This window comes from Mobula hypostoma, chromosome 16 (assembly GCF_963921235.1).
Source record: "Mobula hypostoma chromosome 16, sMobHyp1.1, whole genome shotgun sequence".
In the NCBI taxonomy this organism is placed as follows: domain Eukaryota; kingdom Metazoa; phylum Chordata; class Chondrichthyes; order Myliobatiformes; family Myliobatidae; genus Mobula; species Mobula hypostoma.
In genome coordinates this window covers 47272415-47560772 of record NC_086112.1, presented here as the reverse complement: position 1 = coordinate 47560772, position 288358 = coordinate 47272415, and the positions used below count along the sequence as shown (strand labels likewise).

The window sequence follows — 288358 nt, the reverse complement described above, 5'->3', positions numbered from 1 at the left end:
AGAAGGCATAGGAAAAGTGGAACAATTTAAGAGACTGGCTATCTGAAAGATGTCGCTAAATGAATTGTTGTTCACTGGTGTCATGTTGATCGGAAGTCAAGATGTCTTCTAGAGAAGACTTGCATAGATGAATATAGAATACATTATGGTATTATGGAAACCGAAAAAGTATTGGATTTCCGCATAACTATGTATTGTAAATTAACCATAATATTGAAAAGGTATTTTTTTATTCTAACCTAAAGCAAAATCAAAACCCCATAACAAAATAGAAAAAAAAAGAGGAAAAAAACAGGGAAAAAAAGCTGTTTGGTTAAAAGAAAAGAAAAAAAAAACTCTGATATGGAGTCCTAAATTCAAACATATGACAGCCATCATCACTGCTGTCCAAATCGAAAATTGTGAAAGTAGTTCCAAAAAGCTCCCCATAATGTGAAAAAATCTTGTCTAGGTATAGAAATAGAACACCTAATCTTCTCTAGATTTAAACATGGCATAACATCAGTCAACCAATGCGCATGAGTAGGTGGAGCAGCATCTTTCCATTTAAGCAACAAAACTCTTCTGGCTAAAAGAGAAATAAAAGCCAAAATATGCAAATCATTTGGCTTAAGAGTAAAGTCATTTCCTCCAACAATGCCAAACAAGGCAGTCAGAGGGTTGGGTTTAAAGTTTACTTTGAAAAGCTCTGAGAAAGTTTGAAATACTTCTTTCCAAAATTTATCAAGCCGTAGACAGGACCAAAACATATGAGTTAGAGAGGCCTCTTCGACATTAAACTTATTACAGTATGGAGAAAAATCTGGGAAGACATTTTGTCTTTCAGAAAGAAGAAAGGCACATGACCTTAAGACATAGGAGCAGAATTAGGTCATTTGGCCCTTTGAGTCTGCTCAGCCATCCATCATGGGTGATTTATTTTCCATCTCAACCATGTTCTCCCATAACCTTTGACACTCTTACTAATCAAAAACCTATAAACCTCTGCTGTAAATATATGAAATGATTTGGCCTTCACAAGCACCTGTGGTAATGAATTCCACGAATTCACTACCAGCTTCCTAAAGAAATTTCCCCTCACCTCTGTTCTAAAGTTTAGTTCTTTCACCATTTCTACCTCTCCAGTGTCACTTTCCAGCGGTCCGATGTCCATGCTTCCTTCTCTTTTACTCTATATCTGAAAAATCATTTGGTATCCTCTCATATTTTTGGGTAGCTTACCTTCATATTTCATCTTTTCTTTCCTTTGTGCTTGTTTTAGTTGTCTTCTGTTGCTTTTAAAAGCTTCCAAAACATCTAGATCCCCAGTAATTTTTGTGATATTGTATATGGCATGCTGTGCTATTTTTATGCTATCTTTGACTTCCCTTGTCAGCCACAGTTGCCTCATCTTTCCTTTATAGTGCTTCTGCTTTGGGATGAACCGATTCTGTGTGTCTTCCAAATCACTCGCTGAAACTCTAGCCACTGCTGCTCTGCCATCATCCCTGCTAGTGTTCTCTTCCAATCAGCTTTGGCCTGCTCCTGTCTCAGGCCTCTATAGTTATCATTACCCAATTGCAACACTGATACAGCCAAATTCAGCTTCTCCCTCTCAAACTATAGTGTGAATGTTATCACTGCCTTCACTGGCGTCTAAGGGTTCATTTACTTTAGGCTCCTTAATCAAATCTGGTTCGTTACACAACCCCAAATCGAGAATTGCCTTTTCCCTACTGCGCACAACCGAAAGCTGCTCTAAGAAGTCATCTTAGACTATATGACTATAAGACATAGGAGCAGAGTTAGACCTTTGGCCCATCAAGTCTGCTCCGCCATTCAATCATGGCTGATCCTTTTCTCCCTTCCTCAGCCCCACTCCCCATAAACTTCGATGCCATGTCCGATCAAGAGCCTATCAAGCTCTGCCTTAAATATACCCAATGACCTGGCCTCCACAGGGGCCTGTGGTAATAAATTCCACAAATTCACCACCCTCTGGCTAAAGAAATTTCTCCACATCTCTGTTTTAAAATGACTTCTTCTATCCTCAGGCTCTGCCCTCTTGTCTTAGACACCCCGACCATGAAAAACATCCCTTCCACAACTACTCTGTCTTGGCCTTTCAACATTCAAAAGGTTTCAAGGAGATCCCACCTTATCTTTCTAAATTCCAGTGAGTACGGACCCAGAGCCATCAGACATTCCTCGTATATTAACCGTTTCATTCCCAGAATCATCCCTGTGAACCTCCTCTGAACCCCCTCCAATACCATTGCATCTTTTCTTAGATGAGGAGCCCAAAATTGTTCACAATACTCAAGGTGAGGTCTCACCGGTGCCTGATAAACCCTCATCATCACATCCCTGCTCTTGTATTCTAGATCTCTTGAAATGAATGCTAACATTGCATTTGCCTTCCTCATTACCGACTCCACCTTTAGGTTAACCTTTAGGGTGTTCTGCACAAGGACGCCCAAGTCCCTTTGCATCTCAGATCTTTGGATTTTCTCCCCGTTTAGAAAATAGTCTGCACATTTATTTCTACTACCAAAGTGAATAGCCATGCATTTTCCTACATTGTATTTCATTTGCCACTTTCTTATCCATTCTCCTAATCTGTCTAAATCCTTCTTCAGCCTACCTGTTTCCTCAACATTACCTGCCCCTTCACCAATCTTCGTATCCTCTGCAAACTTGGCAACAAAGCCACCTATTCCATCATCTAAGTCATTAACGTACAGCATAAAAAGCGGTCCCAACACCGACCTCTGCGGAACACCACTGGTCACTGACAGTCAACCAGAAAAGGATCCTTTTACTCCCATTCACTGCCTCTACCAATCAGCCAGTGCTCTAAACATGCCAGTACCTTTCCTGTAATACCATGGGCTCTTAATTTGGTAAGCAGCCTCATGTGTGTCACCTTGTCCAAGGTCTTCTGAAAGTCCAAATATACAACATCCACTGCATCCCTTTATCTATCCTACTTGTAATCTCCTCAAAGAATTCCAGCAGGCTCATCAGGCAAGATTTTCTCTGAAGAAAATCATGCTGTCTTTGTCCTATCTTTTCCTGTGTCACCAAGTACTCCATAACCTCACCCTTAACAATTGACTCCAGCATCTTCCCAGCCACTGAGATCAGGCTAACTGGTCTATAATTTCTTTCTGCTGCCTTCCTCCTTTCTTAAACAGTAGAGTGACATTCGCAATTTTCCAGTCTTCTGGCACCATACCAGAGTCCAATGATCTTGCAGACATTCTACAAATTCCATCTCTCAGGAATAAGCACCAACCTGATTTCCCAAATCAACCTGCATGACCACTGTTACAGTTCCCTTTTCTATACCCCCTTGTTATTTGTACCCCATATCCTGGCTACCGTTCAGAGGCTTTTACATATTAGTCCCAGCAGATTGTTTTTACCCTTGCAGTTTCTTAACTCAACCCACAAGATTCCTACATCTTCTAAACCTATATCACTTGTTTCTTAGGTTCTGCTTTCATTTTTTACCAACAAAGCTACCCCAACACCTCTGCCCACTTACCTGTCCGATACAATGTGTAACCTTGGATATAAAGCTTTCCAGCTGTGATGTTCTTTCATCCACGACTCAGTGACGTCCTAGACAATCAGGCTTATAGAGACAGCCCACTGCTACAAGATTCAGGAAAATTGGTGGAATTCACTACCACTGATGGCTGTGAACTCTGGTAAAGATAAAGTTGCTGGCATGTGCTTTTTTAGTCAGATCTCCTTGGTGTTCGGACATGGGGCTCATGTCGAACTCTTGTTCCCTGGACTTAGAACATCTAACAATTACATTTAGACAATTCTGTTTGCCTCAGGAGTTCGCAACTGTGATCCTGACCGCAGTTTGTATAGCACCAGCGGCCAATTATAAGCAAGCACTTGCAAAAATGCACAATGTTGTCTGCAGGCAAGAAGCAGCCCATCCCGATGCATTTCAAGTTATACTCAGTGACTTTAATCAGGCCTGGTTGAAGAAAACCCTGCCCAATTATCACCAGCACATAACTTGTTGCACCAGAGGTCCTAACATACTTGACCACTGCTACACTATGATAAGGAATGCCCATCGTTCCTTTCAGAGACCATATTGTGGCAAATTGGAACATTTGGCTGTGTACCCCCGCTACTGCATACAGACAGAGCCTAAAAGTCGAGGCTACAGAGAACAAGACAACTGAGAGGTAGTTGTGGCATGTGGAAGAAAGGCTACAGGATTCCCTTGAGTGAATGGACTGGGCTATGTTCAAGCAGTCATCTGAGGATCTAAATAACTACACCAAGGTTGTAACAGACTTTATTTAAAAAGCTGTAGATGAATGTGTCCCCACAAATTCATTCAGTTGGAAGCCCTGGATAAACCATGAAATCTGGAATTTGCTGATAGCCAGATCAGAGGCATTCAAGTCTGGAGACCAAGAATGCTACAAGAGGTGTACGTATGATCTCCAGAAAGCCAACTTACGGGCGAAGTGGAGATTGTGGACTGGACTGGAATCAGCAAGGGATGCTCAGCAGCTGTAGAACAATTTGAATGCCATAATCTCCTATAATGTTAAATCTTGCAACATGGGGGACAGCAGAGCCTCACTTCCAGATGAACTCAATGCCTTCTATGTTTGCTTTGACCACCAAAACGGGAAGGAACTCCCATGTCTTCCGATGACCCTTTGGTCTCAATATCTGAAAATGACACGTGGGCTGTCTTCAGAAGAGTGAATCCAAGGAAAGCACCCAGTCTAGACAGAGTACGTGGCCAAGTACTGAAGACCTGCACTGACCAACTGGCTGGTGTGTTCACGGATATTTTCAACCACTCACTCCGGCAGTGTGTGGTACCCACCTGTTTCAGGCAGACTCCAATCGTACCGGTGCCCTAAAAGAGTGCGTTAAGCTGTCTCAATGACTATTGCCCAATGGCTTTGACATCCACGGTGATGAAGTGAATTGAGGGGCTGGTGTTGAAACATATCAGCTCCTGTATGAGTGGCAACTTGTATCTGCTCCAATTTGGCTACCAGAGCAAAAGGTCCACAGCAGTTGCCATCTCATTGGCTCTTCACACAGCCCTGGAACATCTGGACAGCAAAGATGCATACATCAGGATGCATCAATCATAGCTCAACATTTATCAATCATAGCTCAACATTTATCAATTATAGCTCAACATTTATTACCATCATCCCTTCAAAATTAATCAGCAAACTCCAAGACCTGATCTCAATACCCTCTTGTGCAATTGGATCCTGGATTTCCTCACTTACGGAACCCAGTCAGTTTGGATTAGCAAAAACATCTCCTCCACAATCTCCATCAGCACTGGAGCACCACGGGGACGTGCACTTAGCCCCCTGCTCTACTCGCATTGCTCTTATGACTGTGTGGCTAAGTACAGTTCCAACACCAGATACAGGTTCTCTGATGACACTACTGTTGCGGGCCATATCAAAGGAGGTGATGAATCAGCATGCAGGAGGGAGATTGAAAATTTGGCTGTGGCGTAATAACAACAACCTCTCACTCAGTGTCAGTAAGACTGAGGAACTGATTGTAGACTTCAGGAGAGGGAAACCAGAGGTCCATGAGCCAGTACCCATCAGAGGAACAGAGGTGGAGAGGGTAGATAACTTTAAATACCTGGGTGTCACCATCTCAGAGGAGCTAATTGCAAAGAAAGGACAACAGTGCCTCTACTTCCTCAGGACTCTCCGGAGGTTCAGCATGTCATCAAAAACCTTGGCAAACTTCCATGGATATGTATTGACTGGTTGCATTACAGCCTGGTATGGGAACACCAATGCCTTTGAGTGGAAAATCTGACAAAAGATATTGGATTTGGCCCAGTACATCACAGGTAAAACACTCCCAACCATTGAGCACATCTATATGAAACATTGATGTAGAAAAGAAGCATCCATCATCAAAGACCCTCACCAGCCAGGCCATGCTCTCATCTCATTGCTGCCATCAGGCAGAAGGTACAGGTGCCTCAGGACTCACACCACCAGGTTCAGGAACAGTTACTGCCCCTCAACCATCAGGCTCTTGAACAAAAGGGGATAACTACACTCATTCTATTTTTGGTATTCCTACAATCAGTGATTTCACTTAAGGATTTTTTGTCTTGTTATTTCATACTCTTGTTATTTATTGATATTTGTTTATATTTGCATTTGCACAGTTTGTTGTTTATTGATTCTTTTTACAGTTACTCTACTACAGATTTGCTAAGTATGCCTGCAGGAAAAAGAATCTCAGGGTTGTGTGTGGTGACATGTATGTACTCTGATAATAAATTTACTTTGAACATTGAACTTTGAATTTTGAACATGCTTGCTAATGTCTGTGATGAGTATACCATGCTTGAATAACCAGGAGTATGTGAATTTGTGTATAATTGTACTTTAGAAAGCATTGATATTTGAAAGAGATTGTTACTAGTGGAGGTGATCTACATGGTGCAGTAAGCGTAATGGTGTAATTATTAGAAATTGAGATTTGCTGATACGCCTCCCCCCTCCCCCCACTGATCCCAGCTCTCATCCGTGCCGGGTCTTTACCATCCCCTCTGACCTTCAACTGTCGGAGGCAGAACGCTCTGTCCTCAGTAAGGGCCTCACCTTTGTCCCCCTTCGCCCACACCTCAGCGAGTTCCGTGTTCGCCACGATGCAGAACTTTTCTTCCGCCATCTCCATCTCCGAGCCTACTTCTTCGGCAAGGACTCTTCCACCCCTACTGTTGACCCCTTCTCCCGTCTTCAACCCTCCTCTTCTTCATGGACACCCCGCTCTGGTCTTCTGCCTGCTCTGGATCTCTTTATCGCTAACTGCCGACGGGACATCAACCGTCTCAACTTCACCGCACCTTGTTCCCATTCCAACCTCACTCCTTCGGAACGCTCTGCTCTCCACTCCCTCCGTACTAATCCTAACCTTATTATTAAACCCACCGATAAGGGGGCTGCTGTTGTAGTCTGGCGTACTGACCTCTACGTTGCCGAGGCACAGCGACAACTCGCGGATACCTCCTCTTATTTACCCCTCGATCGTGACCCCACTAAGGAGCACCAGGCCATTGTCTCCCACACCATCACCGACTTTATCCGCTCAGGGGATCTCCCATCCACTGCTACCAACCTTATAGTTCCCACACCTCGCACTTCCCGTTTCTACCTCCTACCCAAGATCCACAAACCTGCCTGTCCTGGCAGACCTATTGTCTCAGCTTTCTCCTGCCCCATCAAACTAGTTTCTGCATATCTCGACACGGTTTTATCCCCTCTTGTTCAATCCCTTCCTACCCATGTTCGTGACACTTCTCACGCTCTTAAACTTTTCGATGATTTTAAGTTCCCTGGCCCCCACCGCTTTATTTTCACCATGGATGTCCAGTCCCTATATACTTCCATCCCCCATCAGGAAGGTCTCAAAGCTCTCCGCTTCTTTTTGGATTCCAGACCTAATCAGTTCCCCTCTACCACCACTCTGCTCCGTCTAGCGGAATTAGTCCTTACTCTTAATAATTTCTCTTTTGGCTCCTCCCACTTCCTCCAAACTAAAGGTGTAGCTATGGGCACCCGTATGGGTCCTAGCTATGCCTGCCTTTGTGTTGGCTTTGTGGAACAATCTATGTTCCATACCTATTCTGGTATCTGTCCCCCACTTTTCCTTTGCTACATCGACGACTGCATTGGCACTGCTTCCTGCACGCATGCTGAGCTCGTTGACTTTATTAACTTTGCCTCCAACTTTCACCCTGCCCTCAAGTTTACCTGGTCCATTTCCGACACCTCCCTCCCCTTTCTAGATCTTTCTGTCTCTATCTCTGGAGACAGCTTATCTACTGATGTCTACTATAAGCCTACTGACTCCCACAGCTATCTGGACTATTCCTCTTCTCACCCTGTCTCTTGCAAAAATGCCATCCCCTTCTCGCAATTCCTCCATCTCTGCCGCATCTGCTCTCAGGATGAGGCTTTTCATTCCAGGACGAGGGAGATGTCATCCTTTTTTAAAGAAAGGGGCTTCCCATCCTCCACCATCAACTCTGCTCTCAAACGCATCTCCCCCATTTCACGCACATCTGCTCTGACCCCGTCCTCCCGCCATCCCACTAGGAATAGGGTTCCCCTGGTCCTCACCTACCACCCCACCAGCCTTCGGGTCCAACATATTATTCTCCGTAACTTCCGCCACCTCCAACGGGATCCCACCACTAAGCACATATTTCCCTCCCCCACTCTTTCTGCTTTCCACAGGGATAGCTCTCTATGCGACTCCCTTGTCCATTCGTCCCCCCCATCCCTCCCTACCGATCTCCCTCCTGGCACTTATTCTTCTAAGCGGAACAAGTGCTACACATGCCCTTACACTTCCTCCCTTACCACCATTCAGGGCCCCAGACAGTCCTTCCAGGTGAGGCGGCACTTCACCTGTGAGTTGACTGGGGTGATATACTGCGTCCGGTGCTCCTGATGTGGTCTTCTATATATTGGTGAGACCCGATGCAGACTGGGAGACCGCTTTGCTGAACACCTACGCTCTGTCCGCCAGAGAAAGCAGGATCTCCCAGTGGCCATACATTTTAATTCCACATCCCATTCCCATTCTGACATGTCTATCCACGGCCTCCTCTACTGTAAAGATGAAGCCACACTCAGGTTGGAGGAACAACACCTTATATTCCGTCTGGGTAGCCTCCAATCTGATAGCATGAACATTGACTTCTCTAACTTCTGCTAATGCCCCACCTCCCCCTCGTACCCCATCCGTTATTTATTTTTATACACACATTCTTTCTCTCACTCTCGAGAGTGACCTGCTGCGTTCACCAGCAACTTTGATGTGTGTTGTTTGCTGATACATTCATTGATTTCTGTCATTTTTTCTGACCCTGCCTCTAGATCCTTGGTGCTCAGTGCTCGTCTTGATCTCCTTAAGCACTATCCCTCAGGGGACCTCTCTATCCTTTCCCACCTTATCCTCCAGTGCCTCAAGATGGAGCCTGCTTCTGTATCTCGTCTGCCATGGCTTGCAGCATGCTTTCCATATCTGATCAATGACTTCCGGCAGTGTCTAGAATCAATGAACAGCTCACCACACTAGGAGATGAAGGCATGACTTCAATCAGTAAAATCACCTGACGCTTGCAAATCCAGAGATGGCAGCCATAAATGCAATAAGCACTGACTGCTACAGTACTCATGTTGACAAGGGGCAGCCTCTGAGTATCTCAAGCTATGTCAGGCCAAATTACAGTACCAGCGACTAAGGTTTAATTCCGCCACTGTCTGTAAGGAGCTCGTTTGTTCTCCGCAGGGGTTTCCTCCCTCAATCCAAAGATGTGATGGCTAGTAGGTTAATTAGTCATATGGGTGTAATTAGGTGGCACAGGAAGAGCCAGTTATCCTGCTACAGTATATCCCAAAATCTAAATCTAAACCTAAAACTGCATCTGATACAAAGCAGCATCAGGCCAAATTGCTGCAGGTTCCTCACGTCTGGTAATCCAGTACAGGTTTTCCAGCATGACTGCACAGGCTTCTCCAGAGGAAGTGGACCATAAAATCATGAGGTCTTTTACACTTTGCCTTGAAATTTTTCACAATGAATAATGTAAATATTTTCTTTTCTCCATTTTCTATCTCTTCCTTGACCCAAAATGACAGAATAAAAGTGAAAGGCTTCCCGAACCAAGAGTTTCCTGCAAAATGAATGAAAGGAACCTTGCAGTTTTGTGCCTCCACTGGAATTTTTTTTGAAAAAACGTCTCTGGAGTTAACACTTTAATGACACCATTGAGTAATGTTCTATCCAGCTCCCAAATGGTTGGCTTGTATTTTCGGTCTTCACAAATGTCATGTGTGGGATCAGTCTCAGCCAAAATAATAGTTTGCTGGACAAGTTCAGCTAGTTACATTCTTAAATAAACAAATAAATAGCATTAGAACAAACTGGTATCAATTCACATCTCTTGATTGCTGTAAAAGGAAGCCACTCAGGAGATTTATGGAAAATATACAGTGAAAATTATTATTCTTCTGTGGTCCTGGACCACTTATTCTGTGCTATCCATTTTGATCCATTCCGAGCCACAGTCACTTCAGTCCTTTACTGGAGTGGGTCTCCATTTACTGACCCACCTTCCCTGAAATGAACTGCAGAAAATGATTGGATAAGTTTCTCACTTGTTGGGGAAAAACACTGCTGTAGAGGAAGCACAGCGTCATTTCTTAGTTCAGAAAGGAATTTGGACCTAATAACTAAGTAATATTAATCCTCTCTCTTGGAATTTTTTCCGGGATCTTCCCTACTACTGACGTTATCTCATAGGTCTATAGCTATCAGGCTTTTCCCTGCTGCTTCACTTGAAAAGGGGAACTATGTTTGCTCTCCTTCAGTCATCTGGTACCTCATTTCCATCCAGTGAAGATTTAAAAGTCACAAACAGAGCCCCAGCAAACTCTTCCCTCACCTCCTGCAGTGGCCATCAATAAATCTCAGCTGTCCTTGGATTTGCACACCTTTAATCCTGCCAATCCATCAAGCTCAGCCTAGTTACTGCCCATTACGCCACTGATGTCTAGGGCAGTAATGAAGGTCTTCTATCACCGGTGGTGTCCGGGTCTTCCTTCATCACAGTAGCTGATACATCAGGGACCTCCTTTTTAGTTATGGAGAATTGCAGTAGATTTTCAGCTCCCTCTACATTGACTTCTTCAATTAGGAAACCTGCTTCCTGGTAAATATTGATAAAAAAGTATTCATTTAGGGCCTCACCCGTTCCTTCCGGGCCTTCCTTCTCTGGTTACTCTTTTGCCCCTCCTGTAATGCCTTCTGATTTACCTTAATCCTGTCTGCCACTGATTTTTGTGACCCCTCTTTGCCTTCTTAATTCTGCTTTCAATCAACTTCCTACACATTTTATGCTCTTGATAGGCCTCCCTCATTATTGAACACGTTGATTGCAACACGTGAATAACACTGATCTATTGTCTATTAAGAATGATATTCAGCATTTCCTTATACATGTGTAGTTTGACACAGAGGAATGCAGTAGGTCAAAGATTCACATGGGAACCTGGCCCCTCATCATTAATTCATTCAATCATTTTTACTAAGAGTTTGGTTTATGAGCTGTGTTAGATGGATAATTTACTGCTTCCAGATTACCTCCATGTGTTCCACAGAGGGCAAGTCTTTTTTCCACTGGAGCCTGAGAAAAGGTCAATTTCTATTGAAATTTAAAGTGATTTATGGATAATAGCAGAGTAATTTTCTGAGTTGTGTTACCACTGGAAGTGAGTATTAGAAGTTTCAGTGCATGCTGCTCCAATCTGATGTTGAAAAATGACACAATCCCACTGCTCAAATAACACTTCCGACGTGGCAAAACATTCCATTGTGTTTCACTGACACTTTATCAAACAGACTTTGACACGAAGGCATGTAAATAAATACTAGGTCAGGTATCAAAAGCTTAGCTAAAATGGTAGATTGTATATACTGTTCTACAGTCAGAGGTAAGAATTAGTTTCAAATGGTTTGAGGTGTGATGGATTACAGAAAGAGGGAGGGTGTGGATAAAACAAAATCTTGAAATTGTGATTGATGACATCATTAAAGGCTGCAAACTGCGTTATTTGTAATTGATGTCAAAAAGCCAGCTGGTAGATGCCTGCAACTTCTATAAAAGCTTTGAGAAGAATAGTTTAAAAAGCAACAAATAGCTAGCAAGAAAGCAAGATGGAAGACAAGTTAAGCAGAAAAATTGGCAGCTATTTTCTGATGCCTTAATAGTTTTTATTGTCACAAAAATTGAATCTAGAATCCAAGAAATTTTAAAACATAGAAGGAGGGCCTTCAGCCCTTCAAGGCAATGTTATCTCCCTTCTACCCCACCACCTCCACCGGCACATTGCATACCTATAACCTTCTAATACTTACCCAGTTGACATGGTTGGCAGGTCATGTCATCCGCATGCCGGATGAGTGCATACCCAAGCAGCTCCTTTTTGCGGAACTCTCTGCTGGAAGACGCTCACATGGAGGGCAAAAGAAACATTACAAGGACACACTAAAGGCCTCCCTGAAATCATTTGACATAGACACGACCTCCCGGGAAATGCTGGCACAAAACTGCCCTACCTGGCGCGGCCTCATCCACAAGGGCTGTCAAGCTTACGAAGCAAGGCGCATGGCTGTAGCACAATATAAGCGCGAGCTGCGCAAGTCCAGAGCCACCAGCGCAACAACTGCAGTGCCTACACATGTCTGCCCAACATGTGCCAGGACATTCCGTGCCCGAATTGGCCTGACCAGTCATCTTTGGACACACCGCATCCAGTCTCAAAGTGACTAATGGTGTCGAGGTCTTCATCGACGACGATGGACGAACCACTTACTTACCCAGTTACACATGGTAAAAATCTTTGCAGGAATTCTTTGTCTGGAGAATTGGAAAATTGTTAAAAAGTGTTCAATTTCTTTAACAAAGAAAATGGAACGTTTTGTAGAGAAGTGATGATCAAGGAAAAGTGGTGATAGGAGGGAGAGAGAGTTGGAGGTAGACCACAGGGAGATGGAGTTCGAGGAACTAGGAAAACTGAATATCAAGTAAATCTCTGTGAAATTATTAGTCTTTGGATGTATTAATCTGAGCCTGTGAATGGATTTGGAGACATGAATGGTTAGAAATTTGAATTGGCTCATATTTGGTACATCTGTGTTTAGCTCTAAAACTCAATGGGGGAATCTGGGAAAAAAAATCAGGAAATAGTGAAATCTAACTTTAAAAATCATCAGGGTGTTTGTTTAGCCATTTCCTTTTTTCAAATGCTGCCTATCCAGTGGCAGCAGTATACAGAGGTTGCAGATGCCATGTTGCTCCTGTAGTGGTTACTAGAAAGCAAGTCAATGCCTTAAAGTACATTCTCCATGACAGGCAGAGTGGAGTAATAGAAGGGCTGCCATTGGATGTGAGGGAAAATCACAATGCAATGGGATTGAAGGCCTTTTCTCCCTCCAATTGAATCTCAATGAAATGAATGTCCTCTGTAAGTGACAGGGTTATAAATAGACTAGAGTTTTCCAAGTCTTGTACTTACTACAGAAGAGCACAACAGAGTTGCTGTAAGCAATGGTCCAAATTACAGCACACAGAGTTGATTGTGGCAAAGTGTGAGGCCAAAGTATCAAATGATGAAGCAAGGACACTAAATTCATCTGAACTCTTTTTTTGTTGCAGGGTTTCTTCCTAATTTGACCACGAGTCAATGAATGCTGTGCATATTAATGAGATGCTCATGTGAAAATGATACTGGAAAAGTAGAAACCATGCTTAGGTGCTTCATGTCTGGAAATGCTGGGTCCAATTTTGTGGAACAGGCCACAAACACAGTAAGTCCTGCACAAAGCAGATTTTATGCATGATTAAGTGTCAGAAACAGACACCAGAGACTGCTTAACAGGCAAATGTGTTTGTGATGGGAGTAAGATCACTTTCCTGCAAATGATGGCCTGATTGGCCTGCAGAAAATACAAACACTTGTAGTTCCTGTGACTGAGAGAAGAACAATGGCAGTAGTTTGATGCTGAACCCATCTGCTGTATTTCAACCCAGAGTTTTAGTTTGGGCAAAAGTTAGAAGTGAGGAGCCTTTAGAGAGCTGTGGGAGCATCTAAACAAAGATCACTTTTGGGGAAATAAAGCTGGCCTCACATGTTATTCTGCCAGCACATTTATACTTTATACTTTATTGACGCCAAACAATTGGTACTAGAACGTACTCATCACAGCGATATTTGATTCTGCACTTCCTACTCCCTGGATTACAAATATTAAATATTAAAAATAGTAAAAAATAGTAAATATTTAAAGATTATATTATAAATCATAAATAGAAAATAGAAAAATGGAAAGTAAGGTAGTGCAAAAAAATGGAGAAGCAGGTCCGGACATTTAGATGTATGTGGGGGATTGCTGCTGACTGGCACATTTCAGACTGCAGGAGTAAATGCTGAGGAACACACTGAACCTGGGTGCAACCACTGCGAGGGCTTTGGTGAGGAGGCCCTCAGTTTAGGGTTCTTTCGTTATTGGACAGAGAGCGGCTGGGTTGAGTGAGGAAGCCCCTTGATTATCGTTGTAGTGTACCACCACAGGGGCCACATGACTGGCGACTGTCCTATTGTTTTTAAGGAATGTAATAAAACATTGCTTAATACATTGACAATATATGTAAAAGTGGTTGCAGAGTTTATTCTTAAAAAAACTTTATTATGATATAAAAATAACTTTATTTTTATAATAAAAAATAGTTTTAATTTTGGAACAGGAGGTCTGCCAAGGAATTTCAGTCCCATGGTGAAAATGTGGATGCATCCACTTCCAGTCTTGATATCAGCAATCTTCAGTTTAGCCTAGATTCCAAAGTTTCAAATGTTCATTTTGTGTCGAAGTAGGCATGTACAATGCAACTCTGATATTTGCCTTCCCCAGAAAGCCATGAAATACAGAAAAGAGAAAAGACATCGACCCCCTCCCTGCATAAAAAGAAAAAAGAAACAAAACCCGCAAACCCCAAACCCCTCCACCCCCTCCCTCAAACAAAAGCTAACAGATTGCCCATATTGAAAATGGCAGCTGGAACATCAAACCCCAAACACCCAACCCCCTCCCTCACAAAAAACAGTGACAATAACACCAAACTGCAATGCCCTCCCTTGCAAAAAAAAAAGCAACACATCATCATACCCCCATCCCCCCTCCCTCACACGAAAGCTCACAGTTCGCCCATATGGAAAACGGCGGCTGGAATATCAAACCCCAAATCCCCAACCCCCTCCCTCTCACAAAGACTAACATATCTAATTTGTACTATGAAGCTATGTTCCAATTTTTTTTGTCAGTTGTCATTTTTTGCTTTGAGAGTACGGCTGCTCAGTAAGCTTTGGGCTTCACCTTGCAGTGCTTTGCTTTTGCCTTGAGCAGATGGCCCTATCAAGTTCATAGGAACTTGGACTATGTGTCTAACGCATTGTAATTTCTCACAGATCGGTGGAGGTGTTGAGGCACACTTTCAATACGAGTGCTGTTGCTGCCTGCACTGAGAGCACTACATGTTGTATTACAACATGTCTAACTCTTCCCTCAATCAAAAGCCACCATGGTGAACCACAAGTCAGCTGTGCCAGATGGCTGAGGGCAGAGGCTGGGAGCCGGTGCCCTGCTGACCTCAGCATAGACTTCAGCACCTGGAATCAACTGAATATGCTCATTTCCCTGTTAGAAACATGGAAAATACCAGCCTTCAGAGACCACACGGGAAACTTACCACAGGAAGCTCGTTCCACACTCTCACCACCCTCTGAGTGAAGAAGTTTCCTCTCACGTTCCCCTGAAATATTTCACCTTTCACCCAACCTCAGTTGTAGTCTCACCCAACCTCAGCTGAAAAAGCCTGATTGTCTTTACCCTATCTATATCCCTCATAATTTTCAATTCCTCTATCATGCTCTATATTAGAGGTTTTTAAGAGCCTTTTAGATAGGCACGTGAATGTGAGGAAGATGGAGGGATATGGATAATGTGTAGGTAGGAGGGATTTGTTTTTGGGAGCTTTTGATTTACTGTTTAGCTGATTCAGCACAACATTGTGGGCTGAAAGGCCTGTTTCTGTACTGTACTGTTCTATATTCTAAATCTCTCCTCAATCTTCTACGTTCTAGGGAATAAAATTCTAACCTATTCAATCTTTCTTACAACTCATGATCTCCTGTCTTGGCCTGATCCTTGTAGATTTTCTCTCTACCCTTTCAGTCTTATATACATCAATTACTCCTGCATATCTGCCAATAAAGTCTCATGCACTTTCAAGGTAGTTGATATAGAATTGTCTGAATAGTAAATGTAATTATTAGGCTTGGAATAAGGCCTAAGTGATTGAGAGGTTTTGACTTTCAGCTTTCAAATTAGGGAAATGGTTTCAGTAGAATTGTTAAGCAATTTATCCATCACTTTCACTCTTGGCACAAGCCATTCAGATACCACAACTCTCACCCTAAAACTGGAACACAAGAACGTAGGAGCAGGAGTAGGCCAGCAGGCCTTCAAACCTGTCTACCATTCAAAATAATCAAGGCTGATCTATGCTGGCCTCAGCTCCTCTTCTGCCCTTGTTTCTCATAATCCTCAATTCCTCAATCTTTCAAATATTTATCCATCTTCATTGTAAGTATTGATGTGGCTTCCACTATCCTTGGGGGAAGAGACCTCTAGACATTCACACTCCTCTGAGGAAATTTTCCACACATCTCAGTTTTAAATGGTTGGCCCATTATTTTGTCATGATGCCCCCTTTTTCTGACTCTCCCACTGTTGAAAACATGTCAACATCTATCCTGTCAAACCCTTTTATTTGAATAATGTCATCTAATAGTAGCACTTACATTTTCTAGTGTCACTTACGAAAACTGGCTAGTCAAATAACTGTTCACAGGATCCAAGAGAAAGCAGCAGATTGAATCTGAAATGCAAAGTTGGTGAGACATTTAGTGACCAGAGAGCTTTCTTCTAGGCTAAGTGCTTCCTTCACATTGTACATGTCAGTGATTTGATCTTAAATGCAGGAATCTTTATTAAGAATTTTGCAGGTAATTTTACAGTGCGATTGGTGGAAAGAACAGTATCTACTGAGGTATGACTGTAAATGAATCACAAGTAGACTGGAACAATTCAGGGGGATTTATCTCTCTTGGAAACATGCTGAAGAAACTCCTTTAACTCAAGAGTATACTAAGGTTTTATACTTTTTGCACACAAAGGTAACAATAAGCAATTAAATACATGTCAAACATTCAAACATTCAAAGTGCATTTGGAATAGTTATTGTGACCTACTTAACCAACATCTTGTGTGCAGATGGATAGAATTACATATTTATTGTGGAAGCATATCTCAATTGACTGGACATATTCAAATACCATGTATAATCCAAAGGGTTCTGAACACAACCTTCCAAACACCAAAAATATCATTTATTTTACAGTGTTGAGGGATTGCTCTCAGATATACGCACAGTCAGAATATTAATTGACAAAACAAGTATGTCTTGAACTATGCGTTAAGTGGTAAGGGTATGTCTTTAACTGTGCATTAGTACAGGAGAAAACCACTTAATACCTTTCCTGATCTCAACCTTGGAGTTTCATTGAAGACAAATGAAAATAAACATTAATTTAACATTAATTTATTCCCTTCATCTCTGAAACTACAATGGGGCAGAATCAGAAGGTCTCACATACTATGACCAGTTTTAGTGATATCAAATGGATTAACACTGAACAACTTATTTAAAGACTAGTTTCCATTTGCATTAACTGACTGCCACACTTTCCCAGGCTTGAAATGTCAAATACAACAGGAAATGCATTTAAGATGAGAGAGGGTTAGTTCAAAGTGAGCAAGTCTTTTTACACCAAGTGGTGGGTGCCTGAATGTGCTGCCAGGAGTCATGGTGGAGGTGGACACGGCAGATATGTTTAAGAGGCTCTTAGATAGGCACATGAATATCGAAGATTAAAGTTCAAAGTGAAATTACTATTAAAGTACATACATGTATGTACATGTATATACAACCCTGAGATTCATTTTCTTGTGGGCATACTCAATAAATCCAAGAACCATAATAGAATCAATGAAAGACCACACCTACAGGTTAGACATCCGGCGTGCAAAAGACAACAAACTGTGCAAATACAAAAAGAAAGAAATAATAATAAATGTGTAGTGCCCTGGGAAAGGTTTCACTGTAGCAGCAGTGTTTGGGTTACGACTAGAGATAACGGGGGCTTTGGAATGTGCGATGTCCAATGAGGGGAGTGATTTTTTTCTTGTGCACCCGAAAGTGAGGCATTTGCATCTTTTGTTCGGCGGAAAATGGAGAGAAAAGATGCCGGAACGGAGAGGTCGTAGACTGCAGGACAGAGCAGACTTGGAATGGGGTCGGAAGTCGACGCCGCCCAGGGGGAAATTGATGGAGGACTAACCGATGGGAAACCGTGAGCTCCAACGTGCACATTAGATTGTTTCATTAAAATGGGGCCCTTTTCTTTTTGTTTTCTTTACTAATCCTCTAGTCAAATTAAGAATTATAAAGCTTATCCTTTAATTGCAAATGGTGTACTGTTTGTTATTTTGAGGTACTGATTTGTAACAGGGGAACACATCACGCAGCATCCAAACAAGAGGTTTTGCACCTCAGATTTCACATGTTTGGCGTGCCAGAGACTGTCTTCCCTAGACTAACGCCGCCAGCTGAACCTGAGGATTACAAATATATAGGCAATAACTATTGAGAACATGAGATGAAGAGTCCTTGAAAGTGAGTCCATAGGTTGTGGGCACAGTTCAGTGATGGGGCAAGTGCAGTTATCCCCTCTGGTTCATAAGCTGGATGGCAGAGGGTTAATAACTGTTCCTGAACCTGGTGTTTTGTGTTCTGAGGCTCCTGTATCTTCTTCCTGATGGCAGCAGCGAGAAGAGAGCATGGCGTGTGATGGAAGTCCCTGATGATGGATGCTGGTTTCCTGTAGATGTGGCAGGGAGGGTTTTACCCATGATGGATTAGGCTCTATCCACTACTTTTTGTAAGAATTTCCATTCAAGAGCATTAGTGTTTCCATACACCAATGTGCTGGGCACAGGAGAGGTTCTCTGAATTGATAACACTGAGGAATTTAAAGTTGCTGACTTTCTCCATCTCCGACCCTCTGATGAGGACTGGCTCATGGACCTCCAGTTTCCTCCTGAAGTCAATAATCAGCAGCTTGGTCTTGCTGACATTGTGAGAGATTGTGGTTGTGGCACCATTAGCTAGATTTTCATTCTCCCTCCTATATGCTGATGTGTCACCCCTTCAATTTGGCCTACAACAGTGGTGTCATCAGTAAACTTAAATATGGCATTGGCGCTGTGCTTAGCCACACAGTTCATAAATGTAAAACAAGTCAGCAGGGAGCTAAGCACCAAGCCTTGCTGCTTTGGTCTGTAGGTCAGGCATATTTCATATGAAGCAGTGGTCTGGCTGATATCTTGGTTCATTAACAGCCAGTACATCACTTCCTGAGTTCTACGTTTACATTCTTCCTACCAAGGTGCCCTTGATGAATCTTCTGGACCGTTTCCTTGCATAGCAGCACTAGAATCACAAACCTATTCACTTTAAAGACCATATCTTCCACTACTAACAGTTCAGCTCTGCATGCCCAATAATTCTGAATACACATTGGACAGTTATTCTTAGCTGCTGGCCATCCTTTCTGTATTGTCTCTTTGAGTACTTTCATTGGTTCATCTGTCCCCGCCGCTGTCCTAATCTTCTCTGTTCTACCAGTAGATACTGGAATGGAGGTGACAATCATGTCAACATTGGCCTGTATATCTGCATTAATCTCTTGGTCACTCATTTCTTCCCTGTCAACCGCTCGAGGCAGCGCATCAGCAGCAAACATCTATTTTCCTGGTGTGTAGATCATCTTCACGTGATATTTCTGCAGCCTTATCAACGGGAACAGTATTCTCATGGGACAGTTATTCAGTGGTTTGGACATAATTGAGACCAATGGTTTATGGTCTGTCTCCACTTCAAAAGCTTGTCCACAGATGTGCCAACGGAACCTTTTGCATGCATATATGCTGGCAAGCTAGTCTTTCTCTATCTGTGCCTAGTTGTCTTCCGTACTTGATGCATAGGCCACAGGTTGCCATGTGTCACCGTGCCGCTGCTGTAGTACTGCTCCAAGACTGTACTGGGATGCATCAGCCAAGATCCCAGTAAACCTTTCCTGATCATAAAACTTTAGCACAGTCTCTTCAGACCCCTTTTCAGCCTCTGGAAACACTCTTCTTCCTCATGATACCAAATCCACTCATTTCGCTACTTTGGAGTGGCCGAAGAGGTGCCGACACAGTAGACAGTCGAGGAATGAACTTCAGTAATTCACCATCCCCAAGAAATGCCTCATCTCTGCCTTGTTTTGGGGCCTCTCCATGTTTTCAATGGCTGACATCTTTCTTGGGTCAGGCTTCACTCCCTCTTCCAATATGACATCTCCTATGAAAGTCAGTGTCCTAACACCAAACTCACATTGCTTTTTATTTAATTTCAAATTGACATTCCATGTCACATCAAGCACCTGCCTCAGTTATGCATCATGCTCATCCTTGGTGGATCCGCAGACAATGATGTCGTCCATCACGATCTCGACACCAGGTATACCCTCAAAGATCATGTGGATGGCTTTATGGTAGACTTCTGGTGTGGGCAGAATCCCATACGGCAGCCAAAGAAAGTGATATCTTCCCTGTGGTGTGTTAAAAGTACACAGTCTCGAATTTGCCTCATCAAGCTTCATCTGCCAAAACCCTGAGGACGTGTCAAGTTTGCTAAACCACTTGGCACCTGCAAACTGGGACATGATCTCCTTCACTGTTGGCAATTTAAAATGCTCTCTCTTGATGGCTTTATTGAGAACTCTTGGGTCTAAACATATCAGCAATGCTCAATTTTTCTTTTGCACAATGACCAGTGAGCTCATCCAATCTGTTGGTACTTCAGTTTTCTGAATGACATTTATCCATTACATGTTGGGCCATCTGTTTGTGTAGTGGTTGTTTGTCTCACCGATATACAAATCTGTGCAGTTCTCATTATTGCTCTGTTTATGTTTGGGTGTAGGATCCTTGGGGTGGAAGAGTTTCTGTCTGAGTGTGTTTGTAGGTTTGAAAACACAGGGATTTGGTGTTTGTAGAAAATCCTCTGAGTTTCTCTGAAACTCCAGCTACCTATGTTGTTCCGTCTGCTTTGCTCTTTACCTCTGTCTGTTGGGCTGATGTCCCTGCTGGTTTTTGTTGCTGCACCTAAACATAAACAGAGCAGTATTGTTTATGCTATCCAGTGCAATGAGAACTGCAGATCTGTATCTCGGTGAGACAAAACAACCACTTCACAAACAGACGGCCCAACATAGGAGGGCTAACACCTCAGGCCAAGACTCAGCTGTACATCTACACCTAAAGAACAAGGGACACTCCTCTGAACACAACAATGTGCACATTTTGGACAGAGAGGACGGGTGGTTTGAAAGAGGGTTAAAGAAGCCATCTTTGTCAAACTGGAAAACCCGTCCCTGAACAGAGGGGGTGGGGTACGACACCACCTATCAGTTACGTACAGTGCAGTCCTAACACCTCTATCCCGGCATCTCCACAACAGTTCACACCTCCATTCATGCAAAGATAGGGCCGATGACCCTCTCATTACCTCTACCATTCTTAACAACCTCATGTAATTGCTATACCTTTAACAACTCACAGGGTTTAAAGCCGGAAAACTAACCACCAAGGATCAGAACTGAAGAAGCCTCTCGGATGAGTGGTGAAGTGTCTTCTAGGTAACACAGCAAGTCCAGTTGCCTTGACTTACTACTGCTTGATACAGTTATCATTCAGATTGCTGGTAAACTGCGCATAGGTGTTGGAGGGTAGCTTATCCATAATGGGAATTTTTGGCCTCTCACCTGAATTTCGCTGGGTGAATTTGGGAACACACTCTTTCACCTCACAGTTTTCCGCTCTGTCACTAGCGTCTCTTTCTTAATCGTGCATGGTATTCATTTACCGTCCGTGTTTAATCCTGCACGCCGACTTCTACCACAATGTTATGTTTGTTCTTAAAAAAGACAAACTTAGCATGGGTTTAATGCTAGAACATTTTTTACTTCCAGAACAGCTTCAGCTCCACACTGAGCACGTGCAACCAGCTCACCAATGTCATGTCCGGTTCTGGGTGAGCCGCCTCCATTGCTCACTGGGAACTGAAGTTCTTTTTCTTTAATGCACACACATATAAACACAGAAATGTTGTTGCCAATCCAAACTGACTGGGGTCTGCAAGTGAGGGAATCGAGAAAGGAGAATGGAGCAATTTGGACCACGTGAAGGCAGAAGGGATTAGTGCAATTAGGCAACATTAGCTTACTTTTAGTTCGGCACAACATTGTGGGCGGAGAGGCCTGTTCGCATGCAGCAATGTTCTTTGTTTTCTCTTCCTTGTTCTACTTATTATTAAAAGACTGGTTAGATGAATGAAAAATGAGCTGCAAATCAGCCGAGGTGTGTAATGTATTTGGAGAATGCAATCAAAGCGAGGAAATAATATATCATGGGATGCTAAGTGCAGAAATACAGAAGTGCCGTATAATAGAAAGCATGTCATTGTTTCCTGAATGTAGACAGTGTTACGCAGGCAAATGGAATGCTGTCTGTATCAGCCTTGGTATAGAATATAAAAGTAAAGAGATCAAGCTAGAACTGTATAAAGATCTCATTTGGCAACAACTGAAGCAATGTGAGTGTTTCCTGATGGCACAAATGTGGGCACAATGGAGATTTATGAATAAAGTGCCAGGGCTGGAAGAGAAGTATAATTATGAGATTAGCTAAACAGGGCTTGGTTCCTCTGGAACAATGGAGGGAAAGATTTCATCATGGTGTATAAATTATGAAATGCTTAAATAAGGAAAACAGGAAGTCGTAGAGCAAATGATAAGCTATTGATCTTGTCACGTTTAAAATATATAGGAAGCATCATAACCTATAGGGCTGTGCACCAAAAGCTGCAAAGTTGGATCAGCCTAATTTTGTCATTGATAAATAGCAGAGATATAATGGGCTGTATGGCCTCCACCTGTACCATCAATTTCTATATCAGTTCCATTATTCTTTTCAATGGGAATATGAAGTGATTTATTTCACACGAAGCAGATAAATGAGCCATGTCAAGCACACAATCTTGAGCTTACAATAATCTTTAAGATTTACAGTCCTCTATATCATATCAAGAGAATAAATAATTCTGTCCTGAAGTTGACCTCTTACGAGATATATGTGGTCATTTAAGCTAGTTCAGTATCTTTGCTGGATTCAGGCAATATATTAACTTTTATATTCAACTGCACAGACATCCTTCTAAATCTTTTGAAATGAAGTAGCAAAAAAGAAGCCTGTTCTGCCTTTAATTTCTCTGTGCACAGATTCATGATGAAATAAAACTCTGCACTGACTAAGTAAAAGCAGAACATTGAGGGAGTGAGGTTATCATTGCAATGGGGCGACAAGTTCTAATGACCAGTGTCACACTCTTGTGACCATCTGGGCTCAGCAGCCAGGCAGACTTTCTTTTCCTTTTTGCATTGCTAAAAGGCTTAAAAATCTCACCAGTTCCACACCTCCTGTGATGAGATGCAGCTGGCCTGTTCAATTCCATCACTTCTTTTGACTTGTTTACATTTCAGCTCCTTTGCTTTGCTTTTTCAGGATGCAAAGGTTATTCGGGATCAGTAGTGAAATAAATCGATTTGATGTGAGACTGCTGGCGAGAGCAACACATGAACATTCAAGCATTGCATGCAGAGATTAGAGATGATGTTGTGCTCAAAAATCATTATTACATAGCTTCAAAACAACTCCAGGACCAATTGCTTGGTTGAAAAGGTAAGTGATGGTTGGTTCAAACAGCACTTCAACAAAGAGTTGACCATTTTGTTCCGCACTAAGGGAAAGCAATGCCTTTGAAAGGTCTGATCTTTGACAGCTCTATCAAAATAGAATCATTCGTGTCCATTCTGTTTGTTCAATTAGACAAAAGTATTCCTGGTGTACTAAACAAACAAAGGGGAAGGAACTTGTCTTGACCAATAGCTTTCCTTTGGCTAATGGCACCATAAAAAGATTAACTGTTGAAGCCTTCTACATGAACACAGCCTGCTCAATGGCTGTCAGTTCATTATAAATATTATCAGCTACATGTCGTCTTTGTAAAGATTTCTGAAACACATTATCAGAACAAAAGATGCAGATCCAACAGCATCATTCATACCTTAATAACAAATAATAAGGTATTTTGTGTTTCTACAGTGTAACAATAGTGTTACAGATTGCTATTTAAATACTTTAGATCTGTATTACATTCAGCTCAATTAAGTTGTTGAAAATGGATGGAAAATGAGAGGATTATAAAGAGCTATAGGTATAACCTCTACTAACTCTGCTAGCTTTTTTGTTGACAATACAGTTTAAAAAGTATGTCACATTCAAAATAAACAAAGCAGTTTTTATACTCAGTAATCTTCACATTCCCAATGGTAGCATTCACACTAAACATAGAACACAGTAGAGTACAGGAAAAGACACTTTGGCCCATGATATTTGTGCCAACAAAATGATAGTTTCTATACCATGCTCTCAAAATCTTGGACAGACCTCTCTGATGCTAAAGGTGAACTCCTGATCTCCCAGTCTACCTTTCCATGGCCCTTGCACTTTATTTGTAAGGACCTTGTATATTTCCATTGAGTCCCCTCTCACACTAACAGATATGTCTAGCTTACCAAGTACCAACCAGTCAATGCTTCAGAGGGTTTACCATGGGCCCAAAACATTGAGGCAATCGTGAAGAAGGTACGCCAGGGCTATTCTTCTACAGGAGTTTGAGGAGATTGGGTATGTCACTAAAGGCACGAGCAAGTTTCTACAGTTGTACCATGGAGAGCATTCTGACTAGCTGCATGACAACCTGGAATGGAGGCTCCAATGCGCAGGATCAAAAGAGGCTGCGGAGGATAGTAGGCTCAGCAGGCTCCATCACAGGCACGACTCTTCCCACCATCGAGAACATCTTCAAAGGGTGGTACCTCAGGAAGGTGGCATCCATCATCAAGGACCCTCACCGTCTGGGTCATGCTGCCTTCTTATTGCCTCCATCAGGGAGGAGGTCCGGAAGCCTGAAGACCCACACACAAAAATTTTAGGAACATTTCTTCCCCTCTGCATCAGATTTCTGAACTTCTGAGTAATTTCTCTTTTGCACTATTTGTTTATTTTATTTTTTATTGTACTGCTCGTAATATTTTAGTCTTGTCTGGTAACTGCTGCCACAAAATAACAAATTTCACAATATATAATAAACGCACACTGATTGTCTGCCCTTGTTAGTGTGGCCTTTCACTGATTATATTATGGTTATTGGATTTACTGAGTATGCCCACAAGTGCCTCTTTAGCAATCTTTCTCTTAACTGCTTCTAAATAAGAAGATCAGTACCATTTATAGTTATAGTTATAACTATACATAGTTCGGCATATAGGAGGCAAATTGAAAATCTATCTGAGTGGTGCTGCAACAAAAACCTTTTACTTAATGTCAGCAAGAGCAAGGAGCTGATTACTGACTTCAGGAGGAGGAAACCGGAGGTCCATGAGCCAGTCCTCATCGGGGGATCAGAGGTGGAGAGGGTCAGCAACTTTAAGTTAATCGGTGTTATCATTTTGGAAGACCTGCTCTGGGTCCAGCATGTACGTGCAAGCACAAAGAAAGCACAGGTGTACCTCTAACTCCTTGGGAGTTTGCAAAGATTTGGCATGATATCTAAAACTTTGACAAACTTATATAGATGTATAGCGGAGAGTATATTGACTGGTTGCATCACAGCTTGGAATAGAAACACCAATGCCCTTCAATGGAAAATCCAACAAGAAAAAGTAGTGAATTCGGCCCAGTCCATCACGGGTAAAGCCCTCCCCACCATTGAGCATATTTACACAAAGTGTTGTTGCAGGAAAGCAACCTCTCCCTCAATGTCGCAAAAACAAAGGAGCTGGTTGTGGATTACAGAAGGAATGGACAGGGGCTAACCCCTATTGACATCGTTCATTGAGAGGGTAAACAGCTTCAAATTCACCAGCATAAACATCACCAAGGACCTCACGTGGACTGTACACACCAGCTGTGTGGGTGAAAAAGGCACAACAATGCCTCTTTCGCCTCAGATGGTTGAGGAAGTTCGGTATGGGCCCCCAGATCCTAAGAACTTACTACAGGGGCAAAATTGAGAGCATCCTGACTGGCTGCATCACTGCCTGGTATGGGATCTGTACCACTCTTAATTGCAGGAGTCTGCAGAGAGTGGTGCGGACAGCCCGGCGCATCTGTAGTTGTGAACTTCCCATGATTCAGGACATTTACGGGGACAGGTATGTAAAAAGGATCCATAGGATCACTGGGGACCTAAGCCATCCCAACCACAATCTATTCCAGCTGCTACCATCTGGGAAGCAGTACTGCAGCAAAAAAGCCAGGACCAAAAGGCTCCGGGACAGCTTCTTCCACCAGGTCATGAGACTGATGAACTCACACTGATTTGACTGTACTCTGTATTATGTTCTATTTATTATAAATTATTATAAATTACTATGATTGCACATTGCACATTTAGATGGAGACGTAACATAAAGATTCTTACTCATCATGTATGTGAAGGATGTAAGAAATAAAGTCAATTCAATTCAATTAAATCATCAGCGACCGCTGCCATCCTGGTCATACTCTCCTCTCACTACTGCCATCAGGGAGAAGGTACAGGAGTTTTGGGACTCACCACTCACCACCAAGTTCAGGAACAGTTATTACCCTTCAAACAATGGGGGATAACTTCACATAACTTCATTCAGCATCACTTGTCCCATCACTGAACTGTTCCCACAATCTATGGACTCACTTCCAGACACTCTTCTTCTCATCTTCTCGATATTTTTGCTTATTTCTTTTTATTATTTCTTTTTTAGAGTCATAGGGTCATAGAAAAGTACAGTGCACAGGTCCTTCGGCCCATTTAGTACGTGCCAAACTATTTTAATTGCTTACTCACATTGGCTGCACCTCGGACATAGCCATCCATACTCCTCCTATCAATGTACCTATCCAGACTTCTCTTTAAATTTGAAATCGAGGTTGCATGCACCAATTGCACTGGCAGCTCAATCTACACTTTCACGACCTTCTAAGTGTAGAAGTTCCCCCTTATGTTCCCCTTAACCTTTTCACCTTTCACTTTAACCCATGACCTCTAGTTGTAATCCCACCCAACCACAATGGAAAAGCCTGTTTGCATTTTCCCTATTTATACTGCTCATAATTTTGTATACCTCAATCAATCTCTCAATCTTCTATGTTCCAAGGAATAACATCCTAACATATTCAATCTTTCCTGGTGGCTAAGGTCCTCCAGTCTCAATAACATTGCTGTAAATTTTCTCTGCACTCTTTTGACCTTATTCACATCTTCCCTGTAGGTAGGTGACCAAAACTGCACACAATACTCCAAATTAGGCCTCACCAATATCTTTTACAACTTCAACATAACATCCCATCTCTTGTACTTTGACTTATGAAGGGCAGTGGGCTAAAAGCTTTCTTTATGGACCCTATCTATCTGTAACACCTCTTTCAATAAGTTTGCAGTTGGTTGTATTTCGCACATTGGTTGGTAATCTGTCCTGTTGGTTGTTGTCTTTTATTGATTCTATTATGATTCTAGGATTTACTGAGTACGTCTGTAAGAAAATGAATCTCGGGGTTATATATGGTAACATATACATATATATTTTGATAATAAACTACTTTGAACTTTGCAGTTTTACCAGTGCCCAGTTGAACTGAACCTTAAACTCTAGGCTTTTGTATTCAGTAGCTTAGCAATAAACAATAATCTTCTGTTAATTTTCCTAATTACTTGCAGTTCCTGCAAGGCATGCATAAGGACAGCCAGATCCCTTACAACTCACAACTCTCTCACTATGCAAATAATACTGTATGTTTTTCTTGCCAAAATGAACAATTTATAAACTCGGGGAGCTAAGTGTGTGGCTCAAAGATTGGTGTGGGAGAAACGGCTTTGAATTTGTAAGACGTTGGCATCAGTCTTGGGGAAGGAGGAAGTTGTTCCAATGGGAGGCGATCTACCTGAACAATGCTGGCAGTTGGGTCCTGGCGGATCATATAACAAGGGCTATGAATACATAGCTACATAGTAGAGGGTGGGTTTACCAGGTTAATAAAGTGAGGATAAAGTAAAAGGGAAGGAGAATGCAGGGGGGGTTATGAGAGTCTCCAGGGAATCTTCAAAGAAGTTTAGAATGGTATAATGAGGGCAAAATTTAAAAGGGTGATGATCACAGGACTGAAGGTGTTACAGTATACTTGAATGCACACAGGATACAGAATGAGACATATGATCTTATAGCACAATTAGAAATTGGCAGGCATGACATTGTGGGCATCACTGAGTCATGGCTGAAAGAAAATTGAGAACTTAACATCTGAGGATACATGTTGTATCAGAAGGGCAGGTAGATGGGCAGAGAGGGTGGGCTAGCTCTGTTGGTAAAAAATGAAATCAAATCCTTAGAAAGAAGGGACATAGGATTGGAAGATGTAGAAACCTTGTGGGGGAGATAAGGAACTGCAAAGGTTAAAAATTCCTGATGGGAGTCATATACATGACTCCAAACAATAGTCAGGATGTGGACTACAAATTACAATGGGAGATAGAAAAGGCATGTTAGAAGGGCAATGTTACGATGGTCATGGGGGATTTCAATACGCAGGTAGATTGGGAAAATCAGATTGGAGCTGGATCCAAGGGAAGGAATTTGTAGAATGCCTGCAAAATGGCTTGTTAGAGCAGCTTATGCTTGAGCCCACTTAGGGAAAAGGCAATTCTGGATTGGGTGTTGTGTAATGAACCTGATTTGATTAGGGATCTTAATGTGATGGAACAAAGAGAATGAAATGATCATTATATGATAGAATTCACCCTGCAAGTTGAGAAGAAGAAGCTAAAGTCAGAGGTATCAGTATTACAGTAGAGTAAAGGGAACTACTGAGGCATGAGAGGCCTGAGTGCATTGGAAAGGGACACAACCAGGGATGATGACAGAGTGCCAATGGCTGGAATTACTGGGAGCAATTCGAAAGCTGCAGGATAGATTCATCCCAAAGAAGAAGTATTCTAAAGGAAGGATGAGGCAATGGTGGCTGACAAGGGAAGTCAAAGACAGCATATAATATTGCAAATACTAGTGGGAATCTAGAGGATTGGGAAGCTTTTAAGAATCAAAAGAAGGCAACCAAAAAAAGCAATAAGGAATACCTTAAAAAAAGCAATACCTTGACTTCAGTGGTTGGGAAGATGTTGGAGTCCATTAAGGATGAGTTTCCAGGGTACTTGGAACTTAGAACAATGGATGACTGAAGGCAAAGAATGGGAATAAAGGGGGCCTTTTTTGATTGGCTGTCCGTGACTAGTTGTATTCCATAGGGCTCAGTGTTGGGACCGCTCCTTTTCATGTTATATGTCAATCATCTGGATCTTTCCAGCCAAGTTTATGGACAAGCCAAAGACAGGTGGAAGGTCAGGTAGTGTTGAGGAAGCAGAGACTCTGCAGAAGGACTTGGACAGATTAGGAGAATGGCCAAAGAAGTGGCAGATGGAATACAGTGTAAGGAATTGTCTGGTTGTGCACTTCAGTAGAATGAATAAAGGCATATTCACATTTTGGCTCATTATACTCAATTTGCCAGATCTTTGCCCACTTTCTCCTTTCCTCACCTCTTTATGAACTCTAAATGGGGTGCAAATTTGGAAATCTGAGGTGCAGAGACTGGAGTCTCATGCAGGATTCTCTATGGGTTAATTTGCAGGTTGAATTGGTAGTGAGAAAGTCAGATGCAATGTTAGCATTCATTGCTAAAGGACTAAAATATAAAAGTAAGGATGTAATGTTGATTCTTCACAAGGCATTGGTCAGACCACACTTGGAGCACTTTGACCAGTTTTGGGCCCCTGTCTAAGAAAGGATGTGGTAGCATTGAAGACGGTCCAGAGGAGATTCATGACAATGATCCTGGGAATGAAAGGGTTAATGTATGAGGAGTGTTTGATGTCTCTGGGCCTGTACTTGCTGGAGTTCAGAAGAATCTCATTGAAACCTGTTAAATATTGAAAGACCTAGGTATAGTGAGTGTGTGTGGGGAGGATGTTTCCTATAGTAGGCGAGCCTAGGAACGCAGCCTCAGAATAGAGGGACATCCATTTAGAATAGAGGTGAGGAAGGATTTCTTTAGCCAGAGGGTGGCGAATCTGTGGAATTCATTGTCACAGATGGCCATGGAGACGGAGTCATTGGGTATATTTAAAACAGTAGCTGATAGGTTCTTGATTATTAAGGATGTCAAAGGTTATGGGAGAAGCCAGGAGAATGGGGTTGAGGGGTATAATAAATCAGCCATGATCGAATGGCACAGCAGACTCAATGGGCTGAATGGCCTAATTCTGTTTCTATGTCTTATGTTTTTATGGTCTAAACTCAAGAGATTCTGCAGTTTCTTGAAATATAGAGCAACATGCACAAAATGCTGGAGGAACTCAGAAAGTCAGGCAGCTTCTTGTAGGGGAAAGAACGGTCAACATTTCAGGCAAAGGTGCTTTGTTAGGAGCCTGATAAAGATTTCAGCCTGAAACTCCAACTCTTTGTTCCCCTCCGCTGATGCTGCCTGACTTACTGCACCATTTTGAAGGAGAACAATTTCACATTTTGCATCATTATACTCAATTTGCCAGATCTTTGCCCATCTTCTTTTTTTCTTGCCTCCTTGTGTACTCTTTGCTTCGTTTCCTGCCTTCATTTGAGTTGTCAGCACACTTAGAAACTACATCTCTGGTGCCACCGTCCAAGTTATTATGTAGGTAAAAATCTGAGGATTCAACCCCTGTATTAGTTACTACATTTTAGTCAGCCAATGTTCTTTTAACTCCTATACTATTGTCCCAGATTTTCTGATAGGAATGATAATAAAATTATCATTGTTCATTGTATTAAGATACCAGCCTCTGTAGGGAGCTCTGCTTAGTGAATGGTTGGTACCATTTCAAACTGGTTTGTACCTTTATATAGGAGGGTGCATTGTGTCAGCAGCTAGCACTGGAAGATGTCCCACAACTAAACTTATTAGGAATGGCAGTACATTTCCAACAGCTCATTCTCTCAGGGACTAGGTTCAAATCAAAGTCAAAGTAAGTTTATTATCAAAGTATTTATATGTCACTATATGCTACCTTGAGATTTTTTCCTTGCAGGCATTTACAGGAAAATAGAGAAATACAACAGAATTTATAAAAAAAACTATACATAAACAAAAACTGACAAAAATGAATGTGCAAAAGAAGACAAATACTGCAAAATTTAAAAAAAGTAAAGAAACAATACTGAGAATGAATTGCAGAGTCCTTGAAAGTGAGCCTATAGGTTGTGGAGTGGGTAATGTATTAACATAAAAGAAGTTATCCATACTGGATCAGGAGCCTGATAGTTGAAGAGTAGTAACAGTTCCTGAATCTGGTGGTGTGGGACCTAAGGCTCCTGTACTTCCTGCCCAATGTAGAAGAGAGGAGAGAACATGGCCTGGATGAAGGGGTCCTTGATAATGGATGCTGCTGTCTTGTGGCAGCACTCCATGTAAGTCTGTTCAGTGATGGAGAAGGACTTTGCCTGTGATGAACTGGGCTGTATCCAACACTTTTCCATTCCTGGGCATTGGTGTTTCCATACCAATAGGTCCAGCAAAGACAATTGAAGCAGATAGCCATGGCAGTCAACAACCCACTAAGTGCTGGTAACATCCTGTTGTGACTGAATTATCTACACAGAGATTGAAGCTGTTGGTGTAAAAATGTCTACTTCTGCAAGATAGACAGGCATTCTGGATACTATTTCTTGGAGATATGTTAGAGAAACTCCACATTACCACAAGGCTTTCTGTTTTTTAAAACATAAGGGTAACAACAAGTGATTAAATACAGTTTCCATGATTATAATCAATGCAGGATTCAGGCAAGGCTGTGTGATGTTGGCGATATTATTTAACCTGGAGATTGACGAGGTTATGAGGTGAACAATGAAAGATAAGCAGAGCAGCATTAGATGGACTGTATTCTCTACATTAGATACCTTGACTTTGCTGGTGACCATACACTCCTATCACATACGTACCAGCACAAACTCAGTGTCTGTGTCCCTTTGGTGGACAGTTTGGAGTTCTTTGCCACATGCAGCTGTGGAGGCCAAGTCATTGTGTATACTTAAGGCAGAGATTGATAGATTCTTGATTGGTCAGGGTATGAAGGGATATGAGTGGCGGAAGGCAGAAGAAATGGCAGAGAAGACCTGAAGGGCCAAATGGCCTGATTTGGCTCCTGTATCTTATGGTCTTAAGGTCTAAAGTAAATTTATAATCGAATAAAATAAATACATCCAGGAAATACTCTCAATGGTCAATTTATTAGGTACATCTGTACACCTCATTAATGTGAATATCTAATCAGCCAATCATGTGGCAGCAACTAATTGCAGAAAAGCATGCAGACATGGTCAAGAGGTTCAGTTGTTGCTCAGACCAATCACCATAATGGGAAAGAAATGTGATCTCAGTGACTTTGACTGTGAAATGATTATTGGAGCCAGACATGGTGGTTTGAGTATTCCAGAAACTGCTGACCTCCTGGGATTTTCACACACAACAGTCTCAGAGTTTACAGAGAATGGTGCAAAAAAATTTAAAAACATACAGCGTGTGGCAGTTCTGTGGATTAAAATGCTAAGTTAATGACAGAGGTCAGAGGAGAATGGCCAGACTGGTTCAAGCTGACAGGAAGGTGACAGTAACTCAGATAACCATATGCTACAACAGTGGTATGCAGAAGAGTATCTTTGAATGCCCAATATGTGGAACCTTGAAGTAGATGGGCTACAACAGAAGACGACCACGAACATACACTCAGTGGCCACTTTATTAGATTCAGGAGATACCTACTAAAATGGCCACTGAGTGAGTATTGTACACCTCTCACTGCCCCAGTAAAGCAAAGACCCCTTGCATTTGGGATATTCTCTTTTCTCACCACCCCCCCATCAGGCTGAAGATACAAAAGCCTCAAAGCATGTACCACCAGTCTCACAGACAACTTCTATGTCACTGTTAAAAGGCTGTGGAATGATCATCTTGTATGATAAAAAGGGCTCTTAACCTCTCAATTTACCTCATTGTGGTTTTGCACTTAATGCCTGCCTGCACAGTGTTTTCTTTCTAATTGTAAGGTTGTATTCTACATGGTTACGATTTTCCCTTGTACTACCCGGGCATACTGATGTGAAGGAATTATCTGCCTGAATGGTATGCAAAACATAGTTTTCCACAATCCCTCAGTACATGTGACAATAATAAACCAATTACCAATTTCAGTCTAAATAGAGAAGTGACTTTTCATTAAGGCTTGGTGATGGTCTAATTTAGGTCATGATTCAGTTTAAAGTTCACTTGAAGTCTAATCAATAGAAATTGCAAATTTCTCATCAAGAGACTCTTATCACAAGCAGGAAACCAGTACCATATGCTGAATATTTAAAACCATTTGTATGGTTGACCTTTGTTCTTTTTTCAATCTCTGTGAATTTCAGTTAATTTACTCAATAATGTAAAACTCACCATGAACCCCAGAGTACGAGGTCTATAATCCGGTCAAACATCAGTTTCTAAACTAGCAAAGTAAATTAAATGTCTTTCTACGTGGATGAAAATCAAATCATTAAAATCAGCTGCAAAAACAGTTTATCTATGACTACAGGTAGAATTTCATCCCCTGTCAGTAAGTATAATGTAAGTAACAGCAATGCAATCCACTTTGAGAATTTAACTCCACACAGAACTTCACAAGTGGAGTGCAACTAAACGCCATTAATCTATAGCGCATTTAGCACTACTGACAGTGTTATTTTGAGGCAAAATTAATTACAGCTATGTATTACAAATAAAGGCATCCGTTAGTCTTGCGAGACCATGGATCTGCGCCTGGAAAGTCTTCACTCTCCAGGGCACAGGCCTGGGCAAAGTTGTGTGGAAGACCGGCAGATGCCCATGCTGCAAGTCTCCCCTCTCCACGACACCAATGTTGTCTAAGGGAAGGGCAAGGGCCGATACAGCTTGGCACCAGTGTCGCCGCAGAGCACTGTGTGGTTAAGTGCCTTGCTCAAGGAGACATCACGCTGCCTTGGCTGGGGCTCGAACTCACGGCCTTCAGATCACTAGTCGAATGCCTTAACCACTTGACCATGTGCCCACATAAATTCTCTGTAAAACATGACAGAGGCTGCTGAGGAAATATTGCAAAAATAGAATCAGGTTTAATATCACTGGCATATGTTGTGAAAGTTGTTGATTTTGCAGCCGCAGTACATTGCAATGCATGATAATAAAAACTGTGGATTAGAGTAAGTAAAGGGGGTCTTTAATGATAGATGCTGCCTCTTTGGGGCATTGATCCTTGAAGATGTCCAGTGTCCATGATGGAGCTGACTGAGTTCACAACTTTCTGCAACTCCTTTCAATCCTGTACAGTAGCAAACCCCCCCCCCCCACCATAACAGATGGTAATACAGCCAGTTAAAATGCTCTCCACGGTACATCTGCAGAAATCTGTGAGTGTCTTTAATGGCATACCAAATCTCCTCAAATCCCTAATCAAATATAGCTGCTGATGTGCCTTCTTTGTGAGGTTGGGCCCAGGATAGATTGTCAGAGATGTTGACTCTCAGGAAATTGCTCTCTCTCCTCTTCGGATCCCTTTATGAGGACTGGGGTGTGTTCCCTCGTCTTACTCCTTCTGAAGTCCACAATCGGTTCACTGGTCTTACTGACAATGAGTGCAAGGTTACTGATGTGACATCACTCAACTAGCTGATATATCTCACTCCTGTACACCTTCTCGTCACCATCTGAGATTCTGTCAAAAATAGTTGTATTATCAACAAATTTATAGATGGAATTTGAGCTGTGACTAGCCACAAAGTCATGGATGTAGAGAGTTGAGCAGTGGGCTAAACACACATCCTTGAGGTGAACCAAGTGTTGATCATCAGCGAGGAGATCTTATTACCAATCCACACAGAATGGTCTTCCAGTGGGAAATCTCAGTATCCTACAAGCAGCAATACATGTTCAGCATCTTGAGAAATTTTTTGTTGCATCTTCACATACATGGGCTTATGCATTAGACAATAAACTTGACTTTGACTTTGAAATAGTGGGTGATGTTCCCGTTGCAGTTTTTTTTATAAGTTGTAGGATGGAAATCTAAACTATATTTCCAGGAAAGAGTGCACAAAAGTCAGCATTCAAAAGAAAGAACAACACAAGAGTTAATAATCTCCAGTTGCCTTCAATTATGACATAGATTGTAGCATTCTCGGCTCTTTGTGAAAAGTTATGGATTCAAACTGCATTCCAATGACAAGCACAAAAATCTAGTCTGACACCCCACTGCAGTTCTGAGAGACAGTTCTAAGACTTCTTTGCCAGTGCTGCGCTGCTTTCTCTGGTTGAAGACAGAACTGTCTGTTTTCTCAGATGACCATGAAGGATCTTATAGAACTATCTTGACAAAAAGCAAGGTAAGTTATCCACAACGTTCTGACTAATATTTATTTCCCCTTCTTTGTCAATAAAAATAGATCATCTGATTGTTATCACATTGCTGTATGTGGTAGCCTTACCAGACAAACTGGTTACTGGACAGCTTGCATTAAAATTGTGACTATACTTCAATTGGCTGTGAAGCACTTACTTTAAGATTCTCTGAGACGATAAAGATGTTATATGAAAGCAAGCTTATTTTTCACTACTTTTGCTGGTTCTTAACAAAATTTGAACAGTGATACAGCATAATTACAATTATGAACTGAAAACCCAATGTTTCATATTAAATAGTCCACGTCATGCATCCTGAACTACACATTTAAAATGTACATCCATTCGTCAGTTCTGAAGAAATGTCTTTTTATTTTTGGTGTTTGCTTCTGAATCAATACATCAAAGGCAAAACAAAATGAGAAATCTAAAATAAAACAGAAAATACTGGGTATGCTGCAGCATAAACTGCACAGCTGGAGAAAGAAACAGAATTAAAGTGAAACAGAATTAAAGTTTTTAGTTGATTCTTTGCCTCAGATAATTAATTGACTTCAAACCCGATTTCTCTTTCCACAGATGTTGTCTGGCCCGTCAAGAAGCATCTTTCGCTTATAAGCCATTCTGATATTTATACAATTCCCAGAATAAATATGAACAGCCAAATAGACTAATATACAGACAAGTCCCAGAATAAATATGAACAACTATAGAGACTATGTATTTCTCATTGAGAAAATCCTCTGTTAATAATTTCCATAATTGTTTGGACATTAAGGTGTTTAATGGAGACATTTTCTTTTGGTTCAATGTTTAGGATCCCTCTACTGAAGTGCTTTCACCTGCCACAAACAGGGTTTACATTTCTTTGCCTGAACCTTCTCCATTTGTTGTGAGGTCAAGGGCCAAGCAAAAAATAGTCATCATGGGATCTTAGCTTACTGATCTTAGTCAGCTTCTGGTCTTCATTAACTTCAAAATCATTGAGATAAAACCACCCCATTCAATGTGGCTTGGCTTAAATTATTACGTAAAACATAATTTGCAGACTTAACTATCTCTTGGCTGGATTTGTTATTTGCTTTGATCCTGGCCTTCCTTTCCTGTCTATTAGACTCAGGTAATGATTTGTTGCTGATGTTCAAAGAAGCCTCTTTGGCTATCAACAGCTCACTGTTAGATCAGTGGTGACTAACACTGAAATAAAACAGACTTTGTTTTTGTTCAACCTTCAAATGGGACATTGGGAATTGAAGCTTGTACATTTAAACTCAAATATAGGTACATCCATTTTCATTTGTAGAGTGAACTAGGTGGAGAACTCCTGAAGCAGAAATGACAATTTGCTAATGGAACCTAATAAACCATCACATTTTCCTTGAATTTCTAATTTCATTCTTTAACTAAGGCCATTACTAATCTCTACCTCTGAATCCATGGATTGAAGATGCATTCTGGAAGCAAGGTTTAGAGTTTCAGTATGCTTTTCTGATATTTACCCCAATCACTTACACTCTGGAACCATCATATGAGAGCTGCTGACTCTTCTGACAACTGCTGAGGGCTAGAATCTGTAGAATTCAAGCCTGATGATCCTGGACTATACAAGAATGCCAGGTACAACAATGGTAAAAGAACAACTTTGATTGAGCTTCAGACAAGAGTTGTACACTGGTCAGGACAAGATGGGCAAATGCTTTCCTACAATACTCAGAAGAGAAGTGTCTTAATAGTTCTTTACTTTCATCCATATCCACACGAGCTCATGATCTTTGCATCCAGCATATCCTGGGACATCAGAAACAGAAAGGTTCAAGCAGATGCTGCAGGAATGCCTCTTTCCCATGCTTAATGTGTTCAGGCTGTTAGGTTTGGCCACATGTTTTTGTTAAAAAGTATACTCTAGGTACTGCTTTTATTACAGTAACACAGTAGAGAAACCCAAGTTTGTTATACTAACAGATCAATCACCTCCATTCTTTTCTTTCAGTCCTTTCTGTAAATGGGGGCACTTTTGTTATCCTTCAATCCACAGGAACAATTCCAGGGCTTCATAGAAAATAATCAGGATGTCCTCCATCTCTTTTTGAAGAGATAAAATTCAAGGATGTACATCATCAGGTCCTTGGGATTTATCATCTCTTATTCTCAGAAATTTCCCTAGTGCCTCTGTTCCACACTACAAATACTTACTTCCTTCAGTTCCTTGTCCTCTGGAAGTTTTGGCCACCATGAAGGCAAACACAAAGTGTTGTTTAATTCCTCAGCTCTTTCTCTACTCAGTACTATAAATGGAAGTTGTATGCTAAGAGATGGAAGTATGGCAATCGGCCAGAGAGACCATGGGGACCATGTGAGTGTGACGAGGAGAATGAGTAACAGTGGACTGTTCTACCTCTCCAGCAACTGTGAGCCAGCGTTGGCCATCATCACGATCACTCCGTCACCTCCCTCTCTGATGTTTGAGGACCCAGCTCCACCATCAAACCCCGATGTTTTCCATTGGCTTCGGTATGTTCTCAGAAGTACCCAACTAGGGAATATCTGGCTTTCATGTCCGGCAGCTGGCCAAGTTGTTAAACAGATCAGCTACCAGGTTGCAAAAAAAAAAGTGAAAATACTTCATGACGACCTGCTGTTCGTTTCAGCAGGACTTCCACATTCCTGAAATTTCATGCATTGCCCTCCCCTTCAAAAACTTTCCTGTCCTCTCTGGGAGACCAGAAGTACTAACCATGTACAAGAATGCCAATAAGTATTTTAAATTGTCATATGGTATTTGATTTGAAAATGATAAAATACAATATATTTTAGATATATTGAAAGGGTTTCAGCTTTTAGCTTGTTGAAAGGCAGAACCTGCATGAATTAATTGCTGCTTAATTCCTACTATTCACAGGAATGTTCAACTCCGTGAGTCTGCCTTGCCATTCAATATCATGATTGATTTGACTGTAACCTCAACTCCACATTGTTGCCAATCCTAAGTAACCTTTCATCACCTTGCTTATCAAGAATCTATCCAACTTCTAAATAAAATGCTCAAAGGCGTTGTTTTCACTGTTTTTTCGTGGAAGAGATTTCCAAAAATTTTCTTATTGATCTCTTAAGTGGATAGGTCATTATTTTTTAAGAGACCTTGGGCAACAGTCTGCAACCTGATTCATTCAAAAGATAGTGGTCAAGAGCTGTAGGCATACTTCTACTCAGAGATGCTCAGATACCCATGTTATAAAGGAGGATTACTGCATGTCTCAATGCCGTCCTGCCTTACCTCATGGATATAGCATGTATCACACCAAATTTCTGGTGCATTATCAGCTATATTTTTTAAGACGGCGCTGTGAAGCTCAGCAACTATTTGCTGGTGGCAAACAAAACAAAGAAAATTACTAACTAATTTATTAATCACACTTTTTCTGGTAAATAATCACTGCAATCAATAGCTTGTAACTACCCTTTTGGAGTGGAGCTTTTGAATCTTCTGCATGACATGGCATTTTTTTGGTGTGAACTGAAGTCTCAAAGGTGCGTGACTGTCGTGGCTTGGCATAGATGAGCTGAATCGAGGTGGCTTGGCCCGAGCATGAGTGGGGAATGAGCCAATATTTGCCAGTTGCCGGAGTGGACTTGGAGGTGATTGAAACAAGGTGAGGCAAGCTGAAGTCAAGGCAGAGCCTGGGCCCAAGAGCAAAGGAAGACCCAAGGTCTGATCAATTTGAATGCCAGGCTGAATTGGAAAGGTCAGGTGTGGGCCGAATTGAGGTGGAGCACCGGGCAGAATTGGAAGGGTCCGGTATAATCGAGGTGGCAGGGTCTGGACCCAAGAGTGTATCAAAGCAGCAGGGTCCAGTTATGAGAGCAAGGAGTGACTTGAGGTTTGGACAATTTAAGCACCGAGGGTGTCGGGACTGGAGGCGAGGGATGGGCCAGTTCAGCTTGCTGCTCTGTGAGGTTTACTCGTCTCTGTGCTGAACTGAGGCTGTGGCCTGCAGCTAATGGGCTCCTGAATCGGCTGTTGCTGGCTTCGTGGCCGCGGACTCACTTTCGTAAACTTCAGTTCTGAATACTATTTGTTTAGTTTTTTTGTGTGCACAATTTGTTTTTTCTCTGCACCTTGAGTGTTTGATGGTCCTTTTCAATGGGTTCTATTAGACTCCTTTGCTTTGTGGCTGCCTGTAAGAAGATGAATCTTAAGGTTGTAGAAAGTATACATACTTTGATATTAAATGTACTTTGAACTTTGACCTTTTAAACTTTAACCCAGATTCAATACATGAAGAATACTCATAACTTCCAACAGCCACACTATACAAACTCCTGAAGAGATGCAATCTTAATTTATGTAACACCAGCACCCTCTTCATTGGATGTTGACACGGGATTCAAATTCAAAACATGCAAAGCATTAGTTGAATATTTATTTAGTACAACACAGGGGGCTAATTCAACTCATTGAGACAATACCAGATCCACCGAATCCCATTCACCTTTCATACTTACTATAACCAAATAACTAGTGGGAAGAAACCACAACATCCAATAGAAGCCCACAGTCACTGGAAAAGATGAACATGACAATGCCAGGTCAGAATCAAACCTGGATACCTGGAGCTGGAAGATAGAAACACTAATTGCTGAACTATCCTTACAATAGACATGTAAAGTTGCATGCAGAACCAATTAACTGTGTTGCCTGCGATAGTACAAATACAGATTAATTACTTACCACAATTCCCTCACCTATTTTCAGTGTTATCAACTTGGTGTGAATGAAAGGTATAATTATTAGCATCACCATACAAGGCTCTCTTGGTTGACATCTTCCAGATAGCTCATGAAAATGTCTTTTTTACTTCTCTTATACCTGTTTTTCACCTTTCTGGGACTGTTAGAGCCTGCGATTTACAGTTTGGAGATCGTTTGAGTGATCCAGAGCTTTGCTGTCTCTGAGAAGATTCCAAGAAGCGAGCGCGTACTTGGATAGTCTCAACACAAAGAAATTTTGAGACAGGGAATGAGCAGATGATAAACTCCATTTCACCCGTTAGAGCATCCATTAATCACTGATTAATGCGTTAAGGAAGATTGAGACATTGAGGCGAACGGGGAAGGTGAGTGAGAGCTCAGCATCGACTATCTTCCTTTTGATCACTGCCCAAGAAGGAATCTATGAGCAGCCTATTGCTGTGTGGGTAGGCGTCTCTGTTTCGCTGAATGTCAGTGATATTGTTGGATGGTATTGTGTTTCTGCGCTTATGGATTGGACTATTGTGTTTCTGGATTGTGGACTTTTTCAGACTTATGGATTTTATATTCTGTGGTTTTTATTGACTGTTCCTTTTCCATTTTATTCTGCGAGGGGAAGGTGTTCTGTTAGATTTTCTGTGTGGGGGAGGGGTTGTTTTTTGTAGTGGGTATTTGATGTGCCTGTTCGTTTTGTGCAGAGGAGGGGGCTTTTGGGGGTTGATTATCAGGATGATGTTCTTTTTTTTTACAGGGGGGTGGGGTTTGATGTTTCTATCTGAACGACTTTCATGTTCTTTCTTTGTTTCGTGGCTATCTGGAGAAGATAAATTTCAGAGTTGTATAGGGATACATGCTTTGATAATAAATGGGCCTTTGAACCTTTGAACTGGGTGACTTTGAAACATCTAACCCACTGAAGTTAGTTAAAGTGATGGGAACACACTTACAAACCTGTTGTGGACTTAAAGACAAAAAAATGAATGAAACACCAAATGGGAGCTTATTGTAAAAATATACACATGGTGATCCGGTGTAACTGTTTTGGTTTTAATTTTTTGTTATATTATTGTTGCACATTACATAGAAACATAGAAAATAGGTGCAGGAGTAGGCCATTCGGCCCTTCGAGCCTGCACTGCCATTTATTATGATCATGGCTGATCATCCAACTCAGAACCCCGCCCCAGCCTTCCCTCCATACCCCCAGATCCCCGTAGCCACAAGGGCCATATCTAACTCCCTCTTAAATATAGCCAATGAACTGGCCTCAACTGTTTCCTGTGGCAGAGAATTCCACAGATTCACCACTCTCTGTGTGAAGAAGTTTTTCCTAATCTCAGTCCTAAAAGGCTTCGCCTTTATCCTCAAACTGTGACCCCTTGTTCTGGACTTCCCCAACATCGGGAACAATCTTCCTGGATCTAGCCTGTCCAATCCCTTTAGGATTTTATATGTTTCAATCAGATCCCCCCTCAATCTTCTAAATTCCAACGAGTACAAGCCCCGCTCATCCAGTCTTTCTTCATATGAAAGTCCTGCCATCCCAGGAATCAATCTGGTGAACCTTCTTTGTACTCCCTCTATGGCAAAGATGTCTTTCCTCAGATTAGGGGACCAAAACTGCACACAATACTCCAGGTGTGGTCTCACCAAGGCCTTGTACAACTGCAGTAGTACCTCCCTGCTCCTGTACTCGAATCCTCTGGCTATAAATGCCAGCATACCATTCGCCTTTTTCACCGCCTGCTGTACCTGCATGCCCACTTTCAATGACTGGTGTATAATGACACCCAGGTCTCGTTGCACCTCCCCTTTTCCTAATCGGCCACCATTCAGATAATAATCTGTTTTCCTATTTTTGCCACCAAAGTGGATAACTTCACATTTATCCACATTAAATTGCATCTGCCATGAATTTGCCCACTCACCCAACCTATCCAAGTCACTCTGCATCCTCTTAGCATCCTCCTCACAGCTAACACTGCCACCCAGCTTCGTGTCATCCGCAAACTTGGAGATGCTGCGTTTAATTCCCTCATCCAAGTCATTAATATATATTGTAAACAACTGGGGTCCCAGCACTGAGCCTTGCGGTACCCCACTAGTCACCGCCTGCCATTCTGAAAAGGTCCCGTTTGTTGCCACTCTTTGCTTCCTGCCTGCTAACTAATTCTCCATCCACATCAATACCTTACCCCCAATACTGTGTGCTTTAAGTTTGCACACTAATCTCCTGTGTGGGACCTTGTCAAAAGCCTTTTGAAAATCCAAATATAACACATCCACTGGTTCTCCCCTATCCACTGTACTGGTTACATCCTCAAAAAATTCTATGAGATTCGTCAGACATGATTTTCCTTTCACAAATCCATGCTGACTTTGTCCAATGATTTCACCGCTTTCCAAATGTGCTGTTATCACATCTTTGATAACTGACTCCAGCAGTTTCCCCACCACCGACGTTAGGCTAACCGGTCTATAATTCCCCGGTTTCTCTCTCCCTCCTTTTTTAAAAAGTGGGGTTACATTAGCCACCCTCCAATCCTCAGGAACTAGTCCAGAATCTAACGAGTTTTGAAAAATTATCACTAATGCATCCACTATTTCTTGGGCTACTTCCTTAAGCACTCTAGGATGCAGACCATCTGGCCCTGGGGATTTATCTGCCTTCAATCCCTTCAATTTACCTAACACCACTTCCCTACTAACAAATATTTCGCTCAGTTCCTCCATCTCACTGGACCCTCTGTCCCCTACTATTTCTGGAAGATTATTTATGTCCTCCTTAGTGAAGACAGAACCAAAGTAATTATTCAATTGGTCTGCCATGTCCTTGCTCCCCATAATCAATTCACCCGTTTCTGTCTGTAGGGGACCTACATTTGTCTTTACCAGTCTTTTCCTTTTTACATATCTATAAAAGCTTTTACAGTCAGTTTTTATGTTCCCTGCCAGTTTTCTCTCATAATCTTTTTTCCCTTTCCTAATTAAGCCCTTTGTCCTCCTCTGCTGAACTCTGAATTTCTCCCAGTCCTCAGGTGAACCACTTTTTCTGGCTAATTTGTATGCTTCTTCTTTGGAATTGATACTATCCCTAATTTCTCTTGTCAGCCACGGGTGCACTACCTTCCTTGATTTATTCTTTTGCCAAACTGGGATGAACAATTGTTGTAGTTCATCCATGCAAACTTTAAATGCTTGCCATTGCATAGCCACCGTCAATCTTTTAAGCTCTCATATATATTTCCCACACATATAAATTTTGTACTGTTTAGAGTATTATCTGAAGTATGTTTAATTCTTATCTATCTATGGTAAGTTATACTGCAAAAGTGATGTTTTATCTCATAAAAACTGCTTTGATGATTTTAATGCATATTTGATTGTTAAGTTAGGGCCCCTTGTACAGAGTAGTATAGGATGCAAAAAGCAATATAAGTTTTTTTTCCGACTAAAAATGCTTTCCCAGAAGAATAAAAAAGTCTTTCCTCAGTGCTTTGGGAAGCTATTCAGATTATTATTTTTTTGCCTGTGAGAATGACCCTGGTTGACATGGTTGGTTTTCCCAGTGTCTTGCAAACTATGCAGCTGCACCTAATAAGTTGCATAAGCTCGTCTCATTCAGATGAGAAGGGGACCTGCACCCTACTTTAGTTCTAATGCTGTTTCGTAGGAGACAACTTTTGGAATGTTTTACTGTTTTAATTCTCACAGTGTTGCAGGCATATCTTCATCCTGCACAGATGGCTAAGAATGTGAAATCGCCTCTTTAACACCTCTGATTTCAGCAAACAAAGTCACTTTAAGAAACCTACTGATCAAGTGACCCCGTTTGACATCATAACAACCTTTCTGCCAGCAGCAAACTCTATAATGAGGCACAGGAAATTATAGCCACTTTTTAAGTTGTGCCAGAGGAAGTCTTGATGCTTGCAGTTATCTCCAGTATATTTTATGGGAACCAGATGTAGAATCCTTGCTGACAGTCCATAATGATATATGCTGAATTTGTAGAGGCCTGTTAGTCTGATTCAAGGCTAAAGAGAAAAAGAGAAACATTTTAATAAATTGATCAATGTAATACTTTGGCTGTCACAGGAGCTGACAGAGAGATGTAGTTCAGTCTATTAACCACTCATTTATTCTAATTCTAAATTAATCCTATTTTTTATTGTGCCTACATTCCCATTAACTCTATCAGATTCAACCACTTACGCATGAACTAGTGGCTATTTAAAGTGGTTTTTAACTGACCAGCCTGTTTTGACGATTGACAATCATCTTGAATGTTAGAACAAAAATGAAGATTTGGAGGATGTAATCATCAATAGCTTTGAATGAACACTATTTTCACCGCGTTTTCGCTGATTTTCTTCATTTACAGACAATTAAAAGAATGTGGCAGGGTACACTGAACAAACTATTAGGAACTACTGCATGGTTTTACAGTACTGTAGTAGTACTGGCAGTGTTCTAATTTGTTCTTTATTTCATTTAAATACATAATTTGTGACTCAGTTAAATGGTAAGTCTTTTTTATATATTTTTAACCATGTCCTTGAAACTTCAGCTAACTGGGCAGCTGCTTAATTGGATCAAAATGTACTGGTCCCGATGTGTCCCAATTAACCAGAATCCACTGTATTTGTGTTAATTATAGTTTCTCCCAGCAAAGGTCTTTAAACCTTTAGAGGTGTCTTATCAACTACAATGTGCTTCTACTGTAAATATGTACCTCAAAGGAACCATTTGTCAACTCAAAAAGTATTGAAGACAATTCAATGTCATTGTAACTACTGAAATTGTATTGAATCACCTACTTTGATCTTAAGGGTATAAAAATGTGAGGTACTTTTGGGCTTGTGATGAATAAAAACTTCTATATTACTAGTATCAGTTCTCTCCAGTGACTTTGATCACAGTCACACCACAAAGAAAACAGGCCACAACGCAGAGTGAATTAATTAATTACTGCTGAGAATACTACTGTATATCTTGTTCATTTAAAAGCATTTGAGTTTCGACTATTCAAGTACTTCTTTAACTGCAAGGAGACTGAGAGATAAGTTTTTAAAATTTTTAAACTGGGTTTTTCTATTCACTAATGGATTCCCTTTCAACCAACTCTAATTTGAAAATAAATTCAAATCTTAGAAGACATTTTCAATACTTTGGTTTAAGTTGCTTATTTTGATTTGGGAGAAAATATAATTAAATGAAAGTTCAAAGTAAATTTATTATCAAAGTATGTATACAGTACACAACCTTGAGATTTGTCTTCTTACAGGCAGCCACAGAACAAAAAAACCCAAAAAAAATTTTTAAAAAGATAATCAAACAGCCAATGTACAGGGGGGGGGGGACAAATCATGCAGACAATAAAAGCAAGCAAATAACGTTCTGAACTAAAGTACACAAAGAGAGTCAGCCCACATACGCTTAGCTCCGCGCAGAGCCAAGTAAACAAAATGGAGCCGCAAGCTGAACGGCCCATCCCTTGCCTTGGGACCCGACACACTGAATTGTTCAATCTGGCCTGGCGCCTAATTTGTCATCCAAACATCGGGTTCAGTTGCTTCAAAATGCTCTGGGGCCTGGCCCGGCATCAAATAACATCAAATTATTATTCTTATGAAATAACTTTTTAAAACAAGTGTTTGCTAAATTATGCTTCAAAATATACTTGATTCCAGGGTCAAAACTACTTAAATTTCTTGCTGGAGCAGTCAAAATAACTTGTTTCTCATGTGCAGAACAGACTTGCTTTAACCTCTGACAGGAATGCACTCACTCATGGTAAATTTTGTATTGACAATGTGTAAATTAAACTGAGTAAAAACTTTACTACCTGTTTGTACAAATTCTATCTCCACCTACTGACTTATCAATTTTTTTCATTTAAAAAAATTCACTTCCTATTTCCCTGTTTGTATTGCGGTTTTCTTTCATGGAGATCTATTAAAGAGTAACTGGATAAAAAACGTACATAGAATACAATACTGTCAAGATGGGAGCTTGTTTAGAGTGAGGAGGAAGAATGAAATACTCACTTATTCTTTGGCAATTAAAGGTTAAAAGTTCTTTCCAGCATCGAAAATAACTCATGTTTCATAGCTGAAATGGGCTTTATCCAGAGTAAAAATTGTGTTATTTCTCAGCCTCTTTTCATCCGGCAAAGAATTCAATGCCAGACTCTTCAATGGGATATTCATTCTCAGTAAAAACATTGTTCCAGAACAAATCACCCAATATGAAGTCAATGCTAAGGCAACACCCAATTTTCATCCCCAGCATGCTGGGTTTGTAAAACAGCTGCTCCTGTTTATAACTGAACAAGCAGCTTGAACTAATCTTGTTTCCCCCTGAAACTGTTATTTAAATGGCCAACTCTGAAACTGTACTCATGCTTTCAAATTAATTATTTTCCAGATTCATCCTCAACTCAGGATCTTTATTCATTGGTGCACATGAGAATGAGGCATGACCTCATAGAAGTTTATGAAAATCATGACGGGTATGAATATGGTGGATGAGTGTAGTCTTTTCCCCCAAGCTAGGGAGTACAAAACTAGAGGCACAAATGCAGGATAAAGAGGGGAAAGATTTAAAAGAGGTCTGAGAGACAACCTCTTTAGACAGAGGATAGTAAGTACCTGGAATGAGCTTCCAGAGGAAGTGGTCAAGGCAGGTACAATTGCAACATTTAAGAAGCATTTGGATAGGTACTTGGAGGGGAGAGGCTTGGAGGTTTATGATGCTTATGGGCTGAACATGGGCAACTATGACTAGCAGGGAGGTTGTCATGGACCAGATGTGCCAATGGGCCAGTTTCCATGCTGCATTACTCCATGATGATGCAAACTTGATGCCTACTCTCAAGTATAAGCCTCCTATGGACCTTAATGTTCTTTCTCAATTGAAAACTTAATTTTAATGGGGTCTTGTCTGCACTAAACATTTCAGCTGGATGCAAATCGACAATAACTACCGGAGAGTCATGGGGCCCACGTAGGAGAGGGCATCAAAGAGCCTAGCCCTTATCCATCCAGTATCTCTCATAGAGAGACGCAGCACAGAAACAGGGCCATCACTGAGTCTGCACAGTCCAATCACACTAATTCTACATTAATTCCCTTTTTAAAATAAATCTCATCACAACTCTCAACAGATTCTGCCACTCACTTACAGACTAGGGGCAATAGACAGAGGCCAAGAAAACCTACCAAACTGTGTGCCTTTAGGCTGTTAGATCACCCAAACAAAACCCATGTGGCTACAGAGATAACAAAGAAAGTTACACATGGTACCCAAGGTTGGGTAAACCCAGGTCTCAGGCATTGTGAAGCAACGGCTCTCTAAGCTGTGCCTCCTGGAAGTTATGATGCAGCTTTATACAGCTTTGATGTGGCATCATGGAAAACTAAGCACAGTTTTGATTGGTCTGGGGTGGACGCAAAGAGATTCACCAGGGTGTTGCCTGGAATGGAATGTTTCAGTTATGAAGAGAGACTGGATAGACCGCATCTGTTTTCTGATGAGTGGAGAAGGCTAAGGGAAGACCCACTGAGACATACATATCCTGAACTTTTCAATGACCACCAATTAATGTGGACATCCATCTCTTGACCTTCCCTGCATGGCTTCAATGGTAAGGAATCAGAATGTCCCAGACCCGATGATTGGTTTCAATTGGCCTTAAAGTGTCAGTTGAAGTTGAATTGTACAAACTTTTAAAAAGGTTTTAGTTCCAGAAAACTGGCTCTGATTTTAATTAATATCTGCTACCATAACTTCCTAACTCCAGGATATTTCCTAATACTGCTCTTATGAACCATTTCTCTACAGGGACTACTCTGGCAATTTCCTGTTGGATATATCTGGCTTTAGAAATGTAGGGGGTGGGGGGGGGTGATGTTTAAATAAAGAAATGCATCCTCCAGCTTGCCTTAGCTCTTCTCAACTCCCTGCAGAATCTGCCTCCCTTCTGCTATCATTGTACAGCACAGGAATTGACACTTCAGAGTATGGGAGTTCTCTTCCTGTGGGAGAAGATTGTGAACTTAAGGTAGTGTTGGAGACAATTAGACACTTGAAGATTAAGGATTTTTTGCATCTGTATTTACTCAGAAGATGGACAGAGTCTATCGAAGTGAGGCAAAGCAGCAGTGAGGTCATGGACTATATACAGATTACCGATGAGGAGGTGTTTGCTGTCTTGAGGCAAATTAGATGAATAAATCCCCAGAGCCCAACAAGGTATTTACTCAGATCCTGTGGGAGGTTAGTGTAGAATTTCAGGGGCCATAGCAAAGATATTTAAGATATCTTTAACCATTTATGAGGTGCTGGAGGATTGGAGGATAGCTAATGTTGTTCCATTGTTTAAGAAAGGCTCCAAGACTAAGCCAGAAAATTATAGGTTGGTGAACCTGACATCAGTACTGGGAAGTTATTGGAAGGTATTCTGAGGGATTGGATATGTAAGTACTTGGGTAGACAGGGACTTAATAGGAATAGTCAACATGGCTTTGTGCGTGGTAGGTCATGTCTAAATAATATTACAGAGTTTTTTGAGGAAGTTACCAGGAAAGTTGATGAAGGTAAGGCAGTGGATGTAGTCTACATGGACTTCAGCAGGACATTTGACAAGGTCCTGCATGGGCAGTTGGTCCTGAAGTTTCAGTCACTCGGCAACAAAGATGAGACAGTAAGTTGGATTAGACATCGGCTTTGTGGGAGAAGCCAGAACGTGGTAGTAGATGGTTCCCTCTCTAACTGGAGACCTGTGACTAGTGGTGTGCTGCAGGGATCAGTGCTGAGTCCATTGCTGCTTGTCATCTCTATCAACGATCTGGATGATAATGTGGAAATCTGGTTCAGCAAATTTGTGGATGACACCAAAACTGGGGGTGTAGGAGACAGTGAAGATTATCGAAACTTGCAGTGAGACCTGGACCAGCTAGAGAAATCGGATGAAAAATAGCAGGTGGAATTTAATGTAGACAAGTGTGAGGTGTTGCACTTTGGGAGGACAAACCAGGACAGGACTTACACAGTGAGCAGCAGGGCAGGGCACTGAGAAGTACAGTAGAACAGAGGGATCTGGAATACAGATCCATAATACCTTGAAAGTGGTGTCACAGGTAGATAAGGTTGTAAAGAAAATTTTTGAAACATTAGCCTTCCTACATCAAAGTACTGAATCCGGGAGAAATTGTATAAGATGTTGGCAAGGCCTAATTTGGAGTATTGTGTGCCATTTTGGACACCCAGGTACCTACAGGAAAGATGTCAACATGATTGAAAGAGTGCAGAGAAAATTTACAAGGATGTTGCCGGGACTGGAGAACCTGAGTTATAGGGAAGGGTTGAATATGTTAGGATTTTATTCCCTGAAAGAATGAGGGAAGATTTGTTAGATGTATTCAAAATTATGAGGGGTATAGATAGGGTAAATTCAAGCAGTCTTTTTCCACTTAGGTTGGGAGAGACTAAAACTGCAGGTCATAGGTTAAGGGTGAAAGGTGGCATGTTTAAGGGGACGATGAAGGGACACTTCTTCACTCAGAGGAGGGTGAGAGTGTAGAATGGGCTGCCAGTGCAAGTGGTGGACGTGGGTTCGATTTGAACAGTTAGGGGAAATTTGGATGGGCACGTGGATGGGAGGGGTATGCAGGGCTATGGTCCAGATGCAGGTCGAAATTTGGACAGACATAGTTATGGTACAGCATGGACTAGATGGGGCAAAGGGTCTGTTTCTGTGGTGTAGTGTTCTATGAATCTATTTTGTTATGGTGAGGTGGGGGTGAGGGGTAAGACAGGAAGAGGGAGACAGAGAGAGGTTGCATGCAAGTCCAAAAGCAAAAATATGCAGATGTTGGCAATCTGAAGTAAATAAGAAATATCTTCCTTTTCCCTTAACTGTACCATTCTTTTACTACACTGGCAAATCCTTAACTGGCTCTTGTCTATTTTCCAAACATCTGTTCTCAATCACCCTTCTTATGGACAGAGCAACGGAGTTAACCTGCACCTGACTCCCCCCCCCACCATTCTCTGCATTCAACAGAGCATCCTTCAGAACTCCATAAAGATTACACCAACAGATGTGTGTTCCTTTCTCCTTCGTTTTCAGTGTTTCAAAGCAATCTTTCCCTTTTCGATGCCCTGGTTTGCTTTTCTGTCCCCAGTAACATCTCTCTGTCATGAGGCTCTTTCCCATGCAAATACAAAACCATAAGACATAAGAACAGAATTAGGCTATTTGAACCTGCTCTGCCATTCCAACATGGCTGACTTATTAGCCCTTTCAACCACATTCTCCTACCTTCTCTCCATAATCTTTGACACCCTTACTAATCAAAAACTTATAGTAGTCATAGTCATACTTTATTGATCCCAGGGGGAAATTAGTCAGCCTCTGCTTTAAATATACCCAGGGACTTGACCTCCACAGCCATCTATAAGATCATAAGACCATAAAACAAAGGAGTAGAATTAGGCCATTTGCCCCATCAAGTCTGCTCTGCCATTCAATCATGGCTGATCCTTTTTTTCCCTCCTCAGCCTCACTTTCCAGCCTTCTCCCTATAACCTTTGATGCCATGTCTAATCAAGAACCAATCAAGTTCTGCCTTAAATATATCTAAAAACCTGGCCTCTACAGCTGCCTGTGGTTATAAAGTCCACAAATTCACCACCCTTTGACTGAAGAAATCTCTCCACATCTCTGTTTTAAATGGATGCCCCTCTATCTGAGGCTGCACCTGTGGTCTTAGACTCCTGCACTATGAAAAACATCCTCTCCATACCCTCTCTATCCAGGTCTTTCAATATTTGATAAGTTTCAATGAGATTCCCTATGACCTTTGTTCTTCTAAACTCCAGTGAGTACATGCCCAGAGTCATCAAATGCTCTTCATACAGGAGATGCAACACCTGTCTTTTTACTTCTTCCCTCTCAGGGACTCTCAACCATCCCAGGTGAAACAGAGATACATTTGTGCTTATATCGAAGAGTATGGTATTTGGTGTTCACAACGTGGCCTCCACAATGGAGAAACCAAATGCAAATCAGGTGATCACTTTGCAAAGCTCCTACACTTCAAGTTGCCTGCCCTTTAATTCACTGTCCATCCCCTCATTGTGAAAGAAATGGAGAAAGAAATTTATAGACAGACCAAAATGAACTGAAATCACAACTTTAGGAGAGTTTAGTTGTTCTGAATGGGAAGTAAAGACAGTGAATAGAGAAAAAGGGAAAGGAATTCCCGACCTGTTAAATATTTTCATCAAGCAATAACTAAGCCAGCGATGAGCCAGGAAAGAGGCATTTCCTCAGTTTATTTATGTGTTATTTTGGCTCTTGGTAAGCAACACTTCAATTTTAAAATCAATGCTCTTGTTTTCATATTTTTCCCTGATCTCCCTCTTCCCTATTGCTGAAGTCTTCTCTACACAGCCTATGCATATTTTTACCTGGCCTGTTGACCATCTCTACTTTAGAACATTCTACCATTGCTTTTCCACCAGTCAGCTGCCAAAGCTCTTGTGAGTGAGAGACCAGTGAATATGCCCCTGTCTGTATCAATGGTGCTGAAGGGTAAAAATTGCCAACTTGTCCTGGTCCAGCCATGTCGAGACTATAGCAAGAAAGCACACCAATGTATCTGCTTTCTCAGAAGGCTAAAGATATTTGGCATGTCCCCAGTGACTTAATAATTTTTAGAGATGGACCATAAAAAGCATCCAATCCACATGGCAACTGTTCTGCCCAAGTTAGGAAGAAATTTCAGAGAATTGTGAATATCGCTCAGTGTATCACAGTAACTATTCTATCCTCTCATTGGACTCTCATTGGTTTACACTTCCCACTGCCTCGGGGTAGCAACCAACATAACCAAGGGCTCCCCACCCCTCACCTTGGCCATTTTCTCCTCTCACTCCTCCTGTCAGGCAGAATATACCAAGGCTTGAAAGCTCGTATCTCTAATCTCAAGAACAACTGTTATCAGAATCTTGAATGGACCTCCTTAATGCTAGAGATAAATTCTTAATCCCTTGTACTTCATAGTTACTTAGAAAACAGTCCTTCCAGCCCAACAAGTCCACATGGCCCAATTATATTGATGTGACCAATTGACTTAGGAACTTAACAGTCTTTGAATTGTGGGAGGAAAATGCAACCTGGAGCAAACCCAAGTGGTCACGGAACAAACATACAAACTCCTTACAGACAGCAACGGAACTGAACCTGTGTCGCTGGCATAGTGTTAGGCTAACCGCTGTTCTACACCAAGTGCTCTGCACTTCTCTATATTCTATATTTTGCTTTCTTACCAGCTAATGTTCTTGTGGAATGGCATTATCTGCTTGGATGGCATACAAGTAAGTACCTTGGTACACATGATAATGATAAACCAATAGCAGTACCAATAAACTGACTGATCACCTACCACGAAGCATCTTGCAACTACAATGCTGAACTCATTTAAATGAGCAGCACTGGATGATAATGCCATTACATGTAACTCTGTTGACATTAAAGGGTTTATTGTAAACTTTGCCAAGGACCTTTTCAAAGTGGAGGTGCTCATGACAATACTGATGTAGAAGGGAAAGTCAAAGGTTCAGCTGGAGGATAAGAAGATAAAGGCTGATGGAAAAGATGGCTTGCACATCATACAATAAGAGCCAAAAATTTATTGTTCAGTTCCTGCCATAAATGCTGAATGTGTTGCACTGCACATTGTACTCCACTGATAAAATCCAATTCTATTACGGTCTGACATCTGCCACAGTAGAGGATGTCCACAGCAAGTGACTAGGGAGACATGTCCAACTCCTTATACTTCAAAAAGAGCTTCACCGTTGAACGAAAGAAGTGAGGAAAGAGTGAAATCACGTAAAAGTGCTGATTATTTTAAGTGACTATTGGAATCTCAAAACAAACCGATTAAAAGTTTTGAACATAAAGTCACAGTCAGTAAAAAAAATCCAGGAAGCAAGTTATTTCATAGCTTTAAGACCAGTTCACTCAAGAATGTTTTAAAAATTGTGTGAAAACCTGGACAAAGAGCACACTAGTGTCCTGCTACATACAGAAATCTGGTGGCTTAGCAGAGGAAGAGTTCTCAACAGGGTGTTTGAGCTGAAAGGTGAATTGCAGGAGTACTTTCAAGAAAATAGTAGGCCAGATTTTGCTAAGTGCTTTGACGATGAAGAATGGCTGCAGAAACTAGCCTATTGAGCAGATATTTTTCATCATACAAACCAGTTGAACAAGTCTCTGCAAGGCCCTGGAGAAAATGTTTTGACTTCAAGTGACAAGGTTCTTGGAATTAAAAGAAAACTGAATCTTTGGAAAAATAATGTTGCAAATGGAAATCTTGAAATGTTTCCACTGTTGCTTGGGCTTGAGAGTAAAGAAGGATATCAGGATATCTCGAGTCTTATTGAAAACCACCTGGAAGAACTGCAGAAAAAAATTGAACAGTATTTTTCCTCCCTTTCAACATGAATGTATGACTGGGTGAGGGACTCTTCTCTGAATCTTCTGCTCAGCCTTGAAGCTTGGCTTTGAGAGAAGAGGAAGAACTTTGTGGGCTGCAGTCTGATCATGCACTCAAGATGAAATTTACTGACCTGACCCTGGACAAGTTCTGGATTTCTGTGAAAGAAGCGTATCCTACCATTCATAGGAAAGCAATGAACATTTTGCTGCAGTTTTCAACTTCTTACATGTATGAGCAAGCCTGTTCTTGTTTAACAAGCATCAAAGGCAAGGATAGAAATCGTCTCATTTTGATTGAAGGTGAAAGTGTGTGTGGTCACCTCAAGTTCGACCCTGAATGGAGAAATGTATTATATTTACATTACAAGATTTTAAAATTTATGAAAGAGAAAGAAAGAGTAAATTCAAGAAACGTAAGCTAAGCTTTATTTTTTTCAAGAGAGGTTGGCTAAAAATTTATTCTCTACTCAAAAGAGCATTGATAGTTATTTTTGGATTATTATATCTACAACTTACTGATCACACTAATGTATTGTGAGCTCTAGATATAATAATTTTTATGCAGTGGTTCCCTGACACCTGAAATTTCAAGGGTTCCTCCAGGGCAAAAAGGTTGAGAAAGGCTGGCCTAGAAGCAGGAAAGTGAACTCTAGTCAATAGTGCTAAACATGTTACATAATTGTGCTAGCACCCATGTACTCCAGTGAAGCTGCTCTGCAGCTGCCCCTGACCAAAACAAAAGGTTTCATTTCAGTTCTTGAATTTGAACCCATCTGCTATTTATTTCTTCTTTGTTCACACAACCTGCTTATTAAATGTTTCATACAATTATACTCTCGACAGATAATCAGGGTATCTAATGCAAAGTCATAGCCACTTTTAATTTATGACAGGAAGGAACCATCGACTTTCCTCTTTCCCATGAAAGGCAGAGTGACCTAGGTAATAGATTTGTACTTCAAACTGTCTGGAAAACATACTGGCCTTTGCTATTTATAAAATGGCCTGTTTCCTTCACCCTCGCTGGTTGTGTAGTGCATTGGGTAACAGCTGGTTTAGTTAACCTGCTGGCAGTTTTTCAAGTGAATAATCAAATGCAATATGAGCTGTTTAAAGGAAAAGAGTTCAGAATGCAGTGTTCAAAGAAAGGATTTGTACAGTACTATTATGTTTATGTTCCTGTTTGCTGTACTACATTAGTATTGAAAGATAACCTTGAATTAGAGAAACTCCCTTAAAAGCCATCCACCAGTCTAGCCCATTGAAGTTGTGGTCTATCTATTATTTTCCCAGCACAGCTACGATGATACAGAATCGACATATGCCACTCCCAGTGATTGGGTTGATGGCCTTCAAGAAAGCTAAATTGTAAACAAGATATTTTTTAAAATTTTGAACACTAGTTCTTGTTTTAAACAATGCCTTCTATATTCGCATACTGCCATTTCTCCTGAATTGCTCAAATTTATTAAAAATAAATGATCTAGAAATGGATTAACTGAGTAAATAGCATTTGTAATAATTTCTGGGTCAAATCTCGATATGTAAACACATTGAGCAGTTCCTGAGCCACCTTTATGATGCCAACCTGAATTTGGTGCATTGCAGATCATGTTTCTCTGGTGGCGATTGCCATCAGGAACTCCTGAAACAACCAGACCTTTACCAGACAGTAATACCATTAATTACCAAAGGGGATGACTACATTCTCGTACTTCATCACTGCATATCATTTATGTGGACTAATTGTTATGTATCAGCCAAAATATGTATATTGTCCAGATCATGATTTATTTAACTACTTACTATAGGATTATGAAGGGAGCTGTGAGATGTATGCAATAATCAGTGAGGTTCATCATTTCTGATCTTATGATAAATCAATGATGAAATATTGAAGAAGTTTGGATGTGAGCAATTCCTACAAGATGACTAGACCACATCAAAATGGGGAATGTTCTGACTTTCCAGCTGCCAAGGAAGGAGTTAATAGAAATATCAAAAGTCCTAAAGAAGTTAAAAGAGAAATTGTTCCAAAAGTCAGTAAGCAAAGAATAGATTTTTAAAGCAAATGGCAAGAGATCCAGATAGCACATGAAAGACAAATATTCAGTAGGAGGGAGGATAAATACATGAAATGCAAAAAGTTTTCAAGCACATAGGAAAACAAGGAGGCAAGTAGAGTAATTTTAAGCTCTTCAAAGAGTTGGCACAGGGATAGGGCCCACCATAGGTTCCTGCTGGGATGTAGCCTGTAAATTCAGGCTTGCTTCATAGGCTTGTACAACATGTAGTAGGGCACCCGTCCCATCTTGTCTCAATGACTCTGGGCGATGATTTTCAATGACACAAGTTGGGTGAGATTTCTTCCAGGTAGGTGGCAAAATTAGTGTTCTTTTATGGGTTGTTTGCGCACATACCACTTTGAAGAAGACTCTTTGGTGCTGTGCTCAGACAGGAACTTTTACAGCAGTGGTACCCAGATCTCCTGAGGTGGCACAGGTTGAAATAATAGCCCAGTTAGAAGAATGCCAAGATGTACCTGGGAGCAGGCAAATAGGCATCCTGCTTCACTGACAACAATTTGCAGATCTTGATAGTTGATATCGACTCCCTTAGAGAAGATTGAAGTGTTTTTGGACTCCTTTCCTACTGAAAAAATACAATAGATTAGATTAGATTATAAGGACATGCAGTCCTCTTTTATTGTCATTTAGTACTGCATGCATTAGGAAATGATACAATATTCCTCCGGTGTGATATCACAGAAACACAGGACAGACCAAGACTGAAAAACTAACAAAAACCACATAATTATAACATATAGTTACAACAGTACAACAATACCATAACTTGATGAAGAACAGGCCCTGGCATAGTAAAAAAGTTCAAAGTCTCTCGAAAGTCCCACACCTCACGCAGACGGGAGAAGGAAGAAAACTCTCCCTGCCATGCCTGACCATAGTCTGACTCTGAGTTGTTCCTTAAACTTCGAGCTCTGATCAGCCCTCCGACACTGAGTACCGAGCACCATCTCTATCCAAACGCTTCGACCTCAGCCTCGGTTGCCAGCAGCAGGCAAAGCTGGGGATTTTGGGGCCTTCCCTCCGGAGATTCTCGATCGCACTGTAGCAGCGGCAGCAAACCAGACATTTCAGAAATTTCTCCAGATGTTCCTCTGCTTCTCACATCTGTCTTCATCAAATCAGAATTGTGCACGGTGTCCTACTTACAGATACAATATCATTTCACCAGAGAGCTGCGCGCACTGCCATCTTCTCCTCCCGCCTATTTGAATAAATAGGCGCCATTTGAAAAATTAATAAATCCATTCTGTTGTCACCACTGAAACAATTTTATGTTGTCTTCTACCATGGAATCCCTGTAAATATACAGGGAATGATTGACTTCTTTAAGTATCCCACAAGATACTTGTGGCCTGCTTTCTCTGTTGGGACTAACTGCACTGTTTTTAACTAAACTATCTGGTGGTCCGTTGTGGAGACAGCAGCCTCAGATTTGCACTGAGTGATAATTGCCCAGAATCTTTCATGCATAGGCACTCCAGGCACATTATCATGTGCTTCAAAGTTTCATTTTTCACCAAGAACTAAACTTGTTGCTCACTATGTTCCCCCAAGTTGTTTAACTTCCATGATTCATTCAAATGCTGCTGACCCATTTTCTGCCCAATGGGAAATATGGCAGGAATAGCCTTGACACCACCTGTTAAAGACCAGTATGTGGCAGAATTGACTCTAAACAGCCCTTCGACTGAACTACCATACTAGGTTCACTCACCAGTGCAGACTTGGACTGCAATATTCTATGACCCGCTCCAAACCATACCACTTCTAGAAAGGCTCTAGATCAATGTTTTTTTTTAAAATTTCTACCACTCAGTTTCATCAGTTAATTGCCAAATTCTGACATTCATTTTTTCCTTCTCAAGATAATGGCATAGCTGACAAAGCTGGATATCATTATATACACTTTGTCTTTCCTGATAATATGCTTACGTTTTTTCTTAAATCCCTATTGCCGTTCTGCCACAATATCATCCCAGGATGAGATTTACTCAACAGTAATAAAGAAACAATAATACATGGTCATAACCAGCTTATATGTGACTTGGAGTGAGACACTCTCTGAGGTGATGTTGTTCCCAAGCTAACAGCTAGATATCTGGCATTTAGCGCTGGTGACCCAAGGTCATTCCCCACTACTGTTCTTGAATCTCAGGTCTATAGTTACCAGGCCCCTCCCTGAAATAGTTCTTTCTCTTTCCACCGGTTAATGGGAACCTCACTTCTATACAGTGAAGGTATAAACTTCTCAGCCAAAGCCCTTCAGCCTCTTCCCTTGCCATCCTAAGCAGACCAGGTACGACCTCGATGCAAAATGTCTGCTTTGTATTCCATCTTCATCTCTTTCCCCTTGCATTAAACCTATCACGTTTAGTTATATCTTCATCTGAGGGAAGGAAAAGTTTCCTTCTGTTCTATATACTGTCCTTATAACTTTATATTCCTCAGACTCCCTTTAATTTCCTCAACACAGAGAAGAAATGATATAACTTTTCTAGTCTCTCCTCATAAGTGGACTGCTCCATCCCAGGCAACATCCTGGTTAGTCACCTCTGCACCTTCTCAGCACTATGCATCCTTCTTATACTTTAGTGACTAGAACCGTATGCAGTATTCCAGTTAAGGTCTGACTTTCCTACTTCTGTATTCACTGCCCTGACTGATGAAGATTAATATTCTGTATGCCTTACTAACCTACCTGCATTATCACCTTTGAGGATCTATAGACTTACACTTCTCCTCTGTTCTTCAGAATTCTCTAAGACCCGGCCATTCATGGTGTATGTCCAATTTGTCTGTATTAAGATTCTTTTGTCATTTTCAATCTATTTCACCAAAACATTGATATCTGTCTTCATCCTAGTTCTACATTCCATAGTACAAACAACTCTGTAAATCTTCATGTCATCTGCAAACTTACTGATCTTGCCTGCTATGTACACATCCATGTCTTTCATGCGCATTACAAACCACAATATTGATTCTTGTGGGAAACCACTAGTCACAAGCATCCAAATGCAAAAACATCCTTCTGCAAACTGTACATTTACCTTCAGTCTCCTATTGTCAAGCTAGGTTTAGATCCAGTTTGCCTACTTGCTCTGGATCCCATTGGCTCGAACCTTTAGAAGCAGTCTCCCATATGGGAATTGTCAAAAGCTTAAAGTCCAGGTAAATCACAGCTACTCTCCTGCCCTTATTGGTATAAATTGTTGCCTCCTCATTCAGAGCGGACAGTATTTGTCACTGACAAAGCAGTGCCGGCTGTCTCTCGTTAATCTCTGCCTTTCCAAATGATCATTAATCCTCTCCCTCAGATTCTTTTCCCAATCTCTTCCCTACTGCTGTTGTTTGGTTCTGAGGCCTATAGCTCAGGCTTCTTCCTGAAAGGCTTCTTTCTCTGTCCATCGGTTATTGGGAACCTCACTTCTATCCAGTGAAGGTTTAAACTTCTTAGCCAGAGCCCCGGCAGTCCCTTCACTTGCCAGCCAAAGCAGCCTGGGAGAACTCCCATCTGTCCTGGGGATTATCCTTTTCAGGCTTAAAGGAGATCAAATACCTGCTCTTGACCTGCACTAGACTTTTACCTATCCCTTCACTAATTTCTCCATCTACAAAGTCTGTGAAAATACTCACTTAAGACCTCATCTATAATTTCTGATTCCATGTATGGATTTCCTGAGTTGTCCCTAATAGGCCCATTTTTATTGTTATTCTTTTGCTTTTAATATACTTATGGAAAGCCTTTGGACTAACCGTAATCCTACTGGGACAAGGATTAATAACACTGAGGGTATGAACTTGTAAATGCATTTGTTTAACTTGTTACGTACCCCGTAACTGGGTTGCCAAACCAGCAGAAATGGATCACTCAGTTGGAGTCTGGAGTACTAAAACTAAGAAAGTTTTATTAAAGAAACAAGCAACACAGTAATCGAAAGGATAATAAATGCAACAATTCAACAATGATAACCACACATGTGCACAGAATTAAGATAACAGCATCAATCAAGCTCTATCGTTGTCTAGGGGTAAATGACCAATTTCAAAATTACTCAAAGTTCAGTCCAGTTTGTAGTTCAGTTCGCAGTAATCGTTGTCATGGCGATGGACAAGGTGGGGAAGAGAGACATAGAATAGGAACAACTCATCATTCAGCACAGCTTCACTCACAGACCAGCGAGATGGCTCACAAACAGCATTTGGGCGGGTCCTTGGTGATGTTACCTGAGGTCACCGACTGTGACCCCTCCTCCAGATGCGGTCGATCCTCTGCAGTGAACCCGGCACCCAGGCAAGGGCGGACGCACACCGGGTTCCCGCTGATCGTACCTTTCCACCCTGGTCGTTGTCTGATACTTCTCACCCACTCGTGAGAAGCGTACCGCTTCCAGGGTCTCGTTACCTCGGGTGGCGTGTGTGTCTGTCTTAGCGAACCTGTCCCTTTTTATCCCCCTGCTGGGGTATCGCCTGTCCATCACTTCAAACAGTTCAGGGTTCAAAGGGGGGAGCCGCTCCAGACAGCTCTTCCTCCCACATCCCTTCATTACACATCTCCAGACGCTGCTCCATTGTTCCTTATCTCTCCTTCCCCTGAGGGCAGGTGGCAGACCAACTGCTGATGCCACTGATGCTAGCCCAGGCCAGCAAACACCTTAATTTTATGTGTATTCTCGTAACACTTCCCCCCTTTAAGGATTTTTACCGGGAGGTAAAAATTACAAACATGACTACATTATCTGATACATACACAATATACATCTTTAACAGTTATTTAGCTAATACAGAGAATTTGAAGCTGTCAACACCTTGACAGACAGTCATCACATTTTCTGTTCCTTTTACACGTGTTATTAATAATCCCTTAGACCAGGCTCCAACTCAGCAAACTTCATAGTGGCCAAAAACACTGATGAATTGCGACCAATGTAACCTCTCATTTGGTTTTGTCCCGGACCACAATAACAAGGGTCGTCCCATTCCGACTCAATTTTCTCTCGCAAGGGCTTAGTAGGAGGGGGACGGGTATTGACCGCAGAGTTATTGCAAAACTTCCTGCAGTACCCCACCATCTCCAAGAGCCTTCTGAGGGCCCTCTTGTCTGTCGGGGTTGGGAGGTCAGCGATAGCCTGCACTGTAGCTTGCATCACTGCCAGCTGCCCCTGTGTCACCACAATTCCCAGGTAAGTGACCTTCGTGTGGCCGAATTCATTTTTTCCAAGGCTCACTATCACGCTGGCTTCAGACAGCCGTGTTAAATTGCCAATACACACCTCTGTGTTCATCAGCCCTTTAGTCACTGAATTACTCAAAAAATATGGGTGTTGTTTACTTGGCTGCCCTATTGTAACAGACATAACCCAACGTCCCAGTTCTTTGCATTTCCTCGGGACAATCAAACACATGGGTGCGAGTCGTTTAATTACTCCTTCGGGGATTAAGGGAGAGACCTTATCAGTAGACCTGGCCAAAACAATAGCCTTCTCCCATCTGACCGATCCCATCCTAATCTTTTCAAAATGGTTTTTTCCTCTTATCAAGGGGCCCCTAGCTTCATTGATTTCCACGCTAACACTGACTAGGTTTGTTAGCATATCAAAAGCCGGTGACCGTCTCAGTTCGCGTCGGTCATGATCAATAACATTCTTCCCCCTGGGCAGCCGGTAAATCTCTTTCATGATTCCACCAACTGTTTCCTCCAGCACCGCAAAATGTCCAACGGGGGGTACCTCGTGGGCCATGTTAAAAACCTCATCCCCATAACTCTTTTGCACCACCCCCCATTCCTCATCTGCGGGTACTGTACTTGATTTCCCTTTCTTCCTTAGCACTTCCTCATCCGCACAATAGCTTGTCAAGGCTGTGTCAGAGAGAGCGGTCTCGGCAAAAACCATCAGCCCCTCGTCTCGCTCCTGCGTCTGCACAAATTCTTTCCTGGCTACTGCTACGTCCGTCCCAGCTCCCTCACTACCTCTTATCTCACTACACCCTGTCTCATACAAGGTTGGCAGAAATGTTTCAGCCAAATTCACCATCGCGGGCGGGGCCTCCATGCTGGCAGGCTGACCCGTCAATCTCACGACTGGGAACACGATTCCTCCGGCGATGTCATTACCGAGCAAGACTTCCACGTCTTTCATCGGTAATTCGGACCTCACCCCGATCGTGACTAGTCCAGAGACCAGGTTGCTCTGTAAATGTATCTGGTGCAAAGGGACTGACTCTGTCCCTTCCCCAACACCTTTGACCTCTACCTCCCCAGTCTGGGTCTCTGAGCTAAACTCTAATACACTCTTCAGTATTAGTGACTGACACGCTCCCGTGTCTCTCCAGATCCGCACTGGAACTGGTTTTAACCTCTCCTTCACTGACACCAGTCCGGCCGAGATAAACCTCTCGTGCCCTTCCTGGACTTTTTCAGACCTGTCCTTCCCTAGCGGTTCGCTTAACAGCTCAATACAGCCATTCAAAATTTCCGCTTTTCCTTTCCCCGTCTCCTTCCTTGGGGCAAAGCACCTGGACGCAAAGTGTCCGACTTTCCCACAATTATAACAGACGACCCCAGGAGACTTCCTACCAGACTGCTCCCGGTCTACCTTATCCTTTTCACTAGTCCCCGGCTTACTTTCTGACTTTTCCGGCGGACTCTCCCCGCCGTCCTGACTACCTTTCTGGTAGCCTTTACTCGGGGCAGCCTTCATTTTATGCGTCAACGCATACTCATCCGCTAACTTAGCAGTTGCGGCTAACGTAGCTGCCTCTTTCTCATCGAGGTAGGGTCTCATACCCTCAGGGACACAACCTTTAAACTGCTCAATCAGAATCAGCTGCAGCAGTCTGTCATAATCCCCCTCTACCCCCTTCGAGGCGCACCAACGCTCACAATATGTTTGCATCTCGCGAGCAAACTCCAAATACGTGCGGTCCCACCGCTTCCTCGCATTCCGGAACCTCTGCCGGTATGCCTCCGGGACCAACTCATAAATCCTGAGGATGGCCTCCTTCACCACCTCATACTTCTGGGCATCTTCCGCGGATAAAGCTGAGTAAGCTTGTTGGGCTTTCCCTTTCAGTACACTCTGAAGTAAAACAACCCACTTATCCCTCGGCCAGTCCTGACTTATAGCTACTTTTTCGAAGTGGAGAAAGTACCGATCCACATCGGTATCGTCAAATGGGGGAACCAGCCTAACCTCCTGGGTCGCCCGGAACCCTCCACCTTGGTTCGGCACGAGCCCCTGCTCGGCCCTTATCTTTAACTTCTCCAGCTCAAATTCCCTTTCCCTCTGTTTCTCCTCTCTCTCCAACTGTCTATCCCTCTCTCTCTCTTCTCTCTCCAACTGTCTTTCTCTCTCTTGCCTTTCTACCTCTTTCTCTCTCTCCCGCCTTTCTAACTCTCTCTCTTTCTCCTGACTTTCTAACTCTCTCTCTTTCTCCTGCCTTTCTAACTCTCTCTCTTTCTCCCGCCTTTCTAACTCTCTCTCCTGCCTTTCTAACTGCTTCTCTTCGTGTTCTAACTGCCGTACCCGGAACTCGTGCTCGAGTCTCAGTTTTTCAAGCTGTACCTGTACCGCGTCTCCAGCAGGTTTTTCAATAGACACCTCCCCCAGCTCACCTTGGGGAAACACACCTTTAGATACATAGTGCTCTACAATAGCTCTGTGTATCTCCTCTCTCCTCATTGTCGACTTCACCTTAGCAAGATTCACCCGTTTGGCCACAGCTATCAATTCCGATTTCCTGGCATCCTCTAATGCCTCCAAGGTCGGCGCCTTTATAAATTCCTCAACCTCCATTTCTGCTGTTTGTCTTTTCTTTCTTTCGGGAATTTTAACCCAATCAATTTACTCCGTCCCAAATTTAGCGTTCAAAATCCCGGACGAGCCCCCACTTATGTTACGTACCCCGTAACTGGGTTGCCAAACCAGCAGAAATGGATCACTCAGTTGGAGTCTGGAGTACTAGAACTAAGAAAGTTTTATTAAAGAAACAAGCAACACAGTAATCGAAAGGATAATAAATGCAACAATTCAACAATGATAACCACACATGTGCACAGAATTAAGATAACAGCATCAATCAAGCTCTATCGTTGTCTAGGGGTAAATGACCAATTTCAAAATGACTCAAAGTTCAGTCCAGTTTGTAGTTCAGTTCGCAGTAATCGTTGTCATGGCGATGGACAAGGTGGGGAAGAGAGACATAGAATAGGAACAACTCATCATTCAGCACAGCTTCACTCACAGACCAGCGAGATGGCTCACAAACAGCATTTGGGCGGGTCCTTGGTGATGTCACCTGAGGTCACCGACTGTGACCCCTCCTCCAGATGCGGTCGATCCTCTGCAGTGAACCCGGCACCCAGGCAAGGGCGGACACACACCGGGTTCCCGCTGATCGTACCTTTCCACCCTGGTCGTTGTCTGGTACTTCTCACCCACTCGTGAGAAGCGTACCGCTTCCAGGGTCTCGTTACCTCGGGTGGCGTGTGTGTCTGTCTTAGCGAACCTGTCCCTTTTTATCCCCCTGCTGGGGTATCGCCTGTCCATCACTTCAAACAGTTCAGGGTTCAAAGGGGGGAGCCGCTCCAGACAGCTCTTCCTCCCACATCCCTTCATTACACATCTCCAGACGCTGCTCCATTGTTCCTTATCTCTCCTTCCCCTGAGGGCAGGTGGCAGACCAACTGCTGATGCCACTGATGCTAGCCCAGGCCAGCAAACACCTTAATTTTATGTGTATTCTCGTAACAAACTGCTCTTCTCTTTTGACCTACCAGGTATTGTGTTTTATGTTATTTTTTTCATTTTGTTATAAATATACCAGTCTTAACTTAGTGAAATCACAGTTTGTGGTTGAGGATGTATTAAGCAGGATGGCATCAAAGACCTCTGGTCCATTCATCAGCTACACATAAATATCCAGTATAGATCGTGCAAAGGGCACACTATTTCCCAAACTACCTACACATCTCCCTGCCCAGTCAAGCAATATTCTGCCCCACCTGTGGCAGAGTAATGTGGACACCACACTGACTTTCAGCAATCTCTTCAGATTCCACAAGAACTGGAGTGGATACAAATCATCGATCAAGGACTTCATCCTAGGAAAATATAACGGGAGCAAAACCGAGCGATGCCAACCACTGCTTTGTCAGGTACTAAATTGTGAAAGCAGTGTTTTGCTTTCCTGTTCAGTAATATTTTAAAGATCCGAAGTGCTTGTTATCTGAAATTACTATTTGGTTTATTTTTACCCCAAGGGCTGCAAGATAATAAATTAAATAGATCGACCTTCAGTAGAGATTGAGCTATGTTACGAACTAGTGTTGATAACCTGAACAGATAATTTTAAAACACTTAATTATGTAGCTAACTACCCTTTCAACAATACTGCATATTCAGACCAACAACACCTTAATTTATTGCCGGTGATAAATCACAGTATAACATTATTGCAACCTGAAATAGCACCTAAATAAGCAGGAAGCCCTTCACCTCTATAAAAATGGTCACACACCTGGCAGTTCTACAGTTCAGGTCAGTGAAGAGTGTTGACTGCGTAGCAGCTTTCACTATGTACACCATTTGCACTATTCAAAAAGCTACTCCACATTTTAGCAGCATGACAGAAGCATGAAAGATGCAGAAGTGTTTTAAGCACTATGCAGAAATTCAGCTGAGTATGGATTGATGCTTCTTCACAGGAACACGTAAGAGTGGAGGCAGTGATGCCTCTATGATGATGGAGGAGATAACAGCAGTGCCGAGAGAGGATATTCCTGAGAGATCATTCAATGAAATCATTGGGTAGAACGTAGAAGGTGATGGTCACCTTGGTAGGACTATATCATTACAGTTTATGCAATGTGTCCAACACAGATTCTTCACACAATATATAAAGAAACATATTCTGGAAGGAGCACTGGATGCCCTCTTAGGGAAACAGATGGGCCAAGTAACTGAAATGGCAGTTGAGGAGCACTTTGGGTCCAGTGGCCATAATTCTATTAGATTTAACATCATTTTGGAAAAAGGTATACAGGTTAAAGGATTAAATGAGGGCAGGGCCATCTTCGAGGTCATTAGCTGGGATCTACCTGTAACTAGGGTCAGCTGGTGACTCTGTTTAAAGGCAAAAGAACAGCTGGCAAGTGGGAGGCTTTTAAAAAGGTTATATCAAGAGTCCAAGGGCAGTATGTTACTGTTAGGGCGAAAGATAGATATACCAAGCTCAGGGAACACTGGCTGACAAGAGCAATTAAGAATCTGGTAAGAAAAAGAAGGAAATGTAAATCATGTTTAGGCAGCTGGATACAAATTAATCCCTTGATGAGTGTAAAAAGTTCAAGAATAGGCTTAAGAGAGAAATTAGGATGGAAAAAAGAGTGTGAAGCTGCAAGAGATGGCCAAGATTTTTAATGTTTATTTCTCCTCAGAGACAAGCAGGGACAATGTTGTGTTTAGCATGGACTAGTTGGGCCAGAGAGCCTGTTTCTGTGCTGTATTATTCCAGGACAAGAAACTAATTAAACTAGTTTCACACCACAAGTGCCACATTTCTAGTCTGCTGTTGGGTGATGTAATCTAGTAATTGCAGCAATGGGTGAACAGATTTTGTCATTTGTACCTTCTATGGATAATAGACATTAGCTCCACGATCAGCCTTACAAAGATTCCACTGCAATTGTAGGAAAAAGAGTAACTTTCTTTATTTTAAAACCCTAGTATGACACTCTGATTCTAAATAATTTCCACACTTTCTTTGTTCTACTGTACCAATGCATGTATCTCTGGCCCAGCTGCCTGAATGTTGAATCAGATTTATGTACTTGGTTACAGCTGGATAGCATAAAAGATTGGGTTTCAAATATAGTTTATATTCAGCATAAATAATGATACTCTGTTCTTTTGCACAGGAAACTGACTGTGCCCCCAGCTCAACTTCATCACAGTTGTGAGTTTCTGGTATTTACACATCCCAGCCGTTAAAAAACTCAGACAGGCCACTGCATTTAAGTCCATCCATAACATTTCTTCAATAAAATGTGATTCTGATTTACTTTTTAAACCTGTGTAGGTCAATGCAAAAATTTATGTGAATGATATCCAAATCTGCTGAAAAGCCCTTGAGCAAAAGATTTGTTAGACCTGTCCAATTTTGATTAAAAATTGCCATTTATTTGCAAATTACATCCTAATCAGAAGCTTTTGACCTAATTTTTAAATCTCATTTAGCTAAAATTGTCTTGCACTCTGTCAGTAAAAGAAAGCTTTCAGCTAATTCAGGGACAGTTTCTCATTTCCTTTCTTAACCACAAGTGTCCATGCACTATCTGATCAAGCAATGCACCAACCATTAGATACAGCAACTACAGGGTTCTGTTCTAATAATTCACTAGCAGCAGGAATATATATCAAAATGCTCCTGCATGATATGGGAAAGTTGCAACTCTGGCAATCCTGACAGGCAAGGCATCATGCCAAATACGTAAGGCAGCAAAATTGTCTCTTATTTCACTGCTTTTGAGACTCAATCCTTACTGCTGAGGATAAAAGTCTGAATGAGTAATAACTTCAATTAGATCCAATGCTAATTATCCTTACACCCAAAAACAAGTTGTGGGAATTGTACACTTCCACTTAACATAGAAACATAGAAAACCTACAGTACAATACAGGTCCTTTGGCCCACAAAGCTGTGCTGAACATGTCCTTACCTCAGAAATTACCTAGAGTTACCCATAGCCCTCTATTTTTCTGAGCTCCATGTACCTATCCAGGATTCTCTTAAAAGACCCTATCGTATCCATCTCCACCACTGTTGCTGGCAGCCCATTCCACGCACTCACCACTCTCTGCGTAAAAAACTTACCCCTGACATCTCCTCTGTACCTCCTCCCAAGGACTTTAAAACTGTGCCCTCTCGTGCTAGCCATTTCAGCCCTGGGGAAAAGCCTCTCATTATCCACACAATCAATGCCTCTCATCATCTTATACACCTCTATCAGGTCACCTCTCATCCTCCGTCGCTCCAAGGAAAAAAGGCTAAGTTCACTCAGCCTATTCTCATAAATCCCCAATCCAGGCAACATCCCTGTAAATCTCCTCTGCACCCTTTCTATGGTTTCCACATCCTTCCTGTAGTGAGGCGACCAGAATTGAGCACAGTACTCCAAGTGGGGTCTGACCAGGGTCCTATATAGCTGCAGCATTACCTCTCAGCTCTTAAACTCAATCCCACGATTGATGAAGGCCAGTGAACCGTATGCCTTCTTAACCACAGAGTCAACCTGCACAGCAGCTTTAAGTGTTCTGTGGATCTGGACCCCAAGATCCTTCTGATCCTCCACACTGCCAAGAGCCTTACCATTAATACTATGTTCTGCCATCATATTTGACCTACCAAAATGAACCACCTCACACTTATCTGGGTTGAACTCCATCTGCCACTTCTCAGTCCAGTTTTGCATTCTATTAATCTCCCGCTGTAATCTCTGAAAGCCCTCCACAGTATCCACAACACCCCCAATCCTTGTGTCATCAGCAAACTTACTAACCCATCCCTCCACTTCCTCATCCAGATCATTTATAAAAATCAGAAAGAGTAGGGGTCCCAGAACAGATCCCTGAGGCACGCCACTGGTCACTGACCTCCTTGCATAATATGACCCATTGACAACCACCCTTTGCCTTCTGTGTGCAAACCAGTTCTGGATCCACAAAGCAATGTCCCCTTGGATCCTATGCCTCCTTGCTTTCTCTATAAGACTTGCATGGGGTACATTGTCAAATGCCTTGCTGAAATCCATACACACTACATCTACTGCTCTCCCTTCATCAATGTGTTTAGTCACATCCTCAAAAAATTCAATCAGGCTCATAAGGCATGATCTGCCTTTCACGAAGCCATGCTGACTATTCCTAATCATATTATGCCTCTCCAAATGTTCATAAATCCTGCCTCTCAGGATCTTCTCCATCAACTTACCAACCACTGAAGTAAGACTCACTGGTCTACAATTTCCTGGGCTATCTCTACTCCCTTTCTTGAATAATGGAACAACATCTGCAACCCTCCAATCCTCTGGAACTTCTCCCATCCCCATTGATGATGCAAAGATCAGCAATCTCCTCCCTCACCTCCTACAGTAGCCTGGGGTACATCGAGTCCCGTCCTGGTGACTTATCCAACTTGATGCTTTCCAAAAGCTCCAGCACATCCTCTTTCTTAACATCTACATGCTCAAGCTTTTCAGTCCGGTAGTAAGTCATCCCTGCAACTGCCAAGGTCCTTTTCCATAGTGAATACTGAAGCAAAGTACTCATTAGGTACCTCTGCTATCTCCTCTGGTTCCATACACACTTTTTCACTGTCATACTTAATTGGTCCTATTCTCTCACATCTTATCCTCTTGCTCTTCACATACTTTTAGAATGCCTTGGGGTTTTCCTTAATCCTGTCTGCCAAGGCCTTCTCATGGCCCCTTCTGGCTCTCCTAATTTCTTTCTTAAGTTCCTTCCTGCTAGCCTTATAATCTTACAGATCTCGATCATTAACTAGTCTTTTGAACCTTTCGTAAGCTCTTCTCTTCTTCTTACCTAGATTCACAGCAGTCTTTATACACCACAGTTCCTGTACCCTACCATCCTTTCCCTGTCTCATTGGAATGAACCTATGCAGAACTCCACGCAAATATCCCCTAAACACTTGCCACATTTCTTCCGTATGTTTCCCTGAGAACATCTGTTCCCAATTTATGCTTCCAAGTTCCTGCCTGATAGCCTCATATTTCCTCTTACTCCAATTAAACGCTTTCCCAACTTGTCTGTTCCTATCCCTCTCCAATGCTATGGTAAAGGAGATCGAATTGTGATCACTATCTCCAAAATGCTCTCCCACTGAGAGATCTGACACATGACCAGGTTCATTTCCCAGTACCAGATCAAGTACAGCCTCTCCTCTCGTTGGATTATTTACATATAAACAATCTTAAAAAATAAAGTATTGGCTTCCAACAGTTCAGTTGATGTGCAAACAATATATAAAATATATCATAGAATATTTAAATGTTTAAGAAAGGCAACCAGTTATTAATGTTATATAATCTTCATTCAGAGCTTTATTTTCTTTAAAAACATTTAAACCTAAAATTTCCTTGAGGATTCTTGCGTACCATGATTTTAGCTGGCAGAAATGTTCATTTACACAATCTTTTGTAGATTCAATAAAATTATGGCAAATAAGTAAGAAATTTTACCCGATTATTTCTATTTTCAATTGGTTCCTTTTTAAATAATAGGACATCATGCTGGAGCTGGAAGGGAGCAGAACATGAAGGTATGGTGAATATAGTTCACAGCTATCCTGAGGTGCATTTCAGAATGAAATACATAGTAAAGACACTGCCGTCAAAATGTACTGAATCAAAATTAGAGCATGGGATGGTACGACAGTCAAGTCCAGATATGACATGAGTGATTCAACACTTAAACTGGTTAAGATCTCTCTGCATCCTGGAAATAGAGTTGAAAGTTTGTATTGGTATTCCTATTTACAAATGAAATTTAAAGTTAATAGTATATGCCTACCTATTAAATTTAGTGGAGGTAACATTTAGTCAGAGTATGACGAAGTGTTTCTTGCTACAAATACACTGGGTGATAAAGTAGGCGTATACGTAAGAGTGAAGTGGTCTGTAGGGATGCACCATAATCTTAGTTTTGTATATTGGCAGGAATATTCATTTACACATTATTTTGTAATAGTCATGTATGTAAGTGGTCTTGTCCATTAAAATTAATGTTTAATGAAAGCAGAAGAAAAACACTGATCAAATTACCCTAATGGGAAATTATGCTAATAGGAAAAAGTAACAACTGAGGTGGATTGCTCCCAGGGAGGAAAGGAAAGCAGTTTAATAATCATGTAATTTTGCAAAACTGCATCCTATATTCTGCCCAATTCATCTCTATACACTGCAAGCAACTTTGCTTATTTATTTACTGAGATACAGCATGGAATAGATCCTTCCAGCCCTTCGGCTCAGCAAACCTCTGATTTAATACTAGCCTTATCACGGGACAATTTACAATGACCGATTACCCTGCCAACCAGCACGTCTTGAGACTGTGGGAGGAAACCAATGTGGTCACAGGAAGAACGTATAAACTCCTTAATGGCAGCTGCGGAAATGTCTAGGACACTCTGATCAGTCCTGCCAGTTTTGGATATTAGAAGTTATACTTGTTCATTGTGGACCTTCCCAAGGCTTCAAATGTAGTAAATGATGAAAATAATCCATCTTCTGACTCGCCTTGAGTTAAAAGATGAATGTTACATGAACAGCTGTTGAGTCTCAATGCTAACGCTGATATAACAATGAATGTCACAGAAAATTCAAAGACCAGTTAATTAGGTAAATATGTGTAAATGTTGATAAGCTAGTTTCTCTCTCTATTTCTTTAAAAGACAGAAAGCAATGAGGTCAGCTTACATGTGTAGAATCATGCATGGAAGTGTGATTTCATAGCCTGATGTATTTGATTATATACGTAATATATATATAACGTATTTACGCACAGAGGCACGGTCTCATGAGCACCTCAAAAACAGGGCACATCTTCCAAAGCTTCCATGTTCTGTGTGTATTATTGTGCAATTTACCAGAGACTAGAAACCCATATAAACAAACATAACAATTACTGTATAGGCTGTGGGTATAAATTCTTCCTCAAATCAGTTTTGCAAGTTTTTTTTTACATGAAAGCAGGGCATAGTAGGGCCTTCATTAACACATTATGGAAGTTCCCTGCTCTGATGGGACTGTTCCACTCCAAAACGATCTGCATACTGTATCTGTAGTATCTCCTGAAGTAACATATCCGGGCTGCACCTTGGAATCATGTAGTTCCAGGTCTACATTTTGCAGCTATTTAGCAATGGAAATCCCAGCCTTGAAGCTTGTACTACAGGTGTCCCCCGCTTTTCGAACGTTCGCTTTACGAAACCTCACTGTTACGAAAGACCTACATTAGTTACCTGTTTTCGCTAACAGAAGGTGTTTTCACTGTTACGAAAAAAGCAGTGTGCGAAAAAAATCAGTGCACACCCCGAGCAGCCGCTCTCCCCCGAATTCCGAATGGCATTCTCGCCGGCATTGCTTAAACACGTGCCTGTGAGCAGCCGTTTGCAAGATGAGTTCTACGGTATTGGAAAAGCCTGTAAGAACTCGTAAGGGTGTTACACTTAGTGTAAAACTAGACATAATTAAGCGTTTTGATCGTGGTGAACGAAGTAAGGACTAAGTGAGTTTGGCTTGTGGAAGCTGACAAAGAGGTTTTGGCATCCCATGACCAAGAACTGATAGATGAAGAGCTGATGCAATTGGAAGAGGAAAGGATAACAATCAAAACCGAATGAGTGATGATAAAGTACAACTTTAATTTTGAAAGGGTACGTCGGTTTAGGGTAGTGGTCACCAACCTTTTTAAGCCCAAGATCACCTACCTCGACCTTAGTGAAAGGCAAGCTCTACCTACTAAATTGTTTAGAGAAAACACAGCTCAGATTGAACTTCCAATTTGAGGCCTTTTATTTGGGCGAATTATATTTGAATTACACAAAATACTTTTGTCAAACTTTCAAATTAATTCAAACAGGAAAACACTGTAACTAGCATATCAAACAGGCCATAGCTGTCTTTCTTTAAGAATACTACAATACTTCACACCTTTAATTCTAAGTTTCATTATTTAATTTTAATTCAACACGAAAAATAAATGAATAAAAATTGGCTGTTGCACTCAGTGTGATGACTGGGGCTGAATACTTTCTGCTAGTTCCCTGAAATTTGGCTCATAACTACAGACAGCCAGTCTGTGAGGTGCAGGGTTGCCAGCTGTCCCGTATTTCCCCCGCTAAGGTAGAACGTTCCTATGAAACCTTTCACGCTGAAATGCTTTACGCTGAAGAAGCAATTACCATTAATTTATATGGAAAAAAATTTTAAGCGTTCCCAGACCCAAAAAAAACCTACCAAATCATACCAAATAACACATAAAACCTAAAATAACAGTAGCATATAGTAAAATCAGGAATGATATGATAAATACACAGCCTATATAAAGTAGAAATAATGAAAATTAAGTCAAAACCGAGTCATAGGGTTTTAAAAAAAATCGGCACATCACGCATGCGCACACAGGTGCCCGCGCAAGGCTTCATGGTCATGGTAGTCTTTCTCGGGTCTCGGCCTGAAACGTCGACTGCCTCTCTTCCTACAGATGCTGCCTGGCCTGCTGCGTTCACCAGCAACTTTGATGTGTGTTGCTTGAATTTCCAGCATCTGCAGAATTCCTGTTGTTGTCCCGGGATTTGACTGCTACTTTTGTCCGTTATTTGGGAGTGAGAAAGTTGGCAATCCTAGTGAGGTGTCTGTCAGTAACTCAGCTCTTGTACTTAGATTTAATAATTTTCATCTGTGAAAATGCAATTTCACATAAATAAGTTAACCTGAAGTAGGCACTGACTTTTATTGCTATAAAACCTACGTGCACACCGCGCATTGCTCGGCCCCATCAGTAGTAATTGCCACCAGTTTATGAATGGGGATGTCATTTTCACGGGCATATTTTTTAAACTCATTGTAAATATCCTCACCTCTCGTTCTTTCCTTTAATCGCAAAAGAGCGAGGAAGTCCTCCTTTGTTGTAAAATCCTGGAAAGCCATTCTGACAAATACAACAAGCTGAGCTGTTTGTATTACATCCAGGGATTCATCGAACTGTAGTGAAAAAAGTATTCACAGAGCGACAAGTCGATCCACGTCCTCTGACAGTGATTCTACTCTCCTTGTCACTGTTGCAGGGCCAAGCGGTTGTGATGCCGTTTTTGTTTTTAAAGTCATTAAAAACAGTCTCTGCGGTAACGACCATTGCTTCCTTGAACAAATCGCCATCTGTAAAAGGCTTCTTGTGTTTAGCCAAAATGTGACTTACACGAAATGATGATTCAATAGCAGCCTTATTTTGAGCAGCATGTTTTGTGAAAAACAATTGCTGGGCCTTCAACTCCGATTTCAGCTCAACTTTCCAGGCATGAATTGCGCTCTTTGGGGGGGTAGGTGTCTTTAAATTCCTGGTGTTTGGTGTTGTGGTGCCGCTCCAGATTCCCTCTTTTAGTCAGTGCTTGTGTTTGGTGGCACAACATACATTACACTTGTCTTTCACAGAGGTAAAATAGAAATTCCTCTTCCTATTCTGGATGGAATTTGTATGTTTTCACCTTCTTTCATGGAGCCTCCGCTATGCTATCAGGATATCACGAGCGAGTGCCGATTGCATTGCCTCTGATCTGAGCCGACATTCACCTAATTAATTAGCTTGTTTACTTCGGCTTTTTTTCTTAAAGATGTGCTGTGTGCATCCCGACTACTGCTGCACCCCTGCATGCTTCACGGACCGGAGGTTGGGGACAATGATCTAATCTGATGGTCACTTTGATGCAGCACAGGCTATGCTGAAAACACGATGCATGGTGGGGGAACTACATACATGGTAACAATCTCTCTTTACAAACAGTTTGTTAGTGAAAATATTGCTAGATTGCCATTATCCTAATTAGTATTATGTACTTTTATAATGCTCACATTACAACAGTATTTGTGTATTTATTTTTGACTTTTCTTCGGGATTGACTGGGAAAGTCTCTAAGATCGACCAGTCGATCGCGATCGACGGGTTGGCAACCCCTAGTTTAGGGGATATTTGCAGGATGGTTTGAGTGCTTACAAAGAACTGCGTGATAGAAAAATACGCGAGGCTCAGCAGTCAAGCAAGCCTTCCACATCAGCCACAGCAGACGACGAACCTCGACCTTTGACATCAAGGCGGGCAGTCATAGGAGAAGATGAGCTGCCTATTCTAATGGAAACAGATGACGAGATGACACCTCAGTGACCCACCACCCCAACCCGCAGGCTGCGGACAGATACCGATTCGCAGAGAATGCAGCAGTTGCCGGGAGACACACAGCACATCTTTAAGAAAAAAGCCAAAATAAACATGCTAAGTAGATAGATAGATAGATAGATAGACAGATATACTTTATTAATCCCGAGGGAAATTTGGTTTCGTTACAGCCGCACCAACCAAGAATAGAGCGTAAATACAGCAATACAAAAACCCCCAACAATCAAACAACAAAATGCAAACTATGCCAGATGGAAAATAAGTCCAGGACCAGTCTATCTGCTCAGGGTGTCTGACCCTCCACGGGAGGAGCTACACGTTTGATCGCCACAGGCAGGAACGACCTCCCGTGCCGCCAAGTGTTGTATCATGGTGGAATGTGGCCGAAGTCCAACAGTAAAAAGTTCAATATCCAGTCTGCAAACACGTTCCTCGATCGTAATATGCCCCGGATTGCACCATCTGTTGTTAACCAGATCAGTAAGCTCCCAACTCCTTCACGCTTACCGCTCTCAGTGCACTTCTGGTCAGCCGGAACAGTATTACCCACCGAACTCCTCTTCTCCATAAGTCTCTGTTGTCTCGACCCAGTCCTCTTTCCTCAACTTTGTGATCCCCCTCTGCATCCTCTGTGTGTTTTCCTCTGGATTTCAGCAGGGGTGTCCACTGCTCTGCTCGCTAAACCGGCCGGCATTAGCTGATCCCTGGAATACACAATGCAACCTTGCTTCTGTCCCGCATGTCGGGATGTAACCATTTCCAGCACTAAAAAAAAACCAAATAAAACTCTCTCTACCAGCATGTTAGAGAGGGTGCAGCTTCAACGTGTTACCATGAGAAAAAAAAACAAAAAATAACGTAAATTAAAAAGTAAGAATAGATCGGAGCGGCTGTACCAGGCTGCATGCACGGTCGGCGCATGCGCACTAATGTGCATTAATTGGGTACCACCCGGCACGTAATTGTCGGCCCAGATCAGAGGCGGTGCAATCGGCACTGATCTGGGTCGACAATTACGTGTCGGCGGCACCTAATTAATTAGCATGTTTATTTCAGCTTTTTTCTTAAAGATGTGCTGTGTGCCTCCCGGCTACTGCTGGACCCCTGCATGCTTCGCGGATCGGTATCAGTTCACTGCCCGGAGGGTGGGGGCCACTGCATCACCCCAACTCCGACGACTCAGTGTAACACACCACCATCAGTCTGCTCCGCGCTTTCCCAATTCCGGTAAGTGATACTACACTGTACATACATTATTTCTACTTTACATCAGCTGTGTACTTTTACGTGTTATTTGGTATGATTTGGCAGCTTCATAGCTTAAAGGTTACTGGAGAGAGTGTTTTTGCTAACGGCACTTGCGTGAGATTTTCACTACGGAAAACAGTTCAGGCAATGATTGTGGAAAAGTATTTCTACTTTATATAGGCTGTGTATTTATCATATCATTCCTGCTTTTACTATATGTTACTGTTATTTTAGGTTTTATGTGTTATTTGGCGTGATTTGGTAGGTTATTTTTGGGTCTGCGAACGCTCACAAAATTTTCCCATATAAATAAATGGTAATCACTTCTTCGCTTTACGACATTCCGGCTTACGAACCGTTTCATAGGAACGCTGTACCTTCGGATGGCGGGGGAAACCTGTATTCTACAATGTAGTTAAGTAAGCTAACCCTAGCTTATATCTATAGGGCAGCTCAGAACACACAGAACAAATGTTTGAACATCATTGATCTTAAATGTGAAAAATGCAAAACAATCTCCTTTCCCTGGACTTATATCACCAATGCTATTGTACAGAGACCGGCATTCTGAAGGGGGAAAGTAACTAGCCGGTTGTCCTGGTACATGTCGGTAATCACAACATCATCAAATAGACTACTCATACTCCTTCTAATTTTTATGTTTCTCTTTTCACTTACAGAAACACTTCTTTGCGAATAAGTTAATAAAATGTTTGCTGATAAATCATTGAATAATTTATGTTAAATTAATGTTGTGCTTTCTAATGTCAAAAAAGAGATATTAACAAAAAATAATGAATGATGTTAAGATGGCATAAAAATTTTTAGCCTGCACTGGAAAGCAGCATTCAGCTCCATATCTCATTTACCATCTGCAAGGGGTTTACTGCTGTATGACAAACAGAACATCCTGATTTTAATTTAAAACAAATGTTCACAATGCAGTTCATTTCTGAGTTTGAAAATAATTTTTTGCCTATTGCATGCAATTCAATCTACAGTAGTCATCTCAATTTCGGAGCAATAGCTCATTAAGAGCTTCTTGATGTCTGTGTATTCTCAAATTTACTAATTATTGCAGCTTTGAAAACACATCTCATTGGAGCAATAAATTGCACTATTTAGCATCCACAGTTTGAAAGTTACTGTCAAATAAATATGTCCAACTTAATTTCATTGTATGTCTTTACATTCAAAAACTAACAAGAATTCTCAGAATATTTTTCTGGTATCAATGGCATAAATTGTACTGTAAGTAAATAGAACTTCATGTTAAAACAGTTCACTGCAAACAAATTAAATAGCAAACTAGTTTTCAGAAAAGCAGTGTCAGAAGTACAAAATGAGTATTTTGTATTGATAATTAACAAAGTAGATGATTTTGCCAAACTCTCAGAAAATAAGGAGGCTACTGGAATACTGAACATGTTTCTCCTTCTTACAAATGGCTGTAGAAAGAAATGGCAAGAGAGATCTAGTCAATAACATTATGTGTCAAAGTTTAGCATGCATTTTAAGACAAAGTAGATTATTTCACTTCCTTCATGTTATGTAGGTAGTGAGCAGAAATTTGCAATGTGGTTGATTGACTGCAGCTTGTAGGAAATAAATTTAATTGAATCCTTGATGTTCCAGTTGTTCAAAAACTCATTATGCCTTCCATTTCCCTTCTGGGCATAGATGGATGCACTAGAAGCTCAACAGTCAGATCTTCAACCTATATTTTTGAATGGATATAGAGGACCAGGTTTAGCACCAGTCCTTCTCAGCATCCAAACTGCTTGATGGCCTTTGAATTCATGTGACCATAAAGCTTTCCATGCCTTAAACGTATTTATTGATTATTGGTTAATGACAAAAGAAAATTAGGGAAGTATTTCTCAAGTCAGGCAGAACTTAAGGAAAGAGAAACAAAATTAACATTTTTGGAGTCCAGCATTTTATATTTTTATTTCAGATTTCCAACATCCAATTTTTTTTGATGAACTATGAATAGAAAATGACTTTAGTAATCTACATACCAAGAGGACTAATTCTGAATCAGGAGGTATTACATGCAGTTTTACAGATATAAAGTAATGCACTAAAAGCATCCGCATTATCTTGAAATCACTTGCAGTATATTCATACTACCTTTTTAGTGCTGACCCAATGAAATTTTAAGATTAGCTTTATTTGTCAATCTATGTTTTTTGTGTCAACTACATAGTCCAAGGGCGTGCCAGGGACAGCCTCAAGTGTCGCCATGGTGGCAGTGCCAACACATGGTGTCTGTTTTCTTGGTGAGATGAAGCTCTTCAGCCTCATTTAATTGTTTTTCCTCTCAGATCTAACAAAGGTACCATGCCAAATTTTTCACTGGCTATATCCTCAAGGCAAAAATCACCTCCACAGTAACTGCAATGATATAATTATAATCTTGATTGAGCCTGCAAATACTCTCTCTTTTATTAAATTGATCGATAATAAGATTATGGCTTTGTGCTTTCAGCACTGCCAGTGAAACGTTAAACTGTTTAAGTCACCAAGACATGTTTCTTCACTGGTCTATGCTGATTTCAATTAGCATTGCTTGGTCTAAAGAGGGATAAATGAGGCAAGCATTGTGTTTTTGATAGTAATCTGGTGATTCCTGTCAGAACATGCATTTACATTTGTGTACTTATCACTTGAGAACTCAATTGTGCTTGGCTTATAATTTCCGTTTGACCTAAAGTTGACTCTGTTTACTTATGTATTATACGTAAAGGAGTCACGTGGTCAGAGGGCATATAAGTCAACACAAAGATCTATAAGTCTTTTGTGGAGGATGGATGGCAAAAGCAGATGAACATGTTATGGCCAGCAGACAGCAACCATGTTTAACTGAGGCAGCATGAATTTCATCCATCTACAAATACACTGGACCCTATCTTTACCAAGCAACAATAACCGGGGAAAGTGAGGAAGCACTATCAGTCACCATGCCGGGATTCTCAATTTCACTAAAGTCTTTAACTCTGTCAACCTGGAGGGACAATCAAATTTATCTCTGTCTCACACTTGCTTCACGAATCCGAATCAGAATCAGGTCTATTATCACTGAAGTATGGAGTGAAATTTGTTATTTTGAGGCAGCAGTTCAGTACAATAAATAAAAACAAACCATTGCTATTTAAGTTACAATAAGATATATGAAAAAAGTAAGTAGTGCAAAAACTGAACAAAATTATGAGGTAGTAACCATGGGTTCATGCACCATTTGGAAACCTGCTGGCGGAGGGGAAGAAGCTGTTCCTAAAATGTTGAGTGAGTATCTTCAGGGTCCAGTACCTCCTTCCATATGGTAGTAATGAGAAGAGGACATATCCTGGATGATGAGGATCCTTAATGTTGGTTTCTGCCTTCTTGAGGCATTGTCTTCTGAAGATGTCCTCAATAGTGCGGTGGCTAGTGCCCATGATGGAGCTGGCTGAGATTACAACCCTCTGCAGCTTTTTCAGATCTTGTGCATTGACACCTCCATAGCAACTGTGAAGCAACCAGTCAGAATACTCTCCATAGTACATCTGTAGAAATTGGTTAGCGTCTTTGGTGACAAACCAAATTTCCCCAAATTCTTAATGAAATATAACCTCTAATTTGCCTTCTTCATAACTGCATCAATATGTTGGTCCCAGGATAGATATTCAGAGATGTTGACGTCTAGGAATTTGAAACTGCATGACTCTAACAAGTCATGATCCACAACAGAGTCAATCTCACTGAAAACCAGTTATCAAGCAAAGCTGTGACATTGTCTTGATACTTACTCCTGTCTTTCTTGCTACGTTGCTACAGTACATCTCACCTCCAAAACGTCTTCCAATATGCACCAACATTCCTTTCCTACAAGACTAATGAAAACGTATTTAACCTGCAGCAGCTACACTCCACAGCCAAGGTCACTCCATCCCCAATAACCTGAGGTTGCATTTGCACAGGTTCAGTGACGAAGCTCCAAGTCATCATGATTAATTCAGTGAAGAATTGGAAAGTCAGAGAATTGTACAGCACAGAAACAGTCCCTGTGACCCAACTAGTCAACACCAACCAAGGTTCCTATTTTAGCTAGTCTCATTTGCTTGCATTTCACCCACATCCCTCTAATCCTAACCATATGCTTATCCAAGTTAATAAATCTGCCTCAACCACTTCCTCTGGCAGCTCATTCCATATGTTGACCATCCTCTGGGAGAAAAAGTTGCCTCTTAGGTTCTTACTAAATATTTCCCTTTTCATCTTAAATCTATGCTTTCCAGTTCTTGATTCCCTAACCCTAGGAAAAAGACAGTGCACTACCTCTATAAAGTTATTCTTTATTCTCTAATACTCCACAGAAAAAAAATCCCAACCTGCTCAACCTCTCTCCATGACTCTGGTGGGCCTTACACCCAACATCTGCAAGTCAAAGTTCCTCTACCAACCTGCACCTCATTGTAAGGTTCACAGTAAGCACCTGTAAAACATGGGCACTGCCCATATTGCAGGATCACCTCTCACCAGAGGCATTAGTAAGTGAATTCATCATTGTTTTTAACGCCTTGAATGAGTAAGGAAAAAATATCTGAAGATCAGGATGTCAAATTTGACCCTAAACTTGGCGTCTATCAAACAATATTCATCCCTGCCATCCTCAATGTTTCTAAAACTTAGGCCATCTGTAGAAAGCATCTCAAAGAACTAGAATGATATTACAAATTCTTTCTCAATAAACATCCTCAGGTTCACTGAAAGATAAGGAAATTTGTTTTAGTGTTCTCTTCCAAACTAATATCCTCAGTAATGCAAGCACAGAAACAGACCTTCAGCCCAACTGATCCATGCCACCCAGAGCACCCTCTCTGCTAGTCCCAGTTGTTAATAACCCTCCAAGCCCCTCCCCTCTATATTCCTATCCAAATGCCCCTTAAATGATACAATAGTACCCACCTCGACCACTTCCTTTATTAACTCATTCCAGGTAGTCGTTGCCCTATGTGTTAAGAAATTACCTCTCAGGTCTCTTCTAAATCTCTCCCCTCTTATCTTGTAACTGTGCCCTTAGGTTTAGACTCCAACACTATGACAGTCCACTTTATCTATATCCCTCATTATTTTATAAAGTTCTTTGAGGTCACAACTCACTCTCCTATGTTCCATGGAATAAAGATCCAGTACGGCCACCCTCTCTCTCAAGCTCAGACTCTCTAATCCAGACAGCATTATTGAAAATTTTTCTGCACTCTCTTTCCTATAATAGAGTGACCAAAACTGCACATAATACTCCAACTGCTGCCATAATAGCTTATATAACTGCAACCTAATGTCCCTGCTCCTAAATTCGATGCCATAACTAATGAAAGTCAGGATACTAAATGCTTTCTTCGCCACCTTGTCTAGTTGTGCGGCCGCTTTCAGCTGACTGTGCACTTGTTCTCCCAAGTCCCTTTGTTCCGTAACACTCACAGTATCCTGCTATTCACTCTATACGTCCTCCCCTGATTTGACTGTCCAGAACGTACTACCTCATACTTATCTGAGTTTGCCACTCCTCAGCCCATCTTCATAACAGATCAAGATTTCCTGGTAATTCACTATAACCTACTTCACTAGTAACAAGACCCACTAACTTAGGATCATCAGCAAACTTGCTAATCATGCATGTACGGTTATGTCCAAATTATTCACATAAATAATGAATAATAGAGATCCCAACACTGACCCACATGCACCCCACCAATCACAGGTCTCCAGGAACTTGGTCAGTTCCTCTGGGAAACAGCATGTTGTGACTGTTAATGAGCCACACTGAGACTAGGGCTATGAATGTAAAAAGTCTTAATTCATGACAAGCAAGCATTCTGGAGGATCTCACTGAACCCAAAGTACAGTATATTGAAATTTCATACTCTTTGAGAACAAAGATAATAACTACTGATCAAATAAATTTCAACTTCAATATTTAAATGGTTCCAGAGAATTACATACTTAAAATGGGACCACATCTCAGCTGACAAGAACTTCACTGCACATGTCTTTGCTGAGAATCCAGACAACCAGTCTTCTTTTAGCACTGTACTGAGAGTTGGTTCTCTTCACAGCCAATGGTGTGTATTCCTGTGTCTAATCTTGTCCTAGATTGAAAAACTGGTTCTTGTTTGTATTAAGTGGCTGCTACTCCTATCACTTCGAAAAGATGTCACACACTGAACAATCTCTAAAATTGGACTTCTGAAGCAGACACTCTATTTTAAATTCTGCTACAGGAAAAGATTGCGAAGTCAACAGAGAAAAAGATTCATGTTGATATTCAAAGCTTCCTTGAAAAAGTTTATCATCTTCATAGATTTTTGTAAATCTCTGACCTATGATCACTTAAATAGGAGAAGACAGGGAAGTGTTGAGAGTCTTGAGGAACCGGCAGAATCATTGCATAAGTGATCGAAGATGTGCACCACCTCATAAACTAAGCACCTGCCCAGTCTTCCAGCCACATCTTGCTCCATCTTTGAAAGAGCCTCTGGTTCCCATATTAGTCTCATTAGTTACACCAACAGACATCCCACCCTGCAAAAACTCATTTCAGGGAGGTCTCAACCTCATAGCAGTCTGTGTCAAAGAATTTGTTAATTTTGCAAGACATCAGATTCACAAGTGTTTTGTGAGACAGCTGACTTCTGAATTCTGTTTTAATGTTCCATGTTCACAAAAGCTGCTGTCTTGGTTGATGAGCAGGCATAGTTTTTTGCTATTTCTGAATAGGAAACATTTTCCTGAATAGCCTGCCTGTGTGCTTACACACCTGGAATGACAGGTTATGCTCAACGATGGAAGATGTACACCTCAGTGCTAGTGACCTTCTCTGTCAGACTTTGGTTTTCTGCTGAAAAGAACAGTGAAATACTTGAGCAGCCTTCCCTGTGCTTAGCCTCCCTAATATGTTGTGGTCCCTAAAGGAAATAAAAGCATAAGGTGTATACTTATTACAGGTGTGCGCCACTTAACGTCCATTCGGACAATGTCCGATCGCATGTATGTGCATAGTCACACACACCCACATACACACATTGCCTGCAATAGTCGGGATCAGACCTTACTTTTTTTACATCGAAATGGGGGATTTTAAATGAGTGATTTAGAAGTTCTGTATCTTCAAGTTCAAGTTTATTGTCATCTGGCTGACTGTCCACAAACGAAACCACCTCTGTCCGGACCACGGTGTAGCCACAATACATATATCACGCACAACACATAAAACAATATATTACCATATTATTTAATAAAGTGTAATTCAAAAAGTATATAAAGTGCGCAGCACGGGTAAACAGTTTGCTGTCCTAATGACGAAACCTCGTTGGGGGCCAGGTGTTCATTAAAATCATTTTTTCTTCTGAAAACGGCTGCGCTTAAACCCAGCCCATCGCGGGCTTCAATGTGCCTGTAAGTGGAAGTGTTTCAGGAAAAAAAACCCAAAGAATTTGCTTCCTGCAAGCGCATTTTTAAAGATGTCTTAGCGGATGATTTTGGAAGTTCGCTCCAGTTTAAACTCCGCCCTAAACTCCTTTAAGACGCCAACGCGCCCTGCCCGTATAGGACAGGCTCACGTAGTCAGGTTGTCACCGCCAGCCTTGGGAATTTCTTCGTCAGGCTTTTGTACTTCATCACCGACAGTTGTCCGGATGATTTCAGCGTCATTACAGACGGCAGTAACTGAACTGATGGAATATGGGAGGGAGGGAGGGAGGGAGGGAGGGAGGGAGGGGGAGAGAGAGAGAGAGAGAGAGAGAGAGAGAGAGAGAGAGAGAGAGAGAGAGAGAGAGAGAGAGAGAGAGAGAGAGAGAGAGAGAGAGATCGACCGACGGTAAAGCCCGCCCACAGAGAAAACTGATATGTCTACTTAGCACAAAGAGAGATCAAGCAGGATTCATTCATTTTCTTTCTTTCTTTTTTTTCCTCTCCATCTCCCTCTCTAAAAAATCAATTTCCAGGATATTGTATATAATTTGCGGGCATCAGGGAACTGCTATCGATATGTGGGAGACTCCTGGAACTCCTGGGAGAGGTGGGATGTCTGCACCAAAACCCATAGAACTGAGGTGAATGAAAGTCATTCTCAATTCCCAGGAAAAGCAGAGAAGAATAAAAAAAAGAATATATATGACTCAAGCACAATGTGTGAGGAGGTACTTCCTGTCAGAGGAGAGTACAATCTATGCAACATCGAAACATGCAAATGCAAGCACAATAATGCCACTTTATACAGATCCTACAACTCAGATCAATAGTAGAGTCTTAGAGTCATAGAAAAGTACAGCATAGAAACAGGCCCTTAGGCTCATCTAGTCTATGCCAAACCATTTAAATTGTCTACTCCCATCAACCTGCACTAGGACCATAGCCAACGATGCCCTACCACCTATGTACTTATCCAATCTTCTCTTAAATGTTGAAATCAAGCTCACATGCACCACCTGCACTGGCAGCTCATTCCACACTCTCACAACCCTCTGAGTGAAGAAGTTTCCCCTCATGTTCCCCTTAAACCTTTCACCTTTAACTCCTGTCCTCTGGTTGTAGTTCCACGAGGAGTTCTTCACACTTGTTTATGAGTGCAAGCATTAGCACTAATTCTTACACTATTCTCCTTACTTGCATTTTGTTTAGAAATTCTTTTGGTGAAAAGGTCTGAAAATATGGGAACAAATGGATTGAAAAGAAATAAGATGGGAAGTCTGAAAATGTATGACAACATGTGTGCATTACCCATGTCCTACATGAAGAGATTAGAGATGGTTGTCATGGCCCATGATATTTTGGAGGAAAATGTTAGATGCAAATGGCATTGAATGCTGATGTCAGGAAACATAAAAAACATTTCTGCACAAATTGGTTCACAGTTGAATCACACACTCACTAACTCCATAGTCCAAAGGATAACCTTAGTCATCTTCTAGGCAGAGGTAACCCAGGGTTCAAGAGAATAATTAAACACACAGCTGTTTGCAAGAGCAAAGAGTTAAAAATTTAACACCCACAATTGAAAGTCAGAAGAAATCACAAGTGAGTATGTCATTGTCCTTAAAGACCTGCAAAGGAAATAATTGTCGGAAAAGTTTGAGCACATACACATACAGAGGCACATGTGCAAACCAAGATATATAAGTATGCAGTTAAAAGCCTTATATTTGATTTGGCACTTAATGTTGTAACTTCAATGGAGATGCCAGCCTCCTGCGTGCATCCAGCATTTTCTGCTTTTATTTTAAAATCAGAGATATAATTCAATCCAAGCGATCAGAAGTTTTAGGACCATAAGACATAAGGCAGAGGAGCAGATTTAGGTCGCTCAGCCCAAGTCTGCTCTGCATATTTTTTCATATTTAAAAAATATGTAAAATAAATATATAAAATATCTTAGAAGTATTAGAAAGTGAACATGTGAAAGAGGGTAATAACTTTGACTCATTATTTCTAGAATTTAGAACAATTAGAGGAGCTCTCTTCTAAATATATAGGAGAACTTGACGAGGTATAAGACATACTGAACCATAGTCCCAGAGAAGAGCATTGTCCACTGAAGCTGTGATGATGAATTCCTTCTCCCATGAGGTTTTAAATCCTCTTACTCAACAAGCTGTGTCAGTAAGTATACTCAGCACTGAGGCAGACAAATGTTTGTACTATAAGAGAATCAAGGACTCTAGGGAACAGGCAAGAAAGTGGAGTTGAAACCAAGAATCAGATCAGATCAGATCATGTTGAATGATAAAGAAATTCACATGTGCAGCTCCTTTTTCTGCTCCTTTGTCTATTGTTTATGTTCCAAGAAGTTTACAATTTCCTTTGAGTTTGTCAGTCAAAACAAATTAATGTGAAAAGCTTTTTTATCATTGCTCGAGGAAGTAAGACACAATAAATGCTCCTCAAACTCTTCTAGGAAACATATTACTAAATAATGTCTGCTTTAAGCATCATTCTGTTAAAAAGACCTTACACTGACCTATTCAGCAGCCTAAAAATGGTTTGCCTTTAATTTATCATTACAGCCTGCGTTACTCAAAAGACATAAATCAGTGAACTCCAGTAAATAGAACAGCTTCCCTATTTCAAAGTGCATTTCTAGTGCACTTAAGCAGCAGTCAATTCAGTGTATTTCTTTTTTAAATGTATTCATTCCACAATATTTTACAAATGACAGGGACTCCGGCCTCAAGGTTCATACAAAGCAAATGTTACAGGGATTATCATATTATTTCTGTTTTTCCAGATGGTTTAGTTATTCTTTATTTCTATTTGTGAGGCACAAAATCTCCTTTTGAATACACAGACCTCTCTTTTTTATGGAAACATATGTCTTTTAGATGCAGAGATATGATTGTTTTTAGTGAAATAAAACAGCAATTTGGTTTTATTGCCATGATTCAAGTATTACAGAACCTTGTTTTGCAGTTACTATCAGATAGTTTCCCTTATTTACTCCAGATTAGTTTCCATAAGAAAGCAAAATGTATTCCAAACTTATTGTTCATGTTCTGTAAATTATTTGGATCACAAATATAATTTCTATGCTATATAGACTAAAAAGACCCTTGGAGTATGCGCAAGTCTTTTGGATTTGAACAAAAATTGTAGGTGGTTCATGGAAACCTGAGATCAGAAATTTCAAGCACCAAATTTCAAATTAGAATTAAATTCTGATTCAGATACCTCAAATGTTACATATAAATTAAATTTAAAAAAACATTTAAATTATGGAATCTAGATTATATTCAGATTCAGAAATCCCTAACCAACAAATTCTGCATCAGCGCTATTATCAAATACATCTTCGTGTCCACTCCTGGTAAACATTGAGATGTTCACCACCCAGAATTCAAAGGGGTTTGTGGAAGGGGTGCAGAGGAAGGAAGATGCGAAGATTCAAAGTAGCTAATTTTTTTTTAAAGGTGTTGTCACTATTTATGGAAAACAACAGGATTTATTTCCATAAAAAATTCAAAGTTTGCTGGGATACGGACTTCATGTTAAATATTTACCAGTGCATACAATATTAGTGGCAGTTAGGATAAACCCAATAAAGGACTTTCAATAAAAATAGGGAGACATACTGTTGTAATGTGAGCATTATCAAAAGTGAGTTAATACTAATTAGGATAACGGGGGGGGGGGGAGTGTTTACTTCCATTCTTTTTACTCCCGGTGTGTTTGTATATAGTGTTCCCTGCCATGCCGTACGGGTTGTAAAAGCCTCTGTATATACATAACGGTTTTGACATTCGAGATAAAGTTGTTTCTCTGGGCATGAAGTTGCCAAGTGTGCCTTTTCAAAGTAGAAGTTACTACACATACATTGAATTGTTAATTTCTACAAATACACTTTCAAAAATACAAATATTATTGCACCTTTTTCTATCCTTTTTATTGAGTATGCTGCATTGTATCAGAATATTTTATATTACTATCTGCTTCATGACATAATTAGATTCTACAAGACCTAGAGGCAACAAAGATTAAATTATATTTACCCATTGAATACACAGTGGTTATAGTAATTTGATAATCATTTGGCCAGCTGGGAGCAGCATCTTCATTTATTGAATTTATGTAATTGTCCTGTGTCTGTGAACACATACTTTCCATTTAATTTGCTCCTATGTTATTTGTAACTGTACAGCTTCATTAAGTTCCTGTTTGTTGGGAAGACCACGTTTTCCCCTTTAAGATTTGAGAGAGATAGTAACAATGGGATCATTATAAAGCTCTTTGTCATTTGCAGCTGAAGAGGGTAAGAGGTGATTTGAGCCACTTTCATTACTTCCTCCATTTTTCTGTGCTTGCAATTTTGTTACTTCTACAGGCCAAAAGCCAAGCTGTCCATAATGTTTCTACACTGTGTTCCCTGTGTTACTTTAAAGGTCAAAATAGATTGCATACTTCATAATTGAAGGAAATGAGTACACACACAAAGCTCTCGTTAAGCAAAATCAGAATCATTGTATCCATTTCTGGTCACCAATTTTTGGGAAGGATGTGAAGGGTGCAGAGCAGATTTGCCAAAATGCTTCCAGGGATCAAAGTTAAATTGGAGTATTTGATAATCTTCACCTTGGATCAAAAGAAGATGAGGGAGATTTAATAGAAATATACAAGATTATTGAAAATTTGTAGAAAGTAAAACTGTCCTCAAAGCTGATTGTATGAGAATTAGTTCTGGTGAAGATATCCGGGGGGGGATATGAGAAGGACCATTTTACCCAGCAAATGGTAATGACCTGGAACTCAAGAGTCTAAGAGGTTGCTGGAAGCAGAATCAGTTTCTAAAGGAAATTGCAAAAATGATCATTAGAAATAAACTGGTAGGGTGAGGAGGGTAAAGCAGGGGAATGGGACTGTCTGCACTGTGCTAAAGAGAACTAGCATAGACTTAACAGGCTGAATGGCCTTTTTCTGTCTTGCCTTATCTCTGTGAATCTGTGTCACTCATTAAAATGTTTCCACTCACTCAGGAATACCCCAATAAAAAGGGAAAAAAGACTTGCCTGTCAACTTCACAAACTCAGGATGCCCTGAAGTGCCAATAGAGTTCTTCTGAGAGGCATTTAATGTCATGGGACAAAATTGAACTGGTCCTGACTGAAGGGAATGGTATGCATCAGCTGCTGCCAGGTAAATAAGTCCAGACATAAACGTATTTGCTCTGTCTGGAGGTAAGGATGTGGCCCACAGGCTGCCACAGTATTGTGGGAATGGGGCTTCAGTTTAAAACCAACCCAAGGCCTAGTGTTGAGGCCTAGCTACACTCACTTCTCCTGGACACCTCCTAGGTGTGAAGAGTCAGTTCATTTTAATCCCCAGGTCCAGCCTGGGCAAGTACATACTGGAAGCATTCTGTTCATTGAGTCTGTAGTGGACTCAATTAAGCCATATACAGTCCATAATGTTGGAAGTGTAATGATGGATCTGTAGAGGATTACACAAGCAATGGGGCAACAATGAAAAATCTCTTTAAATGATGTTGGTCCAGAGATGAAAATTGACCAGGTCATCAGAGGGAATGCCTCTTTTCATCAGTGTAATTCCTACAGCCTTCTAACCTGAAGGTGCACGATACCAATGGAGCAGCTGCTTCCCTTATATTAAACATTACAAGTCATCTTATTAGAGCAGGAGTTCCCAATCTTTTTATGCCATGGACCAATATCGTTAAGCAAGGGGTCCATGGACCCCAGGTTGGGAACCCCTGTATTCGAGGATGTCGACGATATATCAGCAGTCTTTAAAACTGAGTGCAGTTTTTAAGTCTCAGAGAAAAAAGTCAAAAATATGTCTTTCAAGTTAGGAACTTGTGCACCTCTAAAGATATAAACAACACTGAAACACCTAACCAGACATCATGGATAAGCAAACAGACTAACTCACCTGGCTCCTTTATTACTTTTGAATTCTTCGCTGGAAGTAAGATACAAATACTTCAGCATGTAGATCTTCTGTATGCTTATTCCTTTGCAAAGAAAGTCACAATGATGCTATCTATTTGGTACGTTGTGTCGTCTGGAACAGCACAATTCATCAATATTTCAGAGAAAGCGCCTCTTAAAATGGTATAATATCCCAAGTGAGATATCAGCAGAAAAAAATTGATACTATTTATTTCACACCACTTTTACCAACTAAGATAACAAATTATTTTATTCGCAGAGACATCACTTCTTTTCCAGTACCTTTCGTCATTTAATTTTCTCTATTTTTCCTATTCATTACTAATGTATTATACAGTAGTTACTGAAATCAGAGTGTCCTTGCATGTAAACAATCCACGTGAAGATGAAGAACAAAGGCCAGTCTAGTTTGCCCACGTCAAATATACATTTACCGAGGTTACAATCTTCCTTCCATCAAAGTCAGCTCTGGATTGGCTCAACAGTAAGAATACGTACACATGTCAGGATGTTATTCATTGATTACAGCTCCTTGTTCAAACTCACCTCTTAACTCCAGGACCTTTCACCCCTCTGTAACAAGCTCCCAGACACCGTGACTGGCAGATCTCAGTCAGCTAGAATTTTATCCATCCTGACTTTCAACACCAGTGGTCTTTAGGGTTATGCGGTCAGTCCCTTGCTCCACTCCCTGTATATTCATGCAGCATGAACTTGACCTTTAGGTTCGCTGATGTCACCACTTTATAGACTGGATCAACAACAATGATGAGACAGGAAAGAAATTGTGAAACTTACGTCATGGCATCAGAACAAAAACCTAAACCTTAACATCAGCAAGATGAAAGGACTGATTGTATAGACCTGAGGAACTGAGTGAGGTTGGAACTGGGGGGAGAATAAGTGGGCAGAGGGGAATACAACCCTGTCCTCATCAATAGAACTGCTGGAGGGTTAGTTGACAGATTTGAGGATATTGACACCTGCAGCCAGCAATCTCTCCTGCTCTCTCCATGCCAATACAGCGATCAGGAAAGTGCATCCCGGTGCCGACTCCTCTACATTGGTGTGACCTGACACAGACTGAAGGACCACTTTGTCGTACACCCTCACTCTGTCCACCACAGAAAGCAGGGCCTCCCTGTGGCTACCAATCTCAGTTTGACCTCCCATTCCCATTCCATGGCCTTTTATAGATTCAGATTCATTTATGACATTGAAACATACAGTGAAATAAGTCATTTATATTAGCAACCAGCACGCCCAAGGAGGTGCTGGGGGCAGTCTGCAAGTTTCACCACATATTCTGGTGCCAACATAGCATACCCACAATGTTCAACACAACACACAACCAGCAACAATAGAACAAAACAAGACAACAACAGAAAAACAAACCCCTTTCCTACCCTCTCACCCCCTCACACACACACTGGCCTCCTACCCCAAGACAGGCTGCCTTGTCCCTGGACTCTCAAACTCGCAGGCATTGGGCCTCTGGCTGGGCCTCCCTCACTTGAAGACATAGGACTGCCAACCCCGAGTCTCTGGCCCAGACTCTCCCTCTACCTCCTGGCTCACTGACTTTCATCGCTGATGTTCAACTGCGGAATGTGTCTGACCTGGACTGTGGAGGCCATGTCATTGGGTATATTTAAGACAAATGTTGATAGATTCTTGATTAGTGAGGAAATGAAAGGATACAGGGAGAAGGCAGGAGATTGGGACTGAGAGAGAAATGGATCAACCATGATGAAATAATGAAGCAGAGTTGATGGGCCAAATGGCCTAATTCTGCTCTTATAGTGCTATAGTCTTACGGACTCCAATCACAGGCTCCCTCCTGTCACTAACTCTTCCTTCTCCCTCATCTTTGACCCTATATGCTAGCCTGACCTCTAACGTACTGTGCTATCCCCCAACCCACCTCTACGTACCTAATAAAAAATAACTAAGTCTCAGCCATAAAATTGGACATCACAATAAATGCCAGCTTGACTCCATACACTGGTTCCTGTTGCTGACTCCTCATTTACTGCCCTTGACCTCTAACTGTCTCTTCCCTGTCCCTAAACCCTAACTTGACCCCTAACTCCCCATGCTGTCCCCAAAACCCCAACAACAAAATCTGAGCCATGACATCGACAGAGTTCGCAGCTTGGTGCCATCAGAACCTCCACTGCCATGATGAGCCCACACTTAGGCTGGAGGAGCAACACCTCATATTCCCTCTGGGTAGCCTTCAGCCATATGGCATTAACATCAATTTTGCTAACTTCCAGTAATTTCCCTGCCTCCCTTCTTCTCTTTTTTCTCATTCCCCATTTTGGCTACACTTCCACTCTTTCTCGTCTCCTCATCTGTCCATCGCCTTCCTCTGGTTTCCCTTTTCCTTCCCTTTCTTCCATGGTCCACTGTGCTCCCCTATTAGATTATTTCTTCTTCAGCCTTGTAACTCTTGAGTGAAATACATGTTAGTAGGGAAGTGGTGTTAGGTAAATTGAAGGGATTGAAGGCAGATAAATCCCCAGGGCCAGATGGTCTGCATCCTAGAGTGCTTAAGGAAGTAGCCCAAGAAATAGTGGATGCATTAGTGATAATTTTTCAAAGCTCGTTAGATTCTGGACTAGTTCCTGAGGATTGGAGGGTGGCTAATGTAACCCCACTTTTTAAAAAAGGAGGGAGAGAGAAACTGGGGAATTATAGGCCGGTTAGCCTAACGTCGGTGGTGGGGAAACTGCTGGAGTCAGTTATCAAGGATGTGATAACAGCACGTTTGGAAAGCGGTGAAATGATCGGACAAAGTCAGCATGGATTTGTGAAAGGAAAATCATGTCTGACGAATCTCATAGAATTTTTTGAGGATGTAACTAGTAGAGTGGATAGGGGAGAACCAGTGGATGTGGTATATTTGGATTTTCAAAAGGCTTTTGACAAGGTCCCACACAGGAGATTAGTGTGCAAACTTAAAGCACACGGTATTGGGGGTAAAGTATTGGTGTGGGTGGAGAATTGGTTAGCAGACAGGAAGCAAAGAGTGGGAATAAACGGGACCTTTTCAGAATGGCAGGCGGTGACTAGTGGGGTACCACAAGGCTCAGTGCTGGGACCCCAGTTGTTTACAATATATATTAATGACTTGGATGAGGGAATTAAATGCAGCATCTCCAAGTTTGCGGATGACATGAAGCTGGGTGGCAGTGTTAGCAGTGAGGAGGATGCTAAGAGGATGCAGGGTGACTTGGATAGGTTGGGTGAGTGGGCAAACTCATGGCAGATGCAATTTAATGTGGATAAATGTGAAGTTATCCACTTTGGTGGCAAAAATAGGAAAACAGATTATTATCTGAATGGTGGCCGATTAGGAAAAGGGGAGGTGCAACGAGACCTGGGTGTCATTATACACCAGTCATTGAAAGTGGGCATGCAGGTACAGCAGGCGGTGAAAAAGGCGAATGGTATGCTGGCATTTATAGCCAGAGGATTCGAGTACAGGAGCAGGGAGGTACTACTGCAGTTGTACAAGGCCTTGGTGAGACCACACCTGGAGTATTGTGTGCAGTTTTGGTCCCCTAATCTGAGGAAAGACATCTTTGCCATAGAGGGAGTACAAAGAAGGTTCACCAGATTGATTCCTGGGATGGCAGGACTTTCATATGAAGAAAGACTGGATGAACTGGGCTTGTACTCGTTGGAATTTAGAAGATTGAGGGGGGATCTGATTGAAACGTATAAGATCCTAATGGGATTGGACAGGCTAGATGCAGGAAGATTGTTCCCGATGTTGGGGAAGTCCAGAACGAGGGGTCACAGATTGAGGATAGAGGGGAAGCCTTATAGGACCGAGATTAGGAAAAACTTCTTCACACAGAGAGTGGTGAATCTGTGGAATTCTCTGCCACAGGAAACTGTTGAGGCTAGTTCATTGGCTATGTTTAAGAGGGAGTTAAATATGGCCCTTGTGGCTACAGGGGTCAGGGGGTATGGAGGGAAGGCTGGGGCGGGGTTCTGAGTTGGATGATCAGCCATGATCATAATAAATGGCGGTGCAGGCTCGAAGGGCCGAATGACCTACTCCTGCACCTATTTTCTATGTTTCTATGTTTCTATGTTTCCATCTATCACCTCCCAACTTCTTTCATCATACCCCTTTCGCCACCCATCCACCTTCCCCCTCATCCAGTCTCACCTAACACATGCCATCTTGCATTGCTCCACTCCTCCATCTTCTTATTTTGGCTTCTGTCCCCTTCCTTTCCAGTCCTGATGAAGGGACCTGGCCTTCTTTTCCTCCGTAGAAGTTGCCTGACTTGCTGAGTTCCTCCAGCATTGTGGAGTGTTGAATCAATGTATGTACTTCCTTATGCATCTAAGAAAACTTAACATATTCGTGATTCTTCAAAATCTCTCCAGACGTGTTATAGAAAGTATCCTCACTGATTGCATCTTAGCCTGATGTAATAACTACTCTACTCTTGACTGCCCAAACCTGCAGACAGTGGTAAACACAGCCCAGTCCATCACAGATTAGACACTTCCTTCCAATCAGTCAATCTTCAAGGTGCTTTGCATCAGGAAGGCTAACAGTATCACCAAGGATGCCAGCCATTCCAGCTATTTCCTTTTCTCACTTCAACAGTCAGGAGCTTGAAAGCCTGGACATCAGATTCAAGAACAGCTTCTTCTCCACTGCTGTTAGATTCCTGAACCAATCAACTCTTTCACATCCCCTTCCCAGTGGTACTACGTTCTTGTACTCTTAATTTGACCTCTCTCAGTTATTCCAATGCGTTTACACAACTCAGACTGCATTACAATCTTTGTAACATTCTGCTGCTTTGCCGTATTTATTGTGTTTATTATTACCAAGTTTATTATTTCCTCTATGCGCTTCATGCACACAGGGAATTTCATTGCACCCTGGTGGATATGAAATAAAATAATCGAATCTAATCTAATCTATCCTTGGCTGCTGTAACAATTCACAAGAAAACCCTAGTGAGGTGCTCTTCCTGGGTGAGCGTAAATCACAATACAGCACAAAAGTGTAAAATGTTCTGTAGTTTAATGCAAGCCCATCTGACTTCCACTCTGTTGCAGGTCTCAGCACTGTGTCCATGTGAAGAGTACAAAACATTCTGGCACTTGATACACCTCACATCTTTCCATTTGTCCTGACAGGCTATTTAGTTGAATAGAGACCTAACCTGGCAGAAAAAAAAGAACATCTGTAAGCATGATTCAGCCCATGAAAGGAATATCTTGGAAGAGTCTGAATTGTGACATTTTAAAAACTATGAGAAACTAATGTGAATTTCCTAATGCATTTGCTCTTAGCAGAACACCTACTGATGTAATCAAGCAAATTTTCCAGACCTAATCAGTTGCCCTCTACCACCACTCTGCTCCGTCTAGCGGAATTAGTCCTTACTCTTAATAATTTCTCCTTTGGCTCCTCCCACTTCCTCCAAACTAAAGGTGTAGCTATGGGCACCCGTATGGGTCCTAGCTATGCCTGCCTTTTTGTTGGCTTTGTGGAACAATCTATGTTCCGTGCCTATTCTGGTATCTGTCCCCCACTTTTCCTTCGCTACATCGACGACTGCATTGGCGCTGCTTCCTGCACGTATGCAGAGCTCGTTGACTTTATTAACTTTGCCTCCAACTTTCACCCTGCCCTCAGTTTACCTGGTCCATTTCCGACACCTCCCTCCCCTTTCTAGATCTTTCTGTCTCTGTCTCTGGAGACAGCTTATCCACTGATGTCTACTATAAGCCTACTGACTCTCACAGCTATCTGGACTATTCCTCTTCTCACCCTGTCTCTTGCAAAAACGCCATCCCCTTCTCGCAATTCCTCCGTCTCCGCCGCATCTGCTCTCAGGATGAGGCTTTTCATTCTAGGACGAGGGAGATGTCTTCCTTTTTTAAAGAAAGGGGCTTCCCTTCCTCCACTATCAACTCTGCTCTTAAACGCATCTCCCCCATTTCACGTACATCTGCTTTCACTCCATCCTCCCGCCACCCCACTAGGAATAGGGTTCCCCTGGTCCTCACCTACCACCCCACCAGCCTCCAGGTCCAACATATTATTCTCCGTAACTTCCGCCACCTCCAACGGGATCCCACCACTAAGCACATCCTTCCCTCCCCCCCTCTCTGCATTCCACAGGGATCGCTCCCTATGCAACTCCCTTGTCCATTCGTCCCCCCCATCCCTCCCCACTGATCTCCCTCCTGGCACTTATCCTTGTAAGCAGAACAAGTGCTACACATGCCCTTACACTTCCTCCCTTACCACCATTCAGGGCCCCAAACACTCCTTCCAGGTGAGGCAACACTTCACCTGTGAGTCGGCTGGGGTGATATACTGCGTCCGGTGCTCCCGATGTGGCCTTTTATATATTGGCGAGACCCGACGCAGTCTGGGAGACCGCTTTGCTGAACATCTACGCTCTGTCCGCCAGAGAAAGCAGGATCTCCCAGTGGCCACACATTTTAATTCCACATCCCATTCCCATTCTGACATGTCTATCCATGGCCTCCTCTACTGTAAAGATGAAGCCACACTCAGGTTGGAGGAACAACACCTTATATTCCGTCTGGGTAGCCTCCAACCTGATGGCATGAACATCGACTTCTCTAACTTCCGCTAATGCCCCACCTCCCCCTCGTACCCCATCTGTTACTTATTTTTATACACACATTCTTTCTCTCACTCTCCTTTTTCTCCCTCTGTCCCTCTGAATATACCACTTGCCCATCCTCTGGGTCCCCCCCCTTATCTTTCTTCCCGGACCTCCTGTCCCATGATCCTCTCGTATCCCTTTTGCCTATCACCTGTCCAGCTCTTGGCTCCATCCCTCCCCCTCCTGTCTTCTCCTATCATTTTGGATCTCCCCCTCCCCCTCCAACTTTCAAATCCCTTACTCACTCTTCCTTCAGTTAGTCCTGACGAAGGGTCTCGGCCTGAAATGTCGACTGTACCTCTTCCTAGAGATGCTGCCTGGCCTGCTGCGTTCACCAGCAACTTTTATGTGTGTTGCTTAAGCAAATTTTCTATTGCCTTGAGATCGCTGGTCACTTGCTCCTGGGCCGTTCTGTTTTTCTTTATCATGATCGCGGCTGCAGTTCCCTCCTGTGTGCTCAGTTTCAAGCTTATCACCAAAACACAATGCAGCATATGCGCTGGAGCTCCTCTCTCAACATAAGAGGTTCGCCAGGCAGACAGAATGGCTTGGAAAGCCCACAAAATCCTAAACCAAGTTTACCAGCTAGCAAAGATGACTTGCCATTGAATTCTTGTAATTATTTTTGACTTTCACAAACATCCAAGATGTTTCAGAACACTAGACTTCAGAGGAATGAGGGGTGTCCTCACTGAAACTTATCGAATGTTGAAAGGCATCAATAGAGTGGACGTGAAGAGGATGTTTCTCATGGTGGGGGAGTCTAAGACCAGAGTACACAGCATCAAAATAGAGGGACATCCTTTTAGGATAGAGATGAGGAGGAATTTCTTTATGCCATGGACCTATACCATTAAGCAAGTCCCTAGACGCCTGGTTGGGAATCCTTGTGCTACACGATAATCCATGTAGCACTGACAACTGAGCACTGAACCACTATTCAGGTTCTCCTTAAATATTGAAATCCTGGCACCAAAACATGGCTACCAATTAGCGGGACAGTCCTGGATCCTTAAAGGGCCCGTGCCTGTTATCCATATTCTGGAGAATTAGAGCATCTAAACCCCAGAAACTAGTGTGGTTGGGTGCGTATCTTAACGGGACCCCTACCCTGCAACCAACTCCTGATGGCCCTGGATGCTCAGAGAGACAGTGATGAGAGCTGGATCCAAGATGTCCCTTTCAGGAACCCAGCACCGTTCCTCAGGTCTGATCCTTCCCAGTCCAAGAGGAACTGCCGAACACCCCAAACAGTTTGTGAATCCAAAATCGTTCCCGCATTTAAGACCTGTTCACCATCGACAAATCTGCGTTGCGGCGGGACTGATGGCAGTAGGGCTAAAGGGCTGAAGGGCTGGTGTTCACAGGTTTAATTTGGAAATGTGGAAAGTGGGATTGATTTTGAGGGTCTTTTGCAAGGTGTAAGCCACTGGGTTTACTTCTTTGAGAACACTGAAGGGTCCAAGGAACTTGGGCACCAATTTCCTAGACTCCACCAGAGAGGCAAATCCAGAGTAGACAGCCAAACCTATTGCCCAGGCTGCAAAGCTGGACCCTGTCTTCTCTTGTGGTTAGCCTTACTTCAGCCTTCCAGGCCAACAAAATCTCCCTTGCCCTAGTCCATTTCTCCTTGTGGCATCAGATGAGATCTTCGACTGCAGGAACCCCAAACTCTGCCTTCAGCTCAGGGAAGAGTGGTGGAGAATACCCAAATTGACATTCAAACGGAGACATCCCATGCGCAGAGTGTTGTACAGTGTTGTTGGGCAACATCTGCCCACATCAAATGGTCACACCATTTGTCTGGTCCTTCTGAGGCCAGGCGTCTTGAGGCTTGTTCCAAATCTTGGTTCACCTGCTCTGTCTGGCCATTTGACTGTGGGTGAAACCCAGAGGAAAGACTCGCCATTGCCCTAATTAGTTGACAGAATACTCTCCAAAAATGTGACGCAAATTGCGGACCATAACCCAACACAATGCCCACCAGAAAATCGTGGATCCTGAAGACCTGGTGCAAAATAATTCCAGCTGTCTCCACCACAGGTGGTAGTCTGCCCAAGGAGATGAATCTGCAGGCTTTCTAAAAATGATCAGCAATTACAATGACAAACACAAAAAAATCTGCAGATGCTGGAAATCCAAGCAACACACACTAGATGCTGGAGAAACTTAGCAGGCCAGACAGCATCTATGGAAAAGAGTAAACAGTGAATGTTTTGGGCCGAGACACTTCACCTGGCCGTGTGAAGGTTCTTGGCCCAAAATGTCAACTGTTCACTAGTTTCCATAGATTCTGCCTGGCCTGCTGAGTTCCTCCAGCATTTTGTGTGTGTTTCAGCAATTACCATGATGATGGTCTTCCCCTTGGAAGGTGGAAGACTGCTGACAAAATCCATGGAGGTGTAAGCCCACGGTCTGTCCGGAAAAGATGAGGGGTGAAGGAACCCTTGAGGTTGGGTACAGGGCTCTGTGTTCCGGGTGCACAACTAGCATGTTTGCAGGAATTGTTAGACCTCTCTCAGCATTCCAGGCCACCAGTATTTTCTCTTGATGAGCTCTAAGGTCCTGGCAATCCCTGGGTAGGGGTCATTCTTAATACATGTCCGCATTGAAGTACCTGAGACCAGACGGAACTTGGGACAAACAGCTGACCCAGAGGATTGTTCTCAGTAATCTCCCCTTGTGCCTGGGCCTTTTGAACAATAGTGTCAATTCCCCAATGAATTGGCACTATCATCTTGATGGGGAAAAATGGTGGTAGGCTGCTCCTCTCGTTCGGGTTCATTGGATGGTTTTTTTGACTCCGGTTGGTAAGTCAGGACAAAATTAAAGAGACCATCTGGCCTGCCTGGAATTCAATCTCTTGGCCTCCTGAATATAAGCCAGTTTTTGTGGTCTGTCCATACAATAAAAGAGTTCTTAGCCCCCTCAAGCCAGTGACATCATTCTTCCAAAGCCAACTTAACCGCAAGCAGCTCTTTATATCCAGTGTCAGAGTTCACCTCTGTCAGGGATAGCTACCTGGAGAAAAATGCACACAGGTGCAGTTTACATCGAGACGACACTGCACCTACCCAATGTCTGAGGTATCCACCTCTATGATGAAGAGAATGTCTGGGTTAGGAGAAACCAAAATGGGAGCTGTCGTGAACCGTTGTTGGAACTCTGCAAAGACAGCCTCCTCTTCAGTAGTCCAAACAAAAGGGCCTGTGGATTTCTTAGAGTTGTCAGCAGAGCTGCCACTGAGCTGAAGTTCGTGATGAACTTCCAGTAAAGGCTGGCAAATCCCAGGAATCATTGGACTTGTTTCATGTTGGTTGGTTGTGGCCAATCTCTGACTACCTACGTCTTAGTAGGGTCCATCTTGAGAGTGCCAAAACCCAAAAATGAATGCGTGGTCACGTGAAATTCAGACTTCTCCAGCTTGACATAAGGTCCATTGTCTAGAAGTCTCTTTAAAAATGTACTGACGTGAGTGACATGCTCTTCTATGGACTTCGAGAAGATTAAGGTATCATCCAAGTAGACGAAGGCATACTTATGGAGAGTATTCCAGAACACATTGTTTATGAAGGTCTGGAAAACTGCCGGAGCATTTGTGAGGCTGAAGGGCATGACCCCACCATAATGTCCTGTTGGTGTGTTGAATGAAGTTTTCCACTCATCTCCCTCCTTCATGAGGACCAATTTGTTCGCATTTTGCAAGTCTAGCTTTGTGAATATGCTTGCCCCTTGGAGAATCTTGAAGGCAGTGTTCATGAGTGGAAGGGGATCACGATTCTTGTCTGTTATACGGTCCAACCCTCTGTAACCAATGCATGGCCGCAGGCTCCTTTCCTTTTTCTGTACAAAGAAACCTGTGCCAGCTAGTGAGATGGAGGACCAAATGAACCCCATGGCAAGAGCCTCTTTTATGTAGTCCTCCAGAGCACTTCTCTCCAGGCCTGAGAGCATGCACAATTGAATCTGTGGAGAACAAGTACTAGGCAGTAGATCTATAGTGCAGTCACAGGGTCAGTATGGTGGAAGAGTCGAGGCCTTTCCCTTGCTAAAGACCTCTTCCAAATCCTTGTAGACGGAAGGGATTTCGACCAGTTTGGATGTTGCAATTTCCTCTGAACCTTCCTTCAAGGATGACTCCTGAGGCTCCTTAGGTGGCAGGGGTGATTCAACAGACCTCAGAATCTCCTCCATAGTTTTACTAGATTCTTTCACTGAAACAGTGGACAACTCACTAAATCCTCGTCTGTATCTTCTGATGACGACAATGAGGCGTTTCAAATGGCCCTTGCACTCCGGGGACCAGGTTCTGTCTGTTTTTAGTTTGGACCTCGTGGCTGGATCCCTTAGGCTTAGCTGCAGAGTTCCAGACTGCTTGGGCACCTCCTTGGTTTGCAGTGCACTCCCGACTAGACAAGGTCAGGACTCGCACAGTCCTGTTGGCTGGAGCTGACTTGTCTGTGCTTGAGGGCAGCACTGGGTCTTCAGAAGGCTTCAGGTTACCCCAAAAGGAAGTCAGCCCCCTCGTCAGTCATTGGTCTCGGGAGAGTCTGGAAGTTGGAACACCACATTAAAAACGTAATGACTTGCCATCTCTGGACCAAGCAATGTTTCTCCCTTCCTTCCAGTTCATGGAAGGATTATGCTGAGACATCAAAGGTGCTGAGGTTCAGGGGTATGAGAGGTGAATCAATGATATAGAAATTGATGTCCTCCACATGATCTTCAATCCTCGTCTTCAAAACCAAAGTCTGCCCAGAACCTAGTGGACAGCCATCCAGGACAGTTGCTGTAATGGACTGGCTCTACTCCTGCGGCCAAAGGGCGTTCCAAGTCCAAGAAATTATCAGCTTCCCTAGAGTCCACAAAAGCACTCACCTTTCTTTGGTTCTTACCTCAGAAGATTTCCACCTTCAGTGTGACATCAGAATCCATGGGGTTGGGAGTAGTAGCTGTTACCGTCACAGTCCTCCTGACACTAGATGATCTTAGCAGTTCCTTTGACATCTGCAACCTCAGACATTCAGCCTGCAGAAGACCTGCTTCCCTGCAGTAATAGCAGGCTCCTCAACTATGAGGCCTGGACCTCTCATCGGCAGAGAGTCTGGTGCAGCCGAATTGCATCGGCTCAACAGGATCTTGGGCAAGAGATGGCTCGGTCATTGTCTGAGATCGGGGAGTGGAACTGCGATGCGTTAAGGCCGGTCTTGGGCTAGCCCTCTTCAACCTTTTGCAGTACTCGCACTTTTGCTCCACCAGACAATTATTGAGGTGAATGGATTGGTTCATCAGAACCTCTAGGTCCTCTGCTGTTCTCCCAAGGTGAGGGCTTCCTTTAGTTGATCTTGGAGTCCGTGGTGGTATAGAGTGGCCAAAGCCTCCCCATTCCAGCCACTCTCTTAAGCCAAACTCTTAAACTCAATAGCATAGTTGGCCACTGGCCGTCACCCTTCGCACCTTCATCAGATGGTCTGAGGCTCAGCTTACTCCAGCGGGATGATGGAGCAGTTTCCTCAAATTGGCCATGACTTCCTCCGAATCCAAGCAAATCTCCACCTTTTGTTTGCAATGCACAGTGGCCACCTTTCTGCACTCTGAAGGGAACTGGGATGACTGGAGTTCAAACACAAATGAGCATTGAGTGAGGAAGCTACGGCAAAAACCCAGGTCACCATCGAATCTCTCCGGGGTTGGAAGATGTACTTGCTTTGCAGAGTAACCAACAGCTTCACCTGGGTGACTTTGGCTTCCCCCTTGCTAAAGTTGGCCCATGTTGACCTGGAGGTCACGTATCTCCAGGCTGTCTAGAAATCCTCTCAGTGTGGCTAGCTACAGCGGACGAGAGACTCTGGTACTCTGCTGGGGTATCACTCAATTGTGCTGTGATGAGAGACCAAATGTGGCCTTACCAATGTCTTGTACTGTTGTAACATGATGTCCCATCTCCTGTACTCAATATCCTGACACAGAAGGCAAGTGTCTACCGGTGTCTACAAGTGTCTACGACTTCAGCAAAGCCTTTGATAAGAAGCCACATGTTAGGTCTCTGGATCACAAGTGGAACTTTATTTTGGTTCTCACCTACTTCCTGCTGCCTCCCAAACCTACTTTTGGAAAGAAATGGGGAGTTTTCAGGAAGAGCAGTAACACTATTATCAACCATCAAGTGGAAGCTGAGCTGTGTTAATCCACGTAGCCAGTTCTGCACGCTCCGTCAATTAACTCAAGTGGGATGGAATCATCTTTGAGTGTGCTAGAGAGTATACTGATTGGTTGCATCACAGCCAATGCCCTTTTATGGAAAATCCTACAAAAAGTAGTGGATACGACTCAGTCCATCGTGGATAAAGCCGTCCACTCCATTGAGCACGTCTACATGGAGCACTGCCACGGGAAAGCAGCATCCATCATCAGGATTCCACATCACCCTGGTCATGCTCTCTTCTCTCTGCTGCCATTGGGAAAAAAGTACAGGAACCTCAGGACTCACATTACCAGATTCAGAAACAGTTATTATCCTTCAGACATCAACTCTTGAACTAGTATGGATAACTTCATTCAACTTCACTTGCCCCATCACCGAACTGTTTGCACAACCTATGGACTCACTTTCAAGGACTCGTCATATCAATAATTCTCGATATTTATTGCTTATTTATTTAGTATTATTATTATTTTACTCTATTCTATTTGCACAGTTTGTTGTATTTTGCAGATTGGTTGTTTATTCGCCTTGTTGGGTGCGGTCTTACATTGATTTTATTATGGTCTTTGGATTTACTGGGTACACGCATGAGAAAACAAATCTCAGGGTTTTATATGGTGACCTATATGTACTTTGACAATAAATTAACATTGAACTTTGAATTAACAACCCCGTGCTGAAATTGCATTGATTGTGTATTTTCATACTGGATTCCTCCATCCCTAGACAGATCCTCTTCAATCCTAGCAGGCATTGAACAGTGGCAAAATCCATTATGATGTTCAAAATACCCATATTACGCTTCCTGCACATGTGAAGGCAAGATAAACATAGGTGGGGTCCGAAGTTCTGCCAGGAGCATTATGAATAAAAGGGATCTGTTTCTGCATGATCTTAAATGTTTTAATTATTTCATATTTGCATATCCTGTATTTATGTTCTGAAGGTCAAGGATGACAAGGCATGCACAGAACTTTGACCATCATATAAAAATTGTTTAATATGCCTGAGGCAGGCTATTATACACAAAATGCATAATAGCCAGGATATTAGTGGTGGTGGATGTGTCCCATCAGGGACCCCATTGTATCTTGGATTTGTCGTTCTCACAGTTTTCTATATATGAAGAAGTAACAACTATATAGTTCCTGAGATCACAAAAATAAATATAATTTTTTCTTGCCAGCAGCACATCACTATTTGACTTCTGGACAGCAAATGGTCAAAATGCAGGAAAGAAATTCAGCAATATTGTATATTTTATAGTAATCATTATGAAACAACTTAAGATGAACAACCATGCAATTTAAAAGTTGCTTATTGCCGTACTTGTAAATACTGCATGGCAGGTCTCCTACACTTCTGATTCTAGCGAGACAGGATTCCTGCTCATTTGCAGGGTTTCTCAGAATTACAGCCAGTTCCCAGTGTTGGTGTATAACATTTTCTGCTCCTAATAAAAGAAAGAAAATAATAAAAAGAAAGTACTCTGGGAATTTGTGTCTGCTTCGTTGCTGAATAGCATCCCGGAAGATTCACCTCCTCCCCCAGCTCTCCAATTGCTGGCAAAATACTGAATTGGCTAGCCGAGTTTAATTGTTACATCATGTTTCCCTTTCTGATGACCCTCATGGCTATTATTGAAACTAGGCATTAGACCAAAAAAAGACATATTAATTCTGTAAGTAACAGAAATGAATATTTTCTAATATTTCTAATCACTTTTTACTCAGACTTATTAAGTCAAATCCAGCCAGCTCCCTTGCACGCTTTCCATCCGTGCTGGGTTGAGTGTTGAGCTCGCAACTCGGCCTCATTAAAATAAGAAAGTCTGCTAAAATAACGCCATCATGACGGCATCCCGATGACTCCACTCGGAGTTAAGGGCTTTCTTCTTCATGTATAAGTAGAATATTAATGTGTATTGCTTGAAGCACTTCGTCCTCACTGTTTTTAAAAATAAAAGATAGGTACGACTTCTAACATGCTAACATGGAAAGTCAAGTTAATAATAGATCTTAGAAAGGAGAACTGAAAATAAAAGAATGGATAGCGCAAAAGCAACTCTCAGTGTATCGTTTGGATTAAATAAAACATATTGAGAGTGCTTTACTCTTTTAATTACATCTTTAATTGTGTTACATACGCATAACTTCCAATCAAATTGATTGCAGTTGTCGGAAGGTGGAATATTCCAATGAGTGATGGTGACCTTCTTGTTAGCTTTCTCTGGTTTGTGGGTTAAAACTGAAGGTGCAGATTTCAAGTCTACATCAAGTATCCTCAGGTTCAATATCACAAATCACTCCCACAGATGGATCCCATGTTCCTATAAGTTGGAATGCAGTATTATCATGTAGTACCATGTACGTTTGTACTATGTGTTGAGAATAGAGAAAACATAACACTTCTTTGCATTGGATTTTAAATTCTTGTACATGACACATATCTTTTGTTTCTCCATAATCAGTCCCTCTGGATTAAGATCTTAAGATCTCAAGAGCAGGACCTCAAGGTTAGTAACCTCTGGATTGCTACCTGTACCATGCGATAGTAAGGACAGAAATAGAATGAGGTGGCAGGTAAATGCATGGCTGAAGAATTGGAGCAGGGGGCAGGGATTCAGATTTCTGGATAATTGACACCTTTCCGGGGGCAGATGGGACCTGTACAAAAGGGACGGGTTGCACCTGAATCCGAGGGAGACCAATATTCTTCCAGGCAGGTTTACTGCAACTGTTGGAAGTGGTTTAAACTAATATGGCGGGGGGATGGGAACCAGTATTATAGAGCTGAGGATGACCCAGCTTGTTTACAAGCTGATGATGAGGATGGTGAGTATAACATGAATGTAGGGAAGGACAAGCCGATGATTGGGTACAAATGCAGACAGAGCAAAGAATTGTACCACAGAAGCAAAATTCAAAAGGGCGAAGAATGCAGGACGGAGGGTGCTGTATCTAAATGCTTGCAGCATTCGGAATAAGGTGGATGAAGTTGTGGCATAATTAGAGATTGGTCGGTATGATGTTGTGGACATCACTAAGTCGTGGCTGAAAGACTACCACAGCTGGGAGCTTAACATCAAAGAATATAATTTGTATCAAAAGGACAGGCAGGAAGGCATGGGCAGTGGTGTGGCTCTATTGGTAAGAGATGGAATTACATCTTTAGAAAGTGGTGACATAAAGTGAGAGAATGTTGAATCTTTGTGGGTGGAGTTAAGAAACTGCAAGGGTAAAACAAACCATTACAGGAATCATATATAGGCCTTCAAATAGTAGCCAAAATGTGAGGTTGAGATTGCAAAGGGAGCTGGAAAAGGCATGTAGTAAGGGTAATGACATAATTGTACTCCTTATCAATATGAAAGGGGATTGGAAAAATCAGGTTGGTTTTGGATCGCAAGAGAGGGAATTTGTTGAATGCCTGCAAGATGGCTTTTTAGAGCAGCTTGTGCTTGAGCCAACTCTGGGAGAGGCTATCTTAGATTGGGTGTTGTGTAATAACCCAGATCTTATTAGGGAGCAATGTAGAGGAACCCTTAGGAGACAGTTATCATAATATGATTGAATTCATACTGCAATTTGAGAGGGAGAAGCATAAGTCACAGTATCAGTATTGCAATGGAATAAAGGGAATTACAGAGGCATGAGAAAGCTTGCCCAGATGGATTGAAGGAAGATACTGGTGGGATTGACGGCAGAGCAGAGGGCTGAAGTTTCTGGGAATAGTTCACAAGGCGCAGGATAGATATGTCCCACAGGAGAGGAAGTTCTCAAATGGCAGGGGTAGGCAACTGTGGCTGACAAGGGAAGTTAAGAACTGCATAAAAGCCAAGGAAAGGGCATATAAGGTAGCAAGAGTGAGTGGGAAGTTGGATGATTGGGAAGCTTTTAGAATCCATCATAGGGAATTTTAGAAAGCTATAAGAAGGGAAAAAATGAAATACAAGGGCAAACTAACCAATAGTATAAGGCAGGATACCAGATGATTTTTAAGTTATATAAAGAGTAAAAGGGAGGTGAGAGTTGATATTGGACCGCTGGAAAATAATGCTGGTGAGGTAGACAAAGAAATGGCAGATGAACTTAATGGGTACTTCACATCTGTTTTCATTGTGGAGGACACCAGCAGTGTCACCAGAGGTCGGCGAGTGTCAGGGAGCAGGAGTGATTGTCATTGCTATTACAAAGAAAAAAGTGCTAGGCAAAGTCAAAGGTCTTAAGGTGGATAAGTCACCTGGACCAGATGGACTACATCTCAGGGTCCTGAAGAAGGTTGCTGAAGAGATAACAAATGCATTGGTCGTGATCTTTCAGGAATCACTGAATTCTGGCATGGTCTCAGAGGAATGGAAGATTGCAAATGTCACACCTCTCTTTAAGAAGTGAGGAAGGCAAAAGAAAGGAAATTTTAGACCAGTTAGCCTAACCTCAGTGGTTGGGAAAGTGTTGGAGTCTATTATTAAGGATGCGGTTTTGGGGTACTTGGAGACTAATGATAAACTAAGTCAAAGTCAGCATGGCTTCTGTAAAGGGAGATCTTGCCTGACAAATCTGCTGGCATTCTTTCAGGAAGTAACAAGCAGGGTGGACAAAAGAGAGGCATTGGATGTCATTTACTTGGACTTCCTGAAGGCATTTGATAAGGTGCCACACACGAGGCTGCTTAACAAGATAAAAGCCTGTGGCATTACAGAAAAGATACTGGCATGGATAGAGGAATAGCTGACAGGCAGGAGGCAGTAAGAGGGAATGAAAGGGTCTTTTCCTGGCTGGCTGCCAGTCACTATAGGAACCTCTGCTTTTCACATTGCTTGTCAATGATTTGGATAATGGAATTGATGGCTCTGTGGCAAAGTTTGTGGATGATACGAAGATAGGTCGAGGGGTAGGTAGTGCTGAGGAAGCATGCAATTGCAGCAGGACTTAGACAAATTGGTAGAATGGATAAAAAAGTGACAGATGGAATACAGTATTGGGAAATATATGATAATGCATTTTGGTAAAAGGAACAATAGTGCGGACTATTATCTAAGTGGGGAGAAGATTCAAACATCAGAGGTGCACAGGGACTTAGGAGTCTTTGTGCAAGACACCAAGAAGGCTAATTTACAGATTTAGTCTATGGTAAAGAAGGCAAATGCAATATTGACATTTATTTCAAGGGGAGTAGAATATAAAAGCAAGGAAGTAATGCTGAGCCTTTATAAGACACTAATCAGGTTGCAATTGAATTGAATTGACTTTATTTCTTACATCCTTCACATACATGAGGAGTAAAAATCTTTATGTTACCTCTCTGTCTAAATGTGCAATGTACAATCATAGTAATTTATAATAATTTATAATAAATAGAATAGTCACTGTAATATAGTGTGAGTTAATGAGTCTGATGGTCTGGTGGAAGAAGCTGTCCCGGAGCCTGTTGGTCCTGGCTTTTATGCTGCAGTACCATTTCCCGAATGGTAGCAGCTGGAATAGATTGCAGTAGGGGTGACTTGGGTCCCCAATGATCCTACAAGCCCTGTTTACACACCTGTCCTTGTAAATGTCCTGAATCATGGGAAGTTCACAACTACAGATGCGCTGGGCTGTCTGTACCACTCTCAGCAGAGTTCTGCGATTAAGGGCGGTACAGTTCCCATACCAGGCAGTGATGCAGCCAGTCAGGGTGCTCTCAGTTGTGCCCCTGTAGAAAGTTCTTAGGATTTGGGGACCCATACCAAACTTCCTCAACCATCTGAGGTGAAAGAAGCGCTGTTATGCCTTTTTCACCACACATTTGGTGTGTACAGACCACATGAGGTCCTCTGTGATGTGGATGCTGAGGAACTTAAAACTGTTTACCCGCTCAACCCCAGATCCATTGATGTCAATAGGGGTTAACCTGTCTCCATTCCTCCTGTAATCCACAACCAGCTCCTTTGTTTTTGCGACATTGAGAGAGAGGTTGATTTCGTGTGTCAGAGAGATGACTTCTTCCCTGTAGGCCACCTCGTTATTGTTTGAGATAAGGCCAATTAATGTAGTGTCATCGGCAAATTTAATTAGCAGATTAGAGCAGTGGGTGGTGACACAGTCATGGGTATACAGGGAGTAAAGAAGGAGACTCAGTACACAGCCCTGAGGGGCTCCTGTATTGAGAGTCAGAGGGGTGGAAGTGAGGGAGCCCACTTTTACTATCTGCTGGTGATCTGACAGGAAGTCCAGGATCCAGCTGCACAAGGCAGGGTCAAGGCCAAGGTCTCTGAGCTTTTTGTTGAGTCTGGGGGGAATTATGGTGTTGAATGCTGAACTGTAGTCCAAGAACAGCATTCTCACATAAGCATCCTTCTTCTCCAGATGTGTAAGGACGGCATGTAGAGCAGTGGCTATTGTGTTGTCTGTCGATCGATCAGTTGTGTTGGTAGGCGAACTGTAGGAGGTTCAGTGTGGGTGGTAGCAAGCTACAGATGTAATCCTTGACCAGCCTCTCAAAGCATTTGCTTATTATTGAGGTGAGTGTGACAGGACGCCAGTTGTTCAGGTATGTTACCTTGGTCTTTTTTGGTACAGGGACAATGGTGGATAATTTGAAGCAGGAGGGATTACACTGGGAGAGGGAGAGATTAAAAATGTCAGTAAACACACCTGCTACTCACGTCCTGAGTACTCACGCTGGGATACCGCCCAGTCCCGCAACCTTGCAACTGTCCACTTGTTGGAAACATCTGCGTACTGCAGCCTCAGAGATGACCAGGTTGGAGGTTGTAGCAGTGGCTTTCCTCGGAGGCTCAGAGTTAGCAACATCAAACCAAGCATAAAAGTGATTGAGCTCATCTGGGAGAGAGGCCGCGATGTTGGTGGCATCACAACGTTTGGCTTTGAAGTCTACGATGGTATGCAGCCCTCGCCACAAGTCACATGTGCTATTCATTGTGAATGTTGTCCCTATATTGTTTTGCAGCCTTGATAGCTTTGTGCAGATCATAGCTGCTTTTCCTGAGCTCTAGTTGATCGCCAATGATGATTTCATGCAGTATGTTTTATCTACCTCCAGTTGCTGCTGATCATATCAAATACAATATACAATGCAAGATTACCCCATGACATGTATCTTTCCAACTTTAATGTGCCTCGATTACATTTGCACAGAGGGTTCTTTTAAAATACATATGTTAGAGAATTAACAATTTTCTTATAAAATTTTCCAAGCTGTTCAATATTTCTCTCAAATCTGAAAAAGAAATTTCTTCAAAAAATCTTACAAAGGCATATGTTTTTAAAGGTGATAGTATTTTCATACAATTGATATTTTTGTGAACAAGTTTTTTATTCTCTAGCAGCCAAATAAATGTTTCCATCAGCAGACCTGCCAGTATTTCAAACTGCAGGGGATAGGTGGGATCCTTGATGAATATTTCTCCTCAGTATTTATGGAGGAGAAAATCACAGTTGATCAAGGGATAAAGGAAACAAGTGGTGAGGATATTTGGTATTACCAAAAAGCAGGTATTTGCAGGTTTCTGCACATTAGGGTGGATTAATCCTCAGGACCTGACTGAGTGCAAAGAAAAGAGGTGGTTAAACTGGAGAGAATATGGAACACGGAACGACCACTCTCCACTGAACATCGACAGCTCCTCTGTAGAGATCGTTAAGTGCACCAAGTTTCTTGGTGTTCACCCGCTGAGACTCTCACCTGGTCCCTCAACACCAGCTCCATAGCCAAGAAAGCCCAGCAGTGTCTCTACTTTCTGCGAAGGCTGAGAAAAGTCCATCTTCCAACTCCCCATCCTCACCACATTCTACAGAGGGTGTATCGAGAGTATCCTGAGCAGCTGCATTACTGCCTGCTTCGGAAATTGAACCGTCTCAGATCGCAAGACCCTGGAGTGGATAGTGAGGTCAGCTGAAGGGATTATCGGGGTCCCTCTTCCCGCTATTACAGACATTTACACCACGCGCTGCATCTGCAAAGCTAACAGCATTGTGAAGGACTCCATGCACCCCTCACACAAACTCTTCTCCCTCCTGCCATCTGGCAAAAGGTACCAAAGCATTCGGGCTCTCACGACCAGACTGTGTAACAATTTCTTCCCTCAAGCCATTAGACTCCTCAATTCCCAGAGTCTAGTCTGACACCAACCTACACACACACACACTCAACTCAACACCACTCCACTCCCTTTGCAATTTTTGCTCATTTCTTTCTCAATTCCTGCTAAAGCATTGTTTACATTTACATCATTTATTATTATATTGTAAATTTGTCCTTTACTGTGCCTATTGTCTTGTTTATTAATTATTGTTCTGTCTTGCACTGTTTTGTGCACTTTCTGTAGTCCCGTGTAGGTCTGAAGTCTAATGTAGTTTTGTGTTGTTTCATGTAGCACCATAATCCTGGAAGAACATTGTTTCGTTTTTACTGTGTACTGTACCAACAGTTATGGTTGAAATGACAATGAAAGCAACTTGACTTGACTTGAAAACATCTATGAGAATGTTGCTAGGTCTAGAGGGCCTGAATTATAGGGAGAGGTTGGCCAGGCATGGCTCTATGACTCAGTAGAGGTGCAATTGAATTGGACACAGAAAAAGATACACCACTTAAAGAAATGCCATATCTCCATTGACTCCTGGTAATATCTGGTCCATGCACACTCAATATGGAGAAAGGCCAGTCAAAATGACATTGAGAACCAGTAGCCATGCATTGGGAGCACAAAGAGGCCCTGGGTAAGTAGCAGGAACAGACTACCTCACAAACTATAAACTGACCTCATCAGTTAACTCAGAATCATAAAAATAGAGTGGAAGTAATTCATCTTCAATCCAGACACTTATTTCTCTCTCTTTCTCAGTTCTAATCAAAGGTCACAGATCCAAAATACAGACAGTTCATTTTTTTCTCTCCAGATGCTGCTTGCCCTGCTATTTCTTTTCCAGCATGTTCTGTTTTGGTTTCAATCCCAACGAACTGGTTAAGAAGGAGAAGAAATGTGTTTAATACTTTCTGATAGTTAAACTAAGTATTAAGACTAAGAATTCTCTTGTGGAGAAGGAATTTGTCATTTGCTATAATCTATCAGTGCTGGTTCAATGGGTAATGTTACTGACTGATTCATGACATTGTGAAATAAATACCACTCTGAAGGTTTGAGCACATAATCAAGACTGCTCTACTGAAGGAATGCTAACTTATTGGCACTGATATCTTTTACACAGATATTAAACAGCAGCTCTATCTCCCCATTATCTCTCAGATGAATATGGAAGATCCCTCAGGACAGTTTCCAAGTACTAGGAGTCCACTCAATAATGGTCCTTTAACCAACAAATCAAACAGACGCAGCCTATCTGGCAAGTACGCTATTAACATGTAAATTATTCAGCAATGTTTGTAGAAGAAGAGATACCTTATGAGTTTTAGATGGCCACAAATTGCTGGGAAATTCATTTTATTCTGTTAATGTCCTTGTGAATTTTAACACATTAGTGCACTTATGAGTGAATTATGAATTAAATTCATCACAGAAAGTTAGAACACTATTACTATTATGATAATTATGGCATAACTTCCATAATTTTGGTTCTGCATACATTGTAGCAAAGGCAAACCTTCTGAACAAATCTGAGACCTACTTCAGCATAATTTATATGGGATGAAGACCAGGTCACAGGCTGTGATTATCAGTACTCGCTTGAGTTCTCTTTGTTATAAACATGCATCTCAACAGCTTTTCTTTATAACCCAAAACCCAATCCTTCCCAATATGATACCCTAAAACATGAACCATCTCTCAGCAGGTAATCACCAAATTTCCCAGTATCCCTCCCCCAACAACTTAATTACCCCCAGTCTGAATCTTGAGGTTCTGAATAGCTGTATGACACTCTGACTCACTCCATTGTTATGGCCCACATCCATCCCCCAACAACCAGAACCCAGGTCATGGAACCACAAAGTAATGCCCTTCCAAGAATTAGGTCTGGAAGGGCAATGCCTTGAGCCTTGTGAATAATAAAATTTTGCAGCCCTGAGGACCTCGGTTAGCTCAATGCACAACCTCATCTAATGCATCTTTCTAGGACCAAAAAATAACTTGGCTTCAGATTATAAACTCTAGCATTCTCTGTGATATCATATTCCCTGGTTCCTCACAGTTTATCAGCTTGCAGACCCACTATAGAACCTTAAACTGAAGGTTGAGAGATTAAGTTCAACTAAAGAGTCACTCAACAGGACGCCCTGAACTGTTAGATGTTCATTGCTGTTTGTGGTACACCATGCCAATGGTTTCCTACTATTTAATAATGACCACATTTCAAATGTATTTGTTATGAAGTGCATTGCTAAGTCCTGAAACCATGAAATCAAAGTACCTTTTTGTTTTACTACTAGATAATGCAACTAGAGCAAAGATAGGCTGCTTTATGTTGTATCATTAAACATTGCTTGCAATTTTCAATTTTTTTTATCAGAAAATAAATTCAAATAGCTGTAATTAACTGATCTAATTTTATCCATTTTTAAATGAATTCTTGTCTAGAAATTCTACTGTACTCTAATGGATCACAGTGTTAAATAAGTGATTACCGGCTACATGGGCCCTCTGATGAAAATGCACAGGCTGAAAACCAAACTTCTGATGCAAGTGACTAAGTGATGAGCATATGTGAAACCACAAACATGCCTGCCAGCCCTCATATTAAAGGCAAGGAGCCAGTGGTCAGTGGCTACGGGCCAAACAGGCCTGTGCAGTGGTTGAGCAGGGAGTGGGAAAGATTGCCTTGAAGTACAACGTTTGGGAAATTGGGAGAGAGACTAGAATTAGCAGACCAGCCATTGGTGATAATGGTGGTGGTGATGGGTGTGATAAGGGGTGGGATCAGAACCAGACTGGGAGAATTGGTATTAAGGGCCATAAACTCATAACATGAGAATTGGGATCAGTTCTTCCAATAAGGCAGATGGAGGTGGAAGTGTTTGGAATGAGGGTGAGGAGGGTGGTAAAGAGGAGTTTAAGGCAAAGAAGTGTGTACTCCCAAGGATAAAAATAAATATAGATAACTTACCAGTTTTATTGGAAAGAGTACATGCCAAGTCAACATGGCTGAATTACAAAAGCTATAGATAAACAACACACATCAAAGTTGCTGGTGAACGCAGCAGGCCAGGCAGCATCTCTAGGAAGAGGTACAGTCGACGTTTCAGGCCGAGACCCTTCGTCAGGAGCTATGGACAAATATTTTATAGAGAATCATTTCATTCCAGGTGCCCCTCTGCCTGAAATTGTTCAGCTGAATTTAACCTGACTGAGGTCAAAGGATGAAGAAATATTGAATGTATATTTCAAAACAAAGAAAAATACTTGTGTACAGTATTGCTGTTTAAGACACTGTTTTGTATTTGAATTTCAGCCATATGTCTCCCCCTTCTGGAATAAATAAGAAAACTTTCAGTCAGCTTTTTGGGTGACATAAATTACGAGTAATAGATACCATCCTTGTCGTGGTTTGACTCCATAGCTAGTCATACAATTGGTGTATCTTCATCACAAGGTCTTCAGCAGTTCAATAAGTCTCCCACCACCAATTTCTCGAGGTCAAATTAAAGTTGAGTATTAAGTCCTGCTCATTACCATTGATGACATACCGTGATAGATTAAAAAAATGATTCCTATTATAATCTATAGTTTAAAATGTATTGACTACTTTATTGATATACATTACACAGCTATTTATTTATGCATACATTTGTCCATAATTTTAAGTGCTAGAACAGGAGTATAATGCATACAAAATCCTGCCAATTCGTTTAGCATTAGTGAGATCATCAGTTGTTGGAAGCTGGTATACCCTCTCAGATGTACATTATGTTACAGAGATTAGATCATATTGCTTAATTGATGTGATGTACAAATAATAGCTTTTTAAAGACGCACAAAATATCGTTGACATTCTTCCACTTATCAGATTGTTTCCATGTCATTAAAATATCCTAGGTATGATTTTATGGAACAGCTGAGTTTTAAAGTAAACATTGCTGAATAATTCAGAAATACTGAAAACATCCCTGTAGTGAAAAATCATTGTACCAAATCAATATTGGCCATTCATTTTAGTTGTCATGACAATGAGCTGTCAGTATTTGCTATCATTATTTTCTGAAACTGACAGCAACTTATACCATTTGTAGTTAAATTCAGAAGAAGCTATCGGTTATATCCTTTTCCACATGATATACTGTTAAAACCTTTGCTTTTTCAATCAGCACAGAATCAATGAAATAGTGCAAAATTCAACACTTCACTGATTGTTCTTGTGAAAAGCAAGGAAGTTTATACTGCTGAATGGGCTTGTCTGAGGCACATAGAGCCATTATTGCTCTGAATAACCTTATCCATCCTGAAAAACTAACTTTCCTTCCCTGGAGTCCAATTCCCTCAGAGAAATTATTTCAACATTCATGGATTTTAAAATAAAAGATAATAGTATCTTAATTAATGTTATCACAATGTATATTTTGCTCGATGGACATTTTTAATGGGTTATGAAAATTACAGCTTTTTAGAAAAGGTGTTTTCAGAACTCTATAGATTGATTGGTTGCTCAGCAACCAGGATATGTCAATGTTTCTGGATGCCACAAGCCCCCTGCAGAAACATAGAAAACCTACAGCACAATACAGGCCCTTCAGCCCACAAAGCTGTGCCGAACATGTCCTTACCTGAGAAATGACCTAGGAGGAGCCATAGAGCAAGGTACATCGGAAACAGAGATGTTGTGCCCTAGAGCTTGCTAAAACTTTGCAAGTAGAGTCATTATCTTCTTATCATTGCTTTAAAATTAGAAAAATATATCAGCTGATATAGTTTTGCAGCTAATCCTTAATATGCAGCAGTTTCTATTTTAATCTCTTAATGTCATAGTCAAGCGAAACTGAAATGAGTCCTTCAGTGCACCCTATCTATGTCCACCATCAAGTACATATTTAAACAAATCCCATTTACCGACACTTTGTCCATCGCCTACGATGTCTTGTTGATTCAAGGCTCATTCAGATGCTTCCTAAATTTCGTGCTTGTACCTACCTACCTCTGCACCTCTGGCAGTACATTCCAGATTGCAACCATCCTTTGGGTGAAAAACTCTTCCGCAGATCCCCTCTAAACCTATTATGTCTCATCATGTTAAACCAATGTCTTCTGGTCATGGAAACCTCTACCATTGGGGAATGTTTCTCACTACATACTCTTCCATACCTTTTATCATTTTGTGCAGGAAATAGCAATTGATCATATGTGTTACGATATTTTCAAATAATTTAAATTAAAACATTTCTGTTTTACGTTGGCCATGTTGCCTTCACCCTTAAATCAGCTCCTGAAAAGAAAGGGCTTTTACAGATTGACTCAAGATAGGTGCTCTGGTAAGTGAGCTGCTAGATAGCTATTGATCAAGAGGTACGACCAGTGGACAAATGCAGGTGGGACACAAGCCAGGGCCTGACCAACCCTGGCTCGGTAGCCTGGGCGAGGGTGTCTGATGTTGAAAGACCCAAAATACCCGATGACCCCAGGTTACATCACTGGTGATGTGTCCCAGCACATCCTAGGATGTGTCTCAGTACCATGAGGCTCTGATTTTAACAGACTGGTTTGTCTATCAGCTCCTCAGATCCTGTCCAGCGATATTGTGTTCTCCATGTGATTCACTGGGAATCCTGAATTAAGTTTGGGAATCTCAAATTAACACATAGTCAATTTAGCCCACCCATGGGGGCTTCCTAACCTCATTGTAATGAACTGGGATTAAAGTTGGAAGTTGGCAGTTTTTCATTGGGTAATTAGATTCTGTAAATTCAATTCTCTGTCCACTCCCAGTGTTTCTGCATTTTGCAGACAAACATAAAGGTTGACACTGGTGTAACTAAGTAGTTAATTATAGGATTAACAGTAAGTCTGAGCTGGATAAATTTTATTGCTTATTCTGTTTTTAATATATATTTATCAATAATTTTGGAAGTGACCTATTACAACTCTCATTATTTCACTAACATCTAGTTGACTATAAATTATTATTGATGAGTACTTCGTGTCTGCACTTTGATACATAATGCCTGGCATTTTGAAGTATATTAATGCAGCTTCTGAATTTCATACATCCTTCATTACTTTGGTTTTGGTGGTAGGAGGCCAGCAGAGCACTGATGGTGAAAACGATTTTGTGCTTTTATTTCTAAGGAAACCAGTGAAGTACCAATTTATAGGGAAATAAGATATTATAGCATTAGATCAAAAATCATTTCACGTATCCCATATAACAAGAATTTTAAAAATTTATATTAAAGAAACAAGATCCTTAAGTTGTGGTGTGGTCCCCCATGCACAGATATTCATACACATGGGACTATTGGAAATGGACAGTGACATCAACCTGTCATTATCTCTTCCATGATTTACAATCACATAAATATGACTGACAAATAGAACAGGTTGTGACTGCCCATAAAGTTTTTAACCTGAGGATTAAAGCATGCATCTATATTACTTTAAGGACCTATGTGTACCTTGATAGTTTCTGGGAAATACTGTAGTGAAAAGATGCCACAGGATGGGCTGTTCTTCTGTAAAATAACTTCTATTTTCTTTAATCACCGATAATCACATTCCACGTAACTTAACAGGTAAGGTAGATGAACTGAGGGCATGGATTGCCTCTAGGGACTGGCGTGTTGCAGCCATAACAAAAACGTGGCTGAGAGAAGGGCAGGACTGCAGCGCAATGCTCTGGGATATTGATGCTGTACATGTGACAGGGGTATGGGTAGGACTAGAGGGAGCACTGCTTTTTGATAAGAGAGGACATAACAACAGTGCTTAGAGGAAATATTCCTGTGAGGTCATTTAATCAAGCCATTTGGGTAGAACTTAGAAATAAGAAGAGTGGGGTCAACTTAGTAGAGTTATATCATAGGCCCAGCAATTATCAGTAAATTTGTTGAGAAATTGCATTGAGAATAGAAGGGTACTGCTGGTGGAAAATTTTAACTTTCCTCATATCAGCTGGGCTACCCAGAGTATAAAAGGCTTGGATGGAGCAGAATTTGTGTAATGCATCCAAGACAATTTCCTCATACAATATATAGAAAATTCTACCTGGGAAGACCAATACTGGACCACCTCTTAGGGAATGAGATGGGCTGAGTGGCAACTGGGGACCACGATGGGGCTAGTGATCACAATTCCATTAGTTCTAAAAGAGCTCTCGACAAAGATAGAACAGGTCCACAGATTAAAGCCCTGAACTGGACCAGAGCCATCTTTGAGGCCATTGGGCAGGATTCAGCTGGAGTTGACTGTGTGATTGTGTAATTTAAAGGCAAGGGACTAGCTGGCAAGTGGGAGTCTTTTAAAAGGGTCATATCGAGAGTTCAGGGATCGCATGTTCCTATTGGTGTGAAGGGTAGGGATACTAAAGTTCTGTCTAGGCTCTAGTAAGGATAAAAAAGAACGAAGTGCGTATCACATTTAAGCAGCAGGGTATGAATGAATCCCTTGATGAATATTAGAAGTTCAAGAGCAGGCTCATGAGTTAACTCAGAAGGGGAAAAAATAGTATTTGAGATGGATTTGGAAGGCAGTGTTAAAGATAATCCAAAGAGGTTCTTCAGTTATATTAACAGTAAGAGGGTGAGTTGGGAGAGATTAGGTCCTCTTAAAGCCCATCACACTGTCTGTGTGTGAAGTGCAGGAGGTGGCTGAGATTTTTAACATCTATTTCTCCACTATGTTTACTACGGAGAATATTGTTGATAAGTAGTGAGGTAGGATTATGAAAAATGAGGCATATGCAAGCTTAAAGTACATTATGGTAGGCAAATCCCCAGGGCCTGAACCAGTTCACCCCTGGACCTTATGGGAGACCAAGGAAGAAATCATGGAGGCCCTTGTCCTTTGCTTTGTCAATAGCCAGTATGATATTCAAGAAGATTGTAGGGTGGCTAAAGTTGTTCCATTGTTTAAGAAGTTGGCAAGGACAGACCAGGTAACTATAGGTCTGTGAACTTTACTTCACCTGTAGGGATGTTACTGGAGGGAATTCTAAGGAACAAGATCCACCATCACTTAGATAGTCAAGACCTAATAAGGAATAGTCAGTTTCATTTTACATATGGGAGGTCATGATTGATGAATATTTTGGAATTTTTGAAGAGGTAACTAAGGAAATAGATGAAGATAGAGCAGTGGATGGTGTCTATATGGACTTTAATAAGGTTCTGCATGGCAGGCTGATTGGGAAGATTAGCTTGCATGGGATTCTGAGGGAGCGAGGTGAATTCAGAATGACCTCGATGATATGAGACTGAGGGTGATGGTTAATTCTCCAACTGGTGACTAGTGGGTACCCCAGGGATCAGTGTTGGGACTTCCTTATTCATTATTTATGTAAATGATTTGGATTTGAATGTTTATGGTACAATTAGCAAGTTTGTTGATGATTCTAAATTAGGGGGTCTTGCTGATTATGAAGCAAATTACAATGAATTGTAAAGAGATCCTGATCCGTTAGAGAAATGGGTTGAGGAATGGAAATGGATTAAACTTAGTTAAGTGTGAGGTGATGTATTTTGGACAATCAGACCAGGGTAGGAACTATACAGAGAATGGCAGGGAATTGATGAGTGTTGTGGGAAAGAGGGACCTGGAGATCACAAGTGCTTAGTTTGCTGAAAGGGGCAACACATGTAGACAACGTGATGAAGGGGGCATCTAGCATATTGCTCTTCAACAGTCAGGGCATCAAGTTTAGGAGTCCAGGGACATTATGTTGCAGTTATGAGATCGCACTTGGTGTATTATGCACAGTTTTGGTTTGGTGGTTATGGGAAAGACATTCTCAAGTTAGAGAGAATGCAGAGGTTTATGAGGATGCTGCCTGGAGTAGAGGATCTGAGTTATAAGGAGAGTTTGGCTACACTGGATCTTTATTCCTTGGAGCATAGGAGAATGAGAGGTGAACTCACAGACATTTATAAAATCATGAAGGGTATGAATAATCCCTGGGTCAGGGATTCCAACACTACAGGGCACAGATACAAGGTAAAAGGGGAGAGATTTATTGTTATAGAGTCATAGAACACTACAGTACAGAAACAGGCCCTTCGGCCCATCTAGTCCATGCCGAACGATTAATCTGCCTAGTCTCATCGGCCTGCACACGGATCATAGACCTCCATACCCATCCCATCCAAATTTCTCTTAAATGTTGAAATTGACCCTGCATCCACCACTTATGCTGGAGGCTTGTTCCACACTCTCACCACCCTCTGAGGGAAGAAGTTCCCCCTGATGTTCCCCTGAAACATTTCACCTTTCACCTGTTACGTACCCCGTAACTGGGTTGCCAAACCAGCAGAAATGGATCACTCAGTTGGAGTCTGGAGTACTAGAACTAAGAAAGTTTTATTAAAGAAACAAGCAACACAGTAATCGAAAGGATAATAAATGCAACAGTTCAGCGATGATAAACACACATGTGCACAGAATTAAGATAACAGCATCAATCAAGCTCTATCGTTGTCTAGGGGTAAATGACCAAATTTCAAAGTGACTCAAAGTTCAGTTCGCAGTAATCGTTGCCATGGCGATGGACAACGTGGGGGAAGAGAGAGATAGAACAGGAACAACTGATCATTCAGAACGGCTTCACTCACAGACCGGCGAGATGGCTCACAAGCAACTTTTGGGCGGGTCCTTGGTGATGTCACCTGAGGTCACCGACTGTGACCCCTCCTCCAGATGCGGTCGATCCTCTGCAGTGAACCCGGCACCCAGGCAAGGGCGGACACACACCGGGTTCCCGCTGATCGTACCTTTCCACCCTGGTCGTTGTCTGATACTTCTCACCCACTCGTGAGAGGCGCACCGCTTCCAGGGTCTCGTTACCTCGGGTGGCGTGTGTGTCTGTCTTAGCGAACCTGTCCCTTTTTATCCCCCTGCTGGGGTATCGCCTGTCCATCACTTCAAACAGTTCAGGGTTCAAAGGGGGGAGCCGCTCCAGACAGCTCTCTCTCTCCCACGTCCCTTCATTACACATCTCCAGACGCTGCTCCATTGTTCCTTATCTCTCCTTCCCCTGAGGGCAGGTGGCAGACCAACTGCTGATGCCACTGATGCTAGCCCAGGCCAGCAAACATCTTAATTTTATGTGTATTCTCATCACACACCCTTAATCCATGACCTCTAGTTGTAGTCTCACCCAACCCCAGTGAAAAAAGTCTGCTTGCATTTACCCTATCTATACTCCTCATAATTTTGTACACCTCTGTCAAATCTCTCCTCACTCCTCTACATTCTACGGAATAAAGCCCCAAAGTATTCAACCTTTCCCTATAACTTTGGTCTTCAAGTCCTGGCAACATTCTTGTAAACTTTCTCTGCATTCTTTCAATCTTATTTACATTTTTCTGTAGGTAGGTGACCAAAACTAGACAAAATACTCCAAATTAGACCTCACCAACATCTTATGCAACTTCAGTATAACATTGATTTATGAAGTCCAGAGTGCCAAAACTTTTCTTTACCACCCTATCTATCTGTGATGCCACTTTCAAAGAATTATGGATCTGTATTCCCAGATACCTCTGTACTATCACACTCCAAGTACCCTATTGCTCACCATGTAGGACCTACCCTGGTTGGTCCTCCCAAAATGGAACACCTTTTACTTGTCTGCATTAAATTCCATTTGCCATTTTGCAGCCCATTTTTCCAGCTGGTCTAGATACCACTCAGCGTTGATAATCTTCCTCGCTGTCCACTACACCTCCAATCTTGGTGTCATCTGCAAATTTGTCAATACAATTTACCACATTATCATCCAAATTGTTGATGTAGATGACAAACAACAACAGACCAAGCATTAGTCCTTCTGGGACACCACTATAACAGACTTCCAGCCAAACACGCAGCCATCTACTATAACTCTCTAGTGTCTCCCGCGAAGCCAATGTCTAATCCAATTTGCTACCTCATCTAGAATGCTGAGCAACTGAACCTTCCTGACCAACCTCCCATGCAGGATCCTGTCAAAGGCCTTGCTAAAGTCCACGTAGACAATATACACTGTCTTGCTTTTATCAAATTTCCTGGTAACTTACTCAAAAAACTCAATAAGATTGGTTAGACATGATCTACCATACACAAAGCCATGTTAACTATCCCTAATTAGTCCCTGGCTATCTAAATACTTATATATCTGGTTCTTAGAATATCTTTCAAGAACTTTCCCACTACTGATCTCAGACTCACCTGCGGATAATTTCCTGGCTTATTCTTTGAGCCTTTCTTAAACAACTGAACAACATTAGCTATCCTGCAGTCTTCTGGCAACTCGCATGTCACTAAGGATGTTTTAAATATCCCTGTTAGGGCCCCTGCAATTTCTGCACTAGCCTCTCACAGGGTCCAAGGGAACACCTTGTCAGGCCCAGAGATTTTACTCACACTTATTTGCCTCAAGACAGCAAACACCTGCTCCACTGTAATCTGTATATGGTCCATAACCTTGCTGTTGCATTGCCATCTGTGGACACTGTTTCTGTCTCCAGAGTAAATACAGATGCAAAAAATGCATTGAAGATCTCCCCCATTTCTTTTGGCTCCATACCTAGATTACCACTCTGATCTTCCAGAGGACCAATTTTGTCTCTTGCTATCCTTTTGTTCTTAATATATTTGTAGAAGTCCTGAGGATTCTCCTTCACCTTGTCTGTTAGAGCAACCTCATGTCTTCTTTTAACTGTCCTGATTTCCTTCTTAAGTGTTCTCTTGCATTTCTTATACTCCTCAAGTACTCATTTGTTCCTACCTGCCTATACCTGTTACTCACCTCCTTCTTTTTCTCTGTCGTCTCAAAATTTCACTTTTGAAGGCTTCCCACTTACCAAGTACACCTTTGCCTAGAAATCAACCTGTCCCTTGTTGGTTTATGGTCTGAATAACAGCTATTAGGATAAGCAGCAAGGATGCTGTGGTTGGCTTAAACCAGTTGGGCCTAAGGGCCTGTTTTGATGCTGTACTACTCCACGATTCTATGACTCCACATTCCATGAATTTAGGCAGCACTCTCCTTCATGATCACTTTGAACAGTCCCCCAAAGTTGTGCCAATTTTTGACCAGTCTCCATACCATCAATCCTGCCCTTGACCTCTCCAAAATTTCCCCATCTTACTTCCCAATCATCTCCCAGTTTCCAGCAATTTTTTTTACCTAGCCCACCCAATCTCCTTAACATCTCACTCTGGTCTTATCTCCATCTCGGCCTCCAATTTTCTCTTGCCCTTGATCTTCCCACTAACCTCTCCTTGCCATCTCCTCCCCACTGCTCTAATCATCACTTCCTAAACATGCTCCATCCCACGACCTTACTCCACCACATTCACCACATTCTGCTATGATGGGAAATCATGGAAAAAAAGCATATTATGTTAGAGTCCAAGCGAATGCATATAGAGAGCCTAGAATTGGCTACTATAATGAATTTAACTCTCACAGGCTCACACCTAACTGGTGAAGTCTGCAATTGACTCTTGCTTCACCCTCTTCCCTGCCCCACTTCACTTCTCCCAAGAAAATACTCATTTCTAGGCCATAATTCTTTTAAGAATTCTGCAGTGGTCAAGCTGCACGTATGTAAGAGGAAGCTCCACATCTTCCAGATCAGGACTCTTCTCCTCCAAAATAACTGATAGAAGATTGTTAGAATCCCTTGAAAGACAGAGCAAATATCTGTTCTTAGCCATTTATATTATTTATCTGGGGCTTCTGTTCTAGCTTCCACTTATACAGTATATTGGCAGAATATTAGAAAAACACGTAAAAAATTGAGGCACATTCAAAACATGTAGTGCATAATCTCTATCAGCACCATTGGCAAATCTTGGGCTCACACCTGATTTGCAATTCTTAAGTCATGTGGAAATTAAATATTACTGTTCACAGTGTATTTTAAAAAGGACAAGGATGTGTGAAAAATGAGCAGAGCCAGAAATATTGATAAGTGACATTATCACACTATTGGAAAGATGACTTAGGAGATACCAGAAAAAACACATCAACTATTACCCCTTGCATCCTACCATTAAACCAGGTTTGGATCCATTTACAACTCTCCCTTCCATACCATGAGCTTTATTTTTTTTTATTTGTTGTAATGCATGGTTATTTGTGTTACTGCCACCTTTCTGTCAGCTTGATCTGGTCTGGCCTTTCTCCTCTGACCCCTCTCATTAACAAGGTGTTTTTTCCCACAGAACTGCCTGCCGCTCACTGGATTTTTTTTTGTTTTGTTTTGCACACCCATCTCTGTTAACTCTAGAGAATGTCCTGTGTGAAAATCCCAGATCAGTGGTTTTGAGATGCTTAAACCACCCAGTCTGGCATCAACAATCAATCAATGGAACAGCCATTATTAGAGTGAACAGTGTTAAAATGGACAACCTTTGGCTCAACAGGCTTGGGCAAGAACAGGGGCATGCTAGAATTTATGTTTGAGAAGTCAGAGGTATAACAAGTGTAGGCAGGATGGTAGCTCATGCACCAGAATGCTCCTCTTGTGAGATGCGGGATTTCAAGATACCTAAAGGTATCCCTGATGACTACATCTGCAGGAAGTGCATCCAACCTCAGCTCCTGACTGACAAGGTCAAGGAACTAGAGCTGTAGGTGATGCTCTCAGGACCATCTCTGGAGGCTGATAACTTCGTAACTGAGACTTTTACTGAGGTGGTCACACAGAGTGCAGGTTTTAGATAGTAGGTGATTGACCACCAGGAGAAGCAAGGGAAGCAAAAAGTCAGTGCAGGATTCCCCTGTGGCCATTTCCCTCAGCAACAAGTATACTCCTTTGGATACCACTGGGAGGATGACCTATAAGGGCACAGTAGCAGTAGCAGCCAGGCCAATGGCACTGTGGCTGGCTATGAGGCTCAGCAGGGAAGAGTAAAGTCGGGCAGAGCGACAGTGACAATAGTTAGGTGAAGGTCAGCAGATTCTGTGACCACAAAAGAGAAGCCAGAATGGTGTGTTGCCTCCCAAATGCTAGAATCCAGGATGTCTCAGATCGGCTGCAGAAGATTCTCAAGAAGAAGGGTAAGCAGTCGGAGGTCATGATGCTCATTGGCACCAATGACACAGGTAGACAGGGGAAGCAGTCCTGCATAGAGAGTACGGGGAGTTAGGGAAGAAACTGAAGAGCAGGAATAGAATAGAATAGTTCACAAGGCACAAGATAAGCCAAGGAAAGGGCATATAAGGTAGCAAAAGTGTGTGGGAAGTTGGATGATTGGGAAGCTTTTAAAATCCAACAAAAGGTACTAAAAAGCAAGAAGAAGGGAAAAGATGAGATGTGAGGGTGAAGTAGCAATGATATAAAACAGGATACCAAAAGTTTTTTTTCCAGTTATAAAAAGAGTAAAGGGGAGGAGGGTTGATAATGGACCACTGGAAAATGTTGCTGGTGAGGTAGTAATGAGGGACAATGAAATGGCAGATGAACTTAATGGGTATTTTGCATCAGTCTTCACTGTGGAAGACAATGGCAATGTGCCAGAGATCTGTGAGTGTCAGGGAGCAGGAGTGAGTGTCATTACTATTACAAAGGAAAAAGTGTTAGGCAAATTCAAAGGTCTTAAGGTGGATAAGTTACCTGAACCAGATGGACTACATCCCACAGTCCTGAGACAGATTGCTGAAGAAGTAACGGATGCATTGGTCATGATCTTTTATGGATCAATTGATTCTGGCATGGTCCCAGAGGAATGGATGATTGCAAATGTCATTTGCACTCTTTAAGAAGGGAGGATGGCAAAAGAAAGGAAATTCTAGGCCAGTTAGGCTAACTTCAGTGGTTGGGAAACTGTTGGGAGTCTATTATTAAAGATGAGTTTTCGGGGTACTTGGAGACTCACGGTAAAATAAATCAAAGTCAGCATGGTTTCTGTAAAGGGAAATTTTGCCTGACAAATCTGCTAGAATTCTTCAAGGAAGTAACAAGCAGGGTGGACAAAGGAGGGGCAGTGGATGTCATTTACTTGGCATTTGATATGGTGCCACACACAAGGCTGCTTAACAAGATAAAATCCTGTGGCATTACAGGAAAGATACTGGCATGGATAGAGGAATGGCTGATAGGCAGGAGGCAACGAGCGGGAATAAAGAGGGCCTTTTCTGGTTGGCTGCTGGTGACTAGTGGTATTCCTCAGGGGTCAGTAATGGGTCCACTACTTTTCACACTGTTCATCAGTGATTTAGATAATGGAATTGATTGCTTTGTGGCAAGGTTTGCAGATGATACGAAGATAGGTCGAGGGGTAGGTAGTGCTGACGAAGCAATGCGATTGCAGCTGGACTTAGACAAATTGGAAGAATGGACAAAAAAGTGGCAGATGGAATACAATGTTGGGAAAGGTACAATAATGCATTTTAATAAAAGGAACAATGGTACAGACTATTATCTAAATGGGGAGAAGCCTCAATCGTCAGAGGTGAACAGGGACTTAGGAGTCCTCATGCAAGATACCAAGAAGGTTAATTTACAGGTTTAGTCTGTATAAAGAAGGCAAGTACAATATTGGCATTTATTTCAGAGGGAATAGAATATAAAAGCAAGGAGATAATGCTGAGCCTTTATAAGACACTAGTCAGGCCACACTTGGAGTATTGTCAACAGTTTTGGGCTCCATATCTCAGAAAGAATGTATTGATATTGGAGAGAGTCCAGGGGAGGTTCATGAGGATGCTTACGGAAATGAAGGGATTATCATATGAGGTGTGTTTGGCAGCTTTGGGCCTGTACTCACTAGAATTTAGAAGAATGCAGGGGGAATCTCATTGAAACCTACCCAATGTTGAAAGGACTGGATAGGGTGGATGTGGAGAGGATGTTTCCTATGGTGGGGGTATCCAGAACTTTAGGGCACAGCCTCAAAATTGAGGGGTGACCTTTTAGAACAAAGGTAAAGCAATTTTTTTTTACCCAGAGTAGTGAATCTATGGAATGCTTTGCCACGGACTGCGGTGGAGGCCAAGTCCGTGGGTACATTTAGAGTGGAAGTTGATAGTTTTCTGATCGGTCAGGATATGGCAAGAAGGCATGTATATGGGGTTGAGTGGGATCCTGGATCAGCCATGATAGAATGGTGGAGGAGAATTGATGGGCTGAATGGCCTAATTCTGCTCCTATACCTTGGGGACTTATGGAGCCTGATGGGGAATTATATACAGGCCCCTGAACAGTAGCTAGGATGCGGGATATAATTTCAACAGGAAATTAAAAAGGCAGGTAATAAAGGCAATGTTACAATAGTCATAGGGGATTTCAATTTGCAGATAGATTTGGGAAATCAGGTTGTTGCTGGATCCCAAGAGAAGGAATTTATTGAATGCCTATGAGATGGTTTTTTAGAGCAGCTTGTGGCTGAGTCCACTTCAGGAAAGGTTATTTTGAATTGGGTGTTGTGTAATGAACCAGATTTGATTAGGGAGTTTAATGTAAAGGAACCTTTAGGAGGCAGTGATCATATTATGATAGAAATCACCCTGCAAATTGAGAGGGAGAAGATAAAGCCAGATGTTTCACAGTGGAGTAAAGGGAATTACAGAGGCATGAGAGAGGAGTTAGACAAAGTTGAGATCAGAAGTGGATAGAGTAAGCAGTTTCAATTTCCTCAGTGTCAAGATTTCTAAGGACCTAACCTGGTCCCAACATATCGATGCAGTTATACAGAAGGTAAGACAGTGACTATATTTCATTAAGTTTGAAGAAATTCGGTATGTCAACAAATACACTCAAAAACTTCTATAGATGTACTGTGGAGAGCATTCTGACAGGCTGCATCACTGTCTAGTATGGGTGGGGGGGTGGGGGCTACTGCACAGGACCAAAAGAAGCTGCAGAGGGTTGTAAATATAGTCGGCTCCATCTTGGGTACCACCCTACAAAGCACCCAGGACATCTTCAAGGAGCGGTGTCTCAGAAAGGCAGCTTCCATTATTAAGGACTTCCAGCACCCAGGGCATGCCCTTTTCACACTGTTACCATCAGGTAGGAGATACAGAAGCCTGAAAGCACACACTCAGCAATTCAGGAATAGCTTCTTCCCCTCTGCCATCCGATTCCTAAATGGACATTGAACCCTTGAACACTACCTCACTTTTTTAATAAATATTATTTCTGCTTTTGATCTGTTCAATATACACATACTGTAATTGATTTACTTATTTATTATTATTATTTTACTTTTTCTCTTCTATATTATCTATTGCATTGAACTGCTGCTGCTAAGTTAACAAATTTCACGACACCTGCTGTTGATAATAAACCTGATTCTGATTGATTGGAAGAGGACACTAGCAGGGACAACGGCAGAACAGCAGAGGCTGGAATTTCTGGACGAAATTCAGAAAGTGCAGGATAAATACAGCCCAAAGATGAAGAAGTATTCTGAAGGGAGGACGAGGTAACCGTGGCTGTTAAAGGAAGTCAAAGACAGCATAAAAGCAAAAGAGGGGCCATATAATGGAGCAAAAGTTAGTAGGAAGTTAGAAAAACCATAAGGAATGAAAAGATAATATATGAAGGTAAGCTAGCCAATAAGATTAAAGAGGATACCAAAAGTTTTCTTTTCAGATTTATAAAGAGTAAAAGAGAGGCAAGAATGGATATTGGACTGCTGGAAAATGATGCAGGAGAGGTAGTAATGGGGATCAAGGAAATGGCAGATGAGCTCAATAAGTATTTTGCATCAGTCTTCACTGTGGAAGACACTAGCAGTCTGCCAGAATTTTGAGAGTGTTAGGGGACAGAAGTGAGTGTAGTTGCTAATACTAAGAAGGTGCTTGTGAAACTGAAAGGTCTGAAGGTAGATAAGTCACCTGCAGATGGACTACACCACACAGTTCTAAAAGAGGTATCTGAAAAGATTGTAGAGGCATTATTAATGATCATTCAAGAATCACTAGATTCTCGAATGGTTCCAGAGGACTGGAAAATTGCAACTGTTACTCCACTCTTCAAGAAGGAAGGAGGCAGAAGAAAGGAAGTTATAGACCAGATAGTCTGACTTCAGTGGTTGGGAAGATGTTGGAATCCATTATTGAGGATGATGTTGCAGGGTATTTGGAGACACATGATAAAGCAGGCCAAAGTCAGCATGCTTTCCTTAATGGGAAATCTTGCCAGACAAATCTGTTTGAATTCTTTGAAGAAATAACAGGCAGGATAGACAAAGGAGAGTCACTGAATGTGGTTTACTTGGATTTTCAGAATGCCTTTGTCAAGGTGCCACACATGTGGCTGCTTAACAAGTTAAGAGCCTGTGGCATTAAAAGAAAGATACTAGCAAGGATAGAAGATTGGCTGACAGGCAGGAAGCAAAGAGTCAGAATAAAGGGGGCCTATTCTAGTTGGCTGCTGGTGATAAGTGGAGTTCCACAGGGGTTGATATTGGGACTGCTTCTTTTCATGTTATATCTCAACTGTTTGGATAATGGAATTGATGGCTTTGTGGCCAAGTTTGCAGATGACACAAAGATAGGTGGAGGTAATGTTGAGGAAGCTTGGAGTCTGCAGAAGGACTTGGACAGATAGAGAGAATTGGCAAAGAAGTGGCAGATGGAATATAGTGTGGGGAAGTGTATGGCCAAGCACTTTGATAGAAGGAATAATGGTGTAGACTATTTTCTAAATGGAGAGAAAATTGAAAAATCTGAGATCTAAAGTGACTTGGAAGTCCTTGTGCAGGGTTCTGTAAAGGTTAACTTGCAGGTTAAGTCAATGATAAGGAAGGCAAATGCAATGTTTGCATTCATTTCAATAGGACTGGAATATAGGAGCAGGGATGTAATGATGAGGCTTTTTTAAAACATTGGTCAGACCACACTTGAAATATTGTGAGTATTTTTGGGCCTCTTATCTGAGAAAAGATGTGCTGGTATTGGAGAAGGTACAGAGGAGGCTCATGGGAATGATTCCAGAAATGAAAAGGTTAAGTATGAGAAGCATTTGATAGCTGTGGGCCTGTACTCGCTGGAGTTCAGAAGAAGGAGGGGGAATCTCATTGAAACTTATAGAATATTGAAAGCCTTGATAGAGTGAATGTGGGGATAACATTTCCTATAGTGGGTGAATCTAGGACCAGAGGGTATGGCCTCAGAATAGAGAGACATCCATTTAGAACAGAAGTGAGAAGGAATTTCCCTAGCCAGAGGGTGGTAAATTTGTGCAATTTATTACCACAAATGGCAGTGAAAGCCAAGTCCTTGAGTACATTTAAAGGTTCTTGGTTAGTCAGTGTGTAAAAGGTTATAGGGAGAAGGCAGGAGAATGGGGTTGAGAGGGATAATAAATCAACCATGATGGAATGACAGAGCAGATTCTGTAGGCTGAGAGGCCTAATTCTGCTCCTATGTCTTATGGTCTTATTCCATGATCAAAGTTATTTCGATCACATTTCCTCGTCATTCTGGTATATGGTCTGAACAACAACTGAACCACTTGCCCATGTCTGCATCTTTTATGCATTGGGTTGCTACCACATGATTGGATGAATAGATATTTGCATTAACAAGCAGGTGTACAAGCGTATCTAATAAAATGGCCACTAAGTGTACTTTCATAATTTGCAATGTTGTGAACGTAAAACCAAACCACAGCCAATTCTCACCTCACATATCTGGAGTTTTCTTTCACCATAGATCTTTTGATAATGAAGTATTCGATGAAACAAGACCTAAACAACATCCAGTCTTCAGCTAACTGGTGGCAGCGAATATTTGCATAATGAAGTGGGAGGCAATGAGCATTTTGAATTTGCCTATGACTTTCATCAAAACCAACTTTCAATTCTCCTGTCATTATTCCTGTTAAGAGGAACATAATTTAATATATTATATATCTATAAATATCACAGTACTATTAAATAAATCTTTACTACTGCCTTGCAAATGTCACATTTATGAATGTCTCCCAATAATGAGCAATCTGTTTTCAAACCAGGAACTAATGTTTTGGAAACAGAGATGCTCATTAACAATCGCACAAAACAATGTCAGAAAGGAAACAGTGGTGTATGAAAATAAATAGCAATGTTAAAACAAAAAGTGTCATTATTACTTATCAAAACATTCAACTGCATCAATCCTTTTAGGGGAAAAAAATTAGCTGTCAACAAAAAAGCAGACCAGACAGTAGCATTAGCTGATAATCAGATCTTCAGCTTAACATCTTTATTTTTAACAGACAGAGTTGACCTTTATTCAGTAAGGACATCCTCTGTAAGCCTTTTATGATAGTCACTGTTTGCATGACGGGATCATGTTAGATCTCACAGATAAACTCATTGATAAAGGCATTGAAAATAAATTCCTTACATTTATGAAAAAATGTTTTACCTCTCAAGTGAATTGGATAAAATATAATGGGGAATAAAGATACAACAGGAAAGAGCATGGAAATTAAACAAACATGTGGTGTCTCTCTTCATTGAAGAAAACCTTCCAAAAACAACAGAGTAAGAAGAACTGAAAGAAATCAGTATTATTTATTAGCAATGGTGATACGATACACACTCAGCTGCAGTAGCCTCTGGGGTTTCGTTTCTCCGATTCTCCAGAGTATGGATAGTCCCTTTAAAGACCCTGGCCTGCTCCACTAATTGGCAGCCATGGGTTAGCGCCAAGATTTGGATATTTAAAGGGCACCTGAGTTCAGGTTCAATGATCAGCTCAACTTTGGTTCCGTCTGCAACTCCATTTAGGATTTTTATCTTGTATGGATTCTCATCTAGTCTCATCAGGTTCTCATCTAGCATCTTGTCAAGAACCCTGTTTTCCTCTCAATCTCGAAATCGTGTCTCGATTATAGTTTCAGGTACTCCAGCACTTAGGTCCTTACCAACCTCGTGTAGGCCTCTCATTAGAAACAGAGCAGTAGGCTGGGCTCCAAGTGCTTTAAAATCCATATTAATGAGTTCGGATGAAGGAATCAAGTTTAATATATGCAAGCTTGCTGATGATATGTAGAGAATGGTGTGGAAAGTCTTTGTGAGGACAGAGATTTACTCAGTTAATGAGCAAGGACATTGCAAATGGAATATAATGTAAAAAAATATGAGGTCTTAGAAAAAATAGAGAGGCATGTTATTTACTAAATGTTGAGAGATTGAAAGATGCTGTTGTGCAGAGAGGGCCTGACTGTTCTATATAGGGTATATATCAATAAAATTCACTATGCAGGTAGAAGGTGCAGCTAGAAAGTCAAATATACGCAGTCCTCTGTTGCAAAAAGATTTGGATGCAACAGTAAAGATGTCAAACTACAATCATATAAGGTCTTAAAGAAAAAGCACCTAGAATATTGTGTACATGTCAGGACTTACTATCCAAAGAATAATATTGTTGTAATGAGAGGACTTCATCAGATTGACTTCAGAGATGGACGGCTTGTTCTGAGAGATATTCAGTAGAATAGTCTTGTATTCAACTGAATTTTGAAGAATGAATAGTGATCTTGTAGAAACAAACAAAATTCATAAGGGAACTGAGCAGGGATGATGTACTCCTGGAATCAGAGACTACAGTCTTAAAATCAAGACAGATATTCGGGAAATTTTCTTCACCTAGAGGGTGATATATCTTTGAGATTCCCTACAAAACAGGATTGTGGAGGATCAACTACCAAGAATATTCACGAGTCTTGGATAACAATAGAATCAAGAGATATACGATTCATGCAGTTAAAAGATGGACTAGAATCTGATTGAATCACAAAGTGAACACAAGGGGCTGAATGGCATGCTCCTGCTTTTATTTATTACAACTGTACAACTGTAAAATGTTGTACATGGAGCCTTACTCCTGTCTTTGGAATACAAAAGGTTATTAATGGTACAGCTAAAACTCAGAACCTTAATAGTTTAATAGTTCTATTTAATATCAGAGAAATGGCACCAGTTACATTATCACTGGCTACAAATAAGAGGGCAGAAGCTCTGCATGCTACAATGAACTTTTCCACAATTGACAAATCTAGAGTCAAGTGTGCAATGTAGTGCTACTAGTTGTATACACCATAACTCACAAGAAACTTAGCACCATTCATGACAATGCCGTCTGGTAATAACATGCTCGTGTTGCAATTCTTACTTCCTACAAGTGCACTGCAGCAACTCTTTGCTTTTATTTCAGCAGTGCATCTCTATGCTGGGATTTCAGTCACTAAGAAAAATCAGCACACTAAAATCAATTAGATAACTTGACTCCATCCAGACGAAGGGTCTCGACCCAAAATGTTGACTATTTTCCTCCATAGATGCTGCCTAATCTGCTAAGTTGTGTGTTGCTCCAGATTTCTAGCATCTGCAGTTTCTAGTGTCTCCCAAGCCTCATCCCTTAGATAAATTGATGCTCCCTTGAGGTCAGATGCAGCAGAGTTTCCATCATCGTTACCTGGGCAATATTCAGGAATTCTTTAATAATGACTGCTGGGAGCATCATTACTAAAGAAACTCATGCAGAAGACTCTCCACAACATACCCAGAGCAACTAATAATTTATTTTGCTGGTTGCATTTATATTGCAAGTAAAGGTAAAACAATTTTCTTTTAACTTATTTTAAACCTAGGAACCTATGCTTATGGGGTGAAGTGCTGTTTTTTTAATATATTATAATTATGCAACTGAAACATCTGATGAATTCAGAGGCACAGAAATTTAAAACATAAGTTTTGGCAACCGTGACTAAAAAGTGCCAGATTTTAAAAAACAGCAGGGCCTGTAGGTACTTTCTGCAAAACCTGATATTGCATGGGTGATTAAGAACTTGGCAAGAGCCAAGAGATAGACATCATGTTTAAGTAGAGTATCTATAGTGTAAGTGAGCCGGTGTTAGAGTGGGGAGCTGAGGCTTTGGCTCAGGAAGTGAAGGCTAAAGTGAGTTTCTTTCTTTCTTTCCTTCTTTCCCCCATTCTTTCTTCATAATGGGAATGACAGTCAGGGCACTGGAGTACTTCTCTTGCAGGATGTGAGAAGACAGGGATCCAGTATCCCTGAGGACTACACCTGCAAGAAGTACAACCAACTGAAGCCTCTTTTAGACTGTGTTGGGGATCTGGAGTTGGACCTGGTTGAGCTTCAGATCATTTGGGATATGGAGGAGTTGATTGACAGGAGATACAAGGAGGTAGTTAGATCCAAGATGCAGGACACAATTAACTAGGTGACTGAGGGAAAGGGGACAGGCAGTCAGTGCAGGGTACCCCTGTGGCTGTTGCCCTCAATAATAAGTATATTGTTTTCGATACTATTGGAGGGTACAACCTAGCAGAGGAAAGCCACGTCAGTTAGATCTCTGGCACTGAGTCTGGCTCTGTGACTCAGAAGGGAAGGAGGCAGATAAGGTGAGTAATAGCAATAGAAGACTCCTTGGTTAGGGGAACAGCCAGAAGGTTCTGTGGATGAAAATGAGATGCACGGATGGTATGATGCCTCCTAGGATCAGGGAAGCTGTAAACCTGGAGCAACCTTAGTGTTAACTCTGCCTGACTACTGAATACTTCCAGCATCTGCTCTTCCAAATTTTGTGTTGGTTATTTGGCTAATCATACAGTACTGAGGAAGACCAGTCAGTTCTTAATGTAGAGTTTATAAAAGTGGGACTAATAAGTTTTTTTTTGTGGCGTAGAATGTAATGTCTGAAAATGCAGTGAATCAAGATATAATAGTAATGGGACTATTTCAGTACCACAGCATATGAAACCTTTGTTTTTGCCTGTTGACTTAAGTGATCTCAGCAGAACTTCATGATGAAATACTAACTGGGAGAGAAAGAAATCTGGAGAATATGTCAAGCAAAAGAAGGAGGCAGTTCGGTGAACCACAACTAATAAGTAGGTACACATTTCTGGAATACAGCATGTAGATCCAAAAACAAAATGCTTCAGAGGATTGAAATTTGAAAATAAAAATTCAGAATCATGGAGTTGTGAAGCCTAGAAAGAGATCTTTTAGCCCATCACTTCCACTCTGTCCATTGCACCTATTTATATTAAACCCATTTGCCTACATTAGGATAATAGCCTTCTATATCTCAGTGCTTGTTTAGATGCTTGTTAACTGTTGTGAAATTATCTGGCATCACCACCAGATCAAACATTGGATTCCACGTTCCAACTACTGTGTGAAAAAGTTTCTACTCAGATTCCTTCTAAACATTTTACCTCCCACAAATCTATCTCCTCTTGTCTTAAACCAACTCTAACAAGGAAAAGCAGATTCTTACTATCAATCTATCTATCCCCCTCATGATTTTCTATATGTCTGTCAAGTCACTCCTCAGCTTCCCCTATTCTGGGGAACACAAACCCAATCTATTCAATCTCATTATAACCAAAATTCTCCAAGGCTACATACTGATGAATGTCATGTGTAATCTCAATCTTCCTATAGTGTGGCAACCAGAAATGTGCATAATACTCCAAGTGTGGCCTAACCTCTGTTCTTTGAATTTGTAACATGACATGCCAGTTCTAATGTCCTGTACTATAGCCAATGAAGGTGAACATCCTATATAACCTTTTCACCACCCTCTCCATCTATGCTGCCACTAGCAGAGCTTCACAAACTTTTGCTGAAGGGTTCTTCTGTTTGTCAACACTCCCAAGCACCTGATCATTTATTGTGTATGTCTTACCCCTCCATCAAAATGCTGCACCTTGCACTTGGCAGAATTAAATTCCCTCTGCCATTTGGTCTGCTCAACTTCACAGCTGACCTAGATCATACTGTAGCCGAAGCAAGCCCTCCTTATTACTTATAACACCACCAATGATTCTGTACATTCATACCATCTACATTCACACCCAAGTCTTTAATGCATATCACAAGACCAGTGAATATGAAGAAGAAGATGAACTCCCTCACGAACGTAGTCTTATTACTCTTTCACTTGTGTAAGTGCTAGACAAGTTTGGCGGGCGTTGCTTACCCGAGCGCCTTCTGCCATTGTAGGTTACATTACACATCTCCAGAATGAGAAGGCGCTGGTTCACGAGCTCCTCGCGAGGACGGTTTTTTTGAATGGGCCACGCGCGTTCGTTCCAGCGTGTGACGAGCGCTCTCTGCAGCGTTCCAGCTGGAGAGGGGGCGGGACTTGTGAAAAGGCCGGTTGGAAATGCCTGCGTACGGTGAGTGAGGAGTTTCGCTGTTGGTCGCGAGCTCGGCGCGGGGGTCCCGGGGGGAGGCCGTGATCTCGCCTGGAGCCGCCCGCTCTCTGTCAGCAGGAGCGCGAGGGGAGATGGTGGACGTGTTCGCCGGGCACATGCTGGTCAATAAGGACGGCGAGGCGGTGGACCCCGAGGAGGCGCTGAAGAATAAAGTTGTGGGCATCTACTTTTCGGGGGGCTGGTGCCCTCCCTGCCGCGATTTCACGCCGCGCCTGTGCGAGTTCTACACCGAGCTGATGGAGGAGTCGGAGCCGGCGCCGCAGTTCGAGATCGTCTTCGTGTCTTCGGATAAGAGCCAAGCCGACATGGAGAACTACATGGTAGCGATGCACGGAGACTGGCTGGCACTACCCTGGGAGGATCAGTACAAAATGTGAGTGTGGGCTCTCCTGTGTCTGAGGTATCACCGCTTTCCCCCAGCTCTATCTGGTTCCAGTGCCTTCTCCCGTTTGCCCAACATCTCTCCCTTATCTGGTCCTACTCATCACTTTTCTTTCCTATCAGATTCCATAATTAGTAGCCCTTGTCTCCACTCATCACCCCCAGACCCTGTCTGTCACTATCTCCATTTCTCCGTCCCCATCTCCATTTCTCCGTCCCCCAACTTGCTCCATATGTCCATTATTTCCTTATTCATCTGGGTCCATCTCTCACCTACCACACTTAATACCTCACTTCTTAATGCTGGGCATTCTCATTCCTGAGGCAGGATCTCAACACAAAGCCTCTGCTTCCACAGGCACTGCCTGACCTGCTGAGCTTCTACAGCAGTTTAACACATACAAAATGCTGGAGGAATGCCGCAGGTCAGGCAGCACGTATGGAAATAGCAGTCGACATTTCGGACTGAGACCCTTCTTCAGCAGTTTGTTTCTTTGCTCCAGATCCCAGCACTTGTAGCCTCTTGTATCTCTATTTCTGCCGAATGGCAGCTAGTGCACTGCACATGCTGATAATATAGGGAATTGGGAAGGGTAGGGGTCTGCAAGTGCTGGAAATCTGAAATAGAAACAACAAATGCTGGAAACACTCAGCAGCACAGGCAGCATCTGTGGACAGAGAAATAGATTTGACATTTGAGATCCTTCGTCAGGAGAGGTAGAGTCTTAGATTTGAAACATTAACACAGAAGCTTCCTGACCTGCACAGTGTTTCCAGTTTTTTATATTTTATTTCACATAGGAGGAGAAGAGGGAAGTGCAGGAATAATTCAGCTTCTGACTATGACTGCAATTATTGTTTCCAGTGAAGTATTCTTTTTAATGACAGGGAACAGAAAGCATCTGGAATAAATTCTAGTTGTAATGTCATATTCCAGTACAGTGGACTGGAAGAGAGTTTAGGCTATCCTTTTTGACATGCCTTAGAATACTATACACTTGTATTAATGTGACCATTTAATGCATGGCAAGAACATATAAAGAAGGGACCATAACAACTATTCTTGATCAATGTTGTTGCCATGTACTTACATTAAATTGTCACACAGATGAACGCAAGTACAGGACAACAATATGGAGCATGAAAAGAGGACACAATTAATCATGACTGTTATGGTAATACAGATTTTATTCAACTCACTTTGCCACAAGCAAGGATATTCTATGCCCTTAACTACTACTTTATATCAAATACCTATCCAGTGAATCTATATCTGCTTATACGTATTTTCTCCTTGGTATAAATACCATGATAATTAAGAGGCTCATTGCACTGGAATAAAGTGGGTTCTTATTAGAATTGAGTACTGGCATCTGTTCCTGAAAGCACTTTTGTTTTTATGTTGCACCTGCACACTGTACCAGCTAAGTTGTGCATGAAAATAATATTAACTTTCCGAAATAGATGTTTGGAATTGTTCATATGACATTTATTGCCCTTTCCCAATTCCCCTCGAGATACTGTACAAGAGTAATTTTCTGAACCAAAGATTAGAAACAGGAAAAAATCAAAATCACAGTATATTGCAACCATGGTGTGTGGTGTTGGAGTGCATAGGGTGCTGTTCAAGTAAGCTGCTTTGCCATGAATGATTTTGAGTTCCTTTGGTATTGTTAGAATTACACTTATTCAGGCCTCAACACTGCTGATTTGTGTATGATGGAAAGGCTTTAGGGAATTATGAAATTAGTTATTTTCTGCAGGGTATCTAATATTTGACTAGCTATGGTTCTGACAATTTTTAGAGAAGCAAAGTCATTGTTGTAACACAAGAAGATGTTAGTCTAGAACACTATCCTGCAAAACATGTAGGTGAGATGACTGGTATCCAGTAAATGGTTCTTTGGTAACACACATCAAAGTTGCTGGTGAACGCAGCAGACCAGGCAGGCCAGGGAGATGCTGCCTGGCCTGCTGTGTTCACCAGCAACTTTGTGTGTTGCTTGAATTTCCAGCATCTGCAGAATTCCTCGTGTAATTGTTCTTTGGTACAAGCTCTCATTCCAGCCTGTGGAGTCTTCCTGTATTTTTTTTAACCAAGACTGTAATCCAATGCTTAGTCAAATGTTGCTTTACTGTTTCCTGCACCACTTCTGGAATTCACCAGTTCTAATGGTAGACTGAGGATTTAATAATTTCAGAGATAGTGACTCAGGCAAAACCCATGCTGCTTCAATGAATAAACTGTTGGTGACTAAGAGCTGCTTGATAGGATTGTCAGCAATTTCTTGCATCACTAAGCTGATGGGATAGTTGGTGCTTATTTGGATATATCCTATTTTGTATGGACAACACATAGCTGGATAACATTGACCTTTATTATTATGGGGCTTAAATTGAAATGGCTTGTTGATTAAAGCTGGAATATTACCTGGTCCAAAAACACAAAAATATTGATAATAGTGAGCAGGTCAGGCAGCACGTGTGGGAGGAGAAACAGTTAACATTCTGGGTCAGGGGTGTATGGTCAGAACTGGGAAAGATAGCAGGAGAAGGGCAGGTGAGATTTTCTCTTGTCAATGAAATTGACTTTTTTTCCTATCTTTTACAGAAAATAAATAATATATTTATTGCAATAGTACAGATGAGTCAGTAACATGCTCATTCTAAATATGTGCAAGAAATCATTGTGAATTGAGAAGCAGAAAATTATATATTGCAGCTGGAGTTGATGCACTGGAAAACAAGCACTCAACTGTGTGGTTGTACTCAATGGACTTTGGCTGTGTCATAGGGCCAGTATTTTAGTATTGACATTGGTTTCAGATTTTAAAAAGTAGGGTTATGTCAAGTGGCATTTTTGGTCTGACAGCTTTGATTTGTACCCCTATCTTCAAACTAGTTAAGGGGTTAGTAAAGTACACAAACACCCTAAAGTTGATTAGTTTTCAGTATTAAACTGCTTTACAAGATGCTTAGCAGACTTTATGAAAGAATTGTTCGATATTTCAGAATCAGAATTAGAATAAAGTTTAATATCACTGGCATATGTTGTGAACTTTGTTTTGCATCAGCAGTACATTGCAATACATAAACTATGAATTACAAAAAGTATATATAAAAGAATCAAATTACAATCGTTTGTAAATAAGTAGTGCAAAAAGAGAAAAAATAGTGAGATAATGTTCATAGATTCATTGTCCATTCAGAAATCGGATGACAGAAGGGAAGAAGCTGTTCTTGAAACATTGTGTGTGTCTTCCTGTACCTCCTCCCAAATGGTAGCAATGAGAAGACAGCATATCGTAGGTGATGGGGGTGCTTGATGATGGATGCTGCCTTTCAATGCATAGCCTTTTGAAGGTGTCCATGATGCAGGGGTACCTTCTGCCACTTTTTCCAGTCCTGTGCATTGACCCCTCTATACCAGATGGTGATGCAACAAGTCAGAATGCTCTCCTTAGTACATCTGTAGAAATTTGAGTGTCTTTGTTGACGTACCAAGTATCCTCAAACTAATGACATTTAACTGCTGTTGTGCCTTCTTTGTAATTGCATCAATATGTTGAGCCCAGGATAGATCTTCAGAGATACTGAAGGCCAGGAACTTGAAACCGCTCACCCTTTCCACTGCTGATCACTCGATGAGGACTGATATGTGTTCCCTCTGTTCCCTCGACTTCCCCTCCTGAAGTCCACAGTCGTTTCCTTGGTCTTATTGATGTTGAATGCAAGATTGTTGTTGTGACATCACTCAATCAGCTGATCTGTATGTCTCCTTGTCACCATCTGAAATGCTACCAACAAGAGCTGTGTCATTGCGTTTGAGCTGTGCCCGGCCACACAGTTGTGGGAGTAGAGAGAATAGATCAGTGGGCTAAGCACGTATTCTTGAGCTATGCCAGTGTTGATTGTCAGCAAGGAGATGTTATTTCCAATCCACACTGACTGTGGTCTCCCAATGAGGAAATTAAGGATCCAGTTGCAGAGGAGGTACAGAGCCCAGGTTTTGCAGTTTGTACATTTGTTAGCAGGATAGTTGGGAGTGGGGATAACTGTAAACTGGCGCACTATCCCCATTACTGTTCTTTTTTGAAGGGGAACTGCATTTGAGACCCAAGTCTGCAGTCTCTGGTTCACCGATTCTGAGTACCGATAGACTTTTTTAAAAATGTCATCCCTCCCCCTCCTGTCTTCTCCTATCATTTTGGATCTCCCCCTCCCACTTTCAAATCTCTTACTATCTCTTCTTTCAGTTAGTCCTGACGAAGAGTCTCGGCCCGAAACGTCGACTGTACCTCTTCCTAGAGATGCTGCCTAGCCTGCTGTATTGACCAGCAACTTTTATGTGTGTTGCTTGAAATTCCAGCATCTGCAGATTTCCTTGTGTTTGGTTTAATTGACCGTTGTGCTTTCAGCAGACATTTGGGCTAAAGGGCTTGTTCCTGTGCTTTATTGTTCTGTTTTATATTAATGACTTGGATGTGAATGTCAGGTTTCTAATTAGCAAATTGGCAGGTGACAGAAAAGTTGATGGTGTTGTGGGGAACAAGAGAGGGACCATGGGATATAAGTCCTGAAAGTGCAATACAGGTAGATAGGGTAGTGAGATGGCATGCTTGGTTTCATAGGTTGAGGCATAGAATATAAAAGTTAGGATGTTGTGTTGCAGCTTTACAAAACAGTGGTTAGACCGTACTTAGGAGTACTGTGTGTAGTTCTGGTCATCACACCGTAGGAAGTATGTGGTTGCACTACAGGAAATACAGAGGGGATTCACCAGGATTTTGCCTAAATTAGAGAGCTTTAGTTATGGGGAAAGATTGGGTAGGCTAGGCTTGTTTTCCCTGGAAGAAAAGAGGCTAAGAGGTGATTTGAGAGAAGTTTATAAAATTATAAGAGGTCCTAATAAGATAGATGGCAATCTTTTTCCCATGGTAAGTGTACAATAACAAGAGGTTTAAGGCAAGAGAAAGATATTTAAAGGGAATTTGATAGGATTGTTTTTATTATACAGAGAATGCGCTGCCAGAGTAAGTGGCGGAATGAAATAATTATTAGTTTTGAAACACTGAGACATGCACTTAAATAGTCAAGAAGGTTATTAACATATTGCAGGCAACCAGGATTAATGTAAAATTGTGGTGTGGGGAGGGGAAGGTCAGCATCAATGTAGTGGGTTGAGGGGATTCTGTGCTGTGCAACTCCATGATTCTATTTCTATGTAATTTTTTCCACCCTTAAGGATATTATATTCTTCATCTTTACACCCCTTCCTGTTTGGTTTGAATGAGTCACAAAACAGCAAAGTGTCATTTTATAAGCTTCAAAGTGTGAAAGGGGATTGAATAATATTGATTATTTTTGAGCAGGTGGCAAGTTCTTTTTACTATGTGGTAATGAGATCAGATTTAGTAAAGTGCAAAGGTAAAGGCCTCAATATATATAAAATGTCTACTAAACCATGCCACAATACAGCCTTGTAAGCAGCTTTTTGTTTATTTTCTGTGCTGTGGATTTAAAAGTATGCTTATCTTATTGTTATCCCGTTTGTTGTTTATAGTAGATATCAAGGTGAACTTTCTCCATAGAACAAAAAAAGACAGTTCTTATGCAATTTAGTATGGTCCTTTACAGTGAATAACTTTTTGGAGATTGATGAATAAGATTGAATGATTCCATGCAAGTGTGAGCTTAATATCATATATGTAACATTCTGTGTTGCATTCAATGGGCAAAAATTTTTCCAATTGATTTGGAATAATAGATTTTACAACGAAGTAATTTAAGTCATCCTCTAATATTCTCAGTCTCATCTCCATGTACCCTTTGAAAAATTACTTAAATGTAAAATATTCAAAAGCTTTTGTAGAATGTAGCTGCTCAGTTCATGCTTGTGCATAAATCCAACCCATCAGGTCCCTCGCTTAATATATTTTGATGACATTAATTTTTTTTATAGCCTTGCTCATGATCTCTGGTTACTAAATTAGCCCTTTGTATCTCAGCACTGGGTTTGATCTACTTTCTAAAATAAAAGATGTACTTCTAAAGCCCATTCACAATAATAGAATGCATCAAAGCACTTTACAGATAAAGTAGTATCTTTTGAAGTGTACTATTATAGCATAGAAGGAAAAAACGCATTGCCAATTTGTACACAGCAATATCTGCAAACAACAGTGAACTCACAGAGGCAAAATAAAAAGAATAAGCTCCATTGGCTCCTCCATTCAACTAGAGAAAGGCTAATCTGATCCTTGGCTTTATTTGCATGTCACACACTTTGAAACTTTGATTTTAATAAATGATTGGATCATCTTTTCCACAGTTGATTGAGAGATTGACCAAAATTATTGGGTAAGTTCCAATTTTCATCAAAATAATGGCTTTGGATTTCATATGTCTACCTAAGGGAGCATTACCAAGGGCTAACAATTTGTATATATTTAGTATTATCTTATTGATTCATTTGTATTGATTATTAATCTGAGAGTCCAAGATTTATTAATATGCAACATTTTGTGTCTGAATCATAAGTGTCATTGCTCTTTCATTGTTCTTTTTACACTAAGGGTGTGAAGCATTGTGTCAGAGGTGATATTCCCGTAACTGCTTGCCTAACCATTGTAGAAATCTTTGTTTCCTCTGTCTCAAACTATGGAATCTGAGGAGTTCTAAACTTGCCTTTATTTTAAATTCACTTATCGCGCTGTGGATATCACTAATAAAGTTAGAATCTATTTTCCTGTCTTTAATTACCACTGAAGAAGTGTTACCACTAAAATCGAGGGAGAAGACCGCAACTAGCGGGGCACTGCCTACACCACCCCGAGCTTCCTGCCAGCCTAGTCATCATATGGGAGCCTAACCATGGGAGGATGAACCCTGGGCGCCCTCCCAAGACTATGGTCAACATGCTCCCGAAGACAGTGGTGCGGCTAATGTAGATGAACTGAACACACTGATGAGGGAGAGGGAGAAGCGGAGAGTCCGTCATCGTGCCCAACGCCGGCTCCCTAGGCCTGAGTCAATGTCGTAGTAGTAGTAGTAGAGGGGGTGTTGGTGAACTATCTTACTTAACTGCTGCCATCCTTCAGGAGAGGATATTCCCACCGTAATTTTGGGAAGGGTTCTACATTTTAGATGAGGGCTCTTGGACAGTCATTAATGTATGCCTTTTTGCCATACTTCATGTGCAATAATTTTCACTTCATCTCTGGAAGGCTTTCGTGGATGTTTGCGAAGAAAAGGCATTTCAGGATGTATTTTGTATACACTCTGTGACATTAACCATACCTATTAAATTCAGCACCTTATGCCATGTTTGAGCTAAAATCTGAATTTGAATGATCCTGGAAAAAACACTAACTTAGTGGATGGCATTGTTAGAGATATTATCTTTTTCACTAAAAGTAATGAGATTAGACAGTGATTATCTGAATTAACTTTATCCTGTATTTCTTAATTATTGACAGGATATACACTCAGTGGTCACTTTATAAGGTACAGGAGTGGAACCCAGTGTGGTCTTCTGCTGTTGTAGCCCATGTACTTCCAAGATTTGACGTGCTATACTCTTCTACACACCACTATTGTAACATGTAGTTATTTGAGTTATTGTCATTTTCCTGTCAGCTTGAACCACTCTGACCCTTTTCTGACCTCTCTTGTTAACAAGGTATTTTCACCCAAAAAACTGTTACTCATTGGATGTTTTTTATTTCTCACACCATTCTTTGTAAACTCCAGAGACTATTGTGCGTAGAAGTCCCAGAAGATCAGTAGTTTCTGAGATACTCAAATCATCTTGTCTGGTACTAACAATCATTCCACAGTCAGTCACTTAGATCACATTTCTTCCCCATTCTGAACCTCTTGACCATGTTAACATGCTTTTATTCATTGAGTTGCTGCCACATAATTGGCTGATTAGATATTTGCATTAATGAACCATTTACAGGTATACCTAATAAAGTGTCACTGAATATATATACTTGGTTAATTTTCAGCGTTTGGTGGATGCCAATGTTGAAATTATTGGAATATCATAGTGAGACAGGAGGTTAATACTGGTACTAAAGTCTTCATTTATAGAGCTGTCAGACTTCATGGCCTTGGCTGTATCCAATTTTATATCACATAGAACAAATCAATTGGCTGAAGACTGGCTTTTGTGGTAATGGGATAAGTGGGAGATAGCAAGGATGGAACATCCGCTGATACATCTGGTTAAATATCCTGCCAAAGGTAGACCGAAGTTTCTTCAGTTAGATTTCAGGCTGTAAAGATGTTCTTAGGACAGCTACGCAATTGAATTGTTCACTGCCATTCATGACTAGCTGTGTAGAACTTTTTGTTATCGATAGATTAGTGGTTGAAGGGCTGTTTTGGTTCTCTTCTTCATACTGTTTAATCTTGTAATGTAGTCTCTGGACCAGTGCCACGTGCCAGTCAGAGTAGAAATAGGAGGATATATCAGATTAATACGTGGCTTGAAAAATGGTGCAAGGGGGAGGGATTCAAATTTCTGGGGCATTGGAACCAGTTCTGGAGGAGGTGGGACCGGTACAAACAGGACGGTCTGCACCTGGGCTGGTCTGGAACCAATGTCCCAGGGGGAGCGTTTGCTACTGTTGTTCAGGAGGATTTAAACTAATGTGGCAGGGGGATGGGAACAAGTGCAGAGAGACAGAGGGGTGTAAAATGAGGGTAGGAGCAAAAAGTAGTAAGGTGAAAAGTAAAAGTGGCAGGCAGGCAAATCCAGGGCAAAATTCAAAAAGGGCCACTTTTCAACATAATTGTACAAGGGCTAAAAGTGTTGTAAAAGCAAGCCTGAAGGCTTTGTGTGTCAATGCAAGGAGCATTTGTAACAAGGTGGATGAATTGAAAGTGCAGATAGTTATTAATGAATATGATATAGTTGGGATCACAGAGACATGGCTCCAGGGTGATCAAGGATGGGAGCTCAACATTCATGGATATTCAATATTCAGGAGGGATAGACGTGAAAGAAAAGGAGGTGGGGTAGCATTGCTGGTTAGAGAGGAGATTAATGTAATAGAAAGGAAGGACATTAACCGGGAGGATGTGGGATCGATATGGGTAGAGCTGCATAACACTAAGGGACAGAAAACGCTGGTGGGAGTTGTGTACAGGCCACCTAACAGTAGGAGTGAGGTTGGGGATGGTATTAAACAGGAAATTAGAAATGCGTGCAATGAAGGAACAGCAGTTATAATGGGTGACTTCGATCTACATATAGATTGGGTGAACCAAATTGGTAAGGGTGCTGAGGAAGAGGATTTCTTGGAACGTATGCAGGATCATTTTCTGAATCAACATGTCGAGGAACCAACTAGACAGCAGGCCATTCTAGACTGGGTATTGAGCAATGAGGAAGGGTTAATTAGCAATCTTGTCGTGAGAGGCCCCTTGGGTAAGAGTGACCATAATATGGTGGAATTCGTCATTAAAATGGAGAGTGACATAGTTAATTCAGAAATAAAGGTTCTGAACTTAAAGGGTAACTTTGAAGGTATGAGATGTGAATTAGCTAAGATAGACTGGCAAATGATACTTAAAGGGTTGACAGTGGATATGCAATAGCAAGCATTTAAAGATCGCATGGATGAATTACAACAATTGTTCATCCCGGTTTGGCAAAAGAATAAACCAGGGAAGGTAGTGCACCCGTGGCTGACAAGGGAAATTAGGGATAGTATCAATTCCAAAGAAGAAACATACAAATTAGCCAGAAAAAGCAGCACACCTGAGGACTGGGAGAAATTCAGAGTCCAGCAGAGGAGGACAAAGGGCTTAATTAGGAAAGGGAAAAAGATTATGAGAGAAAACTGGCAGGGAACATAAAAACTGACTGTAAAAGCTTTTATAGATATGTGAAAACAAAAAGATTGGTTAAGACAAATGTAGGTCCCTTAGTCAAAAACAGGTGAATTGATAATGGGGAACAAGGACATGGCAGACCAATTGAATAACTACTTTGGTTCTGTCTTCACTAAGGAGGATATAAATAATCTTCCGGAAATAGTAGGTGACTGAGGGTCTAGTGAGATGGAGGAACTGAGGGAACTACATGTTAGTAGGGAAGTGGTGTTAGGCAAATTGAAGGGATTAAAGGCAGATAAATCCCCAGGGCCAGATGGTCTGCATCCTAGAGTTCTTAAGGAAGTAGCCCAAGAAATAGTGGATGCATTGGTGATAATTTTTCAAAACTCTTTAGATTCTGGACTAGTTCCTGAGGATTGGAAGATAGCTAATGTAACCCCACTTTTTAAAAAAGGAGGGAGAGAGAAACTGGGGAATTATAGACCAGTTAGCCTAACATCGGTGGTGGGGAAAATGTCAGTTATCAAAGATGTGATAACAGCACATTTGGAAAGCGGTGAAATCATCGGACAAAGTCAGCATGGGTTTGTGAAAGGAAAATCATGTCTGACGAATCTCATAGAATTTTTTGAGGATGTAACTAGTAGAGTGGATAGGGGAGAACCAGCGGATGTGGTATATTTGGATTTTCAAAAGGCTTTTGACAAGGTCCCACACAGGAGATTAGTGTGCAAACTTAAAGCACACGATATTGGGGGTATGGTATTGATATGGATAGAGAATTGGTTGGCAGACAGGAAGCAAAGAGTGGGAATAAACGGGGCCTTTTCAGAATGGCAGGCAGTGACTAGTGGGGTACCACAAGGCTCAGTGCTGGGACTCCAGTTGTTTACAATATATATTAATGACTTAGACAAGGGAATTAAATGCAGCATCTCCAAGTTTGCGGATGACATGATGCTGGGCGGCAGTGTTAGCTGTGAGGAGGATGCTAAGAGGATGCAGGGTGACTTGGATAGGTTAGGTGAATGGGCAAATTCATGGCAGATGCAATTTAATGTGGATAAATGTGAAGTTATCCACTTTGGTGGCAAGAACAGGAAAACAGATTATTATCTGAATGGTGGCCAATTAGGAAAAGGGGTGGTGCAACGAGACCTGGGTGTCATTATACACCAGTCATTGAAAGTGGGCATGCAGGTACAGCAGGCGGTGAAAAAGGCGAATGGTATGCTGGCATTCATAGCAAGAGGATTCGAGTACAGGAGCAGGGAGGTACTACTGCAGTTGTACAAGGCCTTGGTGAGACCACATCTGGAGTATTGTGTGCAGTTTTAGTCCCCTAATCTGAGGAAAGACATTCTTGCCATAGAGGGAGTACAAAGAAGGTTCACCAGATTGATTTCTGGGATGGCAGGACTTTCATATGATGAAAGACTGAATCGACTAGGCTTATACTCACTGGAATTTAGAAGATTGAGGGGGGGATCTGATTGAAACGTATAAAATTCTAAAGGGATTGGACAGGCTAGATGCAGGAAAATTGTTCCCGATGTTGGGGAAGTCCAGAACGAGGGGTCACAGTTTGAGGATAAAGGGGAAGCCTTTTAGGACCGAGATGCGGAAAAACTTCTTCACACAGAGAGTGGTGAATCTGTGGAATTCTCTGCCACAGGAAACAGTTGAGGCCAGTTCATTGGCTATATTTACGAGGGAGTTAGATATGGCCCTTGTGCTAAAGGGATCAGGGGGTATGGAGAGAAGGCAGGTACAGTGTTCTGAGTTGGATGATCAGTCATGATCATACTGAATGGTGGTGCAGGCTCGAAGGGCCGAATGGCCCGCTCCTGCACCTATTTTCTATGTTTCTATGTTGTCAGGTTGCAACTTTATTTTTAGGGACACTTGTTGCTGGGCTTGGCATCCCTTCTGCTCTTACTGTTGAGCCAGGGTTAATCTTTTTCCTTAATTGTAATGGAGCGAGGAATATGCTGGGCCATGAGGTTTCACATTTTGAAGGAATTAAATTCTGCTTTTGATGGCATCTACCTTGTTTAGCACAAAGAAAAAAAACTTGCAGATGTGAAAATTCAATGAAAATACAAAATGTTAAAAGTAGCTTCGGAGCTACCTTTCAGTCAGGCCCACGTTCAAGATTTAATAAGCAGAGCTTCATGGCAGTTTTCTGAGTTGGACAATCAACATCAGGGAGTGCATAGAAAAAGCTAGCTTTCAACCAGGAAGGTGATGGAGATTTTAAAGGCAGTTCCTCTAATTTGAGGAGCAACCAACCAGCAAGAGGAAAGGGCCAATAAAAATAGCACAGGTGCAAGCAGAGTGGCCATTCTTTAGTGTGTTCCAGTGTTTAGAGTGGCTTTGGCTCATCATGCTTGGGTGAGATCAGGCTTTCGTGATGTAAAAGTACTTGGTAGATTTCTCTTTTTCTGTTCTTATTTGTTCATGCCTTGTCTGTTAGGGCATAGTAGTTTAGTGAAAATGGCTCCAGGGGCAATGTTTGTCCTGTATGCGGGAGATGTGGGAAGTCTGGGAGACCTCCAGTCTCCCAGATAAATACTTCTGCACCAGGTGCACTGTGCTGCAGCTCCTGAGAGAATGTATTAAGGAAATGGAGCTGCAACTCGATGTCCTTTGACTTATACGGGAGAATGAGGAGGTGATAGGTAATTGAGTGACTGTCAGGAGAAGGAAGGGAAATGCACAGCCAGTGCAGAGTACATCTGTGGCCATTCCCCTCAATCATAAGTATACAACTTTTGATACTGTTACGGAGGATGAGCTACTGGGGAGAGCCACAGGGACCGGGTCTCTGGCACTGAGTCTGGTGATGTGGCTCAGAAGTGCAGTGTTGCTAGGGGATTCCCCAGTCAGAGGAACAGATACTAAGTTCTGTGGGCATGATAGAGACACCCAGATGGTATGTTTCCTCACTGGTGCCAGGATCAGATCTATGGCATTCTCAAGGGTGAGGGTGAGCACACAGAAGTTCTGGTGCATATTGGCACCAATGATATAGGTAGACAAGGTGAGGAAGTCCTGAAGAGCTAGGTAGAAACCTGAGAAACAGGACTTCCAGGTAATATCTGGATTGCTGCCTCTGCCATGTGCCAGTGTGATTAGGAATAGGATGATTTGGCAGGTGAATGCATGGCTGAGGAACTGGTTCAGATTTATGGATCATTGGAATCTCTTCGGGGGAAGATGCAACCCAGACAAAAGGGACAGGTTACACCTGGTCCAGTATCCCTGTGGGCAGGTTGGCTAGAGTTCTTTGGGAGAGGTATGGCAAGCAGAGTAATAGTGCTGAAGATGAGGTAGCTACTTTACAGAGGCAATGTGTAGTAAGAAGAGACTGTTAACTGGACAAAATTGCAATCAACAGGATGAGTTGCAATGAAAAAGGTAGACAAAATTGAAAAGGGTATTTTCATAGTAGAAATGAAAGGGTTGGCTATTTCCTAAATGGAGAGAAAGTACAAAAACTGAGGTGCAAAGGTACATGGGAGTCCTTGTGCAGGATTCCCAAAAGGTTTATTTTGAAAATTGAGTCTGTAGTGGGGAAGGTAAATGCAATGTTGGCATTAATTTCAAGAAGACTAGAATATTAAAGCAAGAATGTAATGTTGAAACTTTATGAAGCACTGGTGAGGCCTCACTTGGAGTGTAGTGAGCAGGTTTGGGCCACTTATCTTAGAAAGGATGTGCTGAAATGGAGAGGATTCAAAGGAGATTCACAAAATGATTCCAGGATTGAATGGCTTGTCATATGAAGAGTGTTTCATGGCTCTGGGCCTGTATTTGCTAGAATTCAGAAAAGTGAGCGGATGTGGAGAGGATGTTTCCTATGGTGGAAGAGTCTAAGACCAGAGGACACAGCCTCAGAATAGAGGGGTGTCCTTTTAGAGTGGAGATGAAGAGGAATTTGTTTAGCTAGTGGGTGGTGAATCTGTGGAATTCTTTGCTTCAGGCAGCCGTGAAGGCCAAGTCTTTATGTACAGTATATTTAAGGCAGAGTTTGTTAGATTCTTGATTGGTCAGGGCATGAAGGGATACAGGGAGAAGGCAGGAGATTGGGACTGAGAGGAAAATTGGATGAGCCATGATCTTGTACTTAGGTCAAGCATTATCTGTGCTGAAAGAAATGGTTAATTATTAAGTCAATTTAGTTCTGATGAACGATAGACAAGTTGAAACATACTGTTTCTCTGTAGAGATGCTGCTGGTCCATTGAGCATGGTATTTTGTTCATACAACCATGGTGGATGTACCCTGCATGAAGACATGCACTCTGAATTCATGAGGAACAATGCACTGGTCACTCCTTGTCATAGATAGACCTATTTGATATAGACAATAGGTGCAGGAGTAGGCCATTCAGCCCTTTGAGCCAGCATCACTATTCACTGTGATCATGGCTGATCATCCACAATCAGTACCATTTTCCTGCCTTCTCCCCATATCCCCTCACTCCGCTATCATTAAGAGCTCTATCTAACTCTTTTTTGAAAGAATCCAGAAAATTGGCCTCCACTGCCTTCTGAGGCAGAGCATTCCACAGAACCACAACCCTCTGTGTGAAAAAGTTTTTCCTCAACTCCGTTCTAAATTGTCTACCCCTTATTCTTAAACTGTGGCCTCTGGTTCTGGACTCCCCCAACATCGGGAACATGTTTCCTGCCTCCAGCGTGTCCAATCCCTTAATAATCATATATGTTTCAATCAGATCCCCTCTCATGCTTCTAAATTCCAGTGTATACAACTCCAGTCACTCCAATCTTTCAACATATGACAGTCCGGCCATCCTGGGAATTAAACTCGTGAACCTGCGCTGCACTCCCTCAATAGCTAGAATGTCCTTCCTCAAATTTAGAGACCAAAACTGTACACAATACTCCAGGTGTAGTCTCACCAGGGCCCTGTACAACTGCAGAAGGACCTCTTTGCTCCTATACTCAACTCCCCTTGTTATGAAGGCCAACATGCCATTAGCTTTCTTCACTGCCTGCTGTACCTGCATGCTTACTTTGTGACTGATGAACAAGGACACCTAGATCTTGTTGTACTTCCCCTTTTCCTAACTTGATACCATTCAGATAGTAATCTACCTTCCTGTTCTTGCCACCAAAGCGGATAACCTCACATTTATCCATATTAAACTGCATCTGTCATGCATCTGCCCATTCACCCAACCTGTCCAAGTCACCCCGCATTCTCATAACATCCTCCTCACATTTCACACTGCCACCCAGCTTTGTAAATTGACGAAGGGTCTCAGCCTGAAACGTCGACTGCACCTCTTCCTAGAGATGCTGCCTGGCCTGCTGCGTTCACCAGCAACTTTTATGTGTGTTGTAAATTGATTGCATGGTTACTGTTCTCTTCACCCATGGCCAACCGAAGACTCATTTTAGTACCGAAGTCCTTCAGGACATTGCCAGCAATGATGTTCTGAGCCATTCTTAATGGAGGATATTAAAACAGCCACACAGAATACATTCTGTGCTCTAGCTACTCTGTTTTCCAACAGCTGTTCAACGTGATGTTCATTAACTCGCCATCCAAGGAAGGATATTCAGTAGTAATCAAACTTCCTCTTGTCTGTTTAACATCACATTGCTAATGCTGTGGTTTCTTCGTCCAGGTATGACACAACAGTCATATCCACAAGCAACCTTGAAGACTCTTTCTCAGTCCCTGCCAGGTTGTGTGTGATTAATGATTGAGTCAGTTCTCTCCATTTGGAGACCAGTTCCCAGATATTCATTGGGGATGAATTCTTAAATGCAGCAAGTTGGAATTTATTTATCAAATGTGATTTCTTTCATAAATCCATGACAACTCTGCCCAATTCTTATTTTTATGTGAAAAGAAATGATCCAATTGCAATTATTCAGTTTTAGACAAATTTTTTTCTCCTTTGGTTGATACAATCTATTGAGATTGATAAATATCTCACTGGAAAATTTTAACAGGATTGGACTTCACACATTATCCTGCTCAAATGACTAACTTATTTCCTTTAAGTTACTTTTCATTGCCACAGTACCTGCACAACCTATTTTTGAAGGTAAAACACTGTCTATAAATTTTTGAACCTGGAGTAATAGAGGAAAAGTAGTAGATGGCAAAAAATGCACAGTTGAAATAAAAATGTCAGGCATACTTAACAGGTGAGAGAACATTTATGGAGAAAGAATCAGTTCATGTTTCACATCAATGACCCTTTATTAGATAGTGAATGTCTGTTTTATTATGCAATGCTTTACTAATACTATTCTTTGTGCATTAGAGAGTTGAAGAAGAAATACTGCATTACAGCAATACCAAAACTGGTAATTGTGAAACAAAATGGAGATGTCATCACTGACAAAGGACGTAAACAGATACGAGATTATGGTTTGGCGTGCTTCAGGAACTGGATTGAAGTAGCAGAGGTTTTCCAGAATTTTTCAGCTAATTGAAAGTTATCTTGAAATCAACCTTTTCTAGATATTAGGGAAACCTATCAATTTGAATGTACATTTTTATAATTTAAATGTTTGAAATGAAAAAGCTTGTGTACATTATTTTAAATAGCTCTGTAACTAAATAGTCAACTATGCAATTAAGCAATTTGTACAATGTTTATAAAATATAGCAGAGAAATGACATTTATACTGTAAGTTAGGTTTAATGCTTTTAATAAAATATTACTAATGTTTTAACTCTGCACTTTTAACAAACAAATAAGATTTTACTAGGTAAAATTTTACTGCATAAAATCAGACTGCTTAAGTGTGATTGTCAGGATTTTGTAACTTTAGTCTCTGTGGTATTCAGTAGAACCAAATATTTTACTGAATGGATTCGTTCTAAAATTGAATGAACAAGTAGTTGCCTTCTGGGAGTGTCTTAAGTGGAAAACTGCCATGAAATAGATATTGAAAATAAAAGTTACTGGACAATGCGTGAAAGTAGTAGTTGGAGCCTTCTGATAAATAAGTGGATCAACTAATTGTATTGCAGGGAATAGGGCTGCAGCTATTATATACACTCAGTGGCTGCTTTATTAGGTACACCTGCTCTTTAATGCAATTATCTGATCAGCCAATCATTTGGCAAGCAACTCAATGCATAAAACCTTGTGTAGATAGTCAAGAGGTTCAGTTGTTGTTCAAACAAAACATCACAATGGAGAAGAAATGTAATTGAAGTGACTTTGACTGTGGAATGGTTGTTGGTGCCAAACAGGAAATTGCTCAGGTTTTCATGCACAACAGTCTCTAAAGTTTACAGAAAATGGTACCAAAAAAAACAAGAAATACCAGTGAGGGGAAATTCTGGAGGAAAAAAATAACCTTGTTAACAAGAGAGGGGTCAGAGGAGAATGGCCAGACTGCTCCAAGCTGACAGGAAGCCAACAGCAACGCCAGTAACCATTTGTTACAATAGTGGTGTGCAGAAGAGCATCCCTGAATGCACAACAAGTCAAACCTTGAAGTGGATGGGCTGCAGCAGTAGAACACCATGAACATACACTCGGTGGACAACTTATTAGGTACATGAGGTACAGTTGTAAGAAATTTGTGAACCCTTTGCAATTACCTGGCTTTCTGCATTCATTACTCATAAAATGTGATCTGCTCTGATCTTCATCCAAGTCACAATAATGGACACGGAGAATCTCCGTAAACTAATAACACAAACAATTGTACTTTTCATGTCTTTATTGAACACATTGTTTAATCATTCACAGTCCAGACTGGAAAAAGTATGTGAACCCTTGTATTTAGTAACTGGTAGAACATCCTTTAGCAGCAATAACCCCCACCAAACATTTCCTGATCAGACTTGCACAACAGTGAGGAGGAATTTTAGACCATTCCTCCATACAAAACTGTTTCAGTTCGTCAGTATTTCTGGGATGCTTTGCATGAATAGCCCTCTTTAGGACATGCCACAGCATCTCAATTGGGTTAAGGTCTGGAGCCTGACTTAGCCATTCCAAAACACAGACTTTCTTTTTAAACCATTCTATTGTTAATTTACACCTTTGTTTTGGAGCATTGTCTTGTTCCATCATCCAACTTCTATTAAGCTTCAAGTGACGGACCTCTACCCTAACATCCTCTTGTAAAATGTCTTGATTCAAGTTTGAATTTATTGTTCCCTCAATGAATGCAAGGTGTCAAGGCCCTGGGACAGCAAAGCATCCCTAAACCATGATGCTCCTTCCTCCAAAGATAGTGTGCATTTCTGCCAAAAAGTTCAACTTTTGTCTCATCTGTCCACAGAATATTGTCCCAGAAACATTGTGGAACATCTAGGTGATCTTTGCAATCTTGAGGTGTGCAGCTATAATTTTTTTTAAGAACAGTGGTTTCCTCCTTGGTGTCCTTCTATGAACATCATTCTTGTTCAGTGTTTTTCTTACAGTGGACACATGAACAAGGACTTCAGTAAGTTATAGAGATTTCTGCAAGTCTTTTGCTGTTACCCTTGGGTTCTTTTTCATCTGCTTCAGCATTTCAAGTTGTCTATTGGTATGATCTTTGCAGAATGCCCTCTCCTAGGAAGAGTAGCAACAGTACTGAAATTCCTCTATTTGTAAGACAATTTCGCTTACTGTGGACTGATGAACACACAGGTATTCAGAAATATTTTTGTAGCCTTTTCTAGCTTCATGCATCTCTACAATTCTTTTTCTAAGGTCCCCTGGAAGTTGATTTGATTGAGGCATTCTGCTCAAACAGATTTCTTGAGAAAAGCAGGCTCTGTCAGTAACCTTTGTGTGTCTTTTATATAGAGCAAAGCACCTCTACAACCCGTACCTCTAATCTCCTCCCTCATTGGAACACCCAACTCCAAATAGCTTTTGTAGAAGGCACTACCCCAGAGGTTCACATACTTTTTTGAACCTAGATTGTGATTGTTTAAATGGTGTACTGCATATTGACAAGTACAATGTTGTGTGCTATTAGTTTAGGCAGATTGCGTGTCTATTATTGTGACTTAGATGAAGATCAGACCACATTTTATGAGCAATTAATGCAGAAAACCAGGTAACTATAAAGGGTTCACAAACTCTTTCTTGCATATATAGTCCAGCACAGGAACATGCCTTTCAGCGCACATTATTCATGCCGACTATAATAACAATTTAAACTCATCCCATGTCTGCATATATTCTATATCCCTTCACATGCCTCTTAAAACATTGCTATTGTATTTGCTTCCTCCACCTTCCTGGTACAGCATTCCAAACACCTACTGCTCTGAGTTTTTTTAAAAAATAAACTTGCCCTACAAATCTTTAAACTTTCCACCTCTCCCCTTAAATCTATGCCCTCTAGAATTTGAAATTTCCATTCTAGGTATAAGCTTCTATCTATGCCACTTATAGTTTTATCATGTCATTCAGCCTTTGAAGCTCCAGAAAAAACAATCTTAAATTTATCCAACATCTCCTCATGATGCAGGCAATGTCATGATAAACTACTTTCACACCCTCTGCAAAGCCGTAACATCCTTCTTGTAATACAGTGAACATGACTGGACAAAATACTCCCAATGTGGCCTAACCAAAGTTTTATATAGCTGCAAAGTGACTTAACAACTTTTATACTCAATGCCCTGACTAATAAAGTACACCATGTGCCAAATATAAAGTATACCATCCACCTCATTTATCACTGTCTACTTGTGTTGTTACTTTCAGAGAACTTATGGACTTCCAACCCAAGATCTCTCTATACATCGGTGCACCTAGGAGTTTTGCATTTACTATACACTAAGGAATTGGTTGTTGACTTCAGCAGGAGTAGCGGACCACATGACCCAATTTACATCAGTGGCGCGCAAGCGGAACAGGTCAATAGCTTTAAGTTCCTCGGGGTCAGTATCACAAATGACCTGACTTGGTCCAACCAAGCAGAGTCCACTGCGAAGAAGGCCCACCAGCGCCTTTACTTCCTGAGACAGCTGAAGAAATTTGGCCTATCCCCTAAAACCCTCACTACTTTTTATAGATGAACTGTAGAAAGCATTCTTCTAGGGTGCATCACAACCTGGTATGCAAGTTGTCCTGTCCAAGACAGGAAGAAACTGCAGAAGATCGTGAACTGCTGAACGGATCCTGACCCGGATCTGGGCCGTACCCTCCAAATATCCAGACCTGCCTCTCGGTTTTTTTGTGGTACCTTACTTTCCATTTTCTATTTATGATTTATAATTTAAATTTTCACTATTTACTGTTGATTTGTACTCCAGGGAGTGCAATGCACAGAATCAAATATCACTGTGATGATTGTATGCTCCAGTATCAATTGTTTGGCAACAATAAAGTAAGTACTACCTTCTAAAGTGTAACACCTCACACTTATCCAAATTAAGTATCATCTGTCATTTCTTTCTGCAAATTTCCAACTGGACTGTATCCCAATGACCATTTGTCATCTGCAGACTTACTAATCAACACATGTGCATCTTTATCCAAGTGTTTTATATCAGAGATCTCAGCACTAATCCTTGTGGGACACCACTAGACACAGATCTGCAGTCATCATAGCACCACTCAAGCACTAGTGTTTGTCATCTATGGACAAGTCAATTTTGAATCCATCCACATAGTCCGTGGATCTCACGTACCTTAATCTTATGGATCAGTCAACTATGACCACATTACCACGTACCTTGCCAAATGCTTTACTAAAGACCACATTAACTGCCCCACCTTCATTATTCATCTTTGCCACCTCTTCAAAGCTAATCAAGTTTATAATTCATGACTACCCCGTAAAAAGCGATGCTAATCATCCCTAATAGGTCCAGGCTTTTCTAGATAAATGCAAACCCAATCTTGAAAAATACTTGCCAATAACTTCCCAGTTTGTCTTTATTGCACTTCTTAAACAAAGGAACAATCAATATTGGCTATTAGAACATAGAAAACCTACAGCACAATACAGGCCCTTCAGCCCACAGAGTTATGCTGAACATGTCCCTACCTTAGAAAATTACTAGGCTTACATATAGCCCTCTATTTTGCTAAGCTCCATGTACCTACCTAAAAGTCTCTTAAAAGACCCTATCATATCTGCCTCCACCACAGTTGCCGGCAATCCATTCCACGCACTCACCATTCTCTAAGTAAAAAAACTTACCCCTGACACCTCCTCTGTACCTACTCCCTAGCACCTTAAACCTGTGTCCTCTTGTGGCAGCCATTTCAGCCCTGGGAAAAAGCCTCTGACTCTCCACACGATCAATGCCTCTCATCATCTTATACACCTCTATTAGGTCACCTCTCATCCCCTGTCACTCCAAGGATAAAAGGCTGAGTTCACTCAACTATTCTCATAAGACATGCTCCCCAATCCAGGCAACATCCTTGTAACTCTCCTCTGCACCCTTTCTACAGCTTCCACATCCTTCCTGTAGTGAGGCAACCAGAACTGAGCACAATACTCCAAGTGGGGTCTGACCAGGGTCCTATATACCTGCAACATTACCTCTCGGCTCCTAATTTCAATTCCACGATCGATGAAGGCCAATACACCGTACGCCTTCTTAACCACAGAATCAACCTGTGCAGCTGCTTTGAGTGTCCTATGGACTCGGGCCCCAAGATCCCTCTGATCCTCCACGCTGCCAACTGTCTTACCATTAATACATATTTGACCTACCAAAGAGAACCACTTCACATCTGGGTTGAACTCCATCTGCCACTTCTCAACCCAGCTCTGCATCCTATCAATATCCCGCTGTAACCTCTGACAGCCATCCACACTATCCACACCAACTCCCACCTTTGTGTCATCAGCAAACTTACTAACCCATCCCTCCACTTCCTCATCCAGGTCATTTATAAAAATCACAGAGTAAGGGTTCTGGAACAGATCCCTGAAGCACTCCACTGGTGACCCACCTCCATGCAGAATATGACCCGTTTACAACCACTCTTTGCTTCTGTGGGCAAGCCAGTTCTGGATCCACAAAGCAATGTCCCCTTGGATCCTATACCTCCTTACTTTCTCAATAAGCCTTGCATGGGGTACCTTATCAAATGCCTTGCTGAAATCCATATACACTATATCTACTGCTCCTCCTTCATCAATGTATTTAGTCACAGCCTCAAAAAATTCAATCAGGCTCGTAAGGCATGACCTGCCCTTGACAAAGCCATGCTGACTACTCCTAATCATATTATATCTCTCCAAATGTTCATAAATCCTGCCTCTCAGGATTTTCTCCATCAACTTACCAACCACTGAAGTAAGACTCACTGGTCTATAATTTCCTGGGCTATCTCTACTCCCTTTCTTGAATAAAAGAACAACATCCGCAATCCTCCAGAACCTCCCCCATCCCCATTGATGATTCAAAGATCATCACCAGAGGCTCAGCAATCTCCTCCCTCGCAGCCCACAGTAGCCTGGGGTACATCTCATCCGGTCCCGGCAACTTATCCAACTTGATGCTTTCCAAAAGCTCCAGCACGTCCTCTTTCTTAATATCTACATGCTCAAGCTTTTCGGTCCACTGCAAGTCATCCCTACAATCACCAAGATCCTTTTCCACAGTGTATACTGAAGTAAAGTATTCATTAAGTAACTCTGCTATTTCCTCTGGTTCCATACACACTTTCCCACTGTCACACTTGATAGGTCCTATTCTTTCACGTCTTATCCTCTTCTTCTTACTTGTAGAATGCCTTGGGGTTTTGCTTAATCCTGCCTGCCAAGGCCTCCTCATGGCCCCTTCTGGCTCTCCTAATTTCCTTCTCAAGCTCCTTCCTGTTAGCCTTATAATCTTCTAGCTCTCTAACATCACCTAGCTCTCTGAAGCTTTTCTTCTTGACTAGATTTATTACAGCCTTTGTACACCACAGTTCCTGTACCCTAACATAACTTCCCTGTCTCATTGGAACGTACCTATGCAGAACTCTATTTTTGCTGAAGAAGAGGTGAATTTTAGCTAAAGCAAAATGGTCATCTCTACTGTCCAATTATTTCCAGTTTTGAGTATTACGCAGGTATTGTGGGAGGGAAAAGTAATTTGAGCGGAGATTGTGGAGGAGAAAAAAAAAGCAGAAGTTAAATGTGTAAATTTCTCTTACAAGTGCATCTACAGTTTTAGCAGTATAATACATTGTGATTTACATTGCGCAATATTAAAACGGGAAGGACCAACTAAAATAAATAAGGCCATCAGATGACACATTCCAGCCATTCTTCAGGGAATAGAGCAGTCACATTTGGAGACAGGGTGAAACTGTTTTGACAAATGGTGAACATGGTCTTGACATACATATTTACAGTACAGTATATATAGGTCATTGTTAGTTGAAATGTCCCATTACCAAATTGGCCTATCTAGAGCAATGTCAGAGTTTTGAATCTGATTAACATTTATTATACTTAAATAGTTTGAATCTGAAAATTCAACAAGAATCTAAATTGTTTTTTCCTCTGTATTTCAGACTATTTGGAAAAATCTGGTACAGTTTAATGTACATATAAATAAATGGGATCAGAATTTACTGGAACCACAGTACATGTAGATTTAATTGATTTCACAAAAAAGCCACATTTCACTATTTGAACTCGACCTCATAACTTAAAGCAATCAAGAAATTGGTTCCATTTGACAAATAATGAGTGATACAAGTTGTGTACAAACAATGAACTCAAATGCTTGTCATTCCTCCACCTCCCCCCACACACGCAACTCTACTGCTCTGATTTTTTTTATTTTTCATCTTCCTTCCCAATCATTTTTGCAATTTAATTTTGCATCTAAACATTTAACCAGTACTTACTCAATTATCTTTCAAAGGCTTTTCCCACTTAGTTACTATACTGCTGTCCCAAATTTGTCTACAGTTTATCTACTCCACTAGACCCTTTTAACAGCAATTCTATCCTTTTTCCCAACAAGTTTTACTTCCATTGTAACATTAATCAGTTAGCTGTAGCTCATGAACAACATTTCTTGCCTATTTCCTTATCTTAATTAAAGTTTTTGTTACTCTTATACTCTATTCATTAATGATTTGTTAATTGTGACTGGTGCTTGGCATATGAAACAAGAAAACACTACAATGTTTTCAAACTACAAACTACAGCTTTTCTCCCATTACTTTCATTTTAAATTTCTGTTGGAAGGAATGTAAAACTCAATTACTTGAGGATGAGCCTGTGTCTACAGGACCAGAGATTTTTCTAATATACAAGCATCAGAGTAACACATGATCTAATCAATCAAAGTAAAAATAATACAGAAAAGTAACAAAATTGTAAATACTGGAATGTAATTCTTATTCAGTGTTAATGGCCTACAAGCTAAATAAGAATTTGAGTTCAGTTTAAGTTATATCGGTGAGACCTGACGTAGATTAGGAGACCACTTTGCTGAGCACCTATGCTCCGTCTGCCAGAAGAAGCAGGATCTTCCAGTGGCCATCCATTTTAATTCCACTTCCCATTCCGATACGTCAATCCATGGCCTTCTCTACTATCGTGATGAGGCCACACTAAGGTTGGAGGAACAACACCTTGTATTGTATCTGGGTAACCTCCATGAACATCGGTTTCTTGAACTTCAAGTAATGCTCCTCCCCTTCGTCATTCCCCATCCCCTTTTCCCTCTCTCACCTTACCTCCTTGCCTGCCGATCTCCTCCCCCCTTTTCTTTCTTGCATGGCCTTGTTTTCTCCTATTAGATTTCCCCCCTCTCCAGCCTTGTATCTCTTTCACCAGTTAATTTCCCAGCTTCATCCCTCCCCCTCACAGTTTCACCTATCAACTTGTGTTTCTCTCTCCCCTCCCCTGTTAAATCTACTCATCTTTTTTCTCCAGTCCTGCCGAAGGGTCTCGGCCCGAAACATCGACTGTACTTTTTTTTCCCCGCCCCATAGATGCTGCCTGGCCAGCTGAGTTCCTCCAGCATTATGTGTGTGGGGCTTGGATTTCCAGCATCTGCAGATTTTCTCTTGTTTGTTTGAAATAGTATGATACACATTTTAATTGCACTTTTTTATTTTTATAATTATACAACATTATAAAAAAACTTGCACAAGATTTTAAAGATGTTTATAGAACTAATGGCTTACAGCAACATGATCTACAATGTCTATACATTTGAAAATTTCCCTAATTCCAGAAGCAAACATCAATATTACATTTCAATTGTACATTTATGCTGAGTAGTTTTTTTGAAAAAAAACACTAACTAATGAAGGACCATACATTTGTAATTGTACATTGTACTCTAATGGTGGTGCTCCCCTCCCCCCACCTCATTAAAGAATATTTCCAAAATGTAATTGTGGAAATATTGGACTTTGATTTGTAAAATCAAGTCATATCGGGAGGCCCATTATCAAACTTACCCTTGTATAAATGTGTACACACACACACACACACACACACACACGCGTACGTTATGCCTCCTTCTAAACTAAGAAGGTTGCATTGTGTTAAATTTGCTGAGTCTATATTAAATAAAACAATTGCTCATGGCAAAGGTATCAATAAATGCTCATTCTGTGAATTGCAATTAGTAACAAAAGGCTCATATTCGCTTAAATGCCAATGAGTGATATTTCAAGTCTATTTCTTTGAAAACTTGACACTTCAATATGTCCAGGATACATTCCAAGAAGGGTCGCGTGTTTTAATGAATAAACCTAGGTTCTTTTGATATTTATTAATTCACAACAAGCAACCCTTGGTAAATTTTCCCTACCACAACTTGCCCTCACCCAAGAACCCACCACTCAGAAAATAAAAAAGTATGGTCCTTTTTACGACATAAGCCACCACAATTGGCACTGTTCTAAAACCAGTACATTTCAGCCTAGCTTACAATCAGACAATACAATAAGCAAACAGACAAACTAAAATATAGTTCTACATGCAAAGCTGGTTATGTGAAATGGCTCTAACTTCAGAACATGCAGAAAAACACGTTGCATTTAAAAGATCACAATATAGAAGCTGTACTTCACATAGTATATAGCCCGTTAAATGATCAACTATTTTTATTACATATCCAAGATTGTGTCACTTATAATCACAAGCCCCAAGAAAATTTTAGCACTGTTGGCTCCCAGAAAAAGACTGTTAACCAGGGTCATGTCTGCACTGCATCTAAATCTGTAAGTCAATTTGTCACTCATTACTTCACTTTCAGATTTAAAGATCTCTGCCCGATTTGTCTTAGGAAGGACTTCAAATAAGTCACATTTGTTTCAACGGTAAACAGGGGTTGGACCTAAAATCTTACAGGTTTCATTCTAATAAATTTACAAAGTGACAAAATTTGCAGAAACTCTGCCAACACTGTAGTATGAAATTGTTTACATATATTAACAAAACAGACTTGGGTTGGGTTAAGGAGTGGTTCATTAAAAAAAGTACACAAGAAACTATTTACTACATAAATAATCTAAAAGGAAAATAAGATCTGCCTTTGGTTGCTCATATTAGAATACTGGTTGAATCACAGTACCTGCACATTGATGACTGAAGAATAAAATTGTAATGTGTTTAAGCACAAGGCTAAAGAGAAAAAATAACTTGAATAAATAAAGCAAACACTCAGGAAGATGGTTAACATGTTCTTTTAAGTAAAAATTATCATCCTGATTCAGAAAACCCAAAGAATGTTGTACTTGAAAGGCAGAATTCACAGAAAATATATCATAAGTTCTTGAAAATGACTGCTAGTTTAACAGCAAAAGCAAGGTAGCTGCTTTTGCCCGTTTTGAGAACAAACACTGTGAATGAGGGTTTTGAAAAAGCATCTTTTATCATATTATCAGATTTAAGTGGCTTATTTCAGTGTTCTAAAATCCAGTAACTTAATATAGTCAATACAAGTCAACCATCTTTAAATTACAACTGATGTATCATTGTATTAACAACTTTGAAACAAAAAAGGCAGTTCTATTTACATCAGAAACTATGGAAATACATTGTGCACTAAGAATTAACCAAACAGGCATTGTGCTGCCAAAACTATATATAGTCAAGTAAAATCTACGGCTCAGATTATTGGAATTGGCAAATCAAAAGTTAACACTGAATCATATTTTGCTTCATATCCCAGAAGGAGCAACAAACATGGGACTAGTTCCAGCATGGTGTTTATGATGCTTGAGAAGTATTTAGGCACACAAATTGGTGCCAGTTTTATTTTGGAGAATCTTACAACGACTAATGGTGTACACACCAGGAAAGCTCTAGGTTAATCTACTGTTTGCTAAAACCAATTGTAAAAGTCACTACAAGCATTTTGCAGTAAGTTTCAATTGAGGGACTAATACAGAGCCAAATATGGCAAATGTTCATTCCTTGGCAGCTGATTTGAATGTTTAGATTATGCCTCTTTATAGTTCAATATCTAGCCAATATTAATGCATTTTAAATCTAATTATCACTTGGAGAAACTATTGGATTTCCAGCAGTGCTCGTGGAGTTATATTCTGGTGTAATTAACAGCTGTCAATAAAAGCTGAAGGAAAAAATTGGAACAGTAAATAAAAAGTTTTCACGTCATATGATTGGCAATACTGTTATAGGATAAAATACACAATTTGAAATACTTCAGCAGAGATATCCAATGATACCTCCAATGATAGAGGCTAAATATTTCAATTTGCACTGCCATGGTATAGGTAACCTATGCAATGTTTCCAAAATACCTAAGGAAACTAAAATTGTTGGCTTATCCACTATTAAATTTAGGAACACTGGCATTAATGTTTAAAATTATTGAGATTAAACACAGGCAGATGATAGATCTGGGAGTGCTATGAAATATCTCCCATTTGCTAATAATATTCTTTAGAGAGCAACACTGACTATAAATGTTCTCAATCTGATGAATTTTAAAGGTGAAAATAAAAAGAAAATACTATTGCAAATTAATAAACTTGACCATGCATTTCTTATTAAAATAGATTTTAATCCATTTTTTTGTAAAATCATATAGTGTCTAGCCTGTTTACCTCTCATGATTGTAACATTGGTAATATTTCAAAAATAGCTACTCAGTGGCAATACAAAAATTTGAATTTATCGACTATTTGTTATGCCATCAGATATTGTAACACTAAGTATCGTAACCGGGATAAAAAATAATCTTTTGTCGCACTGCCTTTCTTACTGCACAGTAAACTTTCATAGTCTTAGCACAGATAACTTTCCTGCATTCCTCTGATGAGGTGTTCAATGAATCTCAAGGGAGAATACTTCTGACTGCTGCTCCAACCAATGACAACATACTCAACCTCTTGCAATTTCCTTTGACTGAATGAAAGTACACAATTACTGAAGACCCATAAGCAAGGTCTAAGCAGCAACTTCTAATGCTGCCATTTGAACTGCAGTTTAAGTCATTCTTGATAATATCTACAATACTGTCTCCTACTGTACAATGAAGGTTTCAAGGTTTAAGATGAAGCGTATTATAGAAAGTACAAACATGATGCAGAAGTTTCACATACTGTTTAGAGTTGTTAAAGGGTTCTTATTTTTAACCAAGTCTTACCTTGATGTGTTATATAAATTACATAAATTATTCAAATATGATGATCAATATTCATCCAGCTAGAGGCAAATCAGCTTCTGATACTTATAGGAATTACTTCAGCTATACTGTGCAGTAACAACAGAAGCAAGTTTTAGCACTTTAAGCAATTTCAAACATCTCAGGAGCATTGCAGATTGCTATCAAATAAAACTGACACCAATTCATAACAAAACTATTGGACAGGGAGTCAAAAAGGTACTTCTTAAGTGAAACCCTAATGGAAAAGGAAACCTGGAGACATTTGGTGGGGTGGGGAGGGACAGCCACAGTAACCAATGGCTGGAGATTAACAAGCAGAAATGAACAAGATCTTAGAACTGGAGGTGTGTAGATACCTCTAGGCCAGTGGTCCCCAACCACTGGACCGCAAAGCACGTGCTACCGGGCTGCGAGGAAATGATACGATTTGGCAATATGAAACAATATGAGTCAGCTACACCTTTCCTCATTCCGTCATGCACTGTTGAACTTGAACACCATCCCCACCCCGCCGTTGGCCATTCTGCAAGAATATTGTCAATATTAAACCGGTCCGCAATGCAAAAAAGGTTGGGGACCCCTGCTTTAGGCTACATAGAAAACAACAGGAAAGGGATTCAAAATTGAGAAGTCAATAGTGTGTTGTCACCTGACAGGAAGACAACTTAGAATAGTAAAGAAAGTGGATACAAGTTAAACAGGTGAATAACTGCAGAAGTGTGGTGGTAAAAGTTGGACAAAAAGCTGTACGGATTGAAGATTTTCAAATAGAGCTGTAACTGGGATATAGTCTTTTTCAGGGACGGAACAAAATCAAAGACAGGGAGAAGGTGGCAAGATGCTTAAAAGTTGGAGGAAATGCTAGAGGGCAAGATGACCATCGTATAAATTAGTGGAAAGAGTTGGATCACCAGAAAGAGTTTGGTTGATGCCATCTGTGGAAAGCTAAGTTTGGCAGAGATTTAAGGGGAACTGTGATCACCCCCTCAGCCATCAATATCATGATGTCAATACATCCATTCTCATTAAACTCACAAATGTTAACAAACTTATTCACAAGTGGGCAAACATTCTCAGGTGAAATGTAAAATTGGATGCTGATAATTAGTTTATTGGCAAAGCCCTAAAGTTATCTTTGGAAGAGCCAGTGGGACAGGAAACAGGACGAAAGAATAGTTCCTGTAGGTCACACAGTTTTTGGCAATTACACAGAAATCAATTAGTCTAGTCAGTCTCTTTGGAGAATACCAAGAGAGGCAGAGAAATTGTGTGGGATTATGGAAATGCAGTGAAGCCTGGGACACATTGAAGAATTAGGTGGTGAAGAGTGCTGAAGGGTTGGATTTTGGAATTTGGATTTAGGAGTGCACACATGCAGAAAATAAAGGAGATGTGATGGACTGGAGTGAAGATTTGAGAAAAGGTAGAGAAAAATAAATAGAACAGTAACAAAGCTGCAGAAATAGAAATTATAGTTATTAAATTGACAAATTATTACACTTGAATGAAAATGTTTACAATATGCAGTCAATTAACTACCATTTTAGGGTAAAAATGTATCCTTTTCCATTGTTGATAAAATGAATACCAAAAATTAGCTATGTAAAACAAGAAAAACTGTACAAGTTATAATTTACTAAGTAACATTGGGTGATTTTAGATTATTTCTTGATGCTACTCGGATTGTGTTAAATTTGAAACCAATTTTGCTTAAAGTAAACCCAAAGTTGTTACATGGTCATAAAATGTTCTTTAGAGCAGGAACCTGTAAACCTTATCCAGATTGGCTGGTTTATACTCAACAGCACGCTTCACCAAGTTGTCTTGTGAAGGCATTGACTTGAATCAAACTGCTGATATTCAACATGTGGAAGGCAGCAGTTTAAGTCAACAGTATGCCATCTTTTCAGGGCAACTACGATGGATAATAAATACCACGATGATTATATCACAAAAAAACTTAAAATTACTACTTCAATGACATACTAGTCAAGCTTTCCCAAAGATATTAGCAAATTATTCTATTCCCCTTACTCCTTTATCTCATATTAATTTCTTCTGACATATGCACTGTTTACCACATAACAAATTATGGCTAATTTAAGACACTTATTATGTTCATTTTGAAACAAAAGGCTTTATGAAAAATATTGAACTCCACTTCTTAATATTACTGCAACAGGCCATAAAGGAGATCTAATTCTATACAGTAAAATATTAATAAATTTGCTGCTTACTCTGAGCCCAAAGATGTGCTCAACTTCAAGAGTCACAATCTTCAAATGTGATGTTAAATTGAAACGAGCTATAAGACAATGACCAGTCCACTCCTCTCTTCCTTCACCACTGTTTTTCCCCCCAATTCAGATGATTGTTTTGCTAAGTTGAAATTTATGCTACTATACTTACTCACTCTATTGCCAAACCCTTGCTGATGTTTATTATCTTCTAGCACATTTGTGACAAAGTGCACTGGAAATCTTGTTTCCATTTCTTTTAAATACTGGTTTAAGACTTCTTTCTGCAAAAAACCATCTTGCGTTCATACCATCATAAATGGAAATATTTATAGAACCATTTATCTGATTCAAACTTCTGTTGGCAGAGATTATCAGCTTACACATCTTACTGGACTTCTAGAAGCCTAGTTTATCAATGTCCACATATGGAATTAGTTCATGTACAGGCCAATATGGCCTTCCCATTATATTATGGAGTGCATCTAAGAAGTTTTTACTAAATCGTAAACATAAATGTGAAAATCATCATCGAACTTGATAAAATACACTGATGGTTTGGCTTCTACTTGGTGGATGACCATGCCAGTCCTCTTTGAGCCATCTTCTTTGGCGTATTCCACTTGTTTACCCACCAAGCTGTCTACTACTTCTCCTGGTTCTCTCTCAGCTGGTGGAGAATCGTTATCTGTAGAATCAATCAGAAATTTTAACCATCAGCAAAACTAGGAGTCTGTAGATCATTCTTACTTCAGCACTTTTTTTAATATAAAGTAGACCACTTACCCTTCAATCCTCTCCACCATTCAATACGATCATGGCTCATCCTCTATCTTAATACCGTATTTTTGATGCCTTTGTGACAAGAAATATACTAATGCCTTAGATACATTCGGTGATATCACTGTTTCAGTGGAAAAAAAAATCTACTGATTTACTACCCTCTAAGTGAAGAAACTGCTACTCTTCTCAGTTTAAAATGTCCCAAGATTGAAGCCCCCACCCCCCAGTTCTAGAATCCTCAGTCCAGAAGAAACGCTGTTCCTACATTCAGCCTGTCAAGGTCTATCAGTATTTTGTACACTTCAATGGTATCTTCCCACATTTTTCTGCAATTTAGTGAATACAGGCTACCTACACAAGAACACAAGAAATTGGAGTGGGAGTAGGCCATCTGGCCCATCGAGCCTGCTCCGCCATTCAATAAGATCATGGCTGATCTGGCCATGGACTTATCTCCACCTACCTGCCTTTTCCCCATAACCCTTAATTCCCCTACTATGCAAACATCTATTCAACCTTGTCTTAAATATATTTACTGAGGTAGCCTCCAATGGTTCATTGGGCAGAGAATTCCACAGATTCACCACTGTCTGGGAAAAGCAATTCCCCCTCCTTATCTCCATCCTAAATCTACTTCCGAATCTTGAGGCTACGTACCTGACAGATTCACTCAGCAGTGTTGCCTCTCCAAGACAGTGCCTAGTAAATATTCATTACACTTACTCTAAATTGGGTATCTCCTTTAGTTAAGAAACCAATTAGTACTGCAAGTATAGTCTCAATAAGGTCCTGTATAACCGTAATCTAATGTCCTTGCTCCTGTACACAAAACCCTCTGCAATGAATGCCAGAGTACTATTTGACTTACTAACTGCTTGCTTCACCTGCTTGTTTATTTTCGATAATCGGTGGACAAGATGTCCAGTTCCCTTTGTATATCAACATTCATCAGGAGTTGCTTTCCGATGGGAAAATATTGATAGAATTTCTCAAAATACTCAGCTAAAAGTGGTTGAGCCCAGTAGATAATTACTTTTAAGGGATATAAGAAAGAGCAATGATTCCAGTCCACATAACGAGATTGCTTCTATGGCAGGGATGGTGAACCCTTCTGAAAGCATGTGCCCAAATTAGCAATAATCTTCCAAGAAATTCTCTTGTGTGCCATGGTGATTTTGAGCAGAGATTATCATTGATTAATGAAGTATTAACAATAATTATCAACCTTATTAAGGAAAACACTTGCGTCATTTTCCCTCAGTGAAGTCCAGAATTATTGTTATAATTGATTAAAAATTAATCAATGATAATCTCTGCTCAAAATCACCATGGTATGCGAGAGAATTTTTTGGAAGGTTATCACCAATTTGTTATTTATTTGTTATTCACTGTTTTACTATTAAAGCATAAAATTGCAATAAATGGAGTTTTAGAAAAAATTTTAATATTAAACTTTTAAAAAGATAATTGAAAAATATAATTTCTAAATAATTTTTATTGTAACTGTTTACTATCCAGATACTGATATGTACATTAGGTCTACAAGGATTCCAAGCCAGTGTGAGACTTTTCTTGTGAAAATATCTCACTGCTCTCCGATTGTAAAAATCATTTGCCCTTTCATTTGGTCGTAAAGAGAATCATTTTGTATATTTTTATTGCTGGTGGGCTGTAAAGAATCAAGGGGCAGCACTGCATGCCACATGCCAACAAAAATTTTGCGCATCCCAAAATGAAATGTGTGCCACAGGTTCACCTCCCGAGCTGTATGGTCTTGCAGAAATCGAACATTACATCACAAACATCCAATTAGGATACATGTCATTAGTTGTATTTTACCTACAGCAAATAATCAGAGAAAGAACATTATTTCTTGGGAAGCTTAAAGGTCTGAAGTTAGATAAGTCACCTGGATCAGATGGTGTACATCCAAGAATTCTGAAAGTGATGGCTGAAAAGATCATGCAGCTGTGTTAGTAATGATCTTTTGAGAATCACTAAGTTCTGGGATAGTCCTGGAAGACTGGAAAATTGCAAATGCCATTCTTCAAGCAGGAAAAAAGGCAGAAGAAAGGAAACTATAGGCCAGTTGTCTGACCTCAGTGGTTGGGAAGACGTTCGAGCCAATTATTAAGGATGAGATCTCAGGATACTTGGAGACACATGATAAAATAGGCTGTGGTCAGCATGGGAAAATCTTGCCTGACAAATCTGTTGGAATTCTTTGAAAAAATAACAAGCAGGGTAGATAAGGGGAATCTGTTGATGCTGTGTACTTGGATTTTCAGAAGGCCTTTGACAAGGTGCCACACATGAGGCTGCTTAACAAGCTAGGAGCCCATGGTATTACAGGTAAGATTCTAGCTTGGATAAAGTGCTGGCTGATTGGCAGGAGGCAAAGAGTGGGAATAAAGGGACACTTTTCTGGCTGTCTGCCGGTGACTAGTGGTGTTCCACAGTGCTCTGTGTTAGGGCCAATTCTTTTTACGTTATATGTCATTGATTTGGATGAAGGAATTGATGGCTTTGTTGCAAAGTTTGCAGATAATATAAAGAAAGGTCCTGTATAATCATAATATAATGTCCTTGCTCCTGTACACAAAACCCTCTTACAAAAATATGTTTCTACGTTTCCATATATGCAAGAATCTGATTTGTTGGATACTATTTTGAATATGAATCCTTTAGTGACAGGTTCCATTGGTAGAATTTATAATATATTTTTACTACAAAAAGATAACCTCTCACTAAGGATTAAACAAGATTGGGAGAGAGAACTTAATATGACTTCTGTTAATGAAGATTGGTTGCAAGTTGCAAGTTCTGAAAATGGTTAATTCTTCTTCAATATGTGCCAATCATTGTTTAATTCAATTTAAAATTGTTCACCGTTATTATTTAACAAAGGAGAGGCTATCCAAAATATTTCCTAATATAGACAACTATTGTGATAGGTGTAAAAATGAAGCAGCTACTTTGTCACATATGTTCTTATCATGTTCCTCATTGAAATCTTTGTGGAAATCATTATTTTCTAAAATGTCTAAAGCTTTGAAAATAAATTTACAACCCAATACATTGACTGTTCTATTTGGAATAGTTCCGCATCATATTCAGGGTATTTCATTTTCAAACCAACATGTAATTGCATTTGTTACATTGTTGGCAAGAAGGGCTATTTTATTGAAATGGAAAGATACTTCTGCCCCTACACTAATTCAATGGTTTTCCCAAGTAATGTTACAGCTTAGTTCGGAAAAAGTTAGAAGTAGAACTTTTGATCCCCGATTCGATTTTGAGAGAAGGTGGGGCTCTTTTGCCAAATATTATCATTTAATTTGAATTAATTTATATAGTTTCCTTCCAATTTTAGGTTATATAAATGTGATTTGGCAGTTGTTGTTTTTTTTTATATATATATATATATTAAAAATATGATTGTAAAACGTATTGCTCCGGGAGTTGGCTCCTAATGGTTTTTTTTTCCTTTTGTAGTTAGTGGGGTTTTTTTTTTAAAAAGTTAGTTGGGGTTCTCTTTTTTCCTTCTTTTTCTTATATAAATTTTTTATTAGCATATACAAGTTCTTTCTCCTTCAGCTTTATTAATTATATATATACTAATTTGTTGAACTTTTGTATTTTATAGCTGTAGAAGATTATATAAAAAATAAAAAGATTTTAAAAATGAAAGAAAGGTGGAGGGGCAGGCAGATTGAGGAAGTAGAGAGGCTACAGAAGGTACTTAGACAGATTTGGAGAATGGGCAAAGAAATGGCAGATGGAATACAGTGTTGTGAAGTGTATGGTCAAGCACTTTGGAAGAAAAAGTGAAAAGGTTGACCATTTTCTAAATGGAGAGGAAATACAAAAACCGAGTTGCAAAGGGACTTGGGAGTCCTTGTGCAGGATTCCCTAAAGTTTGATTTGCAGGTTGAATCTGTGGTGAGGAAGACAAATGCGATGTTAGCATTCATCTCAAGAGGACTAGAATATAAAAGCAAGGATGTGATGTTGAGACTTTTTAAAGCTCTGGTGAGGCCTCACTTGGAGCATTGTGAGCAGTTTTGGGCCCCGTATCTTAGAGAGGATGTGCTGAAACTGGAGAAGGTTCAAAGGAAGTTCACGAAAATGATTCCAAGAATGAATGGCTTGTCATAAGAAGAGTGTTTGATGGCTCGAGGTGTGTACTCACTGTAATTCAGAAGAATGATAGGTGACCTCATTGAAACCTATTGAATGGTGGAAGGCCTTGATGGAGTGGATGTGGAGAAGATGTTTCCTGCAGTGGGAGAGTCTAAGACCAGAGGATACAGCCTCAGAATGGAGGGGCGTCCTTTTAGAAAGGAGATGAGGAAGAACTCCTTTCGGCACAGAGTGGTGACTCTGTGGAATTCTTTGCCACAATCAGCCATGGAGACCAAGTCTTTATCTATATTTAAGGCAGAGGTTGATAAATTCTTGATTGGTCAGGGCATGAAGGGATACAGGGAGAAAGCAGGAGATTGGGGCTGAGAGGAAAATTGGATCAAGCCATGATGGAGCAGACTCAATGGGCCAGATGGCCTAATTGTGCTTCTATGTTCTGTCTTATCTCATTATTTACAAAAATAATAGCTTCACTTGGTACTTACTTGAGTCAGGCATAATTCGTAAATCTCCTTCTTTGTAGTCTTCTAAAAGCTGGTACATGTACAAGACGGGATCCTTTTCATAGGTAATATAAAACCAGGTATTCATGATTGGAGCACGTGCCAGCACCATTCCCCGCCATTCATCTTTAGCCCCATCATCATCTTTCTCAAACATGTGCTCAACTGCTTTGCCTATCATCATTTCTGCCAGATCTACGTCACTGATTCGAGAAGCGGCTAAAAGCAAAAGACAATGCACAAAATACTGAGCAACTGATGAAATTATGCTGGCAAAAATGTTAGTTGATCATGTAATTTTGTGTCATTAGTGATTATGAAATCGTATCATCACTCACAAACTCTATCTGGGAGGACCCGAAATCCTAACACCCTTTCATCTTTGTGAAGTTCAAGTCCATATACACAGTCAAATCCATCGTATTTGATAAGGTAAAGTGCCGGATTTACTGGAACTTGATCCAAAACTGTGCCTTTCCATTGTGTAATTCCACCTTGTTCTTTCCACCCATGTTCAATTCTGCAACCCACAATATTTCGCCGTGAATGAGTTACAGTTTTGCTTGGTCCCACATTGCTACGATGTTTCCTATACAACAGAAAAACGGTTTGCAATGTAAACACAAGTGGGGGGAAAAAATTAAATCTTCTATTTGTTTTTACAGAATATCAGTATAAAATAGCTGGTCAAATTGCAGTGCATATACACACAAAAAAAAGCAACAACATACATACAAGATTATGCAGACAAACAGCCATTTCCTCCAAAATAGTTATCCTCTATAAAAGTAATATGTAACCTGGCAAATGATTCATATATGTAAATATATGATATAGGCATGAAGTAAAATACCAATAAGCTTTTCTAGTGCTATCAAAATGTCAATCAGGCACACATAAACGATAATGGAAATTTTGTAATACTGTAATCATTTAAATTCTCAGCCTTCACAATAAGCTACATAAAAAAAATAGAAGGCAGTCTGGAGCCTCACCCTAGAGGACTGATGAACAGTGCATTAGTACACTACTGGCCAGTAAGAATATTAATTCCAACCAAGGAAAACAAAATGCTTTCTAGATGAGACACAAAACATTAATTTCATCGTCCTCTCACCTCGAACACAGAACAGTACAGCACAGTATGGGCCTGTCAAGCCCATGATATTGTCCCAAACTGCATTATACACCTACTCCATGATCAATCTAACCCTACTCTCCTACACAATTCATTACCTTACATTTTTCTGAGATCCATCTGCCTATCTAAGTGTTTTTTTAAATGTCTCTATTGTATCAGCCTCCATCACCAACCCCAGCAGTGCTATCCAGGCAACCACTAAATTTCTAGATTTAAAAAACACTACCTCGGACTTCTCCCCTGAATTTTTCTCCACTCGTCTTAAAAAGATGTCATCCAGTATTGGCCATTGCAACCCTAGCTGTCCAGATTTACCTCAAGGATTTGGCAACATTAATAATATTTCCAGATTGATCTACTTTTGTTTTGGATTGCCAGTATTTGCAGTAGTTTATTTCTTTCCCTTTGGTATGCAGTCTGATTTCCACCACAACCTCATACATACACACACAGAAAATAATAAATAAACTTATCAATGCTATCAGTCTGATATGGTAATACATTTTTTTCCATAGAGATCATGTATATTAGGATAATCAGTCACTTCAGCAATGTATATTAAATATTCCCACTTTTCATGAACTTTTAATATACAAAAGCTTTCAAAATGCATAAATACAAACCTAAGTGCACAGTGGAAGGTTTTCAATCTAATCACTTGCAAATGCACAATATTTAAATTGCAGATAAATTTCAATTATAAACATTGATCACTGATAATACTAAACAGTATTAGTTATTGTTAGTCACAATATTAAGCAATGACATTTTGTGCACCTTATGTGGGTTATATGCTTTACAAATAAAATTTATACCAGTTAGAATAGAAAAAAAACATTATTAAATTTACTATTGGTGACCATTTCTCAAAGCCACTTGCAAATAAATCAATGTACTTCACTAAATCTCTTGCCTCTCATTTTCATGAAGTGGATGTTCTTCAAACCAGCAAGTCAAAATCTCAATATTCACTAATTTTCAATCCCTGTTGAAATGATTTGGCCTTTCTGTGCAGGTGATCCAACAACAGGACAATTCCTTTGTTGTGACACTCCAAGTCATTCATAAACAAGTTTAATGAAGTCAGCTGACGTAGGTTAGTATATGGTCCTGTATTCGGCAATCTCCTGATTTGAATCACTCTCGCCGCAAAACAGCACAACTTTCTGTGCTGCCACTCAAATAAACATCTTGGGGTTTGCTCCAAGTCATTCTTTCCTAGTTTCTATAGATTTTCCAACATTCCACATGAATGGAGGAATTCTATAATTTCTCTTCACTCTAGCATAATCAGTGTTGTTCGGATGTTTTGCCACATACCATAAATGATAAGCACAAATGCCTCAGTTTCAAGGTGGTAGCATATGATAGAGACCCATAATTCAGATCAGAGGGACCTTAAAAACTTCTGGATTTCACGAATTTGCAGATTATGCATATTCAAACTAGAGATTTTTTTTTACTTAACTACAGAATAGTTAAAAATACTTGAAAAACAATGAAAAGAAAATTCGACTGGGCATTCTCAAAAACATCCTTTCTCACCTAGTATACTGCCTCCCTTTGTCTAACATATTGGCATGAACAGGAAACAGGATTAATAACTCCCAACACAGTCTAATGCCTTGCAGTAAAAGTTTGCACGGAAATCCAAACAGCAGGTCTTGGCAGTACATTCTGTTACTGGGGTGAAACTGGACAGTTGAGCCTGTTCCCATCTCCATTTCTGTCCTTTGGAAGTGAGAAGCCAGGCTGGCTACCACAGAAAGCTGGAGATCAACTGAAGCATTCCTGACCTTCAGGGCGATTAGCTCCAGTCAGAAAGAAAATGTAAAGAGGTGAATCTGTGGTGAACGTTTCAGATTTCACAAGCCCAAGTTCTGAAGCAATTGTTTGTTAAAATGTCTCCCAACAAGTTTCTTATATTCTGGTTGGATATTTGACTATAAGCAATTCACTGTATATAAAGCGTAATCCAAACAAGGGGGCCATCTTCAATGTCAATCAAATATTAACCATTTGTCCAATTAGCTGCTTCAGTCCTGATTATCTGATTTCACTTTAGTATCCTCACTAGTGACAGAGACAAATTATGGTTTTCTAGAATGAACAAACATATACCAAAACAGAGTTGCATTGTAGTTGCCTTAAATGCATTTGATATTCAGAGAGTAATATCCTTCTGGGATAAAACTGACCATAAGAATTGAGATGGTGATATGAAAAATGCTACCAGGAGAGGACTGGCTACATGGATCTGTTTGTCAAAGTCCTCACATATTAACCCAAGTTTTTGTCTCCACAGATACTGCAAAGTGTTATCAGCACTTTGTCTTAATTTCCAGTACTCCTACAGGCAGAAGTTCTAGATTGCTGTCACATCCTGTATAAAGTTTTCCTTCACATTCCCACTCACCCATTATTCATTACATTTAGCCCTTGAACAATACTATAATGGAAACAGCTCATCTCCAGTTATCCTAATTAAGCCATTGTGATTTATATTTTATATTTCCACTCAGTCTTCTTTGCTTCAAGGGAAACAAATCTAGACCACAACTACCATAGCTCAACTTTTCTGCATCTTTTCTAAACTCTCCCACTCTTCCCAATGCATTTGAGATAACCAGAATTAGACATAATACCCCAGTTGTGTGCCAACCTATTGTTGGATTAGAGTCTAAATTGTTATTTTTCTTATAGTTTAACTTCATGCTTGCTTAGATGTTTGTATAACACCCAATTTTCTTTAAATGTTCAATAGATTTTCCATGATTAGTAATATTGCTGGTTCTGCTATATTTGTACTTTGTCTTGCAAGCATGTCACACACCAGCAAAAAATAAAGCTGTCTCATAGACTGTTCTTATCAAACAAATTTTCTTATCTGTCTAGTTTGAGCTTGTTTTCAGTATTAAGACAACCACAAGACAAGATTTGGGCATTCTTGGTTCTTTTGTTGTTCTTTCTTACTTATAGTAGAGATGGTTGCTGTTATTTCATTGTTTATGAACATTTAATAAAATGGCAATAACCACAAGATTTATAACTTATTCTTGACGTCTGAAGAACCTTCTGGGCAATATTTTGTCCAGATCCAACACTATGTTTTAGAACAGGGGTTCCCAACCTGGGTTCACAGACTCCGTGATATTGGTTCATTACATTAAAAAAAAGGTTGGGTGCCTCTGTTTTAGAAAGTATTCTGATTCTCAGTTTCTATGCCAATCAATAAACAATGGATGCTTCATTACCTCATGGATAGTTTGACTCAACTAAATTTCCTTTTCTTCCCATGCTAGAATTTTTATAAAAAGTGAATTTTAATTATTAAAACAACTTATAAGATAATATAGGTCATATAATTTGCCTGCCAGCTTCACTCTCAACAGTCCAAGAGACAGATGATTTTAGGACAACCTAACTCAGTTCATAACTGCTATTCCTTCAGACACACCTGTGATTACTTTTCTTCTTCATCATATTACCAGACACACCAGGAAGACCTAGAGAAAACAGAAAGTAATTACTTTTAATCAGAAATGCACAAGTTTGAATCACACTTAAAATTAATCAGATGAAAAGGTTCTATTCAGTCCTGTGTCACCCAAAACTTCCAACTACCTGTAATCAATTCTCCTCTCCACTCCACCTCTGAGCTCTGCCCCGACACTCTTCTTACTGACGTTGGCAAGGACCCATGGCCTACACAGATCCATCTGAAAATCATGGCAAAATTGCCCTAGCATCCCACGTGCTTGCACAGAATACAACACAATAGTGTGAACCTGGCACAACGTGAATGAAACTCTTGGCTTTTCAGTTTCATGCACAGCATTCAAGAACATGCATTCCAGATTCAAACCTCTCATCATTGAGAGCATGGAAACAGGCCCCTTGGCCCAACCGGTCCATGCCAACTGAGATTCCCATTTAAGCTAGTCCAATTTGCCTGCATTTGACCCATATCCCTCTAAGTCTTTCCTATCCATGTGACTGTCCAAGTACCTGTTAAATATTGTTAAAGTACTTGCCTCCATCACTTCCTCATTACATATACTCACCACTCTCTGGTGGAAAAAGTTGCCCCTCAAGTTCCTTAAAAAAAAACACAACTCTCCCTTCTCACCTTAAACTTATGACCTCTAGGTTCTTGATTTTCCAAACCCTAACTACACCCCACAATTTTATATACCCCTCATTCTCCTACACTTCCATAAAAAAGTCCCAACCTACTCAACCTCTCTCCAAAACTCAGTCCCTCAAGTCCCAGGAACATCTTTGTAAATCTGCCCTCCACTCCTCTTAGTCTAATAGAATCTTTCCTATAGGAGGGCAACCAAAACCGAATACAATAATCCAAAGCACAAGAGATTCTGCAGTTGCTGGAAACTCAAAGCAATGCACACAAAATGCTGGAGGAACTCAGTGGATCAAGAAGCATCTCTGAAAGTGGATAAACAGCCAATATTTTAGACTGAAACTCTTCATTGGGATGGGAAAGGAATGGGGAGAAAGCCAGAATAAGAAGGTAGAGGGAATGGGATGAAGTTAAAAAGCTAAGAGGTGTAGGTGGAAAAGTTAAAAATTGTCATTCAACTGTACATGAATACCCATGAGTACAGTCAAACAAAACAGCATTACTCCAGGACCAAGGTGCAAAACGAACAGTCACACACTGCACAAGGCATATACAAGATATCAGCAAAATAGAAAATGTAGTTCAAGACCCCAAGTCCATCAATGAACAGTGCTGAAGTCTGCAGTCAACCATAATACAGCTTGTCTTCTGCTGCACAAACACTGGGGGGCAGCAAAGTTCAAATTAAATTTTATTATCAAGAGTACATACATGTCACCACATACGACCCGGGGATTCTTTTTCCTGCGGGCATAGTGAGCAAATCTATAGAATAGTAACTATAACAGTATCAATGAACGTAGAGTGTAAAGACAACAAACTGCAAATGCAAATATAAATAAATAGCAATTAATAATGAGAACATGAAATAACATGATAAAGCATCCTTAAAGTGAGATCATTGGTGGTGCGAACATCTCAACAGATGAGTGTGGTTATTCCCTTTTGTTCAAGAGCCTGATGGTTGAGAGGTAGTAACAGTTCTTAAACCTGAGGCTCTTGTACCTTCTGCGTGATAGCAGCAGTGGGAAAAAGAGCTTGTCCTGGATGAACAGGATCTTGGATGATGGATGCTGCTTTCCTCCAATAGTCATAGTCATACTTTATTGATCCCGGGGGAAATTGGTTTTCGTTACAGTTGCACCATAAGTAATAAATAGTAATAGAACCATAAATAGTTAAATGGTAATATGCAAATTATGCCAGTAAATTATGAAATAAATCCAGGACCAGCCTATTGGCTCAAGGTGTCTGACCCTCCAAGGGAGGAGTTGTAAAGTTTGATGGCCACAGGCAGGAATGACTTCCTATGACGCTCTGTGCTGCATCTCGGTGGAATGAGTCTCTGGCTGAATGTACTCCTGTGCCCACCCAGTACATTATGTAGTGGATGGGAGACATTGACCAAGATGGCATGCAACTTAGACAGCATCCTCTTTTCAGACACCACCGTCAGAGAGTCCAGTTCCATCCACACAACATCACTGGCCTTACGGATGAGCAATGGCATTCCATGTGGATGTGTTCAATGATAGGGAGCGCTTTACCTGTGATCTACTGGGCCGAATCCACTAACTTTGTAAGATTTTCCATTCAAAGGCATTGGTGTTCCAATACCAGGCCATGATGCAGTCAGTCAAAACATTCTTCACTACACATCTATGGAAGTTTGGCAAAGTTTTGATGTCACACCGAATCTCCAGACTCCGAAGGAAGTGGAGGCACTGTCATGCTTTCTTTGCAATGACATTTACATGATGGGTGCAGGATAGGTCTTCTGAGACAGTAACACCCAGGAATTTAAAGTTACTAACCCTTCGCCATCCATGATCCTCTGATGATGACTGGCTTATGGACAGCTGGTTTCCCTCTCCTGAAGTGTCCGATCAGTCCCTTGTTCCTGCTGACACTGAATGAGAGATTGCTGTTATAACACCACTCACCCAAATTTTCAGTCTCCCTCCTGTGTGCTGGATATGGCCCGCAACAGCAAAACTGAACATGGTGTGGGAGGTGCCATTGGTGTAAAGCTAGTAGAGCAGGGGCTAAGCACACAGCCCTGTGGTACACCTGTGCTGATGGAGGTCGTGGAAATTGTTTTGCTAATCCGAACAGACTGGGAACTGCAAATGAGAAAATCCAGGATCCAAATGCACAAGGAGGTCTTGAGGCCCAAGTCTTGGAGTTTATTGATTAATAAACCCAATAATCTCCAGGCCTCTCTGGTGAATGATATCTGTAATCTGTCAAGTAGGGGACTGTGCACAATTCTGATTTGATGGAGACGGATGTGAGAGTGTGGAGGAACATCTGGAAAACTTCTGAAATGCCCGCTTTGCTGCCGCTGCTACTGTGTGGTAACCAGAATCGCCGCAGAAGGCCCCGAATCCTCGGCTTTGCTTGTTTCAGCGGCCGGGGCAAGGTTGAAGGCGCTCGGCAGAGGATGGCGCTCGGGAGGCTGTATCGGAGGGGCTGGTCGGAGGCTCGAAGTTTTCTGATGGACAGACTTAGTGTCGGCTGTCGTTGGCTGCTTCTAAGGCATCGGCAAGTTGACGGTGCCTGGAGGTTTATGGCAGGGAGTTTCTCCCTTTTGCCGCCGCTATCAGGGACTCGGGAGTCGATTGACTCGGGGACTTTGAGACTTTTTTTTTACGGTGCCCAAGGTTTGTTCTTCATCAAATTATGGTATTGCTTTGCACTGCTGTAACTACATGTTATAATTATGTGGTTCTGTCAGTGTTAGTCTTTGGTTTGTCCTGTTTTCTGTGATATCACTCCGGAGAAACATTGCATCATTTCTTAATGCATGTATGCAGTTCTAAATGACAACAAAAGAGGACTGAGTGTTCTCATAATCTAAAAAAAAATTTGCAGGGGATGATGGTATTAAATGTTGAGCTGTAATTTATTAAAAGCATCCAGATGTTTCAGGGTTGTGTGACAAGCCAATGAGATGGCATCTGCTGTGGATCTGTCACTCCAGTAGGCAAATAGGAGCGGATCCAAGCTACCTCCCATGCAGAAGCTGATGTATTTCATCACCTGCCTCTCAACATACTTGATCACTTGGATGTAAGTGCAATTGGGCGATGGTCATTGAGACAGGTCACCACACTCTTCTTGGGCCTGCTTGAAACAGGTGGGTACTACATACTGCCAAAGCGAGAAGCTGAAGATATCAGTGAACACACCAGCCAGCTGGTCAGCACAGGTCTTTAGTACTCAGTCAAGTACCCCATCCGGTCTGGATGCTTTCCTTGGATTCACCCTGCTGAAAACAGCACGCACATCAGCTTCAGATGCTGAGACCAGAGGGTCATCAGACGTCATATGTCAATGATTTAGATGATGGAATTGATGGCTTTGTTGCAAAGTTTGCAGATGATATGAAGACAGGTAGAGGGGCAGGTAGCTACAGAAGGACTTAGATTAGGAGAATGGGCAAAGAAATGGCAGATGGAATACAGTGCTGGGAAGTGTATGGTCACGCACTTTGGTAGAAGAAATGAAAGGAGTGAGCAATACACACAAAATGCTGGAGGAACTCAGCAGGCCAGGCATCATCTATGGAAAAACACACAGTCAACGTTTCAACCCGAAACATCGACTGTACTTTTTTTTCCATAGATGCTGCCTGGCCCAGCTGAGTTCCACCAGCATTTTGTGTGTGGAGCTCAGAAAACTGCAAATTTTCTCGTTTGTCTTGTTAAATTAAAGGATTACCTATTTTCTAAATGGAGAAAAAGTGCACAAAAACTGAGAAGGAAAGGGACTTGGAAGTCCTTATGCAGGATTCCCTTAAAGTTAATTTGCAGGTTGAGTCTGTGGTGAAAAAGGCAAATGCAATGTTCGCATTCATTTCAAGACAATCTAAAATCAAGGATGTAATATTGAAACATTATAAAGCACTGGTGAGGCCTCACTTGGAGCATTACGAGCAGGTTTTGGCCCCTTATCTTAGAAAAAATGTGCTAAAACTGGAGAAGGTTCAAAGGAGTTTCATGAAAATGATTCCAGGATTGAATGGCTTGTCACTTGAAGAGCATTTGATGGCTCTGGGCCTTTAATCACTAGAATTCAGAAGAATGAGGGGTGACCTCATTGAAACCTATCGAATGGTGAAAGGCCTTGATAAGAGTGGTTGTGGAGAGGATGTTTCCTCTGGTGGGAGAGTCTAAGACCAGAGGACACAACCTCAGAATAGAGGGGTGTCCTTTTAGAACGGAGATGAGGAGGAACAACTTTGGCCACAAGGTGGTGAATCTGTGGAATTCTTTGCCACAAGCAGCTGTGGAGGCCAAGTCTTTATGCATATTTAAGGCAGAGGTTGGTAGATTCTTGATTGGTCAGGGCATGAAGGGATACAGGGAGAAGGCAGGAGATTGGGGCTGAGAGGAAAAGTGGATCAGCCATTATGAAATGGCGGAGCAGACTCGATGAGCCAAATGGCCTAATTCTTCAACTGTATCTTATGGTCTTATGTAGGGGTCATGATGGTTCCTCCCAGATCTGACAGTCAAAGCCAGCATAGAAGACATTGAGCTCATCTGGAAGCAGAGCCCTGCTATCCCCCATGTCGCTTGATTTAACTTTGTAGGAGGTTTATGGTATTCAAACCCTGCCACAGCTGTCTAGTATCTCTTGTTGACACCAGTTCGGTCTGGAATCGCCACTTTGCCCAGGAGACGGCTTTCAGGAGCTTACTCCTCCAGACCTGAACGCCTCTGATCTGGCCCTCGGAAAATTTTGGATTTCATTGTTCATCCAGGGCTTCTGATTGAGGAAGACTCTGAACAATTTCGTGGGGACAAACTTATCTACAGCTGTTTCAACAAAATCTGTTATAACCCTGGTGTAGATCCTCAGATGAGTGCTTGAACACAGCCCAGTCCATTGACTCAAGGCAATCCTGTAACCGTTCCTCCACATCCCATGACCACCTCTTAGTTGTTTTAGGCTCTGCCTATGTACAGATGGCAGGAAGACAACCAAGTGTTCCAATTTACCAAAATGTGGTCTAGGTAAGGAACAATAAGCAATCCTTATCATAGTGTAGCAATGATTCAGTATGTTGGGAACTCTGGAGTTACTTGTTATACACTGATGATAATTGGGCAGGGTTTTCTTCATCAGGCCTGCTTGAAGTCTTTGACTATAACTTGAAATGCATTGGGATGGGTTGTTTCTTGTCCACAAACGGCATTGTGCAGTGTTGCGAGTGCTTGCTTATAGTTGGACACTGGTGATATATAAACTGTGGTCAGGTTCACAGACGAGAGGTGAGAACTCCCGAGGCAAATAGAATGGTCTACATTTGATCGATAGGTGTTCCAAGTCAAGGGAAACACAAATTCAACGTAATCGCCATGTCGGAGCACCAACAAGAATTGAGCACAAAATATAAGCCACCTCCCTTTGCCTTACCAGAATTTCCAGGTCGATCCATCCTGAAAACTGTAAATCCTTATAGCCTGATTAGTGCGTCTTTCATGTCGGCACATAACCGAGTCTTGATACAGAAAACAATTGAAATCTGCCTCATCTAACTGATACAGTAGTCTTGATCTACTGTAAAAAGTAGGTTTAAGAGTTAATCTGGAACAGTTTTCTGCAACCCATAGAAAGTTGCCAATGATCACTGGCACCATCTTACAAGAATCCACTGACTTGGGACGCTGTACTACACAGTCTGCAGTGGAGCGCACAGACTCCAATGACTGTAAACAAGCAACACCACAATTTGAGGCCAAGTCCCCACTATGACTAAGGCCATGGAGCACCGTCACCCCCCCCCCCACCGCCAATAAACCAGTGATTCGAACACAGCATTCCACATTTACAATGCCCAACAGGGTTTTGCAATCACAAGAAAAGCGACCAAGATGACCACTTGCTGTTAAGACTGTACACCGTGTTCACACACCAACCCCACCGACACCTCTTTGACACAGGCAGTGAGACAAGTCACACCAAGTCCAGATCCTTCAGTTTCTCTGCCAATGAGCAACTTGCTGATAGCGTTGACCTGCAGTACTTTTAAGTTCCAAGTGTCCAGCAGGACCTTGCGATCGTAAAAAATGTTTAAAAAGGACATCAACACCTTTGGTTAAGCCCACAGCAGTCGCGGCAATTGAACACACTGCCATCTTACCAGAAGGGCTGAAGAAGGAATCTGACAGGAGAGAAGAGTGGACCATGGGAGAATGGGAAGGAGGAGGAACACCAGGGGGAGGTGATAGGCAGGTGAGAAGAGAAAAATTTAGAGGGGGGCCTGAGTGGGGTATTGAAGGGAAGTGGGAGGGACACCAGATACAGTAAGTGTCCCCAAAATATTTGCAAGTGAAGTGTTGTCTCACCTGAAAGGACCGTCTGGGGCCCTGAATGGAGGTGAATGGCCAGGTATCACCACTTGCAGGGATAAGTGCCAGGAGGGAGATTAATGGGGAGGAACAAGTGGACAAAGGAATCACAGAGCGAGTGATCCCTGTGGAAGGAAGAAAGTGAGGGGCGGGGGTGGTGTGGAGGTAAAGATATGTTCAGTGATGGGGTCCCATTGAAGACGGCGGAAGTTGTGGAGAATAATCCAAATGTGGCCTCATCAACATCTAATACAACGTAACACAGACATCCCACCCTGCAAGAACTCATTTCAGGGAAGTAGCACCATCAATTTGCAGGAGACTCCTGGAACTTCCGGGAAAGGTGGGATGTCTGCAATAGAATAGCTCCTTAGCAGCTAGCCAGCTAGTTTAAGTAACGTTAGCTACGCTAATGAACGAATGACACATGTTAAACTCACCTCAACATGTCTTCTACAGTCTTAACCTACCATGGCAATAGAAAAGTGCAGCAAGCAACACCGTCATTATTTTTGACCCCTATTAGGCAGAGGTACACTTTAGGGTAGCTGGGGTGATGTACATTTTATATTTTCTTTTTTTGGAACACTGCCCCGTGGTGCTCTCTCTCTCTCTCTCTCCCTCCCCCCCCCTCGAGGTCGCTCTTGCGCGCTCTTTCACTCGCTCTCAAAAAAAATTGATTTCTGTGATATTGAATATAATTTGCGGGCATCAGGGAGCCATTATTAATATGTGGGAGACTCCCGGAACGTCCGAGAGAGGTGCCATGTCTGGTAACATTCCAACTTCTATACTCACTGTCCTGAATGATGAAGGCCAGAGAGCCAAAAGCCTCTTCACAATCCTATTGTAGCCATTACGTCACTTTCAGGGAACTGTGTTTTTGTACTCTTTGATCTGTTTGTTCTACATCACTCCCTGGGGCCCTACCTTTTACTGTGAAAATTCTACCTTCATTCCTCTTCCCAAAATGCAATGTCTCAATGTAACATTTATCAGAATTATGCTCCATTGACAATTCCTCCGCTATACCGTAAAATACCTTACCTGACGAAGGGTCTCAGCCTGAAACATCAACTGTACCTCTTCCTAGAGATGCTGCCTGGCCTGCTGCATTCACCAGCAACTTTGATGTGTGTTCCATAAAATACCTTAAAGCTTTTGAAGCTCAGAACTGTATTTAACAGCTTTAGAAAATGGTACTGTGCTGCTTTTCTTATCTGCAGCACCTCTATAACCATCTTTTGTTGCCTTTAGGACCCCATTATCACTCTGCTTTGCACTAGGATCTTTTAATCACTCTTGCTTGACACTGAATTCAGACATTTCTTTTGTTCCTACCTTCTCACATTGTTTAAAACCTAATCGCTTTTTTTCAGTCTGATGAAGAATCTAGGCCTGAAACATCAACTGCTTAATCTCTTCCATAGATGCTGCCTGGCCTGCTGAGTTCCCCAGCATTTTGTGTGTATTACTTTGATTTCCAGCATCTGCAGATTTCCTCTTGCTTAAAACCTGCGTTCATTAGAGATGCTAGCAGTGTACTTTAAATATAAAGGGCAGGTCGGGGCTGGGTTCAGCACAAGTAGTGGGGGGGGGGAGGGGGGAGAGAGAGAGAGAGGGGAGCAGTACCATCTACACTGCCCTAGCTCGCATCTCTTCCGTTTCACGCTCGTCTGCCCTCACCGAAGCCGTCTGTCCACCCTACCAGGGGTAATGTTCCTCTTGTCCTCACCTCCCACCCCTATAGCCTCTGCGTCCAGAACGTAATTCCGCCATCTCCAAAAGGATTCCACCACCAAGCCCATCTTTTCCTCACCCCCACTTACTGCTTTCCACAGGGATTGCTCCCTAATCAACTCCCTTGCTCATTCATCCCTCCCCACTGATCTTCCTCCAGGTACTTATCCTTGCAATCAGAACAAGTGCCACACATGCCCCTACACCTCATCCCTCACTACCATCCAAGGCCCCAAACCATCCTTCCAGGTGAGGCGACACTTTACCTTCGAGTCTGTTGGGGTCATATACTGTATCCGTTGTTCCCAGTGTGGCCTCCTGTATATCGGTAAGACCTGACATAGATTAGGAGACCGCTTCACTGAGTATCAGATGAATGTAGCGTAGAAAAACTGGAATCTCCCGGTGGCCGCCCATTTTAATTGCACTTCCCATTCCTATTCCAACATATCAGCCCATGGATTCCTCTACTGCTCTGATGAGGCCACACTCAAATTGCTGGAGCAACACCTTATATTCTGTCTGGGTCACCTCCAACCGGATGGCATGAACATCAATTTCTCAAACTTCCAACAATTGTCTCCCCTCCCTCCTTCAGCATTCCTAATTCTCATTACTCCTCACCTCATCTCCTTACCTGCCCATCACCTCTTGTTGGTGCGCCTCCCCCTTCCCTTTCTTCCATGGCCTTCTGTCCTCTCCTATCAGGTTCCCCCTTCTCCAGCCCTTTATCTCTTTCACCAATCGACTTCCCTGCTCTTTACTTCACTCCTCCCCCTCCCAGTTTCACCTATCACTTACTATCTTGTACTTCTTCCTCCCCTCCCCCCACCTTCTTACTCTGACTTCTCAGCTTTTTCCAGTCCTGATGAAGAGTCTCAGCCTGGAACGTCGACTGTTTACTCTTTTCATAGGTACTGCCTGACCTGCTGAGTTCCTCCAGCATTTTCTATGTATTACTCTGCACAAGTAGGGGCTACTTTGGTTGGCCAGGAAGTACCTGACAGTTCCTGGAAATTCCAATGTACTTTTTAAATTAATCTCAGGGGTGAGTGGGAAACTAGCAGTAGTCATGGGAAAAGATGCAACATTTTCTGTTTTTATTTCAGATTTCTAGAATCTTCAGTTTTTTTAAATTTTCATTAACTGTGCTTGCCACTGACCATAGAATTCTAGCCAGTTTCCCTGTTAGATAGTCCCAGCATATCCAGGCAGGAATTTGGCCTTCGTACAGAACAAAAGAAAAGGCATCTGCACCATTATTGTAAAAAGCAGTTGATTTTGCAGCATTGGAAGCCTGTCCATAATTTAACTATTGGTGACATGCTTTTCCTTCCCCTCAGGCCTACAAATATTGATTTATTTTTGTTATAGTCAGTAATGCAGAAATCAGAGAATCAAAAAATAACCATCACTAAACAAAAAAAAAATGACCAGTGTCTTAAATTTTAACATTTGGAGGTTGCTAAATACAGGGGTGGTTAATAATCTGTGAAATTCTGAAAATGGTAAGTAAAAAGAGACTGCAGGTCTCCAGGATGAGGATTCTGAATCAGCAATTATTTTCAGAAGCCATCTGTGGCAATTAACACTGTAATAGATATAACTATAGGCTGAAATTATACTGGCATAGTGGACAATCACCCTTCTTCCCGCCCCCCCCCCCGTCCCCCATATCATTACTTCAGTTTAACTAGACTAAATACAGAACATGAGATTATGCCCAACTGGCTGTATTGAGATGTCCACTCTAAGACTTCTACATCGGGCAGAGGGGCTGGCCATCCTTATAATAACAGAGATAACAAGAGCTAAGTTAAGACAGAGAAATAAATACCCAAGATGTGAGGTCTGGTTATGAGACGCATGTGGAGAAATGGGGTCCTTACATGAACTGCCATGAGCAATCAATTCCAGGCTTCTCTGATAGTAGCATTGTAGCAAATGGGACACGGAGAACCAAAATTCAACTTGTGCTGAATTGACAAAGTGGAATAGTCTCTTTGGAGAATAGAAAGAATAAGATGGGCACGAGTCTTGGCAACAGGATTTAACTCATCATACCAGGAATGATAGGAAAACCTGCGACTGCACAAGGAGAGATCACAAGTCCATGATCCAGATCTCTGTGTAGGAGGAGATCATAAATTCAATAGTAGGGAATAGTGAATTCTAGATTCCATAGCACAGCAGAGTTAGGAGGTTAGCATGTAGTAGAGGGAGAAAGGGGACCCCTATGGTTAGGATTCAAAGCAGTGAAAGTCTGTAACAGGCTCAACTGGCCTGAGCCACAAACTAAACTAAAGTGAACTACTGTGAACTCATGTCTGGCTACTGGCCCAGCAATGGTTTCATTAAACTCCAGGATGGAGGCTTGCCATTGTACATATAAAGTAAAAGAAGTGTAGCAGCCATGTCACAAACAGGAGAAAATCTGCAGATGCTGGAAATCCAAGCAACACACACAAAATCCTGGAGGAACTCAGCAGTCCTGGCAGCATCTATGGGAAAGAGTAAACAGTCGCTGTTTCAGGCCGAGACACTTCATCAGGCCTGCTGAGTTCCTCCAGCATTTTGTGTGTATTGGTAGTAGCCATGTATCTATTTTCTGTTTGTATTCTATTTTGTGTTGTGCACTTATTATGGGTAACTTGTCATGTGGGTTGGGGTGTAGTAGAAGCAAATAAGTATAGTTACGTACTCACACTTTGTTTTAGTTAGTCTAGTTAATTGGAGGCGGCCAGGGAATGACTTTTTTTGTTGACCGCTAATTACACTTATTTACAATCTTCACTTAATTTGAATACTAATTACTCTTATTTCACTACATTACTAATTTAATTTTGATGATTTCTAATATTGCTAAGATCACTCGTCTTTGCTGCTTTCATAATAAGGATTGAATGTATTTTTTTTTAAGCTTGGAACTCAGTTATTCTGGAAGCACGTCATACAGAGTCAACTCCTGTACTCAGTCAGTCAGTGGCTTTCGTTTGTTTTCGAGTAACCGCTAGAAGGGGAACTGCACACAGCTCACATAGCAGATACATAGGCACTGAAGTTTGACACCGCAGAAAGCTTACTTCATGCTATGTACTGTATGCACAGTGCATGCAGGGTAGAGCAAAGTAGATTAAAGAATAGTACAAGTATAATGAAAACTTCGTATCGTTTCTTCCCCTGTTGATGTCAGCTTGTAATAAAGAGGAAGTTGTTCTGAAGGTAAACCCTGGACTCTAAGAATTCTTTCCATTGACAGCTGGATACCCCAAGTATGATCAGGACCGGTCACTACACTTGTTGACTAGTGTATTGTATCCAGATCTTTCAATATTCAATCAGTTCCAATGAGATGCCCCCTCATTGATCTAAATTCTAGAATACAGGCCCAGAGCCATCAACCATCAAATGCTTATCTGTTAATCCTTTCATTCCTGAGATCATTCTTGCAAACCTCCTCTGGATTCTCTCCAATGCCAGCACATCCTTTCTTAGATAAGAGGCCCAAAACTGCGCACAATACTCCAAGTGTGGTCGGACCAATTCCTTATAAATCCTCAGCATTACATCCTTGCTTTTGTACTCTAGTCCTCTTGAAATGAATGCTAACATTGCATTTGCTTTCCTTACCATGGGCTCAACCTGCAAGTTAACCTTTTGGGAAAACTGCACGAGGACTCCCATGTCCTTCTGCACCTGATTTTTGAATTTTCTCCCCATTCACAAAATAATTCACACCTTAATTTCTTCTTGCAAAGTGCAAGACCACACACTTCCCTATACTATATTCCATCTGCCACTTCTTTGCCATTCCCCCAATGCTTCTGCAGACATCCTGTTTCCTCAATACAACCTGCCCTTCCACCTACCTTATCGTCTGCAAACTTGGCCACAAAGCTATCAATTCCTTCATCCAAATCATTTGCAAACAACGTGAAAAGAAGCAGTCTGAACACCAACCCCTGCGGCACACCACTAGTTATTGGCAGTCATCCAGAAAAGACCCCCCTTATTCCCACTCTTTGCCTCCTGACAGTCAGCCCATCTTTTATCCATTCTAGTATAATTCTCTTAATATCATGGGCTCTTATTTTGTTCAGCAACCTCATGTGTGGCACCTTGTTAAAGGCCTTCTGAAAATCCAAATAAGCAACATCTACTGACACTCTTTTGTCTATCCTGCCTGTTAATTCCTCAAAGAATTCCAAAGTATTTGTCAGGCAGAATTCCACCTTCAGAAAACCATGCTGACCATGCCTATTTTATCAAGAACCTCCAACACCCCAAAACCTCATCCTTAATAATAGACTCCAACATCTTTCCAACCACTGAAGTCAGGCTAACTTGCCTATAATTTCCTTTCTTCTTCTTCTCCTCTCCCTTCTTGAAGAGTGGAGTGACATTTGCAATTTTCCAGTCCTCAGGAACCATTGCAGAATCTAGTGGTTCTTGGAAAGGTCACTACTAATGCCTCCAGCCACCTCTTTCAGAACCCCAGAATGTAGACCATCTGGTCCAGGTGACTTATCTACCTTCAGACTGTTCAGCTTCCCAAGCACCTTCTCCGTAGTAATAGCAATGACGCTCACTTCGGCACAATATGGCTGGCCTGAGACTCAACACAAGAGTTTAACAATTTCAGACTGTCTGCATTGCAACATCTTCATTCAAATTTCCAGCACTGCTAAATAATTTCTTCACTAATTTCAAATAAACATTCTGCATTTTCACTCCTCTGACTTGCACCATCATCTTTTCTGTCAGAGTCTCCCTTGCCCTGCACCTTCTATAACTTTACTATATATCATTTCTCCTTCCTCTGCACCTTAAAACTGTTTATTGCTCTGAAATATTAGCTCTCCATGCAGCAATGTGATTTCCTAGTATTTCTAGCAACCCAAGCTTTTGTGAACCTTAACTAGGATCAAAATTATTTTCAGCAATAATTGTATTAAAAAAAACTTATGTACAGTGTAAATAGATCTAAGTTTTTTTTCGTCTCTCTAAACAAACATCAAATGGACAAATGGAGCCAGCTAAAATTTGACATCGTTCTTACAGTACTCAATTACGGCGAGTGATGGCTGTATACAAACAGGGTGAACAGTACCCTCCTTCCACAAGCAAGACTGACTGTTATTGGGAAATGTAAACGCATACATTGTATTTTCTATGTATTACAGTATTTACTCAACAGTATTTCAGTATTTACTCAAATGCACACATTGTATTTTCTATATTTACTATGTAACCACTGCTAGCTGAATAGAAGGTATTCACTATGTAGCCATGACTTTTGACCTGTTCACTATTAATTCATGAAGAGAACTAGAATGAAACCAAGTAGAAAGATAAAGGTGGCGAGTAAGGTGATGAAATATGTGGCAGTATGTCAACACAAGACTAATTAAGAAACAACTGTGGTTAGGGATGAGAGGACACCTGGTCTAAAATGTAAACTAGGACATAATTAAGTTGGAGAGTAAAACAATAGTGGAAAGTCGAAAGCGGATATATTGTTGATATGTAATCACAGGCCGACTGGATATGATAATGTAGCTAAGATAGGAAATTGCTATAAAAAATGTTGTATAGAAGCCTCGATGGGCAGTCAGCTACTAGCTTTCTGATTGTCTCAGCTTTGATTTGCAAATTAAAGTTTAAAACGTCTTGACGAGTTTTCTGCGTCTCCTTGTCGTTTGTGAGAAACGAGAAACCACAACACTGTCAAAAGGAATTGATTATTGCTCCCAAGCAACACACAAAAACCAGAGGAATTCAGGTCACCAGCATCTATGGAGGGAAGTGCACTGTCAAAGTTTCAGGTTGAGACCCTTCATCAACACTGGGGTGGGGGGAGCAAGAACTAGTAATTGATATAGCATACAATAGGCTATGGGGAGGGGTCAAAATGAATGGGAATAATACAAGAAGCTGGGAGGAGATAGGTGGAAGTGACTTAAGAAGATAGAATCTGATAGGATAAGAAAGAAGTGAACTAAGTGGGAGGAATGTGTGGGTGATGGGCAGAACAAAAGCGTGGGGAAGAACGTGAGAGAGATCAATACTCATACCATCAGAATCCAAGGTGGTGTACCTCCAATCTGTGTCAACTTGCCAATAGAGGTGACCATGGAAAGACAAGCCAGTGTGGGAATGGGTAGGGGAATTAAAATGGCTGGCAACCAGAAGATCCCAGCTGGTACTGGGGAGGTTGCAAAGGTGTTCGATAAAGCAATCTGCCAGTCTCTTGGGTCTCACCAATGTAGAGGAGGCCACACCAGGAGCACCAGATGGAATAAATGACACCAATCAATTCTCATGTTAAGGGCTGCCTCACTTGGAAGGATTGTTTAGGACTCTGAATGATAGTGAGGGAGGAGGTTTAGGGGCAGATGTAACAATGAGCATTGGTAGGGGCAGAGCTCAGCCGAGGGGCAAGAGCCAAACAGATCCAAGAACAATCTTGATGTCAGGACTAGGAACAATGGTTTTCTCTGTATCTATTATGATGTTGAATAAAAGGACATGTTAAGATCCAAATTTAGAATTCGAACTAAGTTTCGAAGTTCAGTTAACCCTATACATATATTGGAGTAAGCTGTTCAAAGGACAAAGTGTTACATATCCAGTGAGCATGATGTAATAGTCTCATGCTATTGGAATGATGTAATGGCCTTGTGATAATGAAGTAATGTTATGTCACGTGATGTTATGTCACATGATATAAAAGAAAAAACCCGCTAGGGTGACGCAGTCCTCATTTTTATTTTGTGTGTAATGTTGTTGCCGGTAGTTTCGCCAATCGCTGCCAGTTTTTGTTTGTTGCACACTTGTTTTACGTTTACAATCTAGTATTGGAGAGTTAGCAGAGTTATCCGAGCAAAGTTAATGTCGTTCAGCTTCGTGGGAATGATCAACCTTTTTCATCTTCGTTCTGGAATTGTGGCATGCACATTTGAGTAAAACCCCCGCAAGGTTGGGAAGGTTTGTGCAGTTGACAACCCTCCAGTCAAAAGGTCAGTTCCTGTATTTCTTCGTGATTCCTTTGGACAAGGCATCTCTCGGCTGTGATCGGCAGATTCGTCATTACTTCAAAGGAATCGTTGTTTTGGAGAAGTCTCCTTAATGACTGAATTTACCACCTTAAGTCTGTGCTCAGATGAGAACTCATCAAGAAGTTTATAAGTTTGACTGTTTGTTCGATATAGTCGCCTAACTGTTAACTTCCAGTTAAGTTAGTCGTTCGTTAACTTTTCGATGTTTTGAGCAGAGGTTAATAAATATCATTGTTTATAAACCCTGACTCAATTCATATCCATTGTTGCTGGACACCTGACAAAAGACAGTACAAACAAGTTGGGAGAACTATAGCAACTGAGTTCAGATGTGAGGAAATATGGGGTCATCCAGTTGCATTTGGAACTGTTCAGCGTCAAAGGTACATGTACCCTTCTTCAATAATGGTTGATGCTCAGATATGAACAGTTGTCAAAATGTCTTAAAAACCCATAATCTCAAAGCATATTAGAATTTCAGGGTGAGGGAGTGATGGCTCAGATGTTGACATTAGGTCCAATTCCATTCAATCTGCACAGAAGTACTTTGGGAATTTTGTGCCTTTATGGGAATACAACACAGATGCTCTGGAATACCCTGGGATTCCAGAGTGAAATTGTCAAGTCAGATTGCATAAATACCAAGTGCATTTACTTAACTTTAGAATGTTTGATCAGATCAAAGCATTCAAAATCATAAAAGAGCAAAATTGATTTAACGTAAATTCAGAGAAGTTAGTTTGGTACCAGGACCCAAGGGGCAGTGTCAATTATCATCCATAGCATTAAGAGTTTTTCTATTTTAAAAACAATCCTGGAAACTGTAGCAACCACAAATCAAACAGATACATATTTTGACTTTATCAACTCTTACCTGCTGCATCAATTGATAACCTCTGACTGGATCGTTTCCCAAATGGGGTCTTCATTCATCTGTATAGGGTGCACAGCTTTTGGTAAGTTGAAGCTTAAGTGATGCCTTCAGTGTGATATAAAAAACCCCAAGCTATGCACACAACTGCTGAAGCAGCACCCAGCGCTAGTACTAAGGGTTACATGGAGCCAGGATTAGTATGCAGCAATCCAGTAAACCTGTTTTAAAAAAAGAGACAGGCCATTATTGCTGAAAAACACCCGCCTAACAAAAACTTTAAACAAATTTCTAAACTACTGATATTATTTTTTGTGTATACATAATTCAAGAATAGTTGATTTGCCTTTGAAAAGTAAATGAACTGATAGTGCCAACACTGACTGGGAAAGGTAGCTCCCATGGAATTGCCAGTATTTACTTCGTAACAGCATCAGCAAGTGCATTACTTTACAGCCAACAGAGAAGTTTCTAGCAAGGTTATAGTAATGATTACTTCACTGTTTTGGACAACTTCAAGCACAATCCTGTAGAGCTCCTCCTGATATACAAGGGTAATCCATCTGCTGACTGTGCACCAGATTGCAGTTCCACAAGAACAAGTATATGTATTTAGCTCTTACCTCTACTCTCCCTCTACACTCATGACTGTGCAGCTAAGAACAGCTCAAACACCATCTATAAATTCGCCAATGACACCACTGTTGTTTGCCAAATCTCAGAAGGTGAAGAGGAGGCAGGCAGGAGTGAGACAGGCTGACTGGTTGAGTGGTGTTACAACAATAATGTTGCACCCAGAATCAGTACAGTATGACCAAGGAATGGATGAGGATTAAAGGAAGGGGAAGTCAGGAGAACACAGACTAGTTGCATCTCCGTCTGGAATGGAGCTCCAATACACAGGATCAAAAGAGACTGCAGAGGGTTGTGGATTCGGCCATCTCCATCACAGGCACCTTCAAAAGGCAGTGCCTCAAGAAGGCAGCATCCATCGCATCTCCTCTTCTCATTACTACCATCTGGGAGGAGGTGCAGGAGTTGAAAAAAAACACTCAACATTTTATGAACAGCTTCTTCCTCTCTGCCATCAGATATCTGAACAGTCCACGAACCCACAAACACTACATCACTATTCCTCTTTTGCACTATTTTAAATTGTGATTTACAGTAATTTTTTGTGTCTTGCACTGTACTGCTGCTACAAAACAACAAATTTCATGACCCAGGTCAATGATTTTTAAGGAAATTTCCAACTAAGGAAATAAACTCATATCCAAAATTCTTGGGCAAATAATCCTCTGGATGAGGAAATCAAAATGGCAAAGGCAGGTAGAAATGGCATGTCATGAGTTTCAAAGTGGGTTCAAAGCATTAAGGTAAACTATTATAAAAGGCATCAGCTCGTTTCTTTTTCTAGAAGTTAAAAGTTAATTGAAAAGAATAAGTAGCAACAATTGAGAATGAACTGCTGAAGTGTGGCTACCTACTATGTCCAACCCCTATGGATCTCTTGAGAGCAAAATCCTAAAGGCCTTTAAGTACAGGTAAAAATCTGGAAACACGCATTTCCAATATTTCTCAATTCATCAGGCGAAATGAACTTAGGAACAGTAATTCAACCTTCCAATAAATTGCAATTTTTCACAAACCATATCAACTCTCCTACTGCCATAGCTACAAGTCAATACAACCATGATGGATCATTATTGTCAGCACCAATATTTTTAAGAATTTCATTCCACAGACTTAGATATTGATGGACTTAAAATTGAAACTACAGGTCTTCATCAAACTCCATTAATGCAGATAACCAGTTCAATAACTAAATTGGTTTATTATTGTCACATATACTGAGGTACAGAAGATGTGCCTTGCATGCCATTCATTACTGATCAGTTCTAATCTAGATCAAACTAGTCGCAATTTGCTTCGTATTTTATATTGCAGTGCCAATTGTGTCCAAGTTCATTCTGCTTCTGAGCCAGATGTTTCTAGATTCAAATCTCATTTCAGAAACTTGAGCACAAAAAGCACTGTCACTTTGTAAGGTACTCTCTCATTAGACAAAGCTAAGCCCAAACTGCCCTCGATGGATGTATAAGATCACACATAGAACAGAAGAAGTATCCCCATATCCGGGCCAATATTCATCTCTTAACCAAAATCAAGAACTTTACTGGCAATAATCAAAGATCAGTTAGTAAGACTTTAAAAACAGTAAAATAACCAATTGGCAGAATGTAGAAGATATTTTAAATGCTCCCTTGCAGAAATTTTCTCAAGATGTCTAAAAGACAATTTAACCTAGACAACAAACATGGTTCAATTAGAAAGCAGACATGAAGGAAGAATTTTATGTGAGAAGCAAATTAAAATCAAGTCATCCATTTTGAAGTTTTCCATTTGTAAGGGATTACTCTGGAGTTACAAAATTATGGAACGCAGATCTTGATTAAAATGACAATCTGCCTTCAGCAAATAAAAACCTACTCACATTTTAGTTTCAACTGATACTTTAAGACCATCACAACTAATCATTGGGGTGTCAGCAGCCAGGCAGCATCTATGGAAAAAAATACAGTCGACGTTTTGGGCTGAAACCCTTCGACAGGACTGAAGGAAAAAAGCTGATGAATAGATTTAAAAGGTGGGGGAAGGGAGAGAGAAACACAAGGTGATAGGTGAAACCTGGAGGGGGAGGGATGAAGTAAAGAGCTGGGAAGTTGATTGATAAAAGAGACAGGTGGCCATGGAAGAAAGAAAATGGCGGGGGATGGGGGAAACACCAGAGGGAGGTGATGAGCGGGCAATGAGATAAGGTAAGGGAGGGAAAAGGGAATGGGAAATACTAAAGGTGTTGGGGGGGGGGTTAGGGGCATTACCAAAAGTTTGAAAAATCAATGTTCATGCCATCAGGTCAGATGCTACCCAAACGAATTACAAGGTGTTGTTCCACCAATTTAAATTTAGGGCCCTGAATGATAGTGAGGGAGGAGGTGCAGGGGCAGGGTTCACCCATCTCCTTCTGTTTCTCTCTCCCCTCCTCCCACATCTACTCCTCAGCCTTTTTTCTCCAGCCTGAAACATCCACTGTACTTTTTTCCATAGATGCTGCCTGGCCTGCTGAGTTCCTCCAGCATTTTGTGTGTGTTGCTCGGATTTCTGACACCTACAGATTTTCTCTTGTTTGTGAATCATTCGGATGTGGGACAGTCTGATTCTGTCCCTAATGGGGGAGCTTTAAGTGGTCATCTTCTGCATTAACACATTGTTAAAGGCACATTCCTGTCACTTAGTGCACGGTTCAAGACATGTACTGTATGTTTTGCCTCTTATTCTGCCATTTGTATATTCAACACTTTAACAAAAGACGTATCAGAAGCTCTGAGCAGTCATCAGTATTTGATACTCAAAGAAGCACTGTTATTGGGATGTGCTACCTACCACTGTAAATCTGCAATTCTGCAAAGTTACCAGTCCATGTTCAACAACTTAAAAACAGGTATTTCTGGCCATTGAAATTATAGTTAATCATATATTATCTTTGCATTCAGAAAGTATAAAACATTGTGTAATACACAGACACAGAGCTGGAGGAACTCAGAAGAGTCAGGCAACATCTTATGGAGGAGAATAAACAGTCAAAGGTTCGGGCCGAGACTCTTTATCCAAGACTAGAAAGGAAGGGAGCAGCAGCCAGAATAAGAAGATGGGGGAGGAGACAAAAGTATAAGCTGGCATGTAATAGAAAAAAAGCAGGTAACGGGGAAGGTGTGCGGGTGGGGGACGAAGTATGAAGAAAGGTGGTGGGAGGGGTTAAGTGGAAGAGGTAGAGGGCTGAAGAATTTAACAGAGAGAATAGTGGACCACAGAAGAAAAGGAAGGAGGAGGGGAACCAGAGGGAGGGGATGGGTAGGTGAGGAGGTGAGAAGGGGAGAAGGGGTGAGAGAGTAATGGGGAATGAAAAAAGGAAAAAGGGGAGGGGAAATTACTCAAAACTGGATAAATCAACGTTGGTAGCATCAGGTTGGAGGCTATTCCAGACGGAATACAAGATGTTGCTCCTCCAAACCTGAGTTTAGCCTCATTATGGCAATAGAGGTGGCAAGGACAGACATGTCAGAATGAGAATGAGGAGTTGAATTAAAGTAGGTAGCCACTGGGGGATTCTACCTTTTGTGGCAGACAGAGCAAAGGTATTTGACAAAGCAATCCTCCAATCTGGCAAAAAAAAATTATGCCAGGAGAGGAGAAATAATATAAAGACCTCCTGTAACTCCCAGCTACAGTTTCCACGTGGCACTGTTCAACAGCCACAAAACCACGTACTTATCTGTGAAAAATATCAGGGAGACAGGCTAGGTTAGCAGCCCTGACTGCATTGCTTTGTGGCAGCTGCTTCTGGCAGTTTTTAGAAATAGCACTGACAAGAAGGGATTGGATACCTTTGGTAAACTGTTTAATGAGACAAGTTAGTTTATTTTGGGGGTTAGGGTGTGGTTGATGAGTAGCTAAACAGAGCTGAGGAAGGAGAAGCCATTCAATACAAGTAATATTCTTATTTGTAAATTTCTACATCTTAAAGCGGCATTAATATATAATAGAAGATTTTAAGCAAAATGATAATTTTTTTCCTAGACAATCTACACTTTGGAATAGATTGAACTGTGAATGACAGATGGATTATTGTTGGGTAAACTAAGTGTGATCCAATTATCATCTTCTTCATTATGGAACAGGCAGAAAAGAAAATCTTAAATACAGGGGATTAATAAAACTCCAAAGCACATTGTTTTCAGTTTTTGTTAATACATATTCGGTCTTTGTTAATCCTAGATGTAAAAATCTTGGATGGCTATTTTTCTGAAATGAACTATTTCACTTAAAATGGTAAATGGAAGACATGCAGACTGTGAAGGAAAAGCCTCGACTTAAAAAAATTCAAACCGGCAAGTTTTACCATCTCAGAAAAATAGAGTATCACACCCAAGGACTGGATGGCCTTTAAATATTTGTAAGAGAAAAATCCATAATCACGTGAAAAGAAATCCAAGAACATGATAAGAACATGTTAAAATTTAGAACATAAGTACTCATGACAGTGCACATTCTGAAATTTAAGAGTGAATAACCAAATGCTACGGATATACAGCTGCATTAGACAGGACACAAACAGGCATATAGCACACATGCCATGTTTCAAATGATCTTCAGGGAAGTATAAAGTAGGGCAGAGACAAGTAACAGTATTCTGTAGCACTTAAACAGGTTCCTCCATGTACTTGTGACAAGATGCAACTGCTTCTCCAATGTTATACAAGTTTTTTTAATTTCCCATTGGACCCATTAAAAAGTACAAAGCCATAATTAATTGCTGCATTGCACAACAACAATGGAATTGTAAATTGATGATATTACATCCACAAGGTACAGTTACCCAAGCATAGTTTCCCTATTAAAAACTATTTTCAAATCACCCTTTCAGTAAGAACTCTCCAATACTGGAACATTGGTTTACTTGATAATATAATTGATGCAAAAAACATGAACGTGTATTTAGGTGGACCCATTGCAAATTACAGCAATATACAGCACATTCACTGTTTATCTTGTTGTGTTACTCTATTCATTTGAGACAGGTTAATTGGGAAAAGCACTTAATTTTCCTACATCCATTCAAAACAACAGGCACATTACTTTCAAACTTCCACATACTTTCCTAAATTGGTACTTTGGCACACTACATCTAAACATTGCTCAAATCTCATTAGTAAACTCACTTCGGCAGCAGATGAACTAACCAAAATAGATTACTATTTTAACCATGTGAAAAATTGTGCCACTGTAACTGTAGCATCTTGCGTTAATAGCAATATGGCATCATTTCAAATTCTTGAATTGTCTATCCATTTGATTAGGTGTGTATTTGTAATCAATTGACCCAGATACCCAAATTCTTTTGCTCCTCCACGCTTCCTTGTCCGTTGGCATCAAGATATTTCATTCTTTCTTTTTCAATCTTTTTATTAAGTTTCAAAATTAAACAACAATAATAGTAATGATACATAGAGATCAGGATTACAATAATAACAGTTAACATGAACAAGTAGAGATTCCAAGTAACAAATATAGTTTAGCCCCCCAATCTCAAGTAACTGACCATGAAAAAGATGTTTTATAAAGAGAAAAAAAAGAGTCCCCCCTAAACTAAAGAAAATCAAACAAAAAAAAAACAAAGCTTGGGCTGTCATATTACATTGGCTAAAATTATTATTTGTCGTTAACTCCGCTCCTCCATACATGAACAAAAAAATTACTACAAAGGATTCAGAAAGGGTCAACTTACATCATACGAAAATATTGAATAAATGGCCTCCAAGTTTCTTCAAATTTAACCAAAGGATCCATAGTACCACTCTTAATTTTTTCCAAGTTTAGGCATACTATCGTTTGGGAAAACCATTGAAATGTATTGGGCGGGGGGGGGGGATTAGAATCTTTTCATTTAAATAAAATGGATCTTCCGGCTATTAATTGTAACAAATTCAATTAGACAGCAAGCTGACAAGGATAACCGACTAGAGTCTATCACTGGGAGTCCAAAAATCTCAGTAATAGGATGAGGTTGTAAATCAATACACAGAACGACTGAAATAATATCAAAAATATCTTTCCAATATTTTTCTAGAAGAGGACAAGACCAGAACATGTGTCAAGGAAGCTACCTAGGAATTACATCTATCACAAACAGCATCAAGATATTTCAATCCAACTGATTTACCTCAAAGACTTCCTCACATTCATCTCCATCTCCCAAAGCACCAGTTAACCAGGATTCCGACTTGTAGCCATACAACTATTGTGCTTCCTAACTTGGTGTTTGCTTTGTAACTAGGTACTGATTATGCTATTCCCCCATGCAACTTTAAGAATATACATGTTGAAAGTCTGAAATTCCCAGTACAGATCACTAGGGAACATCAGGTCTTTCAGAATAAAGGGAGCAAGCTTGCTTGGGGCTGAGTTATTACAGCTCAAATCCCACCATCTGGGCAATGTAAATTAATAAAATCAGGAATTTGACTAAATGCTACCCTCGTTTACTTCTATTTAAAAACCCACCTGTTTCATTAAACATCCCTTCAGAGTAGGATGTTCAAACAGAAACACTGGCATTGCCAATGATATTCATACATCATAAAGGATTTTTCCCACATATTAGTGCATTCATATTTTAATGGCTTTCTTACCCTACCGGATTTCTACTTTCATAGCTGTTATTTTTTCTTTTAGCATAGTACTCTTACCTTGTTTGATGACCATGGTTGCTTAACTGCACAAGAAGCGCTTGCAAGAAGTATGAAAATGGTTGGAGTCAATTTACCTAGCAATTTGAACAGCAACAATTAATAGACGTAATTAGTTTTCAAAGTACGCCCCAGAGTTAATGCCATCAGCTCAGTGCATCAATGAACATTAAGTATTTATCAATGCAGCAACTGGAATTTGAGTTTCTTCCATTTGATAGCCAAGAAGACAATTACATTCATTAGACAGTCAGGATATGTAATAACTCACAGTCCACGTGTTGGAGTAGCAATGTTCCACAGCTAACAAATCATTACTCTTATGGTCAATGTGGCTTAGATGATCTAGCACCTCCTATCCAAGTATAGATCGGGTACAATGGATTGTCAAACTCAACCCCAGCCTGAATTGCATCTTTCACAGAAATCCCCTCTGTTGTCTGCAGCGTCCATATTTTCTGCAACTTAAAATATGACTGACTTTTTACTTTTCCAATTCTGATAAGAGTCAGATAGCATCTCTACAGATACCGCCTGACCTGATAAATATTCACTCTGAATTTATTTCAGATTTTCAGCATCTGCAGTTGTTTGCTTTGGGGTATCAATAGTGAGGCAACTTGTTCTACCTGGTCTTCTGCTTTAGCTAAACCCCATTCTTTTGTCAATCATTCCCAATAAATAAGGCATATCCTGGAATATCTCTGAATTTGTGACCCGAACCCAATTTAGGACTAACTTCGTTAGCTTTGATGAAGGGTCTCGGCCCAAAACGTCGACTGTACCTCTTCCTAGAGATGTTGCCTGGCCTGCTGTGTTCACCAGCAACTTTTTGTGTGTGTTGCTTAGGTGGTATGAGACAGGCTTACAAATTTACTATTAACTCCCTGACAAGAGTTTTCAGAATTGTTTAATCACCACAGCAAGATGCGCATTACTTTTACACATTCCCTTGTAGTCTTGTTAACTTAGAAATTGTACAGATTAAAAAACTCAAATGTCAACCCCTGCTTAAAAAAAAACAAAAGCCACTGTTATATTTACTGATGACATTCTGTGAAACCATAAAGCACTAAGCCTACTCAAATCATCAGGTTTGGCAGGACTAGAATTCAGTGGTGATGATGCTTGAAGTTCTGCCTCTACAGAAGCCTCTCTACTGACTTGGGTAAGCTTGACTCTAGGCTATAATAGAACAGGTTCCCATTAGCTCTGAGGATTAGCTTCACTCCTGCTGGAAGTTTAAGGTGAACAGAAACATTGTGGTAATAAAAGCAGAGAAACTGTTGGGACATTGACATGGCTGTATTTGACACCCTTCTTCAACCACTTCTTATGAACAATTGCTCCCCAAACCACAAGGTAGACACGATCTTCACCCCACAAGAAAAATACAAGGGAGCAACACCAACGCAAGGCCTTTTCTGACCTCATCAAAACCACTGATTCCATCAGAACACAATATGGAACTCTACTCTCAAACCTGGCTGTCCATGGAAATTTATTTCCATCATACACTTTGACTATGATGCAATTATACCAATTGATCTGAAACAACCTTTAATTTCTGGAGATAAACTTGATTAAACATTCTTAGTATTCTATAATTGTACATTATGGTAGAAGCCTTTTTGACAAGGTGCCAATTAAGTAACAGAAGCAGCCTTTTAGAAATTTGCAAATCAAATTTGAAAATAAACTTTGATACTTTCTTAGGCACAGTAATGTCATCACTTTTTTCTCATTCTGTCTTGCTTATGAATAATATATAATAGCAGATCCTAGAGGTCGAAGAATAACAATCTCTTGCTCTCACCTGATTTATACACGTTGTGTGGGAAACAAAAAAAAAAATTCAGCCAGCAAGAATTTGTCATATTAGCTGAAATGTAACCAGAAATGTAGCTTCAATAATTATCACTACTATAAAAGTCAAGCAATCTTTAGGTTTGTTTCTGCTTGAATACCACTCAATAGTTTGGAGACTTAGCAATCTATTCAGATATAATACTGACAAATCCTCAAGACATCAATACATTCATTTCCTCAATAGGCTGATCAAAACTGTCTTAGACATTGCTTGGATAGGTAACTTAAGCAGATGGATTTGAAAGTAATAATTAAAGCTATTGAACTCAATGTATCTATAAAAATATATCTTACCAGAGCTTTTAGGAAGAACCAGGCCAGATATCAGATGGATGAAGAAGATCAAACCATCTATAAAGATGTACAATTCCACAAAATAGCCTCTTAACTGTTTTTCCAGTTGTCTAAACTCAGGTAAGAACAATCAAAATAGCTGTTGCAAACTGTTGTTAATGGCTAATACATCTGGTTTGGTAAGAAAATACATATGGCATTTTTGAGTGTTGGAGGAATTGTCGGGTTCTGCTTTCGGGTCACCAAGGCAATGGCAGCGTAGGGAAAGGTCTCTCGACAAAAAAAGAATGTAAACTGCCCCAAAGCCGAAATTAGACAAATATTTAGTATTATATAACTATATCAACAAAAGGGGCAAGGATGACGTCTAAGTATAAGAATAAAAAGTCCGCTCAGAATGCTGATAAATATGAGTCGCAGCAACACGATGGGGCTAGCTTCCCCACGGCTAGCCAGGATGGAGATAACAAGGAAGAGTCGGTAAACCTAACTTTGATTCTCAAAGAGAATCGTGATTTCCGACAAGATAACAACAAGCAGCTGGAAGATATTAAAGGAGAACTGGTAAAAACTAATTTGAGGTTAGATGAAGCCGAAGCGAGGATTGTAGGGACTAAGGAGAGGCTGCAAAATGCAGAGGAAGCGATAGCAGAAATGCTAAAGCTATAAGACCAGCTCCAGTGGAAGCTAATAGACCAAGAAGGCCGCTCAAGAAGGGAAAATGTGAGGATCTATGGAGTTCCCGAAGGAGCTGAAGGTAAACTCGGATTGGTGATTACCTTCGTGGAGAAGCTGCTTAGAGAGAACCTTGACATACCAGACACAAAAGACCTACACACAGAAAGGGCCCACCAGGCCTTAGCACCGCAGCCTCCGGCAGGCGCCCAGCCCAGATCGATTCTAGTCAGATTCCTTAGCTACAGAATGAAGGAAGAAGTGCTTAAACTGGCATGGCAAAAGAAAGGCTTTATGTGGAGCGATTGTAAAGTCAGCTTTGACCACGATTACGGACCGGGGATCCTTACCAGACGGAAGGAATATGCGGAAGCACAGAGGGTCCTGAAGGAAAACAACATCAGATTCCAGACCCTGTGTCCTGCTCAGCTAAGAGCCTTTTATGACGAAGGGACAAAAACCTACGCTACAGTGGAGGAGGCAACGTCGGACCTGGCGGACCGGGGACTACCCATAAAAGTTATCACCCAACTGGAGTCGTTACTGGAGAGGATTCGGCAGTGGTCACGGCAGCCAGTGCGGCGAGGATGCTCCACACGACCCAGAGTGTCAGGCTACAAGGAAAAGCTGCAAGTATTCAGACGCAAACGTACAGAGAGTACAGATTAATTAAGAGAAATGACTGAAAAGAGTAAATCAGACTTAAAGGTAAAATTAGAGCTGGAAACTGAAAATAAACCAGACAGAATAACTTGAAATGATAACAATATAGTCAAGGCACAAAAAGGAGAGAATTCTCCATGATTGTTCACACTGCGGAGGGCCCTCTGACACAGGGTGAAGATAAAGGTTATCCCTCTGCACTGAGGCAAGTCAGTGCTCAGGCCTCACTGTTGGAAGACGGGGAAAATTTTCAGATGTTCTATATTCAAAAATGCCTAGGGTTTGGTTTTGTGTTTGGGTTTACTGTTGAGAAGGGATTGCTTACTGTTTGCTTAGAAAAGGAGAGTCACGCAGTCCTCTTTTATTGTCATTTAGCAATGCATGCATTAAAAATGATACAATGTTCCTCCAGTATGATATCACAGAAACACAAGACAGACCAAGACTGAAAAACTGACAAAAACCACATAATTATAACATATAGTTACAACAGTACAAAGCAAGACCGCAATTTGATAAAGAACAGACCATGGGCACGGTAAAAAAAATGTCTCAAAGTCTCCCAAAAGTCCCATCATCTCACGCAGACTGTTGAAGGAAAAAAACTCTCCCTGCCATGCACCTCCAGCGCCGCAAACTTGCCATTGCAGCATCCTGGAAGCACCCGAACACAGCCTACTCAAGTCCGTCCAAAAACTTCGAGCCTCTGACCAGCCCTCCGACACTGAGCACCATCTCTGCTGAGCGCTTCGACCCCGGCCACTAAGGAACAGGCAAAGCTGAGGATTTGGGGCCTTCCCCTCCGGAGATTCTCGATCGCACAGTAGCAACAGCAGCGAAGTGGGCATTTGAGAAGTTTCTCCAGATGTTCCTCCATGCTTCTCACGTCTGTCTCCATCAAATCAGGATTGTGCATGGTACCTACTTAACAAATACCGATATCATTCCGGAGCAGCTGTGCGCGCTGCGTCGCGCCGCCATCTTCGCCTCCCTCCTCGTCAATGCAAATTGAACCTGTAAAACTAATCTCCTATAATGTTAATGGGGTTTTGAATCCAATTACGAGAAATAAGATTATGTCTAAATTGAAAAAAAAGAGAGGGCACAAATGCAGGTTTCCCCCACCATCCGAAGGTAGAGCGCTCCTATGAAATGGTTTCTAAACCGGAATGTTGTAAAGTGAAGAAGCAATTACCATTTATTTACATGGGAAAAATTTGTGAGCGTTCACAGACCCAAAAAATAACCTACCAACTCATGCCAAATAACACATAAAACCTAAAATAACAGTAACATATAGTAAAAGCAAGAATAATATGATAAATACACAGCCTATATCAGATAGAAATACTTTTCTACAATCATTGCCGAATTGTCCACCATATCGAAAATCTCATGCAAATACTCTCGGCAGAAACACTCTCTCCAGTGACCTTTAAGCTATGAATCTGCCAAATCATACCAAATAACACATAAAAATACACAGCCTATATAAAGTAGAAATAATGTATGTACAGTGTATTATCACTTACCGGAATCGGGAAGGCAGCTTGCCGAGCACACTGATGATGGTGTGTTAGGCTGAGTCGTCGGAGGTTGGGGTGGTGCAGTGGACCCCAACCTCCGGGCCGCGGACCGATACATTGCCTCAAAGCATGCAGCGGTGCAGCGGTATCCGGGACAGACCCAGCACATCTTTAAGAAAAAAGCCTAAATAAACAAACTAATTAATTAGGTGCTGTCCGGCACGTAAATGTCGGCCCAGATCAGAAGTGACGCAATCGGCAATCGTCTCGGATCTGGGCCGACATTTATGTGCCGGGCGGCACCTAATGAATTAGCTTGTTTATTTCAGCTTTTTGCTTAATGATGTGCTGGGTGCATCCTGGCTACCGCTGCACCGCTGCCTTCTTTGCAGCCCGATATCGGTGCGCAGCCCGGAAGTTGGGGCGGTGGGATACTGGAGTGTCATCTCATCGTCGTCTGTTTCTCTACGTCTGCCCGCCTTGATGTCGAAGGTCGAGGTTCGTCGTCTTCTGTGGCCGATGTGGAAGGCTTGACAAACAACAGTATGCTTGACTGCTTAGCCTCGCGCATTTTTCCATCATACAGTTCTTTGTAAGCACTCAAAACATCCTGCAAATATGCCCTAAACCTACGTACCCTTTCAAAATTAAAGTCGTACTTTTCTGCAATCATTGCAGCGAAAATCTTATGCAGTTGCTTCACGTTCAGTTCCTGGACGACTTCACTTTCTGTCCGTTCCCTACTGCATTCAGTTTCAATTGTTATCCTTTCCTCTTCCAATTGCATCAGTTCTTCATCTATCAGTTCTTGATCATGGGATGCCAAAACCTCTTCAACATCATCTTCGTCAACTTCCACAAGCCAAACTCACTTTGTCCTTACTTCGTTCACCATGATTGAAATGCTTAATTATGTATAGTTTTACGCTAAGTGTAACGCCCTTACGAGCTCTTTTAGGCTTTTCCGATATCTTAGAACTCATCTTGCTAACGGACGCTCAAAATAAATCGACATAATGCACAGATGCTCACAGGCACGTGTTTAAGCAATGCTAGCTAGAATGCAGTTCCGGGGGAGGAGCTTGGCTGCTCGGGGCGTGGGCTGCCTTTTATCGTTACAGTGAAAACACCTTCTGTTAGCAAAAACAGGTAACTGATGTAGGTCTTTCGTAACAGCGAAGTTTCGTAAAGCGAACGTTCAAAAAGCAGGGGACAGCTATAGCTTTCCGTCAGGAAACACACATGAGCCAATCTGAACGTGCAAAATTAAAAAGAATGGGCTTTAAGCATGTATTTTATTCATCATATAAACTGAGCCACAAAAGAGGAGTAGCTAATTTAATATCAAGTGCTCTTAACTATGAACATATTTCAGAGACTAAAGACAAGGATGGACAATTTGTAAAGATTACAGGAAGAACAGAAGGTACTGAAATAACATTGCTGAATGTTTTTGCTCCACCAGGTAGTGAATGGTCATTCTATGGACACACTTTTGACCTAATGACCAGCTCTCAAGGGGTAGTAATCTGCAGAGGGGATTTTAATATGAGGTTAAACCCTGCATTAGATCCTTCAGGAACAGTGATTCCGAACAAACCTCTGACTAGGGAAGTGAAATCATTGATGGAGGAGTTGGGAATAATAGCTGTGTGGAGAGAATTACACCCCAGTAGTAAAGACTATACGATATCACTCTTCCCTTCATTCACCTTATTTAAGGATAGACTTTTTTAAATATATTTAACATAGATAGATTCAGGATAAAAGAGTGTAACTTTGCAACGATTGACTTGTCGGACCATAGCCCAGTCTAGATGGAAGGAAATAGAATTTGGATTGATTGACAGTTTTCCTCTACAGGTCTCAATTGCAGACAAAGGATAGATGGCACAATTGGAAAAGACTAAAAACAGCTGGATAAATCTCACACTAAAAGTATGGCAGAAAGTGGTAAGTTCACGTGGAATCTACAACATGTTAAAACTTTTCAGATGGTGTGCTTATGATACTGAATTCCTTCCCAGCAGAGGAGAGAAAAAATTTGAACTGTGGATAAAGAAAGGTCTTACATCCTACTTGTCATTCACACATAAAAGTGCATTACAAAGTTTTCAATCCCTGCAGGATAAATACAGCTTAGAACACAATGATTTTTTTTTAAAAAGCACCTTCAAGTACGACACTACTTTAACCAGAGTTGTAGATATACAGACTTATCAACAGCAGAATTAGAATTTTTCAAGGTTCTGAAATCGGCTTACAGTTCAATATCAAGTAAATCAATTTCTCGATAATATAATGCCCTCTCTCATGCCAAAAATGAAAACACATTGTATATTAAAGAGAAGTGGGAGAAAGAAGTGGGGTTGATACTTTCACAGCGGGCTTGGGGGAAAATATGCAGCTTTCAGTGGTCTTCAACTAATTCTTTGGTTTGGAGAGAACATTGTTGGAAAAATATTATAAGATACTTCAAGACCCCATACCAGTAAAAATATAAAGACACAAACGTGGCGTGTTGGAGAAGGTGTGGCTCCAAGGAGGCAAGACGTTTTCATATTTATTGGGATTGCCCTAACTTAAGTTTATATTGGAAAGGTATTCACAGAACATGAGTTAAGGTATTTAAGACTCAGATACCTCTGAATGTGGAGACTCTCTATTTGGGGCATGTATTGTTTTTGGAACAGAAGAAAGATATAAAGCTGCTGCAGGCCCTTTTAGCGGGAAGTAAGAAATCATTCACCAGAAAGTGGCTAAATCCAACGTCACCTACAATAGAAGAAGATTGGCATGAAATTATTTTGGAAATATTTAAAATGGAAAAGATAACTTACTCTGAGAATTCAAAAAGAAATTTTTTTTTCAAATTTGGAATAAATGGATTGAATTTATAACCCCAATGTGAGCAGACTTTAGATGACTCTCCTAAAGGTTCATACTGCTTTCCTCATCAATATAGTAATAGTGTTATTGTAAGCTCTCTTGGTTCGAATGTTCACTGTTTTATTTCTGGAAAACATGGAATTAATACAAGTAAAGAAAAAGAATTGGGAAAAAATGATAAAATGAAGTAAGTAAGTACACAGGGATTGGATAAGTATGTCTGTGGGTAGGAGCAAATATGAACATGTACTTGTGAATTTATAAATATTTATACATATATAAAAAATGGAAAATGTTTTTAATATGTAAAAAAGTGTGTAATACTTGGAATACCTTATACAAATAAAAAAATAAGAAAAAAGTGTTGGGGAAATTGTCATCAGTCTCAGCAAGATACAATTAAGAGGTTAGAAAAGCTGGTGGAATATGATGCTTCAGCATTAATGAAACAGGCTTTGCTCAATTAATAGACTAGCTTCAAGAATGAAGGATGATAAATATAGACATTAAATATCTTAAAAGCATCTTGGAATATTCAGAAGAACAGACTTAGTTTGTTTAAGTGACAATTTGAGCCCTAGCCTCAGAATCTGATCACTGTATTTCTGAAACTATGACAGCATTTCTGTTTACACCTGTTATTAAGAATACAGTAGCATAATGGTTAAATTCCTAGACTAGCATCCAGAGGTCTGGACAACTATCTGAAGTCATCAGTTCAAATCTCACTCAAGGCAGCTAAGTACAGAGAACTTAGCATTCAAGCAGTATTATAAATTGGAATAAAAAGGTAGTATCTATTATGGTAGCCAAGAAACTACCTTTTTGTTTCTAAAAGCCCACTGTTCAGCAATGTTCTACAGAGAAAGGAATCTGTTAATCTTACTCAGACTGACCTCTCTTTAACTCCAGATCCACCAATGTCATTGACTTTTCATGCCTTGCAAGCTTCTCAATTGAGGAAAAAATAAAACTGAACAAGAATTGTTCTCTTTTCTTCCCCCCCCCCCCCCCCATTTCCGGCACAAACACATTACCTCATGTGGTTAAAACAAGAAGTGGTCCAGAAATTATTTAGAAGCAGAACTTCTTTGATGATCCTGCACTTTGTAGACAAAAGCTCAAATGGACTTGGATTGCAGAGAAAGCGCGTTCTCCTCACTACCACCATTAAGCTTTAGTTCCCATACCATCAGGTTCAGGAACAGTTACCACCCGACAACCATCAAACCCCTGAACCAGTTGTGGATAATTTCAATCACCACTACTCTGAAATGATCCTACGATCTACAGACTCACTTTCAAGGACTTTCCTCAACTTGTGTTCTCAGTATTATTTTTTATTTGCAGTTTTCTGCTTTTGCACATTAGCTGTTGGTCAATCTTTGTCTGCTCTTGTATGATTTTTCATAAAGTTTTTGTATTTCATTTTTCCTGCAAATGCCTGCAAGAAAATGAATCTCAGGGTAGTACATGGTAACATATACGTATTTTGATAATACATTTACTTTGAACTTCACTGCTTGAATAAGTGTTGTTTGTGAGCTCATTACTGGAATTATTTCTCTTGCCGTAGCCTAGTGGTCTCCAACCTTTTTAAGCCCAAGATCCCTTACCTCAGCCTTAGTGAAAGGCAAGATCGACCTACTAAATCGTTTAGTCACACGCATACGCACTAGGCAGAAAAGACCGGAAGCAAAACCCCGCAACCTGGAAACAATCTCTCTTTACAAGCAGCTTTCAGTAGCTGGAGTATTGTTTTATTACCATTACCTTAATTAGTATTACTTATTTTTATAATGCTCACATTACAACACCTTTAATTCTAGGTTTCATTATTTATTTTATTTCAACACGAAAAATAAATGAATAAAAGTTAACTGTTGCACTCAGTGTGATGACTGGGGCCGAATACTTCCTGCTAGTTTGCTGAAATTTGGCTCATAACTACAGACAGCCAGTTTGAGACAGTCTGTGAGGTGTCTGTCAGTAAGACAGCTCCTGTACTTAGATTTCATAATTTTCATCTGTTGCAGCACAGGGCCCTCACAAACCTCTTGACAGACTGAATATTTGGATGGACAGTTTCCTTTGTTAGACTGAATGTTGAATCTGCCACATTTTTCAGGTGTTTTGTATTGGTAAGCTGTTACTGAGACACTAGTATTAGTTTCAGAGGTACGCAAGATAATGACACCACAGTTTTCTGTTTCCCAGTTATTTACATTTGGGAAATGTTGGAATTTAAAGGGGGAGAGGTTTTGTAATGGAAAATTATAAAGTTAATACAAATTAGGATAATGGTAATATCACAATTCCTTAGCTACGCGGTGTTACGAGAATACACATAAAATTAAGATGTTTGCTGGCCTGGGCTAGCATCAGTGGCATCAGCAGTTGGTCTGCCACCTGCCCTCAGGGGAAGGAGAGATAAGGAACAATGGAGCAGCGTCTGGAGATGTGTAATGAAGGGATGTGGGAGAGAGAGCTGTCTGGAGCGGCTCCCCCCCTTTGAACCCTGAACTGTTTGAAGTGATGGACAGGCGATACCCCAGCAGGGGGATAAAAAGGGACAGGTTCGCTAAGACGGGGACACACGCCACCTGAGGTAACGAGACCCTGGAAGCGGTGCGCCTCTCACGAGTGGGTGAGAAGTACCAGACAACGACAAGGGTGGAAAGGTACGATCAGCGGGAACCCGGTGTGTGTCCGCCCTTGCCTGGGTGCCGGGTTCACTGCAGAGGATCGACCGCATCTGGAGGAGGGGTCACAGTCGGTGACCTCAGGTGACATCACCAAGGACCCGCCCAAAAGTTGCTCGTGAGCAATCTCGCTGGTCTGTGAGTGAAGCTGTGCTGAATGATGAGTTGTTCCTGTTCTATCTGTCTCTCTTCCCGCACGTTGTCCATCGCCATGGCAACGATTACTGCGAACTGAACTACTAACTGGACTGAACTTTGAGTCATTTTGAAATTTGGTCATTTACCCCTAGACAACGATAGAGCTTGATTGATGCTGTTATCTTAATGCTGTGCACATGTGTGTTTATCATCATTGAACTGTTGCATTTATTATCCTTTCGATTACTGTGTTGCTCGTTTCTTTAATAAAACTTTCTTAGTTCTAGTACTCCAGACTCCAACTGAGTGATCCATTTCTGCTGGTTTGGCAACCCAGTTACGGGGTACGTAACATAAGTGGGGTTCTCGTCCGCGATTTTGAACGCTAAATTTGGGACGGAGTAAATTGATTGGGTTAAAATTCCCGAAAGAAAGAAAAGACAAACAGCAGAAATGGAGATTGAGGAATTTATAAAGGCGCCGACCTTGGAGGCATTAGAGGATGCCAGGAAATCGGAATTGATAGCTGTGGCCAAACGGGTGAATCTTGCTAAGGTGAAGTCGACAATGAGGAGAGAGGAGATACACAGAGCTATTGTAGAGCACTATGTATCTAAAGGAGTGTTTCCCCAAGGTGAGCTGGGGGAGGTGTCTATTGAAAAACCTGCTGGAGACGCGGTACAGGTACAGCTTGAAAAACTGAGACTCGAGCACGAGTTCCGGGTACGGCAGTTAGAACACGAAGAGAAGCAGGTAGAAAGGCAAGAGAGAGAAAGACAGTTGGAGAGAGAAGAGAGAGAGAGGGACAGACAGTTGGAGAGAGAGGAGAAACAGAGGGAAAGGGAATTTGAGCTGGAAAAGTTAAGGATAAGGGCCGAGCAGGGGCTCGTGCCGAACCAAGGTGGAGGGTTCCGGGCGACCCAGGAGGTTAGGCTGGTTCCCCCATTTGATGATACCGACGCGGATCGGTACTTCCTCCACTTCGAAAAAGTGGCTATAAGTCAGGACTGGCCGAGGGATAAGTGGGTTGTTTTACTTCAGAGTGTACTGAAAGGGAAGGCCCAAGAAGCTTACTCAGCTTTGTCCGCGGAAGATGCCCAGAGGTATGAGGTGGTGAAAGAGGCCATCCTCAGGATTTATGAGTTGGTCCCGGAGGCATACCGGCAGAGGTTCCGGAATGCGAGGAAGCAGTGGGACCGCACGTATTTGGAGTTTGCTCGTGAGATGCAAACATATTGTGAGCGTTGGTGCGCCTCGAAAGGGGTAGAGGGGGATTATGACAGACTGCTGCAGCTGATTCTGATTGAGCAGTTTAAAGGTTGTGTCCCTGAGGGTATGAGACCCTACCTCGATGAGAAAGAGGCAGCCACGTTAGCCGCAACTGCTAAGTTAGCAGATGAGTATGCGTTGATGCATAAAATGAAGTTTGCCCCGAGTAAAGGCTACCAGAAGGGTAGTCAGGACGGCGGGGAGAGTCCGCCGGAAAAGTCAGAAAGTAAGCCGGGGACTAGTGAAAAGGATAAGGTAGACCGGGAGCAGTCTGGTAGGAAGTCTCCTGGGGTCGTCTGTTATAATTGTGGGAAAGTCGGACACTTTGCGTCCAGGTGCTTTGCCCCAAGGAAGGAGACGGGGAAAGGAAAAGCGGAAATTTTGAATGGCTGTATCGAGCTGTTAAGCGAACCGCTAGGGAAGGACAGGTCTGAAAAAGTCCAGGAAGGGCGCGAGAGGTTTATCTCGGCCGGACTGGTGTCAGTGAAAAAGAGGTTAAAACCAGTTCCAGTGCGGATCTGGAGAGACACGGGAGCGTGTCAGTCACTAATACTGAAGAGTGTATTAGAGTTTAGCTCAGAGACCCAGACTGGGGAGGTAGAGGTCAAAGGTGTTGGGGAAGGGACAGAGTCAGTCCCTTTGCACCAGATACATTTACAGAGCAACCTGGTCTCTGGACTAGTCACGATCGGGGTGAGGTCCGAATTACCGATGAAAGACGTGGAAGTCTTGCTCGGTAATGACATCGCCAGAGGAATCGTGTTCCCAGTCGTGAGATTGACGGGTCAGCCTGCCAGCATGGAGGCCCCGCCCGCGATGGTGAATTTGGCTGAAACATTTCTGCCAACCTTGTATGAGACAGGGTGTAGTGAGAGAAGAGGTAGTGAGGGAGCTGGGACGGACGTAGCAGTAGCCAGGAAAGAATTTGTGCAGACGCAGGAGCGAGACGAGGGGCTGATGGTTTTTGCCGAGACCGCTCTCTCTGACACAGCCTTGACAAGCTATTGTGCGGATGAGGAAGTGCTAAGGAAGAAAGGGAAATCAAGTACAGCATCCGCAGATGAGGAGTGGGGGGTGGTGCAAAAGAGCTATGGGGATGAGGTTTTTAACATGGCCCACGAGGTACCCCCCGGTGGACATTTTGCGGTGCTGGAGGAAACAGTTGGTGGAATCATGAAAGAGATTTACCGGCTGCCCAGGGGGAAAAATGTTATTGATCATGACCGACGCGAACTGAGACGGTCACCGGCTTTTGATATGCTAACAAACCTAGTCGGTGTTAGCGTGGAAATCAATGAAGCTAGGGGCCCCCTGATAAGAGAAAAGAACCATTTTGAAAAGATTAGGATGGGATCGGTCAGATGGGAGAAGGCTATTGTTTTGGCCAGGTCTACTGATAAGGTCTCTCCCTTAATCCCCGAACAAAGCGAATCTTTAGAAGGAGTAATTAAACGACTCGCACCTATGTGTTTGATTGTCCCGAGGAAATGCAAAGAACTGGGACGTTGGGTTATGTCTGTTACAATAGGGCAGCCCAGTAAAGAACACTCATATATATTGAGTAATTCCGTGACTAAAGGGCTGATGACCACAGAGGTGTGTATTGGCAATTTAACACGGCTGTCTGAAGCCAGCTTGATAGTGAACCTTGAAAAAAATGAATTCGGCCACACGAGGGTCACTTACCTGGGAATTGTGGTGACACAGGGGCAGCTGGCAGTGATGCAAGCTACAGTGCAGGCTATCGCTGACCTCCCAACCCCGACAGACAAGAGGGCCCTCAGAAGGCTCTTGGAGACGGTGGGGTACTGCAGGAAGTTTTGCAATAACTCTGCGGTCAATACCCGTCCCCCTCCTACTAAGCCCTTGCGAGAGAAAACTGAGTCGGAATGGGACGACCCTTGTTATTGTGGTCCGGGACAAAACCAAATGAGAGGTTACATTGGTCGCAATTCATCAGTGTTTTTGGCCACTATGAAGTTTGCTGAGTTGGAGCCTGGTCTAAGGGATTATTAATAACACGTGTAAAAGGAACAGAAAATGTGATGACTGTCTGTCAAGGTGTTGACAGCTTCAAACTCGCTGTGTTAGCCAAATGGCTGATAAAGATGTACATTGTGTATGTATCAAATAATGTAGTCATGTTTGTAATTTTTACCTCCCGGTAAAAATCCTTAAAGGGGGGAAGTGTTACGAGAATACACATAAAATTAAGATGTTTGCTGGCCTGGGCTAGCATCAGTGGCATCAGCAGTTGGTCTGCCACCTGCCCTCAGGGGAAGGAGAGATAAGGAACAATGGAGCAGCGTCTGGAGATGTGTAATGAAGGGATGTGGGAGAGAGAGCTGTCTGGAGTGGCTCCCCCCCTTTGAACCCTGAACTGTTTGAAGTGATGGACAGGCGATACCCCAGCAGGGGGATAAAAAGGGACAGGTTCGCTAAGACGGGGACACACGCCACCCGAGGTAACGAGACCCTGGAAGCGGTGCGCCTCTCACGAGTGGGTGAGAAGTACCAGACAACGACAAGGGTGGAAAGGTACGATCAGCGGGAACCCGGTGTGTGTCCGCCCTTGCCTGGGTGCCGGGTTCACTGCAGAGGATCGACCGCATCTGGAGGAGGGGTCACAGTCGGTGACCTCAGGTGACATCACCAAGGACCCGCCCAAAAGTTGCTCGTGAGCAATCTCGCTGGTCTGTGAGTGAAGCTGTGCTGAATGATGAGTTGTTCCTGTTCTATCTCTCTCTTCCCCCACCTTGTCCATCGCCATGGCAACGATTACTGCGAACTGAACTACTAACTGGACTGAACTTTGAGTCATTTTGAAATTTGGTCATTTACCCCTAGACAACGATAGAGCTTGATTGATGCTGTTATCTTAATGCTGTGCACATGTGTGTTTATCATCATTGAACTGTTGCATTTATTATCCTTTCGATTACTGTGTTGCTCGTTTCTTTAATAAAACTTTCTTAGTTCTAGTACTCCAGACTCCAACTGAGTGATCCATTTCTGCTGGTTTGGCAACCCAGTTACGGGGTACGTAACAGCGGCTACGGAAAGCTGTTTGTAAAGAGAGGCTGCTTCCAGGTTGCGAGGTTTTACTTCCGGTCTTTTCTACCGCGGTGCATGGCGGGAGAGCTATACACACATGCGCACTGGGCAGAAAGAACAGAACTAAAACCCTGCAACCCGGAAACAATCTCTCTTTACAAACAGCTTTCAGTAGTGGAAGTATTGCTATATTACCATTATCCTAATTAGTATTACTTATTTTTATAATGCTCACATTACATTGTGTATTTATTTATTTTTCTTTTTTTTTCCCCCCCGAGATCTACTGGGGAAGTCTCAAAGATCGACCGGTTGGCCGTAGCCCATCACCCAAACCACACAAAAACTTTCTCAGGCAGTATAAAGGATTCTTGTCCACATATCTCCCATATATCATCTTTAAAGCTCAATGCATTCACCTTTCTAATGCTCCTCCCTACTCCTATCCATGCATTCACAACCATCCCCCGTTCCATTTACTCACACAAATGAGTCACATGTGCAGATTAACACAGATATCCAGAAGTCACTGTCAGTGATTCAGCCTCTTCCAAAGTTTGTGCTGATCTGTGGCCATCTCCACTGCAATCAAGGAGAAACAATTATCAATGAGTTGATAAAAATTCCAGGTTTATTGATAAAATATTTACAATATTATTTCAATTATTTAAGAGTCCAAATTTATTCAGATTGTGCTTTTAACCTCCTGCAAGGTGACTGGCTGCACTACTAGTATGATAACATCACTATTATTTGATGCAGGGATTGCTCTGAAAGGGCAGTTGACACCGACCAACACAGGGATGGGGTGGGATGGGTTGGGGAAAGAGTACCACCACATCATAACCCAGGCCACTATGTGATCATCTTCTCATAACTTTTGGAGGGATCTTGCTTCCTGGAAAATTTCTGAACCTAAAACACTCATTGCTGAAGCTGCAAAATGATGGAGATCCCACCAACTTCAAATTAATAACAGGCCCACATATATCATTAAACCCATTTCTTGTAACATACCAAAAGCACAAAAAAAAATTGGTTTCTAGGACAAATATCTCCTTTCCAACCCTTTCAAAATGGAGCGAACTGAGGGTCTTGTTTACTGTCCCTTTGGTGGGATATTCACAAGTGACCAGTCAACGTTTTCTTGAATCCAATCCAATCAACATTATATATACTTGTCACCTATATCTGTACAGCCACACTCCTGCCCATCAATTATTTCTGCCCGGCATTAGGTTCTTCTGCATGCTTGTGCCTCTGAAATAGAGCTAATAGATCAAAGGTTCCAGAACTTGCAGGGTTATAATGACTGGGTCATTAATTCATTCAAATCAGTGACTGAGTAATTTCGTTTTACCAAACCTTAAGATCTCGGGTGCCAAAAAACTGTTAGAAAGTGGATGACAAACTACTAGAGGACTGAAGGAAGCCTCAATATAACAAAACTAATTTATATTATTGTTTGCTCCTAGAGAGCATAAAATTTAGTAGAATTCTTCCTTATTCTATTCAACCTTCAGTTTACATCAATAGCAAACTCTGGTTTAATTTATTATACAATTGTTATTCTTCTTCTTTGCCCTCTCCCTCCATCCTTTAACTGTGCCAATTTTAAACTGCCAAAAATAGTACTCTGTATTATCATAGTTACACTGCTATTAACACTTTATTCATTTTAATGGAATAATGGTGAATTTCACTATAATACAAAATTTTCCTTGTGGAATACAAAGGCTTTCATTCTTAAACTGGTTAATGTAGTAGATGCGCATGGATCTGCAACCTATGGTAATTGCATGAATGAGGTAAAAAATTGGCGTGAACATGGTCAATGGCTTGATACAAATACAAGTTGGAAACCCAAACATATTGAAAAAGAAAATGGAATGTATGAACAGTTCTTCGATTGAGCCAGCCAACATGGCTCTTTCTTCTTTACATAATAAATTGTTCTTGTATAAAGACAGTTGTTCTTTAAGAGCCCAACTACCTATTGTCTGAAGTCATATAAAATCGCTAAAAACAAAATCAATGGAAAAAATCTCATCTGAAAAAAAAGTTTCATCTGTTCCTACTAAACAGCAGCAGTGCTTTTTCTGCTTGAAAATGTTCACCAACTGCAAGCTTTACACTCAGTGACCACTTTATTAAGTAAGCTTGTATATATGCTCAATATTGCAAATATCTAATCAGCCAATCATGTGGCAGCAATACAATGCATAAAAGCATGCAGACATGGTCAAGAACGTCAATTGTTGTTCAGACCAAACATCAGAATGGAGAAGAAATATGATACAAGTGACTTTGACCTTGGAATGATTGTTGATGCCAAATGGCGTGGTTTGAGCATCTCAAAAACTGCAGATCTCCTGAAATTTTCATTCACAGCAGTCTCTACAGTCTATAGAGAATGGTGTGGGGGAAGAGAGAAAAAAAACAAAAATCCAATGAGCAGTAGTTCTGTGGGCAAAAACACCTTGTTAATGAGAGAAGTCAGAGGAGAATGGCCAGACTAGTTTAAGCTTATAGTAACTCAAATAACCACATGTTAAAACTGTGGTGTGCAGAAGAGCATCTCTGAATGCACAAAATGTTGAACCTTGAAGTGGATGGGATAGAGCTGCAGAAGATCACACTGGGTTCTACTTCTGTACCCAATAAAGTGGCCATTGAGTGCAATTTGTGTTTTCAGATCCACCACAGCCATAAATGAGGTGAATGGTGAACTGCATGATTCATTCCCTACTATGTTTCATGCTCTGACATGCAAAGTCATTGTAGCATATCAAGCTAACATTTTGACAATATTTTTTTTCTTATATTACAACACTAATAATATTCAAAAGAACTTATTTGGCCATAAAAGCACTTGGAAGATTCTATGAACCTGAAAAAAATGGAAGTACTTTGTTTTGCGAATGTTGTGCACAGAAACTTACACAGCAAATTTAAAAGGAAATCCGATATAACACAAGTCAAAAGGTAACCCAACTACAGCTTGACATATTACATCTGTATACACATTATACGTGGAACATTGGCAATAAATAAATTGGTAAATTATAACAAAAATATGGAAGTTTATGGCTTTGACTTCAATATGCAGCATATTAGGAACAAGCTCTACTTTACATTATTGTGAAGTAAAGTCTTTCACCACAAATGGACCCAGCCCATCTGGTTTCTACCTGCTAATGGCATTCTCCAAAAAGAAATGTTTGAAGTGCAACCATCTTAGACTGCTGTACGCTATACTTTATTCTGTGTTTCATCCTATGCATATAAAATGAAACAAGGTTTGTCTTCTCATGTCCTCTTTTGCAAGTCATTTTTTAGAACAAAGGGTTTTTGACAAATGACTAAATTTGCTAACAATTCAATTAATGCATTACAATTCTTTCCAGAATCCTAAACCTAGCCTTACAGTTTTAGCTGTTTATAAATACCCTCACTTTTGGGACATAATACTATATCCACCAAGGACGAATTATTGAAATACCTTAGTCTCTTTTCGGAAGGAGTTTAGCTATCAATAACCATCATTTCAAGTGGTGAGCTTCCCTCTCACAACCAAGGATGAGACACGTCCTGCTTAAAATAAAAGCAGACTAAACACAGCCATTTTATTTTAAATGGAACATTTATTTTGAGAAACAATTCTAACAGAGATTAGGATTCTCCAAAGGATTTCCAAGCACAAATATGAACTAGAAAGCCATAGCAATAAGCTGCAGACAAACATGTTGTCTGTCACAAGAAGATAGGTTTGGGAAAGATCCTTTTCAAGTCAAAGCTGAGAAGTAGGTTCTATGTCTTCATCTCCAGCTCCACCCTTACTGCCTTCTAATATTTATATCTTTTGTTTTGCCAGTCATCTAGTGCTGACTGCATCTGCATGTGATGTTTTAACAACTGCATTGATCAAGTGAGAAGGCAGGAGACTTAGATTGACTGATAATGTTGTCCACTCTGATTAGGTTGCAGTCTCAGTTAAGTCAATAATTTTCTTCCTGAACCTGGACAGCATTGTTCCTCAAAAGAATAAATAATACTAGTTAAAGATTAACAAATAACATCTTGAACCTTCAAAGTGTTCTTCTGTGGTGCTAAAAAGACCTTGGATAGTGAATAGCCATCAAAAAACGACTTATAAAAGAAAGAAACATCAACTACTTTTTGCACAGAAAGTGTCCATAAGACCATAAGATGCAAGATCAGAATTAGGCCATTAGGCCCATCGAGTCTGCTCTGCTATTCCATCATGGTTGTTTTTTTTAATCTCTCTCAACCCATTCTCCTGCCTTTTCCCCATAACCTTTGAGACCCTGACTAACCAAGAACCTATCAACCTCTGTGTTCAATATACTCAATTACTTGGCCTCCACAGCCGCCTGTGACAATGAATTCCAGATTCACCACGCTCTGACTAAAGAAATACCTCCTCTTCTAAATGAATGATCCTTTGTACTGAAGCTGTGCCTTTTGGTCCTAGACTCACCCACTATAATGAACCTCTTCTCCACATCCACTCTATCTAGGCGTTTCAATATTCAATAAGCTTCAATGAAATCCTTCCTCATTCTTCTGAACTCTAGCGAGTTGTAATAGGCTAGATTAATCAGACCCAACTATTCAAGTGTCCAGCAGATGTAATAAGTATGCAAACAACGAAAAAGTAACTTAAGCCTAATTTATCATAAAATAGAAAGCACAAATAAACCACACAAAATAATACATAGCAGGTCACTAAGATTTCTGCAAGGCACAAAGATCTCAGAGCTCACAATTCTTAGTCACTACCTGATTGTTGCTATTGTCAGGGTAACTCCAGTTTCCAACTCGCTCCTGAAACCACCTCTGGGTCCTAGGCACTGATCACAATCTCTGGCCCTAGTTGAAGTCCAATGAAACTGGGAAATGCATCCCCATAAATATGAGTTTCATAAGTAGAGACACACAGAGATGATTGTTTGATCTTTTGACTCAACACAGCCTGTTTTTTTTTCCAAACACATCCTGTGTCCATTAATACAGTCCTCATGAATCAATTAAACATTGTAAAAGTCACCCCTTGCATTCCTTGGACTTACAAAAGCGAATTAAAGTTTGCATATAAGTGACAAGTCTGAATCTGAAAAGAATCCATCAAGCCAACTATCAAACAACTTGGCATTCACATTTTAATGACGCCCAAGACCAAGAATGAATCCAGCTATTATCAACAAACATTCTACAGACATTAACAAACTTAGTGTTTCCTCTGCACAGACACTTTACAAACATTACTTACTAACAGACCACATATGCTACAAGACCAGAAAGAGCTAAATTGTTATTTTGATCCTCCAGACATTCATCCAATGTTTTACAAAATCTAATATAACACCTTTCACCCCTTGAATGTCTGGCAGGTTAAAGACACATAGAATTCTTCCTTCTGCTTAAAATGAAGAATACATATCAAGATCCCTTAGATGTTTAAAAGTAAGTGCTTAAAGAAGTAGCCCAAGAAATAGTGGATGCATTAGTGATAATTTTTCAAAACTCGTTAGATTCTGGACTAGTTCCTGAGGATTGGAGGGTGGCTAATGTAACCCCACTTTTTAAAAAAGGAGGGAGAGAGAAACCGGGGAATTATAGACCGGTTAGCCTAACGTCGGTGGTGGGGAAACTGCTGGAGTCAGTTATCAAGGATGTGATAACAGCACATTTGGAAAGCGGTGAAATCATCGGACAAAGTCAGCATGGATTTGTGAAAGGAAAATCATGTCTGACGAATCTCATGGAATTTTTTGAGGATGTAACTAGTAGAGTGGATAGGGGAGAACCAGTCGATGTGGTATATTTGGATTTTCAAAAGGCTTTTGACAAGGTCCCACACAGGAGATTAGTGTGCAAACGTAAAGCACACGGTATTGGGGGTAAGGTATTGGTGTGGGTGGAGAATTGGTTAGCAGACAGGAAGCAAAGAGTGGGAATAAACGGGACCTTTTCAGAATGGCAGGCGGTGACTAGTGGGGTACCGCAAGGCTCAGTGCTAGGACCCCAGTTGTTTACAATATATATTAATGACTTGGATGAGGGAATTAAATGCAGCATCTCCAAGTTTGCGGATGACACGAAGCTGGGTGGCAGTGTTAGCAGTGAGGAGGATGCTAAGAGGATGCAGGGTGACTTGGATAGGTTGGGTGAGTGGGCAAATTCATGGCAGATGCAATTTAATGTGGATAAATGTGAAGTTATCCACTTTGGTGGCAAAAATAGGAAAACAGATTATTATCTGAATGGTGGCCGATTAGGAAAAGGGGAGGTGCAACGAGACCTGGGTGTCATTGTACACCAGTCATTGAAAGTGGGCATGCAGGTACAGCAGGCGGTGAAAAAGGCGAATGGTATGCTGGCATTTATAGCGAGAGGATTCGAGTACAGGAGCAGGGAGGTACTACTGCAGTTGTACAAGGCCTTGGTGAGACCACACCTGGAGTATTGTGTGCAGTTTTGGTCCCCTAATCTGAGGAAAGACATCTTTGCCATAGAGGGAGTACAAAGAAGGTTCACCAGATTGATTCCTGGGATGGCAGGACTTTCATATGAAGAAAGACTGGATGAATTGGGCTTGTACTCGTTGGAATTTAGAAGATTGAGGGGGGATCTGATTGAAACGTACAAGATCCTAAAGGGATTGGACAGGCTAGATGCAGGAAGATTGTTCCCGATGTTGGGGAAGTCTAGAACGAGGGGTCACAGTTTGAGGATAGAGGGGAAGCCTTTTAGGACCGAGATTAGGAAAAACTTCTTCACACAGAGAGTGGTGAATCTGTGGAATTCTCTGCCACAGGAAACTGTTGAGGCCAGTTCATTGGCTATATTTAAGAGGGAGTTAGATATGGCCCTTGTGGCTACGGGGGTCAGGGGGTATGGAGGGAAGGCTGGGGCGGGGTTCTGAGTTGGATGATCAGCCATGATCATAATAAATGGCGGTGCAGGCTCGAAGGGCCGAATGGCCTACTCCTGCACCTATTTTCTATGTTTCTATGTAATATTTTCACAATTATTAAAACTGAAAAATTATACAGATACAAGGATTAACCTCAACATTCACAGTGAAATATATGTCCTTATCCCCAAGGAGTGGGGAGGGGGGGGAACATTAACATCTTGCTAATAGGGGTAGGCAAACGTGACAGACAAGCTTTTACAATTCAACAACAGGCAATTTAGAAAGCTATAAGAGAAATGATGAAATACGAGGGCAAACTACCTAATTACATCGGCAGGATACTAAAAAATTTTTTGAGTTATATAGAGTAAAGGGAGGTGAGAGTTGATATTGAACCACTGGAAAATGATGCTGGTGAGATAGTAATGGGGGGCAAAGAAATGACAGGTGAACTTAATGGGTACTTTGCATCAGTCTTTACCGTGGAAGACACTAGCAATGTACCAGAGGTCCGTGAGTGTCAGGGAGCAGGGGTGATTTCCATTGCTATTACAAAGGAAAAGGTGCTAGACAAACTCAAAAGGTCTTAAGGTGGATAAGTCACCTGGACCAGATGGACTACATCCCAGAGTCCTGAGAGGGGTTGTGAAGAGATAACAGACGCATTGGTTGTGATCTTTCAAGAATCATGTGATTCTGGCATGGTCCCCAGAGGACTGGATGATTGCAAATGTCACTCCACTCTAAGAAGGGAGGAAGGCAAAACAAAGGAAATTATAGGCCAATCAGTGGCTGGGGAAGTGTTGGAGTCTATTATTAAAGATGAGGTTTTGGGGTACTTGGAGACTAATGACAAAATAACTCAAAGTTAGCAGTTCCTGTGAAGGGAAATCTTGCCTGACAAATCTGTTAGAGTTCTTTGAGGAAGTAACAAGCAGGGTGGACAAAGGAGAGGCAGTGGATGTCATTTACTTGGATTTTCAGAAGGCATTTGATAAGGTGCCACACACGAGGCTGCTTATCAAGATAAAAATCCCATGGCATTAAAGGAAAGGTTTCTGGCATGGATAGAGGAATGGCTGACAACCAAAGGGCAGCAAGTGGGAATAAAGGGGGCCTCTTCTGGTTGGCTGCCAGTGACTAGTGGTGTTCCTCAGAGGTCAGTATTGGGACTGCTACGTTTCACATAGTTTGTCAATGATTTGGATAGTGGAATTGATGGTTTTCTAGCAAAGACAGGTGGAGAGATAGGTAGTGTTGAGGAAGCAACGCCATTGCAGCAGGACTTAGGACAAATAGGGAGAATGGCCAAAAAAGTGGCAGATGGAATATAGTGTTGGTAAATGTACAATAATGCATTTTGTTAACCATATAACCATTACAGCACGGAAACAGGCCATCTCGGCCCTTCTAGTCCGTGCCGAACTCTTACCCTATCCTAGTCCCACCGACCTGCACTCAGCCCATAACCCTCCATTCTTTTCCTGTCCATATATCTATCCAATTTAACTTTAAACAACAACATCAAACCTGCCTCAACTACTTCAGCTGGAAGCTCATTCCACACAGCTACCACTCGTGAGTAAAGTTCCCCCTCATGTTACCCCTAAACTTTTGTCCTCTAATTCTCAACCCATGTCCTCTTGTTTGAATCTTCCCCACTCGCAATGGAAAAAGTCTAACCACGTCAACTCTATCAATCCCCCTCATAATTTTAAACACCTCTATCAAGTCCCCCCTCAACCTTCTACGCTCCAAAGAATAAAGACCAAACTTGTTCAACCTTTCTCTGTAACTCAGGAGATGAAACCCAGGCAACATTTTAGTAAACCTCCTCTGTACTCTCTCAATTTTATTGACATCTTTCCTTAATTCGGTGACCAGAACTGTACACAATACTCCAGATTTGGCCTTACCAATGCCTTATACAAATTCAACATTACATCCCAACTCCTGTACTCAATGCTCTGATTAATAAAGGCCAGTAAACCAAAAGCTTTCTTCACCACCCTATCCACATGAGATTCTATCTTCAGGGAACTATGCACCATTAATCCTAGATCCCTCTGTTCTAAAGCATTCTTTAATACCCTACCATTTACCATGTATATCCTATTTTGATTAGTTCTACCAAAATGTAGCACCTCACATTTTTCAGCATTAAACTCCATCTGCCATCTTTCAGCCCACGTTTCTAACTGTCCTAAATCTCTCTGCAAGTTTTGAAAACCTACCTCATCATCCACAACACCACCTATCTTAGTATCATCTGCATACTTACTATTCCAATTTACCACCCCATCATCTCGATCATTAATATATATTACAAACAACATTGGACCCAGTACAGATCCCTGAGGCACACCACTACACATCGTCCCCCAATCTGACAAACAGTTATCCACCACTACTCTCTGGCGTCTCCCATCTAGCCACTGCTAAATCCATTTTACTACTTCCATACTAATGCCTAACAATTGAACCTTCCTAACTAATCTTCCGTGTGGAACCTTGTCAAAGGCCTTACTGAAGTCCATATAGACAACATCCACCGTTTTACCCTCGTCAACTTTCTTAGTAACCTCTTCAAAAAATTCAATAAGATTTGTCAAACATGACCTTCCACACACAAATCCAGATTGACTGTTCCTAATCAGACCCCGTCTATCCAGAAAATTATATATACCACCTCTAAGAATACTTTCCATCAATTTACCCACCACTGACGTCAAATGCACAGGCCGATAATTGCCAGGTTTACTCTTAGAACCCTTTTTAAACAATGGAACCACATCAGCAATACGCCAATCCTCCGGCACCATTCCAGTTTCTAATGATATTTGAATTATTTCTGTCAGAGCCCCTGCTATTTCTACATTCACTTTCCTCAAAGTCCTAGGGAATATCTTGTCCGGACCCAGAGACTTATCCACTTTTATATTCCTTAAAAGTGCCAGTACTTCCTCTTCTTTAATTGTCATACTTTCCATAACTACCCTACTTGTTTCCTTTACCTTACACAATTCAATATCCTTCTCCTTGGTAAGCAGAACATTAGTGTGGACTATTATCTAAATGGGGAGAAGATTCTCTTTCACTATTTTTATTAATATTATATAAGTTGCATAAATACAAATACAAAAGGAAATAACAAGAAGGAAATTCACATTAGGCACAAAATGGTGTTGGTTAAACTGATGGGACTGAAGGTTGATAAATCCCCAGGGCCTGATGGTCTGCATCCCAGGGTACTTAAGGAGGTGGATCTAGAAATCATGGAAGCATTGGTAATCATTTTCCAATGTTCTATAGATTCAGGATCAGTTCCTGTGGATTGGAGGGTAGCTAATGTTATCCCACTTTTTAAGAAAGGAGGAAGAGAGAAAACAGGCAATTATAGACCAGTTAGTCTGACATCAGTAGTGGGGAAGATGCTGGAATCAATTATAAAAGATGTAATAGCGGCATATTTGGATAGCAATGGCAGGATAGGTCCGAGTCAGCATGGAATTACAAAGGGGAAATCATGCTTGACTAATCTTCTGGAATTTTTTGAGAATGTAACTATGAAAATGGACATGGGAAAGCCAGTGGATGTAGTGTACCTAGACTTTCAGAAACCCTTTGATAAGGTCCCACATAGGAGGCCAGTGTGCAAAATTAGAGCAAATGGTATTGGGGGTAGGGTACTGACATGGATAGAAATTTGGTTGGCAGACAGGAAACAAAGAGCAGGGATTAATAGGTCGTTTTGAGAATGGCTGGCAGTGACTAGTGGGGTATCGCAAGGCTCGGTGCTGGGATCGCAGCTATTTACAATATACATTATTGATTTAGATGAAGGGATTAAAAGTAACATCAGCAAGTTTGCAGATGACACAAAGCTGGGTGGCAGTGTGAAATGTGAGGAGGATGTTATGAGAGTGCAGTGTGACTCGGACAGGTTGGGTAAGTGGGCAGATGCAGTTTAATGTGGATAACTGTGAGGTTATCCACTTTGGTGGTGAGAACAGGAAGGCAGATTACTATCTGAATGGTGTCAAGTTAGGAAAAGGGGAAGTACAATGAGATCTAGGTGTCCTTGTTCATCAGTCACTGAAAGTAAGCATGCAGGTACAGCAGGCAATGAAGAAAGCTAATGGCATGCTGGCCTTCATCACGAGGAGAATTGAGTATAGGAGCAAATAGGTCCTTCTGCAGTTGTACAGGGCCCTGGTGAGACTACACCTGGAATATCGTGTACAGTTTTGGTCTCCAAATTTGAGGAAGGACATTCTAGCTATTGAGGGAGTGTAGCGTAGGTTCACGAGGTTAATTCCCGGGATGAAGGGACTGTCATATGTTGAAAGATTGGAGCGACTGGGGTTGTACACACTGGAATTTAGAAGGATGAGAAGGGATCTGATTGAAACATATAAGATTATTAAGGGATTGGACACGCTGGAGGCAGGAAACATGTTCCCAATGTTGGGGGAGTCCAGAACCAGTTTAAGAATAAGGGGTAAACAATTTAGAGCGGAGTTGAGAAAAAACTTTTTCACACAGAGGGTTGTGGTTCTGTGGAATGCTCTGCCTTAGAAGGCAGTGGAGGCCAATTCTCCGGATTCTTTCAAAAAAGAGTTAGGTAGAGCTCTTAAAGATAGCGGAGTGAAGGGATATGGGGAGAAGGCAGGAAAAGGGTACTGATTGTGGATGATCAGCCATGATCACAGTGAATGGTGGTGCTGGCTCGAAGGGCTGAATGGCCTACTCCTGCACCTATTGTCTAAAATAAGAGTACAAGTAATAAGAATTACATAACATTTAAATCACAGTAAAATGATCACAGTATCCCATATTCCAAATCAATCATATAGAAAAAGAAGATTGAATTATGAAATGAAATAAAATGGGAGAAGATTCAAACAGAGGTGCGGAGGGACTTGGGCTGAATGTGGTAAGAAAGGCAAATGCAATGTTGGCATTTATTTCAAGGGGAATAGAATATACAAATGTAAGGAGATAATGCTGAGGCTTTATAAGACACTAGTCAGGCCGTACCTGGAATATTGATAGCAGTTTTGAGCCTCATATCTCAAAAAGGATGCATTGTCATTGGAGAGAGTCCAGAGGAGGTTCATGAGGATGATTCCGGGAATGAAGGGGTAACATATGAGGAGTGTTTGGCAATTTTGGGCCTGTACTCACTGGAATTTAGAAGAATGCATGAGGATCTCATTGATACCTACCGAATGTTGAAAGGACTAAAATACGTGGCTGTGGAGAGGATGTTTCCTACGGTGGGGGTATCCAAAACTAGAGGGCACAGCCTCAAAATTGAGGGGCAACTTTTTAGATCAGAGGTAAGGAGGAATTTTTTTTAAGCCAGAGAGCAGTGATTCTGTGGAATGCTCTGCTACAGACTGCGCTGGAGGCCAAGTCCGTGGGTATATTTAAGACAGAAGTTGATAGTTTCCTGAACGGTCAGAGCATCTAAAGGATATGGTGAGAAGGCAGGTGTATGGGATTGAGTGGGATCCGAGATCAGCCATGATGGAATGGCGGAGCAGACTCGATGGGCTGAATGGCCTAATTCTGCTCCCATTTCTTATGACCTTATGATACCCAGTTATCATTAACAGTAGGGATTACCATCAAAAAACTAGAATAAGTGTCCACCATAGTAAGGAAGCTCTGGAAATCACTTCTGTAAAGGAAAGGGGCCAATATAAATCTATTGCCAAATCTAAGCGGGGCATGTCCACCGCAAATGTCAGCTAAGGGTCATTTTAAAAGCTATCGGTCCTTAATTTCTAAATATAGTCCATGAATCCCGACTACTGTACCAGTTATATCAATGAGAAGGAATAATCCTCACTGCCTAGACCACTCTGCAGTACCCTGTACCCCCAGATGACCAGAAGACTCATGGGCACATCAAACAAGTGGCAATAATGTATTTGAGGCCGGGGCTAGATGTTGGAGCGTAAACACAAGTGAGTTTGTCAACGTTGTTAAATCTTAGCATCGACAAATCATCTTTCAAATGGGTATCGACATGGTAAATTGTAATGGTATCATATGATGATTGGTTCCAAAGGTCCTTCCCTAACTCCACTCCTTATAAGGGGCACTCAATAACAGTGCAGGCCTGCTGGTTGCACCAGAGCAACCCAATAACCAATATGAACATTGGCCTCTTTGGTCTTAAGCCTAATGACAGTATGCACTGCTGCGAGTTCTGCATATTGACTTGACCCATCAGAGCCTTCCTTTTTTGAAACTCAGTGGATGAAAAGGTAGCAGCCTACCAACAACGATGACCAATCTTCCATATCGCAGAGCCATCGGTGAAGCAGGCGAGCTGTTGCTGAGCAGGTCAGAAGATCAGAGGCATGCCCCACTCCACAGCTGAGACTTTGACCAAAGTAGCTTCCAGTGTGGGTGACATAGCCTGAGGGGAATCAGCAACCAGTCCGTGTATTTTATTAATTCCATGCAGTCCCTTTGATGCTGGTTCAGAAATATACCACTTGACAACTGAACTCTGTTGTGCACGCCTTTCCTTATGGGTGAGTGTGTCAGAGAGTACTCATCCTGTAACGGAAAGGTCAGGGTGGAAAGAGATGAGAGAATCTCTCACTGTCTCTATCAAAGCCCAGCAGCAGGCATGAACTGTTTCTCAAATGCAGTGTATCTGGTGGCAGCATTGGGACCAGACACCCCAGAGGCATATTCTTTCCTCCATACCTCTACCACAGGCTCCAGGCTGTCAAATCATCTTTAACAGAAACTTACAGTTCAAAGGAGAGGGCCTCTCAACATGGAGACGAGTGTAAGGCTGTGATGACAGCCTCCTTTGCAGCCTCAAAAGCTGATTGTTGCCTGGGGCCCACACAAAACCAAATGCCTTTCTAATCACAGTGAACAAGGCTCGGAAGAGTCTAGTCAAATGAGGTATGTGGTGCTGCCAGTAACCCAAAAGACCAACAAGGTATCGGGCTTCTTGTTTAGTTGGAGGAAGTGCTATGTCTAGGATCTTATTTCTGACCTTATCAGGAATTATCCTATAATCCTTGGTCCATATGAACGATCATAGCTGAGCCTTGTACTTTATCAAGGTTAATTTCCCATCCCCACAATCAAGTGATCAAAGTATTAAGGGCTTCGGAAACTTCCTTTACAAAGGATTCCCAAGAGCACATCATCTATATAGTGAGCCGATTTAATGCTGGGGGATGAGACACATTCACAAAAAATCACATTCCACCACACTATGACAAATAGTCGGATTATGAACACATGTCCCTGTGGAAGCCATGTAAAAGCAAACTGATCTTGGGTCTGCTCAGCAATAGGGACAGAGAAGAAAACATTAGACAAACCAATAACAACATAATGACTGACTGTCCTGCTTAAAAAGGTCCTCAATCAGGGTACCAACGTCTGGAGGTGTACACCGATTTAACCGACGATAATCAATGGTCTTACGCCACGAACCATCAGGTTTCTGAACTGGTCAAAGAGGGCTGGTATAGGGGGATGAGGCAGGATGATGAACCTCCAGGTTCAGGAGGGACTCGACTGTCTCCTTGATTTCCTTATGTCCTTCCGGGATACAATATTGCTTGGTAACTACTATTTGCAATGGCAAGATTATAAAAACAGGTTCCCATTTTACTTTTCCCGAACTAGAAAAGATACCTTCCAAATACCAAAAGCAAATTTGCCAAATGGTGTCATGAAAGAGGTTCCCATTAACAAATCAATTCCCAAAATGTTTACAAGTTCCTGAGAGACTGAGCTCAGGGACAGACTGATGAGGTCCCTTGCCAGTAGCAAGATGGACCTTTGTTTGTACAGCATCTGTAACCGATTACTCACATCCCTGAATACACACTTGCTCCCCTGTATACAGATCTGGATTCCCATGTAATAACGTAATCTCAGCCCCAGTGTCCACCAGGGCGATTCCCCACTGTTTGTTGCCATGTGACTACCAAAGGGTAACAGGCATGTATGGCCTCAGGTTTCCCTCTGTAATACACATTGCCTTTAGAGCAACAGTGGCGGTATTGGAGCCCTGGCCGTACCCCTAGACGGCAGGTTGAGTAACCCGCCATCCAGGGTCCAATTCAGCCAAGTTCTGATATAACCGGAGAATGTCCTGCTTTTTGGGATTAACATGACATTCTGGGGTACAACCAGTCAGTTCAACCAGTCCCTTTATCTGGGCTATCGAATGCAACCCACCTGGGTCACAATGCTCAGCGTAGAGGACAAAGGTAGCATCAGTAGGTACACAGCCGGGGCACAATCATCGGCCGCTTAGGGGCACTCCTAGTTCCATTCATCATGCACTCAGAATGCCCCTGGAGCTCGTAAAACTTAAAAGCAGCCTTACCTTGCACTTGTTCCTGATCTACATCTGACCCTTCAAGTCAGGGCCAATAAACTGCTAGACTCTGCAACAGTCCAACCCTCACCTGGCCCTAACAGAGCCAGCAAGATGTCTCTCCACCGTGAGAGTCCTCATTCCATCAATCAGGTAAGCCTACCAAGGGAAAAGGGAAACGTGCGTTATTATTACAAATGGCAGATTGTGTTGCCACATCGCGGAGGCATTAAAACAGCCTCCGAGGGATTTTCAAGAGATGAGGAGATTCATGCCAATGCAAAGAAGCAGGGTAGCAAGCACGAACAGCCTATATGACCACTGTCCACAAAGAGCAATCAGCTCTGTTAGCCTGACCAGCACACATTTCAGCCAGGACTAATAAGTCTATTGTTAATGACCCTAACAAAATCAATTTATGAACATGAAAAAACAGTTGAGAGGTTCCTAAATCCCTATAGGTGGATGAGCCAGCTGGGCAAGGATTCCCCTGGCTGCTGACACAGCCTTTGGGCTAAATCCTGTAACCCGATGGTAGTATAGTTAATTATCAATAGTGTTGTCGTTGGTAGTAGGGACAGGCACTGCAGCTTGATTTTGTTCAGTAGCATTCCAGGGTTCCTCTTTAACTTTTACATGTCTGAGGGGGTGCACCTCGATTACATTATTTCCATCCTCATCTGAATCATCACCATACCAGATATCCCAGTCCCAAATGTCTGGGTCTCAGTCCTCCTGCAGGACCACAGATTGGACCTTTAAAGAATCCACCATCATGCAGATGCACTGCATGCGATGTTTTTGCACCACAGTAGCCAATGTACACACCACGGCGACTCGTTTATCTTCAGAGTGCTCAGCACATTCTCAAACTGCGCGTGCCATTTCACTTAAAATGGTGTTCTGAGAACTCAAACTCATACTGCAGGCATTTGATTTCCTCAGAGTTCAGCTTTTTACAGTACTCAATTGCCACAATGCAGTCATAGAAATCCATCCCATTAGAGAAAAAAGCTACATGTTTAAAGCTTTGTGATACTACACATGGAAGCTTTAACGTCAGACACTTCAGCAAATATCTTCTCCCAACATCTGGGAGGACCCCATTTACTCAGAATATTAGCCAGCGATTCAAAACCCTCAGAGTTATCCATCCCCCCAGGGACTGATAAGTCTCAGGTACAGTATCACTCCACATGCTTGTCCTCCGCCACATTTTCCTGGACCCTGCTTGCAGTGCCAAAGTGTAATGGGTTGCATTCGTCACACCCAACAATTCGAGTCTCCAGAAGACGAGGTAATAAGCATACAAACACAACAAAGTAACTTAAGCCTAATTTATTATCATAAAAAAATAGAAAGCAGAAATAAACCACACAAAATACTACATAGCAAGTAACAGAGATTTCCACAAAGATATCTGCAAGGTACAAAGACTTCAGGGTTCACAATTTTTAGTCACCACTTGCTATTATCGAGGGAAGTCCAATTTCTGACTCACTCCGAAAACCACCCCTGGGTCCTAGGCACTAATCTCGATCTCTGGCCCCAGTTGAAATCCAATGAAACCAGGAAGGCACCCCCATAAATACAGGTTTCACAAGCACAGAGACATGCCAAGATAGACAAACTCTGACTTTTTGTTTCAACACAGCCAGTGTTTTTGAAACTCATCATGTGTCCATTAAAACAGTCCTCATAAATCAATTAGACCTTGTAGTGGTCATTCCTTGGACTTACAAAAGGGCATTAATGTTTACAGCTAAGCAATATGCCCAAATCCAAAAAGATTCCAATAAGCCAACAATTAAACCACTTGATAGGCATTTAATGGTGCCTGAAACAAAGGCTACATCCACACTACGCCGGATAATTTTGAAAACGAAGCTTTTTCTCTTTGTTTTAACCTTCCATCCACACTGAAAAGGTGTTTTCAGCCCCCGAAAACGGAGATTTTCAGAAACAGTCTCCAGACTGAATAAATCTGAAAACGCCTAATATCATTTGCAGTGTGTATGGGGTAACCGGAGCTTTTTAAAACCGTTGTCACGACGTGCCACAACAGATGGCGGCAGCGCGGCATTTCATTGTTTTATTATTATTATTACTTTATTGTCGCCAAACAGTTGATACTAGAGCGTACAATCATCACAGCAATATTTGATTCTGCGCTTCGCAGAACCTAATAATTTCAGAATGGATAGCAATGAGACTGAAGCCAGCATGGTTAGAAATGTACTCACCAAATACTTTGACCCATAGCTTACTGAGTAAATAAGTATACTCACTTTGCCCTGTTTTCTGTCCTTGCTTGTATGAAGGTCAGGACAGAAAATACCCTCCGCCACCTCCAGTTTGAATTCCATGCGAAATATTTTGGAGGATCAAGAACCAAGAACCAAGCTGGTTTACCTATTTATTCAAGTACTTCTCTGACAATAGATGAAAACAGCCTAATGTAACATTGTATGGAAATACAAGATAACACTGATGCAGACACAAAGTGCTTTATTAGTGCAACAGAGTTAGTCAGTTTTTCAATGTTAGTCGTCAGCCGGGGCATACTGTCCGTGAACTCCCTGTCGCTTGCCTCCATACGCTCCAGTATTTGTTTTTTTTTTAAGTTTTAAGTTCTCCTGCGCGAGAGCCAAGAGCAATTCCTTTTAACTTTTTCTACTCCATAGCTGGACAAACGCGCACTAAGTATATTGTTTCCTCTTCGCTTGTTTTCTGTGTGTCCTGCACATTCCCAGTAGGAGGAGATTCAACCAAATATCCGTCTAATGTGGACAGAGATATTTTGAAAAACACTTAGTGTGGATGCCTATTGTTTTTACTCGAAACCGGCGTTTTCAAAATTATCCGGCGTAGTGTGGACGTAATCCAAGAAAGAATCCAGCTACTATCAACAAACTTTCTACGGACATTAACGGGCTTACAGTGTTTACTCTGTACAGACTTCACAAACATTACCCACTAACAGACCTACATACTACAACATCAGAAAAAGCTGTCTTCATATGTTAACCATTTAATTCACAGAATCATTCTCGTGAACCTCCTCTGGACTCTCTCTAATGCCATCCTGTATTGGATAAGGGGCCCAAAACTGCTCACAATACTCTAAATGCAGTCTGACCAATGCTTTATAAAGCCTCAGCATCACACTTTTGATCTTATATTCTAGCCTTCTATAAATGAATGCTAACATTGCATTAGCACTGACTCAACCTGCAATTTAACCTTTATAGAATCCTGCACAACACTTCCAAGTCCCTCTGCACCACTGAATTTTGTATGTTTTCCCTGTTTAGAAAATAGCCCACATCCTTATTCCTTCTACCAAAGTGCATGAGCATACACTTCCCTACATTATATCCCATCTGCCACTACTTTGCCCATTTTCCCAATCTACCCAAGTACCTTTGGGCATGGTGAAGGTAGAGGTATGCAAACATTCTTATTGGCACATTAACATTATATTTTTAAAATATCTGAGATTCAGGGGAGAAAGGTTTCCAAAGGCAACAGGAGTTGAATTTCTTTGCTGCTTTGGAGTACCTAGTTGCATACTGGCTCCTGATCAAATGACAAAGGCAAGTGAAAACCCTTCAAATGGTTTATTATGGTCAAAGAAATAGTGCTTTGAGACATCCAAACATGGGTCAGTGGTGACGTGCATGCATGGAATACCAAGAATAGTTCTCCTCTGCAGTCTATTCTAGCTCCTTTTGTTATTGGGAAAATGCATGGCATTTCAGAAGCAGAATCAGAATCAGGTTTATTATCACTGGCATGTGACGTGAAATTTGTTAACTGAGCAGCAGCAGTTAATGCAATACATAATCTAGCAGAGAGAGAAAAATAATAATAATAAATAAAATAGAATAAAGTAAATCAATTACATATATCAAATAGATTTTAAAATGTGCAAAAATGGAAATACTGTCCTATTAAAAAAAGTAAGGTAGTGTCCAAAGCTTCAAAGTCCATTTAGGAATCAGATGGCAGAGGGGAAGAAGCTGTTCCTGAATCACTGAGTGGGTGCCTTCAGGCTTCTGTATCTCCTACCTGATGGGAACAGTGAGAAAAGGGCATGCCCTGGGTGCAGGAGGTCTTTAATAATGGACACTGCCTTTCTGAGACACCACTCCCTAAAGATGTCCTGGGTACTTTGTAGGCTAGTACCCAAGATGGAGCTGACTAGATTTACAACCTTCACACATAAAAATTGCTGGTGAACACAGCAGGCCAGGCAGCATCTATAGGAAGCGATACAGTCGATGTTTTGGACCGAGACCCTTCGTCAGGACTAACTGAAAGAAGAGATAGTAAAAGATTTGAAAGTGGGAGGGTGAGGGGGAGATCCGAAATGATAGGAGAAGACAGGAGGGGGAGGAATGGAACCAAGAGCTGGACAGTTGATTGGCTAAAGGGGTATGAGAGGATCATGGGACAGGAGGCCCAGGGAGAAAAAGGGGGGAGGGAGAAGCCCAGAGGATGGACAAGGAGTATAGTGAGAGAGACAAAAAAAAAATTAATAATAATAATAAATAAATAACAGATGGGGTACGGAGGGGAGGTGGGGCATTAACGGAAGTTAGAGATCAGGTTGGAGGCTACCCAGACGGAATATAAGGTGTTGTTCCTCCAACCCGAGTGTGGTTTCATCTTTACAGTAGAGGAGGCCGTGGATAGACATGTCAGAATGGGAATGGGACGTGGAATTAAAATGTGTGGCCAATGGGAGATCCTGCTTTCTCTGGCGGACAGAGTGTAGGTATTCAGCGAAACGGTCTCCCAGCCTGCGTCGGGTCTCGCCAATATATAGAAGGCCACATCGGGAGCACCGGACGCAGTATATCACCCCAGCTGACTCACAGGTGAAGTGTCGCCTCACCTGGAAGGACCGTCTGGGCCCTGAATGGTAGTGAGGGAGGAAGTGTAAGGGCATGTGTAGCACTTGTTCCGCTTACAAGGATAAGTGCCGGGAGGGAGATCGGTGGGAAGGGATGGGGGGGGATGAGTGGACAAGGGAGCCCCTTCCCACTGATCTCCCTCCCGGCACTTACCCTTGTAAGCAGAACAATTGCGTTCACCAGCAACTTTTGTGTGCTGCTTGAAATTCCAGCATCTGCAGATTTCCTCATGTTTCCAACCTTCTGCAGCTTCTTTCGGTCCTGTGCAGTAGCCCCTCCAGACCAGACAGTGATGCAGCCTGTCAGAATGCTCTCCACGGTACAACTATAGAAGTTTTTGAGGGTATTTGTTGACACACCAAATCTCTTCAAACTCCTAATAAAGTATAACCGCTGTCTTGCCTTCTTTATGACTGCAGCAATATGTTGGGACCAGGTTAGATCTTCAAAGATTTTGACACGCAGGAATTTGAAGCTGCTCACTCTCTCCACTTCTGATCCCCCTATGAGGATTGGTATGTGTTCCTTCGTCTTACCCTTCCTGAAGTCCACAATCAGCTCTTTCACCTTACTGACATTAAGCGCCAGGTTGTTGCTGCGGCACCAATTCTACCAGTTGGTATATCTCACTCCTGTACGCCCTCTTGTCACCACCCAAGATTCTACCAACAATGGTTGTATCGTCAGCAAATCTGTAGATGGTATTTGAGCTATGACTAGCCACACAGTCATGCGTATAGAGATCCAAAGTGATCTGCCTTTAACAATCTTTAGTTATTCATATACAGAAACAACATCTGCTCAGTGTCAAGATCTCAAAAATGAAGAAAATATAGGGACATATGGCTAACAGAAACTGGAGCTTTTCCAGTTCAAGTTTAATTATCATTCAACTATACATAATTTCTCATAAATACAGCCAGTGTTACTTCAAGGCCAAGGTGCAAAAGACAGTACCAACAGTCACATACAGCGCAAGGCACACATGGTACATTTAAGATAGCAGTAAAATACAATGGTGCAAAGAATATTGTCCAAGTCACCGACTCCAGAATGGCACCGCACTGCACTGTCTCTGGCATGCCACGGAGCTCCCAGCTTCAAGGCCTCCACCTGGGCAGCTGCAAACAGACAATACCTTGGTTTGAGGTTAGTCCTCGATACAACTGAGTTTCCCCCGCCGTATGCTAATAAATCAATAAATTGGACTTGCAGCATTCCACATCACCTATGTCCAACAGGGTCCTGCGATCACAAGAAAAATGACCAAGATCATCATTCACTGTTAGACTGCACACTTCTTTCACGCACCAACGCCTCTGTCTCATGCAGCATCACGGTCCACACAAGTCCGCCTCCTTCAATTTCTCCACTAACAAGCAACTCACTGATGGAGTAGACATGCAGCATTTTAATGTCCAGTAGGGTTGCCGCTGCGTCCGAGCACTCTGCCATCTTATCAGAAGGTGGATTTAAAAGGGATAGTATATCTATATATAGTACCATACATAAAGGCAGGAATTTGACTTGCTAAGCTTGTATAAATGTTGTGCAAACATTAGGAAACATCCCCCCTCCAGACCCAATGTAAACATGATCTTTGATAATGAAAAAGGCATGATCATTTCTTCAAGACCTGCTTTTGACTGACCCCACCCCCAAAAGACCAAGGTAGTCTTCGACTGTGCAGGGTGAAGCTGAACCTACAACCAAAATACACCGAGCAATATCAGTTAAAAGCATCTGGAAGCTGAGCGCTAAAAGCTGTTTTTGTGGCTTTCCACACAACAAAATTGGTCAAACCTTGTATCACCGCCTACAGCAGAGAAAATAAAAATAGAGGTTTCTGTTATGAAATTTTAAAACAGCCTGAGTGAAGGAGAGAATTAACCAATTTGCTTAACCTCAGAACCCTTGTTGACAGACATACCACAAACCAAGATGCAATTAACAACCATCGTTCTACAAGATCAGGTTTATCAAAATCATCATTAGAGTAAACTCACTTGCCCACCATTATTTTAGAATGGCAATTAATTCAGATTTTTTCTCTTCCAAAACATCATCAGTGTTATAATAACTTAACATCAAATTTCCTTTGGACAATAGACTAGTTCACAAAAGCACTGACTTAAAATTATTCAACACAATAAGCATTGTTCTGAGCAAAAAGACATGCAAAGCTTGCTCCGGCCCCACCGAACTCATTTCTGCATTCCTCGACACGGTTTTATCCCCCCTTGTTCAAACCCTTCCTACCTATGTTCGTGACACTTCTCACGCTCTTAAACTTTTCGATGATTTTAAGTTCCCTGGCCCCCACCGCTTTATTTTCACCATGGATGTCCAGTCCTTATATACTTCCATCCCCCATCAGGAAGGTCTCAAAGCTCTACGCTTCTTTCTGGATTCCAGACCTAATCAGTTCCCCTCTACCACCACTCTGCTCCATCTAGTGGAATTAGTCTTTACTCTTAATAATTTCTCCTTTGGCTCCTCCCACTTCCTCCAAACTAAAGGTGTAGCTATGGGCACCCGTATGGGTCCTAGCTATGCCTGCCTTTTTGTTGGGTTTGTGGAACAATCTATGTTCCGTGCCTATTCTGGTATCTGTCCCCCACTTTCCTTTGCTACATCGACGACTGCATTGGCGCTGCTTCCTGCACGCATGCAGAACTTGTTGACTTCATTAACTTTGCCTCCAACCTTCACCCTGCCCTCAAGTTTACTTGGTCCATTTCTGACACCTCCCTCCCCTTTCTAGATCTTTCTGTCTCTGTCTCTGGAGACAGCTTATCCATTGATGTCTACTATAAGCCTACTGACTCTCACAGCTATCTGGACTATTCCTCTTCTCACCCTATCTCTTGCAAAAATGCCATCCCCTTCTCGCAATTCTTCCGTCTCCGCCGCATCTGCTCTCAGGATGAGGCTTTTCATTCTAGGACGAGGGAGATGTCTTCCTTTTTTAAAGAAAGGGGCTTCCCTTCCTCCACTATCAACTCTGCTCTTAAACCCATCTCCCCCATTTCATGTACATCTGCTCTCACTCCATCCTCCCGCCACCCCACTAGGAATAGGGTTCCCCTGGTCCTCACCTACCACCTCACCAGCCTCCAGGTCCAACATATTATTCTCCGTAACTTCCGCCACCTCCAACGGGATCCCACCACTAAGCACATCTTTCCCTTCCCCCCCCTCTGCATTCCACAGGGATCGCTCCCTACGTAACTCCCTTGTCCATTCGTCCCCCCCATCCCTCCCCACTGATCTCCCTCCTGGCACTTATCCGTGTAAGCGGAACAAGTGCTACACATGCCCTTACACTTCCTCCCTTACCACCATTCAGGGCCCCAAACAGTCCTTCCAGGTGAGGCAACACTTCACCTGTGAGTCGACTGGGGTGATGTACTGCGTCCAGTGCTCCCGATGTGGCCTTTTATATATTAGTGAGACCCGACGCAGACTGGGAGACCGCTTTGCTGAACATCTACGCTCTGTCCGCCAGAGAAAGCAGGATCTCCCAGTGGCCACACATTTTAATTCCACATCCCATTCCCATTCTGACATGTCTATCCACGGCCTCCTCTACTGTAAAGATGAAGCCACACTCAGGTTGGAGGAACAACACCTTATATTCCGTCTGGGTAGCCTCCAACCTGATGGCATGAACATCAACTTCTCTAACTTCCGCTAAGGCCCCACCTCCCCCTAGTACCCCATCTGTTACTTATTTTTATGCACACATTCTTTCTCTCACTCTTTTTCTCCCTCTGTCCCTCTGAATATACCTCTTGCCCATCCTCTGGGTCCCCCCCCCAGCGTCTTTCTTCCCGGACCTCCTGTCCCATGATCCTCTCGTATCTCCTTTTGCCAATCACCTGTCCAGCTCTTGGCTCTATCCCTCCCCCTCCTGTCTTCTCCTATCATTTTGGATCTCCCCCTCCCCCTCCAACTTTCAAATCCCTTACTCACTCTTCCTTCAGTTAGTCCTGACGAAGGGTCTCGGCCTGAAACGTCGACTGCACCTCTTCCTATAGATGCTGCTTGGCCTGCTGCGTTCACCAGCAACTTTGATGTGTGTTGCTTGAATTTCCAGCATCTGCAGAATTCCTGTTGTTTGCAAAGTTATGCTACATATTTATATAAAACAGAGGGGACCAGGATTTGAAATGTCTGCTATTGCATTAACCTATTGCATTCTCTCTTACACAGATAGAATATCACAGAAGAAAATCTTGTACAACCAGAAGAGTTTTACTCCTGCCCGTTGTAAATTTAGGTAGGTGTGGTAGTGGGAGTATTTTTCCTTTGATGAGCATTAACATCCATTTTACCAGGGCTCTTCATTTCTAAAATCCAAAAATGTCATTGATGAGGTTTCAAGTGAGAAAGTGTTGACGATGGTGCTTGACAGCGACTCCCTCAAGCTCACCTGCAAAAACGCTTAATTGTTAAGGTGCATGGGGTCCTGTTGAAGATCCTGACCTCGAACTACGCTCAAAATTTAGATCTTTGCGGCGATGAGACCTACTCCCTGGGGCTCGTGACCAGCCATTTTTCAATATCCCAAGGACGCAGCCTAGAAGACGAGCATTCCTTTGGGATTTCGAGCCCGCAGCCTAGCTGATTCTTCACCAGTGCTTCTGGCTGAAGTGTTGCAGGAGAAAACAGAACATCAGACTGGCCATCGGGGGCTCTGTACTCGGCAAGTCGCACACCCTCTCTCTTTCTCTCATTGGTGCGGGAGTGTTTGTTACCAATTGTCAAGTCGGAGATCTCGGAACAAAAGCAACACAGCAGACTTTAACACCGTAATCAGTGAGTTGTTTGTCTTTGTTGGTCTCCCCTCTCACTGTTACTAGGGAGAGAGAGAGAGAGCCTGTGCTATGTTAAGTTGTTGGGTGAACAATAGTTTTTGTTGTACTGCAGATCATAGTCTCATTTGGGGGCTTTGCTATTGCTTGCTCGATGGGCGGAGGGTGCTGATGCTCCTTTTGCTGTAGTTAGTGAGGAAAGGGGACAGTCATTGCTTAGCTGCTGCTTGCGCACGGGAGGGGGGAGTAGAGCAGGCTTGCGCACGGGAGGGGGGAGTAGGGCAGGCTTGCGCACGGGAGGGGGGAGTAGGGCAGGCTTGCGCACGGGAGGGGGGAGTAGAGCAGGCTTGCGCACGGGAGGGGGGAGTAGAGCAGGCTTGCGCACGGGAGGGGGGAGTAGGGCAGGCTTGCGCACGGGAGGGGGGAGTAGGGCAGGCTTGCGCACGGGAGGGGGGAGTAGGGCAGGCTTGCGCACGGGAGCGGGGCTTCAGGATCCTAATGTTTTTGCTGTCACTCATTCTTCGGGGCACTCTTCTGTTTTCATGGATGTCTACAAAGAACAAGAATTTTGGGTTGCATATTGCATACCTTCTCTGATACTAAATAGAACTATCAACACCTTTCATCGTTTACCTGATGGTTGAGAGCAGACTGATTCAGCAAATTTCCTTCCAACCTTCTTCCTACAAGACCTCCATTTCACTCTTCCAGTTCCCGTCTCTGTCATATTAGCTCCAATAACAAGATATTCTGCGGAGGTCTCTGGAATATCTTTCCTTCTTCTTGATCCATGGCTTCCCCTCTACCATTGTGGACAGTTCTTGATAACAACTCGGGTATTCCTGCACCTCTGCTCTCACTGCCTCTCCTCCGACACAGCAATTCTTTACCTGGGAGGGTGTGTAGATGTTCAGCTGCTAAGCATTTTCAAGGTAGAGATTGATAGATTTTGGGATATTAGATGACTAAGGGAATATGGGGAAGTGCAGAGAATCTTATTGATTGGAAGAGTAAGGCAGGGGGACCAAAAGGCCAACAACTTCAATGCCCTCTGCAAACTAGGTTTCCATGCCCATATATTTGATTTAATATTGTGAAACTAAATAGGATCTGGAGTCAATATTGAGGATGTCTAAGGCTACTCCTTGCAGCTTGCTTACCAATTTACCATTATCTGATTGGTCTGTCCATGTGACAGGATAAGTACAATGATTGTGTTGGCGAAGTCTGGCATATTGTTATATTTGCAAAAAAATCGTATCTTAGAGACAATGCCAGACTGTTACATGTCTAGCCTGTAATACAGTTCTCCGAATTTAGTCACCCGGCCGCTAGATGCTGAGAAGAACTTTGCACGTTTATCTGGGAAAAACATTACTGTATTTGGAGCTATACAGCACAGAAAACAGACTCTTTAACCCATGCCAACCAAGATGCCTAACTGAGGTAGACTGGTATCTCTCCAAACCTTTCCTATAAGTCTAAATGACCACCTGTTGAGTTTAGTGATTCTTCTCACCTTTTTTACCCCCCAAAACCAATCTCAGCCTAAAATGTCGACAGTTTACTCTTTTCCATAGATGCTGCCTGGTCAGCTGAGTTCCTCCAGCATTTTGTGTGTGTTGTTCTTGTTAAGAGTGGATTTCTTTTTGGGTAGATGATTTCTTAACACTTAAATGACTCTGGCCACCAGACTTCTATTTTAACTGTTTGACAAAGGACTGTGGATTGAGTCCACCACAATGGGCTTCCTAAAAGGTGTGAATACCAGATACTTCTGGTAGTTTGACCTGACACTGTAGTTTCGAAGGCAGTATCACCTATACATTGTAAATATTAATTGTATTGATTGTCTTCTATGTTAGCACGGGAAATGCCAAATAAATGTATCGTAGACTTAACTTACATTCCTAAAGGCTGTAGATACCAACCCAGACATGTTGGCGTCGGGAGGAAAGGATGGTGTGAGATTTTGTATGTAGCTTCAATAGAAAGCATTGTCTACGTATTGTCTGTAGCTTTTTAAGTAGCGATTGCCTTTGTGTTTAGCATATAAATATCGAGCCCACATTTAGCTAGCAGACCTTTCTGTGGAAAGCGTCTCTGTCTGTAAGATGCCTACTGTACCTTGTTGTGTCGAATAAAGAAGCTGCTTTGTATCTACCAGTGACCGTCTCTCCGGTAATTTCATCCACGCTACCACATTTGGTGTCAGAAGTGGGATACGATCGTGACCTGTCGTGTGGCCAGCGTTCCTAGCAGTCTAAGTTGGTGAGTATTTTTCTAAAATAACACTCACACTTGGATCTGTTTGGTCGGTGGACACACGAGAACACGAGGTATCACGAACGTGGAGAGCTGGACTGGTAGATATTAAAGTAGTGTGTGCGTGTGCATGTCTGTTTATGTAAGTGAGGAATCTTTGCATGTTAAACTTGGACCACCAGTTGCGAAAGGTGGTAACCAACGGTTCGAGACGCCAGCATGGGGGCGTGTATACTCGTTCGGGGAGCTGCGTTTTAGTGTATATGTGTGCAAGTGTGATGCAAGGGAATACAGCAGGCATCATGAGTTCAGGTACTCAAAATAGGCAGATTGTGGAATACATGCTCTGCGGTTTTATATTTTGCATAGTGTGGGAATTCGTATGGAGATATCTCAGGGAGAGGTTTTACCCAGAGATCTACCAGAATGGCACCTATTGAAGTCTGGCAACGTCAGGTTGGGAATCCTGAAGTTCCAAGCCAGCCCTTGACCTTGATTACGACCATTCATAAGCCCTTCACCCCCGGGGAGAAACAGAGCATTTTGTCCGAGTTGCCCTCACTTAAAGTCGCCTGTGGGAATTCAGAGTTCTGGCGCAAAGTCGAGGAAATGGTTGAAATTCACCAGATGCACCCTAAAGATATACATGTGTTAGTGAAAGCCTAGTGCCCAAGGAATATGTGGGACAGGATGGCCCAGGGGGTGCGGGATGGTACATGGGCAACTACCGGGAGCGCCAGTAATGGAGAAAGATATCGCTCTTTTAAAGGGAAAGTGAGGCAGCGCCCGGGGGGGAGGTGAAAGTAGCTGGGGAATGATAATGGCAGTGATTCAAAATGCTGACGAGACAGCCATGGATTATGCAGAACGTAAATACGAGGAGTATTCCGGGTTGGATAACCCAGGGAGGGATGACCCAGTCTTCCTAAAAATGCTGAAGGAAGGGCTGAGCTCAGCCCACCAGGACATTTTAGATTTAGGCATAATGGTAGGGTCCAACTACTCTGAGATTGTTTCATGGGCCAGTGAGATAGACCAAAGAAAAGGCAAGAGAAATCGTAAAGTGGGTATAGTGGATGCGGCTGCTGTGATGTCCCGGAGAGTTTGTTTTGTTTGCCGGCAGCCAGAGCACATAGCAAAGGACTGCCGGACCAGGTATAAGGCAGTGAAGGAGTTGATATGCTACAGCTGTGGCCTATCGGGACATGGCTGGAGACAGTGTCCAAAAGGGAGGGGGAAAACCCAGGCGAAGGTCACGGCAGACACCCAGTCACTCACCCTATCAGAAACCAGTCTGACTGTCGATCAGATCAAAGAGTTAGCGCCTCTTAAGGCAGAAAAAGATGTGGCAGCGGGCTCCACTGGCAGTGCTGCTATCTCACGGATGCACATAACGGCATTGTTAGGGGGACGGCAATGCTGTATGTTAGTGGACACAGGGGCATCAGTATCGATAACAGACTTACCCTTACCAACAACTGGACAGGCCAGCTATATCAGGAGCGTAGGAGGGAAAACAGTAAAAGCAGAAAGAAGCGAGAAGCAAATATAGAAATCGGGGGAGTGCAGCTTCCAGTGTATTTCTGGGTATGTCCAAACAATGAGGGCACAATCCTTGGAATAGACATCTTAAGGGAAGCAGGAGCTGTGAAAGATTCAGGAAAGGGAGAAATAATATGGACAAGTCACAGTGGCCCCACCCTGTATTAGACAGATACTACTAAAGTTCTATCATGGGAGGATGCATCAGGGAAGGCAGAGCATGATCACAACCCTCCAGCAGGACTGCTGGTGGCCAGGGATGGGCGGGGATATTGAGAAATTCTGCCGCCTGTTGTATCACTTGTGCCCAGCATAACCCTGGTAACAGCAGAAAGCTACAATTGGCAAATCAGCCACAGCCGAGGGGACCCTGGGAAAACACCCAGATAGACTTCACAGGGCCCCTGCCAAAAAGCAGGGGGAATAGCTACTGTCTAGTAATCACGGACCACTTCACCTGGTGGGTGGAGGCTTTCCCAACAAGGGACTGCACCGCCCGCATTGTTGCATGAATCCTAGTTTAGGAAATCCTCCCAAGGTGGGGAACCCCAATTCAGGTGGATTCAGATCAGGGAGCACATTTCACGGGGAAGGTGATGAAGGAAATGTGCCAGCTACTAGGGATTCAACAACGGTTCCACGTACCCTACCACTCCCAGAGTTCAGGGATGGTAGAAAGGATGAACCAAACAATCAAGAATGTGTTAGCCAAATCTATAGCTGAGACAGGAAAGACATGGGTGGATGTATTACCAGGAATCTTGATGAGATTGAGCGCAACCCCAAACCACACTTTGGGTCTCAGCCCCTACGAATTATTGATGGGGTGAGCAATGCGACTGCCTTATGGGGTAATTACAGGTTGTGGGGAGCCTGGGGCTTACAGGGATAAAATGACCCAATATGTGAAAGACCTTGGTAACCAACTTAAAGTATTAAAGGATCAAGCGAAACAACAGCAGCGAATCGCTGATCAGAAACAGCCAGAGAAAGGGGATAGTTGTTCCACAGCCCAGCGACCAAGTTATGGTGAGGGTGCTGCCAGAAAGGCCAGGGTTTGCCCCCAGGTGGATAGGACCACAGACGGTACTCTTAACGAATGATACGTGTGTCTGTGTACAGACTCGGCAAGGCAGCCAGTGGAAACACTGGACTCAGGTTAAAGCATACAACTCACCCTCTTGTTGCTCCCACAGATGGAGTGGGGAACCAAGTGTACCCAGTAACCATATAATTACAGAGAATCTAAGAGAGGAACACCAGCCGGCCATTGCAGACCTGACCACAGCTGATGAAAACATACCTGGAGAAAATGCAAAAGCAGAAAACACAGAGTATGGCAGAAGACACTGAGAACGTGTTGGAAAAACCATGAATAGCCTGCTAAAGTGTGATGACGATGGTACTCTGTAAAGAAAGCCGGTTGCTGAAGGTAGATCATTAATTTTATAGCATAGTATAGAAAATTATTTGGGAAATAGATGGGGAGGGATTTTTGAGTTAAAGCAGAGATGGCAAGTTCCACCACTCCGATGGCATTTCAGACTGCACACGGCATCTGAAAGCAGTCACCCCGAGTCTGAGGAGCTGGGCCCTTTTCAGCAGTTGAGCCAGTGATCGACCGGACAGTTCAGAAGGGGGTGCCACCAGGGAGAGGACCTAGCAGACATTTACGTAGAGGCCACCCCAACCCCTTCCTGTACGTCGATGAGAGAGCCTGTGGATGCTCCTGGAAGGAGAGTTTCAGCGACCAGAGGATAAAGGGCTGAAGACAAAAGAATGTACTTAAGCTGCAGTCAGCCTGTAGGGAAAGAGCAGGCACAACAAAGGAGCCGCATTCCTAAAGACTTGGAACAGCCTCTCTGCTTAACATTTGGTAGGTAGCGATTAGGTAATGCTAGGATAGATATCGAGGTACATAAAATTGGGTGGGGTGGGGGGATTTCAAGACAGGGCATTTTTGCTGCCCTATTTGAGCAGATCCTCCTAGGTTGGCCTTTCCTGATACAAATTTAATTTGTCCAGGAGGGCCAAGAGAAGGGACTGTTAGAGTGGATTTCTTTTTGGGTAGATGATTTCTTAACACTTAAATGACTCTGGCCACCAGACTTCTATTTTAACTGTTTGACAAAGGACTGTGGATTGAGTCCACCACAATGGGCTTCCTAAAAGTTGTAAATACCAGATACTTCTGGTAGTTTGACCTGACACTGTAGTTTCGAAGGCAGTATCACCTATACATTTAAATATTAATTGTATTAATTGTCTTCTATGTTATCACGGGAAATGCCAAATAAATGTATCGTAGACTTAACTTGCATTCCTAAAGGCTGTAGATACCAACCCAGACATGTTGGTGTCGGGAGGAAAGGATGGTGTGAGATTTCGTATGTATCTTCAACAGGAAGCATCGTCTATGCATTGTCTGTAACTTTGTAAGTAGTGATTGCCTTTGTGTTTAGCTTATAAATATCGAGCCCACATTTAGCTAGCAGACCTTTTTGCGGAAAGCGTCTCCATCTGTAAGATGCCTACTGTACCTTGTTGTGTCGAATAAAGAAGCTGTTTTGTATCTACCAGTGACTGTCTCTCCGGTAATTTCATCCACGCTACAACAGTTCTAATTGCTTATATTGAATTTGTTAGCTCACCAGCAAAAGCATGTAAATATATTCATTAGTAAACCTTCCAATCACATGCAGCATAGATGTTTACACCCATCCCCCAATAATTTTGCCATAATAAATGTTCCCATCAGTAAATAAGAAACAAATGCAGCAGGAGGCCATTTCAATCCTCGCTTCTGTTTCACTGTTCAATAATCGATTATTTATCTCAGCAATACTTGTGTTTACCTGATGGAGATGCTGATGAATCAAAGACCGAGGAAGGTTATATTAATTGTGAGGGTTCTTCCTGCTACCTTTTCCAGATGGTTCATCAGTGAGTCTTAAAAAGCTTTGACTTCCATCCAAATAGATCTTTGTGATCTAACACAGCTCTCTATAGCAAAGATTAGCATCATACTTATCTAAACCTGTGCTCCATACTAAGACTGTCATCTTCAAAGATGCCAATAACCTGTGCTCCATACTAAGACTGTCATCTTCAAAGATGCCAATCAGTTTCTTAACACCTGCTTCTTAAAATTATTAAATGCAAGATTTTTGATGGAATTACATTCTGCTTCAGTAAAGCTGTCAACATAGCTGAGATATCTTTGTTGATGCAGGTGCACTAATAAACTACTGCAGCAGCAGTAAATGAAACTGTACCAGTAATACACAAAAATACATTAGAATAGTCTCTTGCTATAAAATAGGAATTATTAATGACTCCTAGACCATCTCCGCCTATTAATACCAGTGCATTCATTATAATCAAATAGCTTCATAAATTAAGGCACCTACCTAAAGCGTCAATGGCCGTATAGCAAAAAATATACCAACACTGCTTCACCCTCCACTTTCCTGCAATCCATTTTCCATGTTAAAATACACTCAAACAAAATACACTAAAACTAACACACAAGTAGAGCTTTGACCTTTTGGTTTTTAAACTTTGTGCCTGGTATTTCGCTTTTGGTCCTTCCACACCCATTCTCCACACAAAAATAAATATTGATTGTTTAAAATGGTAAATCAAGAAATGGACAAGCTTTTGGCCTCTGTAAACAGAGTGTGATGTTCTGTCAATACTTTTCTGTTAATTTGCTGGACAGGGAATGGCACACTTTCACAATTCTCCTAGCAACTATTTCATTACAGCAGTCCTAATTTTTGCTCACTTCATCGGAGAATATATGGAGGATACTTGGCTCGATTTCCATTCATTTTAGGGCTTTCAAAAGGTAAAGGTTCTCACTTTAATTATTAATGTTTGCAGTGCATCACAACACACATTTTTCTCAATTATTTTCTTCCAAATCTTTCTGTTCTTTTATATAATGATGTATTCATTTGTTACCTCATCTAATTTTCAGTTGAGTATTTACTACTACCATTGGGAAACTAACCTGTGCGTCCCGCAGATTGATCAGTGATATATGTGCACATTTGAATTTTACTTGCACTGAAGCAAATTCTCCAATGATGAAGCTCTATTAGAGAAAGATAAAATCAAAACCATCTTCCCGAACATTTCCAAAAAAAATTGTTTAAGTCAAAACCAAAACGGAATCCTGCCAATAAACTTACCAATTGCGCTTTAATTCTTTTTTTTCCTACATCTTCCTCCTTAACTTGCCAGATATGGAGCTTTGGTCCCCATTATATAAGCAATACTTACCTGAGGCAAGACTACTGTGAACCTCAAATCCCAACACTAATCAAAACAACAGTATTTGCACAGTCCAAGGAGCTTGACTTTATTTCTCCTTCACCATGTACCACACTAATGAAACCTCACTATTCGAAACACATTTTCACTCCTACCGCCAATCCTGAACCTGCACATTAAGTGTTTCTCACTTTACTGTGATTTGCTGCCACTCTCCAACTGGTTCATACCATTGTGGTACTTCTTTCCAAAACCCTCAGCTCATTTCTAAACTTTCCATCTAGTAATCCCTTCCAATAGCATCCATAGTCTAGACTTCTGTTTAACACACACTCTTCTTAAAAACAAAATGATACAACAGTTTCTTCACAGTCAGTTTACATACTCAGCTACTCTGTCGTGCAACACTTTCTCTCTCCTGCTCTCAGGACTTTCTAGTACTTCTACCTTCTCTCCTGATGACACAAACGACAGCCCAGCATGTAGTACTATCACCTCTCGAGTTTGAAAGCAGTGGCTCCAAGTACTGGTCCAAAGGCCTCTGTACAAATAGCGCACTTTGTAGAATAGGGACTATAGCGTAGCAGTTAGCATAACACATTACAGTGCCAGCAAACAGAAGATCGGGATTCAACTCCCTCTATTTTCTGTAAGGAGTTTGTGAATTCTCCCCATGGCTGTGTGCATTTCCTCCCACTTTCAAAAGAGGCGCAAGGGTTGGGTTAGTAAATTGTGGGCATGCTATGTTGATGCTGTAAGCATGGTGACATTTGTGGGCTGTCCCATCACATCCTTGGACTTTCTTGGTCATTGACACAAACAACCAATATCACTGTATATTTTGATGTACAGCCAACCTAATCTTTTCATTGATTATATACTATAGTATATATAGTTATACAATTGATAGGGCGATTAAAGCAGCATACTTGCCTTTATTAGACAAAGCATTGAGTTCAAAAGTCAGGAAGTTATGTTGCAGCTTTATAAAACTCCAGTTTGGCTGTAACTGGAATATTCTATACAGTTCTGGTCGGCCCGTTATAGGAAGGATGTTGAAGGTTTGGAGAGGGTGCAGAAGAGGTTTAATCAGGATATTGTCTGAATTAGAAGGTGCGTGCTATAACGAGAGGTTGGACAAACTTGGGCTGTTTTCTCTGGAGCAGAGGAGGCTGAGCAGAGATCTGATAGAGGTTCTTGAGATCATGAGAGGCATAGATAAAAAGAATAGACAAACAATATATTTTTCCAGTGTTTGACATCTTTAATACCAGAGGGGATGCATTTAAGACAAGAGGAGGTAATTTCAAAGAAAATGTGAGAAACAAGTTTCTTTTTACTACACAGAGTGGTGGGTGCCTGGAATGCACTGCAGGGGCTGGTGGTGTAGGCAAAAACATCAGAAACTTTTAGCTAGATGCAACAATTGAGGAATATGGAAGGATATGGACATTCCTAGGCAGAGAGGAGATTAATTCAGTTAGCCATTTGATTACTAATTTAATTGGTTTGGCACTACATTGTAGGCCAAAGGGCCTATTCCAGTGCAGTACTTTCTATGTTCTATATTAATAAATCAATTTACCAGTGAATCAATGATAGTTGAAAGATTCCGTGGTCTACAATTTCCTAGTTCTCCACTCCCAAAATACAAGGGAGTGATGAAATCAAAATGGTCTCTATTCAATTATCACAGGAAAGAGCCATGTATGAGGAAGGACTAGATAGCAATCGAATACAGCCAGAAGAACGAGGGCGGCTGCTCTCTGGTACGTAGAGACACGTACAAACACAAGTTCTGTAGCAAGATATAGAAGGTGGCAAGTACTTCGTAATGAGTTAAGAATAATGATATTGTACATCCTACTTAATTCATTATGCAACATGTAAAATCCACAAGTGTGATAGTTATTTTTGTGCCAAGAATGTGCTTAACATTCCGGCAAAGCTAGTGACTTGTCATGTGATCTAAAGTGCATACAGAAAAACCTCCACTGAAAATTTCCACCTTCTTAGAGCAGGTTCATGAATGGTGCTAAGGACAATGGAGTGTGTGTCCTATTTGCTGTTCCTAGGGTACTCTGACAGCAGAAGTAATGCAGGACATTGTTTCCTCTTGTTTGTTTTCTCCAGCTTCTGGATTGATTAAGCCAACTTCTCCTTCAAACTGGGGTCACAAGTCATGATCAGGGCTACTATCACAAAACAATGCATTTCATGACATACGTCAGCAATAAAAAAACCTGATTCTGATGACAGGAAATACGTACGTTCCCTGTCAAAATAGACCTCTGATAATGGAAAAAGTGTGACAACCCTGTCCATTTCTCTCATGGTGAAGACCTGTGTGATTTTCTTTGATAGTGTAATCTAAAGAATGCCATTGGATTGCTCTCTCCTGAGTACTTCTGTTTCTTTTTTTTAATATATATAAAATATTTTATATATCCTACTTAATAAATTAACTTCTCAGACACATTGATTGGACCCAAAACATACTGTACAAAGGTAGCATCATCTAGTAGATTGTTTCTCGGAAGAAAGATTCACATACACTTAAAGACCACATGAGAAAACAGCCAAGAGGACACCAGACCAAAAGACACAAGTGATATAATTTTAGGAGCTCTAGGGACTAACTTCTGCAAGATCCTCCATCAATTGTTTCAAGTATAGAATTTTGTAGTTAATAAACTTTTACAGAAACTTCATTGTTTTGTCCATTAAAACATACCAGGCTTACAAGATCCATGTCTCCATAACTATCTCCGAGAGCTATCATCATGCTAATTTTGTCCTATTTTTCCCTTAACAACTACCTCTAGCTGTACCTTTGTTATACTATCATAACATTAAAAGGAAAGGATAGTTTTACAACTGGGATTATGCTCAACATTACTAGCTAATCTCAATTTGGAGGCAACAAGTTATTCCAATCCATGGAAGAGAAAAAATGATTAACATCTTCTGCTGCTTTTAGCAGTTGGTTCCACATCATCTGCCTTCTACATCAGGTGCCAGAAGTCAAAAAATTGAGAGTAAAGTTCAAATGCTTAATCAATAAATGAATATGGTGGGATTTTGCAGTACATTAAAAACTAAGAGTTCAAATTAAACTGCACAATCAATTATTGCTATTTTATTAAACTTTCATCAGCATTTTCACGTCTAGAATCCTTGCCTCCATATTTACTTTTTACAATACCCTTTTGCACTCTAATTCACTTAACAGACATGTTCAACAAAATCCCACAGCCAGGTCAACACCAGATACAACCTACTGCATTCAACCACAAAACAGTCTCTTTCACAGGACAGAAACAACTCATTCAGTAGACCAACCAATCTACATAGTTTAACAGCTCATTCACCAAACTAAAATTGTAAAATGTTGAAATCATTTCCTTTATAATATCCCTGTTATGCACTCAACTTATCACTAAGTCTACTTGATACAGGCTGTAAAACTGCTAGGCTGCCTGCTACCACCCATGTATGAAGCACCAATAGCATTAAACTGTTTACTCATTCATTTGTATCACATATGTGCCTTATTATTTGTGAATTTATCTGTGGTAATATTACTTTATGTGCTATGTGTGTACTGTGTTGTGCGCTTTGGTCCAGAGGAATATCGTCTTACACATGTGTATGGTTGAATAACTATAAACTTGAACTAGCATCACGTTTAACTATCCCTCTACTCTTAGCTTAAAGTATCTATGTAAATATTATACTATTAAAGCAAGGCTCAATAAGCCTGCATAAATAAAAATCAAGGCACATCTCATCAACATAAAATTCACATTGAACTAACAAATCATTGCCAGATGAGATAATTTAGAAAAATGCAAAATTTTATGGCTGCCAGTCTTAATTTAAACCTTGATTTTATAGCTTCTCTACCATTTGAGTCAATTTATAATCAATTCTGTTGGGAGCTGTTGGGTTAGACTGTATAATTGTTATTTCCCTTGCAATTTAACTATCCTATGCTTGTTTGTATTTTTATCTAATTAAATAAAAGTATATACAATTGTTCAATGTGTCTCCAAATGGTTACAGCTCTTCTGTATTATTCTGGGAGCTTCTTGGGGGATCTCATTATTTGAATATGGACTACTGATTGGCTAACTCTTATCGATAAAGTTTGAATGGAATGTCTGTTATGGAAATTCAATGAAATTAGCAAACTGGCTTAAAAAAAGCAGACCACATTGGCTCTCTTTTCTTCTCCTGCCTTAGCCTTCTCTCTCACTACTCTCCTTTCCCAATCCTTCTGTTCTTTTAGCACTCAATAAGCGACTGTGTCCGAGTTTTATACCTCATTCTTAACTTCTGAAGAACCTCTGATCAAAAACATCAGAATTCAACAATTTTTGTTTAAATGGTTGTGAAAATATAAGGACACAGAAGAATCCCAGATGAAGTGGCTTTCTCTGCGTAAACTTAAGAGGGAGACGTTGCTTCCTTTTAAGTCCAAATTTCCAAGAACATTGCCTAGTTGTCACATTAGCACACCATCTAGTAGAAAGTTAAAAGTGAAGGAAAACTATTATATGTTGCAGTTTTGAAAAGAATCAGACCATCACTGAAATTAACATTGTACTCAAATTAAAATTCATACAAACCAACAATTGGGGTTATGGAAACAAAGTTGGACTCTGTATCATGGACAAACATACAAGATATTTGCTAGAGGCAAGCTCGATGCTCTAACCAGAAAAAAGTGGTTCTGGACGGAAGATGGAAGGTTACTGAAACGTGATGGAGCATGGAGATATGACACTAGTCTAAACTAGTAGCTCCATCTGTTAAATCTTACTTCTAATTATTACCCGTTACCCAATGCAAGAACACACAGTACTACGGAAGATAAAGCAACAACTTTTTTAATTTAGTAGCTCACTACTGGAGAGAGAGCACCTAGGCACACACAAGGGCCCGTACCAGTGGTCTCTCTCTCTCTCTGCCCCCCCCCCCAAAGAACACAGATACAGGGTCTTTTTATATCCTTTGTCACATAGCAAGAAACAATTTTTTAAGCTACCCTCATAGTCACAGCCCAGCAACAGTGGTATTTTGAGACAAAGACCCCTTAGTTACCTTCAAAGGCCAAAGCCAAACTCAAACAATGTGCACGATGAGATAGTTCCTCATTTTTCAACCGTAGTTCCACATTTTTTAGACAGAATAATTAAATTACTATATCTTGTCCTGCAAGTGAAACAAGGATTGCAAGGTCATATTGAATCTTTGTCCAACTTAGAGTATTTATAGAACTAGCTTATGAGACAAAGACAGAAAAGCAGAACCCAATTCACAAAACATAACTTCTGCAAAATTGTCAATCTGAAAGCAACACAGGCAGACTACGCAGAACAGAAGTCCGAGCAACCCCTCCACACAAGGGTCCGAAAACCACCCCCCAACCCCTTCAACATCTCACATCTACAAACAAGAGAAAATCTGCAGGTGCTGGAAATTCGAGCAACACACACAAAACGCTGGAGGAACTCAACAGGTCAGGCAGCATCTATAGAAAAGAGCACTGTTGATGTTTTGGCCCAAACTTTACAGATACTCCACTCCCTAGGACATGCTGGCATGGAAAAGATGATCAGCAGATTCCTCCAGTGGTGGTGAAATCCAAAGTACAAGGCACAATCTCCACAAACATTTTAAAAATCTGACCTGCCAGAAATTGAACCCTAGAGCAGCAGAAAAGTTACCATAATTAAGTGCTCAACGTATCAACGATACTCAGACTGGTAATAGTAGACAAATTTTCAAGATGTCTCGAAGCTATTCCAGCAAGGAAAGCCACTGCCACACACAGAGTAAAAACTCTGACTATATTCCTAGATGGGGATTGTCATGTCACATTGACTCTGACCAACAACACATTTCACTGGGTGCGTTTGTCAGGAATTATGTCAAGTGATGAACATTGAGTGGTCTTTCCAATGTCCACATCACCCAGAGTCATCAGGACAAGTTGAACGAATAAATGAAATCATCAAGCAATGACCAAGTATCATGAGGAAGAGGCACCATGGCCTACAGCTCTTCCTATAGTGTGAAGCACCAGAGCAGCCCCCAACAAGACTAAACTAAGTCCATTCGAGGTTGTAACAGGGCATCCCAAATCACTGCTGGGACCTCTTGATCTCAGAGAGGCCAATATGCATATTATGGCTGATAGTTTGGTTAACTATTGTGTGAAATTAACCCAAGCTGTACAGTCTGCTTCTTAACAGTTTTCTGCTGCTCTGAGTGGAGGAGGAGGAGGACACAATCTGATTCCTGGTGAATGGGTCCTGATTGAAAAACTGCATAAGGAACTACCGGACGCTCGATGGGAAGGCCCTTATCAAGTGCTGTTAATTACTAACTCGGTGGTGAAAGCAGAAGGTAGAAGTAATTGGATACACTTCAGCTACTGCAAACAGGGCAAAGTGGTACGCGATGAGGATAATAAGCACTGTGGTTAGTATGCTAGTAACCGCTGACTCAGTGCTATAGTGAGCAAATCACTAAACAAATAGAAGACATCAAGCAAATCGACAGCTTCTGAACATTATAAAATTTATTCTATTTGTTATATTTTTGCCAATTTTCCCAACTTGCAATGTTCCAATTGCGATGACTCATAATAATCTCTTGCTGTTGAGAATGTCAATATATACTGCACCCTTCAAAATATTCACCAATGCTAGACATCCCTGCAGACCCAGAACACACATGCACCCTCTTCCTTAAGCAAAGTTCATTATCACAATCCAGCAATGGCGATTTTGACATTGTGCCCATGATTTATTATACTCAGGGGAGGCGTAAATGTATGATGATAATGACCCCCACATATCATCTTGAACTAATTATTTATGTGAATATAATCAGCATGTTTTAGGGCAGTAGTTCTCAACATGGGTCATACGGCCCCCCCCAAGGGCCACGCTGGACTTCATAGGGGCCACAAGTAAAAATACAAGACTCTGGGGGCCACAGGAGTTTCTTAAAGGGCCATGTTAAGTTTACTGCTTTAATGAAATATTACCAAAATACATAAAGAAATGAATATGAAATTTAAAAGGAGTACTGAATGGGAAAATGCAAGAGGATGCAAATGAGGCAGACAAAACAGTTTAGCCTGTGTGTGCCAACTTGCCCCACTCCACATCCACCCCGAATCACAAAATGCAACTGGGGCAGGGCTGTCTGCAGCAAGAACGTCCCATCTGTCTTCCACTAACCCCTGCGCGTTATAATACTTAAAATGTGACATGAAGGCTGCAGTTACTGCAGTGGGATCATCTGCCAGGAACGGATAAACCGCAGAGAGACAAGAACACTTGAAGTCTACCACTGCCTCACTATCAACCACTACAACCTCCATTAAATCTCTGTTACTTATATTTTGAATATATATTTGCATATATAATAGCATTTAAAAATATTTGCTTAAAAATTCAATTTTTTAAAATGCAGCCTGAAAAAGCTAATTTTATTTATACATGTATATTCAATACAGATAATTTTCCTACATGAGAATATACTTATCATAATTGGATGACATTTTTTGCATAGACTGTGTCATCAACCATCAGCATTTGGTTGCAAAAAAAAAGAGGGAGGATGTTTGCCTGACACCTTTGCTGCCGTAATAATGGCTACCAACTTCATCAAATCAAATGCACGACAGGATAGTTTTTTTTGACAAATTTATGAGGAAACCAAAGATGATTTTGAACGGTTAACTAATATATACACAGAGGTCCAATGGTTATCAAAAGGTAATTATCTTTGTCACTTCGTTGCACTTCGGGAAAGTATTGCAGCATTTCTTATGTGATAAGCAGCTTGGAGAACAAATTGTCACTGCTAAATCTGACATATTTTACCTGTCAGATACAATTTAACAACTGAATTTATTACACAAACAGTTACAAGGGGGAAAAGAACCTGCAATCTCATATCATGCGACGAATTTATTACAGCAGCAATATTGGATGTTGCGAGTTAATGCAATTTACTGGCCACTCTTAAAATAGAATTTACAAGATGATGATCTGATTGTATCTTTTGATCACCTGAAACAACTGCACACTGACATGGAATTTTGGTTCAGAGACCTGCTGGAGATGCATGTTCCAGATTGGGTGGTGGATCCATTTGGGGTGAGTGTGAATGATGTTCACACCACATCGCAAGAATGTCTTATTGAGCTGCAGAGTGATATACTAGCTCAAGCAAAATTCAAATGTAGCAAGCAAACTTTCTAGACAATTAGTGATATTTAAAATGTTTCAACATCTCTGGGAGAAAGCAGAGTTGTTTTTAAAATGGATTTCCCACCTCTTATCTCATCGAATATGGTTTTAGTCAAGCTCTTCACCAGCTACAAAAAGCTTGTAACCATCTTGATGTTGTGAAAAGTGATCTTCGATTATCTTTAACCAAGTTACAAACAGATGTTCAAAAACTTGTTAGTTTCTCACACAGGCATAAGGATTTCACTAAATACTCAAGGTAACAATATTTCACTTTTATATAACGCTTTCAATGCTGGTTAGAAGATTATACAGTATATGTTATAAACACAGTATCCTAGTCAGAGGTTTGAGAGTTTTATTTTTCATATACACCTGCAACAATGTATTTAACATACAATACCTATAACCTGCTGGAACATAAATACTGACTGTATATTTGAATAATTAGTACAGTTGACCAAAAAAATGCTTTAGCAGCTAACGGAGACTATAGAGTGTGGGGGCCACAGAGGCAAATGAAAGCCACAAGTGGGGCACAAGGAGGAAAAGATTGAGAACACTGATTTAGGAAATAGTTATCATATCTACCTTATTTATCTCTTATCCTGGGATATCTCTATACAGTCAGCCCTCCTTATCCGCGAGTTTCGCATACGCGAATTCAACCAACCACGAATCAAGAAAACCCGGAAGTGTTCTTCCAGCACTTGTTGTTTGAACATGTACAGACTTTTTTTCTTGTCACTATTCCCTAAACAATGCCGTATAGTAACTATTTTACATAGCATTTACATTAGATTACTTATAATACCTAATACAGAGATGATTTAAAGTATACAGGAGGACGTGCGTAGGTTATCGTAGATCAGGGTCGAAAAAAAATCGGAAGTTCTCTTACTAAGTCGGAACAGGTACATCCAGTATTATTTAGCGTCAATTAGTCAAACATTTGTCTTAGTATATATTTTACCTTTCTATACATATAAAAACACTTAAAAAACGTATATTTCAGCTCCGAGTTCGATCCAATGACAAACCGCTCCCGAGCGCGCTCTCCATCCATGCCAGGTTGATGTGAAGGATCAAAACCCCAAAACCCAATAATTAAACCACTGCATTGCTTAGTAATAATTGTAGCGTTCATCGGGGCAGGGTCTTTCTCACTTTATCCTTTACAATTGTTCCAATTGTTGACCGACTGTAGCCTAACGCTTTTCCAATGACCGATGGCATTTCACCTCTTTCTGATCGCTTTATTATTTCCACTTTATTTTCAATCGTGATTATTTTCGTGAACAGAAACACTGCAGATTCAGAGCTCCGCCGCCAGGTCCTAATGTCCACCGCACTGAGAGAGGTTAAATAAGGTCCGGGGTTCCGCTGGGTCCTAAGGTCCACCGCATTGAGACAGGTTGAATAAGGGACTTGAGCATCCGCCTTTTTTGGTATCCACGAGGAGTCCCAGAACCAATCCCTCGCGAGTAAGGAGGGCCAACTGTATCTGCATCTAATGTTCATGACAATGCTATTAAATCTTTTAAAGTGTTCACTGTAGACACTACATTGTGCTTGAGTTCAGAAGCTACAATTCCACTAGGGCATAATGTATGCAATTATGCTTTACATTGACTAAAAGTAGGGGGATGATTCTGGAATTTTTATTAATGTTATTCTGAGATACTATAGTTCAACAAGATTCCTTTACCATGAGGCGAGGCATCACAGGCAAGCTTCACTGGGTAATGTGGATGGTAATGTGTGAGAACAGTGTCTGATGTTACCATTTCTTTTGTCTTTTGGAAAGGCATATTAAACTGCTTTGTCCGTTGCATTTCTTCCCGATCTGTAGTAATGAATACAAAAGGTAGAGCACAGTAGCCAGGTTTGGCAGGAACCTGCTATAGTAATTGACAAATCCTAATAAGGACTGCAACTGTGGCATGTCCTTGGCCTTGGGGCATCTAACATGCTTGAATTTTCTCAGGTGTCAACCTAGTGTATCAATGTTGTGACCACAGTAAGGGATACTGGCTTAAAGAATTCACACTTGTTGTGTCATGCTCTAAAGCCCATAATCTTCTAATCTTTTTAACAATGCCTTGAGACTTTGGAGATGTCCGTTGTCACCCTTTCCTGTAGCAATGTCATCATCCAGACAATACTAGGTGCCTGGGAAGCCTTGCAGCATCTGGCCCATAGCTTTCTGCCAGAGGGCAGGTGCAGATGTGACTCTAAAGATAAGCCTATTATAGCAAAAAAGCCCTGAGTGTTTATAGTGAGAAACACTTTGGATGACTTCTTCCATCTCCATCTGTACGTAGCCCTCTGCTACATCCATGTTGCTGAAGTGTTTCTCTCCAGCAAGGTTTGCAAAGATACCCTCTACCCAGGGCAGTGGGTATTGATCTACTTTCAGTACTGGTTTGATGGTGCCCTGATATATTTTAAAAAATCACCAGATTCTGACAGACCCATTCTTTTTGGCTATTGTGATCACTAGTGTTATCCATTGGCTCCACGCAACCTTGGAAAGAATTCCTTGAGTCTCAATGCGATATAACTCACTGGCTACTTTATCATGGATGGCACAAGGAACTGGACAGACTTTGCAAAACTTGGGTGTGGCATTTTCATTTAACACCAATTTACCTTGATGCCATTGAGTTTTCCCAAGCCATTCCTGAACACTGCTGTGGCATCATTCAGCGCCTAATTCGCTTTCAGTTGATTCCATTACAGGGGATGTGAAATGCAAATGGCTGATGGATCTCCAATCAAGCTGTAGTTGTCTCAGCCAATCATGGCCCCACATTGCTGACCCTTCTGTTTTTAAACATATACAAGCCCAATGTGGCTTGTTGGTTGTTGTGTTTCATTGTTACAAATGTCATTTCCACAGGATTTATCTTTTCTCCAGTACAAGTTCTTAGTTGGCCATCTGGAGGCTTAAGTTCAATACTTCTGAAATGCCATTCCAACTCATTTCATGGAATGACTTAAACAGCCAAGCTACTGTCCAATTCCATTTTATTAGTTTGCCATTCACTTCTGCTGTAAGCCATATTGCTTCTCTTAGTTTTCACATTGTAAATCACAAGGCTACCCAATCCTGCATCATTCTTATAATTATCAGATTTTTTTTATCAACAGCATGCAGATTAGTACTCTTTTTGAAACTGCAACTTGACTTTTTTTTAAGCTTTTTCTCTTCCAACAGCAGTCCATTTATTTTTGTCTGCTCAACATGTTCCTTGTATGTGCCTTACTTTGTTGCATTTTATGGAAGTTTTGCTTTTAAGTCTGTGTTAGACTGGTGTATGTGAGTCCCTGCGATAATTTATTCAGCCAGGCTTGTTCTGATTATGCATTGCAATTTTGTTCAAGATCACTTTCATTCCTGATAGCAACTCAATTGTGTCTTTGTCTGCTGTTTCCATTAATACAGGAATTTCAACTGCTCTTTTAAATGTAATCTGTGCTTCAGTTAGGAGCCAATTTTGAATGCTTTCATTTAATATTCCACGGACTAAATGATATCACATTGCATTATTAAACTTTTCAATGAACTGACAATGCTCAGACAATCTCTTCAATTCAGCCACGTATGCAGAAATGGACTTCCCTTCTTTTTAACTCTGCTTATGAGACCTAAAGCATTCTGCAATCAACAATAATTTTGATTCTAAATGTTCCTGCATTACTTTCATGATATCAGCAAAGCTCATTTTGGCTGGTTTGATTGGAGCAGTTAAACTTCTAAGCAAACCGTATGCCTTTAAACTCAATGCATTCAGCAAAGCTAGCACTCACTTATTGTTTGCTATTCATTTGTTTTAAACTACAGCTCAATTCACTCAGTATACAATATACAGTTATCTCTTATGCAATCAAACACATCTATCTTTCTAATGTAGTCAGCCATTTCTGCTTTCTTTTTTAAACAAATCACCCAGTACTCAGTTTATGAACCCGTAAATTCATTTGTTAAAAAAACCTAATGACCCGTTGCACTTTAAAAACTGGAACATCTCGCTGTACTTCAACAGGTGGATACTTATTTCAGGTTTGTTTAAAACTTCCTCATTGCCACTGCTATGGTTAGCAACTCCAAAACATAAAACTGATTGAAATTAAGACAAGGGAGCTTGAGAGATACACTTCTTAGTTTCATTTTTACTTTTAGTGAGATGTGCGCAATATGACATGGTGGTGTGATGATTCGTGTACTTTTCGTGTACTTTTGTATAAACCTGTAACTGATTATTTAAACAAAGAATGCTTAATCAAACAATATGTACAATATTACTAAAATGCTACTGAAATATTAAATACACAACACATACTAACTGTGGTCTGCCAGTGAGGAAATCAACAATTCAGTTGCACAGGGAAGTACCAAGGCCCAGGCCTTGGATAGTGACGCGTTTCGAGGGGATAATAGTGTTGACTGCTAAGCTGTAGCCAATGAAGAGCATCCTAATTTATGTACCTTCATTGGCCAAGTGTTCCAAAACTGAGAGAAGAGCCAATTAAATGACATCTACTATTGGCCTATTGTGTCGGTAGGGAGATTGGAGCAGATTCAGGTCATTCTCAGATGAAAAGTGCTTCAACTGTGAACTTATGAGAATAGATGCCTAATATTGAAATGTGACCACACAGAATTACACTGTTCTGTACGGAGAGGCTGCTTGTGAAGAGAGCTGAGTGGGTCAAAGCCAGTGATGAGATGTGGAGCCGTTGTTACACTCTGGCCAGCATGCTGACCGCAACCCATTGCCAAGGACTGCCAGTGGTTGATTACTCGTATGGAACCTACAATCTCTCTCAACACCTCCTGCTAGATATGATGGAAGCTGCCCACCATTAAGCCGGTTATCATAGAAAAAAATCTCCAGGCTTGGGAAAGTTGAGCAGCCAAATAAAGACTGGAGATAGCAGCTTCCAGAAGGTGAAGAGAGAGATTGTAGTCTGCAGGTGGTCTGTCAGACACAGTAGATGCTTATTTTCACATATGGTTGGAACTTCAGGCAGGAGGATGACAAGCACTACATCCAATCAGCGATTCACAGGGAGTGCCAAGTGGAGTGCCAGTTTTTTTTTTAACAGAAGGAAATTATTCCATCTTTTGCAAACCTAGCCAAGTCTTAAATGCTCTCTGAAATGGGCTAACAAGGTACTCAGTTCAAAAGCAATTAAAAGTGGGTAATAAATGCTGGCTCTGGCAGTAACATCCATGTACCCAGAATGAATACCAAGCACTCCCACACTCAAGATACTTGTTCAGACATATTGAAATAATCATCCCATAAATGGCACTGCCAGATCCCTTTAAATAACAAACCTAACATTGCCAAGCTACTCGAGATATTCAGGGAAAATACAATATTGTTGACCCAAAATAAACAATTCCCTCCATATATTCCTTTCCTGTTTGCAGAACAATTAAACTTTTCAAGCTAGTCATAATTTTGCTAAAATTTTTCTAAAGCATTGCCTCTAAACTAAATTTTTAACTAAAAACATTTTTCAAATTTTTGTTTTTATGTTTTAGGAGAAACCTACCAACTGAGTGGCCTGAACAACATGCAAGGACAAATGAAACAATGTACTAGACTCAACCTTCCATTACACACAACCAGAAAGGCCAAGTCGATTGAGAGCAATGCCCAGCTGTCAAATTCAGATACTGGCAGAGATTCAAGATTGTATTTGCATTTATATAGTGCCTTCCATAATCTAAGGATGTTCCAAAGCATCTTAGAGCTATTAAAGTAACTTTGTACTGTTAGTTATTGAGAGATGATGGCAAGATAAAACTGTATACACTTTTGAAATTCCTTTTCACTACTGGCAAGATCAAATTTATTGTCATCTGACTGTACATACATACAACCAAACGAAACAACATTCCTCTGGACCACAGTGCACCCACACAGCATAGAAACCAAAATCTTATGTTATAAATAAATTAAAATATAATTCAAAATACCTACAGCAAAGCTCAGAACAGGTAAACAGTTAACATCTCGCTGTCCTAGTGAGGAAACCGCAGTGGTGGCAAGGTATTCATTAGTGTCACAGCCTGAGCAAAGAAGCTGTTACCAGGTCTTGCAGTCCTAGTCCTGATTAGGAAGATCAGCCAATCTCTAAATTATCCTTGATAAGGCAGGGGTGAAATATCTTCTTTATCTGCTGTAGCCTTTCTGGTGGGGTAGTCCCACAATTTTATTGGGTACAGTTTACAGAACTATGGTCTACAGACAATAAAAGAACGATGATGCAGCATTCAGTAAAACTGACTCAGACTAAATATTTAACCCTGATTTCAGGGCCAATATCTCTAAACTGTTTTCCTTCAAAAACAGTATCTTCGGATTTATCATATTTGCCCAAGAGATGATGGTAGATGCACACAATTTAACTTACGTTAACATGACCTTGATCTTCCTCAGGCGGCTAAAGATATTTGACACGTCGCCTTTGAGCCTCGCCGATTTTTACCTATGCACCACAGCTTCTATCCTGCTGTTACAGACTATTTTTCAATGGTTCCTTACTCTTGACCTCACAATCTACCTCGTTACGATCTTACACCTTTTACCTACACTGCACTTGCACTCTAACTAACACTTTATTCTGCACTGTTATTGTTCTACCTTGCGACGTAGTGACGTATTAATGAATGTATCTGTATGAAAACCTTGCAAGTTTTTCACTGTACCGTTGTACAGGTGACAACAAACCAATTTATCAGTATCATATGACCATGTACATACTATCATAGTGACCCCATTTGCTGTTGTTTCTATCAGCGCTCTCCCTCCTGGAAAGGTACTCTGTGAGCACAGAGAGATACCAAAATCTTGGCGCTCTTCTGTGGCATCACTTCATCTGGGATTCTTTCTGTGCTTCAAGTTCGTGTTCTTCAGGCACAGCACGATTTGTATTGGAATTTCTGCTGACAGATTATATGGTGCTAAGATGAAGAAAGGTCTTGACCTGAAATGCTGACTGTCTATTTCCCTCCATAGATGCTGCCTGACCTGCTGAATTTCTCCGGCATTTTTTGCGTTACATGATCTGCATTTACCTACTGCTGACTGTCCTGGAAATGGATAATGCAGCAACTTGTGCCATAAACTGAGATACTTCTTTATGCCTCAGTAAAGCAGCCAACATAGTCAAAGAAGTTTCTTCCCCCCCCACCCCAAAATATTCTTTCTTCTCACCCCTCCCATTGGGCAGAAGATAAAGGTCTGAAAGCATATGCCACCCAGGCTCAAGGGTAACTATCCTTCTGTTCTAAGACTACTGAATAGTCCCCTTAGATTGATAAAATGGGTTTAACCACATAATCTACCTCGTCATGACCTCGCACCTTTTTGTCCAGCTGCACTGTACTTTCTTTGCAAGATTTTATTCTGCATACTGTTACAATTTTTCCCTTAATACTACCTCAATGCACTGTGGTACTGAATTGATCTGTATGGACAGTAAAGCTTTGCCATTGTATCTTGGTACATGTGACAATAATAAACCAATTTACCGTTTCATTCCAAAGTCACTAGGTACTGGAATGTATTACCAAACCAAGAGTAAGTCTCTAGGGATCTTAAACCCATGACCTTCTCACTTGAAGATAAGAATTCTACCACTTTTACACCAATGCCAACTTTCTCAAAATAATAATTTTTTGGTTTCCAAGGCTCTAGCCAAGCAGGGCAAGTGCAATTCCTCTGTGGAAAGAAACCCAGAATTACTCGTGGAACTTTGCCAAAACAATACAAAGCTTTTCCAACTCAGCTCTGAAATTTGGCCAAGCAGTCTAATGTGGTGTCAGCATTTCACAATCCTAATTTGTGAGATAAAAGCAATTTATCACTTTCATGTTTTATCTACTCAACCTATCCACATAAAACTTGCGGACTTACACAAATGGAAGACAGCAACATAGCAACTGCAAGTCTGCAAATCTGCAGAAATTTGTTAATCTTAAAACAATATTGCAGAGGCAGCATTAAGGTGCATGCATTAGCTGAATGGCACGGAATACAATGTACAAAGGTAATAAATTTTGTCATCTCTGGCAAGCTAGTCCAATACCTCAGATTGTTCTACATTACAAGTTAAACATGCTAGAAACCAAATACTATTGCCAATCCACAAACTCTGAAGTCTATCCAATGTTTCTATTATCTCATGTTTTACTTCCCTTCCAAGCCAATCTTCCCACTTCTGTTTCCCTGAACTTGCAACCAACAAAGAACAACATCAATCACACACTTATCCAATCACACATCCATTTCCCTTCTAGGCACCTTGCACGCCCATTAAAACATCCTCATCTTTCAACAATCATTATGCGCCAATCCAATAGTACTTTCATCACTATACTCTGGCTCATGTCCTGAAGAGGTACAACAATTGACTGGCATGATGGTGAACTTCAAAGGAGAGTTCTTCTAATAGATGCAATGTTAATGAAACACCTCATTTGGAAATTAACTGCCTTGATTATGACAGCAACTTCATTGGTTGACTTCAAGAAATCCAAGGCTATATATTTTCGCTGGTCATTAAAAACTCCATCTGATCTAATGGTTAATATCACATTAGATCTGATTCTCAATGTGCTTGGTAATTCATCTCAGCCGAAACTTTAAGGCCATTAGAGTTGTTGCCAGCAGCCTTGGGACTGTGGGTGGAGAGGGGCAGATGAAAGATACAACAATCATCAGGATTCCCCATCACTAATTCACTTGAAATCAGACATCTGTATAAGATCAGGCTTGGACTTGCCTCACCTAGCCAGAAATGGGAAAGAGAATGCTTAATGGTACCCTACTAAGTGACCAATCCCTTGAAACCACATTCTTGAACAGGCTAGTGGCATCAGAAGGAGAAATTAGAAAATAGAATTTCAATACTGCATTAATTATATTTCAAGAAGTGCAAATAATCATTTGATTTGAAATGTGTATATGCTTAACCTGAAGTGCAATTCGATATGGTTATGTGGCAATATATCCATTACAACATTTAGTTGAGAGGACTTAACCTGATTATTACCCAGCCAAAAACAAGAAAAAAAATCTGAGATGCTGGAAATCCAAGAAACATACACAGAATGCTGGAAGAACTCAGTAGGGCAGGCAGCATCTATGGGGGAAAGAAAAGAGCACAGTCAACGTTTCGGGCCGAGACCCTTCAACCTTTCTGCAGCCCTTCAAAGAACTGGACTTCATATAATATTATGGTGTTCTGTTCAATTTAAAATGTATCATTTTAGTTACAGATCGCAAAATACAAAGTTTAGAAGCCTTCAATTCCTTCAAAGTTACGCATAGGTTATGTACATGGTCTGCTGATGCTGTGATCTGAATTTTTAAATAATCCCTCAATAATTTGTTTATACACGTCTGTCTTGATGACAGCAGAAACAGTGCAGCCGCCTCTCCTCCATGCACCATATCCATCACACTGACATCATACCCCAAGATGTATTAATTTGCAGTGGAGGCACCATCAACTGCCAGTTCTAAAATCACAGAGATTTCAAGTTGCAGGAAAAATAAAATATATTTAGGCTTGACCGTGAACAGAACATTTACATCCTTTGTAATGAAACTGCAGTTCGGAATATACGACTCCAAAAACAGAACTCGAATCCAGCTGACTTAATCTAACATTCCGTTATACAGCCAAACAAAATTACATATTAACATCCTCCCAAGGCATACATTTACTGATGCATTCGATTTACGGAAAACGAGCATTTTTTTCCCCTCCTGTTTCGACAAAACCTTCAATGACACGGTAAAGACGGTTCAGTGAATGTGGGAAGGCAAGTACAACATAAACCTTCACGGTCTGGCAAATCAAATATGTAAAGCACAATCCCGCTTTCGGTAAAGTCGCTGAGCGCCCACAGCATCAGAGAATTATTATAAATCACAACAGCATAGAGGCATGGGTTCTGCAGAGCACCGATGCCGCACAATCTGCCTCCACGGCAGCGACTAGACTCGCCTTCTATCGTGCGTGCTTAAACAAAGGAACTACTGCTGCAGTCGCCCGCCCGCCCGCTCTCTCCAGCTCTTCGCTTTATTCATTCACGCTTCGGCATTTTCTCCCTTCGTATTCTCCCATTCCGTTACCTCGCCCGGCGCCACTCCATTTCTGAAAACCAGACCGACTACGTACAACTTAAGCCGGGAAAAAAAAGACATCAATTTCCTTTACCTTTCTTTATACACAGAAAATTATGGAGTCTTAGTGCGTGTCCCGGGCGCAAACAAACTCCACCTCACGGTCTCACACAAGCACTCACTGCAGCAGCGCCAGCGGTGAATCTCATTCACTCCCTCCCTTTCCTCTCTGCCAGATTGTGAGCTCCCACTCGGGAGTTCAGGCTAAACTGAAGCCGGTAATACCGACTTCCTGCCACAAAGTGTCTCTAACATTGCTCTCTGTTCGGGAGGCAGCCGCGAAAAGAGCATGCTTGCACGTCTCTCACTAATATTATGCACATACGAGCCGCTGCATCGAAACAAATGACTTTCCTCATTTGTACGCACGCGCGGGAATTTAAAGCCCCGAGTTTTCTTTTGTTCGGTTTGAAATCTCTTGTCCCGGTTAATTTAATGGGGACAATTGTTTCAGTCTGCTGCAAAGAACAGTTTCGAAGCGTCGCAAACCATTGCAATTATTTTATTTTAAAGTGATACAGCCGTCCATCAAAGTCTCTTACAAGTTACCCTTTATCATCGATGTAATACAGGTGCAGGCAGCGTGATTTGAGCAAAAGCTCGAATCATTCCAGAATAACCCGACGTTACTTTTGAAGAAGTCAGAGAAGTACAACACTTGCCCTGTTGCAAAGACCAAAGCAAGACGTGTTACAGTTAAAATTGAAAACCAAAGCAACATCAAAGATCTTGAACAAATTCTTCAGTGTGCTGCAGTTTATAGCAAATTTAGAATAGTGACAAAAGAACCACAGCACCGCCACATTCTCTTCTCATGTCCTTCTTTAAGTCTAATTCTACCATGTGCGAGGAGGCATTGCATTAACCAAGCTCAGAAGATTTCAATGAATGGCAGAGGGGCCTTGAGGGATCTAATGGTCTTTGATGAATGTCATGTAAACTTAGTTACCACCTAGTGTCCCACACGGAATCCTACTGTTTCTTAAATTATGTTTTCGACCTTACTACATTGCCTAGAAATTTGCATTTGATGTTTACTTTCTTTTATGTTTAAAAAATCCTAATTTTTTTATTCACTGGAACTGTGCATAGCATTTAATGGTGAAAATGCTTTATGCATTTTGATGCTTTTTAATAATTTTTAATTTTTTTTTACTTTGCCAGATCTTGAAATGTTAGTGGGTGAATCTGAAGTCAGGACACTGAGGAGCAAGGCGTCAATAGTTCAATGGTTTCATTTAATATCAGAGAATGTGTACGATATCCAACCTGAAATTCTTCTTTGTCGCAGACATCCACGGAAATAGAAGCACCCCAAAGAATGAGTGACAGTAAAATTGTTAGAACGCCAAAGCCCCCTACTTCTCCACCCCCCCCCAGGACAAGCAACAGCAGAGCAATGACCCTCCCCTCCCCCCTTCAGCAAAAAAAATCAGCGCCTACCACCCACCAAGCTAGCAATAGCAAAACCCGCAAGAAAGACCATGATCTGCAATATGGCAAAACTAATTGTTCACCCAACAGTTTGACATATCAGAGGCTCTTCCTGTCCCTAATAAAGGGACATATGGGTGTCATGCAGTGAGAAGGGAGACTAACAAGACAAAAAAAAAGTGGGAAGAGGTGGAGGATGGAGATGAAAATGCCCAGAATGAAGTGAAGAAAGCAGAAGTAAATTCTAAGAAAAAGTTGTTGAGGTATGATCTCCCTGATCTATTGCATGACATAGTCTGATGTGATAGAAACCGGTGATGTTCACAAATCTTAGCTGGGCAAATTATTTTTATGCAAATAACATCAAAGTACAAACATTTGTATATATCGTACACCATTAAAATCACTGTGATGTTCAGCTGCAGCCATGCATATAAGTTTGGGGACTCTGTAAATTCTGTGCAAAGGATACAACCTAAATTAACTATCAGATTTTAGATTAAATACTTATCTATGCTGCACAAAAGTTTTGGTATTGTATAATAGGACAACTATCTCCATTAAACCTCCTATATTAATAACAGACAGGGATTTAGATTATTGTCTGCCACATTCCTTCATGGAAAGTCTGTACTTAAAGGCCTCATGCTGAGCACTCAGTGCTCAACCATAAGAGTCCCATTTCTCGTACTAGTGTTTGTGATTTTACCTTTGGATTTCATTTGTGTGGTCTTGTTTATTTCTAGTCTGTGCTAATTCTAGACCTTACTCTGCACTTGGGTTCACCACCATCCTTGGCTGTCTTGTTACGCTACTAACCAGCACATTTTTGGACAGTGGAAGGAAACCAGAGCACCTAGAGAAAGCTTTTGTGCACATAAAAAGAACATGCAACCTTCCTTACAGAGGACACCAGAAATGAACTCTGAACTCTGAGGCCAAGAGTTGTAGTAGCTTCGGGCTAACCACTACACTAAGATGGTGCCCTACCATACTCTATGAGCTATCCAGTCCACTGAAACTGAGGAAATATCATTGTGATTTATGTTTGGCTATTATCACACAAAAATATCAAGATGGTTCTTGTTTTATCAATAATGAATGGGTTCCACACTGGCTGTCAGCCGAGCATTAATATTCCCAAATGCTACTTTTCAGCATACAGTTTATTTGTAACAAATCCTTGCCTGTGGGGATATTCAGCATGATCAATTTTTATATGTAAGGGCTACAAAATTCCATTCACTCCCTTTATGATAAGTTTAGTTAAATGCATACTTGATGCAGGTTTGGCTACATTCATCTCAAGCCAAAAAAATCCCCAATTTTTCCAATCTCACCTGGCAAAAGATCCATCTGGTGGCTCATTGTTTCAATGTCCCCAAGAAAGTTGGACATGTACAGTATGTGAAATACATTTTATGGTGTTCCATTGTGAATTATAATTGAAGTGTAGTCACAGTTTTGCAGTCCAATGTGGAGGGTAATTTGAACACAGACAAGTTTCACAAAAGATAAAAAATAATATCTTAAGTGCTTTCCTTGCATCTCTGAAGTCAAAATAGAACACGGCACTCAAGGCATCCATTGCACAGTTTAACCATGATCTTCTTTAATATGTACTTCTTAGCCACATGGTTCAACATTCAATTTGTTTTATTGATTGCTACTTTGTCGTAATTGGATTTGTTAAGTGTCAGGTCTGCTCAAGGTTGATTTCAGATTCATTTATATTTACTTTACCAGCATTAATATTGACCATCATCATTGTAAATGTTAGCCATTAAAATTTTAAAATCGTAAGTCACAGAAGGAAAAAAATAGCCAACCTTTAAGAAATGGACTTGTGTATTCAGATCACCTTTAAAGATATTTCCACACACTAATCACTAATCACTAATCGCTAATAAGACTGCCTAGAAATTGGATTATTCCAAACAGAAGCATCTATCCAGTTTGGAATAATTAACTTATACCTAATCATCCCAGTGCAGCCAAAATGTGCTTTTTAATCACAGTTATGAAAACATTCAGAGGTAGTTTCAGTGAAAAATGCTTCATTCAATGGGAACCCGAGCTGCTGCTGACCTTTACTACTTAAGCACAGCTAACAACACTTTCAAATGCTACATAAGGCATTTTCTGTGCTGTAGTTTTTCTATGGTTTCTATACAAAATTCCCTAAAAGTGGCATCACAGGTAGATAGGGTCGTAAAGAGAGCTTTTGGTACATTGGCCTTTATTAATCAAAGTATTGAGTATAAGAGCTGGAATGTTGTGATGAGGTTGTATAAGGCATTGGTGAGGCCAAATCTGGAGTATTGTGTTCAGTTTTGGGCACCAAATTACAGGAAGGATATAAATAAGGTTGAAAGAGTGCAGAGAAGGTTTACAAGGATGTTGCCGGGACTTGAGAAACTCAGTTACAGAGAAAGGTTGAATAGGTTAGGACTTTATTCCCTGGAGCGTAGAAGAAAGAGGGGAGATTTGATAGAGGTATATAAAATGATGATGGGTATAGATAGAGTGAATGCAAGCAGGCTTTTTCCACTGAGGCAAGGGGAGAAAAAAACCAGAGGACATGGGTTAAGGGTGAGGGGGGAAAAGTTTAAACGGAACATTGGGGGGGGCTTCTTCACACAGGGAGTGGAGGGAGTATGGAATGAGCTGCCAGACAAGGTGGTAAATGTGGGTTCTTTTTTAACATTTAAGAATAAATTGGATAGATACATGGATGGGAGGTGTATGGAGGGATATGGTCTGTGTGCAGGTCAGTGGGACTAGGCAGAAAATGGTTCGGCACAGCCAAGAAGGGCCAAAAGGCCTGTTTCTGTGCTGTAGTTTTTCTATGGTTTCTATGGTTTTCTATAACGACAGAGCTCCAAGCATTAGGCATATAAACAAGCTGCAACACTATGGCAAGTGCTTTGTATTATGGAAGAAAGGTTCATTGGAGGAGGGAGATCCACTTTACTTAACACAACCTTCCAATCCTTGTAGTGAAGGAGAAAGTGTGTTGATGAGACAAGTCCAAATACTTGGAGCATTTCCATCCTGTGTAACAGAATGCTAGAGATAATCAGAAGAATGAAGGAATTCATCTCTAGCCTTGCACAAATGTTCACATGGAATTGGGGGGGGTGGGGGAGGTGTATCATTTCAACTCTGAAAGAGCTTTACACTGTTGTGGTACCCAGCAACAATATTTCCTTGTTGCACCAGCTGACAGAGCGGGTTCTAGTTTCCATGGAGACATAGGAGGAGGCTATCCAAGGTCTTGGTGACTCAGTGGATTTTCAAAGCTGTTCCAATCAGAGCTCCACCTGTCTCTCTGGAATAGATATTGATCAGCAAGAACAGAGATGCCACCCAGGAACAGCATGTTGTTAACCAGAAACAGATTTCTGTTTCTTCAACAAGTGAATGATGCCAACCTAGAAAAGATTTTTGCCAACTGAGAGTGGACTCCTGTTCTGAAAGATCAGGGAACTAGCAATCAGGAGCAGACGATTGCCATCAGGGAGAACACTGTTGCCTTGGTGGGATCATTTGCTACCGACAGAAGCTTGGAAGTGAAATTGTTTTATTATTGTCACTTGTACTGAGATAGAGTGAAAAGTTTGTCTTGCATACTGTTCATGCAGATCAATTCTTTACACAGTGCATTGAGGCAGAACAAGGCAAAACAATATCAAAATGCAGAATAAAGTATAACAGCTACAGAGAAAGTGCAGTGCAGGCAGACAATAAGGTGGAAGTTTATAATGACGTAGATAGTGAAGTCAAGAGTCCATTATGGAACCATTCAACAGTCTTATAACAGCAGGATAGAAGAGTCTGTGGTACATTCTTTCAGACCTTTGTATTTTCTGCCTGATGGGAGAGTGGAGAAGAGAGAATGTCAAGGTGGGTGGGGTCTTTCATAATGCTGTCTGCTTCACTGAGGGAGTGAGAAGTATAGGCAGAATCCATGGGAGAAGGCTGGTTTTGGTGATGAGCTGTGCTCTATCCACAACTCTCTGCTTAGAGGCCTTGACAGCAGCTGTGAAATCAGTGACCGGCAGCAAGCACAAGAGTTTGTTGCTTGGTCGCTGCTTCAAGATCTTCACTGGCATTGTGAGGCATGAAAGACTATGCTCTCTCAGGATATCTTCATTTTCTCCTCTTATCATTGGCCTTGCCCAAGGACACTGCCATTTGTTCTGAGAAGCTTCATACATTCTGGACATTATAATCCATCCAACTGAAATGTGGGTGGGGGGCAACGGAGAAAGTTTAGTCGTGAGCACAGTGTCGTAGTAGTATGTGCAATAAATCTATTTGGAAAGCACGCATAAAGAGAAATATTAGTATGAAGGCTGTTATAAATGTATAAGTAGTAAGTTTCCTTTCTCTTACTGATTGTTTATGAATTAAAACTTTTTATTTCAATCAGTCATGTGTCAGGAATTCTATGAGATGTGCTGTGTGTGGGGAGACTATAGAGTATTACATAATGTAGTGCTGTCCTTAAGTGGAATCTATATCATTTCTTCTTCTATGCTCTTGAAAGCTGATACGTGCTTCGGTTAACATATTAATTTAAAGTGTGTCAGTTGAAAAGGCAGCTTTCTTTTCCCTTTGCCAAGTGTGAGATAGAAGTATGCAGGATTGTGCAAATCATCTGGCAGACCTGTTACCAGAGACAGGTAGCTGCAGAGTCCTGGTGTGGTATTCTGAGTGATGAAAATCTATACCCCCCCTTATTCTTCACCCGTTGGTCAGTTACTTGCTCAGAGCATTCAGGGGAAGCACATGCTGAACAGACTTCCCTTTGCCCTGAGGTGTTACGGAGGATTCTGTTGAAAGTCATTTGTGATCAGTTATTTCATGGAGATCTTGAGGAAATGTCACTGTAGTTGTAAAAGAGAATCCAGGCAGTTGACTGTGTCATTGGCAGTGGAGTGGCGGTGGGGAGTCAGTCTTTGGTCACAGTATGATATTGATTAGTTGGTAAGATGGTAGAGAAATGATAGCTGGAATTCAATCCTGAAATGTGTGAAACGTCACATTTAGAGAGGACTTCTGGTTTTAAGATGGTGCTGGTGAATTGCAGCGACTTCTGTCCGGTGGCTAACGAAATAAGGAAAATGACTAAGCACTTTGTTAATCACACATTTTCTGGCAGACGCAAGTAATAGTCTGTAATTCCCTTTGGACTTGGAGGCAGCTAGATGTTCCAGAACCGCAGTGAGGCAGAGGGCCCGATGCTGAGGATGATGAAGAACTGAGGTTCAATCGATTTAAGTGCCATGCCAGATCAGAAAGGTCGGGTACAGGCTGAATCAAGCATCGGGGTCCAGTCACCAGAGTGTATCGAGGCGATTGAACCCAATGCTTGGACATCGATTCAGGCGCAGGGCCAGATTGAAAAGGTCAGGGGCCAGGGGTCAGGGCCTGAGGCGAGGGACAGACTGGTTCAGCTCACTGCTCAGTGACGTTTACTTGGCTCTGTGCTAAATTACAATACTTTATCTGAATATAACGAAGAGGATTTGAAGGAGATTCACCAGGATGTGGCCTGGGATGGAACTTTTCGTCTACGAGAAGAGCTAGATAAGGTAGGTTTTTTTCCCTTTGGAGCTGAGAAGGCCGGTGGGTGACCTGAATGAAGTCTACAAAATTGAGGGGCATGGATGAACTAAACAATGAGAAATATGTCCACTTTGTAGATCTGCCCACGACCAGAGGACGTAGGTTTAAGTGGAAGGAGGTTCAGAGGGGATTTGAGGAAGAACTAGTTGATAATTTGGAATAATCACCCTGAGAGAAAGCTGGCCGTGGTCTTCCATATTTAAGAACTATTTAGGAAGTATTTAAGAAGCACTTCAAATGCCAAGGCATAGGAGGCAACAGACTGCATGCTGGGAAATGGAATTAGTACAGGGAGGTATTTTTGATGGCCAGCATTGACACTGTGACCTGATGCCTGTTGCAAAGCTCTATGACTTTATAACTCAATTGCATATTAATTGAGACAAATGGTGTAGAGGGAACAATCCTTTCTCATATTATGTCTGCACAATTATTGAGAATCCAGACCTGGTTGGAGCTCCAGTTCATTTAGCTCATTTTGTGAAATGACTGTTAATGATGCTTTAAGCCATGTGTTTGAAGGTTTCCTTGGATGAATGCTGATACAATGCTGACTGTGCCGGATTACCATCATTGACTGCCTTTCCAAAGTCATCTGCAAAGCTGGATAAGTGCATCTTTTTATTACCTGCACTGCCGGCATCACTGTTTGCCCTGGTGTGCGGCATTGTTTCTGATGATGAAGGTGACTTTGTGTTATGCCTGTGACAACTTAACGTTTCTGTGGGAAGTCAAGGAGCACACTCCAGTGCTCAGAGGGATCAGCAGTAGAAAAAGGTGAGCAGTTTCAAGTTCCTGGGTGCAACGTCTCTGAAGGTCTATCCTGGGTCCAACATATCTATGCAGTTACAAAGAAGGCACGACAGCGGCTATATTTCATTTGGAGTTTGTGGAAACTTAGTGTGTCACCCAAAGACTGTAGCAAATTTCTACAGATGTACCATAGAAATCATTCTAACTGGTTGCATCACCATCTGGTACGGAGGGGCCACTGCACAGAATCAGAAAAAGCTGCATAAGTTGTAAACTCAGCCAGCTCCATTGTGGGCACTAGCCTTCCCCAGCATAAAGGACGTTTTCAAAAAGCAATGCCTCAAAAAGGCGGCATCCATCACCCTATCCTCTATCACCCAGGATGTGTCCTCTTTTTGTTGCTACCAACGAGGAGGAGGTGCAGGAGCCTGAAGAGACACACTCAACATTTCAGGAATATCTTCTTCCCCTCGGCCATCAGATTTATGAATGGACAATGAACTCACTATTTTTTTTAAATTTCTTTTTGCTCTACTTACTCCATTTAATTTTTTAAAAATATATTTCTTATTGTAATTTATAGTTTTTTAATTATGTATTGCAATGCACTGCTGCTGCAAAGCAACAAATTTCACAACATATGCCTGATTCTAATTCTGATATGAAACCTGATTCTGATTCGGAGTGCAATGTGAAGTTTTCACCTTACTAGTCCCTCAGGTAACAGATCCTTCCAGACTCAAATCTGCAACTTAAAAACAGGTAAAAAATAAATGCATGGCTTCAATGCACCTGTAAACCAAGCTATCACAAATTCTAGCTTCAATTAGATTGCAATTACATCACTGATAATGGTTCTTTAGGGATTTATATTTCATTAACAGCTATTGTCTGCAAGGATCCTTAATGATCCCACTTCACTACATTGAATGATTCCTCTTCGTGCACTGAGAGATCTGTGTAATCATTGCTGCTTTTGATTGTTTCAGTGTTCTGTCTGTCATTTTCAGATTTACCATTACTAGTTGTACAAATTAGCTGATGTTAAGCTATATGAGAGTCTCCCTTTTGTCACTAATAAACTGTAGGAAGCCAGGAAGTGTTGTCCCACTGCAGAAGCTGATCTGCAATTGTAGCTAGCAATTTTATTCTATACACCTCTAACAAGTCACCTCTCATCCTCCTTCACTCCAAATAGTTCACTTCACTAGTCCTTAAAAGACATGCTCCTAGGGGGCACCATGGTGGCATGGCAGTTAACACAATGCTATAATAGTTCTGGGCATCAGAGTTCAGTTCTGGCGCCATCCTGTAAGGTTTGTATATCCTCCTCGTGAACACGTGGGTTTCCTCTGGGTGCTCCGCTTTTTCCCACATTCCAAAGACTTACTGTTTAGTAGGTTAATTGGTCATTATAAATTGTCCCGTGATTAGGCTGGGGTTAAATACCTGGTTGCTGGGCAATGTGGCTCACTGAGCTGGAAGGACCTGTTCCGCTCTGTACCTCTAAATAAAAAAATAAAAATAATCCAAGCAGCATCCTGGTAAATTTCTTCAGCACTCTCTCTAAAGCTTCCTCATCCTCCCTAGAATGAGGGCTCAGAACTGAACACAATATCCAAGTGTGGTCTAAGCAGAGTTTTATAGAGCTGCAACATTATCTTCTGGCTCTTGAACACATTATATGCCTTCTTAACCAGCCTATCAACTTCTGCGGCAACTTTGAGCTATCTATGGATGTGGAGCCCAAGATCCCTCTGTTCTCCACACTGCTAAGATTCTTGCCATTAACCTTGTACTCTGCCTTAAAGTTCAACTTACCAAAATGTACTTCTTCTCACTTCCGGACTGAACTCCATCTGCCACTTCTCAGCCCAGCTCTGCATACTAACAATGCCCATTCTAATTACGGCAAACTTCTACACTATCCAAAACATCACCAACCTTCATGTCATCTGCAAATTTACTAACCCACCCTTACACTTCCTCATCCAAGTCATTTATCAAAATCTCTAAATGTAGGAGTCCCAGGACAGATCCCTGCAGAACATCACTGGTCGCCAACCTCCAGACAGAATACACTACATCTACTACCACCCTCTGCCTTCTGTGGACAGCCCAATTCTGAATCCACACAGCCTGGTTTCCCCGGATCCTATGTCTTCTGTCTTCCTGAATGAGCCTATCATGGGAAACCTTGTCAAATGGCTTACTAAAATCCATATACACCACATCCACTGCTCTACCTTCATCAATTTGTTTTGTCATTTCCTCAAAGAATTCATTCAGGCTCATGAGGCACAACCTGCCCCTCACAAAGCCATGTTGACTATCCTTAAGCAGACTATGCTTCTCCGAATGCTCAAAATTCCTGTCTCCAAGAATCCTCTCCCACACTGTCCACCTCACTGCGCTACAATGGGTTTATTTTCGTCGTCTTCAGTGTGATGCACTATCTGAAGAATATTTCATTGTGTTCCTCATCTCAAGGAATCCAGTGGTTATGATAGCCTCTCCACTATCTTTATATCAGGGCTGAATTGAAACTTGCTGGAGCACACCTTTCTGGGTAGAGGAGTCGAAGGTCAAAAATGGAAGGGCAGCCCTGTTCCCTCAGAATATCAGTAGCAGACCTCATAAGAATAAAAATCTCATGCAGGCTCTCTGAGCCTAGGGATTACGATCAGCATCAACATGCATGTTCAGGAACTGGCAATCCTTGCAATTCATGAATCAGAATGAGAATCAAAATCAGGTTTATTATCACCAGCATGTGTCATGAAACTTGTTAACTTAGCATCAGCAGTTCAATGCAATACATACTAATGAAATAATAATAATAATAATAATAAATAAGTAAATCAATTACTGTATACATATATTGAATAGATTAAAAATTGTGCAAAAATGGCAAATAATAAATATTTTAAAAGTGAGGTAGTGTTCAAAGGTTCAATGTCCACTTAGAAATCAGATGGCAGAGGGGAAGAAGATGTTCCTGAATTCCTGAGTGAGAGCCTTCAGACTTCTATACCTCCGACTTGATGGTAACAGTGAGAAAAGGGAAGATTTACAAGCTCTGAATGCAAGCCTGTGTTTGCTCTCCGAAAGTATGCAATTTTTTTTTTGTAAATGGTCACCAAATTGTCCAAAGTAAGAGAATATGACCCATTTTTTTGTGGCAACTCGCCAATTGAATATTGCAATTAATGTCATATCTGATGCATCGACCATCTGACATGCATTTACCCAGTTCACAAATGGAAGTACCTGTTGCAATTTCCCACCCCACATGTATGGAAAAGTATTAGTGTAAGGGGTTTTGACAGGTATAAAAAAAGGGCATTTCTTGGTGCAGAGGGAGAACTTTGTCTTAGGCTAATCACGGCCAGTGCAAGTGCCAAGAGATGGAGAAGATAGGGATAATTACATCAAGAACTTTTGAGTATGTTGAGTCAGAGTTGGAGAAAGAAAGAGAGAGAGGAAAGGCTGTGCGAAAATAGATCGGCTTGTTTAGTGGATGAGAAGTATTATTGTGTTTTCTGTATTACTACTGTAGACCCTTGTTTTCTTTCTGCTTTGCATTTGTGCTAGTTCTAATAAAGCATTTTCTTGTGGCCTTCAACATGTCTGCAGTTCCTCCCTTTGTTTGCAAATACATTTGCGAATGCCCTGAGCTGAATCAGAAAAGGACACATAACGAATTTTTAAATAATTTTCGTTACACAAGTGATATCTGTGCTTCACTCCAAAAATGTCAGTTTTTCTTCAGAAAGATATAATTTTCAGTAGACTAGTTCAAAACTGAATGGATCATGCCCTTAACAATTTCAATAGTGTTAAAGAGATCTATCACATGATGATCTTTTTCTGCTTGTGTCTGGGTTTGGATCCAGATGGACTCAAGGGATGTTAGAGATGTTACTGTCCATAAAGTCAGACAGGCCAGAATAAAGGCTGATTTATACTTGCGCGTACTAGCTTACGCTGTAGCCTACACCATTGTGAGCATTTATACTTGTGCGTTGGTGTGTCTGCGTCTCTCTGCAATTCACCGCCAAAACGCTAGTTGCCAGTGGGGTTCCTATGCCACTGTCTTGAGTTTCTTTGTGTTGAAACTCAACACAAAGAAACTCAAACTTCAAACAATGGCGACTGAAACTGAAGGAGGGTGAATTTTCTGTGCTTGTCCGGCCACTGAGAGACATGGACGAGGAAAGGCATTCCAAATATTTTCAGATGTCGGCAGGTAGATTTGACGATTTGGTTCATTGTCTCTAACCATTTATTTCGCATCAGTGTACGCACAGTATACTCAGAGACTGACAATCACTATTCGAGTTTTAGCTTCAGGTGGAAGTCAACAGGTTGTAACAGCTAGCTACAAAGTGGCGTCAAGCACAGGGTCCTCCGTAATTTCAGAGGTCTGTTAAACTTTATGGAAAGCATTGCAGCTAGAGTTTCTTCCCTGCCCTTCAGTCACCCAATAGGAAGCTATTGCAGCGTAGGAGGAAATGCGATGCTACCAAGCAAATCAATCACGGTTGTTGCGGTCTGCGTCGCCGCGACACATAGTTACATTTTTGGGGAGGTGAGCGTCAGGCTACAGCATAGGGTTCGGAGTAGAGTACTGCGTAGGGTACGCAGCTACGCCGTACCTACGGCGTCGATTTGATGCACGAGTATAAATTGGCCTTAAGGCTGATGTAAAAAATTGCCACTCTGATTCAATAAGGTTCTTCTTAGGATGGAAAAAAGTAGAAGCGAAAGTCAAAAATGCTGCAGAGTCTGGAAATCTGAAATAAACATATAGGCCTGACGCGAATTACGAATGTTGAACTTAAATACACACTGCATCTAGGATGTGGGTGGGATAGATGGAAAACTGGCAGAATGGATGGAAGACTGATAGATGGGAAAGGATATGCTGACTTCTGCGTGATTGTAGGCACCTTGTTTCAGGTGAGAATGGGGCATTCCCATGTGCTTTCTCTCCCCCATTTCACCCCTCCACTACCACCAAACCCTCAAGCTGCCACAAACAGTGGCTGGGTCGAGTCAAACAGGGCAGGAGCAGACTCATTGACAATGAGGTGCTGATGACCATTCTTCCTGCGCATGCTTGCTCTCATATCTGAACTACCTGAGTGAACCTCTTCCACACACTACTTTAGTTCATTTCTGAATTACAAAAAAAATTAGGTTACGAGCAGTTCCCAGAAACAGAACTCCGACACAGCCTGGGGACTGTCAGTATAAAACTAGGACCGCAGAGATACAAGAAGCAACAACTTGAGACCACTCATGGTAAAAAAGCACTCCCCAAGTGTAGAGCTCAGAAAAAGCTATTTGCTCTTGGAATCAGCCTGTCATTTTCTCTAGATTAGGTAATACCTGGGTCTAAGTTGTGGAAATACCTGTAGGCATCTAAGGTAAGTATTAAGCTATAATAATCAGCCTTAAAGTATAATTGATTTGAATGGTTCTTTGTTTGGCATGTTAGTTGACAAGAGGAAGAGAATTAATATTGCGAAGAAACAACAGAGATTTAAAAGAGCAAAAAAAAGATATAAAATAGTCATCATACAAATTCAGGATTTGGATTTAGAGGTTTTAAATTTGGAAAAGACGGAGATACAAAAAAATTAAAAAGACTTCTCTACCTAATTAAAATTCAGATATTCACCTTGCACAATTAGATCTTAGATGCCCATATTACTGTCAAGCTGCATCTTCGGACCCAAGCGCAGGATCACACAGAGACTTAGAAGGGAAGGGAAACTAGGAATTTTATTAACAAAAGAGACAAAACAAAAAAGTAGAACTTACAAGGTCTCGGATAACTCATCCAGAACTTCACAAGGCAAGAAAAGGACCACCAAACCCTTTAAATATATTTTAGGGCACGGAGAAATCCATGCCCAGCTAATTAAAACTCCAGACTCTTGACAAGCTTAACCATTCTGATAAGAGACAAAATTCCAAGGATACTTAATTGGACACCTGCAATACTCTCGAGGAGAATTAATTGGAAATATCCAAGGACAATGGCAACTTAAATGTAAACCAGGGAAGACCTAACTATAGCACATAAAATACCTGAAGCACAATAATACATGTATTTATAATTAAGAAAATGCAGAAAATACAACAGTAACAGCAAAAGACCTCAGAGCCCTCAGAATACTCTAACAATGACCCAAGGTTGTGACATTGTGGAATACGAGGGGTGATTAATAAGCTCGTGACCTAAGGTAGAAGGAGTCAATTTTGGAAAACCTAGCACATTTATTTTTCAACATAGTCCCCTCCTGCATTTACACACTTAGTCCAGCGGTCGTGGAACATACGGATCCCTACTTTGTAGAAGTCGGCGTCTTGGACCTCCAGAAAGTGGTCCACAGCAGGGGTGATTGATAAGTTCATGGCCTAGGCCGATGAGTTATACAGCTCTTATTACATGCACGTGCAGTTCACTCTTTGAGTGATTATGCAGCAAGTTTGAAGTTAATAACTCATCTCCTTCTACCTTAGACCACGAACATACAATCACCCCTGCTGTGGACCACTTTCTGCACACCAACTTCTACAAAGAAGTGATCCGTATGCTCCACGGCCGCTGGACTAAGTCTGTAAATGTAGGAGGGGATTATGTCGAAAAACAAATGTGCTAGGTTTTCTAAAATTGACTCCTTCTACCTTAGGCCACAAACTTATCAATCACCCCTCGTATATCATCAGAATTGACACCTTTGTGAGAAAATAAAAGGTTAATTAACTGATACATATGCTTTCCTATCTTTGTAAATAAAAATGTTCTAAATTGGTTGTTTTATTATTTGTTCAATGTATCTAACAATATAAGGAATAGTTGAACTATTATGACAAAACAGGGATGCAATTAATGACTTGGATGGTAATGTGTGTTGGGCATAGTAAGGAAGGCTACCAAAACTTGCAGTGGGATCTGTACCAGCTGGAAGAATGACAGATGGAATTTAATGTGGACAAATGTAAGCTGTTGCACATTGGGAGGACAAACCATATTAGGACATATACAGTGAATCATAGGCCATTGAGGGTGCAGTAGAATACATGGATCTTGGAATACAGATCCATAATTCCTTGAAAGTGATATATCACGGGCAGATAGGGTCATAAGGAGAGCTTTGGCATATTGGCCTTCATAAATTAGAGTACTGAGATGTTAAATTGAAGTAGTGAAGCCAAATTTGGAGTACTGTGTGCTGTTCTGTTCAACTACCTACTGGAAAGATATCAATAAGGTTCAAAGAGAAAATTTACGAGAATGATGCCAGGACCTGAGGAACTGAGTTACAGGGAAATGTTGAATAGTTTAGAACATTTTTTTCTCTGGAGCTTGGGAGAATGAGGGGAGACTTGGTGAGAGGCGTATGTAGGATGAGTGCAAGCAGGCTTTTCTCATTCAGATTGGTGAGCCCAGAACTAGGGGTCATAGGTTAAGGGTGAAAGATAAAATATTTAAGGGGAAAGTGAGGAAGACCTTTTTCACTCAGAAGGTGGTGGGAGTGTGGAATCAGCTGCCAATGGATGTGGTGAATATGGGTTCAATTACAACACTCAACAGAAGTTTGGATGAGTACATGGATGGGGCAGGTATAGAGGACTATGGTCCAGGTGGGGGTTGATGGTTCAGCACAAATTAGATGGGCCAAAGGGCCTGTTTCTGTGTTGTAGTGCTCTTTGACTGTCAGTTGTGGGAAAGGATCAGACCCAGACAATAATGTTTAAACTCAGGAAAAGTGAGATGACAAATGGACTCTGTTATGTACCCTGTAACTGGGTTGCCAAACCAGCAGAAATGGAACACTCGTTGGAGTCTGGATTACTAGGAACTAATAAAGTTTTATTAAAGAAACAAATAGTACAATACTCTAATCGTAAGGATATAAATGTAACAGGTTAGCAATGATAATACACACCTATTCACAGAACTAGGGTAATAGGAATCAACCAAGCTCTATCGCAGTCTAGGGGTAAAATGATCAGTCTTACAGTGACGCAGAGTTCATTTCAGCTTAGTGCAGTTTGCAGTAATCGCTGTTGTACCATTGGAGAGAGAGAGAGAGGGGGGGATGCAATTTGGTTCAGGCAGACCTTTGATGTCTTCACAGTTGGTTTCGGGCAGACCCTTTTTGATGTCTTCTATCCCGCTGTGGTCAGAATACGATCCGGATACGATCGTTCTTCCGCGGTGAACCCGGCACCCAGGCAAGGGCGGACACACACACCAGGTTCCCACTGATCGTACCTTTACACCCTGTGAGCCTGTGGTCAGTTCCCACGAACCGGACCTCCAAGCTTCCACCACTTGTGGGGGCACACCGCTCTTTCCAGGGTCTCGTTGTCTTGTGGTCTCGTGGTGTCCCATGCCTTAGCGAACCCGCTCTTTTTATCCCCCTGCTGGTGTATCACCTGTCCATCAAACTTCAAACAGTTCAGGTTCAAAGCAACCGGTCTGCCAATATTCTGAATTGTGTTTCTTTTCCGTTAATCCCTCTCTCCTCTCTTATTAGCATTTTGAATGTTTCTCTATTGTCTCTCTTATCTCTCTTATTAGCATCAATCGTCCGATAGCTTGGTTTGGCATCACAACTCTAACCATAGATAATATTTCACAGAGAGATAAACTCAAAGTAAGACAATGTGCAAGATTGCCCTAGAAAGAATTCTACAATAAGGATTTGCTGACCCCTACGTGATATGACAGTCAGGTGTAATGGCATAGGTTGGGTTGCAACTAATGGTCAAAATGAGTTTAAGACTGTTGCTTTATAGTAGTCGTTCATAGACAAGAAGCATCAAGATTCAATGAAGACACAGGGAAGGATACTTCTTTACACACTCCTCTGATGCATGCAGGAAAGATTCCCTATATTAAAAAAGCTGAAAGGAATCCCTGATATGACTTGTGATGGGTTCTCTGTCCACAAAGCCCGAAACTCAAAAGAATATTTTAAGTCTATATGATATACAGTAGATATCTCTGGGTCCCCTCACTATAGGGTGATTACACTGTATCCAGCTACTCTTTGAGGACTGGCTTACTTCCCTGTATGGTCTCTACGGTGAGGTTTAGCTGCCCCCCCCATCCTACCAAGGAGGAGAATTCCAACTAATGAAGTGGTTTATACATAGTTATTTTATTTTTAATGATAAACATTTTAAATTTGAATGAATAGTTCTTAACACACACTCAACACTCACAAAGGATCTCTGATCTATAAAAGATTTCCAAATTACAGAAGATTTACAAACTGCAAAGAATTTCCAAATACAGGTACAATCCTAACAAACTAGAAGAGCATACCAACAAGTTGCAGACGAACGAGTCATCTGTCACAGAAACCAAAAGTTGAGGAATGATTACTAGTTTTTCTCTCTGTCACCATCATCTTTCTGGCCTTCCCCTTGTCATTGCAAAGAATTGCCAATTCTTCTGACATTTATAGTATTTTTTGCTGGGTGACATCATCTCATGTGATGCTTTCCAGATATCTTGCTGGGAGAAAGTAACTCACATAGATGATCTTAAAAGCTTCTGGTGACAGAGACCCAAACATCCACTAAAAGTGGTGACCCCCTTGAGTACATAAACATCACAACTTGTAATCATGTCTTATGTACTAAACGACAAAACCCCGTCGTTTTGTGTGTTGGCTAATGCAGACAAGAAATCTCCTTGTCACTTCACTATGCAAACCAAGCATCTTAGCAGCCAGCCACCTGTTGTGCAAGAAAGCTGAGGCTAGCAATAAGCCACTCAGACCCTTTAAAGTCCATCACAGATTCTGGAGCCAACTATAGTACCATGCCTGTCACAAGTCTAAAATATTTTGGTAACTCTACAGCAAAGATATTCCAAACAAGTGCTGAAATTCAACAATTCTATACTGTAATTCTTATCGTTATTGTTAGGCTCTGAAGAAGTGATTTTAAGTATCTAACAGCTCTCACTAATTAGGCATCATCAAACAATAACTTCTATATATCCTAAATTATACAAACCTTGGAGTCATAAATCAGATCTGCTGAGCACTTAACATCTTTTTCCATTTCAGGTATCAGGGAATTGACACTATGCAAATGACAATCAAGCAAACAAACGCATTACTATTTTACAGTCAACACTAAAATAACACAGTCAGAAATCAAGTCAGTTATCTCATTTAGATCAAATAATTTCAACGATTTGGCAGGAAATCAGATAATCATCGATACATAATTGAAACTCTGATAGTCCTTATTCCCATATTTAGGAATTACTAACCATTTATAAGCCCTCACAACAGTAAGAAATCCTTCCCATTCAGAATCAGACACCATACACTGCGCAGTTAGAAATCAAAACATAAGACCATAAGACCATAAGACAAAGGAGCAGAAGTAGGCCATTCGGCCCATCGAGTCTGCTCCGCCATTTTATCATGAGCTGATCCATTTTATCCTATTTAGTCCCACTGCCCCGCCTTCTCACCATAACCTTTGATGGCCTGGCTACTCAGATACCTATCAATCTCTGCCTTAAATACACCCAATGACTTGGCCTCCATTGCTGCCCGTGGCAACAAATTCCATAGATTCACCACCCTCTGACTAAAAAATTTTTTTTCGCATTTCTGTTCTGAAAGGGCACCCTTCAATCCTGAAGTCATGCCCTCTCGTACTAGACTCCCCCATCATGGGAAACAACTTTGCCACATCCACTCTGTCCATGCCTTTTAACATTCGAAATGTTTCTATGAGGTCTCCCCTCATTCTTCTAAACTCCAAGGAATACAGTCCAAGAGCGGACAAACGTTCCTCATATGTTAACCCTCTCATTCCCGGAATCATTCTAGTGAATCTTCTCTGTACCCTCTCCAACTTTACATACTGGAAATAATACGGTGCTTGCCACACAATCAGAAGTCAAACAATCCTCTCCATTTCACAGGAAATGATATAGTCTTCACAAACAGGAGACCAGTGTTGAAGATACAGTGGAGGAGATCCATAGGGAAGGGACCACAATCCATGGAAAGATGTGAAGATGATGATGAAAAACAGAAAAGGATGCTTGCCCAATCATGGGGAACCAACAAGGAGGTGACAAAGATTCAAATCTGAAGATTAGCTACACCATTCCGGATTATTTTTATTAATGTTAGTTAAAAGTAGGGATCTTGATGTTTTATGATAAAAGTGAATGTAGCAGTGGTGTCACTTGAACTATTTTACTATTGGTTCAAAGGTTCAAGGGTTCATTTATTATCAAAGTATGTATGCAGTTTACAACTTTGAGATTTGTCTTCTCCAGATAGCCACAAATCAAAGAAAACCATGGAGGTCATTCAAAGGAAAGCATCAACCCCTCCTGGTGCACAGAAGTCTCACCAGTGGCAACGCGATCATCAAGCCCCCTCATGTGAAAAAAAATCATGCAAATGGTGGCAAGAACATCAAATGCCAAACACTAACCCAACCCCCGCACAAAAAAATCTAACAAATCATATCAAATGGCAACAAGAAAGCACAAGTGAAAACCCAGACTATAAAAAAAACATAAAACTGCAAGAGCCCAATTTGAACTACAGTCTACAGTACAATCCATAAATTGCGGAACTTCAGTAACAGCATCGGGGGGGGGGAAGGGAGGGGAGGAGAGAGCAGGGGGAGGAGAGGGGGAGAGAGAGAGAGAGAGAGAGAGACCACTCAAACACAGAGGCCTTCACTTGGGAGCAGCAAGCAAGAAATCTGTCACAGCAGCAAGCAACAGGCAGGTAGTTGGCACTGAACACTTGTTCGCCTTCCACATTTTCCTCAATATTTCAATCTTCCACCAAGCTTTAATTAGCGAGAAATGGAGTCGATCGAGGCCTCGTACCCCATCTCTAAGCTTTTGCGCCTTGAGGCCACTTGCCTCCTGAAATTTTCTCAGAGACAGCAAAACTTAATATTTCTCCAAACTGTAAATCGCAGGCCCTAACAGTTCCTGAAACATGTTTAAGATAAAAAGAAGTTGGAAAGGAAGTGAGGCAAACCATTTCATGGACTGACTGGAAGATGTTGCCCGAGGAAACATTGTTCGCTAGCATCACCTTGACCAGTGTTCAAACTTAAATTGCATCATCAAGGATCATCTCACAATTCTCAAATAAATGTTGAAAATACAAAATAAAATGTTGCCAGCATGAAAAATTAATCACCATAAAGGTTTAAATTCATTATATAACCTGCTTTTGAAACAAAACCTTCCATTCAAGGGAATTAAACAATCGCTTAAGAAAATATAATTGTATACAGAAATGTATGAGAGACGAGGATTGGCCTTGAAATCCCCTCTGGAAAAACAATAACAGAAAATGACTTGATGATCCAAATGGTGTGCCTCTGTGGTCTGACCTTGTGTAATTTTATGTAGTTTGATGTTGGACACACTTCATTATAAACTAATTGAAAAAATAAAGAAAGTGGATGCTGGAAATTGAAATAAGAGGAGAAAATGCAGAAAATAATTATCAGGTCATGCAGCGTCAGTGGTGAGAGCAATAGACAGGAGGTCATGGACAACAATCATTAATTCTGTTTCTGCACAGATCTTGCCTGAGTATTTCTGGCATCTTGATTTTACCCTTCATAGTCAGGAATGAAGAAATCCTCAATCTACAGTCAGAAATCAAACTATCCTTGAAAGGTAATCCAAAATAAGGTAGTCCTCAGTATTCTGTCAGAAACCAGACACTCCTTATTATACTGTCTGAAATCAGCCATCCCTATACTGTCTGGAATCAGACATTAACCACTACATAGAAATTAGAAACTGCCTAATGTGCAAACAGAAATCAGACACCTTTCCCCATAGATTCAGAAATCAGACTTCCATCCCCATAGATTCAGAAATCAGACTCCTCTCCCTATACAGTCAGAAATCAGACATCCATCCCCATGGATTCAGAAATCAGACACCTCTCCCTATCCAGTCAGAAATCAGACATCCATCCCCATGGATTCAGAAATCAGACTCCTCTCCCTATACAGTCAGAAATCAGACATCCATCCCCTTGGATTCAGAAATCAGACACCCCTCCCCTTTCAGTCAGAAATCAGATACCCCTACCCAT

At 41.3% G+C, this 288358-nt stretch overlaps 2 protein-coding genes across 13 annotated transcripts; one reads left to right on the top strand and one right to left on the bottom strand.

Moving 5' to 3' along the window:
* Positions 1–135537: 135537 nt before the first annotated feature.
* On the top strand, positions 135538–152787 carry nxnl2 (nucleoredoxin like 2). Its single transcript, XM_063069193.1, has 2 exons — positions 135538–135972; positions 152137–152787. Exons 1-2 carry the CDS (start codon positions 135671–135673, stop codon positions 152306–152308), a joined length of 474 nt encoding a protein of 157 aa, XP_062925263.1. The 5' UTR covers positions 135538–135670; the 3' UTR covers positions 152309–152787.
* Positions 152788–160831: 8044 nt separating this feature from the next.
* On the bottom strand, positions 160832–281015 carry LOC134357381 (spindlin-Z). 12 transcript variants are annotated; one of them, XM_063068892.1, is made up of 9 exons: positions 267427–267663; positions 231094–231243; positions 216252–216349; positions 200689–200765; positions 193385–193602; positions 176670–176718; positions 172410–172660; positions 172054–172290; positions 160832–167327 (listed from the first exon to the last, which is right to left on the bottom strand). In XM_063068892.1, exons 5-9 carry the CDS (start codon positions 193437–193439, stop codon positions 167125–167127), a joined length of 795 nt encoding a protein of 264 aa, XP_062924962.1. In that variant the 5' UTR covers positions 193440–193602; positions 200689–200765; positions 216252–216349; positions 231094–231243; positions 267427–267663; the 3' UTR covers positions 160832–167124. The 12 variants fall into 12 exon arrangements, with proteins under 12 accessions (XP_062924962.1, XP_062924960.1, XP_062924959.1 ...); XM_063068890.1 differs by lacking the exons at positions 200689–200765; positions 267427–267663 and adding an exon at positions 280900–281015; XM_063068889.1 differs by lacking the exon at positions 200689–200765.
* Between the last annotated feature and the right edge of the window lie 7343 nt (positions 281016–288358).

Coding starts and splice junctions, on each gene's coding strand:
- nxnl2 (XM_063069193.1), top strand. CDS start 135,671: ATGGTGGACGTGTTCGCCGGGCACATGCTGGTCAATAAGGACGGCGAG. Junction 135,973..152,136: donor TGGGAGGATCAGTACAAAAT/GTGAGTGTGGGC, acceptor TTTGTGCATTAG/AGAGTTGAAGAAGAAATACT.
- LOC134357381 (XM_063068890.1), bottom strand. CDS start 193,439: ATGAAGACCCCATTTGGGAAACGATCCAGTCAGAGGTTATCAATTGAT. Junction 172,661..176,669: donor AAGAAGAAAAGTAATCACAG/GTGTGTCTGAAG, acceptor TCTGTTGTATAG/GAAACATCGTAGCAATGTGG. Junction 172,291..172,409: donor GGTCCTCCCAGATAGAGTTT/GTGAGTGATGAT, acceptor TTTTGCTTTTAG/CCGCTTCTCGAATCAGTGAC.